Source organism: Cricetulus griseus, chromosome 5 (assembly GCF_003668045.3).
Source record: "Cricetulus griseus strain 17A/GY chromosome 5, alternate assembly CriGri-PICRH-1.0, whole genome shotgun sequence".
In the NCBI taxonomy this organism is placed as follows: Eukaryota; Metazoa; Chordata; class Mammalia; order Rodentia; family Cricetidae; genus Cricetulus; species Cricetulus griseus.
Window position 1 is genome coordinate 32,996,020 of NC_048598.1, and position 243,793 is coordinate 33,239,812.

At 40.1% G+C, this 243,793-nt stretch overlaps 1 protein-coding gene and 1 non-coding gene across 2 annotated transcripts; one reads left to right on the top strand and one right to left on the bottom strand.

Moving 5' to 3' along the window:
- Positions 1–13,966: 13,966 nt before the first annotated feature.
- Pappa2 (pappalysin 2) lies at positions 13,967–243,436 on the top strand. The gene is made up of 22 exons (XM_027417273.2): positions 13,967–14,885; positions 36,330–37,401; positions 90,440–90,585; positions 103,384–103,677; positions 105,490–105,682; positions 109,261–109,382; positions 110,736–111,225; positions 114,010–114,138; positions 117,841–117,932; positions 121,556–121,749; positions 123,684–123,830; positions 141,288–141,423; positions 141,608–141,815; positions 163,737–163,908; positions 167,311–167,488; positions 168,617–168,830; positions 188,329–188,497; positions 189,961–190,096; positions 191,523–191,632; positions 204,464–204,535; positions 238,076–238,174; positions 240,144–243,436. The coding sequence occupies exons 1-22, from the start codon at positions 13,967–13,969 to the stop codon at positions 240,216–240,218; spliced, it is 5,367 nt and encodes a 1,788-aa protein (XP_027273074.1). The 3' UTR covers positions 240,219–243,436.
- LOC113835973 lies at positions 39,059–39,248 on the bottom strand. Its single transcript, XR_003485875.1, has one exon. It is a non-coding gene; the product is annotated as a U2 spliceosomal RNA (small nuclear RNA).
- Positions 243,437–243,793: the final 357 nt, after the last annotated feature.

Genomic DNA, 243,793 nt, shown 5'->3' on the forward strand with positions numbered 1-243,793 from the left:
TGAGTAAAGTGCCATTGCTTCCTTACATATGCTTTCTTCTGAAATCTCATAGATTTCATTAAAACCTTATTCTCAGAGGAGACCAATAGAACTCCAAAATAATATAGCTTATTTTCTTTATCCTGGTTCCCTACCACAAGTTGAAGCTAAATACATTTTGCTAAAGTTACCACATGTTTGGGACAGAGGATTCAAGCTCAATATGACCTGAAAGCCCCTGCCCTAAAGATTGTCTCACAGTACTGGAAGGAGTTATGCAAGCTGCGAAGGAAGGAAAGCAATCAATAGTCCTAGCCAGCTGTGATGCCTATGGACCACAATAATGACCAGCATGGCAAGATATCCTTCCGGGTTCAATACTGGCACTTACATCTTGGTAACCAACCGCTGTCTAATTGGACTTAAATTTGCCCAACAAGAGGGAAAGTATGCCAGGTACTAGAAACAGCTACCAGTGAGGTCATGGATCTTAGAAGACAAGCTACTACTGACAGTATTAAACCAGCATAATTCTTTTTTTTTAATTACACACAAACTGTACAGAGCATGTTTTTTGTTTGTTTGTTTGTTTTTAAGTAAGTCAAGGATGAGCTGATGTTCTCATGTATGCCACTGCCTGCAGCCATTTACATTCAAATTTCCTGGTAATATCCCCAAATAAGGTCTTCAATAAAATTCAGTTACAAAGTCCAGTAAGCTATTAGAGAAAGGGCACAGATAAAGACAACCTACTGTTCTTTCACAGGACTCCACTTCAGATCCCAGTGCCCAGGTACAGAAGCTCACATCTGCCCAGAACTCCAGCTCCAGGGGGATTCAATGCCCTCTTCTGACCTCTGCAGTTATCTACAACCACATTTACACACACACACCCACACACACACACACACACACACACACACACACAAATAATCACATAACTAAAATCTTTAAAAGTCCAATAAGCAACTACTGATCTAGAATTTTTAGGATAGGTTTATATGACATTAAAAACATAGAAACAGAGTACCTTTCTTTCTTTTTTATTTGTTTTTTGTTTGTTTGTTTGTTTTTGTTTTTTGAGACAGGGTTTCTCTGCGTAGCTTTGAAGCCTATCCTGGCATTCGCTCTGGAGACCAGGCAGGCCTCAAACTCACAGAGATCTGCCTGCCTCTGCTTCCCGAGTGCTGGGATTAAAGGCGTGCACCACCAACGCCCGGCCAGAGTACCTTTCTTTAATGGTTTTTATTTTCTATGTATGGGTGTTTTGCCTGTGTGTGTGTGTCTGCAGTACCTGCAGAGGCCAGAAAGGATGTTGGCTCCCCTGGGGCTATAGTTTTAGACTGTAGTAAGCTGTCACATGGGAGCTAGGAACCTATCCAGGGCCTTGGAGAGAGCAACAAGTACTATTAACCACTGAGCCCTCTCTCTAGTCTCCAGAGTCCCTTTCTTTTCTTTCTTTCTTAAAAATAAATTTTATTTAAATTATAAACAATCTTATTTTACATATCAATCCCAGTTCCCTGTCATCATCCTCCCATGTCCCACCACCGCCCGCCCCCATCCCATTTCCCCATCCACTCCCCAGGGAGGGTGAGGCCTTCCATGAGGGATCATAAAAATCTGTCAAGTCAATTGGGGCAGGCCCTCCTCTGGGTATCTAGGCTAAGGAGTATCCCTCCATGGGAAATGGGCTTCTGAAGTCTGTTCATGCACTAGGGATACATCCTGGTTCCATTGCCAGAGGCCCCATAGACTGCCCAATGCTCCTAGCTGACATCCATGTTCAGGGGACCTGGTTTGGTCCTATGTTGGTTTCCCAGGTGTCATACTGAGGTCCATGCGTTCCCACTTGCTCAGGTCAGGTGTTTCTGTGGGTTTTCCCAGCATGGTCTTGACCCCTTTGTTAGTCACTCCTCCCTCTCTAAAACTGGATTCCAGGAGTTTGGCTTCTGCTTCATCAGCCCCTGGATGAAGGCTTTAGGATGGCATTTAAAGTAGTCATCATTCTCTTTATAGGGGAAGGGCATTTAAGGTAGCTTCTCCACTATTGTTTAGATTCCTAGTTGGGGTCATCCTTGTGGATCTCTGTACAATTCCCTAGTGCCAGATTTCTCTTTAAACCTATGTAAACCCAGTATAATTCTTAATCACATTCTAAATAACTATTCTTACACCAGCAGATTAGGTGTGTCTCTCACTTCTTATCAAAGAAGCTTCTCTCAGCTATAGATAAGAGCCACGATTGGTCAAAATATAGAGAACAGCCAGTTATGGGCTGTCCCGCTCCCTGGATATAAGCACAACACCCAAGGTTCATGGAACATCATGGAAATGAAGGCAGAAAGACTGTAATAGTCAGATGACCAGGGAATCTGCTGCTTTATTTTGTCTTATAGAAATGACAAGGAAGCTACACCCATGGAACTTCAACAGAACAATACCAATAGATATACTAACATGTAAGGGGAAAACCTTACAAGGCCTCATTTCTAGATTAAAAAGCTATATAGGAAAATAACAACTGCTGAGAGAGGGGAAATTAGTCTTATTCAAAGATGAATCCCTAATTGATTGTCTAATATTGAGTGGTCATCCCTGAAAACATATACAGACAAGCAACACTATGACTAACTAGGGAGCCAGCCTCTAGTCAGCAACAAGACTATGCAAAACAAACAAACAAACAAACAAACAAACAAACAAAAAACCACACACAAATGTGGTGAGAACTTAAACTTCTCTATCTAAAGGGAAATAAGGATACACACTCTTCTGATGGTAACTCTCTTTACTTCATCTTGAAAAATTCTTCCTGAAAATTCTCTCTTCACTGCTTCCTCATTAGCTCTACACCCCTTGTCATTGCTCTACTCAGCAGCTTCTCTCTAACTCTACACAGCCACCACATCTTTCTTTCTCTGCACCACCACCTTCTCTCTGCCCCACCACCACTACTCTCAAACCCAAACTCTGCACAATACATTACATTTTCAGGGCCCGACTCATTCTCAGAACACATGATAAGTCACGTAGTTTCTCTTAGGCTAGGAATATCATATTGACCGCAGATGAGTAACACTTGGCCATGCACGTAGGTCTTCTCCAGAGCTGAACCTTGAGTGATAAGGAATACATGCAAAAAGTCTCAGTTGCTTGACAAGGAGTTGTGTCTATTAAAGTTGCTTCAAGCTCTGACCTTGAATCAGCCAAATACCTGGGAATTTGACCCCCTGTGTTTGTCTCTAGGGGTAACCAGAATTTGTCTCCAGCAGCAACCTCTTTGCTTTGAGTTTGTACTAGGGTCTTAGCTAAATGTGTATAAGGCTGTCTTTGTAGCTGAAAATTCTCCTATGTCAGTCTGAGTTATGAAAAATATTATTTTTTCATAATATTATGTTATGAAAAGTATTATTTCTATTTATCAAAATTGACAGTTTAAGCAGAAATCATCTTCCTGACTATCCACAGCTTTATGGGTGCCCAATAGATGAAATATATACATGAGATAAATACACAAGCAGTGGGAAAACAACCATAGCAGTTATTAGAGAAGAAATCCAATTCTTAAGAAGAAATGAAGTAGGATGTGAGAGAAATTACAGACAGTAAACAATAGGTTTCCACAGCCAGTAACCCCATGAACTTTGCCTAGTGGGGCTCTTCAACAAGGAATCATTCATCTGGTGGACTGGCCTGTTGAACACTAGTTGTTATCTGCTGTATAGCCCCAGGATAGCTCTCAGCACAAGACTAAATAGACTCAGCAGGTTGTATTTATATATTTGCATTTGTGTCCATACTTTTCTCCCAAACATGTACAAGAAGCAGTCTAGGGGAGATTTTTATCTCACTGTTCCTACTCTACTGTGATGAGAGTGCCAATACTGTCTTAGACTGGTTGTGCTTTATTTCCTGCAGGAGAAGAAAGGTAATGGTAAGACCCAACTCTTCACTGAAGACATAGTTGAAAGGTCAAGTTATGATATGTTACTTTGGGAAAGGGATTCTGTTTTTATTTCCACAGGAAATTAGAGGTGCTGGATTCATTCTGGGCTAAGAAAAATCAGGTTTGATTGAGGAAGACCCCCTGAAAAATCTCTGATGGGAACGGGTGGCCCAGATGATCGAACATCTTGGAGTGCCTCTGTTTCAGTTTCCTCCGAATTCTGCATCCAGAACAGCTTCAAGGCTGTTGGCTGAGATAATCTATTCTCACAAAATACTCTAGTCAGGACTGGAACATGATCCTAAATTTTCTCAGGGTCCCCCAAAGATTACCAGAACCCCAATGAACAGGAAGTAATCTAGAGAACTATGTCCACATTCCCAAAAATAAATTATGAATGTTCATCATAGTTCAGGGGGGTTGGTTACAAGTTATTATGGATAATGATCAGGAAAAAATATAAGCAAAGGAGATTAGATTCAGGAATCTTGTTTTGAAAAGAAAATGGGGGATATAGGATAAAAGGGTAGATTACTGAATCTACCTTGATCTAAAAACAACTATTAATCTTACATATTTTACATTGGTATGGAATTTGGTTTATTGATACAAATTTAAAGTTAATTTTGTTATACTGTATGCATATTTTTACTCTTGTTTGGGGTAATATGTTTATGCAGCTCATTAAAAATGTAATATATAATTAAGAAATATAAATTAATAGTCATCTATAAAATGTGGTGAATTTATACAATGGAGTACTACTCAATGCTGAAAAACAATGACATTTTGAAATTTGCAGGCAAATGGACAGAACTAGAGTATGCCATCCTGAGTGAGGTAACCCAGACCCAGAAAGACAATTATAATATATACTCACTCATAAGTGGGTATTAGACATAAAGCAAAGGACAACAAGCCTACAGACCACAAACCCCGAGAACCTAGGTAACAAAGAGGACCCAAAGAGAGACATACATGGACTTGCCTAGGAAGAGGAAAAAGACAAGATTTCCTGAGTAAATTTGGAGTGTAGTGGGTAGGGGGAGGGTGGAAGAGGAGAGGTGAGGAGGGAATGGGAATGGAAAAAAATGTATAGCTCAATTAAAAAAATTTCAACAAAAGGAAAGAAATGTGAATAAAGAAAAAAAATAGTCATCTATAATAGCAAACTTGTAGCTATGTTAAGTATATTCTCAAGGTCATGCAGAGATATGTTTCAGTTAGATTGGCAATCTTCAAACACTTCAAAGACCTACAGAATATGACACTTAAAACGTTTTAAGAACTTAGACTTTTCTTGACAGTGAGATACATCTGCTTCTGGCAATCACCAAGAAGATGATGGGCATTGAAGAAATTCCATATGGAGTTTATTTACTTCGTGGCAAGCTGCCCTTGCCTCAATTGGACCAGAAGGAAGCAAGAAAGGCAACTGCTAAACTTTGCCAGGACAAGGTAGGATAGTCCTTTAAAATTCCCTGCTTCACAGGGAGGTCTGTCAGATACGCAAGCCTGCAGGCTAGAGTGGATGCCCCAACATTACAGAAGAACTTTGGGTGATTGTCCAGGCACTGAGATGTCGTTAGGTAACATTTCATCCTTCTGGGGTCTTTGATTGAGTTGAAGACTAGGTAGTTATAGCTTTCTTTAGTTATGATAAAAGATAAATTAGGTACAAAACTTTGGAACCACAAAGATAAGATAGATAATATTTTCTCTAATTTTACCAAATACAAATAGACTGGATATTGTAACTATAATTCTTATTTGATAACTGTTTTTGTTGTATATAATCTTACTATGTTAAAGTTAAAACATTTTTTAATTAGACAAAAAGAGGGAAATGCAATGGAATAACCCTCTTATGTACTGTAAAGACTGACCACTTGATCAGGTTTAATAAAAAGCTAACTGGCCAGTAGCTAGGGAGGAAATACAGGTGGGCAACCAAACTAAGAATAATGGGAAGGAGAAGGGCAGAGTGAGGGTTGCCAGCCAGATGCAGAGGGAGATGTCGATGAATGTGTCACACAAATACAGGTACCATCTCTTGGCAAAACATAAATAGAAATATGGGTTAATTTAAGTGTAAGAGTTAGCTAGTAAAAAGCTTGAGCTATTGGCCCAAAATTTAAAATTCATATTCAGCCTTTGAGACGGTTATTTGGGAACTGGAGGGGGGAGAGAAACGTCTGACTACAGACGTAACAGCAAGGGGACTTTCATCTTGATGAAAGTACCAACATTTAGAATCTAGGTACAGTACCAAATTAAACATTCCTTCTTAGAGGTGTGTGCAAAGGAGAGGGTCACCAAAGCTTCACCTGAGGTTCTAGACCATATTCTCTCCAGCCCCTAGCTGTGCAAGTCTTCATGGATGCTAGAGTTTATGGGAGGCAGGTGATTGGCTGGGAAGAGATGATGTATCCACTTTAGAGTCACCCACACTCCTGTACCTAAACCCAATAAACTCATTGGCTCAGCATGGTGGACCTGGATGGAACTGGTACTTCATTCTATTGATGATCTGGGATGAGTAGATTTTTGTTTATATCTCTCCAGGAAAAGTTACCAAACAAGTACCTCAGCAGTTAGTTGATCAATTAAGTGAGATAATTTATGTGTGCTTTATAGTAGGTATATAATGATGTTACATTGAGCAAGTAGTATATGCTCAGTAAATGCTGTTAGTCTTCATTTGAAAATGGAGGTAGCAGCACTTAACTGGCAAAAGTTTTGTGAAGATTAAATTAATTGACACACACAGAAACACAAATTCAAACAGTATTTGATATATCTTAATAATAAAAATTAGTTTTTATTATTGTTAATACTGTTACCATATTTGTGAATTTATCAAAATTTTAAATTTGAGGCACAGTATCAAATTTAAAAACCTTTTCCATTTAAATATTTGAATAACAAATACTATCATTCTAATGTTTGTTAAATATAGGACAATGACATGCATGCACAGAACATCTTAAATAGCTAATTACTGAAACTCTTTACATACCATCCCCATTTAGGCATATTATTCTTTTAATGCCATTATATTTGAATATACATCTTTCTTTAAGGACCAAAATAAATGCCATAGGTATGCACTGCTGATGTACCCTTAGGTGGTGTCTGAAATATTTATAGGAAATAGGAACTGACTGACTTGTACACACACACACACACACACACACACACACACACACACACACACACACCCTAGGGAGACAGAACCATAGGAAACATGTTGGGTTGAAAAATTCTAGGATCTGAAGTGTGAACTAGTAGAGAGTTAGTAGGCTTTTCCTCTAATCTCTTAATAAAGATAGTTCCTAGCTCATTAATGTATCTAGAGCTAGGCTCTAGCTATACAGTAGAGCAGGGCCATAGTCATTGGGTGGTGCTCATTTCGAATTTGGTTATTTGGCTTATTGAATCTCTGGGTTGATGAAGCTGTGACTATAAGTCAGATATCTATTCTAAGCAATCTGCATTTATAGGGTCCCTGAAGAATCTACGTCAGAATGTCAGGGGGAGTTTGGGTAAAGTAGGGTCCCTGAGTGTGACTAAAGCATGCCCCCCTCTCTTTTGATCTTTGGCACCTGCAGGATGTTGAGAGAACACAGGTTCCGCCTTATGCTCCATTTTCCCATCATTCATACACTATTCTTTGTAGTGTACATGCTTTGAGTTTTAATAAATGTTTACACTCATGCTTCATCACTACATTCAATCTAGAGAAGAGCCCCTTGACGCCCAACTGCTCTGTGGCCTTTGTATTCCTTTCTCCCTATCCCTCAGCTCCCAGCAACCACTTATCTGTTCTCTGTCTTTTGAGTCTTGCCTTCCAGGATCTCACAGTGTTCATAGCCTGTTGAGTCTGGCTTCTTTCACTTAGCACAATATAGTTGTGTTTTTACAGTCTGCATGTTTATGGCTTAGCCTCTTCCATCCTCAGGGTCCTAATATATAAAATGAGCATAAAGTGGGTGGGAAGAAAGAACACCCTCACATGTGGATAGGTGGAAAGAAAAGCCAGTTTTCAAGTGTCATCATTCTTGTTAGGCCATCACCTGTTGAGGATGAAAAGGCAGGCCTAGTGACAGCATAAACCATATAAAACCTTTATCTGGTGAACTGAGAAAGACCCAGCATTACTTTTGGAGTTTCCATCACCTAGCAGGCCCTAGAAGCTGGCCCCAAGGCTCAAATCCTACCAAAACACCTGCCTCGTAGGAACTGTTACTGGAGGATATAGACCTCTGGCATATTGCCTCCTCTGTCATGCTACTTCCTGAGGACACTGGGAAGCATAACCTATGTGTGAAGTTCCTTGATCTATCTGCATGAAGGCAATTTTCACAACAAAATCAATGACATCCCTGATACTTTGTAAGTCATTGTATTTTGGTGGTGGTGGCGGGGTGATGAATAGGGTAGCATACGGCACCACACAGTTTTATGAGAAGATTGGGTTTCTCTTGGCTCAGAATGTACAGGGAGGGGGGTGAGACCCAGCTTTGCATTCCCTTCTGAGTGCTGGATGGTGCTGAACTACAGACCATGTATGACCAATAGACATTGCCTACATGCGTTTACTATATGTGAAACACAGTGGGGAGAAGCCTGTCTTTGATTCTCCCTTTTGATCTCTTAATACTGGTAGACCAGTAAGACAGGCAAAGACAGAGGCACATGTGGACTGGGGAAAAACAACAGAGGTGGATAGGGGAGCTAGGTGCTACACATGACCCTGCTACTAAGTGTGCACCTTTGCCTCATCCATGAAAAGGAGGGGCTCCTAGTGGTCACCCTGTCGGAAGGTCAAGCTGCCCTGTGAAAGGTTGTGCCACTGACTCGCAGCTCTGAGCATTGAAGCCAGAGGAGGAGAAAGCAACAATTTTGAACCTTCTAGTGAAGTCTTTCAGAGCCTCTCACTCTTTCCAGGACCAGCTGAATAGGATTCCAATAAACATATTGCTGAAATGTTTGTTTCCGGGTGTCATTTTAGACTGCAAGTAGCTAAAACAGACCCAGCTCCTATATATAGACGCTGCTGCATTTGGTTGTGCTCTAGGAGGCTTTTATTACTATGCTCCTTGGCCAGCTCCCAGCTGAGCCTTTCCCTCGGATTTTGGAATTAGGAAGTCAAAGAGACCATGTTAAGGGTCTCTGTCTCTTTTTTCTCTCCCTCCCCCTCTCTCTTTCTCTGTTAATGCTCTGGAGGCCAGCATAGAAGGGCTCTTCTCTCTTCTCAGAACCTCCTAATATTAATGGTGACACTGTTGATGGGAGCAGACCAGCCCCACTGTGGCAGTGAATCCAGGCAAATCTCCCCTGCCATCTGAAGGAAACAATTTGTGTCAAAATGAAGTGTAGATGGCCACACACAGCCCAGTCTAGACAAGAGGACCCAGAACCCTTAGTGGATAGAACAAAGAGAGGGATTTTTAAAGGTGTTTTGTTTGTTTGTTTGTTTTTTTAAGGATAGTGGGTGTTAGAATTTCACTCATGCATTTTCCAGGGGCCTGGCATGCTAGGACCACAAAGGTGAAGGAGGGTGCCGTGCGTGGCAAAGGAGGGGAAGCTGTCAGCTGGGGTGGGGAAGAAGGGCTTCCTTAAGGAGACAACGTTGGACTCTGGTTCTTAAAAATGAGTCCTGTCCCTGAGACAGTCAGTCTCCCCGCTGTGTCTCCTTTGTTTTCTCGGCCCCACTTTTTATTGGCTTTCTTCACCTGTCCCTGTGATCTTGCTGTGTTTCTCCAGCATGGATCTAACTGCCTTTCTGGCCTCCATATTTCATGTACTCACTGCCCCCCCCCCCACTTTCCTCCTTCCCTGTTTCATGTGATCCCCACTTCTCTCTCTCAGTCCCTCATTCTCCCAGATTACTCTTTTACCAACCCTCCTGCCCTCCCTCTTCCGGTTCACTTCTTCTCCCTTCTATCCCCCTCCTCCTCACCTCCCTCCCTCCCCCTTCTCCCTTGCCTTCCCCTCTCCCTCCTTCCCCTCTGTCTTCTGCCCCCCCTGGCTGCCTTTTCACCCTCTCTTCCTTGCCCATCTCCCCACCCTTCTCCTTGCTCCTCTCCCTTTCTCTCTTCCTCTTTCTCTGCTCTCCCTCTCTGTCCTAGTCCTCTTTTATACAGCTCCAATTTCTTGCCTTCTAGATTTACCTGCAGACCAAGACACCGCTCCTCTTGCAAGAACTGTTTAAGAAATCCATATCCTCTCCCTTCATTCCTTGGGCATTTCAGAAATGATATTCCTCCCCCAACTACCCCGTCAAAATAAAATGAATTCAGCCAGCTCCTGCTGTGTGTCCTTAAATTCATTCCCTCTAGCTTCGCTGGTTTGAAAGCCTGTACCCTAGAAGGGGCCTCCTGCATTTGCTGGCAACCCTGCTTGAGTCTGATCGCCACAGATAGTGCTTTGGAGTAAAAAAAAAGGGGGGAAAAACCCTCTCGTTGGAGATTTCAAAACAGATTCTACCAGCTTTCAAATCTGTGCACTTTGCGGAGTGGCAGGGTTTGAGGGAGAGGGGTTGAAGACTTGGGGTGTGGGTGTTTCTCATAAACAAATAAGCAACAGAATTTATATATGTATAAATTTGGGCTTTCCCTTGGCATGTTTGGTGTCTGTCTCCCTGGCATCAAGGGTGGGTGCTGTGTCAGTCTGACTTCTCTCACACTTTTGCTCCGGCTTGGGGTGTGAGTGTCTGTGCGAGTGTGTGTGATGGAATTGAGGAGGGGGTTGCTGTGTTTTTGATCCGATTCACTTGACAGATTATCTGAATCCAGCCCACCTTTCCGCACATGTCAAACAGATGGGATCATTGTTAAAAGCCTGGAGAGCCGGGCTGAGCGGTGGGTAAGGCAGGGAGGGGGAGGCAGGAGGGGCACCGAGGGGAAGGAGGGGGCACCTTCCAGGAGCTTTGTGTTTTCACACATTGGAACTGACAGGAGACCTTCTTCTTTGTGGGTGGGGGGAGTGTTTGGGGGCATGGGGCTGATGAGGGGGGATGGAAAGGGAGAGAGGTGGGGTGTTGGTGGGCAGGGTTATGATGTCACAGCCAAAGTTACAACAGGAGGAAAACACAGAAATGGTTCAACATTTTTTTTTAAACTTTGGACTGCCAAGAGCTGAAGGAGAGTGGTGAGCAAAGGAATGAAGGGGAGAGAGAGAAACTAAACTGGAAGCCTGAGTTTTGTGTTGCCTCTTGAAACCTTATGAATGGATTACTAGCAGCTGAGAGCCAGGAGAGACCTATAGGGGATGCAAGATCACCCACACACTCAAAGGGGGAGACAAGCAGGCGGAATCTTCCCCTGATGTGCTATCCCCCTTCCTGAAATGAATGGTAGGAGATGTTTTTCTGAGGGTCCTTGGGGTGGCAAGGGATCAAGGGGGGGTTGACTTCTTTTCTTACCTGATTATCTTCTTTTCTCTTAAGCTAAGCCACCTCTTCCTGATATTCTCTCTCTCTCTCTTTCTCTCTTTCTCTCTTTCTCTCTTTCTCTCTCTCTCTCTCTCTCTCTCTCTCTCTCTCTCTCTCTCTCTGTCTATCTCTTTTTCCTCCTTGGTTCTCTCCCTCCCTCCTCTCCTCTGCTTTTCTGGCTTTCTCTGTCCCTGCCCCCAGTCTCAATTTCTATTCTCGATCTGCTTCAAGGGAAAACTGAGTCAGAAAAGTGAAGGGGGCCAGGGAAGTGATAAAAGAATAAGGGACAGTCGAGGACCGAGGGATATCTGCTCAGCACCATCCACGTGCCTGAACTGAGAACATCTTTGGGGACTCGCTTTGAGGCTCTATTCCATGCTACATAGGGAAGCAGGGTGCACGTGGGATGGGGCGCACAGTACACAGCATCTGTATTGCTCAGCTGGAGTAAAGGAGTTCAGAAAGCCAAGGAGAGCCAGAGTGAAGGAAGCACCATGGTCTTTCTCCTGAGCATGTGGGCTGTGTGCTTTAGATATGAGTGAGCAACAGAAGCAGTAATTTTAAAAGTGTAAGTGATTTTTTTCTTATTGCTTGAAAGAAGGACTCAACGTATATTTGTACCTATTTTATACTACCCGTGGGCAAGCATGCCTGTGTCTGGAATTCAGAACTGTTCTCTGCATGTGTCCATGTGTCTGTCTATGTGTTCTATGTACATGCATGTTCCTGTAAGGGATGGAAACCCTTTTGAGAAAGCTGGCATCTAACACCTAGGCAAACAATGCAGAGGTTAAACTCAGGGTATATTCACTTCCCCCCATTCTTGCCCATTCATTTCAAATCAATTAAAAAATAGCTGCCTCAGTTTAGCTGTTCATTTGTGTAAATTGCTTATTTTGAGCACCTCATTTGTTTATTTGTTCACTTGGCATATGGTGACTTTTACTAACTTCAGGCTGAGAAACTTCTGAGAGAAAGATTGTCTATATGCTAGGAGTATATGACGATTCCATTTAATGCTGCTGACGGCAGGGTAATTGATTTCTCCTTCCCTTCAGTGTCCAATAGGAAGTGAATTTTGGTATTGTCCTTTTACATCTGAAATGCTAGCGTAAAATAAGAAAAAATATGGGAGGCTTGTGAGAAATCAAAAGAAAGAGATGTGAACGGTCCCCAAAAGACTAGTGTTTGCTTAATGATCAGGTCCATTCAAAATGTGTGTGTGTGTGTATGTGTGTGTGTGTGTGTGTGTGTGTGTGTGTGTGAGAGAGAGAGAGAGAGAGAGAGAGAGAGAGAGAGAGAGAGAGAGAGAGAGAAAGAGAGAGAGAGAGAGGCTACACACAGAAAGGCACACTCCAAAACAGTATTGATTGTTTTCTATTGATTGTGTAGGCTGCGGCTGCTGAGAGAGAAAGCCCGAGATGTTTACTGGGGAAACCAAGAGGAGCATCTGTCCCCTGTGTCTCTGAGAGGTGGGGGTGGGGTGGGGTGGGTGGGGCTCAGGAAGAAGGAGGGGACAGGGAGTAGGTGGAGTGATGCACCAAACTTATTAGCTTTGACATCATCATTGTCTTTAGATGAAAAAAAAAAAGCCAGGAAGATAATTACAGGCAGAGAGAGGGAGAGAAGGAGAGAAGGGAAGCAGGAAAGACTGGGAGGGAACAGGTCCCTTGACCTATATGTGGTTCATGTCGCTCTTTTTATCCATCTTTCCAGGGACCCACCAGACTCCCAGAAGATAAAACCAAGGGCTCTCAGCCTCATTTAGCCAAGAGAACAGCAGACTGGCCGCCAGAGAACTTTACAAAGACTTGCAGCATACCAACAAGTTGGACCGGGATAAAAAACTCTCTTCAATAGTCAACAACCCTGGGCACCAAGCTGAGGGAGTGTTCACCTACCCAGGCAGACTGGAAGCTGCATAGACACCTGGCTGAGGACATCTGAGGAGTGGAAGTTAAGTACCAGCACGGTTTTTTTTTTTTAATGCCCCCAGATTAGTTTTTTGCATTTCTAGGTAACAAGCATCAAATTGTGTTTCAGTCTAAAGTTATTTTTTTTTCTAGCAATTTGCTTTAAGTTGAACATATTTTGGATGATGGGCTCTAGAAGGAGAAGCTAGCTCCTAGGAAAGAAAGAAGAGACAGCAGAGAACATTAGATGGGGGAAAAGATTATTTTGAATGACTACCCAGGGTGCTGTATTTTTTGAAAGAATTTGACTTATGTCCTACATACACTTCCAGTATCAGTGAAGAGAGGAGTTCCTGAAGGAAGAAAAGGAAGCCTGAGATCTCTGGGGAGAAGTTCAAAGTCGGAACAGTTAACTTTATTCTTAAGGACTGACCAGGTCAAAGGAGAAGGCGAGAGAAGCCCAGCAGCAGGAGGGACAGAAGCCACAGGGAGCTGGCTGGCTGAATTCCTAGGGCAGGTAGCCAGGTGGGACATATTTTTGGGGCTACCTGAAAAAGTTCGATTTGTGAATCAGTTTCCCTGGTGACTTCACATCCACTGCTGGTTGTCTTTTTTCCTCTTCTCCCCTTCATTCTTGTGTGATACCCAGAAGCTGACCTCTGCTTCTGAGATCCAGCTGAGGGAGATATGATGTGTTGGAAGGTCCTGAGAGTCAGCCTGGTGGTCCTGGCTGGGTGGGCATTCAGTACCACCAGCTCGGAGCTGGGCTGGACACGCAAGAAATTCCTGGCCCAGAGGGGACAACTGAACCAGGTACTGTTGGAAGGGGAACACTGTTGGCTGGGGATCAAGATTCGAAGACCCAGAACTGCTCCACAGCATCATCTTTTTGGGGTCTACCCAAGCCGACCCGAAAGCTACCTAAGACCCTATGCTGTGGGGAAGAAACGAACCTCATACGCAGGAGCGAGTCAACCAGGCATGGAGAGACAGGCTCCAAGTGTGGTTCCCGGAGACCTGACTGAGAACCCAGCAGAAGTGAGGAGGGAGTCTGAGCAGCCAGCTGCCCTGTGGGTAGGGGATGGTCCTATTGGGCAATCAGAGCTGCTGAGAGATGATGACACTTATCTTGGCAACGGAGGATCCAAGGAGGCTCTAGGTAAGCCTGCGACTCGGGGAAGCTCAGAAGCTGCTGTCTCCACCATTACCACCTTTGCATACCAGAAAAGACCCACAGAGGAGACCAGGAGGAAGCACCAGGCCAAGTCTAGGCTTCCTCGCCATGTGCTGAAGAGGCCGGCAGAAGATATGACCAGAGACCCCCAGAATGCCCCTCCAGATTTCCAGCTCTTGCCTAAGGACCCCCTTAAGCATGGAAATAGTGATGGTCCATTGGAGGGCACCATCCAAAATGGTGGAGGGGCCTCTGCCTCGGGATTAGAGACCTTTAACCCCCAAGGAGGATTGCCTGTACTGTACTTCTCTGGGAAGAGGGAGCGGCTGCTGCTGCGTCCAGAAGTGCTGGCTGAGATTCCCCGGGAGGCGTTCACTGTGGAAGCCTGGGTGAGATCAGAGGGAGGACAGAACAACCCAGCCATCATTGCAGGTAATGTCCCACTCTACTCCTGGGCTTTCTCAGGTCCCGGGGGTGTGTAGCCGACTCCATTTCAGCTGTGGGTAGACATAAAGAACAAAAAGGGGGAAAGGATGAAGCAGAAAAGCTAGGAAGGCTTGGCTAGAGGCGATGTGTGGGTGTGGGGCTTATTTATCAGAGCAGAAGTACCGCAGGCACCATCAAAGGAAAGATGACTCCTACCCACGACATCATTACCGCTATCGATCTCTTGGAGCTCTATACATTGTGCTTGCACTTAGGAGAACTCAGCTTAGTTCCTTTCCCATTCTAAAGGGAAGGGACTTGGCTTCTTTGTCAAGGAGGAAGGGGAGTCACTTCCTGCTTCTTATAGTCTTGCATGGGAAACCCAGGCAACTCAGGAAGCAGATGACAGTCCAAGCAAGGATGGTAGGAGTGAGGAATGCCCAGCTGGGTACAAACAGCAAGGGAACAAGGCTGCCACCCTGGAACTAGGAAGAAAAATAGCAGCTGCTCCACGTCCTGGGGTCCCTGTTGCTTCACTCCAACAGATGTGCTGGAAAAGATGGGCACTTAGAGGCCAGGGTCCTGACTTCTGGCTCTGATGGTTGTGGTGAAGACCTAACTATGAAAGGTTATCTAACATGGCCAACTCTATAATGTTAACCAGGGCCGCTTGCTTGTGCTTGTTAACCTGTGTTGATTTTGATAATCAGAGAAACACCTAGAAGGACAAAGAAAAGAGCTGGGTTTGAAGTAGTTGCGCCCCCCCCACCAAATTTTTCCTATCTGAAGAGGTTGATTTCTGGCAAGGAGTGAGGGAGGGATTTGACTGTATATTTTATCCTTTGGTGTCTCATTATTCTTTTAGACACCTCACCAAGGGAACAATGAGCATAAAACATAATGATATGTATGCATGAGAACGTCACAATGAGACCAGCTAGTTCATATCCTAACTAAAAAAAAATCAAATGCTTATCAGAAAAAATAATGGCACCAATCTGGATTAGTCAAACGCCTTTCATGCTTGTCCGTTCTCTTCCATTGATGGAGACACTGAGGCAATGAGGGTCATGTCTGAGACAGGCTAGGGGGGAAATGCGAGAACGCCTGTATCACTTGATAGCTCCTCAAACAGAACAGAACAGAACAAAACAAACAAACAAACAAAATCCACTCAGGTTTCCCAGTGCCTCCAAATGAGTTGCAGACTAGGCAAAAAAAAAAAAAAAAAAAAAAAAATCTGGAGGGAAGGAGCCTTCTCCAGTGGGGTGTCGCTGGAACATCCATGTGGACACTCTGTCTCCCCCTCTTTGGCTGCTATTTCTTATTTGGAATCTGGGATTCCCAGACACTGAGCACTCTCCAGTCATGTGGCTTTGCTTTATTTTAGTTTTGGGTGGGAGAGGGGGGTGAGAGAAGGGGCCAGGCTGTAAGCTAGGTGGGGGCAGAGACAGAATAGCAGGAAAGCCTCACTCTGGGGCCAAAATGGAAGAAATAATGAGATGATTATCTGATCGGAGCTGGCAGCTCCACAGTTTCCCCCAGATGACATCTTCTTGGTGCCTAGTCTGGCTTCCTAGTGCCCATCTGCCAGGGAGACTGTGTGCTTGCAGTCTAGAATGAGGCCCATGGCGCTGACTATGCTTCCTCCTGCAGTAGAAACATAGAGACCTGGGATCGGTTCTCTGGCTGTGGAGAGTGAGAGAATCCAGAAGGAATAAAAGTGGGAGGCTCTGAGGGACTATTGCTCTGGATTATCAAAGTCCAGTCCTGGAAAACAGGAACGTGAGACCTGCCCTCTGCATTTACCTCTCCAGTCCAGTCTCATACTCTTCAAGGATAGTGATGCCATGATTTGACTACAGTTCCAGCATTCTTCACCTCACCTCTGCCATGCATACCCTCATCTCCATGTGCCTCCCTGCCTTGCCTGTCTGTCACCAACAACAGCACACATTCAGGTTCTTCTAGAGCCCACCGGAACCCTCTTAGCCTCTCTAGGGCAGGAAATCTGCAGCAATTTAGCTCCTGAGGTTTCTGTTTTCTTCATATCTTAGTGGATTCTGTGGTGTTCTGGGACTTCCCTTTTAGGTGTGCTTCTAAAAGGTGGAGAGTAGAGGGCAACCGGGTCTGTCTCCCCCTTGTTCCATCCTCTGTCTTTCTTCAGACTTGTGCATGACCCAAATTATCACAGGAAGATATTGGGTAAAAGCCTGTGGGAGGCAGGGGTTGATAAAAGGCCTCCATTGTTTGGGCTTAGTAAGAGGACAGCTGAGAATTTAGCATCCTTGTCTGCTCATTGTCTTAGCCACTGTTATTTCACCTGCGAATAGAACAGCTAAGGATGATGTCACTAAATTCTCAGTAAGAAGAGCCTCTAGTTATACTCACATCTCTCCACAATCCATTTTTTCTTTCTTCCACTGGCATGACCCCTCAAGCTGGTTACTATTTGTTCCTACTATGGTGGAACTTGAGTTACACAGAATGGCAATGTAGAATCAAGTTGCTGCGAGATACACACAAGCCTATATAGCTGTACTTCCCTTGCTCCTCTGAGGGTGGGCCAACATGCTGCAAGAGTTGGCTCTCACTCTGCTAACAGCTTTCAAACCTCAGGTTCTGCCTACTTAACTAAAACCATCTTCTAAGCCCTTTACCTGTCAAACTTGAAGTATTTTCTCCTCAGTAGAGAACTCAAATAATTTAGTCAACACCAGTCACTGCCCTAGAAGCACCTACCCACAGCTATGGAGCCTTAGGGAATAGTTCCAACACAGGGCACTAGGTGGCACTGTTGTCTCATGCACTGGAGACTCGGAAGCCACAAAGTGGGGAATGTCTTTCATTTCCTTGAGGGCTGTCCTGTCCCAGCCTCTGGGCTGTAATTTAATCACCTTCTCCCAAAATGTTGTTGGTAGGCATCCCTCGGGGTCCACTTCATATAAATTCATTTTTTTTTTTTTTTGGAAAGGCTTGTCTGGAATAGCTTAAGCAGCTTTTTTTTTTTTCTTTTTTTTGAGAGTTGTGACTAACTTGTAGTTCTAGCAAGAAGTGAGGAAAACAAAATCAGCTAGAATTACCCTCTCCCTGCACTCTAAGTTCCCGCATTCTTCAGAAACAAGTCAGAATCCAGAATGAGTTTCAAGAATGCTTTTCTTGAGGCTTGAGGGCAATGCAGGGCATGCAAACTTCACGTGTTGAGGGTCCTTCCTGGCCATGTGCTGGGCTTTCTGAAAGGTAGACCTTCTGAAGTTGCCCTTCCTCCCCCACCCCCTCGCTGCTGGAGCTGGCCTGTGGCAGCCAAGAGAGGACTGCTGCGTGGTGGGGTTCTTCACAAAGGTAGCCAGTTAAAGGTCTGGCACATTGAGGCTATGTGGCAAGCGAGGAGTAGCCTGAGGTTAGGAGCCCATTCGGTTGGGCCATTAGAATTTAGTGGTTGAATAAGCCATCTTCTGTTCTAGTCGAGTGTGGATTCCTTAAGGTCCAGTGCCTAACTCTGAAACCACCTGAGCCTTTCCTGCTCCTTCGACTTCCTTTCCTCTCCTTCAACCCCAACATACACAAAAGAGAACATTTTACTAGGTTCCTCTGCACCCATAATTGATTTCAAATGTTCCCTGAAGTCGCCCAGCTGAGTAACCACCTGCAGCTCTGAGCTACAGGACACTGAGTCATTAAGTCCATGGTAGGTTGGAGTCCAAGCCCAGAATTCTTAATCCAACAAATATTTATTGAGTGCCTTGCCATGCAAAGTGTGGCAAGTCATTGAGGGGATACAAAGATGTCTGAGAAGCTGTCCTTGACATGAAGGCAAGTTTTGGCCCTCTGAATGCCCCAGCTTTACAACATGTCCCAGTGTAGAGCCTGGGGACATGTAACCAGACAGTCATCTCTGGCAATCCATTCAGCCTTTTTTCTTTCTGAGCTATGCTTTTCTCAAATTGAAAATCAAAAGAAAAATATGATTACATATATATGATTACATTTGAAATAAAGTTGGAAAAAATTCCCCAACAAAAGACAAATAAGGAGATGCCCCAGAGAGTTCAGTGTTTTAAATATGTCGTGTAGATAAACTGCTCAACACAACATTTAGCTTACCAGTGACATGAAAGGTATTTAGCAGGAGACATCCAAATTAAATTAATTTCTAATTTAATTCTATTTTTTCCTTAGCAGAAATATTAACTTGAATTCCTTAGGAATTTAATTTGATAATCTATAAAACAGGAGTGGCTGTAAGTTTATTTTTTTCTTCACAATACTACAAGATAAAAAACGGTAAACTAAAAAGCTCCAAAGGATTCATTTATTTCATTAAAAAGTTTCATCTGATCTTTTTATTTGAGCAGCACTATTTCAAATCAAGTCGGCAATGGTGCTAAAACATTCACTTTGTTTTTCTGAGCCGTAAGCCTATTGACCATCTCATGAGATCTGTGCTTACTTAATAGAAATATTCACACATTTATCTGGATTTCCTGATAGTCAGAGACTGCTGACATTGGGCCACTGTTCAGAACCTATTGCTAGCTTTTCTGTGTGAGTGGAATGTATGGAATGAGGTTTTAGGGTAAAGAGTTCTCGATCACAGGGAATGCAAGGTTTTGGAAAAAGCATGAGGGCATAGATGGAAAGGGAATACAAGGAGGCAACCTTGGTCCTGCAGACTCACACAGGCAAGGAGCTGAGTCTGCATTTCCCAGAGCTCCCCTGAAGACAGAGGTCTCTGCTCTGCCCTTTGATTGCTTCCCTACAGGCAGCAATGGTCAAATTGGGTGTTTGTCTCATCAGACCCTGGGGAATTATCGTGTTTTTCTGACATCCAACTTCTGCACCGGAACTCCAATTTCCAGTGAAGCTGTAGTGATCATGTTTCTGGCACACAGCTGTTCATGTGAGGGCACATGGTTGTCTCATGGGGTGGCCCTGCCCTCTCTAGTGACAGGGAAATGCATGGATTGTTTGTGTGCAGGAAACATATGCTCTGATGGTTGTGTCTTAATTTTGTTTGCATTGGAATTTTCATTGTGAGACTTTCTGGCTCTCCCAGGGAAAGGCATGTGAGAGCTAACTCTGACCTCTCATGACCAGCTTTTGACAGTCCACCCTGGTGCCCTCATCCTTAGAGCCTCCCTGCTCTCTCTCTCTCTCTCTCTCTCTCTCTCTCTCTCTCTCTCTCTCTCTCTCTCTCTCCTTCTATAGACCTTCTGGCATGCTTTCCTGGACTGCACATTGCTTCTTACCTTATTAGTTAGGCATGTCTCTTATTTCTATCAACTGAGCATTCCCACAGAAGCAATATGCATGTCCAACTCGTCTTGGTCATTCCCAAACACCTACTGTAATGTTAGAATCCCATAATTCTACAAATTACATTTGTAGAATAAACTTCAAGTTTAGACAGTTGGCTTCCCATTGGGATGAGAAGAACTTTTGGAACTGGAGGCTTTTTGTGGGGATCCAGGGGAATAGCTTTGACGTTCTGCTATTGCTGCCTACTGAGTGTCTGAAGAGCATCTGAAGGAAATGGCTGAGCACGAGGTAGCCCTCTTGCCTTCAGTAGGAACACCCCCTCTCTTATCTGTCTCATATGAGCAGAAGTTTGAATTACTTTAAGGGAGTTTTAATCCACTCTAGAGCAAGGGCTGGTGTAGTACAGCCTGCGAGTCGCAACATCTCCGAAGCTGAAGCTTTTTTTTTTTTTTTTTTTTTTTTTTTACAAATGAAGTTGGATCAGGACAGCATACTCATTTGATTATGTGTTCTCTGTGGCTGCTTCTATGGTAGATGGCAGACTTTAGTGGTTGTGACAGAGACTGTACAGCCTGGAAAGCCTAAACTATGTATGGTCAGATGGGCCCTTCATCCCAGAAGTGGGGAGTGTGCTCTAGAGCATTGCTTCTTGGACTTCAGTGAGCACAGAAGTCAGCTGGGACACACCTAGAAGCAGATTCCAAGGGAGGATGTTTTTGCAGGGATCCAACACAGGGGGTTCATTGGCCAAGGACTGTGTTTGTATGGAGACCACCCCTACTCTGAAGTGGCAAGGATAAGGGAAGACCAGATGCTCACACAGTTGGTTCTGGCCCAGGTATCATTAAATGCCTTCCAGAACACCTAGACTGCTTCTTTCTTCTCCCCTTCCCCTAGGGTCAGTCTAATACCATGGGTCAGCGGCTCTCCCAGCTTTTTCTAGCTTCTGCCATATTTTCTCTCAGACTTGTTTTCATCTAACAAAATCTTTGCATATTTAACCCTTTTTTTGGCATCTACTCTTACACTCTGTTACCCAAATGCAGATTTGGGTTCTGTTTATCTGGGGAACCCTGGGACTCTTTGTGTCTAACAAGCTCCCTAGTGCTGTTGTCGTTGCTGCTTCAGCTCTTGTGGACTGTTACAGAAGCTGAGACTCCACATTCATGAGCATAGTGTAGTGTGTGATCGACTTTTTCTGAAAAGACCAGATGCTAAATAGTTCAGGTTTTTCAGGCCATATAGCTTATGATGTAACTCCTAAACTCTGTTGCTAGTAAGTGCACATGGCCACAGTTGATGCACAATCGCATTGGTAGGCAGTGTTCCAATAAAACTTTATCAAAGCAAGTGTCATGCTGGGCTTTGCTCCTCAGTAATTGTTCTCAGAGCTTTGGTGTAGAGGGTTCTTCGAGAAGGCTATGTTTCTCCTGTATTTCTTCTGGCCTTGTTTCCTCATTCTACGTGATCTGCTATGATCCATCACTTTCTATTGTGTTCCACCTGATGAATGCTAAGCAACAGGCTTATGGGGAACACTAAGCCACCCAGCAATCACAGGGCATTAAATTCTGAAGCATCACAAAGGAGGGGAAGCAGGAAGATACAGATCACGTGGACCATGATGTTCTGGTTTTGTGCTAGTCGGGTGCTTGAGCCCAGTCTGGTCAGGGCTTGGCATTTAACTTGCAACTTTATATCTCAAACTTTGGAATCATCTAGCTGTCTAGCTTGGTGTAAGAGGCCGATGGATTTCCTCTGAGTATGACAGGGTGATCATCCTATCCCCTCACCACCATCCCCCATCAGCACCTGACATATGCTATTGCCTTTCCTCTCTTCATTTCCCCCAACCTTGTTAAGGTAAAAGGCTCTTGTAGAACTGTTTGATCTCAGACTCACTCGCAGTGAGTGAGGCTTCTGAATTCAGGTGGCATGGTGGGCTCTCAGTACCTGTCCTCCATGAGGAGGGATCTCTCCCAGTCCTCAAGGACCAGATGAAAACCCCAGAGGCCTTTGGGTGTCCCTTCTAGCATGGAGCACAGGTTGCTAAGAGTGACAGAGGCAGAACTGTAAAGTAGGAATCACCTTTGGCAGAACAAGCAGACTCAATTGTTTGCTTGTAACCAGCTACACGTTGTCCTTCCTCCCCTCCTGCTTCCTTCCTTATGCCCTTTTTCTTGTTCTTCTGGGGCTAGCCATCTGATTCATTCAGAATGTGTATGCCAGGAGGTCTGGCTCCTTCTCTTTCCTGTTTTAGTTCAGGCCTTGCAGAGGCCAAATAAACACCTTATTTGGCATTTATTAAGAAGAAGGCAACACTTTGATTTGGATCCTGAGCCCATACACCCTGCATGTTCAGGAGCTCGAGTTCCTGATGTCACAAATAAGTACATAAATCTCATGCTTCTGCCCTTGAGGCCATGGAGTTAGGTTACTCTAGGGCCTCATCAGGTTTGTTTCTGTCCACATCACACACACCCTCATTCTTGTACCTTCCAGAGAGCATATTTCTTTGCCAAGTATGTGTCCCCCAAATAACAACATTCTTCCCTTCCTGTGTTTACTACCTGCTTTAAAACAATCTTACTTAAAAAGAAAGAAAACACCCAGGAAATAAAACTCAGGATAAACAAAAACAGTTTTCTCTGTGACTCAGAAGTCACTGGTGGAGAAAAGTGGTTCTTCTCAAATATACAATACAGCAACTGGAAGCCATAGCTTCAGAGCATTTTGAAGTTGAAGCATTGCCATGACAACCAGTTGGGACAGCAAGGGTAGTAGTTGTGGTTTGTTGCTAGTTTGGAAGTTCAGTTACCTGACCAGAGGTAAAGTCACAGGGCTTAAATATTGACCAGGCATTCCATCCTTTAGGCACTAACAATATTTTCTCTCCTTCATTCAAGCATGTGTTGTATATCCTGGGCAGGTTAGAAAGTAATTTGATATTGTACATGTTCATTTATTCATTTGTTTAGCATTTATTGAGCTTCTATTAGGTGAACTGTCAGACATTAGGCCCTCTGTTAGATAATTAAGAATAATTAAGGGCTGTGCCTACAAGATGCTCACAGTCTGATGGGAAACTTTTTATAAATGTTTATAATCTTTCTCACGGCCATGACTAGCTCTATATAGATGAGTGGTAAGCAGAGTCAGGATTGGCAGGTGGCAGAACTAGGGCAAGGAAGGAAGATCATGTCAGATGGCACAGGGGGCCAAGAAAGCCACCAGGACTGAGGTGGGAGTCAGAGACTAGTTTAGGGAAATCTGTTTCACTCCAGTTGGATAAAAGAGACATTCTAATTAGTAGAGTTATTAGTGAGAGGTGTGTGGGGGGGTGAAGGCACACAGTTGGATGTAAGGAAGGATGCTGTCAGGAGTACATACAAATGCAGGGAGCATTTATTTTGTGTTAACAGAGAGCCAAGACTCAGGGCAAAATGTTAAAGAACTGGTAATCAAAAGTGAGAGACAGCATAAACACAGGGAAATACTGGAAGACAAATCAACAGAAATGTAAAGTGTACAAACGCGGGCTCAGTTATTGCAAAAGATTTTCACAGTGATGTTTCCTTGGCACCTTCTGTAAATGCTGACTTTGTGTCATTCTCTGCAGTAGTCAGTTTAGACATTTCAACTCAAGTGTTCCTCAGGACAGTTTGAAGAAGGAAATGGAAAGTGGAGAGCCCAGGAAGAAATAGGACACTGCCTGGGGGCCTAAAGCTAGTGCACACAACACTGAAGAGCTGCAGTCTAGCCTGCATGAAACTAGGGTCACCCACCTGCTTCAGACAGAGCTGAAGTCTGAGCCTGAGAGCTGCTGCCTCAGAGACACCCGTCTTCCCTCTCAAATCACTCTTCCTCTTCCAGTTTCTGTGTCTGTGAAGGTCTCATCCACACAGGCCACAGCCTGAACTACCATGTCTGACTTTGAAATCATTTACGTTTAATGTAATGTAGACTTGTAGGCAGCTCCTAGTTCAGTTTATTTTTTCTTCATTCACTCATTTACTAGTTCATTTATTCAACAGATGTTTATTTAACACAAAGTAGGCATCCAATAACTGTTTTTTTTAAAGCCTCCTACTTCACACAGAATAATTATAAACATGAACCCTAGCGGCAGTTTTTCTTAGACATTGTTTGTTTCAAGGCACATTAATAATTTGAAATAATTGTATAATAGAATATCCCTATAATCCTTATAATCCAGTCCATGACATAGATCCTGAGGATAGAGGTAATTTTGGGCAAGATTCCCTCTTTGGGTGTGGTGGTCTTAATGAGCCTTTGGACAGAACATAGGCTATGATTGGCTTGAGCTCAACCAGGGGTAGGCCATGACTAAGGAGGCCTGAAATGTTAGCCTTGCCTTCTTTGTTTCTGTGACTCTGTGCTTTCAGCATTTCTAGGAAATGAGCAGTGTTATATGGCAGTGTGTGGCTGAAACACAAGCCCTGAAAAGGGAGGCAGCTGTTCCCTTCTGTTCTTGGCGGTTCTTCCACCATGCTCCTTCCTGTCCCTGCCTTTTACTAGCCAGCAGCATTCTGCAGAGTTCCAAGTCATAGTCCTAGCAGGTCTGCTCAGCAGGTGAGCCTGTGGGTCCCTCATTAGCATCTCCACACATTTCTGGATCTCAGTCATTTCTGTGTCTTCTAGCCCCATGGCAGATGCTGGGACAGAGTGGACACCTTGTTTGAATGAATAGATAGAGAATTTTCTGGACCTTGTACACACAGAGCTTGACTTCTTCTGACTACTTTATAGGCACCATATCTCAGAGTTATGTCTATCAGGGATTTCTTTCTTTCCTCTCATGTGGTCTACCTGTTTCTCCCCTATGGGTAGACTATTCCTCTAGTGAAGTTTATTCCCTCTAACTGGTGGGAAATGGCACTGGTTCTAGGGTCTGGACTTATAGCTTCAAGTCATTTACTAGCAATGTAAAATTAGAACAATAGTAACTTTGCTCTAAGAATAGTGATTACATGAAATGAATCATGAATTTGGAATTATGCCTACTAGGTCGCAAGTCATTGACCATTGCTGGTGGCTATTTTATCTTTGGTGGTACACAGCACTCTGCTACCTAGGCTCTCTGCCTGCCTTGGGCTTCTCTTCCTCATGGCCTTCTTTAACCATGCTAGTGCCTAAAAACTCCTCTGGCTTGAACACTTGTTGCCTGTACATCCATGTAGTAGCATTCATGGAGTTATTTGCAGTGAAACCTTAATTACCTGAATCCTAGGTAACCGGTATCCTTAACAAACTAATAATTTGCTGACTCTGCCTCTTGGGCAAATTGAAGGACACAATTTCAAGATGAAACTGAAAAAGTAATCTGATATTAAAACACACCATCAACGCATGGAACAATCCAATTCTTTCCTTTTTCTACAGCCACACTCTCAGGTGTGGATACCGAGAACTAGCTGGGATAATGAGAGAGACAAAGATTCCAGACATTTGTCTGTGCAAATAGCAGTCTGGTGAGGCACTCACAGGGAACGACATTTTTCCTAGAATCAAAAGGAGGCAGCCTGGGGATGATACACCCCCAAGTTTCTTAACTTCAAATTTGGTTTTATTTCAGCTCTTTCTGGCTAATTCTGTTTAATTTAAATTTCTCATTGGAAAGTAAAAGAAAAGATTTTAGGAAGATTTTTCCATAAGTTGGGATTAAAAAAAATGATTTTAGTCCTTATTTAACCCTAACTATCAACTCATTAGATCACATATTTTCCTGTGTCTTTCTCCTTCTAAGAGACCAAGCAGTGGGAGTAGTTTCAGGCAGGGATTTACCCAGAGGTCTGAACTAAGAGAATGCTCTTTGAACATAGGACTCTGCAGACTCACCTGGATTCAATTTAAGAACAGAAGCTCTGGCTCTCTGACACTGTCAAACAGCTGCACAAAGCCACTATGAATACTTAGTTCTGAGGGCAAAGCCTTCAGGTGTGTGGTCCCTGATGGGCTGTCTCCCAGTGCTTTGTTCCTTGAAAGCAGAGACCTCTTAGGTGACTTGTGTCTACATGGCAGAGACATGAATGTTTAGGTGTTCCTGAGTGAGCCCAGGTAGTCTGTGTAACTGAATGACTATAGTAGCTACTGGGCAAATGACTTACAAGAGTAATGCAATGTATCACTTTAAGAAAACTTGCTATGCAAAGTCTGTTGTTATCTGACCAAGAAGTGATAGGTTATTTTCAAGGCAAAAGTCTCTCCTCCAAGTTTGCTTTAAACTACAACTTCTGAGTATGCAGGACCACTGAGTATTTGTGGACTACTATTTAAATACTTCCTAGGGTGGTATTGATTCTGCAGACTGACCCTACTAAAAGGAAATGCTAAACAAATGTCTGAGAGGCTTCTCAAAGTCCTTTATTCAATGGAGGAATGAGACAATAGGAAATTGGAATTAGAGCTGCTTCTGAGGCATTAGAAAAGAGTTTGTGGAGAGGTGGGAGGGGGTGTCCTTGTGTGTCTATGTCTCTTAGAGGACTAATGGACTCTGGAGGTCATGGTATCATGTCAAGACGAATATTTGTCCTATTCCATACTCTCACTGGTATATGACTTTGCCTCCCTCAGAATTCTCATCTCTTGCCTCTGCATTTGGGGATTTATATTCTTTGGTTGTACTGCTGGCCTTCCCATTTTGGTTAAGGTGAGAGATCTGCTTGATGGGGAAAGCACACTGCAGACAACTTTCAGCTTCTAATGAGAACCAGCAGGCTGCTCCACCCATCTTCACGCTATGGATACACTCACTGTGAAAAGCCTAGGCAGTCCACTGGCTAGCACCTTAAGGGAATTCCTTAGCTACAGGATCAGTGTAGCTCACCAAGGCTCAGGAACTTTCATGCTGTTTGCTATGAAAGCAATTATAAGTGACACGCCAATAAATAAGCAGATGGATAGAAAAATAAGTAAACAGAATTCCCCAGGTTTTAAATTCCTAAGGAGACTTACTTTTCCTTGTCCCCCAAACCTTTCTTGGTAGCAAAGACTGCACATAAGGAACATTGCAATACTTACTAAACTTCCATTATTTCCTCATGTGAGGAAACATAATTTAGTATTGCTCAAATATACTGAGATGATTGATGACATCTGGCTAAGTACTGTGTCTGGAGGAAGTTGCCCAGATGAGTTAGAGGAGACAAGGGTGAAGAGGGCTCTTTATTCTTTGTTGTCCTTAGTAGTTAATGTAAGAGGAGGTGAGAGTCAATATGCCTCCTCATAGGCACAGGCTTTGGGGGAAGAGCCCTGCTACGTCAGGTCTAGTAGCTACTCCCTCTGTGGGAGTGAGCTGTAGAGGGGGAAAGATTAAATACTTTTTTTTTTAATTAGGGAAAACAGTGTTGTTGTGTGACATGTTTTCAGTTGGGAGGATGCCCTTGACAACTCTGCTAAAACCCTCCTGTAGATTCAAGCCAGTAATGACTTATTATTCCTACCATGGGCAAGATGCTGGCCTTGATGTAATGGTAATCAGGGGAACCGTTTACCAGCTCTCAAGGAGCTTGTAAGCTTATTGAAGAGATGGACCTCTATGTGCTAAAATAATGAACTTAGCAGCAGATACACCACTGACTATTCATTCTTTATTGTTCTGCATGTGTTTGTTAGTGTGTTTTATTGTCTCTCTCGTGCTATAAGTCAGTGCTACTGTGCTATGTCCCTTTTATGAATCTGGAAAGTGAGGTATGGGGGACTAGGTCATATTGCTCAGGGTTGTGTAGTTACTGTTCACCTGACTCAGTTGCTCTACTTAACAACCTGCTCCTTCAAATAAAAAAAAATGTTAAATATCCTGGCTTTCAGCTGACTGCTGACTTCTTGGTCATTTGTCAGTCTCTAAGGCTTTTCTGGGGAGATGTAGGGGTGTTAGGATGGGGCAGGGATGTTCTAGGAGTTGCAGTGGAAACTCAGAAAGCACTGACTACTCTTCTGTTACAACAAGGCATGTTACAACTGTAACATGTTACTACTCTGGCAGCAACTCTGGCCTCTGTGAATTATTACTTACTTGCATAGTTGTATTATATTTATTCAATATAGTCTCATTCTTTCGAGAGCACAATTGATTAACATTTATTTCCAAAGAAACAGTTTGCTCTGCCTTGGAGTCTTGCAACTTGGGGACTTAAGTATAGCTTGGAGCTAGCCTGCATTCTTAACATGTGCACTGTATATTTGATCCCTGGTAACATTAGAACAAAACAGATGAAGTTTGAAGTATAGTTCAATGGTAGACCTCTTATCTAGCACATACCAGACCATGATTCCATTTCTAGCATGATAATAACAGGAATAACTACTGTCGTCACTACCACTAGGGTCCTGCTACTCACAGAGTAGTGAGGTTTAGCATGTCAGCTTCACCTGCAAGTCTGTTGGAAGGCATAGTTTCAGGTATTGCTTGAGTTCCACCAAGTCAAAATCTATATGTATCTAGATCTAGTTTCAGCCTGCAGATATTAGGTAGTATGCAGAGGATGTGGCTTTTGATTCAGCTTCCTGTGTTGCCCCATCTCCATTCAGTCACAAGAGTAGCTAACCTGTATGGACACAGTACCAGAACCTATGCTAACTAACATTCTCTCAGATCACATTTGAGCCACTTTTTCTGAGACTGTACCCTTCCTTAGGTTCTTATATTCCACGCCATCATTGTTTGCTTTCCTGCTCTCTTAGGCAATTTCAAAGCAACCTTCTCCTCTGTGCAAACCTGCCTGGTGGATTCATGCTGGATGCCTGGGTGGCCTGTTGGAGAGTCACGGAAATCACCCTTCTTGGCTTCTCTCATCCATGCCTGTGATGAGAGCATGACTAAAATGAAAAGTGTTCTGTAAAGAGAGGTTGAAATGTTTGCTGGAAAGATGCTAGTGAGATGGTCCCCAAGGGACTTTCCTAACTCTGGGCTGTAATTTGTAAAACGTCGGATTCAGAGATGAAAAGCTGTGCCTGATCCTGTCTTGAAAGAAAGTGATCTAGAGCAGCTGGAAAACACCTCCTTGGGCTCTTTCTGTTTTACTTTCTACGTATCTTCTTGCTCATATACTCCTGTATCTGTCAGGTTGGCTGCTCTTTGATGGGGAGCCTTTTCCTTTGTCCTCCGTATCCTTTCTACCCTTCTGCAGTCTTTCTGCTGTGTGTGGTGCAGGGAGGATGACGGGTATTGAGTAAACAGTTCTGCAGAAGGCATCGGATATGTGTGTGGGGTAGACCGAGGCATAATACCCAGAGAAATGACCTTGCCCTCTATCAGGCTGATTTATGATCATGAGCTAACCCCGTCCCCCCACCCCTGCACGTCTTTCCATTTTTCTCCCCAAAACAAACTTGCACCATACAGCATGTTTTTGCAGTTACCAGAGTTGATGACACCATGCATGACTCTTCTGTTTTGTTGATCGAAGCCTTACCTTCTTGGAAGCTGATGAAGCTTCTCTGAGAAGCAGGACTCTTGATCCTGATTTTAATTCCCCAGAGGTGCAGAGCAAAACTCTGCCATGGGGTTTTCTTGGAAGTTAGAATCTTTAGCTCTGTCTTTGCCAGGAGCATCATTTCTGCCCAGACCTTACCTACCCACCCCCACACTCTAGCTTGTTGTTAATTGAACTCCTCTATGAGAATATGCCATGGATGAAGTATCCATGGGAGGGCTTTGCCTAAGAAAAGCTAAACAAGTTTCATCATATGTGCTGTCATCCAACTGTGTAGGCTCTAGAAGAAAGCAGTTCATTATATGTGGGGTCCTGTGTTTGTGGATTAGTCAGGTCCTGCCGACTTGCCCCTGGTTCGTATCTGAGAGGGGGTTGTGGATTGAGAAAGGCTATGTAAAGACATTAAGAGAAAGACAGAGACATAGGATAGAGTCAGAAGGGCAATTCAGTGAATACTGAATGCCTCAAGTGTCGTGGCCCGGCATGTCTCAGCTTTAACCCACGACAACCATGAGGTTCTACCTGAGTGGGGGTGTGTGGACCTGGAAGCTCCTAGCAACCCAACAACCCAACGGCGATAAAGACCAAACACAGGCATCTTGTCATCTTCAGAGAGCTCTCAGTTCCATGTTGTAGAACTAGAGTCATTTCTTTATTAGCCATCTTTTCTGGTGTTTCTTAACCATCCTGCCATGACCACTAGGGAACCATCTCTCTTTGTTCTCCTCTCTCCTCTGGCAACTCGCCCCTAACTCTTAACCTTCCTTCCTCACAAGTTACTCACACACCTATCCCTCTGCCCAGGTGAGGGCCTATTCAGATGCTTAGGGGCATAGAGATGCAAATTAGGAGGCATATTACCCTGAGGCCATGGTAAACAGTAGTAGCCCTACTGGCACAATACAATGGTGGGCCGGAGCTTTCCAGTGCTCCATGTTTACAGGAGCTAGAGACTGGGCCCCAAAATATTCCATAACAGAATTATTTGGTCCCCCACAACCAAGTTTATTCTTCACCATCTTTAAATACCTTAACTGAAGAGGGAAGCATAGTATCATGTATATGGAACAGACAATTTCTTCCTCAGTTCTCCAAGGATTCCGTAATTACACCTTAGATTCAAATTCTCATTATCTGGCCTTGAGGGCCAAGAGTAACCATACCTCATACCAAATCTGTTGCTATTTAGATAAGACACCCAAGGCCAAGATCAAACATCCTGCTGTAGCCAAGCCTTAGACCTTTAGGTCTTATTACTTACTAAGGACAGTTTTGAACTCTCTGAAAGTGGAGCCATCTATATGGGCCCCAAGGATTATAGAATGGCTGGGGAAAAGCACATCTAACAACTAGTTGCACAGCAAGGGGCATGCCTGAGTTCTGTTAGTTCCCTCTGTTCATCCCTGTGCATCACATGCCACTGAGAGTTATTGGGGTCCCTAAGGAATAATCTACCTGACAGTCAGCACTCTCACAACTAATTTAGATCTCACTAGCAGAGTAGATACAGTGAAGGAACCAAAGTCCATCATTTCTTGATCCTGTGGGAAATTCCGATATCTAAGCTAAAATTCTCTTTTATCAAGTGAAGTCCCAAATGACCTAGAAGAATAGGTTAAAAAACAGCAACAGTACAAGGCTTAGCAGGCTGCCCGCTTCAGTGAGGATGCTCAAGATTAAAGGACTTCCCGGACAAGATGAACTTAAGGTAATTTTTGGAGCACCTCCCAATACATGAGAGATATTTCAGATAATGCAGCAGATACAATGCCATTTGTGGTTCTGGGTCTATGATGGGAATGTTCTCAGGAAAACAGCATGTCTATGGGTATGCTTAACTGGGGAGATCCAAGAGAATGGAACAGAACTTCTTCCTCAGCACTGGGGCCTATGTAGCCTCATAACAAGGAACACACTTCTTCATTTGTCTTAACAAGGAAAAAAAGTTGGCCTAATGTTCCAGATATACAGTCTTTCTGTTTCATGGAAGAAAAGGGCACAAGATGCTACTACCATTGCTATTGCTGTAAAATAAGAATTTGAAAGCTGGGCGTTGGTGGCACGCGCCTTTAATCCCAGCACTCAGGCGTATCTCTGTGAGTTCAAGGCCAGCCTGGTCTCCAGAGTGAGTGCCAGGATAGGCTCCAAAGCTACACAGAGAAACCCTGTCTCAAAAAACAAACAAACAAAAAAAGAATTTGAAAGACAATGGCTTCCTGAGAGTTAATAGGTTAGTTTTTTATTTCTTCATCATTGACATTTACAATTCCTAGATGACAGTTTTCTCCCTCATTCTGATATGTGGACCAGTGTAGAATACTCACTTCTATCTGGCCTTGTGGTCAGAAGATGCCTTTCAGTCATAGTCAACTGACAGACAATTGATAGAGAAGGAAGCGAGCCACCAACAGTAGAGAAGCTGAGGAAGCTCCTAGAGGGAACCTCCCCTTTTCATTGTTTTCTTAAAATCTGGGCTCCTCTTTCACCTATGACATACTTAATCATGAAATAATGGAAGTCACTGTCAGGAAGCCACTTTCCTGTTCTTCACAAAACCTTCACTCAACTCTGTGACCTCTTCTCTGTGGCCACAGCTCTGAATTCAACATAACAATTTTCCTTGGTCTTAGATCCTTAAGACTTAGTAACTCTTATATATCACAAACAAGCCTGTAGGCCACCTAGAAATGTTATCAAATATTGAACAAGGCTGCCTGTCAATCCGTTCTCTGGCCAATGACCTTGCTAGTCACCAGCTTTCTCCTCCAAACTATTTCCAGGTGTGGTTTTGGGTCTGTGCATTTTCCCAAGCAGCACAGAAAAAAGGCAATCTGTAAATCTATTAATGCCACATTCACTAGCCCATGTCATTCTTTTTGCTCCTAAGCAATAACATTTTTTAAAAAGTGATTTGAAGTATTTTACTGTAGTAGAAAGAATATGGGCTTTTTGGTTGAATAGACTTGGTTTTGATCTCTGCTTTTGGCACTTGCTAGATGTGAGACTGTGAATCACTTTCCCCATCTTTCAATGCTCAGCTTTTGGTCTTCAGGGAAGAATATTTCAATTCGGCTCATACATTTGAGGTACATTAATAAGGATGGTACATGGTAGAACACAGCAAAGTCTTAGTAAAAGATAGCTCAAGTTTCTTTTATTTTGTCTTGGCATAAGGAGCAGATTTCCCAAGCATAAGGAAAGAACTTAGAAAATTGAATGAATTTTGGGGGGTGTCTTCACAGGGGAGATGACCGCACTTCAAATTTCCCCACTAAACGGTTATTCATAACCCTCTAGCTTTGAGACTCACATTTATCAGAATTGTTCATATTGCCTTCTAGTTTGAGAGAAGGACCTTTTCCCTGAGGGTAACCGACTCTATTGCTTCCAAAATGCTCGTAATTAATAATAGAAAATTGGACACAGATTTTTTTTCTTGAAGACACACTTGAGTAATATGATCTGTTAAGATCACCATGGCTTCTAAATATGGGTTTGGGAGCTGAGAACACAAATACAATGAACAAGTTACAGATATACTCGCTGGACTTATGTTTTCCCCCTCGAACACTCAGTTTTAATATGTCGTAAGGTGTTTAACCAAGTGTAAATTTAGTAAACATCAATACATAGCAGAGAGCAATTGGAAGGAAGTGGTGGAAAATGATTATCCAAGTTTTAAGACGATGTGATTCAAATGTTTGGCTTCAATCCCACCACCATCCTTTGAGTTACATCACTGGATCTGATGTTCCTAACCATGGCTATCAGAGTTCATTTTGTTGCTGAGTGACTTAATAAATCATATTCACGATCTGGTCCCTCTGTTCTTCCCAAGAATGTGGCTTTGATGAATAAACACCAGTTATAATGTGTTTGTTTCTATCACATGTACATCCAAAATTATAAAATCCCACTCTTGCACAAGCTCTGAGTTTTACCACGTATACTGTGTTGGCTCCGATCGTGTTGGTTCTGTCAGCCTCTGTGCTAGACTGAAAAGAAGGAGACATGTCCTCAATATGGTGATTCTGTTATTTTTTCCTGTGAAAGAAAATTGATCTTGTTTCTGCTTGGTGGGGTCAAGCGAGCAGGACTGAGAGCCTTTCCTAAGGGCACATGAAGAGCTGTGCCAGGCTGCCCTCTAGTTTTAGTAGATAATTAAATGAAGAGTAGGCTTGGAATGGACAGGTTTTATTCACAGGTCCGACTGGTGTACAGATAGACATCCGAATGCTCAAGACCTCGATGGGAGGCAATATTTACCCCTTTCACACTACAGAAAGCCACATCATCTGTAACGCAGATGAGCCTACTTCAGTCAGAGGGAAAGAGAGGGAGACATTTGGCTGCTTAGATCGGCATTCCATTTTCGTCTGGAGCTCTTGGAACTGGCTCCTACTGGTTCAACAGGGCCAAGTGTGCACCTCTCTTCCCAATACCATGTGCAGTGACATCATATTAGCAGTCTAAAATTAGCACCATGGCTATAATTTACACTACAGCAATTAGCAAACACTGAAAATTAGTAACTTGAAAACTTTATAGCTTCCTGTGAGGCAACTAAGCAGAAATAATTACTGTACTGTTGATCAAATAGGGTTCTAATGGCAGTAAATGCAAGTTTTCAAAAATATCTATGGTTCATATATACATACCTGTGCTTGCAGCCATTTATAATAGACTTTCAAATTCTTCTTTTAAAATCAGCATATAGCTGAGTTATCAGTGACTCCATGGTACTCATATTAAATATTGTGGCACTTTTGTTCACAGGTCAGAGGCTGGAAATAATTAACATAATACTGTACTTTTCCAAATGTGAAGCTAGAAGAAAATATGAAGCAGGGAACTTAGTATTGATTATAGTAGGTTTGTCTTCTTTATGAAACTCCACCCAACACAAGGATTTTTAAGAAGCCGCCCTTAAACTCTTTTAATAGAAAAACAACAACAGAAAAAAAAGCAGAAAACAACACAAAAAGAAAACAAAAAACAATACTTCCAAATAGGAATTGCACTGTAGTCATTACCCATTCTCCAAAGTTTATTATTCTTTATTATGTTATATTATATTATAATTACTATATAATTATTCTTCTTCAAAGTTTAATTATTCAGTTGACAAGGCCATTGTATTGATTAAAATAAATTTGCCCATTAAATTTCAAGCTATTTATGTCAGAGACAAGGGAAAATATTTTGCCATTTATGAGAATATAGTTATTCACTTGCCAAGAGAATGGACGCCTTAAAGAAAGCATGCTCTCCCATATTAGATTGTTTTTTTTTTTTTAAATGAGGATACAAAGTTAGGCAGATGCAGAAGGGGTTTTCTGGGAGGATCTGGAAGAAGGGATGAATATGATAAAAGAGATCTTGTACAAAATTCTCAAGGAATTAATAAAAAAAGAGAAAAAATGAGAAAACTTTTGCTAATAAATCTATACCACCCATAAGCAAATACCGTTGGCATAGATTACACAGGAATTTATGGGATAGATAAAATGATTGTCTAACTGTCCAGGGGAGAAAAATTCTTATTTTATTCCCAGGCACTACCTCCCAAGACTCCAATCAATCAGTCATCAATGCAGAACACCTATCATACCGAGTGTTTCCATGGAAGTGTAATGCTTTCACATAATTACCAATAAAGATGCTCCTTAGCACAGTGGTCCTCAACTTTCCTAACACTGTGATGGTTTAACACAGTGCCTCATGTTGTGGTGATCCTGACCATAAAATTATTTTTGGTGTTCTTTGTAAGTATAATTTTGTAACTATTATGAATTGTAATGTAAATATTTTTGAAATTAGAAGTTTGCCAAAGTGGTCCTGATCCACAGTTTGAGGACTGCTGTTTTAGAGTGAATGTGAGAAGCTACTCAGCAAGAGTTGGTGAATTAACCAAAGTGTAGTGTTGGGACTGTCAAGTCCTCCCCTCTGCCTGAGGGTTCCTTTCCATCAGTGCTTCTTTCACTATGTCCCCAACATGCTTCTTGCTATTTTCAGATGTAGTATCCAGAGGTATTACTGATATTATTTATTCAAATTGATTTATTGGTCTAGTGCTTGTTCTGAGCCAGGTAGTGGGGCAATGTGTGCAAGGATCTCATTTACTTGGAAAGTCCTGTTTTCATTCTGTGATAGGAATCACTGGATAGAAAATGGCCATTCTTATAACTGACTTTCTCAATTTTGAGGTTAGGCCCATGGGACCAATGTTATTTTGTATTGTCTGGGAAACAGCTGCTCTCAGTTGCTGATGGTTGTACTAGACGAGCAGTGGGCTAGGAGTGGTATTGGATGTTACAAGCTCCTTATTTCATGAGAAACACCATTTCAATGTTCAATGGGAAAAAATGAAGCTATGGCTGATCTCTGTGTCAGTCTAGGGAAGGGGGTACTCAGAATCCATGAGCATGAAGGATGAAGGTTATTTACATCAAAGGATAATCATCATTTGTGTTGAATGTCTACTTCCTGGCTTCTACCTTGGTTATTTTAAAATATTAGAACGAGCTAAATTGAGTGGAATCTTTTTTGCGGGGGGGGGGGGGCGGGGGGGAGGTTGGATAGACACTGTCAGGATATCTCATATGGGAGTATGGACAGGCAGGCAATGTGGGGAACTGAAAACCTACATTCTTGTTATTTACACAGTCTTTCCTCTCCCTTTCTCCACTCTCTTTGTATCTGGTCTTTCTCCCTTCAACTCTTCCTTCTTTCCCAGGTGTGTTTGATAACTGCTCCCACACAGCCAATGACAAGGGCTGGGCCCTGGGGATCCGCTCGGGGAAGGAGAAGGGGAGGAGAGATGCTCGCTTCTTCTTTTCTCTCCGTACTGACCGGGTGAAGAAGGCCACTACTGTGACTGGCCACAGCCGCTACCAGCCAGGCACATGGGCTCATGTGGCAGCCACTTATGATGGACAGCATATAGCTTTGTATGTGGATGGCACTCGAGTGGCTAGTAGTCCTGACCAATCTGGTCCACTGAATAGCCCTTTTATGTCATCCTGCCGCTCCCTACTCCTGGGAGGGGACAGCTCCGAGGATGGGCATTATTTCCGTGGATATCTGGGCACGCTGGTCATCTGGTCGACTGCTCTCTCACAAGCACACCTTCAACATAGTTCCCAGCATCCAAGTCGAGCAGATGAGCTGTCCACCTTGATCCTGACAGCCACTTTCGACCCTCTCAAGGAACAGTGGGCCCCCTTTAGAGATGAGACATATCCCCGGCTGGAGGTTCTCCAGGACTCTGACTCACAGCCTGAGATTCGGTCACCTTTGCAGCCCCCACTTTGTGGGCAAACAGCTTGTGACAATGTGGAACTGATCTCCCAGTACAATGAGCATGGGCCCCTTCGGGGGGAGAAAGTGATCCGCTACCAGGTGGTAAAGATCTGTGATGATGAGGGACTGCATCCCATTGTGAGTGATGAGCAAATCCGCCGGCAGCACGACGCACTGAATAAGGCCTTCAGCCGCTACAATATCAGCTGGCAGCTTAGTGTCCATCCGGTCCACAACTCCACCCTGCGCCACCGGGTTGTGCTCGTTAATTGTGAGCCCAGCAAGATTGGCAATGACCACTGTGACCCTGAGTGTGAGCATCCTCTCACTGGCTATGATGGGGGCGATTGCCGCCTCCAGGGCCGCTGCTACTCCTGGAATCGCAGGGATGGCCTCTGTCACGTGGAGTGCAACAACATGCTGAATGATTTTGATGACGGTGACTGCTGTGATCCTGCAGTGACTGATGTCCGCAAGACTTGCTTTGACCCCGACTCACCCAAGAGGTAAGGAACTGGGATCTGGAGTGCTCTTCTTACACCCTGCATTTCTAACACAGCCCCCAAATAAAATGTTCTTCCCTCTTAGGCTTTACTGGGCTTTTGGGAAGAACTAGGTATGTGAGGTAATTAAAGACCTGAAAATGCCTAATAAGGTATAGCTCTCACAGTGGCTTTTCCAAAGAGCTAGAGGACTGAGAAATATTTCCCTTTCTGAGGAATCCTGTGTTTCTTCTTAGGGATTCCATGGGCTCCTCTGGTAAGAGTTCTTGAGCTCCTCTATGCCTCCACTGCCCTGTGCGTGTCCTCCAGTGTTTTGTGGGAGCTCAGCTCCACAGAACGTGACCAGAAAAAGGCTGGGAAGCCCTAGGAGACAAGATAGGCTCTTTAACAGCATGAGCTTGCTGGTAACTCACCCCCTCAGTAAACCCCACCTTCTAAGTCTCCACTACCTCCCAATAATGACATCAAATGAGGATTCTATCAGTAGATTAATCCTCATGAGCTCAGGGCTCTCCTCTCATGATCCATCACTTCTGAAAGTTCTCTCAGTAACTAGTTTTAACATATGAGTCTTTGGGAGATGACATGTCAGACTCAAACCATACTAGGGATCCTCATCTAAGTCACAGTAACAGTGTTTCAAGGTGCCTAGGCAACATTATCTTCAGAATGGTCCTTTAGCTCTTTGAATTTTGGCTATATTACCCATATCTGAGTCTTTATAACTTATTCCTCTCACTGTCTCAGAGTTGCTATGGAAACACATCTCATTCCTTTTATTAATCAGACCTGTGATGCCCACATACAGTATTTGCATTATATAAATAAAGGAGATAATTATACTCTTAGGAGTACTAGCATTAATCTAGTGCCTTGATCATGCTAAGCATAAGCCTTACCACTAAGCAAAACTCCCAATTATTTGAACATTTTTGATTGTTAAAAATGTTTAAATCACTGTGTGTGTGCATGTGCATACACGTGTTCGTGTGAATGTACATATGTTCAGGTACATGCATGCATTGGGAAGCCACAGGACAACCTTAGATTATTTTCAGGTACAGTCAATCCTTTTCTTGAGACATAGACTCTCATTGGCCTGGATAGATTTGGGTGTCTGTCCAGTGAGCCCTGGGATCCTTCTTTTTCCACACCTCGGCTCTCAGGTTACATGCATGCACCAATAGGCTTAGTTGTTGTTTTTTTGAAACATGGGCTCTGGAGATTGAACTCCAATCCTCGGGCTTGCAATAAAAACTCTTCATTGACTGAGCTGTCTCCCAAACCCTAAATCGTCACATTCAAATATCAAATTGTACCCAATGAGGAACAACAGTCTCCTAACGCTCTCCATTCTTCTCCACATGTTAGACAGAACAGGCCACCAGAGTCAATTAATTTACCTCTCTTCTAGCAATCTTCTCCATAGACAGCTTCTTACTGCTTTTATTTTATTTTTGGAGCACCTAGATGGTTCTTTAACTTTGAATATGTATTCTTTTTATATATGGAAAAATTTTTAAATGATTACTTTGATACTTCTCTGTTCTATTCACCCCCCCCCCCGACACCTGGTTATGGATCTTCTGATCTATTTCTTGAATTTTCCTTTCTTGTATGTTCTTTTTGTTATTTGGGGGTTTTGTTGGCTGTATTTCTTTAATTTTGCACTGTTCTGGAGGTATTGCAATACCAGGCTGATGAGAGTATTGAATGCAGCAAGCTCCTAGTCCATCTCCTAGTTCCCAAAGTCTATTTACTATGTTGTCCTACACTAGAGGACCCATCAGATACTGTCATGTTAAGATCATATGTTACACTTGATTGTAGCTCAAAGACAGAGAAGCAATTATCTTCTATTTATTTTGACAGCTTAAATTTTTAAAGATAAATTTTAAAATCTAATTTTAATACAAGTTTATGTAGTTGTTTAAATATTTGGTTTTATTATTTTAAATTTTGCATTGTGTGTATCTGTTTGTCTGTATATGGGTATGAGCACGTGCATATATGTGCAAGTATTTGTGGAGGCTAGAGGCATTGGATCTCCTGGAGCTAGAGTTAGAAGCAGTTGTGAACTTCCCAGTATGAGTGCTGGGAACCAAACTTGGGTCTACTGGAAAAGCAGTATGTGCTGTTAATCCCTGCACTATCTCTTTTAGCCAACCATTTGTATTTAAAGCTGGTTTTGTTTTGTAAAATAAGATTACATTTTTTCTTGTCTCTCTTTTTCATGCTGGCTATTTGTTTCACATGTCTAGTGCTTATTCACACAGTAAGGAACACACTTTAAAATCTCTATGTTTAATTGTTCCCAAATTTCCATTTTTGAAATAGTGAGAGGTAGGGTTTTTCTCTCTTTCAATTCTCTCATACTTATTCTATATATGAAATTTTTCTTTATCTTCAGTCTTATGTTCTTTGTGGTGAATTTTTATTATCAGAACATTGAATTATTTTTATTGTTGACACTGTCTTTTATCAAGTCCTTATCATATGTCAGATACATCAATGTAAGTAGAGGAACAAATACAGGAATGCATAACAGGGAGTAATTTACTGGAGGAGTTAAATTTTTATCTAAATTCTCTGTATTTAAATACATGCTGAAGCCTGAAAAACGGAACTATGAAGTGCCTTTCTGTGGCATGGCTTGGATTATTTAAAAGAACTTTGGATTCATAAGAGACCTGATCTCTGGGTTTCTATGAGGTTCTTGGAGTTGGTAAAGTGAGTGGCCACTTCGGAACTAAATTAGCCATGTATAACACTCTTATTATTGCAATTAAATCACAGTGCTCAATCTCACAGTCCCATTATTTTGTGACTCTTAAAGGATCCAACTTCAACAAATGCTTTGCCAGACACTTATTGAATAAACGAGAATGCCAGGCACAGAGTCCATTTACTCAAGAATTCACAGTTGGGGGAGGGGTATTGGGAGAATGGGCTCAGACCTATAGATAGATTACAGAGCAACAGTCATTAGTAATTGATGATTGATGTTTGATGATTGTTCCTGCTTTCCAAATCCCATTCAACTTTCCCACCACTCCCATTGAGAAATCATAAATGTAGGCCAAAGGAGTTCCTTTCTCCAAGACTCTGGGAAGAGGAGAGAGCCCACGGAATCCAGCATCAAACATCTGTAGCCCAGATGCAGCTATCAAAGGGAAAGCGTTTATAAGGCTTGGGGCTGGTCAAAGGAGATATGAGTTATAGATACATGACCCAGCCAGTGGATCAGAATTACTGAGATAGAGGAACTTGGCTTGTGACTAGAGCAGGCTGCATAAGCCAGATATCCACTTCTGCTTAGTGGTTGTCTTTAGGGAGTCCTCAAGAAGTACAGGAGAGAAGAAGGTGTCCATGTCAGTACAATCACAAACATCACTGACCATTTACTTAGGTAGCTAAGCCAAGGACATCCCTGTGCCCACATGTAAACTTTGCTTCCCTGGACTTTTCAGTTCCTGTTGGTCATTGTTTTTTATAATTTTCCCTTCTAACATTTCTCTGCTTCTGTACCTGCTTTTCATCTGATTTGCTTCTTTTCTCAAGAGTTGGATTAAGTATTCAGCCCAGTGTGGAACTGTGTGCTTGCTTCCTTTCTAGATTCTGTGTCTCAGATTCTTAATACTGTTGTTGAGGAGAGTAACCATCAAATAGAATCAAATGGTGGAGTCCCATTGAAGCAAACATTTGATCATTTAGTGTTAGACCTTGCTAGGAAGCAGGCAGCAGGAGACTGGCCAATTGTGTTCTGAATCTTGTGGCAGGAAAATGTCTCTTGTGCTCACAACCCTGCTCCCTGCTCCATTCCCTGAGTTTTATTCAAGGGTAGAGGACTGTACATGGAATGGTAGAATGTGGGTTGAGAGGTGACCTCCGGGTGATGGCAAAGTGCATGAGGTATGTGCTTTGTACAATGGGAATGGTGCATTTTGGGTCAGGGGTGCTAATGCATATGGTATCAAAGTGAATGGCTGGAGAAACTGGTGCTTCCCTAGCTTGTATGCTGGGACTTCACTGGGATTTGCTCACCCACACAGTGTAGCTTTAGAGCCAAAGGAATGGTGGAGCTGGGCTCCTGCAGTGATGGGTCTGTTAAACATCAGCCAGGCTTCATTATAGGTTTCTTTTGAAGTCAAGATTCAAAGTTCCCTGAAGCCAAAAAAAAAAAAAAAAAAAAAAAGCCAGGGGAAAATAAGTGTAAGGGGGTAGAAGAGGGCAGGGAGAGAAGAAATGGAGGGAAGGTTTTAAAACTGAATAGAAAAATCCCTCAGTCTTTCCACTTCACCACGTTGAACTGCACAAACTAAAGGGATGTCTCACTTTCTCCTCCTCATGTCACCTGATGGGAATTAGAGAAAACAAAGATAAGCTTGAGCAATTTACCTAGAAACAGAAGCCTCTCCTGTTTACTCTCCTACAGGCGAATTTTCCACAGTTGCCATAAATAGTGTCTTAGAGTAAATAAAATCCAGTTTTCTCTTCACCTGGCTAAGTGCATTTTCTCTCCAGGTGTGCGAAGAGAGACTGTTTTTCTCCCTTTGTGGTTGTTTCTTGGCTCAATATACAGACTTGTGAATGAGCCATGTGGTCTGTCTGGGCTACAAATATTTCCTCTTAGGAAAAATGTTGAGAGACCCTAGTCTCCAACCGCATCCAGTCGTTCAAGGTAGTTGGGTGTTTTCCTAGGAGTTGGGTTGTAACTCTGGTCCTTTGGCCAGTTGCCCTTCTCTCTCAGCTGATCTGATGTCATTTCAAGATCTCTTCCTAGAATTTAAGCACAAGGAATCTGAAAGTCAGCTGCATACTTATGTTTTCCTTCTTTCTGGTTTCTCTCTAGAAACCTTGTCTGTACCTTACCTTAGTGAACCCCCACCGCGAAAATTTAACTCTTGTTTTTCACTAATCCAGACCTTTGTTCTAATCATATCAGAGGTATAGACTAGGTGGCGGGGTGAAATACAGAGTTGTTTTTTTTCTCCAGGGCTCTTTCTAAGGCTGTTTTATCTCAGTACCTCTCCCTGGAGGAAGCTGCTGACCAATTGGTTTTTCTGAGCTGCATACTTTCTTGCCCTTCTCTTCTAGGACTTTGTCTAATGGCTGTGGACCTGATTTCTCAAGCACAACACTTGAATAACTAGGCTTGACTTTTTATGAGTACCACTTCCTCATTCCTGGGGAAGTTCCCTTGTCCTGGAATATGACCTTTCAATTGCATTTGTATTATTTCTCATCTACTTGGTACTAACTCTCAGTTCCTGACCATTTCATGTTTCACTTCAGTTGTTACAAAGACTTCCAAACTGGTCCCTTGATTTTTGTTCTGCTCTTTCTTCTACCCAAGGTCAATTTTTTTTAGTACAGAAGAGTAATCCTGAGATCATAATTTAGATCATGTGGTCCTTTTACAGTAGTTCCTCAGCTCACAAGAAGTCAAGGCTAAGGAACAATGCCACTTTGCTCTATGGGACCTCCCTGATCTCACACTGTCACATTAGTGGCTTCATTTCTTTCTGTACCCATCACCCAATTAAATCACAGTCACATTGCCTTTTTCCCTGTCTTTTCTCCTTGCTGGTTCCACTACTTGTGCAGGATCTTTCAGGTGACTTTCTCTCCTCTGGAAGGCTTTCCTCCATTATGCATGGTCACCTTATACACTTTTTTTTTTTCTGGTAGCTTTTCAAAGACACCTTCGGGTGAGATCTTCTTTGGTGGCCCTCTATAAAATTTCACACACTCTCTTGAGCTTTCCTGGTTTTGTTCTTGTTTGAGTTTTCTTTTTAGAATTTATCACTAGCTTGGTTTTTGGTTTATTTTCCTTATTATTGGTCTCTTCCAGGGGAATGCAAATTCCACAAATGAAGGGATTTTCACATATTTGGGTTACTACTCTACCTTGGTACCTAGAACAGAAAAAGAATAAACTAAATATTCAATAAACAATTGTTGAAAAGTGATGTTCTTACTCTAGTACAGTGGTTGGCAAACTATGATCAGTGAACTAAATTTGGCCAACTATGATTACATAAATAAAGCTTTATTGGAACACAGCCATACCCACTTGTTTGTATATTGTCTATGGGCTTCTTTCATGTGGCAGAGTTGTAGAGTTGCAACAGAGACCAGATGGCCCACAATGTCTAAAATATTTACTATAAACGTTTGCTCTACTATATATTCATCATAGTATACTATAATTATCCCTTGTGGCCTGTCTCTTACACAAGACTTTTGATTCTTTGTTCATAGTTCTTGGAACAAAAGAAGTAGTTGGTTAGTATAGCAAAATTAAGTGAAATACACACATATATATCACATATACTTACACGCAACACACATATGTATCACAAGTATACACACACAAATAAATGAAAAGTTGGTGTAGAGTAAGTTACAGAGTAGAGATTCAAAGGCAAAGAACATTATTCTGTGTTGATAAGAGTTTTATTAATTTCATTAATCTTTTCTATTCATCTCATTAATGGTAGAATTGCCACATTCAAAGGAAAGCAAAATAACTAAAAGATACTTGTAGAGAGAATGACTTTAGGCTATTTTATTTACCAACTCATTATTTGGTTAACTGGTGTCCTAGTATGCTCTGAAAGCCTGAGGCATACATTTTAGTGAATAGAGAAATAATTATCAACTACAGCATCAGGAAGTGAGATAAATTCTCCTTGGAGGGGTTGGTGAATGAGAACAGATTCCAATAGCAGATACAAGACACTCAACATCCAAAGAACTGCTCTGAATAGAACCTCTTTGAAATGATGTCATAGATTAACCAAGATTCTTTTGCAAAGACTTAGGCTTTTATATTTCTGGATCAGTGATATACTGAACCGATGACACTGGATTTATTACATAATTGCATAGGATCCATTTAGATTTTGCTTACCAATACAGGTTCTGAGCCATCATGATTTGTACCAGCAGCATCTTGCCTGGACACCTTACCACTCATCACACTTATGTTTTGTTAGAAGTCTACTAGATTATCACAGTTTATGTTCCTGTATAGCTTTGCAAACATTTCTCCAGTTTGCTGTGGCTCCTACTTTTACCCAGCTGGGCCTTTTCTTCTAGATTCATTTCTTACTACTAATTGCATCAATTTTTCAAAAATATTTTGGTCCAAATTCTTCAGACTGTCAATGGGAATTGACCCAACTCATATTTATGTGTGAGGGAAAAGTCATAGATTTCTATTAACCTTGATTTCTACCAACTGTGACCAAAAGACAACATAGCTGGGAAGGTTGCTTAGGGCTCCAGGACTATGGTTTTCTTTTAACTGATTCAACATTCTGGATAGAGTCAGCTGTTTTATTATCTTTTATTTTGGATGAGCATAGTCATTTTTATAGTTTTATTAAATTTAGGTTTTCGTGGTTGTCTGTGGTAACCATAGAACATTCATATCAGTTGTGTTTTCAGAACTCCATGATTGAAATGTAAAATCATTAATTTTTTTGAAGGAACAGAGTTAAATTTCATATTGATTACCATACTAATAATGGCAGCAGCGTTTAAGAATTAAATGTTTAAATTTCCATGTTTTCTACGTAAGAATGAGATTTATACAGTGAAGCAACAATCATCATGAAGTGACAGAACAGGAAACCAAATGACTTCAGAAACAAGGCTATAACAGTGAGCTCTGTTCCTAACAGAAGGAAGTAACAAGTGTGCATTAGTTTTAATTATATAATTCTTACAGAGAATATATATGATAAATGAAGGAAAGGAAATGGAAATCATCACAATAGAAGGACTTTATGAAAGAAGCAAGTTCTTTAAGATATGAGGTAGAAAGTTGGCGATATTATGAAAGGGCCAAAATGTAAATCAAGACACGTATTGTCATGTAGAAGCATAATAAGGTCACCGTGAAAAGAATTGTTGGGAAGGGCAGTTTCATAGACAAGAAAAAGAAAGACAGAAATTGAAAAAGTTATAGCCATAGCAATTGTTAGACGTTTGACTTAGAGAGTTGCACAAGAAACAATCTGGAGCCCTGGAAAATGTATAGAGACAAAAACCTCTATTTTATTATGCATCTGTTTTAGCCGTTACCATCTATCTTGAGTTACATATTTTTCTTTAGAGAAAACACTTTCAAACATTAGTATTATGTTGTGTGTGTTATGTATGTTCACATGCTATGGCACATGCCCATGCAGATGTCAGAGAACAACTTCATGGACTTGATTCTCTACTCAGGTCATTAGGCTTGTGCCATGAGCCATCTTGATGCTGTGAGATCAACTTTCTTATATCTGGAAAATATCGTTAGGGATTCCCTTTATTAAATGAAACGTTTCTAGCTTTAAACTTATTGTTTCCCCATAGTACCTTTCTTAAACTTTTTCAAAGATATCTTTGTAAGTTATACACCCTTAGATTGACTGTTTATTCTTATTAAACAATCACTTTCCTACTCATATTAATCTTACAAAATCAACTAATTGTTATTGATTTGTGTTTATCCTGCTTTTTCTCTATAGACTTTTTTTGAGAAAATTTGTCTCTTTGGTACTCTATAATTTTGCTATGATACTTATGATGTGATTTTCATTTTTTAAATTGTACTTGATGTTTACTGCCATTGAATCTGAGCACCCATGCCATCATCAACTCAGGGATATTGTGAACCACAGATATGCAAATATATCCTCCTAATTCTCCTGTATCTACTATTAAATATCAATTACTCACCCTCCTCTCCTCTAGTTCTCACCCACAATCTCTCTGTTTTTGTCCCTGTCTAAGTCTTCCTCTTGTTTTTGCAACAAAGTCTCATTATGTGACTCAGGCTACCCTCCAGTTAACAATCCTCTCATCTCTGCCTGGATTACAGGCGTTTATCCTCAAATCCAGCCCCTATGTATGGATATCTCAAATGTTTCGGTGGCATTGCCTGTCTTCGTGGGATTTGAGTAAATGTTGTTGGGTGTATTGTCTATTTGTTCCTTCACGTTTGGCTAACTTTCTCTCTTAAAATTATCACTTATTTATTAATGTATTTATAATACTGTGGTGTGTATGGGTTCTGAGGATGTGTGGGTGTGTATGAAAAAGAATGCAAGAAGAAGTCAGAGGATAACTTTGTGGAGGAGGTTCTCTTCTTTTACCCTTACATGGGCAGGTTCTAGGAATGGAACTCAGGACCTTTGGTTGAGAGTTTGCATTATGGTTTTTCAAGATGCTATGATCAATGGGAAGTAGGCAAAGTATATGCAAGAAAATGGGTTTATAATAAATATAATTCTTATATGAAGCAGTATGAAGAAACAAAATCCACAAAGAAAGAGTAAGCAGAAACAAGAAGAACCCCATCAGATTGGGTAAACCCATTTTCTTGAATTGGAGATACACCCATTTACTTTTGGCAATTGTATTATGGACCTGGCAATAAAAAACCATCTCAACATGCATTAACACAGACTATTCTTTTGAGAGACTGCAGGGTATTAGAATAGATAGAGATGAAATCTCAGAGAATTAGTCTGTAGATACAGATTTTAGGGGGTATTTTATCCTTGTTTATTGACTCACAACCAAGGAACACAAAGTTTGCTTGAGTCTCTTAACAAAGCGGGCCTTTTTCATTTTTAGGGACTGTATTGAAAATGTAGTCTTTGAGAGTTCTGGCTTTTATGTGAGTCTCTTATTAAACTTCTTAGTTTGATAAAACCTACATTTTATTTTGTGCTGTATCTAAGAGTCCTATAATGCTATCAAATTGAACTTTGTGGGTACTTTGAATTCCAGATCCCTCCGGGAAGTGAAAACAATTTTAATTCCTTCTTTTGGTTTGTTTGCATCCCACTTTTACTTTAGGTAGTCTTGTATATTCCCTTTGATTTCCTTTCATCTTGGCAATGCATTTAAAATTTGGTTTTGTTATTATTAACTAGTTGTGGCTTGTTTTTTAAAGGAGCTGGTACTAAGGCTTTGGGTTTTCAAATGCCTCAACCCCCATTTTTAAACCAAAAAGGGATGTCTTAAGCCACTGCTTACTTGAATAATTCTTCAGGAAATAAACCCAGGGGCAGCATGCAGACCGAATGTGGTAGGCCAATGGGGCGGAAGACACTAAGGTACATTAGCTTCTGCGCAGGAAGTGTGACAGTTTAAAAATGTCTAGGTAAATTATTGTGTCACATCAGAAAGATCTGGAAATTGGACATGAAAATATTTGTCTCCCAGTCTCCACTCTCATCTGGTCACACAATTTAATTGTCTGCTTATCTGCATTCCCATTAATTCATGTCCAACAAATGTTTGTTGAGTATGTTAGAAAGCCTACAACAATTCCTGAAAAATAAATATGAAGAAGCTATTCATCACAGTGTGGGGTTTACCAGGGATCATGTCTTATGAGGTATTAGACACTCATTATGAAGCAGTAGTCAGGATACCTTACTTACCCCAAGCCAAGGCATATCCATGCCCTACCTCTCTCCTCAAAGACTGAATGCACAAATGAAAAGCCAAGCACAATGAGTATCTCCTTTCCACTATGGTTGTAAAAATGTTACTGTTCAGGAAAGCCTGTGTGTGTGTGGTGTACTTGGTACAAGTAAGAATTTCCACATGAATATTGCCAAGTGTGGTAAGGGATGGAGGGCAGAGCAATGAGAATGAAGACAGAGAGAGGGATTCAGAATTATTTTAAACCAATCAAATGGACACAACATGGCATCATGGAGAGGTACATGATGAACTTAAGCGTTTAGGCTATAAAAATGTCTAAGTCAAGACAACAGAGCTCTAGGGAGCAATGGATGTGAACGTAACTGTGGGTGTGTAAGAGCGTGATGTGGCACTAGAAATACTCAACAGTCAGTCCTAAGCTCTGTGAAGGTTAAAGTATCCAGAATACTGGAAGAAATGCTCCCTCTAGGCAACTCCTAGTTAGGTCTGTCTGGAGTCTGAACCCAGTTCTGGGCAGCAAGTTTTATGAGGAACATCAACAACTTGAAACATATCCAAGGCTTGAGGGAGAGTGGTGATAATCAAGATGGTAAAATGACCCCAATCTCCTTCAGCTCTGGATCTTAATGCCCTTCTTTTCTTGCTTGGGGAGCCAGTGTAAAAGGAATTTTTAAAAAAGTCACAATGGCCTCTTTTTCATTTCTTTAATTCCATCTATTCTCCTATTAGTTCGTCCAGTCTATGATAAACATTACTTAATGCCTACTATGGTTTAGACATTAGAGCAACTAGTACAGATATCACCCGTTCCTGTTCATATGGGACAGACATAAATACACACAACTGCAGATCTGAGTAGACTACAATCAAGGGCTCCCTCTGATCACCAGTAGGTTCCTAGGTCTGAGTTTCTATGGTAATTAATGTCTTTTTGCTTCCCATCTCTCTTCAATCCCTAATTAACTCTCTATAGAGTCACCACAATATTCATTCCAGTAATCATTTATATGTTCAGTGCTCCTCAACTGGAAAGACTCACCTTGAAGTAGATGACATTTGTGTTGTTCTTGAACCATGAGTAGAGATCAGAAAGGAGAGTTTAATAAGGGGCGTAAGGGAGAGCAAAAGTTAAGAAAGGCACACAGTATGACAAAAACATATAATCATAATAACTGCTGAACATCCACTGACCCAACCATCAACTATTAAATTGGTTTAACATTATGTGGCATTCGCAGTGTATTATTAGGCAACTTCTCAAAATGACTCCATGTACAATCTAAGGTGTCTAGTTAAATGTGTTCGGTAATTATCTCTAGTTATTCAGTTCAATAGTTCAATCTACTCCTTTTCATAAATTTAAATGCAATGAAAATGCATCATCATCCCCATTTCTATTATTCTGCTACTCTTCTTTTGGCTACCCTAAGTCATCGCAGTTAGTAATGATGGTATGTGCACTAGTGATCTTCCTGGGAAGCTATCACAGCATTTTAATGCAATTAGAATGAATGACACTGTTTCAGTGGACAGTAGTAAAATTTAAACTAACACTGAAAAATGTCTCTAAGACACATGCTAATGCCCATCTTAGTTTTACCTTATATATTTGGATTTCATTTCTAGGGTTTCAACCTTATGTATTTTGCATACATATATCTCAATGAGGGACTCTCTGAAAGAATTTTTTTACCCATTAGGTATTGGTTATATCACACCTTATTGCAGGTAAAACTTAAAACATTTTTTAATATTTTTATATAGTGCTACAATTTAAAATAAGAACTATAAGGGCTGGGGATTCAGTTTGGTGATAGAGTGCTTGCTTGGCATGTATGAGAACCTGGATTTATGTTCTAGTACCACAAAGAGATAAACTTAAGAAGCATGGGCAGGAAGAAGGGAACGGGGGCGGGGGGGGGGAACAAAGACAGATTAAAAAGGACTGGCTCAGTGGTGAATACAGGATACTAAATGATTCATACACATTAGGATGCTAGAGTTAGGCCACAAGTTAGCTTTGTCTTTCTCAAAGCTCACATAGAGTGGAAGGTGTTATAAATTCACAGTTTTCCCTGTCTAAGAGGTGAAGACACAGAGCTGCTCAAGAGAACAGCTAGAACAGAGAACCACCCTAGGCAGAAATTTACCTGGGGGCTACATGGAGAAAGCAGCTTAGTGTATTGGAAAGCATTTTCAACAAAAGCCTTTTTCAAAAATCAATAATTAATAATAATAATAATAATAATAATAATAAATAGTTTGTAGTCTTCATGTAAACAGCAAAAGGATACCCTATGTCCTTAACTTCTCAGAAAAAAAGTTGGCAAATTTTTATACTGGGACAGTTTCCAGGAAGAATTGATAATCAGGAGACTAGACCTTCTGTGCAGAGGTGGGAGGGATTTCAATTTCAGCAGGAATGGCAGACATGAGCTGAAGATTGTACACATCACTCTGTGAGACTGGACAGAAGGAAAGGGGTGGCTGCTGAGTTGAGAAATTATGGCAAACAGACTTTACCTGGGCGATTCTGAGAAACTGAGCAAGTGTTTTGTGTGTGTGCTGCTAGACACACAAGGTTGCAGACAAGGTAGTGATGCAGCGAGGTAGATACAGTCCATAACACCCTCTTTCCAATTAGTCCAATGACTGTTGTAAAAGAGAGTGATTCTGAAGACAGCTGCTAGAAACCTCTGAGGGCTAAGTTCCACAAATTCCAGGTGAATCCTGGGAGATACAATAGCCTACTTGGATTGAGATAACAAACTTTCACAGATGGACCTTGGAGCACATGTATTTGGCCATTTCATTTTCTTTCATCAATCATGAAGCTGTATCAGGACCCAGAGCTAGCTCAGATGACTTTTGTTGGTTTTTCACAGTACCTAACCACCCAAGGTGTTAGACCTGAGGCCAAATCCCTAGATATAACTCTCTGCTTCAGTGTCTTAATTTCACATGTGCCTCTTCTTAGTGCTATCAGCTCAAAGCCATTTGTGAGACTCAGAAAAGTTGTGAACCATGGCTTTCTTTGCATCCACTTTGTCTCAAAATCCCTTGTTTCTCTAGTGTATCAATTTTATACACTATAATTTTTAATGGAGTACATGATCCTGGAGATGGAGAAAAATAAACAGGACTATTAGAAGAATATATGAAGACTGCTTCAGAATAAGAATAAGGTCCGGAGCTGTCTGTCAACCTGGGTAACAAGAATCCTGGGAAAGTATAGCTGGCCACCACTCTGGTGGCCATGGATGTAGCCTTTGAAGGGGTAGCTGGCTTGGGGAATCAAACAGCATCTCTTTGTAGTGGGTAGAGAACCTCCATACCACTTCATGATCCAGTCAATTATGCCCAGTATGTTAGGGAACTCAGCACAAGAAGATAGCCTGGAAAAGCACTTTTAAAAATAGTGAAATCTGTTGTTTCCAACAGAGAGACACAGCCAGTGGGTACTGAGACTTTATGACCATTCTCAAAGAGGAACCATATTATCTGATATGTATCAGGTTATACAGAGGGCCAATTTACTCAAAGGAATGATTCCTGCTAACCCTCACAATGGGTGGGTTTACCGAATGTTCCTAGATTTTTATTGCCATATTTATGTTACTGTTACTTTTGATAGGAAGTTGCTCTTGGGAATGGATTTGCAGCACTCACTTTTTGAGATTTCAAGATAGTGTCAGCCTTGTCAAGTTTCTTTAGGCAACAGAAGTCAGTGGGAAGACACTGAAAGGGAGACTGAATTTACAGAAGTTTACTCTATAAGCAAACATTCCTAGAAAAGAAAAGACTGACTACAAATAGAATTCACATAAATTGTCTTACGATAATCAGAACCTAAATTATTCTCTATATTTCCCTACTAAACTCAAAAGCACATCTTTATGTAATCGATGGCAAAGGCACAATCTGCCTCAAGAAACAGAAACACCAAAGAGGACAAGGTAGAGAGATTCCACAGAACTGTATCTGGAAGGAGGCAAGTAGGTGAGCGTAGCTAAGCATGTGAGAGAGGAACTGCTGAAGGATGAAAGCATTGTGAGTCTCTTTGCAACAGGGAGAAATGTTGCTTCATGGAAATGTTAGCAACCCAATCTATTCTCTGATGTTAAGTACATCTGGTAACTTTTGATTGAAAGCTATTTGAGGTCTTGCAAAATATCTTGAGTAAGCATTTGTTTTAGTAGTTAAAAAAACAAAACAAAACAACAACAAGCTTGTGTCACGATGGATGGAGACAAGCCAAATGTCAAGAAAGATGGTAGGTTCATTGAGGATCCAACATGAGGCCTTGGGCACATTAAACGACACAGAGACATCCTGCCTAACGGCCAGAGCTAATATTCTGAGGCATTCCCATTTCCACCCTGCCTCCCTAACCTGACCTCTAAAATGACTGACGCTTCTGTTAGCTGTAACACATACTCCACAATCAAACATCTATCTTGCTAGTAATTTACCACACTGAGTCTTATATTAAAAATGACCTGAAAAAAAAAGGGACAAACTATCATTGTTTTTTGACAAGTGAATTTCTTCTGGGTAAAGATTAAAATACTATTCAAAGGGCTGCAAAAGACCAAATGATGGCAATGATTTTTTTCCTTTGGCTCAGGCAATCCCCATGAGGTACCTGCTCTATTACCAAGGAGTTGAGCCGGGTCAATGGGCTGTCTGTTGTAGTAACTGCCTCTAGTAAACACACCACCTCCTCGTGCCAGGAAACTACTCTCTTGGAGTTCTCTTAAAAGATAATAATTAAGAGTCCCATGTTACAAATTGTGAAGTATATTCATCTAGAGCTTTTATTTGTGTTTATCATCACTTGACAACACTTTCAGAGTGTTCTTGTCAGTCAGTTACACTTACACTTAACACACTCCACAATTTTCCTTTTCATTTGTGACTGAAAGGCTTGATAGAGTCAGGATGGAGTGAGAAAACAGGAGAAAGCCCTTGTGGTGCTCTCACTGATGGCACAGGGACTTAGGCTTATACTCGAGTTGAGGAAGGACTGCCTACAAAACCCATGATGGTGGAATAATCATGCGATACCTCCAATTTGTACTACTGAGACACTAGGTGATTTTAGACAGAGTATACCTTGATTCTCCAAAGGTAGGTACTCACTAAGTTTACTAAATAAAGTGTTCTAAAGTACATATGTAAATGCTGTGACCTAAGGGGACCAAGAATGATTTCTAATATCTTTATGGACCTGAGTGTGATTGGCTTAGGCTAGTACTTACTTCCAAAGCTTACTTACCAACTACTATCCTTTAGGATTTTGAAGCTATTCTCATTATCATTATGATGATATTAAGTCACAGAAGGCAAGGTTTCATTAGTGGTTGGGATGCTGACTTGAACACAGCTGAAGTATGAAAATTGGTCAAGCATGTTAGTATGATTGGTATAATATGGAGAATCTTACTATTTTCATAAACCCTGGATATGCCAATTTAAGATTAAGAGAAATAAAATGAGGGAAAATGGTATGTTAGTCCATTTGGATTGCTATAAAGTAATACAATAGACTTGAAAAATTAATAACTATTAATAACTAATAATTAATAGCTATTGTTCATAATTCTAGAGAGCAGATTAAGTAAGATCAAGATGCTGACATGTTTAATGTCTAGTCATGGCCTGTTTCTCATATGTGCTGTCTTCTCTCCCCTTGGGCAGTAGAAGGAGTGTGTAGATTAGATTATGAGCATCCTATTTAGAAGGGTATCCATTGCATTCAATCATGATGGAGCACAAAGGAAGATAAAGTCCTTGTGATTCACTTTCCAAGCACCCCCATGTCTTCTTTTTGCTGTGACACTGGGATGACATTTCAACACAGGAACGTTGGAGGAACACAAACACTGAGATCAGAGTCAATGGTAAGGGAAGTCATCAACTACATTATTGGCTCTAAATATCTTGTTCCTGAAACTATAATTATAACAATTCTACTTTCATCCCAAGAATTACCATATTTATTCCTACTTTCTGCCTCAATATGTTTCCCCTTTTCATTCTATCTGAACAGTTATTTCAGCTGGTTGAGTCAGCGTGCCTCTAATTCAGAGAGGTGAACAGGTCCCTGCGTGTCTCTGATGATTCACTGTTGGCCACAGGGATTGCTGGGCAGTGAAGAGGTTTGGCAGCCAGGAGGTCATTGAAGTGGACATTGTAAACTTGAGCAGTGCCAGGAAGGGCTCCAGCCAAACTTCATAATGGTTGGGCCAAAAAATCAGCCAGTCCTTATTTCACCTGGGACTGCCTGTGTGGAGGACCTCCCTCACTGAGCAGCTGCCTTCTCTACAGAGGACAGGAGAGACATCTGTCCTCAACTCAGAGAAACAGAAATGAACCTAAATATGTCTGCAGAGTTTCCCCAAAGGAGCTGTTTGTTTTAATGCAAATCAAATACATTTACTAATAGTTGTTGAACATCGCCCATAGTCATTCCTTTTCTTTGTGATCTTAGCCCACCTAATCACTGTTCATTCGAACAAGTGCTTCACCTGCTCTGGCTCCCAACCAAGGCCATGGTGGGGCTGATGATGGTAGTGCTAAGGAACCTCAGAATTCCTTGCAAACCAAGCTTTGTAAATTATGGGGGTGGATGAACCCACACTAATTCCCAAATGGTAGAACGCGTTGCTTTGTTTCTGGCCCGGTACTTCATCATTTTTATATTCAGAACACTTTGAAAACATGCCAACTTTCACACATTTTTATTAGCAAAGGATTTAGTCTCTATTTTCCTCTTATCTACCACTCTGCTCTCATTTTTCATCATTCACTGAATACACAAAACTCATTGTTTTCCGAATGTCTTGGGCTTCTTTTTATATTTGTGCTTTCGAAGAAGTTGTTTCTTCTTGCTGAACTCCCTTTCCTTCTCAGTAAATTAAAAAAAAAAAAAAAAACTGGTTGTAATGATTCTTTCAACTCCCCCTCTAGTATTTCCTTTGCTGTTTTGTCTTTTCTCAATATTGGGGATTGAATCCAGGGCCCCACACATGCTAGGCAGGCAGTCTACCACTGAGCTACAAACTTTTCTTTCTTTTATAAGAGTTTGAGACAGAGTCTCATTCTGCAGCCCAGGCTGGAGATATCCTCCTATTTTAGTCTACCAAGTATCAAAGATTGACCATCCGGCCTGGGTGTGTGTTTGTATCATTCTGTAGGTATCCCTCATGTTTATATTTATTATATTGCCATGATTTCGGGAGATTATAGGGAAAGCCTATGGGCACTTTTCAGGAGAAAAGTGAAAAAGATGAGACTATTTTAGAACAGAAGCCGGGCCTCTTACCCAGAATTCAGGATAAGCTTCTGTGAAGACAGACAGGAATGTTCGGGGGGGGGTGAAGTGGGTGAGTAGAGGAGCTGCAGGCAGAACGCAAGGCTGGTACAAGCACCAGGCAGCGTTGAATAGATTCAGTCAATGTCACATGGGGTCCACTGCCAGGGCTCTCATGACCTGCTGCACACAAAATCTGGAGCACTGTCTTGTGATTGTGTAATCCCTGTTTAGATGACCATATTTTTGAGATTTCATGAGTCCAGCTTCCAGGTCATATGAGAAGGACACTATCTCATAGCATGGGTTCTAGGTTTCTGGCTCTCATAGTCTTTCAGCCTTGCTGTTCTACGATTTTTCCTGATCCTTAGGTATAAGGGTTGTGTTGCTTATGTATCAGTTGTGGCTAGGAACCCAATGGTCAAGTTGTTTTGTGCATCTTAACTAGTTGTGAATCTCTGTAATATTCTTCATCTACAGCAAAAAGTTTAGAGCTACACCTTTTAGTGGATATAAGGATAAATATTTAGAATGTTCTTAGAAGTTATATTGGTTTGGAAAAAAGGCAGTAGTAAGTTCTCTTCTAGGACCCATGGCCATTCCAGCCATGGATAATCCATGGGGCATTATTGTGTACTACAGAGATACTTGTTCAGCCATGTTCTCTGCTGCTGCATTCACAATAATCAGGAAATGGAAACAATCTGTATGTCTTTCAGTTGATAAATGGATAATGAAATGTGATACATATGCATGGTGGAGTTCTATTCAGCTGTAAAGAAGGTAAAATTTATAATGAAATCATAAAATTTGCTGGCAATTGGAAATTATTATATTGAATGAGGTAACCCAGATTCAGAAAGATAAGAACTCAGAGTTGTCTCTTATTTGGGGATTCTAACTCCATTTTTTTCAAGACAGGGTTTCTCTGTATAATAGTACTGGCTGTCTTGGACCTTGCACTGTAGACCAGGTTGATCTTGAACTCACAGAGATCTGCCTACCTGTCTCCCGAGTGCAGGAATTAAAGGCATGCGCTACCATGCCTGGTACTGAATCCTTCAACTGAGTACACAATGTGGAGTAACTGTAGAAGTCAGGAAAGTAGAAAGGATCCATGGGAAGAGGGGGAGAGAAGGAGCTCCAGGGAGAGCAATAATAGGGCACAGGTGCTCTAAAAGGGGGAATGGGGAAAAATAAGGCAATTTTAACTGGAGGGAGAGAGCAACACAGAGAGAGGGAACAAGGAAAGATAAACAATGGTAAGGATGCTTGAAAAGCTATAGTGAAACATTATTTTATAACCATACTTAAAATACATATATAAGTGTGTGTGCACATGTGGGTGTGCTCATGCGTGCATGCTCTTGAACATAGATACATATCTTCTTCTATCTCTTGAGACAAGATCTCTCATTGAAGCTGAATCCTATCCATTAGCTAGGCTGGTTGACCTATGCACTTCAAGCATTTGCCTGTCTCTGCCCCTACCCTAATGTTTTCTTTTACAGGTAATGTATCATGCCACTAGGCTTTTTTATGGGGTTCTAAGGGGAATCAGAACTCATGATTGTGCAGCAAGCAGTTTACTGCCTGTGCCATCTTCCCAGCCTGCCAAAGTCAATTGTTTGTTATACACTAGGTCTTTTCTTATAAAGGACTATTTATGAATTCCCTTTGAAGCTGGAACCTGTCATTTTACAGTTTTATCAGCCTTGGGAGGAACTGCCGAGAGCTATCCTAAGGTAGGTGATAGAGTAGAGGTACAGGCTAACCCCAGGAGCTGTTTTTGGAGGCTATCCAGTTCATTCACATAGTGGGAGAAACAGAGGAGAGGCTCTTGTGTCTAGTGGGACAGGAAGGTTAAGTCCAGCTGTGAGGGCTTGTCTGAATGTTCCTCTCAGTTTCATTTCCTTGTAAAAGAGGCTTACGAGGTTTGTAGAGAGCAGGGCTGTGAAGGAGATTGAAGAACACAATGGAAAGGTGAAATGGTCATAAAGGCAGCTGAGAAATGAGCTGACCTGGGGAAAGAGGGTGGTCTGGTTAGCTGAGGGAGCTACTTAAGACTAAGAACCATGTTTAATTCAAGTCCAGACAGAATATTTATATTTTTCTCTGCTCACCATAAGCTATGTGAGTGTGGACAGTCTTCAAACAAACTACATGAGTGTGGACAGTCTTCAAACAAACTTGATTTAACTAGATTTGGGATTTTTGCCAAGTGAGTATAAAGAAAGAAGAGCAGAAAAAGATTGTGAGTATATGCAAAGTGAGTAATCTAATAACGAACAATTCGATGACTCAGAAATCATCACGTCCTGGAGATTTCCCAGTTCAGAATTCTCCTTGGGTAGACACATGGTAGACTGATCACAGAAACTTTTGAATGGGTGGCATTTAATTGATAAGACATTATTGACCTTATGTTTGCCATTTTATTCTAGGAACATGGAGGCACTAGGAATGATACTAAAAACATATGATGTGAATTCCATTCTAATTGATGCAACTGACTAATCAAACATAATAGAGAAATATGACGACATAGAAAACTAAATCCTTTTGTGTTTAGACTTTTTATTATGCTGCCCTTGACTATAGAATTTTGCTATCTCTTAAACATAAGCAAGGACAGATTTATCCCTGGTTGAAAAGCCCAAGCAAAATAGAAATAGATATGATGGGGCTATGTAGTCTGGGCTTTCAACTTTCTTTTAAAAATATATCCCTGCATTTGCCTTTTCATTTGGTTTATCATCCTGAATTGAAACTGTCTCCTAGTGTTGAAAAAAGATTTGCAATCTCCTATTTTTAAAGGGCTTTGCTTACAGATAAAATTCAATCTTCTCTTCTGTATCGAGATGTATTACATCTGACAGGTCTTTTACATTAAGAGCTGAATATGTAATCCCAGGCTGAAGTTGCGATTTATGCTGCCCATAAAACTTAAGGCTTTCTCCAGCAAAGGAAAAAAAATCAATCAAGAATTGGTGTAAACAGACCAACCTGACCCCCATCTCTTGTGTTTTAGTGCTTTTCCCAGAGAGCAGCATGTTCTTCAAAAACTCCCTCTTGTGTTAAGAGGGGGCTAGACACAGGATCACAGCCAGCTTCCTCTTGAGTAGGTGGGAATAGGCGTTTACGCAGGTGGGATGATTTCAGAGTTGTCAAGAAAAACTTAGTGTGTCAAAAGATGGGCCCCCCATCAGATAGATAATCTCTGAAATTTCATAGTTAGAAGATTATATTTCTAATTTCAGCAAGTCATATTTTTTGCCCTGCTAAAAGAAAATATAAGCTTTGTCATTTAGTGACAGATTGAGATATTAAATAATGGAGTATCCATGTGGGTGACCACAGTGATGATGGAAATTTTTGTTGTGTAGAGATACCAAATATACAGGTTGGTGGGTGGAGAAGGCAACAGATGGGTCTGTCAGAGCCTCAGACATCAAGATAGGTTTAGAATTTTGGAGCCTGAAGGAGTCTCTGTGTGAATTAGGCTGGGTTAGAATTCTGTGTAGGCTCAGGGTATTCACTAGTGACTAAGTGAATGAGCATATGGATAATGAGGCAGGTATAAGGCCACTGATCAAGTCTGTGGCATATGGTAGTCTTATAACAGGGGCTTTCATCAATTTATTCTCTACCCAAGCAAGTGTGTATTGAATATCTATCTTTCTCAGGCATCAGAACAAACACTGGGTCTAGCAGTAATTATTGTTCAATGTGCCTGACATCATAACATAATATTTAGATTATATTGGGAAAGGGCCTGCATGAATATCAAGAGTACATTAGGAAGAAGACAAGAGGCCTTATGGATAATGAAAGATGTAGGAATATCAAAACATCTTCAAAGATAAAGAGTATGCTAACTAATGTCCTAGGTAGTCAGGGATACAAGGCTCATTGGGTGGTAGGTTCTCCCATGTCACTGATCTGCAGCTAGACTTTGCAAATATGAGTTATATATGTTAGACAGGCATGCGAGAAAAATCTTCAGTAGATAGTAAATGTTGAGCAATGAGGAGTTGTTTAGCATTGTTGTATATATTAGGCAGACTGAGAGGCTCACAGGTGCTAAGTGTCAGTGAAAATGTGAAGCATGGAATAGTGTGTATTTGTGGGAAGTTACTGATAATTCTGGAGACTTAAACAAGGATAATCTATTATGTTGTGTGTTAAGTATGTAAGGAGGGCACTGTGGATTATTTAAATAGATGGTATGATAAGGTTAGCAATCTATAGAAATGTGGAGAACAAGTTATAGGAGTTCATTGTAGAGATATTTTTGGTAATTAATGGAAGAAATGGCAAATGTTTAAACTAACAAGAAGCAGTAGCAACAGAAGTGGCCAAAGGGAGTTTGGTATTTGAAGAGCCTTGAGAACTGTACAGCCTTAGGGGACTGATAGAAAATGGGTAAGAAGTAAAGGAGTAGATTCCTAGTGTGTATGCTGTAGATAATGACATGTTAAATACAATTTCCCATAACTCGTACAAGTATGGAAGTGGGCAGTTGGCATATGAAAGAAATCACTTTCAAACTAACTGAGTTTGAAATGCTCAGAAATATATCCAGTTTCCAAGGTCCAGATGGAAGTTGAATATGTGGTTTCAAACCCAAAGAATCCACATGTGGATTTGAAGTTATCAAGAAATTTGTAAGAGTTAATATTGTAGATTTGGATGTGTTCTTCAGGGAAGCATACACAAGGGAGAAAGGACAAAGAGTACCTTCACCTGGAAGGGAGCATGCTTCAGGAAGTGTCATGTAGCTCCAATTTTCTCACTAAGTTAGGGTTCAGTGGGATTTGAGTGGGTAGACAGTTTATGGAGGAAGGGAAAATTTTTAATCATGAAGGAAGTGGAGGAAAGAGATTAGAAACATGTTGGATTGCTGGACAACTAGGAACCAAGGAGCTTTCAATTAAGGTTGAAGACTGAAAATTAATAATGACAGTCTCTGTCTCTGTCTGTCTCTTGTCTGTCCATCTACCCATCCGTCTGTCCATCTGTCCATCCATCTGTCTGTTTCTCCGTGTGTGTGTGTGTGTGTGTGTGTGTGTGTGTGTGTGTGTGTGTGTGTGTGTGTTAGAGCAATTCTCAGGAAATTAGGAAGAATAGTGAATTCTAGGATTGATTTCACCTTTAAAGTGTTGTAGGACACAACATACAGTGAGAACCAGAGAATCAAATACAAAGCTGTATGATCAGCCAGCAAGGCACGTGGTGTCCAAGCTGGCAGTGCTGTAGTGGTGGAGGAAGTGGTTCGTTTAAACTGCATCATAGCAATGGAGCTATTTTGCTTAATGAATCAATTTAATGCATGACTCCCAAAGGAACAAAGCTTCCTTGGTAGAGACAAGATGAGTGGGCTCAAGACAAACTTCTCAGCCCATCTTTTCCCTCCTGTGAAGTCCTAAGTGGCTACACAGATTCTGAGGGATATCAGCATAAAATGTGATGTAAAAGCAACTGGTCTATAGAATATATAATGAGGTGGTATAAGAAGCAATATATGGAGGAAAGGGGGCTGGAGAGATGGCTCCATGGTTAAATGAGCTGGTTGCTCTCCCAGAGAACCCGAGTTCAATTCCCAGCACAGACACCGTTCTGTGTTTTAATGACCTCTTCTGGCCTCCTTGGGCACTGCACACACATGGTACACATTCATGCTGACAAAACACCTGTACAGATGAAAATAAAATAATTAACAAACAAATGTTAGACAGCACTGCTTATACTAACCAATAAGATGAAGATAGGGAATAAGAAATGAGGATAAAAAGAAGACAAGATAATAGATAATACACAAAAAGGAAGAAGACAGAGAATGAAAACAGAGAGATAACAGTGCTAAGCACTCAATTTGGACTAGACCTTGACCTAAGTGCTTTACAGTAATCTTTTTTAATTTTTTTATTTTAGAAACTATCTTATTTTCCATATCAATCCCAGTTTCCTCTTCCTCCCATCCTCCCATGCCCCCCCACTGACTCTCCAACCTATGCCCTATCCACTCCCCAAGGATAGTGAGGCCCTCCAGGGGGATCATTAAAGTCTGTTACATCCTTTGGGGGAGGGCCTAGGCCCTCTTTCCTGTATCTGGGCTGAAATAGTATCCCTCAATAGGGAATGGGCTCCCAAAGTCCATTTGTACACTAGGGATAAACACTGGCTCCACTCTTAGAGGTCCCATAGACTCCTCGCTGGCACCCATATTCAGAGGGCTTGGTTCCGTCCAATACTGGTTCCCTAGCTTTATGCCTAGGGTCTCTGTGTCCTCACAAGGTCAGGTCAACTGTTTCTGTAGGTTTTTCCAGCATGGTCTTCACTGTTTTGCTCATCCTTCCTCCCTTTCTACAACTGGATTCCAGGAGTATGGCTGAGTGTTTAGCTGTGGGTACCTGCTTCTTCTTCGATCAGCTACTGGATGACGGTTCTAGGATGGCAACCAAGGTAGTCATCAACCTCATTATAGGGGAAGGACAAAGGCAGCCTCCCCACTACTACCTAGATTCTTAGTTGGGGTCATCCCTGTGGATCCCTGAACATTTCCCTAGTGCCAGACCTTGCTCTAAACCTATATTGGCTCCCTCTATCAAGGTATCTCCTTTCTTGCTCTCCTCTATTCCTACCCTGTCTCAGTCTTCCCAATCTTTCTTGTTTTCCTCCTCACTCCTCTTCTTCTCTTCTCATTTTCTTACCTCCCCCCCTCTCCCTCCATGCTCCCTTTCAGGGGTTCTTGTCCCTTTCCCCTGCTTCAGAGGACCATGTGTTTTTCTCTTGAGGTCCTGCTTGTTTCCTAGTTTCTCTGGTGGTGTGAATTGTTTGTTGGCTGATAGTCCTTTTCTCTGTACTCATATCCATATATGAGTGAGTACATACCATGCTTGTCTTTCTGTGACAGGGTTACCTCATTCAGGATGTTTTCTTTCAGTTCCATCCATTTGCCTGTGAATTTCAAGATTTAATTGTTTTTTTTTTCCTCTGAGTAATACTCCATTGTGTAAATATACCATTTATTTTCTCTATCCATTCTTCAGTTGAGGGGCATCTAGGTTGCTTCCAGGTTCTGGAAACCATTCTGAGCAAGGTAAAAAATGGAGAGAAAAAAAGAACATACACGAGGGCTGGAGAGATGGTTCAGGGTTTAAGAACACTGAATGCTCTCCTAGAGGACCTAGGTTTGATTCCCTGCACCTGCATGGCAGCTTACAACTGTCTGTAGTTCCAGTTCCATGGCAAAATACCAATACACATAAAAATAAAAATAAATTTTAAAAAGAAAATACTTATTTAAAAAAAGAACATACACGATCTCTTTTTTACGCACAAAGGCACTGATGAATAGAGAGGTGAGTCACTTGCCCCAGGTGCCTGGCTAGCTACCAGAGGACTCTTGGAGAACAGCAGGGACATTTGAGGTGAGTGAGCTACTGGCAGTTTCCTAGCCTTGGCTGATAAATGGAAGCTGTAGAGGTGGCTCAGTTTTGGAATGGAGTGATGCCAGCTTTGGAGAGGATGGAGGGCAAAGAGGGTTTTGGAACAAACTGGACCTGATAAGATTAAAATGGTGCAGTGGGTTACAGGGGCTCAAGGAGGATCAAGAATCACAGAATTATTACAAGAATTTGGGTCCTAGAGAAATATCACATCTTGAAAAAATTTAGGACCATGGTGAAGACTTAGGCTTCAGAGGGTAGGGCACTGTTAGTTGTCTTTAAATAACTTACAAGTACCAAGAGCTATTATAGTAAATATACACTATGGTATTTATTGTAAGATGACACTACCACTCACATTTGAAACAGGAAGAAACTGTAGATTTTGGAGATTAATGACCAAAAACATTGCATAGGAATCAGGGCACGGAGAAGTTTGCTCTAGATACATTGATTTTTGGAAGCAACATTGAGGCATTTTCCTGCACACAGCTGACAGGTGTTTGAAGCAGAAAAAGATGCAGTTTAGAGATAGAAGTTTCCTATTTCTACTCAAGAACCCAACTTTGGGACAATGTCACATGTTAGAAGACAGTCAGAAAACAGGGGGTAATCTAAGAAGATAGGAGAACTTAAGAAGAAAACTTGTTCTTGGATGTGAAACCTTTCGATCTTGAAAACAAAACAAAATAAAACAAAAAACCCAAATCTCAGTTATAAAATATTTTCCATGTAAATGCAGTGCGTGCGTGCGTGCGTGCGTGCGTGCCGTGCGTGCTGCGTGCGTGCGTGTGTGTGTGTGTGTGTGTGTGTGTCTTCAAGGATGTGAGTGACCCAGATGTCTGCAGGCAATACACAACAGTTTATGATATATGTGTTCTTTCAAAAAAATATACATGTTGCTTAGCAACCCACTACATTTATTTCATAACTTAATTTTTAGTCAGATGCAGTGTTTGAAAATATTTCCCTAAAGTTACCCTCAAAAATCCAGGGTGTCTAAGTGATTCCATGAGTTCTCAGGTTTGACAAGTCAGCTTAGAATAGTAGCAGATGTTAACGATTCTCAATTGACAATTTTCTACAATTCACAGAGAGAAATTGTATCAACAGTCCCATCTTTAAGGTTCTCTCTCTGTTTCCCTGACTCAATATTTGTTTTCTTCTCCCTTAATTTCCTGTTTTTCACTTAACTTTCCTTAGTCCCTTTGGTTTGGAAATTAATTCTTCCTGGGTTTGTTCTTCTTTTTATTGTTTTTTTTCTAAATGAATTAAAATAATTTTAAGACTGACCTTTCCATGTCATTTCCAATCTTCCCTTGTGGTTGTTTTATGCCTAAGTATACTGTACCACAGTATGAGAATGAACATTTTATTGTGTGGTACATAGTTTTCATTATATAATAATTTAATTATATGACAAATGAAGTTGCAAAACTTATGTTACTCACAGCACCTCTCACGGTACTGCCAAATGCCCTGAGTTAACCTAACACTACCAGGAATGAATCCTGGAGACCCAGAATCCATGGATCCTGGAATGCCAGATGAAGTTTGTAATCAATTCTGGAGCCAAGAATCATCTTAAATAGTATGACACATCTATGTCTTAATTCTCTCTCGCCCCTCTGTGACATCTACATCCAATGGCTTCCTGTGAATACACCATATTATTAAAGTTTTGAAATGGACTCTATCAACAAGCACAACAGTAAAATGACAGTCATAAATTAACAGAGAATGTGTCTTGGAACTTTTTCCTTTTATAGTGATTATTTGAGGATTCTAAGAAGTATTGACTTTGGGTTTGGATTTGCTTCTGAATTAGAGAAACTGAGGTTTGTGAGTGAAAGTGGCTTAGATTAAGGTTGCCTGGCTACCAGTGCAGGAAGCCAATGGTAGATTTAAACACTGGACTTGGATAACCTCTAAATTGAAACATCTGTCAAATCTCTCTGAGCTAATGTTTTCTCAAAAAGGTTGGCTAAAATCTGTCAGTCACTTTAGAGTAACCAATTGGAAAGAAAGTCTGGGGTGGGAGTACTTTGGGAAAACAATTTTGATTTTGTTAACATGGTTAGCTGATGGGAAATTCTGTTGAATTACTGGACTGAATTTTCTCTTAAGGCTTGAGCCAGTTTGGGATCATTTAAGATCACTGAGTTAAGTTGTTTCCATCATAGTTTTGTGGATTGTTCCCTCGCAGGTTTCATTGTCCATCAAAATAGTTAGCAACCACATCAGCTTTAAAAATTCTTGTCTCTGAACTCTACTCAAATATATTTTTAACCATCTCAGAGATGCTTGTGATGGAAATATCTGGTTTAATAAGTGACATATTTCTGGCACATAGAGACCTTGATTCATTCATTTATGAAATAATAAAAATTTGGATTACAGCCTTTCAGCACTTAGCTTCTTTGTGGGAGATAAAACACATTCGGTCATGTATGCAATGAGTTCCCACTGTATTAGGAAGCTAGTCACAAGTGGTAACACTGAATAAGGTAAATATAGTTCTATGTTTAAAATGAGGTAAGGGACTTCATTGTAGGACCAGTGTAGCTGAGATGAGAAAGCAGGAATTTAGTTAAATTTTAAGGAGGTAAAACTCCATTAGTCAATTTGGTAAAGGTGGAGGTGCCCTGAGATGACAGGCAGTGAGGATTGCATGGATGACACTTGCAGAAAATTTCCATACAAGTTATGCCCATTAGATCAGCGCACTTGTTGAAGGTGGAAGAAAAGATCATCCATAGTCCTTAGCATCAAGCTGAGGATTTTATGTCTAGTTACTAAGCAATGAGAGACATACTTGCATTTTAAGAAGAGATTGATAGGACCAGCAGTTAATTCTTAAAATAAATAATAATCTGAGCTAATGTGCATGATGGATTAAAGGGTCAGGCTGGATATGAGCTGGTGATTCAGACCCAAACTTCTGTCATGCTTGAGATCCCTCATTTTCAACAGGATATATATATATATATCCCTCTTCTTTCCCTGCCCTGACAGTTATTGAATCAGTGAGACAATCCATGAGGCCATAGCACTTGCCATGAAGATGGTCCTGAGCTGGGGATTGTGCTAATATGGTTGCTTTGCATGGCATGTGCATTGTAGTAGAACCAGAAGACTTTTTTACTGTTAATAAGATTCATACAGGGCCCAGTATGGTGCCACACAACAGCAATCCCAGCACTCAGGGGGGCAGAGGCAGACAGATCTCTATGAGTTTGAGGCCAGCTTGGTCAACACAGAGAAACGTAGCCTGTCTAGGTTTATATGGTGAGATCCTGTCTCAAAAAATTATAGCAGAATAAAAAAATCCATAGTGACAGCATTTATATTTTTGAAGGAATTTGAGGAGGAGTGGGCTCTGATTCTTCTATTTTTTTTTTTTTTAGCTATTTCTTAGACAAAGGTTAATAAGAGTTGTCTTGGTAGACAATATTGTCTCTTGAGTCAGTAATTGATGGCTTTGTCTTACTGGGAACACTTCAATTTCTGTTCTTTTAGTATACTTTGATTCTTTCTCAACTTATCTTCTGCTCCCCCCTTTTCTTTCCAATTTTCTCTTCTTTTCTACTGAATCTTCAACCTCTGCTTTAGGTCTGCTCACAAAGGTCACCATGACCCTTTTTTCTTCGGAAAATAGAGGGTGCAGTAACTTGTTAATTACTTTTGGAGTGAGTAACTTTTCTTTTTAGTTAAGTATCACAGAATTCTCAGTGTCTTCCCTTGTCCACTGCTAGAAAATAGCCTTATCCACTGCTAGAAAATAGTAAATCCCCCATTATTATTTTGAGAGATATTTAAATACAAATTCAAGCATGCCTGTATCCTTAGCAATAGAGAGTGACTCAATTTTTCAGAACACTCATGTTTTCAAATAAGTGATACTACTTTTTATAAAGTACCATAATCCTGTAAATGTATGTCATGACCTTTGGATTAAAAAGATGTTTACCATATGTATGCATGTATGCAAGCTAAATACATATCCATATACCATAGGTAATACATATTGATAATATTCTTTGGATATTAATATTCATTTTGGAATAAATAAAATGGAGAGAGAGAGAGAGAGAGAGAGAGAGAGAGAGAGAGAGAGAGAGGAGCTTTGAGTGGTAGGGAACAGGAGGTAATAGGCAGAGATTTGGCTTTTTTTGTTTTAAATTTTAGGCTCTCTGGAACAATTTTCATTGGCAGGCCCCAGTAGAACCATTAGAGACATTCAATGAATGTATTGTTTTGAGGTTGTTTTGGCTCAAACTTTCCCATTATTTAAAGGAAAAGAATTGCACTTTTGCAGGGAAGAGAGAAGATTTCACGCCAGTGCACTTGAACCCTCCTACAGGCATCCTGCAAACAGGCTGGGGAGTTAAGAAACTGTAGAGCCTGCAAGTACCCAGGTGCCAAGTGCATTGTTGGATCTGAACAAGATTCTTTTCTTTTCTTTTCTTTTCTTTTCTTTTCTTTTCTTTTCTTCTCTTTTCTTTTTTCTCTTTCTGGTTAGAAAGCAATAAGAGCCTCCTGAAAATTCCTCTAATAAATAATACAACCACTTTTTTTTTTTAAATCTGGAAGGAAGCTGTTTTAGAAAATCTTCTCAGAAGCAGAGAGCATTAATCTGGGACACCCTATCTCTTTAGCCTAAAAATAAATCTGGGTTCTGAGAGAGAAGAGGGAGAGAGAGAGGAAGATGGAGAGGGAAAGAGAAAGAGGGATAGAGAGAGGGAGAAAGACGAAGAGGGAGAGGGAGGGAGGCAGAGGGATAGGGAGGAAGATGGCCTGAGAGAGGGGAAGGGAAGGTGGAGGGAGAAGGGAGAAGGGGAGGGAGAAGGGAGAGGGAGAGGGAGGGAGAGGGGGAGAGAGGGGGAGAGAGGGGAGAGGGGAGAGGGAGAGGGAGAGAGGGAGAGGGAGAGAGGAGAGGGGAGAGAGGAGGGAGAGGGAGGGGAGAGGGGAGAGGGAGAGGGAGAGGGGAGAGGAGAGAGGGAGAGGGAGAGGGAGAGGGAGAGGGAGAGGGAGAGGGAGAGGGAAGATGCTGAATGCCACATATCCTTATAGTAGATCCTGGAGTTGGAAATGCCATGTCTTTTTTTTTTTTTTTAAATAAAGAATGAGGCTAAACAAGGACTCATCCACCCTTCTGTTTACCTTGTCAAGAGTGTCTTTGGGAGAGGGGCCAGGTTAAAAGGCAAGTATGAACTCACTGGTCCTTTCCCCTGTTTGTTTGTATTTGCTGTTGGTTATTGTTTGACCCCAAATTTCATTCCAAATGCAGATAGATCTAGAACAGTGGAAGAAAGGAAAGCCTAAATTCAATCCCACGATACTCCTTATACAGTAAACCATGGCCCCAAAGCTTCACTACAGATTTATTGCCTCAGCCTGCACATCTTAGCTCTTCTACTGTGAAGCTACACAATAGAGTCCATGTTTTCACTTTACACTTGAAAAAAAAAAGAGCCTTTCTTTTAAAATAATGCATTTTCCTTGGGCTTTTGAAAACAATAACGAAATAGTAAAATGTTCTATCTTCTGTCCATGTGTCCTTTTCTACTCCCCTTTACCCTCCCACAGTATGTGAAAAGAAGGTAACTTTAGATCAGATTGTGAAACTATGTTTCACTGGATTTTAAATCAGCGTGAATTGGCATTTTCTGATGTATTTGCTGACTAGATCATACAGTTGTTTTCTATGTACTTGGTGTTTTTCATGTGCTTACTATACGTGATCTCATCTCATCTGTCAATTTTAGGAAGTTGACACTAGGTTTATGCTTTCTATATGCTTTTATTGTGTTTTATTTATTGTTTGCGGGTGTGGAGGGTGTCTGTGCAGGTATGGGGATCACGAGCCAAGGCAGGCATGGGGAAGGTATAGGACAACTTGTAGGAGTTGGTTCTCTCTTTCCACTGGGTCAGTCCTAGGGATCAATCTCAGGTCAAATAGGTTTGTCAGCAGGCGCCTTCACCACTAAACCATGTCACAAGCTTCTTGATCATGCGTATATTTAAGATTATTTTTATATTTATTTTCTTAAAAAGAGTCATCATCATTGAACTAATCATGAAACTGATTATTAGATATTATAAAATGCCCCCAAGTCATTAAAGGAGAAAATGGCAAAGCCCAGAGATATGTAGGTCATTTAAATTCAGAGTTACAGTGCTTATCACCACTCATGTCACATCCTTAGAAATCTAAACATGGTTTAGGATTTTTTTTGAGACAGTTGGTCTCAGAATTTGCAATAATCTACATTTGTAATAAGGCAGGGAATGTATCCTTTTCATCTGCTTCATAAGATGAGTCTTAGGAAATGACTGTTTTTCATAAAATGGAGTAATCTCATTGCTGGGCAAGTTGTTTAGGCCTCTTGGTGATGGGAACAAGACTCAACTGAGCACATATAGGAGAACCTGGAAAGGCTCTGTCTGTGGGAGGCAGATGGATCTCTGAATTGGAGACAAACTGGGTCTACATAGTGAGTTCCATTCCAACCAGGACAACATAATGAGAGGCTGTATCAGAAAGAAACAAAAACAAGTTCGAGGAAGGTATGATTGTTATAATTCTATGCTGTTTGGCTTGTTCAATGATAATAATTGCCATGGATAGCTGATTGCATATTTGGTTGAGTTAAATCAACTCATGTGAATTAAAAAAGGTAAAATGCCAGCAAATATAGAATCAAAGAAATAATATGTCTAATATTATAAATTATTCAGTGTAGTATTGAGAATAAACAATAGAAACAAATATCAAATGTCATAAAAATAATCTTCATGAGTTTAGAATGTATGAATAAACACTTAAAAATTCTCTTGTGTATTCTAAATTGTTGAGGATACACATGTAGAAATTTATAATGAAAAGAGAAGGAGCTATGTAGGAAGGACAACAGAAGTCAAGAGATAAAATTACTAAACAGCATAGTTGCTTTTGGGAGGACGACTATAAACCACTTGATGTTTCTGGAAGCAGAAGTTGGAGTGGGAGAGGGACAAGTGATATGGTTATAAGCAAGACCCTATCTGGTCAGCTTTAAGGCTTAGCTGGATAATATCTGCAGGTACATAATAACTACCCGGGGAAGATTAAGCTATGAGCAAGAAGACAGGAGATCACTACTATAGACTGGATAAGGGATAAGCATGTCAGTGGCACTAGAGTTATGGGATGGAGATGACATCAATGAATAGGTAAAAAAGTGCACATCAGTCATGGAGTCTGTATTAGTGGTGATCATGAATATGAAAAGGAAAGGATGGCTCTCATGTTGGAAAGAAAATTGTGTCAGACATGATGGCTCATGCCTGTAATCTCAGTACTTGGGAGATGAGTCAGAAGGAATACTATTATGTTTAGACCAGTCTGGGTTAGAGGGTGAAACCTTGTCTCAAATACCAAAACAAAAATATAAAAGGAAAAAAGAAAAAGGAAATTACTTTGATTACCCCTCTCACCATGACATTCTGGAACCATGTACAGCAGGATTTTATTTATTTATTTATTTATTTATTTATTTATTTATTTATTTATTTTACCTCACCTCTAATGTAGAAAGAACTGTAGAACTGTGGCTATGGCACTGTCAGTTTTTCCCAAGAAATACAGTCACAGAGTGGTTAAGAGACTTGGTTCACTTATTGTTCTGAAAATGCCTTGACTTTATAGGATATTATGTTTTCTCATACATAAAAAGTGTTCTAGATTTCACTCAATTAAAAATTAACAAAGAGAACTATTATTTACTCATCTTTCTTAGATGCACAACAAATGCTTTTTGTGACATGCCATTTTGCTCACATCATTAAGGAATTAATAATTATTTTGTGGGACAGATGCATCTTGGTCACAGAGCTCAAAGTAGCGGGTCTGGACTTTGAGTTCTATCTGACTGAATCTAGATCCATGCTCAAAGACACAAACTTCAGTATAGAGCCCAATTTGGTAAATTTTTTATAAGTTGCTAGGTAATACATATTTAGGATTTATGGGTTTGTGGGCCACATAAAACATTATCTATTGCATTTTCTTATTTATATTTCTTTTTTTTACAACTCTAAAGAATATAAAAATCAATTTTAGTTTACAGGCTATACAAAAGGTAGCTATAGGCTGCATTTGGGCCATAGTTTTCACTCTCCTTGTTAACACACACACACACACACACACTTCTTTTAGAGTACACTGGTGGTGAAAGGGTATGTGGCATGAAAAGAGAAAAATGGAGAAATAGCTTAGCCGTAGGTTTCCAGGGGAAAGGGAAATCCAGCTGGAATGAAATACCCATGGTAAACACAGGGAGACCGCAAAAGCCTGAGTCATCACAAGGCCATAGTCTGTGTATGATTGCTCAGCCAGCAAATGATCCTCAGATGGCTTCACAAAACTGAAGTCAGGGCAGTAGAGAGCAAAGGGTCAAAGAGAGGAAATGTCCTTGTTAGGAGAGTGTGGACCCTGCCCTTCTGGAAAAGGAACTAGAAGAGAATGGCTAGAAGGTGTACCTTTCTGGGTTCCAACTCTGAGAAGAGACAAGCCAGGAGGAAGGGACTGAGTGGGCAGGGTGTGGTGGGTACCTCTGTGTGTGACTGTGGAGTCGGAGTCCTCTTTCCCTGGCCACCACAGCACTTAGAACTCAGGTGGATAGGGTTGTTCTGGTGGTTACCAGGCTCTAGGAAGGCTCTAGAAGAGTTGGAGTTTAAAAAAGCAAATAAAAATTTTCTTTCCACCAGGTCATGGGTACTAAACATCTCCATGGACTCCATGAATCTATAAGAACATAACAGGGGAGAAAGTGGACTAAGGTACTATGGCCCTTAGTGATAGTGACAAACGAAAGTCTGTTGTTGGTTCAGGAAACTTCTAGGGAAGTTGTAAGATCTATCAGAAAGCCGAGGCAAGCTTGGAGTATTATATCTTCATGTTTTTCATTTGCTCACAGCCAAAAGGATTTGTGCCTGTGTGTCTGAGTGATGAGTATCTTCTTAAGTACCCATTTCTCATCTTTGCACTAATTGTTCCAGCAGACGGTTCAAACATAGACGTAAAATGACTACTCTCTGAGTTATAGTCCATATATATCCCAGTGGGATTACTGTAACCCCTTTTAAGGAATCATTATTAAGAAACACATAGTCTATAATTAGGCAAGTTGCACTGTGTTCAGAGAAAGGTATCTAGAGTCACCCATTCACTGTGGTGTTCTTCTGGAGGGCATAGTATGCTAAGTGGTTACCAAGGACTATAACAAAATATAGATGCAGAGATTGGAGCTTCTGTCAAAGAGACTTTCCTGGAAAGAGATGACATCTACACTAACTCTAAAAACAAACAACAAAAAACTCTGTATTTATTTATTTGTTATTTGATACTGTGTGTGCGTGTGCATGCGTGTGTGTGTGTGTGTGTGTGTGTGTGTGTGTGTGTGTGTGTATGTGTGTGCATGTGTGTTTGTGTGTGTGTGTGTGTGTGTGTGTGTGTGTGTGTGTGCAAGTGCTCATGCTCTAATATGTGTGTGGTGGATGTGCACATGCCATGGCATATGCATGGACACTAAAGGACAACTTGTGTGTGACTTGGTTCTCTCTGTCACACAGGTTCTGGGGATTGAACTCAGGTCATTACCATTGACAGCATGCACCCTTAACTGATGATCCATCCTTCCAGTCAACACTAACTTTTGACAAATGAATAGTTAGAAGAAAAACCTCACCAAACTCCAGAAGCCTAGGCCTAGGTAACATTGAATCAGGAGTGAGCATAGTACGGGAATTGAGCTATAACATGGGGCAGAGAAGGAATAATGACCAGCGATGAAGCTCAACAGGTAGCATGGGCTCAGATACTGCAAGGCCGTGACATTTTAAGTCATTAGATTTTGTCCCAAACTCAATTGGAAATATTTTAAGAAAAAAAATAGTTGATTATATTTCCATGAAGGAAATAGAAGAGAGTGGGCTGAGACTGGAAATGGGCCAGCAACAAAGTTGTGGAAGCAGGTGTGATAGTTTGAAACAGTAGAGTGGATGGCTGGGAGTAGAAATTCTAGATTTGTTCGCAATACAGAACTTACTGGATTTGGTGACTGGCTGTGGAACTAACTGCAAGAGAGAAAAGAGTTTAGGGTCATTTCCTTCTAGGGCTTGGAATTACATACACAGTAAATAAGGACTGTCTTTGTTAGAGTAATGGTGTGGTGGCCATTGTTGGAGTAATTATTTTGCTCACAGCCTCAGTGAGAATTCAGACCATTGTGGTGAGGGAGGTGTGGTGTCCATGGCAGCAGGGACATAAGGTCATGCCCATTCACATGATCTGGACTAGGAGAGCAAAGAACAGGCTAGAAACAAAGACTCAAGTATCCTTCAAAGGCCTTCCCTTAGTGACCTATTTTTGCCAGCCAGTCCCCAGCTCCTAAAGACTCCGAAGAGTTCCACAAGCTGGGGACTGAGTGTTCAACACATGAGCCTACTGGGGATATTTCACATTTAAATCATAGCAGGGCTCAGTGGTGATGAGTGTCTCAGAGCGGCACAGCTAGTAATGACACGAGTTCTCAGCTGCTTTTTAAGCAGAAGTTGTAAACAGCTATGTGAGCATGGGACTCATGAATGCCCTCTGCTCTTAGCCAGTTAATCCCGTGTCCTGTGCCAGCTATTTCCTCCACCTTATTTATTCTCCTGTAACAGTGGTTCTTACTTTTTAAAACTGAGCTCTCTGTGCCTCTCACCTCACCCCTCATCTGTGGGAGATCCTTCACCTTCTAATCCATTAAGGATGCAGCCTAAACCAGAGAAGCTTTTTTTCTGTAATGCCATCATCTCTCAAATGCATCTTCATCCACCCTCCCTTCCCCCTCCTCCTCTAGTGCATGGGCATGACACGTGTTCTTCTGTGTCCAACATGTGGAGCCTGAGTCAGGGCTTTGGGCTCATATGATTTACTGAGGGGTTCTTTTTACCGCATTGCAGCGAAGGCAATGGGATAAGCTATGGCAAGGGCCCAAGCAAGGATGCAATTTCACTTGGGGTCTAACCTCGCCAGTCTCTGGGAGTTCAGAAGCATGCATTGCACCATGGATTGAGCCTAAGTCTGGGGCAAAGAGATGGGCATTTTGAACCCATCTGTTAGTGAGTCATTGGCTACAAGCTGCTTCTGGGAGGAGGCAAACATCTCCTGTGATCCAGTTGCTACTTGGCTCAGGGAATTCTCCAAAGACGTCTGTTAGTGATGGACACTGAGAGCAACTGGGGATGGGCGCCTCTGGGTGTGTTGTACACCCATATCACCCACCTGTGTAAGGGGCTCTCACCTCCTGGCTTCTGTGTCACATCTGCTCAATTATCTGTTGTTTTGTTCTTCATTGTCAGGCTTTCTGGCTGCTTTCTCTCCAAGCAATGTCGTCATGCCTAAGTCGATGATAGTAACTTTCCATCCTCCCCTCCATCCTGGTTTATCTCTCCCTCCCCTCCTCAGCATCTTCCTTCTTGGTCAAGATTGTCATCTGTGCCAGCCACTTCCTTCAGGCTTCCCCCTCTAACCAACTGCAGTCTGGTTTTTGTCTAAACTGTTGTTCTGCAATTACTTTTGTCAAAGTTACCATTCTTCTCCTTATTTCTGCTCCTGATAGACACTTTTCTGTTCTTCTTTTATTTCAACTGCCAGGAACATTTGGAATGATCTTCTTGCTCCACACCGAAGAAGCCAGCACTGCTGGATGTCTTCCTGCCTCCTCTTTGCTCAGCCTCGGGCCTCTCTTGCCAACTTCTCCCTAGCCTTGAAACTTCACTATTCTACAGCTATTATCCTGTGTCTTTTATGCTCATCCTGTATACCTTCCTTTCAGCCAGACTGGGCTCTTTTAAGTTTTTGAAAAGATTTCCCCTCCATGTTCCATAGTGTGTAATTCAAAGGTTAATATGGTATTTTAAGCACAGAAAATAAACATAGCTTTTTATTGATTTTCAGATTACAATGTTTAGAGAAATTTTTAAATTGATCTCTTTCTCCTGTCTGTCTCTGTCTGTCTCAATCTCTGCCTCTCCTATTTCCCAAAACATGTGCTGTGCTGAGTATCTAGTCATTAAAAAGACAATGTTGACTACTTCATTTATTTCATACCTTTCATTACCATTTAATTTTTACTGTTCTCTAAGTTCATGAATACTTTAGACATTCAGAACCATATATCTATTTCTCTAATGCAGATTTCTAATTTGAGCATCTCAGCGTCTTCAAACTGTCTATAAATGGAGCTTCTGTGTGACAGAGCTATTCAGATATAAACTCGGAGAGAAATTGTTTTTAACTAAGTCTTACTGTGTAGTTGGGGCTGGCCATGAACTTGGATATTCCTGACTTAGCTTCCTGAACACTGGCATGTAAAGCTACCACAGCCATCGCAGGGAATCATTATGGATCTCACTTTCTCACTCCATCTCATCTAATCCATCGCCAGTTTCTATTGGTTCTGATTATGAAGACACCTCAAAATTAACCACAACCTTTTCGTCATCTACATTGCTTCATGTTTTGCATCTTTGTACTCATTCTCCATATTTTTCTCAAGAGTTGTGTCTCTAAAAGTCAACGCCAGTCCTTTTTTATGACCATTGGTGATTTGCCTGCATGGATGTTTATGTGCAGGTGTTAGAAGTCCTGGAAGTAGAATTATAGAGAGGTATGAGCTGCCATGTTGGTGCTGGGAATTGAACCTAGGTCCTCTGGAAGAGCAGCCAGTGCTCTTAACCACCAAGCCAGCTCTTCAGCCCCCAAAGCAATAAACATTGTAACACAATGTGCAAGAACTCCAGGACATGATTGCTGTTAGTCATTTTAGTATCAGTCTTTCCAGTTCCCCGTAACTCCTATCAGCTAATCCCTCTCCCTTCCCCCACGTCTTCATACAATGGCTATCTCTTCTTCTCTAGGCACTCTCTACTTTAAGACACTCCTTTGCTAGGTCTCCATGTAAATGTCAATTCTGGGAAGACATTGCTAACCCTTAAAACCATGTTTAAATGCTCCTGCTTCTGGTATCCTACAGCATTGGTCATTTTTCCTACTAGAGCACTTGCTAAGTCTTCTTCCTTGGTGGTCTTGCTATCAGGGCAGGCATGCTGGCTGGGCTTAGGCAGCATTGGACCCTGCATAGTGAACATGCCACCTCATACTCCAATAAATTCCTTCTGAATTAATAAGTGTGTTGCCTGATTTATAAAGTTAATGTATAAATTAGTTTTCATCATTGGTTTTCTTATGGAGCCCATTCATTTCTGCTGTTTCAGTAAAAATGTAAGCTGTGAGTTTAATTTGACATAAATATATTGTAAAAAAAGGTCTGACTTCCAGGAAACATATATGTGTCTGTGTGTAAGGGTATGTGTGATGTACTGATAGAATAATGCTTTGTTAGAAAATAGGATTTGAGCCAGGCTGTGGCGGCACATGCTTTTAATCCCAGCACTCAGGAGGCAGAGGCAGGTGGATCTCTGTGAGTTCAAGGCCAGTCTGGTTTTCAGAGTTAGTTCCAGGATAGCCAAGGCTTGAAAAGCAAAACAAAACAATAAAAAAAGAAAATAGGATTTGAAGGAACTTTTCATATGCTCTACACAGAGGAAAGAGCTTTGGGAGGAAAAAAATGACACGGAATGACTAAAATATCAAGTGACTGCATGGGTTTTTATCATTAGCTGGAAACCACTGGGCCCCCTCCAGTTACCCACAAGGACTGTTCCTTCTGGGGAAAGCATCATAATTTTAAACCCAGCATAAAGCCTGTGGAATTACACCGCCCATTCCTGCCCAGACCTAAAAGTTTATCAGTGTAGAGTGTTTTGCCTTTAGTCATTGCACAAACAGTTGTCAATGATAGTAATTGGAGGTGTCTTTGCATGTACTTATCTCTTGCTATCTTCCAGAAGGAGTAGATCCTACCTGACACTCTGAAAGTTTAATCCTTTTGAAATATAACTGAACCCAGTGATTTTGAGGATAGTTTATAGCTAGACAATATCTGTGAACTGGGGAGTGGAAAAGGGGTGGAGCACTCTCTATTTTCCATTTTAAGGTCATTTATACAATTAATGCTGTCAACTAATACTTACAAATCATTGACTACTATTGAAAATAATTTTCTAAATTGTTTCATTAAGAAAGGCATGATGCTTGCCTTCTGAGAGCTCTGTCCAAGCAATAAAAGGAAGAATGCACACATTTACAAAACATACATGCACCAACACACACACACACACACACACACACACACACACACACACACACGCGCGCGCGCGCGCGCACACACACGCACACTCACCTGCACACTCACCATATACACAAACAGAAAATTTTATTTATTTTGATACCTCATGGTATTTGTTTTAGAGAAACGTCTAGAAAACTGCTCAACATTAAAAAAAAAACAAAATACACAAATGTGCAAAGAATGTTACTTCAAATACTACTATCTATTTTATTTTCTTCTGTATTAGCACATATGTGCACTTTTATGTAAATGCAATTACATCATACAGATAATCTGTTTGTTCTGCTAAACAAAATGCCCAGGACTGGGTAATTTATAAAAAGACTATAGAGAAAATTATTTTTCACAGTTCTGGTTATCTAGGAAGTTCACTTCCAATGATTGACATCATAATTATTGTCTAGTGAGGGCTATTTTCAGCTTCTAAGATGACATCTAGTTGCTATATTCTCTAGGGGAAAGGAAACTGTCCCCTCATAGGGTTGTCCTAGAGTTTCTAGAGCTGTGATAAGACATGGTGCAAGAGGCAAGCAATGGTGGAACATGCATTTAATCACAGAACTCTTATACAGAGAAACCCTGTCTCTACAAGCCAACCAACCAATCAACCAACCAACCAACCAACCAACCAACCAACCAACCAACCAAAACCAAAACAAAAACCCCATGGTGACCAAAAGTAACTTGGGACAGAAAATACTTGTGCTTCCACACCATAGTCCAGGAAGTTAGGGCAGGAACCTATAGGCAGGAACTGAAACAGAAGCCAAGCTGGAGAGCTGCTTAATGGCTTGCTCCATGATTGCTCAGCCTGCTTTCCTACAGTACTCAAGACCACCACCCACTGTGAGTTGGTCCTTCACATATCAGTAATCAACTAAGAAAATGTAACACAGGCTTTCACACGGACCAATATGGGGGGGCGGTATTTTCTCAGTTGAGATTCCCTCTTCTACTTTGTGTCAAATTGACATTAAATTAGCCATCACAATACCTCTCAACCTAAGATCTAATATCCCCCAAGGAATTTGCTTGCTTCAGAGAATCTAACAAAATAACCAAAACAACCAAAGAAATGTGCAGGATTGTTTCCCTGGCCAGCATAGGGATATTCATCCCAGGAATCACTTTTCTCTTATGTAAGAAAACATACATATTTAACAATATTGTGAAAACATTTCTCAAAACTGACACTTTCTTTTCTGATTAGTAACATTTAAGTTGTTCTTTGCTGGCTACTAGAAGCTCAAATATTTTACAGTCTTTCACTCCATCAGCAACAAAGGGTAGTGATGATTGCATAGGCATTAAAGAGGGACATTTGGATCCGAGGGAAACATTTTTCATGATTCTGGAAACCAATTCATTGAAATGTAAGTCTTGTGCTATTTCTTAAACTAAATAGAACTTCTAGTTTCCTTCAGTTATGTGACCATGGGACCTGGAGATGTCTCCTCTGACTTTTCTACCTTGATAGCAAATTAGCTGGAATATTATCTCAGAATTAGTCAACATTGCAGAAAGCAGAAGTCATTGTAAGTATTTCAACAGCAGCAGCAGCAACAAGGAATTAAATAAAAAATCTGAGAAACTTGGGGCATTTTTGAAAAGTATGCGGTCCTGAACTTAAGTTTGGGCATGAGGAATGTCAGTGTTTTGGGATGTGTGGGAGCTGCTGCTCATGGCACAGAGAGGAAGGAGGGCCACCCTGGATATCGGCTTTAGTACTTGTTCCAAGTACATCATCTGCAGCTGCTCTCAAAAGGAAGGTGTTGGTGGCACACACCTTTAATCCCAGCATTTGGGAGGCAGAGGCAGATGGATCTCTGTGAGTTCCAGGACAGCCTGGTCAACAAAATCGAGTTCCAGGATAGCCAGAGCTAAACAGTGGAACTCTGTCTCAAAAAACCAAAACCCCCAAAAAGAAAGGAAAAAACAAAACAAAACAAAACATCAGGAAGCTACTCTTGACATCAGCAAGTCATGCTGTATCTGCTATATTCATGCAGTGAAGAGTATTTGTCTTAAAATTTGCAACTCAGGTACCTCACTATTGGTAGAAGATTCCAGAATACTGTTGTTGTGAATATTTGCAGGCAGAGAAAGTCAAAATAAGATCTTCATCTCTTGCTTTCTTTCCAGCTCTATCAACAGCCATGCCCATTGGTAGAATCTGCACCACATTGACATTCCACATAAAAGTAAAGCAGAAAAGTACAAAGTTTATTGTTTATGTTCTACAGAACAGTAGGACACACTAGAAAGAGATTGGGGAAGACAAGCTAATTCATAACATGTACTACCTTCCACCACACTTTACTGACATTCCACTCTCTAAGCAAAGTTTACTTCATCCTTCATTCCTGCATATAATTGTGTGTTTATACTTAGCATGGTGCCAATTCCTAGGCATTTTAGTGATTTGTTTACATGATTGTTTTAGTATATTAAGATTCTTGAAAATATAACATATATTTTACATATTATGTTATAATGTATTATATATTTAACCATCAGAATATGGCATAATGAAAGCATTTTAAGAGCAGAAGAGAGCATGTTTTATAGTAAGAGACATTCTCATCTAGAGTTTTCTCCCAATTGTGTAGTTTTGGAGTAACACTAAATTTCTATAAGGTTTATATTAATATATTTCTTATTTGTAAAGTGAAATGATTTTGCTAACCTCATGAAGTCATTATGAGCTTTATGTAGGAAGTATTTTGCATATACTTGGGACCAAATTAATTGTGATTATTGTTATTGTTAGAGGCAACTAAATGGATGTCAAATTAATGGATTGTTGAATATGCTTCAATGATTATTCATGTTGATAACAAAGCATACTTCCAAGAGTTCAGGGTTTTCATTCATGTTTTTGCTTTCTCATTATATTTTTTGCATTTTAATTAGTATTCTGAAGAATGAAAAATTTAAAATTTATCACTCTGCATTTTTCCATGTTTATATTAGTTGCTGGCCTTTTTTCTTTTTATAGTTTTGTGAGCTCTTCCTTTCCAAAGTCTACACGTATTCTTATTAAATGTAGTCTAGGAGTTTCCTTCTAACACTTGACTCCTTTTTTCTTTTGCTATTTTAATCTCCTTTTCAGCTTCTTTGGGATGATCTAAGACTAAGTTGATTTTTAAGATTTACCCTTCCACTTGCAAGGGGCTTCTTTCTCTTGGACGGTCCTAGGCTCTGGAATCATCCCTCCTCTTTGGAAATGTATTGTACTAGAAATCGAGTCTACTGGTACAAGCCTTGGCTATTGTAAATATTGTCAGTTTCTTTTATCAGAGAATTTCGATCATCTCATGTTACCAGGTCTTCTTATTTAGAGAGCAAAACAGACAATCAAGTTATTATACAACTTTATTGTTTAAGTTTTAAGTATTTTTATTATTTATTTGAGAATTTCATGCATGCATCCAATTTATTTATTTATTATTCTTTCATATATTACATTCTGACCACAGTTTCCCCTCCCTCCTCTCCCCGCCACACCAACCCTCTCCCCCAGGTCAACTCCTCTTCCATTTCCCTTCAGAAAAGGGCAGGCCTCCCTGGGATAGCAACCAAAACATGGCATATCAAGTTGCAAATGTATTTTGACCATATTCACACCCTGTTATTCTTCCTAACTCCTCCAAGCTCCACCCTCAACCTCTCAACCTCCTAACCCATAACTTTATGTTCTTTTTCTCTTTTTCTTTGTAACATACTAAGTCCAATTTGTGCTGCCTCTGTAGACATGAGTATTGGGCCATTCACTGGAGACCTACCAGGGAACAGATTTCCAAAGAAACCCAACTCTCTACTAGTAGCCATCTCACCTAGGGTTGGGTCCTAGCAGCCTTCTTTCTTTCATGCTGGAGGGTTTATTAGCTTGATCTTGTGCAGGTCTTATGTAGGCAACCATAGCTGCAATGAGTTCATGATTGCATTGCTCCTGTTGGAAGACATTGTTTTGTGCCATTCCTTCCTGACCTCTAAATTTACAGTATTTCTTCCCACTAACCTTTAATATTATCTTGGCTTTTGAGGGTGGGGAAGGAGTACAACTGTAACCATATCATGTAGTGTCTTATCAACAAGTTTTTGCAGCAACCAAGAGCAATGGTAACAATCTATATTGCTTTGATGGTCTCTGTGACACCCTTACAAACAACTGGAGTGAGGTATGTCACTTTTGGTACTGGGCTTGTTATTTGGCACTTGTGGCTTCTATGAGGAGCATAGCTCCAATAGGTATGACTGGCTGGCCAGGAATCCACTTGTCTCTGCCTACTGAGTGTTAGGATCACAAACACACACTACTGTACCAGCTTTATTTTTTATGGGTTCTGGAAATTAAACTCAGGTCCCTATGATTTGAGGCAAGCACTTTACTGACTGAGCAACCCTCCCAAACCTCAGTGTTGTTTTAATTTTTATTTCCCTGGTAGTTAAATATGTTGAGTATTTTTTATGTTTATTGGCTATATTTACTTTCTCCTTGGAGAGCTACCTGTTCAGTTTGCTGGTGCAAACTGCATCTATGAGCTCACTAGCAAGTGTGAAAATGCAGATGGTCTGTGAATGTTACTTACATGTGCATAGGCACAGACTGTCTCTATAAGATCATTAGCATATTCACAGGGACAGACTGTCTCTAAGTGGTTACTGGTGTGTACCTAGACATCAGTGAGGTCATTCACATGCACATGGGACAGATTGTTTCTATGAGGTCATTCAAGTGTTAATAGACACAGACTGTCTTTGTGCAGTCATTTATATGCATATAGATAAGGACTGTCTCTATGTGGCAGTGTCTCATTTGTGTCTAGGTATGGACTGCTGTTTCTATACAGGTTCTTACATGCATAAAGCTGAAGGCTTCGTAGTCATTCATGTGTGCACTGGCACAGTCTGTCTTCATATAGTCACTCATATATATACAGGTTCTAATTGCCTCTAATATCATTCAAATGTGCACAGAAAAAAAAATAGCCTGCCTCTGCGTGGTCACTTACATGTTTGAAAGTGCAGAGTGTCACACTAAGGTCACTCACACATGCACAAGTGTAGATATCTCTACGTGATTACTTGTGGATGACTGAGTAAAACCTGAACGGCAGTCTCTCACGTGTGCACGGGACAAGAATGTCTCCATGATGTTTGTAGTGTGTTGTATTAGTTTTCTCATTGCTGTGATCAAACACTCAGTGTGAAACAATTTATGAAAGAGCTTACTTTTATTTACAGTTCCTGCAGAGAGGCCTGGTGGGAGGAGCAGGATCCTGACAGTCATAATGAACCAGTAATCTTAAAGCAGAGCGTGTGCAAGAAGTGGGGCTGAGATAGAAACAGGAATTCCTGTCCCAGTGATCTAATTCTTACAAGACTCCACCTCCTGAAGATTCTAGGACTTCCCAAAACAGCAGCATCAGCTGGGGCTCGAGTCCTCAAACGCATGCCCCTATGGAGGCATTTCACAGCCAAACCACACCATTTGTGTATAGATGTATAGATGTCTATTTGTTTACTGTGTGTGTGTGTGTGTGTGTGTGTGTGTGTGTGTGTGTGTGTGTGAAAACTCACACTGCCTTTGCATGACAGTCTTGCAAGTATGAGCAGACACAGACTATCTATCTATCTAGCCATTCACATATGCACAGTGCATACTGCCTGTGTGGTCACATGTGTGTATGAGTTCAGATTGTCTTCCAACGAGAGCAAAATTGATGGTTTGCCCTACAACCACAGGGTGTAGCTCATGAGCTGGGCAGTAAGCATTACAACTCGAGGTGACTTACATCTCTAGGTACTGGAAAAGGATGTCAGTAAACTGCCCTGGTATGTTTGAGCACTTGCCACTGCTTATCTCTCTTCTGGGAGCTAATGAGACTTACTTGGTTCTGTGGGTCAAAGCTTTCCACTATATGGAATGTGTTGTTCTGACTCAGGCTTTTCCACTTCTAGTAAGAGGTGTTTTTCATGAATTCAGAGAACAGTTCCGAAACACTTGCCATGGCTTTTCAGACTGGGGCCTGCAGGGGAGAGTCTTTGTCTCTAGAGCTGCCTTGAAGCTGGCTAGGCAGCAGTCTTAAAAGAAATGGCTTGTTAGGCCTGCTGATGTTGGATGCTGAGGAAAGAAAAGCCTTTCCCAGTACCTATATGGCAAGTAACCCAAGATTCTTGTCTTGTGGAATGACAAATTCTCCCAGTGAGTCACCTAACACTGATTGTGTGTGTGTGTGTGTGTGTGTGTGTGTGTGTGTGTGTGTGTGTGTGTGTGTGTGTGTGTTAGTCTGTTTTCTTTTTTGCTTTTCCTTTGATCTTTGCCTGTCTCTGTGCCAGCACATGACACACTTCTCTTGCTCACACTTGTGTCTGTGCTCTCCCCTCTATAAATTATCTGATACTGAGAGTAGGGTGAGAATTTTGAGGCACTCTTAAGCCGAATTTCTCATGTCTTCTGTATATAACCCAAATGCAACCTTCTGGAAAATCCACACACAGAGAAAACTGTCCTTAGATTTGCTAGGTGCTCCACTATTTCAGGCACATTTATTTCTCTTGTCCTCTTAAAGAGCTACTTTCCACATTGTTATGTTGTTTCCAAGAGGTTTGTGGGTAAACTAAGTCTAGGTGTTGGCTTGCTAGAGGGGTGCATTGCTATAGCCTGGGGGGAAAATGTGGGAGATAGTGTGAAAATCACCCTGAAACTGATGGGGCTCGAGCTTAAGAGTAAAGAGTTCCCAGGGATAACAGGGAGAGCTTAAGAGTAAAGAGTTCCCAGGGATAACAGGGACAGCTTAAGAGTAAAGAGTTCCCAAGGATAACAGGGAGAGTGAGTGAACTATGGACAGAACACGGAGAGTGAGTATGGTATGAGCAGAATAATCTGGAAAGACTAGAAGCAGGGAGAGGGACCCACCATGGAGACAGGGAGGGGGTTGGTTAGAAAACAGGAGGAGGTACAAGAAAATGCATTGCTATCAAGTAAAGGAAGTAGAGAGCTTAAAGCAGAAGTAGCTAATAAATTAAAATGTAACAAGGGGTTCCAATACCGCAGTAGCTCGATTTGTTTTCAGTGTTGTGGGGAGGAAATGAAGATGTCATTGACAGCTTTAAAAAAAGCAATTCTGATAATATGATATAGATGAGGGCCAGGCTATAATTGGATTAGGGGGTGCATGGGTGAATGGAAGATGAATAAATAATTTCCTTAGGAAATTTCAATTGGAAAGGAAGAAGGAAAAAGAAAGGGTGTTAGTTATAGTTTACTCAGAAAACCTCATCCTGTGGGGCCAAAGGGAAGAATAAACATAAGTGAAGAAGGAAATAAGTTTAAGTGTGGGTGTGGGTGCCTGTGAGTGCGATGAATTTCATGATGTGTGGCCTCCATTATTTTATCAAATAAAAAGGTAGGATCAACTACTAAGTCTAAAGAATAAAAGATTGGATATATTAGGACAAGGTGGAGTATTGAAGATTATGAACAATCCTAGAGAGGGGCACTTATAAACAAATGAAAGTATAGAGAAGTGAATAATCTATATGAGATTAATAATTTAAAAAGCTAATCTAAGAATAGGAGGTAATGAGAAAGCATAGCCAAAGGAGAATGGAGTGAATGCCCTGAGGAAGTCAAGAATTATACCTTGTTTTCTGTAGCTGTTTCTCAGAAGCTTGACATTTCTTAACATGAGGAAGAGCTGACATGAAGGAGAGATGGAACCAGATGCTATCACTTTCTCTGACTGGGGAGTAGCAGGAGATGGGGTCATGGACAAAAGAGAAAAGGACTTGGTTGACATGATGGGTACCTCAGCACAGTAGAAACTTGACAGGAGAGAAAACTCACTGCAATCATGCTGGTTTTCTGGGAAAATGCTAGTTGGTATTTCAAGGGCTTATATGTCCCAGGAACAGGCTAGATGGCAGGAAGGTTTAGACTTACCTACACCCCCAAATCCCAGATTTGCACAAGTTCTTTCTCAAGAGACTTGGCTGAAAGTCCTTGGGGGCACTGGTGCTTAATTCAGTGATGGAGACTGCCTTCCTGCCTGGGTAGAGTACATCTCCTCCAGAGAGAGTCATGGCGACTGTGCGAAGGGTGGCTGTGAGCTCCACAGTGAACAGTTGTCCATCATAGTTTCACATCTTGCTTCTCAGCATGCCAGTTTACCATACCAAGCAGGTCTTAAACTTGAGATTCTCATGCTTCTGCCTCTCAAGAGCTAGGATTATTGTCCTTCACCACCTCACCTACGAGACAGCTTTCTCTAGAGCATGGAGAATACAAGTAAAGGTAGATGCTGGCAGAAACTGAGCAGGTAAATATAGTTCATCCTTTTTAATACACAGTTCAGATTGCTTTATGAACCTTCTGTATTTTGTTGCAATTATGCGCACCATTTTACGTTCTTTCAAATATTAAATTCATCTATCTCTTCTAAAAATACTTTAAATTAAAATATGAATGTTTAACTGTATAGCTTTCCTACTTCCCTTCCCTCCTTAACCCTTTCATTTATCCCCCACTCTCAAATTTGTGGCCTCTTTTTCTCTCATTGTTGATAATTTAAAAAATACATATACATGTCTATATTCCTAATATACATGTTCCTCTAATATATATTCCTAAGTGTATGAATAAAATTTGCTCAGTCTATATGATATTACTTACAGTATATGATTTTAGTGCTAACCATTTGGTATCAGACTAGAGTATGTGTGTGTGGTTACCTGGGAAAGACTATTTCTTCTGATTTCAACATTATGTTGCTGCCTCTAATTCTTTGTGTAGGCTTCAGGTCCCATGAAATTTCCTTCTTCCATGTTAGCATGTCTATTGGTGACATCCTTGTTTAGATTTTGTTGAGGCAGCCATGTTGATGTAACTTCATGGCTGTTGCTTCTCTGACATTTCTAGACACAATCTTGCAACAAATTCCCAGTTCCCCTGCCTCTTACAATCTTTCAGCCCCCTCTTCTGCTATGATCCCCAAGCCTTAAATGTAGGGGTTGTAAGCTGGTTACCACATGAGAACACTTTTTCTCTGCAATTTGGTTGTTTGTGGTTTTCTGTAATGGTTTCCATCTGTTGAAAAAAAAAGAAGATTCTTTGATGAAGGGTGAGACCTATATTTATCTGTGGGTGTAAGAGTAAATATTTAAAATGTAGTCAGGAGTTGTGCTGGTTTAGTAAAGTGGTTGTTGTAGGTTTGTCTCCAAGAACCCTGACCACTAGCCCCAGGGAGTTGGCTAGGTTTCTAGTACCAGACATGAGTTTCCCCTTGTTGAGTGAGCCTTAAGTCCAATTGGAGAGCTGTTGGTTACCACCAAGTTAGGCATGCCACTATAGCACCCTTAGGGATATTGTGATTTGCTGGTTATTTTTGTAGCTCATAAGCATATAACTGAGTAAAACCACTGCTTTTCTTTCTTTCCTCTGAGGTTTGCATGGCACCTTCTAGTACTGTGTAAGTTAGTCCTTAGGGAGAAGTGTTTTAAGGTCAGATCCAGCATGGCTCCTCTGAATCCTGTGTTTGAAGTACATGGTGTTTTGCCTTCAACCTCTGGGAGGCAACCAAAGACAACAGCAATAGTCTATAATGTTGTGGGAGTCTCTTGGACAACCCTGATCACCAGTATCATTTATTTCTAAGTAAATCTTTTCTGTAATAAGAAGTTCAGCTTTGAATTTATGAATTATATCCAGTGATATGTCCTTAAATATGAGCCAAGTCCTGGGCACATTAGTTAGTCCAGAAGCTAAGACATTTATCTTCATTAGCTTTGAGTAACTTTTAAAACACTATACATGTTACAGAAGACAAGCCATCATACATAGGTAACAGGTACACTAACCTCCACTCTTTGGCCCTCTTTTGTATAGACATAGATCAGGATAACAGTCTTTTCCAGCAAAATAAGTGTTTCTCTTATCTATTCAACTAGGGGCTATTTCCAACTATCTCTAGACTTTTAAGATTTAGTCCCCCTCAGTCTGACAAACCTCTATGTATATTTTTTTGTGGAGTGCAGAAATCTGAGCAACCACACCCCATTTGCCACTAACATGACATCAACATTCTCATCTGGAAGAGTAATTTATGACTGGGGAAAGAACTGGGCAGGGAAGAAGGGGAGATGAGTATAACCAGCCCCTGATGCTGCTGCTGGAGGAGAAGAGGCTTTTTTGGAGGATGCTCAGGAGAAATGAAAAGAACTGCTGGGTTGAGAGAGGACAGATGAGTGGTGGCCAAGGCTGGCAAATGGAAGACAGAAAAGCCAGTAACACAGAGATAGCCCAAGGAAGTCATGCCAGGAACTGGGGAATTTAGGCAAAATGAATAAGTAAAAAAGAGAGCAAATTGTTAAAGTACTATGTCCAGTTTTAATTGGAAACCTGAAAGGGCATTAGAGCTAGAGCTTCATCCTAGGTACCCTGTTCTTCTTGCAGACTGTCTTTAATCCTACCCATCCAACTCCTTCTCTCGTTTCTTCTCTACTTTCACACCCCCATTTATTGAAACATTTCCACATGAAAGATTTACATGATGTCATCATCACCCCAACCATCAGTAAAAACATAATGCAATTATTTTAATAAACAAGAAAAACTAAGGGAATATGACTAAGTCCAGGGAAAACCAGGCAAGAGCTCAAAACATTGCGTCTACAGGAAAGCAGCTGAAGGAATATCCCTCTGATCACATCCAACACCACCTCATGGAGCTTGGATGATTTCTTATGGCCGAAAACTATTTTTCCAAGATATTACAAGTGAATAAAAGTACTATTTAAAAACCCCTTTCTCCAAAGCATCTGAAGGTCTACAAGCATGACCTTTTTTATTTCTTTGCTTTCATTCCTGGTTTTAGTTCTGTTCCAAGAAACACAAAAATTACCTCTTTGGGGATCTTGCCAGCACATTCTACACATGGGTTAAATAAATGGTGTGAGCAGCATGGCTGGGAAGCAGTGCAAGCAATAGAAGAAGGCTTATGCTGTCCTAATGTAAGTTGGGAGCTTTCAATGCCTATGGCTTGTCTAGTTAAAGTAGCGGCTATGAAACGTAATCCTAAAGGAAATTTTAAAAACTATGTCTGCCTGGCTTTAGCTGTGAAAAGCTGCCTTTAGTTTTTCCTCTTTTGGAGGATGGCACACCATGACCACTGTCAGAAGTACTTCTTAAGTTTAAGGACTACTGAGTTCTAGCTTAGTTGCTCCTTAAATTACATAATTACAGTCTGTATAGTGTTACTTGTATGTATGTTCTCAGATCTGACCATTTGGTGTTGGACTGGTGTACTCTTACCTGGGGAATACTATTTTTCTTGCTCTCAGCTGTCCTAAGTTGCTTGCTGTTCTTTATATATGGTTGAAGCCTAGTAAGCTTCTGCCCACCCCAACCCTCACCCTTGAACCTTATCCATGTTGACATGTCTGTCAGTGTCATCCTTGTTCATGTTTAATCAACCATATTCGTAAGACTTTATGTGTTTAATTTCTCTGACATTTCTAAGAGACATACTATCACAATAAACTCCCTTTTCCTTTGGTTCGAAGTCTTTCCACTCTTATCTTCTGTAATGTCCCCAGAGCCATAGATGCTCGTTGTGATGTGCATGCATAGCTCAGAGTTGCCCCATCCAATCCATTAATCTCTGCATTGTGATCGCTTGTGATTTGTTTGTGACAGTCTCCATTTGCTGTAAAGAGGAGCTTCTTTGACAGGGATGGTAGCTCTACTTAGGTAAAGATTTAGAATGCTGTAAGGAATTCTGATGATCTAGAAAGGGAAGGTAGTAGATTCTTTTCTAAGATCTATGAACTTACTAGCCTCAGGAAGCTGACTAAATTTTCAGGACCAGGGATAATTTTCCCCTTAAGTCCAATTTGAGAGCTATTGATTGCCACTGATATGTTAAGTGACACTTCTTGCACCTTTATGCATATTTTGCTATGCTGGTAATTGCTGCAGAGTTACATTTTGGTAGGGCTATTTAATTCAGTGGTTCTCAACCTGTGGGTCACAACTCCATTGGGGATTGAATGACCATTTCACAGTGATCACCTAAGACCATCAGAAAACATGGATATTTATCTTATAATTCATAACAGTAATAAAATTACAGTTATGAAGTAGCAACAAAAATACTTTCATGATTGGTGGTCACCACAACCTGAAGAACTGTATTAAAAGATCATTGCATTAGGAAGGCTGAGAATCATTAGTTCAATTGCTTCACTCCCTTTGCAACTTGCATAGTATTTTCTGGAACTGTGGAAGCTAGACCACAGGAAAGAGGATTTCAGGGAAGATTCAGCTTGAGTCTTCTGAGTTGTGTGTCCTAAATGTTTGGTACAGCAATAGGGAACAACATTCAAGCCCTGAGAGGCAACTAAGGGCTGCATCAATAATCTATGATGTTTTGAGAGTCATGTTTTAACAGACCATCAATTCTCTGTGTAAGTACATAAATAAAACTGTTTGGTTTGAAGACAGTGTCTTAGTTATGTTTTCTCATGCTGTGATGAAACATCATGACCAAAAGCAACTTGGGGAGGAAAATACTTTTAGTTTGTTCACACTTCCATATCACGCTCATTATCACATGTAGTCAGGGCAAGAACTCAAAGCAGGAACCTGGAGACAGGAGCTGATGCAGAAACCATGGAGTGGAGCTGCTTACTGATTTGCTCCTCATGGCTTGCTCAACCCACTTTCTTATAGAACCTGGAATGGTGAGCCCAGAGGTTGCAACACCGGCAATGGACTGGGCACTCTGCCATCAATCACTAATTAAGAAGATGCTATGCAATCTTGCCTACAGTTGGGTCTTATGGAGGCAATTTTTCAACTGAGGTTCCTTCCTCTAGCTTTTGACAGGTTGACATAAAACTATCAAGCATGGGTACCAATCAGACAACCCATTATTATTATAAAGAGACAGGAGTAGATAGGATGATTTTCTTTGGATTAAGGGATTCAAAAAGGAAATTACAGCTTTATGATGTCTTCTACTACCCAAACTCTTTGAATTCTTACTTCTGACAACTGGTTTCCTAGCCACTTTTTCACCTTTTAAAAAATAATGGTTGCTATAGACATATGATAAAACATATATAACTGAACTTCCTGCCATCATAAGGACCAGGCAGTATGAAGACACTCATGAAAAAGTGAGAGGTTGAAGGCTTTCCTCTCCATCGACAGCATAATTCTCAAAACAAAGAATTATCAACATCAATGGGTTTATCTTGAAGAAATAATTCTGATGAAAAATGAAGAAATGAGATTAACATAAAATTAGAGGCTTCATGCAGAAGTTGTGGTTTTTTAAAGCAATAGGATTTTATTTAATTGGAAAATATCTCAAATGTATCTCTTCCTAGACTTTGTGTTGGGAATGTCTTTTGCCTCCCTACCCTTACAAAAGTCTTTGGCAAATGGAAATACTATGATAATAACTGCATCTGTCCCTGGCATTATCTGCCCTTTGGTGTGACATTCTCTCTTTGTGCTTGTTCCCCAGAGCATACATGAGTGTGAAGGAGCTAAAGGAGGCTTTGCAGCTCAACAGTACTCATTTCCTCAATGTCTACTTCGCCAGCTCAGTTGGGGAGGACCTTGCAGGTGCTGCTACATGGCCTTGGGAAAAAGAAGCTGTCAGTCACTTGGGTAAGTGAAATGAACTATGATAGATAAAAGCAAGGATATTTGAGAAGTGTTTGTGAAATTGAGTTGAGGGAAGGGGAAAGACGAGAAATATATAGTCAATGAATTAACTGCTTTAGGTCTAGAATTGCAGTTGGGTGAGTCTATAAAAATGTTTCAAACACCCAGGAAGCTCTAAACTGACTTTATAATCTAGAGACAAGGCAGTCCTGGTGGTATGGGCCTTTAATCCTAGTTACTAAGGATGTTGGTCCTAAATGATCACATTTCAAGGGCAAGTCTAGGCTACTTACTGAGACTGTATCACTAAATAAAAAGTAAAATGAAAGATCACATTGCATTCATGAACTTTCAACAACTACTGATGACTGCACTGGGTCTGAATAAGAATAGGCTAATCAACAGCCAGACAAGTCTAGAAGACTTAGGGGATCTACCCCTCACTGTTAGATAGATTCAGGGAAATGAGTCATTGCCTTCTGTTGTATATTCCCTGGTGACACAACCAGGCTCCAATGGATAGTTACACTCCAATGATCACATAGGTAACCATGGTTAAGATAAATGGGTTGTGAAGCAGTTAGGAATCTGGAAAAGGGACAGGTAGTTGGTAGGGCTAATAGGGATCTCAGAGATTTAAGAGAGAGTATGGGGAATAAAGTAACTAGAATGTAGCATACACATGTATAGACTTGCCAAAGAGCTAACTTTATAAAAAAATATGAGGGCTCCTTGTCATGGTTCACATGTATAATGTCAGACATGGATGGTTGGGAAAAGAAATATGAAATATCACTACTTCAAGATTACCTTGAACTACAGAGTGAGATCCCTATTCAAAAAATACAGGAAAGAAAAAAAGGAAACTAAACAACAGGCACATAACCCTGCATGCAAATAAATTGCTCAGGTAAGGTCCAACTCTCTGGATCTAAGTCTTAGAATGGGCCTCAAAGGAAAAAATATCACTGTGGTGACCAAACTGTAAAACCTGGTTTAGTAGTCTGTACCAGGAATCAGGTGGGTCTCTTGCTTAGCTCAGACTCTCAAGGAGACTCCAGGAAATTCAGACAGGTTTCAGTCACATTTCCAGGATGACCAAATGAACTGGAGGTACCCTGTATTCTTCATAAAAAGCCAGTGTGAATTAGTGTAACCTTCCTGGTGACAGTAGATGTACTAGTGGGTCCTAGTCAAATAATCCAATCAATTGTGAGTTTGGTAATTTGAATTGCTTCATCAAAACAATAACAGAGAGGACATAAATCACTGAGAAGCAGGACCTTTCTAGTTACCATGGGTCACCTTTTTGGAGGATATGTGAAGGGCTCTGGCAGCAAGGTATACTCAGCAGCTGCTGGCTCTCAATCTCAAGCCTTAAAAAGTGATTCTTTTGGTCTTTATTGGAATAAATTTTGCCATTTAACAAGAGTTGTTGGGATGAAGTAGATTATTGAATATCTTCTAATTTTATTAGCTATAAAAACAGTCAATATTCATTCAGCAATGTGAAAGTGGATAAACTGCTCGAACATTAGCTGCTTGATGTCATCAGACCTAGAGTTTGTTTCTGACTCAACAACGAGACAGAGTTCAGGCCCAAGACCCAGGGAAATGGGAAGCACAGAAGTGGGACTGGTGTTCTATTCAGGATTTTCCTCTTAGAATATTTGCTAATTATATAGGGATACATTCTTAGAGCCAAAGCCTAGAATAAACCCACTCCAAAATGACTTCTAAGAGATTAAAAAGCAGAACCGTGATTTCAAATGTCATCTCACAGAAGGGAAAGAAAATGAAGTTGCTATCCTATCAAGGAGAAGGAGCAACTGAAGACTCAATACACCAGGGCAGAGTGGGCTGGTTTACATTGGGCTTAAAATCCAACCAGAGACACTCTCAGTTGTTGTTTATAGGAAACCTTCCTGCCTCTGCACTGATTGCCCAACCAAAGGCAGATACCTTCTGGAGAAGACAATACATCAGGAGCACCACACATGATTTTATGTGTAGTATGTAGCAGTCAATATAAAATCACTTGATATTTTCAGGAAATACACTCAAATGATGGAAAACAATACCAATTCAGCGACAAAAGACAATATGACCCATAGAATATTTAGCTATTAGAACTTTCAGACACTGGGCTAGTATATATAATTTGCTAATGTGTAAAAATACCTAGAAGCTAGGGAACTGGTTAAGAGAACTGAGATCTAAAGGAAATAGCCAAGTAAAAATTTTTGAGCTAAAAAGTAGTACTAGTAACTCAAATTTGAAAATTAGTATAAGGCTAATGATAGAGAATTAAAGACCTAAAATTAATTCTATAAATTGACACTTAGAGAGGAAAATGATGAAAAGATAAGAAAACATCTTGAGAAATATTTAATTGGTTAGATTATCTAAAATTTCTAATGAAATTGGAGTTCTATAAGAACAGAATGAAATTGGGAAGGATATAGTATTCAAAGAAATAATGGCTGACCACCTTGAGATTCAGACACACTCTCTGGACTCTGTGGGTACCCACACTCATGTGCAAATATCTACACACACACACACACACACACACACACACACACACACACACACTTCTAAAAATCTAAAAAAAAAAAACTGTAATTAAGAAAACCTAATCTGGCTTTTACATTAACATTATATGGGCCCCAGCTCAGATTAAAAGGTTGTCAATTTACCAGTAAACCGCATTACCTGATGTTCAAAAGAGACAAATGTTAAATATAAGAACACAGATGGTTAAAGTGAAAGTCTAGGGAAGTAAAGTAAATACTATGCAAATACTAATCCAAAGGAAAAGAACTTTTCAACATCAGATGAAGTACACTGTTAGGTGATAGTATCAGAAATAAATAAGGCTAGTTTTATAAAAGAGTAAATTCAATTAGAATATGTAATTGTGATGAATTTGGATTTGAGCATTAACATGCCCTGAAAAATAGCCATTTATACAAACAGACAAATCTCCAGTCATAGCTGGTGGTTTTAAATAAGTTTCTCAGAAAAGATATTATGAGTAAACATTCGGTAGACATGTAGAGATTTGAGAAATATGACTAGAAATTTGACACAATTAGTAGAGTCAGACTGTGTATTTACACAGAGCAGAACATACATTCTTCTCATATGCCATGGAAAACTTATCAAAGGAGTTCATGACCGCAGAGTAATTTCAGAGGATGGAAGTCGTAAAACTTTTCTCTCTCATCTCATTGTAAATAAGCTAGAAATCAAATAATAAGACAATAAAAACGAGGAACGCCCTGAGTATTTAGAAATTAAGCAATATACTTCTAATTAAACATAGGCTAAATTATAGTGGAAACAGGAAACAATTTTAAATAAAATGATTATAACAACATGTTATACAAAAATTGTTGTGCAAATGGAGACACAAGCAAGGGATACTTACAGATTTGTTTATTAAAAAAGAAAGTCTACATATCAAGCCAGAAAAAAATAGCTCAAACAAGGAGGACATAAGTAAGTGTTAAAATCAAGACAAGAAATAAAATCGTTGAAAATAGACTTCCATCAGAAAAAAAAAATTAACAGAGCAGAAGGTTTTGAAGAGAGAAAACAAGTCACAGGGGAAGTGGATTGATAAGTTCCTAAAAGATGAACTCATCAATAAAAACAATGACAGAAAAGGAATATGTTCTATCATTTTTTATTTCATAAAAAAATGAAAGAGGTGGGCTGGGCAAGATGGTGCAAGCCTCTAATCCCAACACTCAGGAAGCAAGGTGGATAGATGTGTGAGCTGGAAGCCAGCATAGCCTACACAATGAGTTCCAGGCCAGCCAGAACTGCATTTGGCTTCCATATAACTTTATCAGGCAATAATTATTTTCAACTAATGGTTTTGGAGAAGTGATATGTCCACAGGGAACAGACAATGAGCCCCAGTTTGAACTTTGCAACGGATAGAGAAGTTAAGTCAAAATCGAGCATCTACTTAAGTGTAGAAAATGAAAGTATGAGCCAGGCGTTGTGGTGCATGCCTTTAATCCCCAGCACTTGGGAGGCAGAGGCAGGCAGATCTCTGTGAGTTCAAGACCAGCCTGGTCTACAAGAGCTAGTTCCAGGACAGCCTCCAAAGCCACAGAGAAACCCAAACCAGTATGGAGTACCCAGTAAAAAATATAGGCAAGAATTTTGGGGGCAGTGCTAAGCAAAAAGTACATATATAAGATACCCAAAGCATAGTTTAGGAAAAATAAAAGCTCACTAGTTAGATTCCAGCAAAATAGAAAATCTTTTGCTGACAAAGAGTCTGCTGAGAGGCGTAAAGAGGAGTGTTCCTCTTTCTCTATGTCCTCTCCAGCATAGATAATCATTGGTGTTATTGATTTTAGCCATTCTGACAGGAGTAAGATGGAATCTCAGAGTGGTTTTGAGTGGCATTTCCCTGATGGATAAGGATGTTGAGCACTTTCTCAAGTGCCTTTCAGCCATTTTGGATTCCTCTGTTGAGAATTCTCTATTTAGTTCTGCACTCCATTTTTAATTGCATTGTTTGGTGTTTTGGTGGCTATGCATAAAGAAACCACAGGCTTTTATAAAATAATAAAAAGCACACATATGGAAAATGACTTCTATTTAGAACACACAAACTCTCAAAACTCAATAGTAACAGAAAAATTAGACATTCCAGTTAGATATGAGCAAAGATAAAAACAGACATTATATAAGGAGTATGCAGAGATAAAAAAATAATCACAAGAAATAAAGTTTCACTTCATTAACTGCTAGAGAAATGCATGTTAAGACTACAGTGAAATATTGCTACACAACTATCTGAAGAACTAAAATAAAAACCTACCATAGCAATACTGCATGCCAGTGAGGGTCTGCCATACTTGCTAGTGGAAAATTGAGAATGCCACAGCCACTCTGAATAATCTGCAAATTTCTTATGAATATGAGAATACCCTACAAGGTGGTGGTACATGCCTTTAATACCATCACTTGGGAGGTAGACACAAGCAGATCTCAGAGTTCAACGACAGCCTGGTATAAAGAGAGAGTTCCTGGTGCTGGGATTAAAGGCATATACTACCATGCCCAGCAAGGAAGGAGGTTTTAATGATGGGCTGTGTCTGCATTTTGAGTGTGGTGGTGATTTGTAATTATATACATGTGATAAACTTACAGAGAACTGTGCACATGCAAATTGCATACAGGTGTAAGAATTGGTCGGTAACATCTACACATAAGGAGGAAGCTATATATGCAGTAGGAGTGCCGTGAATTCTTACAGACAGAGGGAAAAGTAAGTAAGCTAGTGGTGGACTTACATTTCCATGTAATGATTCAAGAAATGTTTATAATTTATCTTCTAAAATTTTCACTCACAATGAGTTGCAAAACCAGCTATGGAGATTTACATTTTGTTCTTAAAACTTTTAGGATTGAAAGTGCTCTCCTGAAACGTGGTTCTTAATGTGCATTTCAGGAGATGGGCTGACCAGCTCTCAGCCCTGATTGAGTGTGAAATTGCTTGTGTATTTATTGTTCCCTATTCAATCATAATTGTGATTTAAAAAGAGAATACCAGTGCAGACTGTTGACAAGACACGGCAGAGGAAAACACTGAGGATTTTCTGAACAGCCCTCCCAAGAGTCTAGGTAGGATTATGTTTGTATCAGTGTGCAACAGTTCATCATGTTTAAGGTTATCTGAGTGACCTGCACATAAGCACACCAGCCTTAAAGTTGGAAAACCAAATGCAGTTTCTGATCACCAATGACTTTCACTCTGTGGAAACCCCATGATTCATCCTGCTTTGCCATCAACACTATTTCTATTGCCTATGATTTTGTCTTTCTAATTTTATGATAACAGAGGTAAGAAATTTTTATAAATAACATATGAATTAGAATTATGGATTCAAAGACAGAATATTGACTAAATGGTAAGTTAGCACTTCTATAAGTCACTAATATCATAATCACAACCCTTCATTCATTCATGTGTGCATGCATGCATGCATTCATTCAAAGAACAACTGGTGAATCTGTTTTGTAGCAATACAAAAATAGAAGAATACAAGGTCAGAACAATGCACAGCACCAGTGGGAAACAGACATGTAACACATGCTTTTGTTGTATCATAGAGCAACAAAGGGCTAGATAGGCCTATTGAGAGAAAGTGCCAAACTCTTCTGAAAGCATCTTGGGTAGTATTCCTAGACAGCTGACATTTGAAGTGGGCACTGAAGGACAGATAAGGCTGGAGTTTGTTTGGCAGACAATGGGAGAATACCCGGCAGTGGAAAACTGAGAGATGCCTTGATTGACATCTGGTAAATACTGGACTGTGCTTAGAAGTGGAATGAACTCTACATGGCTCCATCAGTATTCCCCAAACTTACCTTTTCCTTTTGTGCCCCACAAAGATTTACAAAAATCTCCATGCTTCTTTACATGTCTGCACAGTAACATGAAGAAATTTAATCCATAAATTCATCTAGTAACAGGTAATACAGCACTGGTAACTTACTTAAATTATGAAGTGCTGGGAATTTTCTTTCCAGTATAATTGTCATTTCAAAGGATTACTTTCTACATTTAGACAAAAATTTACATTGCTTAGTCATTAGTGAACAAAAATACAGAGAAAATTATATTTTAACGAGATAATTGTGGTGCCACACACATCAAGATCAGTACTTATGCGTGTGGATGGGTAGTTAATAGGGCTATAATTTAATGTGTTCAAATAGCAGTTGTAGTACTTGTTTTTCTTTACCTTGAAGAGCAGAGACTATTTTCTATAAAGTCCTGCCAACATGCCTGCCCATATATGAGCTGAACAAGGATGACACCAGTGGACATGCCACAGTGGATGAGGAAAAGCCTCGGAGGCCTCAAGCCTACACAAAGAACTCCAGCAGCTAAGGAAAGCTGGGAGTGTTGGAAGTTCTCTTCTCAAGGGAAGAGCATACTGATTGGTCATTCAGTGCCAAATGATCAGCCCTGAAAACATACACTATGTATTAGTAACAGTATACAGACTAAACAGGCTAATTTAGGAATATATGTATGTATGTATGTATGTATGTATGTATGTATGTATGTATGCATATATCTATGTGTGTGCACAATATCAATTAGTGAAAAAAATCGAAGCCATTATTTAAAGGAGAGCCTGGAGGAATATATGGGAGAGTTTAGAGGGGAGAATGGAGAAATGAAATTATGTTTAATCTCAGTAAATAGAAATAAATAAATAAATGAAAGAAATAAATGAGGAAATGGGAGTTCTGTTTCACTTAGTGAATGGTTGTGTCAAGGCAGAAACTATAGCAAAAGTAGGAACAAATAGGAAACCAGATGAGTTTAGGCTGTCTTGAGTTTGGGGTTTCTGTAAACATGCTTCCACAGAAGAGGAAAACCAACAAAGGAAAGAGTCTCTCTGAGAAAGGCCTTGAGATTAATAGATAACTCCCACCACTGAGAGGTAATGAATGAGTAGCATTCTTGCCCTGTTAGGGGGCATCTGTTGCTGTGACATAAGCTTCAGAGTGATTTGTACTTGTGTCTGCTATAGAACACCCTGAGGAGAATAGCAGCAACACCCCCAATGAGCATGAGACCCAAGTACCTTGCACCTAATTCATGAGAGTTTAAACACTAGAGATTTTTCAAATGAGCCCAGACAATGTGACCTGTAGGAAAAGATTTTGAGTAATGAAGGAGGTTTTGAAGTCACAGACAAGAACAAATATGTTCTCAAGAAAGTTTCCTTCTAGTTCTAGGTTTCCTTGTGTAAAAAATGGAATAATAACTGAAAAATTACCTGGCTTTTCGAAGGGGCTTGATAAACCTTAGTATTCACAGTCAGAGTGGGTGCTTCAAATATCATGTCTGTGGTTGTCCTTAATAGTTGTTCCCTTGACTCTCTAACCCTTCTTTAACTGAGATGTCTTTAATGCTCTGGAAAGATATTGGCTTTTTATTAAGCAAAGACACATGTTTGGAGAGGTCCAGCTACTTACAATGGGAGAGCTGTGTATAAGAGCAAAGGGAGCATCCTTCCTAAGTCATAGAAGAACAGGATAAGCAATAGGGGATAGACCCTGCCTGGGACATAATGAGACCAGAAAATGTTGGACAGAATTTCCCTGGTACTTCATGCCCTCTGATACTCAAGGACCCTAAGAGTTTATGGACTTACATGTGTGTGAAATACATAATCATCTTTCCCCCTTTTATTGAAAATAGACTTGTTTCTTATACAATATATCCCAATTGCAGATTACAGTTTCTCCTCCCTCTAATCCTTCCAGTTCTTTCCCACCTCCCCTCCCATCCAGATCCACTCCCTTACTGTCTCTCATTAGAGAAGAACAGGCTTCTAAGAGATAACAACCAAACATAACGAAATAAAATTTAATATGATAAAACAAAACCATCTCATCAAAGTTGGGCAAGCAAACCAACAGAAGGAAAAGAGCCCATGAGAAAGCAAAAGAAACAGAGACCCACTTATTCACACACTCAGGAGTCCTGTAAAAACACTAAAATGAAAGCCATAATAAATACACAGAGGACCTGGTGCAGACCCGTGCAGGCCCTGTGCTTGCTGTGTCACCCTCTGGGAGTTCACATGAGCTTTGCACAGTTGTTTTAGATGACTTTTTCTCCTAGTACCCTCTACAGCCTCCATTGCCTCTCACTCTTACCTTTTCTGCAAGCTTCACTAACTTTGAGGGGAGGGATTTGATGAAGACATCCCATTTAGAGCTGGTTGTTTCTCTCTCTCTCTCTCTGTCTCTCTGTCTGTCTCTCTGTCTGTCTCTCTGTCTGTCTCTCTGTCTCTGTCTCTGTCTCTGTCTCTCTCTCTCTCTCTCTCTCTCTCTCTCTCTCTCTCTCTCTGTGTGATATCTGGAGAGATGACTAAAGAGATGACTGAACTGTTAAAGACTAGGCTCACAACCAAAAAAAAAATCATTTTTAATATAAAGACTTAAAAGGTCTTTTCTTTTAAAACACATCCTGTCAATTGCTGAATCCTTGATTTACACACACACACACACACACACACACACACACACACACACACACACAGACACACACACACACACACAATGTCTGGCAGAGAAATGATGCCCAGTACATGCTTCGTGAATTGTAAGAGGAAACTTGTTACCTTCCCAGTCCCTTTCTAAAAACATCTGCAGTCTGAACTCATCATATTATTTTACCCCCATGAGTCAGAAGTACTTGAGAGCCCAGTGCATGACAACTGGGGACAGGTGTAGCTGAAAGGGCACACAGGTAAATAAAAATGACACCACATTCTGCACATTCTGTAATATCTTCACCTCCATCTTAAATACACAGTGTTTGTTCAGTCTTGTCCGGGACAGACTTCCATCCAACAAGGTTGCAAGCTGCAGAAGCAAGTAGGCAATAAAAGTCTGAGAGAGGTGTAATGCCTATGCTGGTTCTGTAAAGGTTCCCATCTATTTCCAGATCCCATTACATTCTTCTTTGTTCTTATAGTCGTCATTTATTTCTCTCCCTTTGTCTATCCATCAACTCTTGTCACTTTCTTCCCCTGTCTTTCCCCCAGAACTCTCCTTTTGTGGACACTAAGGCACTTTATTTATTTATTATTTATTTATTTATTTATTTATTTATTTATTTATTTATTTATTACAAATTCTTCCTTTGTTGTGGAGAATATATTTTGGGGAAGTGTATGGTAGCCAGTAAATGGAAATAGTTATATAGACACCTACAGACCAGTCCTGATCTCTCTGATTTATAAGCATGTAACATTCAGCCCTATAAGTTTTATGGAACAGTTTAAAAGTCATTTCAACCAGTGACTTTACTCCCATTGTTATGTTTCTTTTTAAATGGAATGGCTTTGGGAATTATTCTCTTTTTCTACCATGAGCAACTTTGGCAGTCTAGTGTTGGGTCTAGGGAAAACCAGTGAGAACTTGGGAACATAACATCACTCTGGAAGCTTGACTTTCCACAGCTGAGATTTGTCTTTTCATCAGCAACTTCTCTCTCTTCTTCCTCGGCAACATCCCCAAGACCACACAACAGCTCTGCCTTATTGTTTTAGCTTGTTCCTCATAATCAAAGCTGAAAGGCCTTCTAAGTAGGCACATCTGTATTCCCCCTACAAGTCCATGAAGGAACAGCTGTGTCACACATGGTCACCAGTTGCTAAAAGCAGAGTTCCATTCATTCTGTGCCACATTTTGAAGTTAGATCATACCAGCCCTGTATTGAGTTCAGTTTTCAATGTACACATGCAAACATGCAGAAAATATAAATGTATTCCATGATTGGCCTTAATTTCTGTTTTGAACACTCATGTTAATGAATAGTAGAAATTTACTCAGTTGAGTCTCACTGCATTTGGGGCTTCATCTAGCCAGTTGATGCTTTATACATCTTGATTACAGAAGCCCATGGTCTGTTTTGTCCTTAATCACCAAGTGATGCTGACTACCCAAGGTAATCATCATTCTCATCACAGGGTCACACTCGTGGAGTCATTTGAGTGACTTAGATGTCACTTTGTCTCTTTGTGTTACCCCTGGCCCATTTAGCCTCACTTTCCTTCTATCTAGCCACTCTTCTTTAGAACTGGGACACTTAGGCAGAAATTGACCTCTAAAAGAGGCAAAAATCCATCTGCTATCAGATTACATAAGCCTGTCTTAAATTTTAATACTTGAAAGATGGTGTGATGAACTTTATTGGACCAATTGTCATCTATGCATTCCTAACACTTACCTTTAATCTTCTTTTCTTAAACTTATGGGTCTTCTCTAGATTAATGTGGTGGTGGGTATGTTGGTAGTGTGAAAGCAGAGATGATGGTCCTCAGTTAGCTTGTCATATTGGCCAAATCCATTTGAGTCCCTTCAAGACTCAAATGGCACAGACCTAGGAAACTCTCACCCAGGAAAGAATCTCCTACGTCCTTGCTTTCAAATTTCTGTTGTTTACCTCCTAGGGAGGAAAGATATGCAGGGGACTCTGGCATTCTTACGTGATAGCAACTTAGGCAAAGATGTTAGTATTTTTAAAACTTTCCTCATTCATTCATATTTTGTTGTAGTTTCTCCTGAGTCCTGTCATTTATTGGACCCATTGCCATCTACATCATTCTAATACTCACCCTTTACCGAATATGGTCAAAACAATATGGCTTCATTTCTAGAGGACTGGCCATTTCTAGGAGACCATCAGTATAGGGAAAACTTCATTGCTTGGGACATAGCAAGTCTTGAAATTACACTAAGACACAATACCAGGACTAGTTTGAAACTGTAGCAGTGGGTGATTCCCAATTCTGGAAGGCTGAGGTGAGTGAGGAATATTGCTAGCTTCTTGGGAGTAGGAGAGGTGAACTCAGAAGTAAAATTCTTTAAAAAAAACTAGTATTTCAATAACTCTTTGAGAATCTCATAAATATATTTTATCATATTGATTCCCTACAACACTTCCCCTCAATTCCTCCAAGATCCATCTTTTATTTCTCACCTCTCTTTTTTGTCATACATATAAAATACAAAGACAGCCATCTGACTTCATTTATTGTTACATGTTATCAGGACTGAATAATTAGCATTGAATAACCAATTAGAAGACTCATCCATGGGGAAGATTGATTCTCACTTTCTGAGAAGTTATTAATTGCCCATTCCTTTCCATCTGGGGTGAAGCTCCATGAAATTTCCCCCACCTGTGTTGGCATGTCACCTGGTGTTATCATTTTGCAGGTCTTGTTTAGGCAACCATGATGTTGAGATTTCATGGGTGCAAATTCCCTGGCCTATATAGAAGACATAATATTGCAGCAGCTTTTCAGGTCCTTTGGCTCTTACAGTTTTCTGTTCTCTCTTCAAAGATGTCCCCTGAGCCTTAGGTATTGTTATATACAGATGTGTCACATAGGGCTGAGCACTTCATGGTCAGTTGTTCTCCACATTTGTGGACAGTTGTGGGCAAGTAATTCTCTTAACTCATTTGTTAAGCAGCTAAAGTGTGTCAAGCACCTTTACTTTTATCTATTGTGTATGTGTCCACATTCATGTGTGGAAGCAAGAGATTGATGTCAATGTCTTCCTCAACCATTCATTACCTAAGTTTTTGAGGCAGAATATCTTATTTAGCCTGAAACTCACCTCTTCTGCTAGACTAGTTAGCCAGCAACCCTCAAGGATTTCCCTATGATTGTGCTGCTTCACCAATCTGTTTTTCTCTCACGGGTGATGAGGATCATACTTACAAACTAAACATTTACTGCCTGAGCCATAGCCATGACTCCCAAATACTCCCAAGATACACAGATATTAGTGATATCACCCCCCATTTACAGGGAGTAAAGCTGAGTTCTAGGAGACCAGATAGCTGTTGACAGCTAGAATGTAGAAGAGCTGGGTATCTCTCTGGCTGCCTTTCCCTGGATCCCAACTTCATGTGCTTCTGCGGATAGTAATGGCTCTCTGCCCCAGCCTTTAAAATACTGACGTGTGAACTCCACTCTGAAATATATATATATATATATATATATATATATATATGTATGTATATATAATGTTAGAGGAATGTTTAACTTATTAGCTCTGTGAGTGTCTGTAGAAAGAGAGAAGTATATTATTAGATACCCCCAAGTTAGTTATAGACTATTTTTGTAGAGGCTGAGATGGACTATTTGTGATTTTTGTCAAAGAATGATTAAGGAAGACTGTTATTCATCTCTTTCTCAAAGATGTTTTCCAAACCTTCCATCACAGGTGGTGTTGTCCTCAACCCAGCCTATTATGGCATGCCTGGCCATACCAACACCATGATCCATGAGGTGGGACACGTCCTGGGACTCTACCATGTATTCAAAGGAGTCAGTGAAAGAGAATCCTGTGATGACCCCTGTAGAGAGACAGTGCCATCCATGGAGACAGGAGACCTGTGTGCTGACACTGCTCCTACACCCAAGAGTAAGCTGTGTCGGGACCCAGAGCCAGCTAACGACACCTGTGGTTTCATCCACTTCCCAGGGGCTCCGTTCAATAACTACATGAGCTACACAGGTATCACCGCAGACATGGTGCTTTTGTCTTCTCTTAAGGTCGCTTAAGTATCTTTGGGGATTGGGAGGGTTTATGCAGTTAAAGGGAGTCCGGGAGATTGATGTCACAGAGTAGGGGTATCTTTTGTGTTGGATAGTCCTCTATTTTCCATGTGTTTGAAGTAGTTGACAAAATACGGAGCTAGTGCAGGGTGTAGATTGCATTGTCTTCCATCAGAGCTTGAAAGTGAAACATATTTCTATAGTGAATAGTTAAAATGGGACAAAGGGAAAAAATGCTCTTGAGATCTCTTCAGGTTTTACAACATGATGATTTTCATTGCGGCATTTAACCTGGAGACTCTTTACTCTGACAGTGATAAGTGACAGGTCTCTGGGTGAAGATGCCTCTTCTGTACTTTTACAGAGCCTTAACAAACTGACTTGATTAATTTAAGTACTAGAAACCTTTTGTCTTAGACTATGTAAAAAATCAGATTATCTTCTTCCAGCTCAACACTGATTCCTAGCTTACCTTTCATGTACTGTGCTCAAAATGATACTATGTAATTTTTTTTAAATGGTGTTTTGTTGGCCCTCTGGAAAACTGTATTGTGTGGCCTTGTCATCTTTTGGGACATCTCTTGGATCATACATCTTACTAGTGTGTCAGACCTTCCTTATTTCTGGCAAAAAAGTAACAGGAAGTTTTAAGTTTAGCATAATTATAGCTAAAATTGACAACTAATTTGATTTGATCACCAACTCCAATGGTGAACGAAGGTTAATTTTTAGTTCCCTGTTTTAATAAAAAGCAAACTACTAGACCCTGCTCATGACTTTGAATGTAAGAAAAACAATGATCTAACCGTTGCTGCATGTGGCTTCTTAGATGTTTCCCTCCAAATTTCCTTGCAGTAAATAATGAATTCATAAGCTTTGACACCTCTGTCTCCCTTAACCAGGAGTAGGTGGCCTTGGAGATGCAGAGTCTAGGAGGAGAGGCTTCTTAAGCACCACCTTTAAGTAAGGCAGAGACAATGTTGAGAAGCAGATATGGTGGGGTTTGGTCTACTTTAAATAGAAAAGCCCTTGAAATGTAGATCATTCCTGTACAACCTGTGTAATGAACACAGTGGTTTGGCTGTCTCTGAAAGAAAGATTGGGCCATCATTCCCATCCCTGAAATTTCCTTGACATTTCAGCTTCCTCTGCACTGAGCATCTCCAGTGAATACTCACTCTTTTTGGGCATGGTCACAGGGTCTATAGCAGATGTAGGTAATGCTGAATACAGGTGAAGAATCCCTCTGCTGAAACACTGCCACCTTGTGGTATGATAAGAATGCAACCATCAGTTTGGGACAGTGGTTCTCAACTGTGGGGTGGTCGCACATCAGATATCCTGCATATCAGATATTTACATTGTGATTCATGACAGTAGTAAAATTACAATTATAGAGTAGCAATAAAAAAAGTATGGTGGGGGGGTCACCACAACATGAGGAACTTATTAAAGGATTGCATCATTAGCAAAGTTGAGAACCATTGTCTTAGGACAATCCTGTGACTTCATGACCAGAGTCTCACCCTAGGACAAGCAGAGAATAATGAGATTGCTTCTGGGAGAAGCAAGTTCTATGTCTCTGCTTTTCTTTCCTATGTCAGGATTTCTTTCCAGAGAAGAATGAATTTCTTTCCTGAGTTTAATGTTTTCTGAGTCTAGTAAATGGGAGATGTCGGGTGCTAGGAGGAGTGAGAATGCAGTGAGATTCTTGCCTGCCTTTCGACACTGGTGCAGGTTCAGCCTTCACATCCTGTTTTTGTCTCTACAGATGATGAGTGCACTGACAGCTTCACCCCTAACCAAGTGGCCCGGATGCATTGCTATTTGGACCTCGTATACCAGCAATGGAGTGAAAGCAGAAAGCCCACCCCCATTCCCATCCCACCCATGGTTATTGGGCAAACCCAAAAGTCCCTCACTATCCACTGGCTGCCTCCTATTAGTGGAGTTGTATATGACAGGTGAGAGAGGAACTCCACTGTCTTTGAAACATTTCAAAGGAGGGAAAGAATATAAAGTGAAGAGAACCCTTATTGTGATGTTAACGTGTACATGGCTTCCCGGAGTCACTTCCTGAGTCTACTCAGGGCTCAGCTCCTTAGCAAGGCTAGGGTTGTCTCATGGGAGCCAGAGGTTCATCATAAAGCATGAGCCATCTGTCTTAGCCAGCTGTTCCTCTGCAGGATAAGGCTTGCTCCTTGGACAGTGGTGACTGGGGAAAGGGAAGCAGACCATGTTCCTTTAGTAAGTTCTAGGGTAAAAAGGTCAAAGTGTGAGAATATGCAAACTCAACATTTTTAATATCGTCCCTGTCTCCAGCGGAACCCTGTGCTCGGCCTGATGGCCACTATCTGGAATTGTTACGCTCTGTTCTTATTTGTCCCCTCTATTGGCAACTAGTGCTTGTTTATTTGTTTTTGTTTCTCTGTTTTTGTTTTGTTTTGTCTCTGAGACTGCCATGGTAGATAGTTAATCCATACTCATTGAAGTAAGTCACAGTACCCAAAGCCTGCTGCCATTCTTCCTTTGCTTACTTATAGAACTGAATCTCAGGGAATTCTTTATAAAGAGCAGAGAGACAGACAGACAGAGAGAGAGAGAGAGAGAGAGAGAGAGAGAGAGAGAGAGAGAGAGAGATCTGATATGGCAATGGAGGATATGGTTTAACTGAAAAGGGTCCTGTGACCCATGCAGACTTGGCTCTCTGGAAGCCTCTGCCCAGAAGCTGAATAACAGGAACTGTCTTTCTTTTTCGTCCTGCTATGTGAGAGACACTGTAAGACATCTGGCTTTGCCTGTCTCTTGTAGTCCTCACGGTGAGCACCACTCTTCCCTGGGAGTGAGAAACACACAGGGCTGACTCAAGAACCCACAATGGGTGATTGGGGGATTCAGAAACAAGGAACACAGAATAGATTAGAAGAAATGGGTGCTTTGGATTTTGAGTTTTCTTTCCCATTTAGCAGGTAGACATCTACTCTTTTCTTTTTCTCAATATAATATTTTACTAATTCTTCAAGAATTTCATATGATGAAAATTTGGCTATATTCACTCCCAAATCCTCCCTCTGACTCTCCCAGATCCACCCTCCCCTTTCCATAACCCCAAATTTGTGACCTTTACTATTTTTTAAAATAACCCATTAGGTCCAGTTTGTGCTGTCTGCATACTCTTTCGTGTAGGGCCATAGGACAGTGACTCTTCTTTGTACAACACTTCCCTGTGGGTATCTGGGTCTTGCTAAGGGACCAATTGCCCTGGAGTCTTCACACTCTTTGAATTTAATGAAAGCCTGAAGGTGGGGGCAGATAAGGAGAGATGAGGACTCAGTAAAACCAGTGTATTATTTTTCAAAGCTATACTCACAGTGTCTTGAAATCTTCATTCCTTGACTCACACTTAGTCATGACGTCATTTAGCACTCACAGCACCACAAAACCGTTTGCATTGTTATCAGCACCCAGGTTCCCATGAGCTCCTTTGGTGATTCAGCGCACATCTATGCAATGTGTCTAAGAATCATCTTCCTGCAAGTGTGACCTTGTGTAGCTCTGGCAGGTCCATCCTGTGTGGGTACATGCAAACCCAAGTTTTACATCAGTTTATGTAACACTTGTAAACAATTTAATCTTTCAATTCTCTCTCTGGTACAAATGTTACGATAAAGCAGACATCAGAACTGGCTTGCTGAGAGTCTGTTGGCAGAAAAGATTGCAATTTGCTTCCTTTTTCCAGCTAGGTGGGCTAGTTTGGAGGCCTCCTAGCACGTGTGTTGGAGAGACTCACGTCACATGCCTAGCAATTTGTGTCATACCTAGAGTTATGTTTACTCCACCCTTGTAGGTATTTGGAATCCTTATGTCAGAGAGGAGCCCCAGCTACACACTCTGCAGCAGTCCCGGAAGGGCAAGTGCATTAGGGAAATGTGGTTTGGAATTTTGTCCACATAGAAAGAGCACTGATGGAATCAAAGGGTAGATAGATCTTAACAATATACGTTAGTTGCCAGAATACTGAACGCTAGGTGGTATTTAGGAATGTGCTCAAAGGAATTAAGGAACTTGTGACTTTGGGCAACTGACTTAAAGCTTTCTGAGCTCCAAGTTTTCTCATTTGTAAGCATACTGTCATCACAAGGGCTAGAAAGAAGCTGTGAAGAATACAGGGCCAGGATGTGTGAGGTGCTTAATGTCATTATGATTGTCATTGTGTAATAATATGGTTTTACTAGTGTATTGTAAGATATTAACCTACTCTTCATGTGTTCTGTTGCTATGCTACCTTGATTTAAACTAGCATTTCAGATAAGCTGTTCTCTCCATATTCTGTTTACTCCAAATGTGATGCTTGTAGAAGCCTCTCCATGAACTGAATCATCTCATAGACATCTACAGAACAGACATTTGCAGAGGCACTGCTAAAGCCACTCATGTGCTAATTCTTACGGACACCATGAGAACTGACTAGACCTAGATGCACAACCAGGCCCAGGAGTCAAAAGAGGATGGCTGTAAATTTGCAGCATGACACAGCAGTGTCCTGAGAAAGGGGTCAACTGTAGGGGTGTGTACAGAGAAGCAAGGGTCAGACTCTCAGAGGAGGAAAGCTAAGCACCCCTTCGAAGGACACATCTAAGTAAGCAAAGGAAGAGTTTGCTAAGCGAGGATGTTTGAAAAGCCAATGGATTTGTTACAAGAATGTGTGTTTTGTGGAATGATGTAAAGAGTGTGGATGATTTGGACCATGGTGTGGTGGAACTTGTGCTAGAAATATAAAGTTTATGTAGGAACTAACTATAGGAGGTAAGGCTGGAGCTAGCCTGTGATATCACCTAATTCTGACAAGAAAGTATAATCCATTGCTACGGGCAATGGAGAATCAAGGGCTGTTACCCACCACACTCTATTTTATAAGTGTAAGTAAAAATGGGGGATTAAAAGAGTCAGAACACACGTCGATAGTGACTTCACTCTGAAAATCATTGCTTTAGTTGCCAAGTGTGTGTCCTGTGCCTTTCTGACACTTATTTACTATAGAGAGGGTTGAGAGGGCTTTTATATAGATATATATAAAACAGTGTTTTTATATATCCCATCCCATGTGGATGGGAAGGTCTTGGGAGTGAAAGTCTACACCTTTGATGAACGAATGGAAATTGATGCTGCTCTCCTGACTTCTCGGCCCCATAGTTCCTTTTGTTCTGGATGCAGGCCTGTGAGTTATCGGGTACTCCGAGAGCCTCCTTTTTCCACTGTTTCTTGTTTAGCGATTCCAGTACAAGAGTTCCCTTGGTCCTCACTAACTTCTTCATGACTTTGTTAAAAATTTTCTCTTTCTTGACCTTGAGGTTTCTCATGTCTTGTGAATTTTGCAAAGAAGAGGACTTCAGAAGAAGGACATGAGTTGCAATGATAAATGTGCCCACTTGTCCCTCTGGGCCTGATTCTCCAGTGACGTCATTCTTCCCCAGAGTCTTCCTGGTTTCTTTTCCCTAGTTCAACAATGGAACACTGCCTTTTTTATGCTTCCTCTTCCCAGGACCCCTGGCAGTATGTGTGAAGCCTGTACTGAAGATGGGACATTCCATCAGTATGTATACAAGGCTTCCTCTGGGCGGGTGTGTGACTCTTCAGGTTACTGGACTCCAGAGGAGGCTGTGGGTAAAGTACCATAGACTTTTGGCTGATATTTTAGTGGCCACTGAGCATGGGCAATGGACAAAGCAGTAGTGTATGTGTGTTTTTGCACATGGGTGAGGGGGGATTTGCTGAATATTTCCAGAGTCTTGGAAATACTGCTGGTGCTTCTGTATTGGTATAATGTGAATGTCTTAAAGATTTCACACAGAGGGACTGGGAAGTCAGCCCTTCTCAAGGGCAACTGCAGGGTGAACTAGGGTCAGAGACATTACATATGTCTACTTGTCCCTGAAGCAGCTTTAGGGCAAGATGGTGTAAGCTAAGTGCTTACTCCTCTGTCTCACAGAGTAATAGAGAACACATTGCAGAGCACACTCATGTGCTGGCTGAGCAAGTGTGGGTGGGGGCAGGGTGGACTAGGTGTTCCACACGGACCGTTCTCATCCACACTATTTTATGAGTCTATTAATCACTGGTACTGGTTGTGCTTTGAATGTGATCTAAGCTAGGCTCTAGAAGGGAGAAGATGTTTTTCGTTATTTCATTTCCTGTCTCTCCCCTAAATTCTCTAACAGTCACATACTTACTCACATATGTATATCAGGATCTAGAACACAGACTTCAACAGCAGTCTTTTCAGTGTAGAAAATGCTGTGGACATGGCTTCTAGCCTTTCTGAAGAAAGGGCTTGACTTCTGCCTTCCCCAGCTTTTGTTTGTTTGGTTGGGTGGCTGGTTGGGGTTTGTTGTTGTTGCTGTTTGCTGTTATTGTTGTTTTTTCAAGACAGATTTTCTTTGTGTATCCCTGGTTGTCCTGAAAATAGTTTTATAGACCAGAATGGCCTTGACCTCAGAGATTTACCTGCCTCTGTCTCCCAAGTTATGGGATTAAAGGAGTGTACCTTTGTGCCTGGCTATTCACCAGAATTTTTGATACCCACCTTATCATCATCTTCTGAATTACCCCTCCCCCACACACACATACACACATACACACTTTGTAGGTATTAAGATCCACAAGACTACTGAGAAAGGTGTGGTCTATTTGAATTACTTTTCAGTCCTGATTGTGACAAGAAAAACAGAACAATAATGATATATGAGTTTACAATGACCACCTAATGTCACCTTGGGCTCAAAGTTAGTTATTCAAGTGACAGAGCCTTATGGAGAAAGCTGGATGGAGATGACTGATGGAACTGGTCATGTATGAATCTTTTCAAAAGAGAGTACATAAGAGATAATCCACAAAATGATGAGCTTTCTGTAAGAATTCTGAAGCCTGCATCCTTCATCCTCTAGCTGTTATTATAGGCTGTTCTTTCTCATTCTTTTAATGTTTGTTCCTGATGCATCTTTTCTCTCATCTCCCCAGGGCCTCCTGATGTGGATCAGCCCTGTGAGCCTAGCTTGCAGGCGTGGAGTCCCGAGCTCCACCTGTACCACATGAATATGACTGTGCCCTGCCCAGCAGAAGGTTGTAGCTTGGAGCTGCTTTTCCAACACCCAGTCCAAGCTGATACCCTCACACTCTGGGTCACTTACCTCTCCATGAACTCCTCCAAGGCACTCTTTGACATAGAGATCTTACTAGAACTCAAGGAATCTGTGCACCTTGGTCCCTTCAACACTTTTTGTGATACGCCACTCACCATCAAACTCCATGTGGATGGGAAGGTCTTGGGAGTGAAAGTCTACACCTTTGATGAACGAATGGAAATTGATGCTGCTCTCCTGACTTCTCGGCCCCATAGTTCCTTTTGTTCTGGATGCAGGCCTGTGAGTTATCGGGTACTCCGAGAGCCTCCTTTTTCCACTGGCTTGCCCATGGTGGTGACACACCCACACAGGAAGTTCACAGACATGTAAGTTGGGCAGCAGAATCTTACAAACCATGGGACTTCTAGGGACTTTGTTTCAATATGGTTATCTCTGCTTCTACTTTTTAATATACTGATATGCATTTAAAGAAAAATATTTCACAGAAAAGGAAAAGCAAGTGCTTTGACTGCTAATGTCATCATTATGCCAATAGACAAGTTAGTGTATGAGGTCTTTAAGTTGAGTGAGTGGAATTGATACTAAAGTTGATCAGAATAAGATTTTTCTGTCTTGCAGCAATTTTACTTTGAATACCTTCTTGTAGCTTTCCAATAATCTAGCATGGCTTCCATAATTTTCAAATTATAACCAATTCTTCCATAGCTACACTAAAGGTCACAAGTCTCTCAGATGTTAAACACAGGTTCGTGGTTTATCCATATGTTTTCTTCCCTTTTCTTTTCCCAACCTTCCTTTCTTCTTTCTTTTGTTTCTAGTTTTCACTTATTTTTTTAAATGTCTTTCCTTCTGCATTTAGTGAGTTCTACTGTGCTCCTGGCACAGTGTGCTCAGTGTTGGACACACAGTCTGAGGTAAGAGTTTAATATCTGCCTTAGATACCGGTATAGTCAAAGAAAAGTTCCCCCACTTCGGAGTCTTCTTAGAGACTGCCTGGGGGTGCATAACAGGGTACAATAAAGTTTTATCAGAGGGGGGGGTCCTATTAGGTGATTTTTGCCACCTTAGACAAGATCAAATTACAACAGCAAACTTTCTTTCATTATTCTATGCATGGGCTGGGTCATCTTCTCTGGATTGCTTGCTTGATTTCAGAATGATATCATATACATATTGGAGCCCTAGCTGGGACAACTGTGAGGACCCTTTCAAGCCCTATTATGGGCTGCTTCTTGTGGATGAATGACTATTTCTAGGATTATTCCTTAACACAGGGAGGACAAGTTCTCCATCACTTGTCATTTTCAAGTCTCTGATGGAAAATACTCTTGATAATGTTCCATTAAGTTACATGAAAAATTTCAGATTCAAATAATGAGCTGCCTTTCTCCAAAAGGAGAGACAGACATCACACAAACCCTAGAGGTGTGCATCCTGGCTGCAGTAAGACATTTGGCAACCCACCACAGCTATAAAACCAAGCTATAAGACCTCAAAATCTCCACTTTCAGCTCCAGTACATTCTTCTTTCCATGGTTGTTCTTGTCCTCAGCATCAGAAGATTGAAAAGTGCTTAAAAATAAATGTAAGTGGAATATAGATCATGAGGGGGATCAGAAAGAAAAAGTAGTATGACTAAGCATCTATAGCCAGTTGATAGCTTGTTATATAATGATATTCCCATATAAATGTTTAAGGTCAACAATATTCTGTTTTATAGATAGAAAACTAAGGCTTTCCCTACACTCAGTTGCTGACCTTGTAGATGGCAGTCCCAGGATTCAAACCCCAATTCCGAATGATTCCATCTTCTTCCCTCAGTAGAACACTGCCTTTTAAAGACTCCTGTCATGGGAAGCCTGAGGTCCCTGCTGCTATGCTTTTGCCATAAGGAGAGTAAAGGAACAATAATATTTCTGTCCAATCCCTTTCCCAGCCACAGAGCTGTGTAAGACTTTTAAACATGGTTGTACAGGAAGAAACTACCCCAAAAGGAAACCAACTGCCAGCATTGATTGGGATAACATTGGGTTTGCTTTAGAAACAGCATCTGGCATTCCTAGGAGAGGATTCCTTTCTCAAAAGGAAAAACTAATTTGGAAATTTAAGAGTCTTTAATATTTAGGTGTCTTTCCTATTAAAATACCTAAAAGCAAATAGAGATGATTTTAAAGGTATTTTGGAAACCCCAAGACATTTCCTGTTTGCTGGTTGCTACATCAGATTGCGGGGTGGTGCCTCTGCGGTTGCTTTAAAGAGTCTGTTAAAGAAAAGAGTCTTGGCAGGAGATTCACACTGGCTACTCATGGCAGTTCTAACAATTCCTTGAGATCATGCCCTCCTCAAAACTTGCATCCTATCTTGACTAGGGTGATACTTTTCCAACCAGGATAAGCACTGGACAAAATTACGATGAGGCAGAATTTATCTTTGAAACCAGCAGCTTCCTTCATGAGCCCTTTTTCTACTAAATAAATGTCTTGTGTCAACACTTCCCACTTAATCAATACACCAGAGACCAGGGAGTCTGATAAGTTCCTTTCATCTCTCAGGTCAACTATACCAACTCCTTTCTTGGTATTTGGAGATAAAGATCAATTTAATGTGTCTTTAGCTGGGAATTTTTTATCTATTCCACGTAGTGATGAGCTGTATTCTTGTGCTCTTACTTCTGTGAAATATTTGTTCCAGTCTTCTCAAGGCAAGAATTCTCTTTCAAGAAAACTGTGAGCCACAAATTCAAGAAGTGACTCGACTGAGCCCACACACTGAAATTATAAACTTCACTTAGTTTGGTTACTTTAAAAATATAGATTACTGGTTTTTCAACAGTTGATCTATGTTACCTTGGTTAAAAACACTGCATGCCATGCTCCTGGGTCCTCACAGACTGCTATCTTAAGTGTTAACTCACCAAACACTTACTAATACATTTACTAGTGTAGAACATATGGGGCCAATAGAAATGAATATATACATAAACATGAGGATTCTTATGGGACTGAGCCATGATCTTTGTTTCAGAAAATTGGCATGTTTCACATTCCTTTCCCATAATAGTTCCCTTAAACTCATGTGAACTGACTACAAAGGATCCAGGGCATGACACTTTGCAGATGTGATTGTCACAAACCCATTGTTTTCCACAGGGAGGTCACACCAGGGCAGATGTATAAGTACCAAGTTCAAGCTGAAGCTGGAGGAGAATTTGGAGAAGCTTCACCTCCTCTGAGCCACATTCATGGAAGTCCTTACTGTGGAGATGGGAAGGTGGAAAGGTAAGTCACGTGTGTGGAAGACAGTGTGAGCTGGGTGGTGCTCAACTTCTCAAAGAGGCCCAGCCCGCCATCTGAGCTTGGAAGCATGGAAGCAAGGGTCTGGGTAAATCTCATGTAGAAATTCCCAAATCTGGGATCTTGAGAGGTTTCTGGCACCTCTGCGTAGTTTGAAGGGGACCCCTTTTATTCAGCACTGGTCCCCCGACAATTGAGATATTTGGGCTGGTTCTCTTGGGGCCCCCTTAAGGAACTGCAGGGCAGCAAGGAAGGGAAGGAATTAATGTAGATGATGGTTAAATATTGAAGGAGGATATAATTTAGAACAACGTCTGCTTGTTCAATTTTACGAAGTGGATGCTATTGGTGAGAAGGGGTTACTCATTTATTTGGCCTACTATTGTGCAATTTTCTGTAAACATCACCAAAGGAAAGATAATGATGATTCATTTGGTTCCCTTACATCCTATGGTCCTTTTCCTATTGGCCTGTGTTATCAGACTAGGGAACAAACTCATCAAGTTGCCTGGAATTTGTCCAAGTTCAGCACTGAAACATATCCAGTCCTAGGAAACCCAGGGAAGTTGATTAATTCTCATCTGACTAGTCCTTCATACTCCTCTAACCTACACATACATAAAGCTTCTGGGAGTGGGGATCTGGAATGCATTGCCAAATTCCACATCATTAGTAAGATGGCCATTATTTTAGTTTCTCACACCAAGAAAATATATACTCAATTCTCTGTCCTTTCATAGGATTCCATCTGCCTAGTGATCACTGAACACTGTTTATTTTTTGGTCTTCTGAGACCCTCAAGCTATGGTATAATCCTACTCCATCACACTAAAGTATAAACATTGAATGTTCTTTCTCATATTAATACAACAGAAATAACTTACATATGTAAATCTAGCCCCTTTGTCCTCACTCCTTCATACATGCTCAGTGTGCTAGCTCTCTTCTTGTGCCCTTCTCCAATTGTGGTTGCCACGAGGCCTTAGGGTACCATTTGCCTGGGAATTTGTAGCAGAGTGTAGGGCAGGGCCGTCTTCCTAATTTTGACTCCTGTCTCTGGAAACAGCTTAACTGGTGGCAGCAGTTCTCTGCTACTGTGTCTCACAAAGTTCCATGTTAAAATGTGCTTCTTAAGCTTCTCTTTTTATTCCTTGGCTGTCTAATCAGTATTGTTGTCCAAGGGAAGACATTTCTGAAGCCCAGCTATGCTTCACCTTGAGGCACCCCAATACACAAGGCAGAAAGGAGTCATGCAAATTGTTTAACCCACTTGGTTCCAGATAGAATATTACCAAGGAGGACCCTGAAGGTTTGAGCAGCTCTCATTCCAAACTTGACTTTCTCTGTTGTCCACCTACCATCTCATATGTGTGGCACTTGAGACTTCAAAATGTGGCAACTAAGATGTGCAATATTTATTTATTTAATTTAAGGTAATTTGGTTTTCAAACTGAAATGCAATTTAGTTGTTGGAAAACCTTTTAAGTATAGCTTGAAAGTTTGGGACCACTTGGATAGATGATTCAACTATGAATAGAAAATTGAAGTAAAGGTCAAGTATTTGAAGTGAGATTTAAGTGAAAATGAATTTTAAATACAGTAGACTTCAAGTGTTTAGGAGACATCAATCATATTACATTGATTATAAATTCAAGTACCCTCAGTTGCATGAAATACAATTATTATAGTTAATTTTATCTGTTTCTTTTACTTTTTAAGTGACTACTAGAGATTTCAAAATTGTATGTGTAACTCTCATTAGATTTCAATTGGGCATTTCTGCACAAAATGATATGCAATATGCTTATGTTAATTCTTTAAATTTTCTTCAAAATAAAATTGTAAAGTTGCCTCTTTCCAAGATTATTTCCTAGAACCCAGACAGGTAAACATTAGTGTAGACCAGTGGTTTTCAACCATCCTAAATGCTGCAACCCTTTAATACAGTTCCTCATGTTGTGGTGACCCCAACCATAAAATTATTTTTGCTGCTACTTAGTAACTATAATTTTGCTACTGTAATGAATTGTAATGTAAATATGTGTTTTCCGATGGTCTTATGTCCTCTGTGAAAGCTTATTGTTGACCAATCCTCTCTCCATATACAAGTAAACTAGGAATGGACCTTTGGGATACTTCCTGAATATCACATAGTAGATTAGGTACCTAGTTCAGACTCTTATGAGTCATATTGTCTTTGTTTGAAAAGAATGCGACGGGGCAAGAGAGATGGCTCAATGGTTAAGAGCACTAGATACTCTTCCAGAGGTCCCGAGTTTAAGTCCCAGAACTCATAAGCTGCCTCACAGCTGTCTGTAACTTCAGTTCCTGGGGATCTGACACTCTCTTCATACCTCTACGGGTATCAGGTACACAGACATACACTCTGGCAAAACGTACATATACGTTAGTAATAAATAAAGTTTAAAAATTATTCAAAATATATGGCATAGATACGTTAGATGCATAAGTAAGATAGTTTTAGGAGAAAAGAAGTGTAAAAAATTTTAAAACTCTTTTTGCTTTTCAGTTCAGGGGATTAAACCCAATGTTTCCATAAATTGGGCTAATGTTCCATTACTCAGACACATTACCATCCTCTCGTAATTTCTTCAGCTATGCTTTTCCTATGTTTTTATTCCTGTCTCCAGTTCCATCTTACAACTTAAAATATGATTGCTATGGTTTTGCACCTGTACCATAGTTTTAATTTTTTAATAATCATTGTCATGTCTAATTCATTCTTAATCCATCCCCATAGTGACCTTTGAATATTAGCTGGAGCTATTTGTTAGACACCATTCTGCTTTCAGTGTGTCTGAGATCAACTTCATCCCCAATATGAACAAGACCACAGGATACTTCTCTTGTGTTCCTACTTAATTTTTACTCAACATTATGATCTCCAGCTCCATCCATGTTGTCTCAAATGACCAAATTTCATTTTCCTTTGAGGCTGGATAGTATTCTACAGGATATGTATCACATATTTTTCTCCATCCATCAGCTAACTGACACTTAGGTGATTTCCATCTCTTAGCTATTTTGAATAATGCTGCAATGAACATGGTAGTATATATGTCTCTTTGACATACTAATTCCATTTCTTTTGGATATACCCAGGAGTGGGATTTCAAGATTACATATTAATTCTTTGTTTGTGTATGTGTGTATGTTTGTGTGTGTGTGTGTGTGTTGTCCTACTCAATTTCTTTAATCCTTGTTGTATAATTTGTATTGTAAATGGGATCATTTTCTTGATTTCTTTTTCCTAGAGTTGGTTATTAGTATATTGCAATGATACTGTTTTCATAAATTACTAGAGCTAATAAATAAATTAAGCGAAATTGAAAGGTACAAATCAGCTATTTACACCACCCCATCTACCAGAGGGTTGGGTGAAGATCCTGCTAGGAATGTTTATGATCTTCCCATGAGGTTCTCCCAGACGTTCCTGTGCCATAATACATTTGATTTCTAGGAATTCCTAGAACCCACTGGCCATGATAATCTACCATTGTGCTAAGTTCACATCTACTTTAAATATTTAGTTTTTAATATTTTCTGTAAATTATTATTTATTTTTGTACAGCTTTTAATTTTTAAAGCACAATGAGAAGTTTAAATGAATTAATGGTAGCTGAATGAGAAAAGTAATTTTATGTGTATGTAAATGTATATTTCTAGGAGTATGGGAGAGACGTGTGATGATGGAGACCTGTTGAATGGAGATGGGTGCTCAGGAGTGTGTCAACTGGAGGAAGGCTTCAACTGTGTGGGTGAGTCTAGGGTTATGCCTTACTTTTATAGATATATCAGTATATTGTCTTCTGAATTCTTAGTGTCCTGTGGTTTATTGGTAATTAAAGCAATAATATCCAATACTACATATATAGTAATTAATTTCTCCCCTTAACCATGAAGAAGTTAAATGGAGACACAAAAAGCTTCAATTATTATTATTATTATTATTATTATTATTATTATTATGCTTATTTACCTCATAGTGCTAGTTAGAATTTGAGCCAATGGAGTGCATATCTAGAATTTCATGCTAAACTTATATTGGTACCTAGCTTGATGTTACCAGGACATTCTCTTGAGTCCTCACACAGATGCCAAAATGCCAGATAAACCAAACAATATTGTAGATTCTACATACAAACTAGGGTCAGGAAATATTCTAAGCCAGAGGAGAAGCAAGGTATCATTTAACCTCTGTGTTTAGTAGGTGAAATCACAGAAGCCAGCAGACGGTCCTGGTGTTTTCTCTCCTGGGGAGTGAGTGGTGATCAGTTATAACTAGATGACTTCATATCTAAACCCTTGGCATTGACAGGCAGCACACAACGGTCCCCATAGGTATGATGAACACATCCATGGTCACAGTTTCCTCAGAGGCAGACTGCTTCCATTTCCATATGTTTTGGTGATTATCTAGAGTAGAACCCCCGCATCAAAGTTGTTTTAAATCTCAGTGCACTTAAACCACTTCAGGGTCCTTAACTCTTAAGACAATGTAGCAAATTACAATGTATAAACTTACTAATGGTGCCAACAGCTACATAAAACTTACAGCTGTTTCTGCTCTCCAGAGCCAAAGCTGAATCCCAGATTCTTACTGTCACCTATCTGTCTGTCTAGCTACCCACCCATCCAAATGACTGACCACTGTGTACCATGTATTAAGTAGTACACATTTTATATTTAGTGCCTGTGGTGTACCAACATCTGATAGAGACCTTTCCCTTCCAGGTGTACAGACCAGGAGTGGATTAGTGGCCAGCTTTGCTTTTAGAGATGTCACTTCTGCCCAGTCCTGACATATGGACATGCAGATTCTGCTGACATAATTCCCGCAATGAGAACTGTTCTTGGAACAGACAATTCTATTTAACACTGACCTTATCTGTTAATTTTTTTTCTCCCAATTTTCAGTTTGTAAACCGAGTCTCAGACTATCTTAGTGAGTCATCTAGAAGCATTCAGGGCCCCTGCCAGGCCAGTCCTGAAACTTAACTTTCCTTATATTCAATCAAGTGAGGTTTTCTTACTCCAAAGCTTCAGGGGATACATTTTTTCCTGTTTTATTTGACTACCATTCAGATATTTGAAATGCTTCTTCACTATTCTCCTTTCCAATCCAAACATCCCCTCATGTGATTAGGTTTCCAGACCTTTACTATTTACCCCAACCTGGCACGCTTTATCTGGTCAATGCCCAGAAAGGAATCCAATCCCCCAGATGTGGTCTGGCTGTGCAGAGTGCACTGAACCAATCAACCCCCTCTTTTGTTCACAAGTATTTGTTAATGTCACCTCTGTTTGTATCACTTCTTCTTGGTAGCCACAGAGTGGTCACATACTGAAAACAAACACACATTCTCTGGACTCTGTGCCATCTCCAGTGCAGCCCAAGTCTCATTTAATTCAAGAACAGCATTCATGTTGTTTCTGTCTCATCTGATCCTTTGACTCATGTTTTTCTCAACCTCTAACTGCAGTAAGACTATATCTCAATTACTTTAACTATACTTAAATACTGTATTTAAGGTTATGTTTAAGTTATTGACTGGGCTAAATTGATGTGGTATATTCTACTATTAGACATCCTTTTCGGTGAATACATTTATCATATGCTAAGCATATGATTTTACTCCATTGCTTTTCAAAAAATTAGATTGGAAGGGACCATTGGAAATGTGATTTTAAAGTGGTCTATTATTTTCTTATGGAATTGCAAAAAAACATAATTTTTTTATTCTGTGGTTAAAAGAAAAAAAAAACAAGAGATAAGAAGGTGCAGTCCCTGAGTTATGGATAGAGAATCCATTATCTAGGTATAGAATTGTCATAAATAAGAACAAAGGTAGGCAAAGACAGACAGCATGCTCTGCTGGGAATGTTGTTTCAAACGTACATGTGCTGGATGAGAAGGCGAGGGTGCCATAAATTTGATAGACTACAGATGAATGTCTTAAATGGGCTTAGGACCATGTCCTGGTGGTTTACACTGGCATGCAGAAGTAGATTTACCACTGGAGGGTCTTACATATGAGGCAATTATTAAGGAAAAGAATAACTGTATGTTGGTAAGCAGCTGACAAACTACCAAAATATCCCAGAGGAATTTCTGTGAAGAAGAAAAGAATGAAAAAGCATGCTATAACAATAATAAATCTTAGCAATGGTTTTACTGAGTCCGTGCTGAACAGTGTGGCTTTGTTTTGAATCTTAATTCTATTTCAGTGTTCTGTTACTTGAAGCAGAAATGGGAAACTGGGTTGCGCTATTAACATTAATTGTTGTACATTTTGGTAGAACTTTGCAGATGGTTTTATAAGTACATCTCAGCTTTCCACACTGAAGGAAGCCAGTCTACAAAGGGGAAATACTGTCCACCAATAGGAACTTCCCTGTAGGGAGGGATGGAACTTGCCCAGGGCACTGAAGCTCATTCTCCACCTCCAACAGTTTTTCCCAAATATCCCTATCTTGCTTGTCTGTTCCCTTTTAGTATGAGGTGGTAAAGGGTATAAGGCTGAAGGAGGCAAGGGCCTATATTGTGTAAGTCTCACTTAAACCAAGCCCCATAGATTGTCAGGGTTATTTTTCAAATCATGCAAATTCATTTAGACTTGTATTTATCATTTACTAAACAAGCAATAATAATATTAAGAAAACTACAAATCTTATGGTTGTCCTAAGCTGAGAGAACTGATGCTCGCAAGACCTGGAGTCTTCGCAACATGGTTTCTCAAGTCTCTGAGAAGTTATGTGCTCAGAGAAAAAAAAATCTCAGTGGCAAGAGGAATTGAAAAAAAAACATAATTTTGTGTAAGAACCCCCTTAAATAATTGAACATTCAAAAAGCTATGAAGAAGATTCGAATATATCTATATTATACTATTTAAGTTCTATTTCTGCTTTTTCTATCTTTCTCATATTTCTAACATATTCCATGTCTTGTTCAACTTTACCTAAAATACCCTGGCTAGGCAAGGTAGCACATGCCTGTGATTCAATCACTCAAGAGGCAAGTGGATCAGGAGTTCAGTGCCAGCCTGAGCTAATGAAGACTCTGTCTCATTAACACAAAACAACACCAGTAAGGCAGAATCAATTTTCCTCCTACAACCACTTTATAGTGCATTTCCCTCTTTATCCTTCTCTCCCAAGTCCAATCTTTCCTATGGCCTTATTAGATTTTGCTTCTTCCATCGAAAAGAGTAAATCTTCTCTAAGGGTGTGGTGGTTGAGGTTGTGGTGGAACCATGTTCCTGGTCATCACAGGATTATCTCTAGTGGGCTGGAGAAGAATTGCTTGGAACATTGCCATGCTACATTTACCTTAATGTATATGAAAAAAAAGCCCTTAAATATTATACATGTTTCTTGGCAGGGGAGCCAAGCCTTTGCTACAGGCATGAGGGAGATGGAATTTGTGAGCCTTTTGAGAAGGAAACTAGCATCATAGACTGTGGCCTCCATGCTCCTGAAGGACACTTGGATCAGTGGGCTACCCAAGCTTATTCCTACCATGAAGACAAGAAGAAGTGTCCTGTTTCCCTGGTAACAGGCGAACCTCATTCAATGGTAAGTTTTGTCAGATGAATGGGGTCATGGCTGACCAAGATTGGAACAACATAATATTAGATTAAAACCTTCTAGATTAATCATAAAATCCTCTAACTCACATGCACACTACTTGACATCAACAACTTTTACCCATTAACTCAAGGCATATGCAAGCGTCTCAAAGTTTAACATAGACTTGCAGCTGTTATAAGCTACATTTGAGCTCTATGTGTTGGAGGATTTAGTGCAAAATGATCAAAAGCAGCAATAAGAAATCAGAAAGTTTGAATTAGACAGCTGGACCCACTAGTATTACTGTTAATCCGTGACTGTGGACAAGTCATTTAACTACTTTGGACCTTCATTTGTTACTATATTTTGCATCTAACAGGCTGGTGTAGAGTTAATTGCAATTTTAAATGCATATACATATATATCTATATAATACATATATATATATAATGTAAAAGTATGATTTGATTTAAATGAGTATTTAAGAAATGCTAGAATTAGTAATTAGCAAATCAGATGAATCCTTTCCCTGACCTTCTGCCTACATAGTGGGAGATCTTGGGAAGACTCTAAGAGGCTATACTTATGACATTGTTCAATTGAGGTTGAATACTAAAGACACAGTGAACGACAGCTAGCTCTTTGGGTACCATTCCAATGCTTTCATTTTCAAATAGATTCTTCTCTCTGTTGTAACAGTGGACAAGATGTCTACAAAAGTAAAAGCTAGCCCTCTGGGTATTGTAGGGTAGGATGAAGTAACTGTATTTTAAACTCCTGCTCTATCCATGCATTTCTGAGTAGATAGAGGAAGCTACTCAAGGTGCCTGTCTCAAGGATGCAAGTGTCTAGATTCCACCACTTCCATTCTTAGTTTGTAGTTTTCTTTTTCTTGCTAATAACGTGGCTGCTGCCCCTTTAAGCACAAAGTCAGCATTTCCTCTGTGTGTGTGTGTGTGTGTGTGTGTGTGTGTGTGTGTGTGTGTGTGTGTGTATGTTACTGGGGTTTGATTTCAGGGCCCTGCAGAGTCAGCAAATTCTCTGTCTCAGAGTTATGCTCCCCAAACCTTGCAACTAGCCTTACAGAAAGGAAGAAGAAAGCAGGTTAAAGGGAAGTTTGTGTATTCCAGCTGAGTGTTTGCTCATGTTTATTGGGAAAATGGCAAAATTTTTTGAAGCTCAACACTGTAGATTTTCACCCATATCTTAAGTCTACTTAGTCACCCCTGTTCTGGGGAAAGCTTGAGGAAAGGAGCATTTCATAACTGGGTAAGTCTGAACAAAGTTGATGTTCATTAATGAACAGGTGAAGGGCAAGAAGATAGAATGAGGCAACTATCCTCTTCTGCCACACTCTGCCAAGTCCTGTCGTCCTTCTCCTTAGAGTTCTGGTGCCCAGTGACAGAAAGCCAGGAAAGCTGGTGATTCTGAGTTTATAGCAGTGCTCTGAAGTGGCTTTTAGTCTAGCCTGAATGTCTTTTCTAAGTGAAGTAGGAGACATTTCCTTAAGTTCTGCTTCTTGGGGTTTCTACCCAGGCAAGGACCCCCTGCCAGCTTGACTCAGTAGCCCCCTTCTCAGGACAGCTGATGCTGATTGGTAAGGACCTAACCGGTACCCTGGAAAGACTTGCAAACAGAATCCTTGTAGCAGTCCCCTGAAATGTGTCAGAATTATTCTTTGTGCAAGACCCCATGCTGATGGTTGATAGAGAGTTGTCCCATGTGTTTTCTACCCTAGGAAGATACATCTTGAGAGTTACAGCACTGAGAAATTCTTCTATCCAAATTGGGGTTTTTTCTGAGTTCTAACTTGTGCATTCTGCATCTATCAGTGTGCTCATTAGGCATAAGAGAGAAAAGTTGGCTTTGTGCTAGAGACCTCCTGACTTTATTTACCTCCTGCACTTCACACTTACCTTGAGACTGAAATTGCTTTTCAGATTTGTACTTCACATCATCCAGAGTCATCCCCAAACCGTCTCTTTCTTGGATGGTTTCCTTGTGTCTTCAGTTTGAAGACAGCCCCGGAGGAAGGCAGTGAGAAGTCTGAAGACAGCCTGCAGAAGGACAATGAGATTTGGCTCGAAGTAAGTGTCTATTTGTAAAGCCCATAAATAGGGATCACATGCGTGCATGTGTGTGGGTAAAATTAAACATTCGATTGATTTATTAGAGGTTTTCCTTCTGTTATCTCAAAGTATTACATTTTAAATTTATTTTCATCTTTCTTTGAAGATTGGACTTTCCATATGAGTAATCACTCTAGCAAAGTAACATACACCAAAACATGCAAAATTAGAAATGGATAGCTCAAATGCCCTAATTACAATGGAAATTGGGAATAAGGCATTGAATATCACTGTCCCAAGGCTCTCTTATACCCCTTGTTACATCACAAACGTATCTAGTAATTTTACTTCTAATGGCACAGATTTCTTTTGTACATTTTTTGACTGTTTTTGTTACTCGAGATAGGGTCTCACTAAGCCCAGGCTGTCCTCAAACTCTATGCCACTGAGGATGACCTTGAGCTCCTGATCCTACTACTCTGCCTCCTGAGTTCTAGGATAACAGGTATGCACCACCACATCCAGCTTAGGCAGTGCTGGTAAGAGTACCAAGGTTTCACATGCATTGTGTGAGGTAGAGATGCACAGTCTCTGCCCTGTGGATGTTCAGTAGATCTAGAAGCAATTTAATCAAACCTAGACCCACTATGCTGCATGCCACCTTTGTCAGAAACCAGCATCAGTATGCATGTGTTGGCTTGTGTATTGACTCCATATTTTATTTATTAATTCTGAATTTTGTTCTACTAGTTCATCTAATTTGGAAAATCATCACACTTTTCAAAACTAAACTTTTATTTATTTATTTATTTATTTATTTATTTTTATGATTGTAATTAGAAACAAGCTTCTTTTACATATCAATCCCAGTTCCCTCTCCCTCCCGTCCTCCCCTGTCTCCCTACCCCCTTTCCCATCCCCTTTCTGCTTCCCAGGGAGGATGAGGCCCTTTCATGGGGGATCTACAAAGTCTGTCATATCATTTGGAGCAGGGCCTAGACCCTCCCCCGTGTGTCTAGGCTGAGGGAGTATCCCTCTATGTGGAATGGAATGGGCTCCCAAAGTCCATTCGTGTACTAAGGATAAAAACTGATCCACTATCAGAGGCCCCATAGATTGTCCATACCTCCAAACTGACATCCATGTTCACCGGGTCTGGATCAGTCCTATGCTGGTTTCCCAACTATCAGTCTGGGGTCCATGAGCTCCCCCATTTTCAGGTCAGCTGTTTCTGTGGGTTTCTCCAGCCAGGTCTTGACCTCTTTGCTCATCACTCCTCCCTCTCTGCAACTGGATTCCAGAATTCAGCTCAATGTTTAGCTGTGGGTGTCTGCTTCTGTTTCCATCAGCTACTGGATGATGGCTCTAGGATGGCATATAAGGTAGTCATCAATCTTATTATCAGAGAAGGGCATTTAAGGTAGCCTCTCAACAACTGCTTAGATTGTTAGTTGGGGTCAAACTTGTAGATCTCTGGGCATTTCCCCAGTGCCAGAATTCTTTTTAAACCTATAATGGCCCCCTCTATTAATGGTATCTCTTTGCTTGCTCTCCTCTGTTCTCCCCCTGATTAAATCTTCCTAATCTCTCATGTCCTTCTCTCCCTTCCTCTTCTCCCCTTCTCTTTCTTCTAGCTCCCTCTACCTTCCCCCATACTCCCAATTAGCTCAAGAGATCTTGTCCTTTCCCCTTCTCTGGGGTACAATGTATGTCTATTTTAGGGTCCACCTTGTTTCCTAGCTTCTCTGGCGATGTAAATTGTAGGCTGGAACTCCTTTGCTCTGTGTTTAAAATACATATATGAGTGAGTACATACCATTTTTGTCTTTTTGTAACTGGGTTACCTCACTCAGGATGATTTCTTCTAGTTCCATCCATTTTCCTGTGAAGTTCAAGATTCTATTTTTTTTTCCATTGAGTAGTACTCCTTTGGGTAAATGTACCACATTTTCTCAATCCATTCTTCAGAACTAAACATTTTAATCAATCTTAAAATTCCATAGTTTAGGCATTAAAGATTCTCCATTTTTCAGAATATCTTAGCTATCTTGATTATTATCCTTTATATTTTATATTAATTTTGTAATCAGATATTAGTTTTGTTCAGTCTTGTTAGGGTTTATCATTTTCCTTAACTTTTCTCTATCTTTTCATAAAGCAAACCAAAGAAATGTACACTTTAATTTTTCATTATTTTCTTCACTTTGTTGTTCATTTTCAGGGCTGTGACTATTCTAGACAAGTGTTCAACCATTGAACTACAATTATGCTTTTAACTTGTGTTTCTTTTTCTGGTAACTTAAAATGATATTTTGATAACTGACTTTTGCTCTCCCCACCATACACACAGAGAGGTAGTCCTCATTTCATATATTATTGTGAGATCACAGAATGACTATACAAAGTGAGCAATAACCAATTATTATTATATAGCTACTATTACTATATAATTATAATTGATTATAGTTGTTTCATGACCCCTAAAACATTTCTTGTCACTTCAAATGCTATTGCATTTTAGTTGTGCATATGTTGGAAAGTAAAAGTTATGGGGCTGCCTTTTGACTCTTTAGTTCACTATTACATTAAATATTGGCAGTATAGAGGATCAAAGTGTTATATTTCTTTGCAAAAGCCCCTAAGATACCAAGGGAGTTTTACCTTTGCTTGACTTTTTCTTATGTGACTTACATAACAGAGCTAGCATTTTTTAATGACTTGGTGAACTTTTATGTCTTGCTTATACTGATAACCATAGACCAGCTCCTGACAATTATTCTTCATCCTTTTGGTGTTATTAAACACCCCCTCCCCACCATGAGTTCCTTTAGCATGAACATTTTTCTTTATATTGGTTCCTCTAGGAAGTCTTGTTCTTTATGTCAAAACTGCATTCCCTACTTCTGGTGACAACTTCACTTTCACTGAGGTCCTCTACCTGCATGTCTGGAGTCACCACCCTCCTTGGAGCTGGTTATTTCTTCCACAACACCATTGTCCATTAGTCAGATTTTGCTTCCGGCATTGTCAGCTTTCCTGCTGCATTTTAATCTTATTTACTTTCTTCTTTTGATTATCCATTTTGGCAGATCTTCACATGTATTTTTATCACTGGGGAACAAGTTGAAATCACAACATCTGTATTGTTGTCTGTGTAACCCAGAACAAAGCTTCATTCAGGTAGTGAGTGAAAAGAGAAAAGAACATCACTATAAAACAGTTCTAGTTACTAGGAGATTAACATTATTAAGTCACATTAAAGATATGACTTTAACAATGATGGGATTAGCTTACTGGTCAGAATTCAAACCCATTACTTGTGTGGAGATTTTGGTGGTGTTGTTTCAAGATTGGCAGTGAAATGTTTATTCAGTTGTTATTAATACATTGCATCAAATTGATTTGAGTCATGCTTGTGAGTCAGTAGTTTTAGTTAAACTAATTTTATGGCCATTACTTGTAGATGTGTGAACTATGCACATTGGAAGTTGCCAGGCTATATCTTTCAAATTCCTACATCTTTCTTATAAATTATCTTAACTAAAAAGTGTGTCTTCTATCTCTAGTAATACTTAGTTAATCCCTGTATGTTCCTATTTCTTTGAAGTACTCCTTATAGTGTATTTTAAAACACACTTATCAGAGTCACTTTAACGTATACTGGACAACATCCAGTCTCTTAGTGGCCTGAACAGTTTTATGTTGACCTTTTCTCTTTTCCCTCACTGTCTTCCCTCTTGTGTCATAATGAATGAAGCTTTAACTGAACACAAGACCCTGAACACCTTGTAGCGATATTGGCTGACATTGTCTTCTTTTCAAGATAACTTCGTTTGGACATGTATAAAGATTTGGGAAATATTACCTCATTTAAATAGGCAATTTAAAAGACTAGAGCCTCTGTTCTTATTTCTGTGATCCCCTATTCATGATTCATTTTTTAAAATTTCTTCTTTGTTCTAAGAAATTCCCCATGTAAAGCTTGCATTGGGGCCCTTTACTTTGAAAGTGTCCAGCTTCCATGTCCTCAGCAGTATGTGCCTGTCAAGGGCTCCTCCAGGGTTTGAGCCTATTTCTTGCCAGTCTTTGCTTCACTTACACTTATATTCTGCACTGCTTTGGATACTAAAAATATTTATGAGACACAGAATATTGGTTTCTTTTAATGTGAATTCTTCCCTTTTGAGATATTGAACTCTTGAGTCCTGACAGATTTGCTTGTTCTTAAACTTCATCATCATCTCATTTAATTTGTATAATATTCCTGCTTGAGCAAACTTCTTGTTTGATTGTAAGCTGCTCAATTATATCCAGAAGTGTCAACCTGAAACACTATTAATGACCATCAGTTAGCTACCTCTTGTATTTTTGGTTTGTATCCTATTCCTGCTCAACAAATAGTCTAGAAGAAGAGCCTCTGTATTAGAGCAAAATCTAATCAAAGGTTACATTAGTGTGTGAAGCATGCTAGTAAAATTTGATTTCACAAACCCATATGGTACCAAATAAATTAGGAAGAGTCTTTTGAAAATAAGCTACATTAAACAAAACATTTTCCAAGCACGGCAGAATTTCTGGCCCTTTACTCTTCATTTTAGTATAATTTAATCTTGATTTGATACACAGATATGATTTGTATGCAGTGAATCAGAGACAAATTTATTGCATAAGTGAAAAGCAACAGTACTGGAAAACATTAGTTTTGAAAACTTATTTCCAAAATCTTTCATTCACTCACATGTTCCTTGCCAAAATAAAAGTTCTGTCATTTTAGCCAATTTTGCTGAGGTAACATTCTCTTGCTTTTCTTTATTTTTCAACCAATAGAGCAAGAACAGAAGAATTTTCTTACCGAGTATATAGTATAACTCTTTTATTATTTACAATTTAAAAATCACATTTTAAAGTTACCTGTGGTTTACAAAATGTATATTCCTACACTTTTTACTAGTGTCCTTACAAATCTCTGTGAGTGACAGGAGAGATGCTTTTCTATTTCACAGATGAAGAATGCATCCAAGATTTTCTTTTCATTTTCTATACCTCTAAAGAATAAAATAGTAACCAGGAAGCTCATATTCTCATGTCTTGACAATAATCTCCTAGGGCTTGTCCCCCCCAAACTCTGTTGCTTATTCTATCAGCTAAACCCAGAATTGAGAACTGAAAAAAATGTAGAGCACAGCAACAATAGGAAGAAGGCAGAAACACAAGTGAAGATGAAATGAAAGATGCCCTCTGTTGTTTTGTGGCATTTCCTTTAATATTTTGAAAGACCATGTATCAGTGAGAGAATTGCTTTTTGTAAACTTATATGCATGAGCAGGTGAGTCACAGAAGGCATGGTTTCCTTAAGAGAATGCTTTGAATATAAATAATGTAGGAAACAAATATTCCTGCTTGAGCAAACCATTTGAGATGCAGACATTCAAAAACCACTTGTTATTCTTGGAGAGCTAGTAACCATATACAAAATCATATATTCACGTTTGTGTCTATGGTTCTAAACTGTCGCCAGTTTGAAATGATCTCACTTAGGCTAGACTGGTTAGCAGTCCTAACAGAAACCACCACATGTTCATAGTATTTTAAATATCTCAGTCCTCCACATCAGTTATAAATTATGGATCACTGCCTGGAAATCCTTTCTGCGCAAGCCTAAGTCCTGTTCACCATAACTTTTTTCTTTTATTTGTTTGGTATTAACTAGCTAAACACAGAACACGAGTCTCTAAGAACATGCAATGGGTGTTTAATTGATTAGATTTCAAATGAGTGTCCCTACCACTGTGTGAACAGGGAAAAACATACTTGTTGAAATATATTCTGTTCCATGTAGTATTTATTTGATACACTTTAAAAAGATTATTTTAAAATTCAGAGCTGCTAAGCATTTAGATGATGTATCTAGTAAAAGCGTAGATAGGATTAAAATTCAAATCCAGCTTCTCCCAAAGCCTATGGTCCTTCTTTTCCATGGCAGGAGCTGGGAACACATTTTCTATGAAAAAAACAGTTATACAATATTTCAGGTTTATTGGCCACACAACCCATATCATAACTGTTTAACATGGCTATTATCATGAAAGTAGGAAGTATGTAAATGTATGCATATAAATTGTATTTTTGAAAACAGAACCTCACATTTTATATACTTTTCATGTTGTATTTATTTTCAGCTATTTGAAAAAATAATTGTGTCTTAGATCACAGCAATATGGAAATAGGAATTGGGTCAGGATTGGCCCATGGATTGTAATGGGCTAACCCCTGATCTACAGGATGTTTCTAAATCACTGATAAAGATATCCATGACCATCTTATTTCAGCACTGTGTCATTCAGGGTTTTGTTACTGTGACAAAATGCCTGATGTAAACAGATTAATGGAAGAAGGGCTACTACTGGCTCTATATTCAGAAGATTTGGTCCATCTTTGAGCTGATGGAGGATGTGGTAGAACAGGGCCGTTCACACAAAGACAGGAAGCAGAGGGAGAGTGTCTACGGTACCAGATTCCTCCTGTTTTGTCTTTTATACCCTCAGGGATTGAGCACATGGGATGATGTCATTCAAGTTTTTTCTCCTCAGTCAGTCTATGATGGAAAGAGCCTCACAGCTATATGCAATGGTCTGCTTTAATCTACGTTTCTCAAGCCAAGCAAGTTAACAATCAAGGTTAAAAGTCTTACACATCATGACAGAATGCACATATATGTTTTTGTGTGTGTATCCATGTACATGTGTATGCTTATAGATGTAAGTTCACATGCTCATATGTGCTTATTTGTGTGGAGACCATATGCTGGTGTCAGCATGTCCTCCTCAGTCCTGTGTTGGATCAGGACTGTACAGTACTCTGTACGATGCCACTGTAAACACTATTTCTGTAAAACATGTGCTACAAATTCAAATGATACAACATGGACTTGAAAAGTCCTGATCCAACACAGGACACGTAGCTTAGACTTTATTATCATAAGCATTAGTTTGTGAGCTGAAGCTCACAAGCATGAGCTTTATCTCAAGCTGAGTTTTCCTGTTTATCTCACCTTCCACATTGTTCACCCACACACAGCTTTACTCTTTTTCAGTTGTAACAGAATGCTTTCAGTGTAGGGACATGCCACAATTTTCATATATCTATAATTGCCAGTTAGAAAGTTTATAGTTTTCCTTCTCTGGAAATGCCTCCTTCACAGTTCTATTTCTGTTTCATCATTTCTGTCCTATGAACTCTGTAGAGCTTGTGGGCAGAAGCAATGTGTACTCCTGGACATATGTCCCAGACTGAGGAAAAAAAAGTTCCCTTGTGCTGTTCAACAGTATTTTGTGATGCACAAGTAATGACAAGGTATTAGAGCTTACCTTATGGGGGCATTTGATGTACTCAGGACACAGGACAAAAGTAGACAAGGAAGATCGTGACTTGTGATGTAGAATTCAGTATTCGGGAGATTTATTGCAGAGTGACTTGCTAATCAGCTTCTGTGACACAGCAGGGAAGGAAGAATGAGTGGGTGCAAAGAGACGCTGAACAACATCAGTGATAAGTACATAGGAGGGGCCTCCTATGGCATCACAAAGGACCAAGCTATGGTGAATGGAAAGTGCGGCTAAAGATCCTCATATTATCCTTGAGATGAGTTGTATGAATGAAGACTGGAACAAGTTAGAGATGTACATTATAATCTGTAGAGCAATTACAAGAGTACACTACACTACACACATGCACACACACACACAACATATATATATATATATATATATATATATATATGTTGTGTGTGTGTGTAGCTGTAGGTGAAATTTCAAAAGGAAAGATTAAATGGAATAAAGATTACTTAATTCTCCAACAAGAAGTCAGAGAAAGAGAAACCAAGAACCAATAAGATTTAGCCAAGAGGGAAATAAAAGCCAAGGTGATGGGCTTAAATACAACTAAATCATTTCTTTTATTAAGTAGAAATTATTTCAGAAAGCCATGAGAATACAGATTATAGTGTTTAGATTATATATTTTTTACAAAGCATACATTTTAAATACAAAAACAAGAAGATTGAAAATAAAAGGTTGAAAATGCATTACTATGGAAATTATAAGCACAAAATAATTATGTATTATGATAATATCTGGTAGAATAGACATCAAACTACAGAAACCAGAAAAAATGATAAGTGGTCAATTTATCAAAAAGAGTGGCAACCTTGCTAGAAAATTAAGTACCTAAAATTTTATCCTTAAAATATATGAATTGAGAATTTGACAGATCTAATGGAGAAAGTGTCAAAAGTATAATTCATAATTATAGCTGAAATTTTCATCATCCACCTCATTAATAATTTATATAATAAGTCTATTAAAAACAAATCATGGCAAATATGTAAGATTTCAAAATGAGTATCAAATATCTTAATCTCATTGATATTTGTAGAAACATTATATTCAATAACTGAAAATAGTATATAGTAATCACCATAAAAATGTCTCAATACATTTATGATAAAAATCGTACATAGTAGATTTTTTTAACCTCAATAATACTAAGCTAAAAGGGAATAACAAGTTACCTTAAAAATCTATGGTTGTTTTTTTGCTATTAAATAATATTGCTAAATAATCTGTAGGTCAGCCAGAGATGTTGTTTTACACCCATAATTCCAGCACCCAGGAGACAGGCAGGAGTATTGCCATAAACTACTGATCAGTTTGGGCATCCTGGTGTCAGGCCAGCTTAAGTTTTGGAGAGTCTGCCTCAATAAACAAAACCAAAACAAAAAACAAAATCATTAGAAAAGAAACTCAAAAGCTAATCTGTAGGTCAAAGAAGGCTTTATGATGGAGATTAGTAAACATTTTGAGTGGAATGGTATTGACGACTGTGAAAGTTTGTGCTTGAAGTTAAAGCATGTTTGCAGGGGAATTTATATCTTTAAAAATCTATGCACTATTAGAAAAAGGTATAGAATCAATAACCAAAGTCCCTCCCTTATGTCATTAGAGAAATGACAAGTTAAATCAAAATAAAAAATTAAAAAGAAGAGCAAAAAATAAGTGGACTAGAAAATGATCCAGTATTTTCTACTAGATCATTCTTAGTCTTTCTTCTCTAGACATGAATTCAATGAAGTTAGAATTTTCCTTTATACTTTATGAGATATGAAAGAAGCTACACATAAAACATGGAAGAAGTAATGTTTATTTTCTCACAAATTGAATCAACACCCGAGAACAGCCTGAAATTCATTTCACGTTTGTATGAGGTTAAGATGAGATGAGTGTGTTCCTGAATTTAAGCAGCTACCAATAAAAGGTATGATTGAAGAAACTACCTAATTTTTCTAGACGTGAAAGTGACAAAATAATTAGTAGTAAATATGAAAAGAGATAGGAAAGGACTATGTGAAGAAGTGCTCCCAAATAACACGATGAGAGCTTGACTAAATGAGTGTGACTTGGCCTGCAGGCAAAGAGAATCTCATGTGACTCTCACCCTAAAGCTTGAAAGCTCCTGTAATCCCCATTAAAAAACAACAAACAAACAAACAAAAAACACAAGATCTTCAGTGAAGAATTACAGTGCTGAATTCCATGCTTCTTTTTTCAAATAGCAAAACATACCAAATATAGTGATTTAAAAAAGGAAGAGTGCAGATAGGTGAATGGACCAGGAGGTTCAGGAATATGCCAAAACATGTTAGCAAACCTGTAAACACATGGTTCATGTCTGCTGAGTAATTACCAGACAGTCTGAGCAAGTCCTGTTTCCACATACTCTTGCTGGGGCCTGGACTTTTCACTCACCTGAGTCTAGTCAGCAAGTGGAATAAAGCGATTACTAATTTTTGTCATGTTTTCCATTTTTCTTACTATAGCGAGGTATACTATCCCTTTATGTGATAATTGCCCATCACTTGCTATTCCTTCCCTCTTTCATTCACAGATTAGGTTTGAATTCATTCATTTTCTCCCCATGGTTAGAATGGTATTTTTTATTTTCTTATGTTAGAGTTTTAGTTTTGCCTTTCAGACTTTCACCTTTTAGACATTTGCTTTTTTTTCATATAGTGTATGATTCATGCTACTTTTAAAGACATGTGACAAGCCAATTTGTCTAATAGTATCCACTGAATTGTTCATTCTTGTCTTGTTTTATAGCATGACACCAATTGTATGCCAGCTTCTAAGTAATGCATGAGTCTGTTTTGCACTTTATTGGTCTATTTTGCTGTTCATTACACCAACTCACTGCTTGTATTATTATGAATTTAACTTGGCTGGACATGTTCCCCTTCTCCATTTTTGTACATTTCTTTTAAAATTGAAGCTCATTATTCCTGAACATTTCTATATATAATTTAAAATATAACCTTGTGATTTTGTCCCCTGAGTCATCCTTTTGTTTAATCAAACAGACAATGTTTGAGACACCAAACCATATTTTCCTTGTGAAGGAATCTTAGGAGTTAGTTTTACATGATATTTTAAGTGTAGTATTGCATTCTATTGGTAGGTTTTACTTTGGCTTTTGTATTTAGGTGTGTATATGGAATTCATGTACATATTTCCTTTTGAACATTCAGTTTACTAGCTCAAGAAAGGGATAGTATGATCCCCCCCACCCCATTTTTTATGTTTGGAAACCTCCGTGTAAAAGCAGGATTATATCTTCCCTCAAAATTCAACAGAATTCACTGAAAAACAAAAACAAACAAAAGAAACCTCAGTTTAGGGTTTATTTGGGGGAAGATTTTTAATTGTGATTTGAATTTTTTTTGAATTTTAAAAATACCTTCCCTGTTTCTATTTCTTTTCCAGCTTTGGATTATTGGGTGTTTCTGGGAAATTACTGGTTTATTCCACATATTCAAATGTGGTGCTGATTCCTGTTCAGAATATGCTCTCATGGCTGTTCCACTTTTAGCCATACTCACCTTTAGAGATGCATGTTTTGAACTTGATCTTAATTGCATGTGAGATTTGTCCACCCTACTGGGGTCTTCAGGAGCAGTACTCAGTCTCATTCAACTTATTTTTTATGCTTCTTTTCTCCATTTCATTGACTTCTTTTGTTGCTTTCACATTTTTTTTTTTTGGCCATGGTTCTCTGGATTTACACTGATGTTCTTTTAGTCTCCCAATGCCTCACTTGGTTAATTTATTTTTGGTGGTGGATAATTTTTCTTTTCTAGTTATAATTACTATTTTAATTGTATCCCATAAATCTTGATGTATAGACCTCTTGTTACCATTTGATTGTACGAATTTTGTAATGCTTTATGATTTGTTTTTATGACCTTAGGTTTTTTTTTGAGTAATTGTGTTTGTTTACACCATTGATTTTTCAGAACATAACAACTTTTTATTGTGCCAGCTGGGATATTAATAGAGGGTGTTTTATTCTCCTCCCTTTGGACCTATATTTTATTACTAAACCCTTTAATGGTGAATTTTTATTCATTTAGGAATTAAGTGCCAGTCCATAATAAGAATTTGAACTCTGTATTTGTTTGTCAAAAAAGTATCAATTACATTTAGTTTTTTCTCTCTGGGTACACATATATCTACAAAATTCTTCCATTCTTCTCACTTTGGTTTTGTGTTCCTAATTATTTGTTCTTTTTCTCTTTTTGTTTTGCTTATAGTGAATTATTTAATTTCAGTTTGATAAATTCTTCTTTTTAAGTTACTAACAAATACAATTTGCATATATCCACAGAGTACACTGAAATCTTTTGATGTTTTGTGAAACTGTTGCCACAGATAAGCCTAGTCAAGGGCATCTATGTTTCCAATACTGGGTTACAGGGAAAAAAATGAACTCTCTAGTTGAATTTAGATTTTAGATAAACAGCAACTGATATTAACATCAATATTTTCATGTATTGTTTGGGCATACTAAAACAAAAATTTATTATATGTCAGATAATCAAAGTTAAGCAGACATCCTGTATCCTCGCTGGTTGGTTTGGCCAAATCCAACTCTTCAACCTTTCTTTAAATTTTTTTATTTAAATTAGAAACAAGATTGTTTTATATGTCAATCCCTGTTCCCTCTCCCTCCTCTCCTCCCCTGCCCTCCACTAACACCCTATGTATCCAATACTATTTGTGCGCCCCAGGGAGAGTGAGGCCTTCCATGGGGGTCTTAAAAGTCTGTCATATCCTTTGGGATAGGGCCTAGGCCCTTCCCTGTGTGTCTAGGCTTAGGATCCCTCTATGTGAAATGGGCTCCCAAAGTCCATTCCTACGCTAGGGATCAGTACTGATCTACTACAAGAGGCCCCATATATTTCTGAGGCCTCCTTATTGACACTCACATTTATGGGGTCTGGATCAGTTCTATGCTGGTTCCCCAGTGATCAGTCTGGGGGCCAAGAGCTCCCTCTTGTTCAAGTTAGCTGTTTCTGTAGGTTTCACTAGCATGGTCTTGATCCCTTTGCTCATCACTCCTTCTTCTCTGCAACTAGATTCCAATTCAGTTCAGGTTTTAGCTGTGGGTGTCTGCTTCTACTTCCATCAGCTGCTGGGTGAAGGCTCTGGGATGGTATATAAGTCAGTCATCAATCTCTTTATCAGGGGAGGACATTTAAGGTAGCCTCTCCACTGTTGCTTAGATGGTTAGTTGGTATCATCCTTGTAGATCTCTGCCAGTCAGATGCTAGTCAGGTATTTGGAAATGATTCAAATAGCCTAGAATCTGTCTGCATTCCATTGTCTGACCACAAGTAAAAAGTACATGTATGGAAGGTAGTGGGTCTGCTCATTACTTTGAATATTTAGTTAGAGTAAAGCTCATGAGATCCTGTGTGAGAAGGTGGGACTATTTACTAGTGATCTGACTTTTCAGTCTACATTAGAAATAGAGTAATAGATTAGTAGGTGCTTTTGAAATTGGAAGAAGGCATGCACTACAGAGAATGATATTGTAACTTTTGTTACTACTTAACTCAGCAAGTAACTTTTGGAAACATGTCATCTCTCTGGTTTCTTTTGAAATTTCTTTAAAATGAGGTATTTACAAGATTCTTTTCAACTTTGCATTTACATGTAAACTTAATAATGAAGATTTTAAGTAGATAAGCAAACAGGATGAATGATAGTACAATGCTAGGCTAGTAACAGTCAAGGGTGAGGACAGATCCATCAAGGGATAGCTACAAAACCTCATCTCATGAAAAATGCTTGTTCTAAAAAACCTTGTTAGAAATGTGCAACCTCAGTTCTACTAGCTGAGAATTTGCATTTTTAAATGCAAGGTCCTTGGCAGTCTGCATGCACATTGAAGTTTGAAAATCACTGCTACAGAGGATTATTATCTCAGCATTGAGTGGAATTGTTGATGCTCAAAATGACTCAAATCTACCTCCAATTCATCAGGTAGAAACTTGTTAACAGAATTTTATGCTTAACAGGACAGTTTTGTGAAATGCACTGGGATTATTTCTCTATGCATAATGGAAATTTGTAAAGAGTAATTATCTTCAGAAGAAAATTTTCATTTGCTAGAGACATTAATGTGTAGATTCTTGCTAGCCTTAGGAACCCTGAAAGAAAAAAGGTGACTATGTGTATATAGTTCTCATTTCCTTCACAAGCTAACCTAATGCACTAAAAGGGAAGTTCCACCTTCCAGTTTGACCCTAGAAGGCAAAGCCTTATTTCCCATTTACTATTTGATTGTTATCAGTCTAGAATTCAATTGATATTGCTTGTCTCAAGCAGGGCAACTTCACAAATTCTAAGCTCCGTAAATATCTGGGCCATCCATTGATTCTAATGAAGAATGGATACTTGCCCAAGGGGCATGCTCACATTCTTACCCTTATACCAGTTTCCAAGGGACCATCTTTATCTGGATTCCATGCGGACTGTTTCTATCTGTACCCCAGAACACCTTTCCTCATTTTCAAGGTTTATCTTTGCTGGAATGTTCCTTAGGATTCGGGATCTGAGAGGAAAATCTATCTGCAGAAAGTTTACTGAGAGCTATTGTTGGTGCCAGTGTGTAGGGGAGTAAAAGGACTAGATTAGTCAGTGGGAGTGGTGTGAAAATTGTGTCAGAGTCATGTGGAAGCTGGGAAGGCCCTTCAGAGTAATCTCTGTTACTCAGTATTATCAAATGTTACTTGACGTGAGCTTCCTGTCCCTCCCCCTCATGCTCCAAGAAAGTGGTGTGGCCCTGTATGAGGGGGGTCACCAAAAGGGCAGTTTCTAGAGAGACATTACTTTGTACTGGATTCCACAGTCATAAAAGAGGTGGTGTGGACCTACCACAGCAGCAATTACTGCAGATGTGGTTCTGTCCCTCCCTGCTCCTTCTTTGAAGTCTCGGAACTTGTCTAGTAACACTTGTCTTTGAAGACGTGGCCTTGTCTAAAATGAACTTGAGGAGAAATGACTTAGATGGGATTGCACTAGTCATCTGAGTAGATCCTAGCTTCTTCCACCGACTTGCCAACAATTACCTCTTTGAAAGTCTAACCATGAATTGTGGGAGCCATGAGAGCAGTGACACATAATGATAAGTTGCTCTGACTCTTATAGAAGAAGCATCATATAAATTCTTGGTGGTTATAGTCTTTATAGTACCATAGGGGAATAAATCATGACAATGTCCAGATCCTGATCAGTACCAATGGGAGCTTGGACAGGAGAAGGGAGTTTAACAGGCTCAAAAGTTCTAGCTTCATTTTGAGTGACATTCTAAATCTGGAGACAGTCTGGAAAACTCACTGCCCAGAATTTAGTTGCCATAATCTCCCTTCCTCTATTAGCTATAGACTGCAGGATCCTTTGCAACTTGGAGTTAATCTCTGCCTTATTGAAGCTTCTGATGACAAACTTATTAGATGGACTCACCTGAAGTCACGAACATTTGATAAATTTTCACCTACAAAAGTGCATGTAGTTTAGCTAACAGTAAAATAATAGTATTCAGAGTTTGGGTGGGCCTTCTGTTTTCATTCCTAGTGTACAAACTGGATAAGTCGTAGCTCTTTGGGGAAATAAGAATGGTTGAACATGGAGTCCTTAATGTTCATAGGTGTTATCTTGTCTGCTTTTCTTTGATTTAACTTAATCTACCTTGTATATAAGTAATCTACCTAATCCACCATGTGATATAAGTAATATCTCTATTAATAGCTGTGGGAATGAGGAACTCCAATTTCAGATAGAGGTAGATTGCTTATGTTTATGTAGCTAGCAAGGACATGTCTAAGAGGCAAATGCAGGGCAACTGTCAGGTTCTCTGTCTCTGTCCAAATGGTGGACCTTGATTTCTCCTTACCTGAACTCAGATTGATCATTCACATACATGGAAATTCAGACTGATTTCTGCTATTGAGATACAAATAGTTGTGAGATAAAACATGTGCTTTTTATGCTTCTAGTTGCTGCTGTGAGACATGCTCAGGCTCCATTTGAGAATTAAGCTCATTTGTCTTTCCTGTGTCTCTGTGAGGAGAAATGCCCAAGACACATGAACTGGCCAAATCTTGTCTCTCTGCTTGTGTAACCTAAGAGTTCTCTGCCTGTGAGCCCTTTAGAAGTCTTACCTGTGGTTCTCCTGCTTAATCTGTGGCCTGGAAGACCCCTGCAACCTCTCCCTACAGAGCATGGCACAGAGGCTCTGCTTTCAGAATAGGCTTGAACTTTCACAGTGCTTTGGTATTCAAACTGCCACAGAACAGAAGTCTATGTTGTTAAGAGATGCAAACTGCACTAGAAGGTTTGGGTATGGGCCCTCAGGACAGAAAAGCCCACACCCACCATAAATCCTACATCCCCTACCTACTTTAGGATGGGTGGAAGACTGAGATGCACTGTGTTTTGCTGAAGCCACCTCGCTCTTGGGTTCTGAGGGCTTCTTGTTTGTGGCTCAGGAAATGAGCTGTCTTCTAGCCTCAGGTCTCTGTTGTGGTACATGGAATGGAAGATGCTATGGGGAGGTCCCAAAGGGCTTTGATGTCATTTGCTACTGGGGTCAAGTGCTTTGAGCTAGACTCTTGGTTTCCTTGGGATAGTTTTATGTCTAGCCCTTGACCATCCAGGGATAGAAGACTTCATTTTCATTTTAGAAGCTGTAACCTATGTGACTGGTTGTTTTTGAAGTTATGAAGGAGGATTTATTACTCCAAAGAAGGGAAATGAAAAGAAAGTAGGGGAGACACTGTGTAAAGAGAGCATGGCTGGAATTTCCCTCAAAGGTGGAAAAGGGAGAGCTGTGCGCCCTTGACCACTGAAAATCGTAAAATCACTCTAATTAAGGCAGCAGTGCTAGTGAATACTATAAGCATGCTGCCAGGACTCTGGAAACCTGAGTCTGTGGACAAAAAAGAATTCTTGTTAAAATGGAAAACATGTTTTTAGTCCTCTCCCCATTCCAGAGGCGGAATTAATTCCTGCCAATTAAATGTGCTATGTTCTATACTGGAACTACACCATGCTTAGAACCCAAGAAAAAGCCACAATGGTCATCCCTGTGGATGGACATCCTCACAAGTAACATTACACAGACTGAGCACACGCGTGCACGTGCGCGCGCATGCACACACACACACACACACACACACACACACACACACACACACAAACACACAAACACACAGATACATAAAACAATACATAAAACAATAAGATGCTATATAGAATCAGACACATACATATGTATGTATATATGTCAGCATATATATGCATGCATGCCATTCTGTCATGTCAAAGCACCATAGCCTCTCTCCCAATGTCATAGTTTGCCTGGTAGAAGAGAGGATCTGAGAAAGGAGGTAGAAGGCAGGGAGTGAGACTACAGTGAGGATAACTATAATACCTGGTCTCCTCTTGGGACAGATCAAAAGAAATTAGTTTGTTTACTGATGTTGGTTCATTGGACATCTTATCTACTTCTCTCACTTTAACGTGGAAGGGGTAATGGTTACTTTACAGAGGATTACTATCTCTACAAATGCTCCCTCTTTTTTGGGGGCGGGGTTCAAGACAGGGTTTCTCTGTGGCCAATGCTCTCTTGAGAAATTTCAAAAGACAGCTCCAAGCCAGGCATGGTATTTCATGTTTGTAATCCCAATGCTTGAAGTGTAGAGGCAGGACAACCAGGGGTTCAGTATCATCTATGGGCAAATAGTGAATTTGTGTGTGGCCTGATCTACATTAGAAGTTGTCTCAAAAAATTAACAAACAAACAGAAATAAGTTGTAGTGACTAAAACCATGGTACTTCACAGTTCCGAGGGAGGATGCTCAGCAGCTCCCAATCATCTTCTTCCATCTCAGCCACCTCATGTCGATGATGTTTGCTGTCACCTCGGATGCTGCTGTGCTTACTCCACATTTTCCATTGCAAAGGAAAACAAAGTTCTTACTTTCAAAGAGCTGCTTGAGGATGATAGAGATGAGATGGGCTCACACCTTGATTGCCCTTGGAAACAATTGCTCATACTGTATGTGCTTATGCCCAGGTGTGTTTCGATAGACCGGGAGTTGCGGAGGCAATTTTCCTTTTCTTGGCATCTGATGGCCTGGCCCCTGGGAAGCGTCAGCAGTCAACAGTGACCCTATACCTGGTTGATGTCAGTGGGAGCAACCACTCTGTTGGTGAGTTGAGGATTACTTCTTTAGAGCCACTAGTTACTCCAATAGACTTAGGAGTCAGTTTGATGTTGACCTCTGAAAATGTTTGTAGTCTTGCATGTCACGCAACTACAGAGGAGATAAACAGGCGCTACATGGTTCTGGGTTAATGGCTCAGAATAGCACTCATTACCTTATTTCCCCTCAGGAACCTATGAACTGTCTTGTCAACATAATCCACTGGTTATCAATGTGAGCCATCATGTGAATGTCTGCCCCCACCACACCTCTTCCATGTTGCTGAATTTTTCATCTCCTTTGGTGGGCATCTCAGCAGTGGCTCTAAGGACATCTTCCCACACCAGTTCTTCAGTTACCAGTAACTGCATCCCAGAGCAAAACCATCAGGGACAGAGGTACAAAGCTAACTTGCACCTTTCTCTCACTTCTATTGTGACTATAGCATACTGCTACTATTTAGGCTGAGTGCTATATAATGGTTGTTTGCCTAAACTGAAAATATGGATTTAAGAACTACCAAAAAGACCTAAGAATCAAGCAAAGAATAACATAGAAGTTAAATTTGGGATTTTGAAATTATTTTTTTCTTTCCTTAGTTGAGTATAATTTCTTTTGTTAAATAACATCTTTATAATATCTTAACATCTTTTTTACATATGAAGTCATTGACTTCAAGTCAACATTGTTATATAAACTGCCAGAAGTTTTGTGCCAAAAACTCAATGTTCCCTAAGCAATCTATATTTATCTACTTGTTCCCACCTGGACAGGGTATACAACAAGTTTAACAATTACTTACTAAGGCAGCATGTCACATAATCACTTAGGGTCACATATAGACATTGGGAATGTATTAGCTACATGTGCCTTTTTGTGGACATTTGTGATTTTCATCATGTAGATGAGGGTCCCTGGATTCTTCTCAGCAGCTAGAAGAAGGGTTATGATTCATGGTATTCCTATAACTACATTTGGAGGTGGGGAACACTTTGAATTAAACAATCTGTGCTATAGAATGATCTATCAATGGTCTAATAGATTAGTGCTACCAAAGGGTAACAGATACACTTCCTCAGAGAGGAAGGTGGGACCACCTGCTAGGTGACCCAGAACCTAATCACAAAAGCTGGGTTTCCAAGCAATGTTCCATCATCTCATACAGGACACACTCATACACCAGGACACCAAATTCTCAGCACATAGGAAATTTATTATGGGCGAAAGTGCAAGCAGGGTGGGGGAGATGCAGAAGCCAACAGCAAGCAGCAGCAGCAGCAGCAGCAGCAAACAGCAAGTGTTTTTTGTTTGCTTGTTTTTCTTTTTTTCAGGAGTGGATTTTTAAGGAGAAAAGGGGGAAGTGTGTGCTAGAGTGAGTTGGTGAATCTTCATTGTATATGTTAGCCAAATAATGAAACTTGATTGTTGGACCTGGATGCTTTGTCTCAGGAATGAGTCAGTAGCCAAATAAGGGAATGGAACTTGGCGGCTAGCATTAGGAAAACAATCTAATGGTTTTTAGCAAGGGGGGAGGGGTAAAAGGCAAAACCTGTTGGTGCCACATTTGCTGAGCTTGAGCCTGTGTTTGCCATGCTAAGGCCTGTTAGAAAGCCCTTCCATATCACCATATCCATCCCAGGTATACAGAAATCATCCCTGGGAGAGATGCAAATAGATAATACTAGTGAAATATACTTTTTTCTACTGCTGTATAGCAAGTTACACCAAAATGTAGTGATTCAATGTTTGATAAGACATGGTTTCTGTGGGTTATAAATCTAGATGCACCTCAGAGAGGTGCTGAAGGCTTCAGCTCTCTTCCGAGTGCAATCGAGCTGTTGGCCAAGGCTGCAGTTACCCGAAGGTTCAAAGGAAGTTGGGAAATTCACTTCAAAGTCCATTACTGTGGTGATTGGTAACCTCAGAAGATATATCTCCAGTAGATATGAACAGTGTGCAATCTCATGTAAGTGTGACTATGTTTGCTCCATGTTAGACTCTCCATAAACTGAGTATCTTAGATATGATAACTAATGGACCAAGAGAAAAAAGAGGCCCAGAGATGTAGAATACTTCAGAAATTTCCCAAGGGAAGCCACATAATTTTTATAACCTAATGAAAGTCACAACCCACCACTTCTAACATACAGTATCCAGTAAAAGTTAGTCAGTAAGTCTAGCTGGTGATCAAGGAGAGAGGGACATCTGAGTGGCCATGTACTACTTGCAGCAACTGTGGCTTGTGTTCATGGGGCATTAACTAGATGCCATGTATTATGTTAAGTGTCAGGAAGCAGAACACAATGAGAGACAGTCTGGATATTGCACATTGTGTCATAGAGCTAGTTCATCCATGATTTTTATGTCTTCTTAGTGAGGAGATACCTTCAAACCTTAACACAAAATGTGTATTATTAAAATGTAGCCTTTTATAATCTTCACCTCTTCCTCGTGTATTTTCAAATTATTTTCTGTATTGGCTCCATGTCTGGCCTTAAGCCACATAGCATTTCCTTCAGGACCTTGAATCATGTGTTCTCAATGAGTCCCTGCACATAATGTTCCTACTTTTTTGAATGCTGTCCAGTCCTTGTCATCTCAAACTTCATCATCAGGACGCCCATCCTGGGAAGCTCTGTCAAACTTCTTCATTGTTTCCATAAGTCATAATATATAATACAAGCTGTACCAAAGTGACCACCACAGTGTGTGGTAATAATCTGTTTACTGGGTGTTCTTTCACATTGAACTCTGGGCTGAAGTCCTGCTCAGTATTTGCTAGTCTCTAGTAGAGGGCCTGACACATAGTAGGTATGAGAAACTTATGTTACACAGCAGTTGTTTTTAATGCTCTACGGAACAGAATTGAACAAGAAAAGCAACAAAGCAGAAGTTATAGACTCTGTAAACATGAAGAAACCAGAACTGCCCTCAACATCAGAGCTGTGAAAGTTCTAGAAGGAAGTTAATTCATTGTGATCACTGAGGCTAATTCTTCATGTATTTTCATGTGGCACTGTGAGAAAAACAAGTTTTACATGCGTGCATGCAAGCCAGTGGAAATAGGATATGATTCTCCAGTTTACATGAGTACATCTGGAATGTATAAACATTTCCAAACCACATGTGACTGACAGGAGCCATGAAAATTGGCTTTTCCTTCGCAGCCAGTACAATATAGTAAATTTTTATAAACAGGAAACCTAAAGAGTTTCATGTATGTTTATCATGAATATATTTTAAATGTGAATTCTTGTGCACTCATATAATAGAAGTCTTTGGTGGCACTATTACATCAGTCATTGTTGTATGTGTAGATACCTCATAGCATGAAACCCTCAAATTCTAAGTATCATGAAAGGAATTGCAGACTACCTCCTTCCTGCCCATTATGACCCAAATTCCATTAATATTTACATGGATAAGGGAGAGCTGATAGATGCCTAGCAATATAAGCTGTGTTATCGATTTTGTATTAAATATTGATAACCCATAGCCCCTCTGTCCTATAACAGTATAACTCTATTCAACTTGATTAATGTATATAATCTCAGTTCACAGGAAAAATCAAAAGTATGGCTCAATGGTGACATTTAGTATTTTTTTCTTTGTACGAAGTAATTTTTTTCCTCTGCCTCCCACTGAAATACCACCAACAGTACAGAAAAACAAAACCATAAAAACTCATATCAAAGTGAAAACTCACGTTTAGCACTGAGAATCAAATTGCAAAAAGGGTAGGGGACTTAAATTAAGAAATATCATTGGAAAGCAAAGCATGTACTTGTTATGTTCTTAAAGAATCAACAAGAGGGTGGATGCAGAATATAGTCTACCCAGTATAGTACTGGCCTAGCATCAATGAGTCCACATTTTATCATGAAAACCCAGCAGTGAGAAGGTGGAGGCAGAAGAATGAATATTTGAAATGAAGACATACAGACTACCTTGTTTTTTCCCTAGGTGAACAGTAGTACTATTTATTTAGAGTAGAGGTCAAGGTCATAGACAAATCTGGAAAAAAACAAAACAAACCAAGATCATAAGATTGGAGCATGTTAAGGCCATCATGCCTATCAGACATCTAAGTTTAAAAAAAAAAAAAGTTGTCTATATGAATCTGGTTTGAGGTAAAATCTAGTGTAAATACAATGAAGAATTAAAGTATTGGGAATGTTTGAGATAATGCAAAGATTTAGAAGGGTAAGAAGGAAGAGAGGAGGATGCAAGGGTGGAAGAGGGAGCACCTGTTGACTGATATCTTTTAGTCTCATTTCACCTTATGATGGTTGCCCAGATTCTGAGTCTTCCATCTTACTCTACTGATCAGGAACCCATAAGTCTTCAAGCTTAGCTATAGCCCTCTTTGTTTGGACTACAAACTGTTAGTAAGAAGGTAGACCATTCTTGTTCTCACACTCTTTCCAGCTCTATTTACTTTAGAAAAAAGTCCCAGGTGGCCTATCACATGCATGGGAATCAGATGGACCCAAACAGTCTTCAGACTATATCAATGACTTTGGGAAAGAAAAACTATCTTTTTGTTCATATAAATGGATTTGGCATTGATATGCTATCTATGTGTGTGAATTAAAATGTTGAACATCAGGACTTTGGAAATTCACAAGGTGAGCCCTAGGAGAATTTATCACCAAGCAGAAATTGCTGTTGAGCATGCTTCTTTTCCTACCATTGGGTATTTGTTCTTCTAGTAACATGGATACAGTAGAAAATTTGATTGCACCCCTCTGACCCTGCATGACTGATTATTTACAGGATCCCCAGTGCTAAACTTTTGGAGATAAAACATACCATTCCATTTCCAAAGACATAGGTTGACATTGATGACAACATTGAATGTCTTGACTGTTTATCTTTCTGTAGTCCTTGGACTCTCCCTTTAGTTTGCCTGGGTTTCTCTCTATGCTTGTTGTACATTAGGTGAGAAGTCAGTACAAACCTTCCAAGCAACTGCCCTTCTTTCTGTTTTTCCTTGACTTTCCAGCAGTGTTTGCACTCTTTAATTTGATGTTTCATAATTAGGTGTGTGGCTTCTTAGGACCGTTTGGTCTTTGTTAAGCCGCTACCTCCTGCCAAACCTTTTGCTTCTTCTACTTTTGGCATTGAAATCTACTTTGTCTGGAATTAAAATTTCCGTTCCTGTTTTCATTTTGTTTGCATTTGTTTGATAAATATTTGTCTCTCTTTCATTTTCAACCTTTCTTTATCTTCACTGCCAATAAGCCCAGGGCTCTTGCTTCATTGTATTGTTTACAAAGACAGTAGTACCATGTCAAAGCATGCCAAGATTTTATTCTGAAAAATCATCTACTGAACTTAAGTCCCTAGTTGCCTTTAGGATGCTATAGAATTTTTTGCCTTTAGATCACTTATCCATAGTAGTTCATTGCCACCACTTACTCTGATACATTTCAGCTTCCCTACCTAGAGTTTTGATCTGAATAAGTAGACAGCAATGTTGATGTAGATGATGGACAAAGGTCAGATCTTGTACCAATAGAAGAAAGCAGCTGTCAGTGGTCTGGTCTTTAGGGCAAGGCAGGTAGGAAAGAAAAGATGACTTGTTTAACTCTTTTAACCTTTTCTGATTTCTTTCATATGCTTCTATTGCATGTGGCACTGAACCAGAGCAAGTGTTCTGCCACTGTTCTATATCCTTAGCTCTCTGCCTCTTCCAGTAGGGAGGAAAATGCAAAAGAATGAAGAAATCTGTTCCTTTCCTTTAGTTCCTAACTACCTCTACCCTAAAACAATAACAACAATGACAGAAAACAAGAACTATATGCTTTGACCATTAATGATGCTTCCAAATTTAATTCTCGTTTATTCTTTAACTGAGAGGAAATGCCTGATGATTCTAATTTTGGTTTTGTGTTATCAACCAGATGTTCACATTTCCCCATATTGTTGTTTTCAGCAGAAAACTGGGACAATGCTTTATAGTATCTTATCAAATAACTGAAAGCAATGTTGATAGAGTTTGTAGGACATGATGACACTAAATTGGAACAGCACACATGGAAGCTGTCTCAGCGTCCCTCACTTCTATTTTTTTGGCATTATCATCTTTGAAGTTATGATGGTTACCAAATCTGCTGATTCCCCTTTCTATATCTACTCTCATTTCTTAAAATCACATCTGGGTTTTGTCTGTCCGTCATCAGTTAGCAACATGTTTTCTGAGCATATGAAGAAGGGGTTTCTCCTACTGAGTTCACTGTTCTCTCTTTTGGTGTTGTGACCTGCCTAGTCAAAGGTACTTAGGATTCCTACATATAGCACCCATTTATGTCTCCAAAACAATAGATTGGGTTGACATTTTTACCACAGTGAAGGCTTGGTATAGTATGATGCCACTGATGGCATGAACTATATATTAGTTACTTGTGGTTGCTGTGGTAAAATACCAAAACAAGGAAATAAGAACAGAGGGCTTTTGTTGGCTTATGGTTCCAAAAGAATAAAAAAGTCTGTGATGGCGAATTGGAATCATGGCAGCAAGTGGAAGTCATGGCAACAAGAACAGTATGCTTGGAGCTCACATCGTGAACCATAATCATGAAATAAAAGAATGAACTACAAGTGGTAGATAGACTGCCCATTCTCAGTGGCAGACTTCTTTCAACAAGTCCACACTTTCTTAACATCTAACAGGAGACCAAATGTTCAAATACATGAACCTATGTAGGGTATCAACATTCAAACTATTACATTGTATTCCCATTACCAAGGTGCTCAGCATGGCACTGGGGCCTTGGGGAACAACCAAACCAATCTCTATATTGCATCTTTGTGGATCTGTCTTCTAGTGTCATTGCTGTGTCAGTTGGGGTCCATCTAAAATGTTGTAATTAAAACAGGGGCAGTTTAACATAGTTACTAACTCCTAAGGGATGAGAAGAACTCTGAGTAAATGGATTAATTTTATGACTGGTGGCAGGGTATTCAAGGCAGTAATAAATTTGGGAAAGGGTCCCCATTCAAAGCTGAGATTTGCTTCTCATGGCAGAAGATTGAGCTGGAGTACAAAGGACTCAGAAAAGCTGGCTAAAATCCTACAGGATGGATCTGGCAACCAGGAACTTCCTTACATTAAATGCTAATGTTGGGAAAGGTAGTTGGTTATCAAACTGAAACCTGAGGACTTACTAAGACTTGTTGGAAAGATACCATCAAGATTCTATTGAAGTTCTGAAAGGCCACCCTTGGAAATGACAGATCTTGATGGGTAGCAGCCATTGGGGTCTAGGGAATGTTGTAGGAAGCTAGTTGAGGTATGTAGAATATTACTGTAACTTCCTGCTTGTTGAGCACCCTGGACTTGTCCCAGACATTGCTTCCCATAGAGTACATTGTAAACAGAGAGAGTGTATTCCTTCATCCTGCACTGTGTTTTATCACTCTCTATTAAAGAAAACATCATGACAGGCTTGCTAGCAAAAGAGAATTTTCACAATCTAGGTCTGATATCACAAAGTAGGACAATGAAGCATGGGTTCAAAACTAAACAGTGATGCAGTATCAATTGGCAGAAAAGGGTATGCCAAAGAACCACAAAGCAAAACAAAACCTCTCTATTTTTTATTTGAGACAAAATTCCCTGTAGGTTCTTGGTTTTAATATGATGACCATTTTCTATGTAACTTCTAAATAGATTGAGCTAACTAGAAACATTTTAATCTTTTGATATTTTCAATGTAAATCCAAAAGATTAAAACCTCATTATTTTATTTAGTATTAAAAGCACATATTCTCAACCTGGAGGTGGTAGCACACACCTTTAATCCCAGAACTTAGGAGGCAGAGGCAGGTGGATCTCAGAGTTTGAGGCCAGTTTGGTCTATACAGAGTGAGTTCCATGAAAGCTGAAACTACACAGAGAAACACTTGTCTCAAAAAAGTGTGCATTCTGAGTGAGACAAAAAACAAGTAATAGACACTGACAAAATGATAGTGAGCACTGAGATTTCCCTTAAACTATCACTTATCTAGAGCCAGCATTCCAATGTAAAAATTGAACCAGGTTTTTATATTTTCAAATGAGTTATTTCTTCTCTTTCTTGTCTATCCAGCATATGAATGGTAGATAGATAAGTAATGGATAAACAGATATTTATGTTTTGATCCTTTTTATCATTTAGAAACTGAAATATTGTTTTGTGTAATAGTTTGGGACTGACACAATGAATCCATGTATGTGTGTATGTATATTGCCATACTCCAATTAAAAGAAGAATTGCTGCTTCACTTCAAGCAACTGTCTGGAAAGCTTAATGTGAATCAATCTGTAAACTGAATTCTTTTTATGGTGAGCTCAGGTGTGTGTGTGTGTTCATTCTGGGAGATATGTATGTATATACATGTGTGAATGTATAAAGAGATAGAATATTCATCTTCCAAAATATTTTACATTTTCAAATGTTCCAGAAATCATTTTTCCATTGCAGATTGAAGTATATTTCAGATCAGCAAAGCTAAGACTAGGATCTATATAATTCATTTCTAGTAAGGAAAGATATAATGAGAAGAATGACCAATTATTTCTACTAATTTTCAAGAAACCTGCCACCCTCCTTCAAAGCGTATTAGTGTAACTGGAATTCCATGGGCCTCAGAATAATCAAAGAGGACCTATACTTCTTTGCATGCATTGACTTAACGGGGTGTATTATTTTGAGGAAGTGGTGTAATGCAAATGACGGCTCCACGCAATACAGGTAGTTGGAAATGTTTGGTGGACCAGGCCACTAAAGAGGATAGTATAAAGGTACTTTGGGCTTTGGGAGAAGTTTAGTGACTGTATAACCAAGATCAGGGAAATTTTACAGGCAATATTCCAGGAATCAGAGGTTACTGAGATAAGAGAAGTTTTGACCCAGCCCTATAGCATTATAGTCCAAGCAAAAAGAATTTACCTTCTTAAAGAAGAGAAAGAATACCTTGTACTATGCTATAAAATGTGCAGGAAATCTGGGAAGAGAAATTGTAACTTCAATAGCCCAGTTTATGTGTTAGTTTTCCAGTGCTGTCTAAGGTATTTCTATCACAATTTATACTAGTGCATTGTTAGCCTCATAGTTTCTGTGGATTAGATGTCTAGACCATGCCCAGAAAATTGCTATGATGGGTTATCAGCCATTAGTAGGTTATTATCAGTAGACTTAACAGGGAAGGTGATATCAACGTCTCACATAGTTGACAGTTGATTCCAGAGTCCTATAAGATGGGGGGGGGAGCTCTGTGTGATCTACTTCCTTGTCTCAATATCATCCATCATGTGTGACACCACATGGGGAAGCTCATATTTGGCATCTGTTTCTTCAAAACTAGTATGAGACAATCTGTCAATAATAAGACCTTTAAGGACTTGAGAGATAGCCAGTGTATAAGAGAGCTTACTTTGCAATCATGAGGACCTGAGTCTGAATCCCCAGCACCCATGTAAAATGTCAGGTATGGTTTCATGTGCTGCAACCTCAACTTTATAGGATGAGACATTAGAGGTGGATCTCAAGAGTTTCTTGGACAGCCAGCATGGACAAAATGACAAGTTTCTGGTTCAAGAAAGAATCTGTCTTAAGATAATAGGCAGAGAATTATAGAGGATGACAACCAAAATTATCTCTCCCCTCCCCATGCATACACACATACACACACAGGTGTGCACACCTGAGCATTCATGTTCATGCAATGTACATGTGCACATGCACACACACACAGAGTGTGAGAGAGAGAGAAGTAGAGAGATGGAGAGACAAAGATACACTCAGACCTGGGGGGCATCCCAACCAAACTGACATAATAACAGAATTGGCATTTTGTTAGGTAGTTAGAAGTCACTGGTCCCAATAATACTCCTGCTGAGATGCCACCACAAGAGCATGGCTCCAGAAGGCAGGAACAACACCTACAACAGGATTAACCTCAGCCTGGCAAATATGCTCATGGGTGTTAGAATTTTAAGTGTATAATGTTGAGCATCCTGACAGAGCCACATATGACTGCCATGTGATTTCTGCCCATTGAGCTGTTTAAGCCAAAGGGCCGCATGTGGAATTAGCATGCAGGAAGAGAAGAGTAAGCATTCTGAAAGAGCAGTGACTTAAAAGTTCTTGCCATACAAACTCCCTAGTTGTTGGAGGGTAGGTGGATTGTCTGAACTGCCCACTCAGTGGTATGTTTCAACTCTGTTGTCTGATAACAACAGATCTGTTTTACAAATGGCTCCTGTCCAGGGTTTATTTGAAAGCTCATTTTTCTCTACTTCTCAATCTGCTCCAGAGCCACCTTCTCTGTGGCTCGAATGGGAGTGTTAGCATATTCATCAAGTGAAATTGAATCAGTGGCATCAGCCCCCCACACCCCAGAAAAATAATGAAGTTATATAAAAATCCAAACATAGAAAAGTTTTTGGTTATTTTTTAAATTATATCTTTGTTTTTATTCTTTTCATAATGATGGATGAGAGTGTTTCACATTTATGCAAAGCAATCTTTCAGAAGAGGTTAATGCAATGTGTATTGAACTATAAAACTAATTTAAAAATGATTTAACTGTTTAAATAATTGTGCCTTTCAGAAGAGTATTGATAATATTAAGGGATATTATTTTAGATTAGTTTTAGGTTCACTACAAAGTTGAAAGGCATGTACAACGATTTCCAGTATGTCCTTACCCCCCACATAGGTATAATAACCCCATTATCCACAGCTATCATCAGAATCATCCAGTTGTTACAAATGATACAAATGATGAACTCATGTTGTCACAGTATCATCACCCAGATTCTGTACTTTAGGTTGGAGATTATTCTTTTTAAACATTTTAATTAATTGACTCTCTCTCTTCCCCCCCCCCTCTCTCTCTCTCTCTCTCTCTCTCTCTCTCTCTGTGTGTGTGTGTGTGTGTGTGTGTGTTATGTAAATGTATGCAGGGGGCAGGTGTATGTGCCTTTGTGAGTTGTTGGAGGCCACAGAATGGCATTGGATGGCCTCCCCATTTTATTCCTGTGGGTCAGTTGAAGTACATCTGATTTGCTTCCAAGTGTCAACAGTTATGAAGTTATGAGGTTAATACTACAATATGCTTTTGAGTGGCTATAAGTCTTTAACTCCTTTGTGTATTTACTAAGGCAGGCAATTTCTGGATCATATGTCTAAACATATGTTTAATTTTGTAAAGATATGTATTAGTTTTTAATCAACAATAAATATTGTTGGAAAGACCAATATCACCCCTAGATTGTCTCCTTTTCCATTTTCTTTTTAGTATAAACCAGTATTTTTATTAAAGCAAATTGGGATTGAATATAAAACATTTAAGTCAAGGAGATAATGTCCACATTATACAGGTATGTGATTCTGCCTCAAGGTTACAATTTTTATACTGTGAATTTATCTTCTATGTGAAAACATTTTTACGTTTGTACGTACATATCATTTAGAGTCATTATCTAAATATTGTATATTTATTGTGAAAATGCTCATATGCATTTATATAATCCATAACCTTGTCACGCTTTCCTAAGCGTGGTATGTAACAAGGAGAATCAGATTTTTCAAAAAGGTAATTTTTTTTGTAATTTCATATGAATTTAGATCATATTTACTCCCCACCCCTAACCCTTTCCAGATCCACTGTCACTTCCCTATCCACCCAACTTTGTGTCCTTTTGTTTTAAACTCTATCAAGACCAGTTTGTGCTATCAAACTTTTCTTGGCTATGTGGCCTCCTACTGGAGTGTGGTCAACATACTGGAGATTGTACTCTTATAGAAACCTTTCTCTCCCTCTCCCAGAAGCTAAAAGTTGACAATAGTCCCTTGACTAGTGGTGAGACTTCATGCTCATCTCCCATCTCTATGCTGAGATTCAGTCTGTAATGGGCTTGCCTATATATGTCTTGTGTATGCTATCACAAATTCTGTGCATTCATGAGTGGAGCTATTTTATCCAGACGATACTGTTTGCCTGTAGTTCCTCACCATCTCTTGCTCTTAAATTCATTCCACCCCCTCTTCTGCAATGATTTCTGAACCCTGGGAGAAGGAGGCTTGGTACATAAATCCTATTTAGGGAACATTTTACAGTCTCTTGAGAATCAGATAGTTTTAAAGAAAAGATTAATGAAGGAATAATACATATTTGATTGGTTTGATCACCCTGGGATCCAACTAGAAGCCTATTAGTTTATGTACATGTATATTACACGAGCCCCCTTCATTACCTTTGTGTAGTCTTGTACCTTTTGGTTATTATCTCTTGAGGTAGGCTTTATAAAATAAAGAATCAAGGATAAAGCAACAACCATGTACTGTCAAATAACACATTTCTATTTATATTCATGAACTCTGGCAACACAGAAAATTAACACCATCACCAGGCCATTCATCAGCTGGCCAGCCTCTTCACATCCCAGGGGCATTTCTGCAATAATGACATAAAGACACCTTTATCCTAAAAAAGCTATTCTCAAATGGATAGATGGACTGATTGTAGTAATATATGTCACATAAGGATTATTTAAGTGTCATTGTCCCTTTTTCGTGGAGAATGCACCACAGACATGGATTTGGAGATGGGAAGAAAAAGACCAGAAGAAAGGAAAGCAATTTTCTGTGGACCTTGCTTCTATGAATTCAATGATCCACAGAGAGTTTTTAGAGGAAGTGGCTGTGTTTTCTATTTAGGAACTGTAGGGGCTCAGGTGTAGAAATATTTCTTCTTGGCTATGTAGTAAGTTACTGGTAGAACAGGGGCTGATTCATGGGGCCCCAGAATCCTAATCCAAGGCTGGGCAGCCAAAGATGAACTTAGTGCCTTCACATTTCGTTCCTGCAGTAATTAGGTTCGGGTCTTAACAGGATCACTCTATCTCATCATTTGTCATGCTGCTTCATGCTTCCTTGTTCCCTGCAACTGTCACTGCTGCTTTCTATCATTCTTCACTGTCTTTCAATTATTTGGAACCGAGTTTTGAAATGCCAGCCTTTGCCCTTCCTCCTTAGGCTGGATTGGAACCCAATACCTCACTGTGCCTATCCTTTCTCTGCTCATCTCTGCAGAAACTGCATATTCCCTCCCTCTTGATAGCTGCATGGAACAGCAGGCTCCTCTTTTCCCCTTTGCTTGGGGGCTGGGGGGGCTGAAGTTAAATTGTTTGCTTATTCCTTGGCTCCTCATCTTTTAGTTTTAGCAGAGGCTTCCCTTTTAGTGCTCCAGGGTGATGGGAAATGATCTCCTTTACTGCTGGGAAAGGCACTATAGAAATGAAATATGTATTATATTTCTACTCATTTGATTATCTTCTTCCCCAAAGCAGTTTAGCAAATTAACGTTGAATTTGTTTTTGTTTCTGCCCAGTTTCTTTTGAGCAAGGAAAGAATTATATCCGCTCAATTGTTCCCTAGATTTCTTGCCCAACTTTCTTTTCCCAGAATGATTTGCCCATAAAATAAGAGAGAAGGATGAGAACCCACTAGAGAAGATTCTGGGTCCCCTGGACAATGAGAAATGACTGGGTGGACAACATTGGTACTGGGAGCCACAGCGAACTGTTTGAGTCTTGACTGTCTTCTTTAATGGGACTGCAGAGAAGAAAGTAGAAGGTCATGCACATGGTTCTCATTTGGGAGCATCTTAGCATGTAGATAAGACTATTTTTGAATAGCTTTTATTAAAATTAAAATGCAACTATATAGGAGATTGTTAGTGGGGTATGTTCTAAGGATAATTTAGGTGACAACCTTCAGTGGAAATCTAGGGTCTGATCAGCATGTATCTTGTAGGTAAGGGAGGCCAAAACTGGGGTCAAACAGCAAGAAGAGCTTGATTTCAAAGCTTGCCTTTGAAACAAAGTTTGTAGTGGCTCATCATTTTGCTTAAGAGTCTACCATTAGGAATTATTATCATGAAGTCCTGACAACTCCCAAAGGTCTCTTTAAAATAGAAAACAACTATGTATCAGAAGGGAGCATGTTTTATACAACATCCATTCACCTATGGACCTTGCTAATGTAAAATGTTGAGTAGAGCCCTGCTGAAACATCATTTAGTGTAGGCATTTTTTGCTGAAAGATGAACAAAATTAAGAGTGTGGGAAAGGGGGAATGAATTGAAAATGTCACCAATGCCTCAGCGCTTTACTCAGCACTAGTCTTGTTAGTATGGTTTGTTTTCATGGCAGCTGTGGGAAAAGTGCAGAGAGTAAAAGCAAGCCGACATTTCTAGAGTTCTGCAGGCTTTCCAGCCTGCCAAATAGGCAGACACTGTTGACGCATTTGTGCATAAGCTCTGGTTGGAATGATCCTCTGGCCCTGTGTGAATTTCTGCTCAGCCATAGTCATAGAGGTGTAGAAAGCTTGAATGTGGAAGTGGCAGCAAATCCAATGTGTAGGCTGAGGCCTTTTATGTTGGGCTGCATCATCCAGCTTCACTCAGTGATTTCAGGACCACCCCATCCTTTCTTTCCTCCACGAACAAGTGAATTATTAATATTGCAAAGCTCCACAGTTCTAAAGAGGAAAAAAAAAACAGAAAACTAACAGTACAAATGTGATATCAATAAAAGCCCAGCAAGTTCTGAGATTACACAGGAAGCTTCTGCTGTAGAGTCTAGGTGTAGAAGTGGAAGAGCAGGAGCCCTGAAGTTCTCACCATGTGTTTTGCGTTCTGTTTCCTACTGAGGACTCATTCAAGGCATTAGGCCTCCATTTGCCCATAGCTTCTACCTAGGTCACAGCCAAGCTAAGCTGCTAGAGTCTTCTTGCCTTGTCGCTTCCTTCCTCGTAGTGACATGGTGAGTAGTCGTTCCTCACTTAGTTTCACATGTGTCACAGTTCCCAAGCTCTGCCTGTGAGAATGGCTGGATGGCTGTCACTCCTGGGTTAATAGTTTAATTGCTATCCAAGGGCAGAGTGTGGGCAGGGAAGGCATCAACAAAGCAATCACTTGCAGAGCTCCAGTAAACCATTACTCATTAGGAAATGCCTCATGTGGAAAGAGCTACAGCGTTTGGAGATTGTTAGGGGGGTGTAGTTAGAAACCCTGTGGCTATTTCAGATGGGCAGGTGCTAGGATGCCATCTGCATGTTTGTCACTAATTACATTATTTTGACTCTTTCTTTGGTTTTCTTCATATTTTATAATCCACATGAAAATCATGAACTTTGAAACTTGGTGAGACAGGGCTTTTGAAAGGGAGCACTTTTGGCTGTTTGATGCAAATCTGTTTCTCTTTAGAAGGACAGGGGCATTTGGATGGAACTTCTGGTGTTACGGCCAGACATGGTAAGATCTGTGCCCAGAATTAGAAATGAATAAAATGAATTACCAAGTGCTGGGGCCACCGGAGTCTACTTCTAATCTTACAAATAGGTCACATTCTAGGAAGCAATGACTCGGCCTGGCGGGACTAGTGGACTAAAATGGAGAGCCAAAGTTAGTGTTGAGACTTAAAGGGTCACAGACAAACTTCTCTTTCTCAGAATGTAGGAATGGGAGAAGTCTACTGGGTGCAGTAACTAGCCATTTTTCTGTCATGTGATGGAATATGTAGAACTACTACCAAGATTGCTGTTTTGCTCAGATGAGAATCTTCAGGGACAAGGACCTCGAATCTATTCCCCTTTCCAGTTGATATGACCCTACCATAAAACACTTCAAAGTAGCAGAAGTAGTTTTCCCCAAGAAGGCTGTTAGAAATATATTCTGTATTAACCTGGTTCCTATCCCCGAAAACAAATGAAGCCAGAGGTAAGAAGGACACATGTTGGGAACCTGCATACTCTCTAAGAATGGTTGCTATTGTTACATTTGTTTTTGTAGATGGTAGTGGGCAGATGAATGAAGACTCCGTCTCTACCAGTCCTTTCCATACACTCTACTCCTGTTTGCTGCCAAAACCCAAGTATACATTCCTTCTTGATCTACGCCTTCTTATTTCAATAAAGCAGAGTGGAGGGGCATTGATCCTCTCTTACTATTTAACTTTAAACGAGTCCCTCTAGGGAGTGCTCTGGGATTGATCTTTAGTCAATAGTGCCATTTCTTGGATAAAGGCATTGCAATAGGTTATTTAACTAAACATCTTCAGAAGTGGGACTTAAGCACAAGATTTCTTCTGGGCAAGAAAAATTATGACAAGCTCTCTCTTGCACTCCTGACCACATCCTGTCTGTTCCTGAGTTTTCTGGACTCCCACCCCAATACCACCATCACCTCATCTATGAAATTAAATACCATGCTAAAGCTGGCAGGGCCTTTGGTGGAACCTATTTCAACCCTGTTATTTTACAAACTTGCTGATGGAAAGCCAGAATGGTTAAGAGACTTACCCAAGGTCACAGATATCAGCAGGGCAAAACAAGCCCAGAACCTAGATGACAGGGTCTACTGCTTTCTCTATCATTGAAGACTATTTCTTGAAGAGTGTGATACAGATGCCAGACAGTTTCTCTTCATATTGATTCTGGAAAAGAGAAACTGTGGTCTGACTCTTCCAGATGCCCAGCAAGGGTAAGATACTGACTTTAGGAAAATCCATGAACTGAGGTCACCCTGATTTTGAGTTTGGGCAAATATTAATTACTTTATTCTATTCTGTTACTAGGACTGTAGGAGTCAACTGCTTTTTGAGTTCAACTCCTTTCGAGTTCAGTTTCCCCATATCTACAATGAGGGATTTGGGTTGATTTGTCTTTCAGATACCGTGCCAGTTTTAGCTAAACCTAGTTCTTCTACAGTAGTTGCTATATCTGGTCCCATAGTTAGCACACAAACTTCACTCAATATGAGGGAACTGGGATTTCAGTACTGATTCTGATGGACTCTTTCAAGTTGAGTCAGAACCTCAGTAGGACATTGAACCAATGCTGTGTGGCAACTGTAGGTAGAACAGCTATGACTTGCTAATTTACCAGGAACACCTGGCTTTCACAATGTGAACCTGCCTGGAAACTGGGACAACATTCCTGAGGTGTCCTCAAGAACTGTAAAGCTAACAAACAGTATCTGCTTTGACATCCTATGGGATGCAGCTCACGGCAAGCATGGCCATGGGTCTGGCTACTTCGCCTATGATGGCTATTCTCTGGTCTCAAGCTCAATCTGTTTGTCTCTCACCACTGGAAAGGCTTCCTTCTAAAGCTACCTTCAGGGACAGATGTTGATTCTTTCAAGCACAGATTTCTCTAAATCTTCTGGTCAGAATAGAAGAGACCCAGATGTACCGAGTATTACTCTCATTTCACAGTGTAGGGAGAAATCATGATTCCCCCATGCTTTCTTCACCTTGCTCCATTTACCTGTTTTCTGTCTATAAAACTTAGAAGTAACTTCTTGGGACATTTATTTAGCCCTTCCAAATCTTAGTCATTCCTTAAAGTCAAATCAATGTAATGATAAAATTGTCTCTGAAGGAGCCATGAATTAAAATGATTCAGGCACATGATTTATTTTCCAGCTTTAAATGTATTCAAAGTTTTGTCAGAACTAGAGAATAAGTTATGCTTTTAGCCTACTCTGAGGCTTCTGTGTGATAATTCAGGTTTAACACATTAAAACATAATGATTCAGCAGTGAAATCTATCTCTTTTTGGAGCCAGTTTTGCTTTCATAAATTCTAGGCTTCTAGAATTGATTAATATTTCTGTCAGGCTATATGTATCCAAACCTTTACTGGGATATGCTTCACTTCTAGTGAGTGGTAAAAACTTTGAACCAGCTGCTCATAGTGAAATGGAGATGAAGAGACAGGAGGCTCATAAAGACTTTAAGTCAAATCCTGCCTGGGCTACAGAGTGAGACCCTGCCTCAGAAACCAAAACAAAACAGATAACCATTTGAAACTTAAAAAGTATCACAAATACTTGCACCACACCACTGGAACAATAACAATTCCTCAGGTGATAAGTGCTAGAAATATATGTGTTTTAAAAACCATTTAAGTGAGCCTGTGACACAGCTATGATTGAGAGCCTGTATCATGGAGCAGAAGGCCAATCTTTTATGGAATCATGATAGGAAGGGGCTCTTCCCTGTGGGCATTATTTGCATGTCCAGTCACCTGAGGAGAAACCATATCATGGGAGACTATTAGGAGCGAGTGTGGAGTAATTCTGTACAACAGAAGATAGCCTCGTTTAAAATGGTTTTTAGCCGGGCGGTGGTGGCACACACCTTTAATCTTAGCACTCGGGAGGCAGAGGCAGGTGGATCTCTGTGAGTTCGAGACCAGCCTGGTCTACAAGAGCTAGTTCCAGGACAGCCTCCAAAGCCACAGAGAAACCCTGTCTCAAAAAACCAAAAAAATAAAATAAAATAAAATGATTTTTAACAGGGATTCCTGAATTCAATGCCTTAGTTTCAGCCCCTTTAACATAATGGTTTTGGGAATGAGAATCAAAAGAACGATGTTGTGCCATCTCAGAAAATGGAGAGAAAAAAAGCAATAAAATAAAGCTAGCATAATGGGAAGGTGGCCATGTCCATATTGTGATTTCTAAGGACTCACTGGCTTGAAATTCAATCCTTTGACTTAAAATTCTGTGAGTTATATTTGACTGATCTCATCATGTCCTTGCCGAGAAGACACTGTGGTGAGTGTCTTCAATGTGATCTGAAGAAGTAGGTGGGAGAGAAAGGAGATTTTGCCAAAGGGGAAACACACTTAGGGGATTTTGCACCCGATAGCACCTGAGCAAACAACATTGCTGCCTTAATTTAGCACCTTTTGAAAAATTACTGTTCAAAACTCAAATAAATTAATAAATATTCTATGCATCCCTTCTATTACCCTGCTAAGAACTTTTTGGTTCATGTAACCAATGCTGCTCTTTCCTGATTAGATAGAAAACAGTAGGAAAACAGCCTCATCTCTAGGTCTCATGGTCTAAATTGGCCTAGGAGGGAAGCCTAGGAGATGAGGATTTTTCCTCTGACTCCGTGTGTGGCTGCTAGCCAGTCTCCAAGCAGTTTTAGTTTCCTTGTATGTCACACCAAGATAAATATCTTCTGTTCCCTTCCTACCCTCACTACATTGCAAAGCATCACTTTTGCCACCTTCAACAGAAGAAAGCATTTGAGAAATTTTAAGATGAACTATTTGAGCTATTAGCAGTGTCTTCATCTATGAGAACTGAGGTCACATGAGGAGAACGGAGAGTGTAACAAGGTGTGATAATAGCGAACACAACAAACTCACTCAGGAGGCAATGTTTGTGGTGGAAAAGAAACACCAAGGAGGGTTTGGGATTAGGGTGCAAGGGAGACAAGTCCACAATTGGTACCAGATGCCATCAGAAGCTAACGACCTGACAAACACCGTCCTCATAAAACAAATTCTTTTAAAAGGAAGTAAATGGAAATATAAGCTAGTGAAAGAATTTGTAGCAGCTGCCACGAAACCATTTCTCACTTCATAAACAGGTTTGGGTTTGCTCCCCCACACTCCACCCCCAGTTGTGGCCTTACTTCATGACACCTTTCCCTTTTGTGTGTGCTTTGTCTTTATGTCCTGCTGTGCTGTCAAAGCTGGGTACACTCATGGTGTTAGATACATGCTCATAACACCAACAACAAATATAGTCCATGCATATTGATGGAAAGAAGCTCATGCACAGTGCTCACTTTCTGTCCTGTCTCAGCATGTACTTGCCCTTTAAGATGATGTGGATACATTGGATAAAGTCACCATAAATAGAATGTGCTCTTTCATACATGCTAAAGAAGACACAGTGGTTTGGAGATGAGTAACATGTAGCATTTATGGATTTGAAGTTCTTTGGTATCATAAAGGACATCTTCTGATCTCATCCTAAGGACAGTCAGGTTTTGACTACCTTATCCAGATGTTGAGTAAGGACTCAGAGACAGCCTTATTCCTTATATTGCATGTCCTCTGGTCAGAAATGGATCTGGGAATTCATACTGACTCATTAACAGTCCTGTTTTCCTAAGCTTTTATTTCTCCTCCTGTCATTGGGCTGTATGGATGTTATGTTATCAAAGAGAATAACTATGGGATAAGACAGCAAAAAGATCCCATCACATCATGCATCTCCACTTCTTCCACCCTCTACCTCTCAGGCATGCACAAAAGAAATGAGAGTGTCACTGAAATAGTGTTTAAACCCCATCCATCAGTGACATCCATTTATCACAGTCAGATAAAATCCACCTTTTTACAAGGTACTACTTTTAAAACAAAGTCTCAATTACAGTAGGACCTATGTACACATTTAATGGCACTTCATTTTCTACATTCTTATACTGTTGTCTAATTATTTGATAAAGTCATGGACCACTAATACAAACCAAGGACAAGTAGAGCACATTATTGGTGATGAATGATAGCTACTGTCTCTATGATTATCACCACTGGCAAAAATATCAAGAGTAAGAAAATATGTTATTAGTGTCTCTCAGTAGACTAAGTTCCTTAAAGCACTGTCTTTGTTCAATCACTGGTTCTCAGTCCAACCTCTTGCAAAGACTATGTCCTTTTATTGTAAGATAATTACACTCAAACACAGACACACAGATACTCTTTCGGAATAGAAAGTCTGTTTTACCATGGGGAACTTGCTCAAATCATGCAGCCCAGAGCCTTACCATTCTTTGTCTCTTATGTACAAAAAAAAAAAAAAAGCCACACATCCTAGTTGACATACTTTTGTTAACAAGAACAGTTACTGAGAAGAGAAACTATAGGAGGCAAAAAGTGAGGTTAGTATATTTAGGAACTTTTCTAGATCTTGATGGATCTTTGTCCCTATTTTATCATGTGTTAAGGGTCAACATGATGGTCAGAATGGTTCCTCTATCATGGCATCAGTTACGCTAAGGTCTTGGGGCCTATAATACTTAGTGTTTATTGGGGGAATGAATGATTGGAGCAGGATGGTTGAATCATTGTAGGATAATTTTCTTTTATGTGATTTAACACATTTTCCATTCTAGTAACTGACTAACTTTGCTATCTAAAATAGGAAAAAATCTAATTAAGCAAGCTTTTATTGTGTCTACTGTAACCAAAAATACGGAGATTTAAAATTGGGCAAGAAAAAGTATTTCCCTTCAAGAAGGTCATACTCCCGTTGTGAGATTAAGGACACAATCAGATAATAATTGTCTTGTGTGTAAATGAATGCCTAAACTGATTTAAGAACAAGAAAATGCATATATAACAAGATCAAATAAATTAAAATTAGAAGGGAGTTATTTTTATGCTTTCACTAAGAGTTTTGAAGGAAGAAAATAACTGGGGAGGGTTGCTTCTTGGAGTAGGAAGACCTTCTAGAAATTTCATTAAACTGAAAAAATTATGCAAGTCAGAGAAATGAGAAAGAAGGGAACCTAATAGGAAACAGAGCCTGACATGGGGTTGGCCCTTTGGCAGTAGGACAGTAAAGGGGCTAACCTGGGAACAACATCATCCTTGTGAAGAGAAGGTAAATCTTCTATGAGGGAAGGGATTGAAACATCAGGGTACTCACTCCATATCATGCAAGTATTAAATGGTGGTGCCAGGACTAAAGTCTGGTGCTAATGTTTTAGTTAAACTCTGTGTTTCCTTTGTGTCTGGAGGCTACACTCTTCTTGTGCTACTATCTATTACATCATTGCTGCTATTATAGTCCAAGCTCTATAATCTCCTTGAACCTTGGGATGTTTATGAATCTCTCTTGCTACTGGTCCAGGAAGCAATTCTGTGCTAAGGAGCTATCTCTGAAAGTCCCCGGCACAATGTCTGGCATTGTGGTCTCCTAAGCCTGTGTTGGTAGGTTTCCTGAGCCTGTGCTCCCTTCAGTGGTATGTGCTCATAGTCAAAATGTTTTCATATCAACTAGTCTGTGATCTCAGATACTCAACAATACTTGACTTTCCACACAGGCATTCTGGGACTTCCTTGTGATCAGATATCTAAAGGGCCAATGCCTGATGAAACCAGGAGTCTCTTGGATCTATTTTTGAAATTTGTCCTGGGTCTATTCTGATTGCTTGGAACCTAGAAATATTGTTGTTTAATATTTCAAGTGTCATTCCTTGATCTATTGGTTTCTGACATTATCTAGAACATCTGGGAACACATGTTTCTACCTCATCCCATAATCACTGATTCTCGTGGAAGGGCCACAGAAAGTTAACTGTCACGATAGTTCTTAGGAAGATGGAAGAAAGTGATGAGTTCCACTTAGGCTGTGAATAAAATCTTTCTGCACTTTAGGGGTATTGTTCAGAGATGCATATTGCTGCCATTTAGGCTTTCCCTAAGATGCTTCCATTTCTGTCACCCCCAGCTGTGCCCAACGACCATGTGGAGAACAGGGAAGATGCACGCCATTGCTACTTGATCATGCAGACATGGTAAATTGCACCTCCAGTGGTCCAGGTCACATGAAGTGTGCTATCACTTGTCAAAGGGGGTATGTCCTTCAGACCAGCAGTGGACAGTACATCAGAACCATGCAGGTGAGTTGGAAGCTGACAATCAGAAGGAATGAGTTCCTGGGGCAGGAAGCTATCTGTCTTCTTTCTCTCACTAGACTGAGAAGGGTATGTGTTTTTAAACCTTCAGGAGCACAAAGTATGGTTTCTAGGAAAGAAAGGAAAACATGGTGGTACCGAAGTTCAAGGTGCCTAAACATATGGAACTCTGATTTCCTAAGATATTAACATACTCACTGTGTGGGCAGTAGATATGAGTATTTATTCAATATTCCCTTGATTTGTCTTCTTAACATTGAGAAAATCTCAAAGTAGACATGTTCATAATTCACAGAGAAATAGACTACTGTCAACTTCTCTGAGGTTCCTGGGGGAATATAACCAAATTGTACCCCAAAACATTAAATCTACAGTCAAGGCAGGAGTTGTATCATGGTACTGGATTTTCCCTATTTTTGCATACCCCTCCCCAAATTTCAACTGCACCATTTCCAGGATTTTGGGTAGCCTGGGGTAGTAGAATGTACTAGTGAAGAGCATCATTCAAGAGACAGATCTAGGTAAACTTTTTGTCTCCATTATCTTTTAGGTATACAACAGTAAGAACAACCAAAATAAAATAATCCCTCTAAATTCATTTCTGATTTGGAAATATTCCAAACAGAAATATTGAACTTATTAAGTTACTACAATAGTTGATGAGCCTTATTATAAGCTTCTAGTGGAATAATAGGCATTGGCTGCTCTCATTACAAGCTTTTTGTATTAAGAACAAGATAACCTCTCTCTAACTAGGACTTATTTCCCATTTCCCCTTGAGAAAGCTAACAGCACTGGACTGGGGAATTTTAAGCACAAATGAACCATTGGAAAACAAGATCACAAGAAGATAGTGGAGGTATATACATGGTCAACTGCAATTATGCTTGGAGAGAGAGAGAGAGAGAGAGAGAGAGAGAGAGAGAGAGAGAGAGAGAGAGGTATGATATATATGATCATAGAAAAAGACACACCATTGCTAGTTAGGCATTAATTGTTTGAGAAATAGAAATGCTTCAGTTTTGTGCCATTTGATTTCTTAACAGTTTGAGAACCTTTGGAAGAATTTCACTTAGGCATGGTTGAGATTTAAAGATACAATTATAAATCTGAGAACGTTTCATGAAATCACAGAAGCAACTTTAATGAAGCTTGAGGCATCAAATTTCTGATCACCTGTTCTTAACTCAGGCAAAGATTCTTCATGCTGAAAACACAATAGAAATAACTCAACAAGTAGGGACTAAATTCATGTGTGTGGTATGTTAAGAAGAGCAGAGAAAAAAGGCTATGTTTGTTGAGCATTGAAGTTGGACAAATCTAAAACAAAATGGGCAATACCCAAAAATAAGCCAAGAGAAAAACCAGGCATTACACATGGATTTTAGAGACAGTCTTTAAATGATTAGTGGTTTGCTGCAGTTTGAACCTGACCTCCCAACTGTGCTAAGTGTGAGAAGAACCTGGTTAGAAGGAGGATGGGAGATCACATTTGCCAAACACATGGTGGAGTAAGCAATGGCGCCCTGCAGCTGACCAGCCACTGTCACCCGACTCTGGCCCCATGCAGGAAATTGTACAATCCCAGCTCATGATCACAAGACAGTGGGGATATTTGCTTTCTGTTGACATGTGAACTGAAGCTAAATAGAAAAAATGTGTCTGGCTTTGACTTGGATCCTCTGGCTGGCAACAGGGACACACTGGAAAGCAGAGAAAAGCACTAAGCTAAGATGTAGTGTCAGAGGTGATAGGTGACTTCAGCAGTCATTGGACCTTTGGCTTGTGTGCCAGTGTGGTCGCCTAATGGGATGACCTGCAATTTCATCATAGAAACTCTTCTGTCTGTCTTTGATCTTTATCCCCATGGTCAGATGCTTGTTTTTCCCAAATGAGCCATGAATTTCAGTCACTAAGTGCTTGCTTGTCTCATACCTGGCTGGATGCCTTCTTCTCCTACCTCCCCTGAGTGGCTCAAAAGTCCTGGTGATCTTTCAAGTCCTGCACCCATCTCAAGTTCTTTCTGCTTGAGGGTGAAATCCCTCTTCCTATCTCCTTGGGTGCTGCTCTCCATACTCATGTAATACCTGATGACAGATTTTCATTTCTCTAGAGTTATTGGTTTCTTCTGGAATTTTTTATTTCTCTTATTTTTAATTTATATTATTTATGCTGTATTCTCTCTAATTATTAGGGAAGACCGTAGGACTATTTTAGAGCAAATTAAAATATACTGTTTGCATCTAACAACTTTCTTTTTTTCCTATTGTTTTCTTAGCCACTGTTTCAGTGATTTGCTCTATTTTTAGCCCCCAGAAACCATCTTGTTCAGTTCAGGGCCTTCTGAGTACTCCATGTGTATTTTCTCATTTACAAAATGGCAATGTACTCCATGCTTGCTCATTAAAATGGTAAGTTTGGGAACATGGCTAGACTCACTCCCATTTACCAGAGGTTGGATAGAAGCACCTGTGTTTATTAACTCTCTTATGTATTGTTCACTCTTCTGGACACAGGTAATTATTTTTAGTAGCATTATCAGTATGTTTATTAATAAGGGTGCCAGTAGGAAGTAGATGACATGTAACTTATTTGCTTGGTATTGAACAATCTAGTCAACATCCGTGTGTTTTAGTGTTTGTATCCAAAAGGGAAAGGATTATTTTAAGTATGAAAGTTAAACAATGTACTGAAAGTATTCTGTTATGAAATTTGATACATATGCTATGCTAGGTGCTAACTCTTGTTTCTTATATCTTTTACTTTACGTTTTTGATAGAGGATCTCACTCTTTAGCCCAGTTTAGTGTCAAATTCACAGCACCTTTCTCCAAAGTAGTTAATTTAAGAGAAGTTTATAAGCAGACTTCTTAAAAAGATGTAGGCAGGATTTAAGGATGTGCTGTGCGATAGTCCAGAGTGACAAGGCTCTTCTCTTACCCTTAAACATGAAAGGTTGGCTCTGTGGAGCAGCAGATCCCACGGGATCAAAGACCAGAACAAGGTAGTGATGATAGTCACTGGGTGAGTCAGTCTACAGCCATGCCTTCTGGAGGGGGCAGGGAGATAAGCACCCAGGACTTCCTTTTCTCTGTCATCTCTACTCTGCCCCCAGGTCCCAGAGCAAGCATTCAAGCACCAGTGGGAGGCTTGAGTTTCTGGGCCCAGGGAAGGTTGGATTGAAAATAGATACATCAGAGCAAGGATAGGACAGTCTGAAGATGAAGCTAGAAGAGCAGTGACTCCCTGGTATAAACAGGCTCCCTTCATCAGCATCCCCCAGTGAGTCATAGGAAAGGACAAAGGCAGAAAGGTTGCACAAATGACCACTAGGACTCTTCCAAAGCCATTATATGTGACTTTTACAGAAGTAATTCTCTGTTTCTAGAAAGGGATTCTCCTCACTTGTTCCTCTGGCCACTGGGACAAGGATGTGAGCTGTGTGCACGTTGACTGTGGTGTCCCTGACTCGTCCTTGGTGAATTATGCAAATTTCTCCTGCTTAGAGGGTACTGACTTTCAGAAACGCTGTTCCATATCATGTGTCCCACCAGCCAAGCTCCAAGGTATTGTCTGGGCAACCGGGGAACTGAATGTGAGCTCCCTTCATTCCCTCACTCTTTGGGGGTACATTTGTACTGTTTTCACCCATATATGCTTCAAAATTTCTATTCTCTGATACCTTCCTCCAATAACACAAAGTTCCCTCTGATATCACTATGTTTTGTTCCTGAAAACATGCATAGAGATGTCCTAGATTGGGGTGTCATTAATACTGAATGAAACTTAGTCTTTGTTTCTTGCTTTTATATGAATTCTCAGAATAAGGCAAATCAGCACAATTGTTCTGATAATATTAACAACCAAGGTACATGTTATTAAGTTTTAATACTCACATTCTGCACTAGATATGTTTTGTTTTATTTTGTAAATTAGGAGAACACTGTTACACAATGTATTCCTGGCCATGTGGCTTCTTGCGATGAAGAGGTGCTGGACCGGGCTCTAACTGACCAGCACACCTTGCTCTTTGTCTGTACTTCTCAGCCTTCAGGATGTCACACAATGACTCATTGCCTATGCAGATTCCTCAACCTTCCTCTGAGATGTAGTTTAGTAGGTGGCAGGCTACTGATGCTAATGCTGGCAGTCCTAGGTTACATTTGGAGAAACCAGCTTACACAGAGTCATATGGCATGGTACTAAAGCTCAGAACATTTTATCCAAACCACCTGCCAGAAATCCAGACTCTGCTTTGGACAGACCCCATTTCCTTATCTGCATGATAGGGGATAGCCAGAATCTACTTGATAGGGTTTTTTGCTGTTTGCAATTTACATGTGTTTGCACAAGCAGACTACTTAGAATAGTGCCTGGCATATAATCACCAACTGTCATTCTTTCAATACCACCCATATTGCTACTACTTCTGTATATTTGCTACTTTAGGTAGGAAGAGAAGCAATGATTTGACTGGTAGCTCTTCTTCCATTGAGACTAGGGAATCTTTATGTGATGTTATGGTATGTGACATCTTGCCAACAGCTATAGATGGGAGATTTTTAGAGACACTGTACAACAAAGAATAATGGTACTTGAAAAGAGCCAATGTATTTGTTCGTTGCCTAGGTTTTTGTTCTTTGTCCATGTGCTATCTGTTCTGAGCATCATGTGATTCTCTTTCCTGGAGTCAGGACTGAGCCCTTGGCTGACCTGTCTTGAAGATGGACTCTGGTCTCTTCCGGAAGTATACTGCAAGTTAGAATGTGATGCTCCTCCAGTTATTCCAAATGCCAATTTGCTCCTGCCAAATTGCCTAGAAGGCAACCATGATGTGGGCACCATCTGCAGATATGAATGCAAACCAGGCTACTACGTAATGGAAAGTACAGGGAGTCAAAGCAGGAAGTAAGTGTTCATATTCTTGCTGTCATGATTTCCTTGCCTTGCATTGTGCTCCTGCTCCCTCAAAGAAAATTGCAGATCATTTCTTTCTGGGACACCCACTGTTTCTTGTATTTGATTTTCTATATAACTTCTCTATACATGCACAGACATACTCTTCAGTCATGACCGACAGGAGTCGAGGTATTTCCTGTAAAGATATCTCCCATGAGAGAGTTCCATAGTCTCATGTAGATGCTTTTGGGGGGAAAACTAATTAAATTGTCATTTTCTTTAGTGTTAAAATGATTAACCTCCTGGATATTTTTTAGGCTGTCTAAGTCAAGCTCAGTGCCAGCACAATTTGTTCATATAACTCAAACTATGTGGCTGGCTGAGCCCCAAGGCGTCTATCACATGTGTAGTGGGTGGAAGGTTTCTTTCTCTGCCTCAGTTTTCCTAATTCTGGCAAATGGGATGATAATAAACAACCACCTGACAAAACTGATGAAGTGGCTTCTCGAAAGAGTATATATTAAAGAAGACTCAATAGACTATCTTTGGAACAGAATGAAACACATTTGGCTATGTCCATTAGTATTTTCATCATTCTGCTATTTCTTCTATGAACTGTCTGGAAGGGTAGCAGGAGAGGGGCAGGGCAAAGTGCTCAGGAATGAGGAAAGGGTAGCGAGATGACTGACATGTAGGGTGGAGAAGAAAGAACAGAACATTTTAGGATGGGAGAGCTAAGGGTAGAGACGTAGCAGCCATTTCTCTGCGCCCATAAGCTTTATGTGGGGGGAAATGAGGTTTCCACTGGGAATTCTGAGATTTCTGCCCTCCTCTCACATTCCTGTCCCTGGGTAGGGGCACTTGAGAGCCCTTTGTGGGCGCATCTTTTCTGGCTGAGAAACTGGGCACTTGCATCAGAATGTCACCATCAGTTTGGTCTTGAACATTCACGTTTGCAAGCACCATGCTAAGGAGAGATTAAATTATTTACCACGCTGTGTAAACTGATTAAATCTTGGTTTACACCTGTTTATATAGCAGGTGAAGAATTGGTAATCAGAAGTTTGCAAGTTGAGCGTGAATCACTGTCACTTGTCACTTGTGTTTACCCGGTGAACTATGTCTGCCTTGTTTTTACTCGTGTGGAAGAAACCCAAAGCTGGACAGACAGAGCCCTAAAATTCTTCTTAGGACATACACTTCAGAAAAGAAGGAACTGAGAAGAGCTGGCACAGAAAGCAATTCCAAACAAGCACTGGATGCTTTTATGTAGTTGCATGAAGCAGTGTGTGGGGGGGGGGCGGGGAGGACACAGCTGATTGAGGGCTCAGGTTTGCAACCTATTTTCATGGTAATGAGCAATCTAGTATATCAATGTGTCTTCAGTTTTGTATTCACAATGGGAAGGGGAGTCATCTTTTCTATGGGATTGTTTGGGTTATGAAAGTTGGGCAATGTACTGAAATTATTCTGTAAGTTATGAAGTTCTATACCTACCCTATGCTAGGTGTTGCTTCATAGTTCTTATTTATCTATTTATTTTTACTGTGGGTTTTGGAGACAAGGTCTTACTCTGTAGCTCAGGCTTGCTTTGAACTCAGAGCAATCTGCCTGTCTCAATCTCCCAAGTGCTGGGATGTTTTGTTTTTAAGAAGGATACAAATATAAATTTTAATCTGTATGTATTCCCTTCTTGTTTTTCTGAGATTTGTTGTCACAAGAGAAATGAACCCTAACTGCTCACTCTGCCTTCAGCACTCCAAGCTGTAGTTTTATCCCATTCTGCCTGCTCTGTGCCTCTTTATTTAATAATAAAGGAAGACACAGGTACCATACCACAGGTAGTGACACCTCAAAGACAGAGCCAAAAGTGGTGGAGAATAGCACACTCCTGATATCTCCTGTACTTGGGAAGTGAAAGCCGGATGATCAAGAGAACAAAGCCATCCTTAGCTACATGGCAGGTTCAAGGACAGACTGAGCTACATTTCATTAGTTCTACAGCAAGCAAAGGAAAATAAGAAATAAAATAAAAAAATAAAAACAAAAGCAAGAAACAAAAAACATTAAAACTTCTGAAGATCAAACAGGCTTCATGTTAGGACATAATAGCCACATACTGCTTCCCCTCCTTTTCAGCTCTGTTGAGTTTCTGTCCCAATTTTCCTTCTTTCTGTCTCTTTTCAATTTCCTTCCCCAGCTTTTTTTCCCTCCACCGGACTCTCCAATGGGCATTTTTCTCTTAGTTCTCTTTTCTCTCTTTCTATCTTTTAAAACAAGAATTGTTTGTTATTTTGATTTATGTGTATATGTGAGAGGCCGCATGAGTTTATGTGTGCTGCTTGCCTGCAGTTGCCACTGATACAGAAGTCAGAACAGACTCAGATCCCCTAGAATAGGAGTTACAGTAGACTGTGAATCACCAAGTGCGGGTGCAGGGAACCAGGGTCCTCTGCAAGAGCAGCAAGTGTTCTTAACCACTTAGCCATCTCTCCAGTCCCCTATTTTCTTTCTTATTCCATGTACTTGTCAGGCTTGAACTTTTTCAGTCCATAGTCTTGATTGTGATTACGTGTTGATGATTCCCAACCAGACCCATTCCTGCTACTACAAACTTTTCCCTTAATGGTTATAAGGGTACCACAAATCAAACACCTAGGGATGCAGCCACTGATGTATCCCGTCTACATCCCAGATTCCTAAAGGAGAGTCTTTAATAAATCATTTGAAATGTGCACATCTCTCTGCTCTGTGATGCTGGTGGATTCTGAAACCTACACAGCACTTAGGACTCTGTGGTGTCTTGTGCGGTCTAGTCAGTCAAACAACTGTGTGGTATTAACAACAAACAGTGTGTTCTATGATTTTGACACGGAGAATATACAATGGATTTATTAAGATTTGCCTTTGCTTAAGTCAAGGCACATCTATATACCTGAATTTCTGGGGGTGTGATCCAGGCACTAGCATTTTGAAAATTCCCTTGCGTCCATTTGATGTTCATCATGATCTAGGAGATCATGATCTAAGAGAAACTGTGCCCTTGTTAGGACAATATACACACCAGAATTTTGGCAATAAATAAGTAGAAAACAACCCGCATACATAAAAAATAATGTGTTTTTCTTTTATGTAGCAAATTTTTGGATATAATTTTGTATGTTGTTTATTTTAAAATTAATAGAGAAAATATAAACAGAATTGTAACCTCATAAACCAGTAATAATTACAACATTTTAGCACTTATCATTCATTTGCAGTGGGTAATCCACAAAACTTAAACCTCTTTTCATCTTTGTTTAGCCATTTCTTCCACCTACATACCACCATTAATCAGTAGTCTGCTATTTCATCAACCTGACATCCACAAAAGCTAAAATGAATGTGTTTGAGTGATATTTTATTCAAAGACCGTGTTATATTCTCTAATCTCTTTTACTCCCCTGGGTGCTTTTTTCTCATTACATGTTATCCTTATGTGTGAAGGTTAGGTTAACCTTATTAGGGGCTCTAGGTAATTTTAGATTATTCTGGCCTTCTAACTTTGCTTGATAGTCTCTCCTATAAATCATTCATCAACATATCATCCATAATGTAGAATAGAAGTCAGATCTTTTCAAAGGAGCTGCAAATAGCCATCCTATGTGAATATTTCTTGTGACATCAACTTTTCCAAACACACAAACACACACAAATGTTCTATGAATGTAACTGAAGATTGAGACTATAGGCCTCACATTGTGATTGCTTTTGTTGGGTGCTAGTGTACACCTTCAATGGAGCTTTGTCCAGTTTGACTTGTTGGAAGATCCTGGGAGGGACAGAAACTAGGTATGTATTTAAGCCTTCTCTATATACAAAGAAGGACTGCTTGGTATAGCAAAAAATGAAACAGCTGAAGTCCAGGGTACTCCTTTATTGTTTAGATGAGAATCATGGAGGTGATAATGATTTCTTGCTATGGGCTATGAACACTAAGAATTTTGGCTACTTTACTATATATATTTCTCATAGCAATAATATATTTTATTATTAATGAAATACTAGCACAATGTCTTGTGTTAAAGTAGTATATAAATTGATATATATGCATTTTATCTATCATCTATTGTATATGTATGTTGTGCATTATCATCTCCCATTACAAAGAGGAAATAGACTGGAAGTTATGTGCTCATTCATCCAATAAATGGCCATAGGAGATTAAAACCATCTTAACCCCAAAGGCTATACTTTGACCTAATAACACTTTTGATCATGAGCAAAGAACTTCATTTTTATGATCTTTTTTCCACATTTGTAAAATAAACTTTTAAATGATTTCTAGTCGTTAAAAGTTTGCATTCTACTGCCTTTGTCAATAGAACAAACATGAAGTTCTAAGACCTTGGTGTACTACCATTAAGAAAAGTAATGTATAATTTATTTTGGGTTTTTTTTGTTTTTTCTTGTTTTTTTTTTTTTTTTTTTGAGACAGGGTTTCTCTGTGTAGCTTTGGAGCCTATCCTGGCACTCACTCTGAAGACCAGCCTGCCCTCGAACTCACAGAGATCTGCCTGTCTCTGCCTCCCCAGTGCTGGGATTAAAGGCGTGTGCCACCAACGCCCCGCAGTAATGTATAATTTACTAACACCAAAAATTCAAAGTTTATTATAAATACAAATACTATACTGCATGGATTTAGTAGAAAATACTTTGGGTAATCTTACAGTAATTCCCAAGGAACTTAGGCTGAATGAACAGCCAAAGTTCATAGTCATTGTTAGCTGGGTTTGGTCAGTCATCTATCATTCACAACCCACAGGACTGGATGTAGATCTCATTTGAAAATGGAATACTATATTTTTTTCTCTTTAGATCTATAGACTTGTGAGAATCCTAAAAGTGCTAAAGAAGATAATCGAGTCAAAACGGCTAAAAGACGTTTCTGTAGTCAAGTTTTGTATCATGGCTTATGGTGTGGGCTTGGTGAGACTTAATTTTGAATGGCAACTCTGCTTGCTCATTCGTTTTTTTACTTGAACATGTTACCACTCTACTATTGTTAGAGTAGACTATCACTATCCTCATTGACAAGATAGAGATAATAGGATCACTGGAAGGTCTTATAAAGATGAAATGACTAAACATAAAAACCGAACACAATTTCAGTTATGTTTTCGTTGCCCAGCAATGCTATCATCACCACCATCACCAGCTTCACTATCACCACTGTCACCAACGGAATCAACTGTTACCACCATTATCACAGCCACCATTATAACTGCTGCCACCACCATTACTGCTGCCACTATTGTCACCATCGCAACCACTATCATGACCATCATCTTCACTGTCATCATTATTTCTACCACCTAGCATAGTCACTGTCATCACTACTACCACCAATATCCTGGTTTCCCCTAACAGGAACTCTGGCTGAGAAAGATATCCTGATGCTGGGTTAAATGGTAATACTATATTTTTTTAACAAGGACTATTCTCAGATATAGTTTTATTTCTTTTAACCAGTGACCATTCTCTTTCTTCTGTAGTTTCTATATACCTCCAAAATGGCCTAGAGACCAAAAGGATTGCAATTGTCATTTAAGGGACAGTTCTTCAATAGACAGATGGAGGGAAGGTACATTTTCCTATCTATACAAAAACCACACACCAAAACAAAGTTCGATGAGCTAAAAGTATACGCTTCCCTCCCTTAACCAGAACCTTCTCTGCAGGTTTCATATCATTCCATTTCACCATGCGGACATGAAAGTGGATCATGATACAATAAAATTGTATGTGTGAGAAAGTAAGTGGAAATAAAATAGCAATAGATAACTGGTCAGACTTCAAAATTAGCATAGGCATGTAATGTCAGTCTGGCTTGGAAGAAGGAGGGCCAAGGCATGTCATGGAGATCTTACCTTCATTTTTATTTGACTCTCTACATCTTTATGAATAATAGCTGGAGTGTCAACTAACTTTATTTTACCATGGGATGTGATAGGAAGTCTTGACTAATAAACTGTCAATGTTAAACAATATTAAAATTCCTTAAATATACTAGATTTATAACTTTTAAAAATAGTAGATTTATAACTTTTAAAAACAGTAATCTATCTGATGTATAAACACTATGTCATAACATTGCCTATATGCATGATTAGGTTATAGCAGTGTGTTTGTGTGTGTGTGTGTGTGTGTGTGTGTGTGTGTGTGTGTGTGTGTGTGTGTGTGTGTGTGTGTGTGTTTGCTGTCTGTAACTTCTCCAAGTAAGAACATCACTGTAATTTCTCTGTACACTCAGGCATCTGCAAGACATAGAAATTTGTTTTCTTTCCATTAAGACTCTGTCTGGCTTTATAATTAGTGTTTATAGTAAATACATTCAAAGTTTATCCTTGGAGTCCTCAATTCTCTTGCCATTGTAGTATCATGTGAGCCTTAAACTAATTTATTACAGCTTCTTTTGGCTTCAAAGTGACTGAACCTCTGCAAGCTTTGGCCACTCCAATACACACCTGGGCACAGGCCAACTCCTGCCTCAGGCTTTACAGGGCTGGCAGTTGGCGTGCAGGCCTTTACTTAGAAAAACACTTGCTGGACTCATAAATGTCCCTGTGACCTTCAGTCCCAAGCAATGGAGCATCTTACTGTAAAGTTTGCTGCTCTGTATCAACTGTCAATTTCTCTATTAATCAAATAAATAAATGCAAACAATGTTTACTTTTAACAGATAATGCAGAAAGACTTTTAGCAACATGCAACTTCATACCCCAATGTTGTTTCTTGTCTGCCTTTGGCTTGTCCTGACTGTGTTTCTGGCTTTCCTAACTCTTACTTTAGCTGGGTGGGTGAACATCTTGGTAGTGACCTTGCCTTGTTCTTTAACAATGGGTCAGGGCAGGCCAGACTGATTCATGAATGGTCCCCTGGGGGATTCTGGGTGGGACAGTAATATGAAGAATTAAATATGGTTAGAATAGTGAGTGGAATGTCAACATCCCACACATATACACACACTTAGGTCATCAGGACTTGCTAGTCATTTTGGCCATAGTGAGCAGATACTATTCATTGTGTTTTGTGGCTTCTTATAATAATATGAGAAATGTTTGGTCATCTCCATTTTTCAAATAGGAAAACTGAGAACAAGAGAGACAAAGTAACTTATTTCAAGTTAGAGGCTTATTAAGAGCCAAAGCTGCAGTCTTAATATTGGTCATTTGCTTCTACAGCCTCTGTTTTGAGTCATTCTGTCACATTTCATGACAACGATTATCCAGTGCAGCCATTAAATATATCCTGGAGGTCGGTCACTGTGACTGAACTGTTCAACCAACTCTTGCCTTAAAAAAATTCTTCTCCTCATATATTACACCCAACCATTTTAACCTCCCTTGACTCTTCCCAGTCCCTCTCCCCATCTTCCCCAGATCCACTCCTCCTCTGTTTCCCTTAAAAAAGGAGCAGGCCTCCCAGGGGTATCAATTGAATATGGCATAACAAGTTACAATAAGACTAAACATATGCCCTCATATCACGGGTGGATGAGGCAAGCCAGTTGGAGGAAAAGCATCCCAAGAGAAGTCAAAAAAGTCAGAGATATCCCCATTCCCACTGCCAGGAGTCCCACCAGGAAACCCTGCTGCACAAACATAATGTATAAGAAGAGGACCTAGCCCAGTAGTAGATTCTGTGGACCATGTTCTTATGGTGTCCTTGACCTCTCTAACTCCTATGCTATTCCTCCCCTTCTTCCTTGGTTCCACCTAATGTTTGGTTGTGGGTCTCTGCATCTGTTCTCCACAGTTGCTGGATGAAGTCTCTCTGATGATAATTGGGCTAGGCTCTAGTCTATGAGTACAGCAGAATATCATCAAGAATCATTTCACTGCATTTATTTATTTATTTATTTATTTATTTATTTATTTATTTATACCAATCATGTTTGGTTCTATCCTAGGTCTCTGGGTCATCCAGTCTTTGGTTCCTGGCCATCCAGGCAGTGTCAGGCATGGGCTGTCTCTTGTTGCATGGGCCTCAAGTTGTACCAGTCATTGGTTGGCCACTCCCATAAGTTCTGTGCTGCCATTACCCCAGCACATCTTGCAGACAGGACAAATTGTAGGTTAAATGTTTTGTGGCTGGGCTGATGCCCCAATCCCTCCACTGGAAACCTTGCTGGTTGCAGAAAATGGCTATTTCAGGCTCCATAGACCACATTACTAGGAGTCTTTGCTAGGGTCAAACTCATAGATTCTAGGGAGTTTCCACTGCACTAGTTTCCACATTACCCCCAAAATGCCCATCCCCAAATTCCAGCTTACTCTTCCAGTACTCTCTCCCTCCTCCCCCAACCTTCCTGTTTCCATCCCCAACTTCCCCCAGTCTAGCTGTGAAATATATTCTATTTCCCCCTCCCAGGTAGATCAAGAGTCCCCTCTTGAGTTCCTCTTGTTACTTAGCCTCTCTGTGTCTGTGGATTATAGCATGATTATCCTTTACTTATCTGCTAATATCCACTTATAAATGAGTACATAACTGGGACTGGGTTACCTCAATTGGGATGATTTTTTTCTAGTTCCATCCATTTGCCTTCAAATTTCATTATGTCTTTTTGTTTTGTTTTGTTTTGTTTTGGATTTTTCGAGACAGGGTTTCTCTGTAGCTTTGGAGGCTTTATTGGAACTCACTCTTTAGACCAGACTGGCCTCGAACTCACAGCAATCTTCCTGCCTCTGCCTCCCGAGTGCTTGGATTAAAGGTGTGCACCACTGATTCTTGTCTGTCTTTTATTTTTTCTTTTAACAGCTGAGTAATTGTGTGAATATACCACATTTTCTTTATTTATTATTTGGTTAAGGGGCATCTAGGTTGTTTCCAGTTTCTGGTTATTATGAATAAAGCTGCTATGAACATAGTTGAGCAAGTGTCTTTTGGTAGGATATAGCATCCTTTGAGTATATTCCCAGGAGGGGTATAGCTGGGTCTTGAGGTAGATCAAGTCCCAATTTTCTGAGGAACCCTCATATTGATTTCCAAAGTGGCTGTACACGTTTGGACTCCCACCAGCAATGGAGAAGTGTTCCCTTTGCTCCACGTCCTCACCAGCTTGAGCTGTCACTTGTGTTTTTAATTTTAGCCATTCTGACAAGTATAAGATAGAATCTCAAAGTCATTTTTATTTTCATTTCCCTGATGGCTGAGGATGTTGAACATTTCTTTAGTGTTTCTCATTCACTGAAGAGTCCTCTGTTGAGAATTCTCTGTTTAGATCTATTCCCCACTTTTAAAATTGGATTACTTGGTTTGTTGATGTCTATTTTCTTGAGCTCTTTACATATTTTGGATATTAGCCCTCTGTCAGATATGGAATTAGTAAAACCATTCTGTAGACTGCTGTTTTGTCCTATTGACAGTATCTTTGCCTTACAGAATTTTTCAGTTTCATGAGGTCCCATTTATTAATTGTCAGTCTTAGCGTTTGTGCTATTGCTGTTCTGTTCAGGAAATTGTCTCCTGTCTCAATGCATTCCAACTTTTGCTTTTTACATGGAAGTATCTGACCTAGAGGGAGCTAACTATCTTACTTCTCTCATCCACATCAAGGCATGACACACCAGGAGAATGGCATGCCTAGGCTTTTCTGTGCACTTTCTAATCCACAGGTACCCATGGCTTCCTAGAAGCTCTAGTTACACATCAGTAACACGGATCTTATTGTGGCTATGGCTTCTAGACAAAGGATTGTAGAAAGCCCTTTGCTTTTTGGAGGAGCAAGAGTGACAGAAAGTGGTTCATTAGGTGAAGCCCCAGGCATGTGGGCATGTACTGAAAGTACTTCCTCATTACAGCCCTGTCTGTAGTTGGACAGATAGACTGGCAGAAGCAGGGCTGTAGAGATACCGGCAAGAGTCTAAAAAATATTTTGTGCTGAAACTTTTGAAGATGGGAATGTAATTTGTAACAAATGAGATGAACTATCCTCTAAAATGAGTATATACAATATTTTTTTATCTTTTCTAAAAAAAGATTGTCTTGTTGGACTCATGCCAGGCTTTCCCCATTAGCTGACTCCTCCCTACTACAGGAGGGAAAGAGAAAGATACTTAGCTATATCTATGTGTATGTATGTATGATGTATGTATGTATGTATGGAGAGAGAGAGAGAGAGAGAGAGAGAGAGAGAGAGAGAGAGAGAGAGAAACTAGCCAAGATCACCGACTATTCATTTTTATACTTCTGGAATTTTTTTACTTTGGAATAATTTAATTACATTTCTTCTTCCCTTTCCTCCCTCCAAATACTCCTATATACTCCTCACTACTCTTTTTCAAATTTATGACTTCTTTTCTCACAAATTGTTATTGCATGCACACACACACACACACACACACACACACACACACACACACACACCCTGAATAGATCCTGATCAGTCCCTATAATGCTATGTTTTAAGGACTGACCATTTGGCACTGGGCCACTAATTTATGTGCTCTTGCTCTTCCCTAGGGAAGGCCAGCTTTCCCATTTCCAGCCTTCCTCCATTGCCTACAATTCTTTGTGTAGAGTTGCTGCCTCATGGGCTTCTCTCTGTTTCATTTGGCATGCTCTTGTTCAACTCACATTTGAGGAGTCATGCTGGCGAGACTTTATAGGTGTAGTTTCTGATATTACTAGGAGACACAATCTCACAGCAAATTCCCCGTTCCTCTGGCTCTTATAATCTTTTCATTCTCTCTTCTGCATTTTTTTCTAAAGATTAGGGGTGGGATAGTGTGCTATACATCTCTGTATTTTCATTGGTTGTGGTTTTCTGTAGTGGTCTCCATTTGTTGTGAAGGAAGCTTCCTTGATGATGGGTGAAGACTACCCTTATCTGTTTACATATTGTTGTTGGGGATTGCGCTGGTTTGGTAAAACAGTGATGTAGATTCTCTCCTTCAGTATTTCTTGGATCTTACATGCTTGTTCCTTTAATCTACCTATCCTTCTCTTTCTCAACCAATCAAACCTACCTCAAAGCATTCCTTTCCTTATATGTTTCATGCCTCCTGGTAGCTCCATCTTAGGGCTATTAGTTTGAATAAGAATGGCCCCCATAGGCTCACATATTTATATGCTTAGTCATTAGGGAGTGGATCTCTGTTACAGGATTTGGAGGATTAGGACGTGTAGCTTTGTTGAAGGAAGTGTGTCACTGGAGGTGGGCTTTGAGGTTTCAAAAGCCCACACAAGGTCTAGTCTCTCTCTCTCTCTCTCTCTCTCTCTCTCTCTCTCTCTCTCTCTCTCTCTCATTCTCTCTCTGCCTGTGGACCAGAATGTAAAAGTCTCAGATACTGCTCCAATGTCTGCCTGAATTCTGCCATGCTCCCTATCATGATGATAATGGACTAAACCTAAGAAATTATAAGCAAGCCCCCTTAAATTCCTTTTGTAAGAGTTGTGTTGGTCATGGTGTCTCTTCACAACAATTTAACAGTGAACAAGACAGGGCTCCTGTAATTTAGTTTTCTAGCATTATTACCATAATTATGTTCGTCTCCCAAGCTGTGGGACCCAATGTTACAAACATATATGTATTAGATGCTCAATAAATAATTGTGCAATGTATGTGAAAGTGGAATACAGGTAGATGATCCAAAAATGGTAAAGACCAAAGGTCTAAATGTTTTCATGCTTTAGGTCCCATTAATCCTTGCTTTTGGTGTGGTTTCTAGTTCTTCAAATGTGACCTATGGGAACAGATATTAGGATTCTAAATAACTGTGATAATTGTGTGCATTTGGATTTAAGTTGCATGAGACATATCAGGTTTGAGGAAGTAATCCAAACATGCTCTATATGAAAAATTCCATCAGATATAATAAAGTGGGCCAGAAACATAACAAAAGAGATTAAGTACCATTGAACTTAAAATTAGAAATGCTGTGGGTGAATTGTGAGAAAGGATGGAGAAGTAACTACAAGCCTGAAGAACTCAAGCCCAGGCAGAGAGTGTTCCTGCACCTACCACCCTGGGGACCTATGCTATTTCCTACAGAGTATCCAAAGATAGGAGCACAGAGTCAGGCACTGACACAGAATAAAGAGTTCATACACATCTAGGCATTAGCAGGCTCTTCGTACTGACAGAGGTTCCACTTTACCTGGGAGTAATTTATAAGAGACCCTTTCATTTATTTCTTACTCAGAGAAGAAACTCTTGCTAAAGCCAATACATCTGAGTGGAGTGCTGATTTTCTTTCTTGTCTGGGACAGGACATCTGGAGGTCTGATATTAAACAGTGCAGAGTAACTATGATCATCTGTGGACTGGTAACAACCAAAGTCTGCCTGCTCCACTTGTAGGATATTGGCTTGAGAAGTCAGGCCTGCAGTTTGTTAAAATGAAAACTGGTGTGGAGTTTGGAATTGCTATGATATTTTTTGGGGGGGTAGGGTAGGGAGGAAAACTGTTTCTCTTAAAATGGCCTTGATCTTCACTCCTCCAACTTTAAAATGCATGGGAATAGCTTGGAGAACTTTGGATCCTTATTGAGCCAATCAAAGATATACCCTTGGATTATTACTAACAAGCTCCCCAATTCTAATTGTAATACTGCTGTTCTAGGAACCACGCTGTGAGTAGTAAAGACCCAGAGTATCCCGAAGAGAAAGTTTAGTCTATGTAATTCAGTTTTGAAGTTGAACATGTGTCATGCAAAACACTTAACCAATTAATGCTTTGGGTTACTTACCTGTAATAGAAACAATGTGATTGCCTTTTCCACCTACATTTCCCACTTAGCATAGGTCAATGACCAGTACACAAGCAAAGAAATAGTTCCTTTATCTGTTCTTTTGCAGGACCACAGGTACTTCCATATTGCAATATGGACATTAGTGTCAGGTCATTGCAATACATTGATCAGTGTGATGACACCAAGTAAATGAGTAGAATTTCTAATGGTGTCTCAGTTATAAAGTAAATATTCACACACCCACTGAATAAAAACCTATTTGCACATAATATGAACCATATGTAATACTGGCTACTGAAGATATCATGGTAAATAAGGCTCTGGTGGGAGTAAACAGGCATAACAGAGGCAATAATAATATTAAACAAATAGAAAAATAGCAAGATAATTACAGAGTATGCACTCTGTGAAGGCAACAAGGATGCTGGCTCTTAAGGTGACAAACGGCTCTCTGGGTGATAGAAATTATTCATATATAGGAAGAAAGAGATGGATCCAGTTAAAACCACAGCACCACAAGTAGAAGAATGGCATCCGAGTCCCTGTGACAGGGACGATCGTATGCTGCACTTGCAATTCTCATCCCAGATTAGGTGAAGTGCATTTAAAAACATGACTGCGTGGTGAATGGTATCAAAGAAAATGGAGATGCGTAATACAGGACCTTACAGTCTAATGTGAAGCATTCAGACTTTAATTAATTTAAATATTTTGTTTTGTAGCCAGGTACAAATGAAATGCTCTACACAGGAAATGATACAATGTGATTTATTCATATTTATGAAAATTTCCTCTAATTAGTACTTGCTGACTGGGTATGGAAGGGTATAGACAAGGGGACCATCTAGCTGGAAAGTAGGAGAATGGCTTTGTAAAAGTAAAATCTTTGGGTCTACAGAGATGCTGAGGTACTGGGACAAGCTCCAGGAATACCTGCAAGGAGGAACTCACAGGGTTTGCTGATGGATTGTGTGAGACCAGATGGGGTTGGGGAAAATAGAAGATTGAGAGAGTGCAACCAATGATGTCTCCTGTGTTTCAAGTTGGAGCAACAAAGTAAACGGTGATGTCATTCATTATGCTGAGGCTATCTGAGGGGAAGTACATGCAGAGATGTGGAAAACAAGAACTAAGGAATAAGAGTCCATACCATCTACAGATACTAGCTCTTCACTCTTCAGCATCTTTTCCTGTTAATATTATTATTGCTGAGGGACTCCCCACTGTAGACACCAGATGCCCTTGCTTGGCAAAGACATGATAATTCTCTTGGACCCAGAAACAGTACTCTTATTTTTCTCCAAGGGAACATAAATATGACTTTTGAAAAGCCTTCAGTGGTGATAGAAAAATGGGGTAGACTCGTGTGTGCCTCGAGCAACATCAATCAAACATGCAGCCAAGTTTTGATTACAAGCTCTTTATTTCTGGCAGAGATGTGAGGAGGAGAAAAGGCACAGCTGGGGTTTCAACAGTAGGTGGGTACCACAAGCTCTGGAAATTGGGAAAAGGCACCTTTCAACTTGGAAATTGTGGCGATTTGTCTGGAGAAGTTAAAAAGAAAATAAATATGAACCTTAGCCTAACCCCAACTCCTCATGATGTCATTTACAAAATAAGGGATAGAGAGCAAGATCATTCGGCTAACAACTCTAATCAAAGGGCTGAATGCTCAGCTGAGACCAGATGGGAGGGCTGCAGGATTCTTAGGTGGATGATCTTACTCTCTTTTCCCTGTATTTATGGCATATTTCTACTAGCATGGGAAAGAGAAGAAATTGTATGCCTTTGCCAACCTCACTGCATATAAAAAATAAATATGGGCAGATTTTTAAAATATAGAGTTCAGGTTTGGAGATGTAGATCAATGATAGAGCAATTGCTGGGCATACAGAAGGCTCCAGGTTTGATCCAAAGCACTGCAGGAAATAAAGGAATGCAAGCAAGAGGGAGAGTGAAGAGAGAAGGAAGACACTGTCTTAGGCCAGTTCCAGGATGTTTGGTTCAGTCGGCCGGACAATCTAGGTTTTCAGAGAAGTCTTAGTTGATCATGGTAAGTTACTCTACAGATTTCAACTGAAACCCATTTGTCTGATGGTTGGGGTGTTGTATTATATCTTGAAAACTTCAGAATCTAATCTGGCTTTAGCTGGTGACTTTCTTACTATATGAAATTGGGAAAGTCACTTACTTGGTCACTAGTATTAGTTTCCTATAAAAGGCAACACCTTTAACTTCCTGTACCCCACTGGGATGAAGAAAGTACAAGGAGTGGATAGGTCTGAGTAGAATGTGTTATGAAACAGGTAGTGAAATGCCTTTCCAGGACGTCTGGTACCCTGTCTTGGGAAGGACCTGTCTGTATGGTTTGGGTTCAGTGCCTACTGCCATCATTTCTTGAACTGCAAATCCATTCATAACACGGCTTCAAAGAGTTTCTTGGCTCCTTGTTTACACATATTGTCTAAAGGAAGTGGGCCATTAGGAGGAAAGCCTTTTCTTTTTTTTTTCATGAATAGTCCTACAAGAGTGAGAGGTCAGTCTGTAACATTCCCAAATCAGGAGACACACGGATGCAGCTATCACAAGAGGGAGATTTGCACAGATCACACTGCAGATGTGCCTGTCTCAGGAGTGGCAGTAACGGTATAGTAGACAGAGTAGCTTAAACAGTCGGCACTCATGCCTCGAAGTTCTTGATGACGGCATTGGTAGATGTCTTCTCTGAAGACATGTTTCCCTGTATGCAAATGCTCTCCTTTCTGCTGTGTCCTCTCAGGGAAGAGTGTAGACAAGGCACACAAGCTTTTGTGTCTCTTTGCCTAAGGGCACTAGTCCCATCTCATTTTATGACTTGATTATCCCTCTAATGCCCTCCCTCTTAATGAAATCACACTAAGGATTAAAGTTTTACCACAAACTGGGGAGTTGGAGAAGGAGCCATCATTTTGCCCACAATAATAACTGAATAATTTAGAGTGGGTGGAATAATTTAAGCCTCAGGAAAAAGCCAAGTTGCATGGAACTAGCACTAATCCAAGGCATTCTTATTTTCTGATATAATCATGGTGTCTTTGGAATGTAACAAACGGGCCAGAAGGCACAGAAGCTCTATACCATGACTCTGAAGACTCGGACCATTAACTATGTATCCACATCTAAGTGTGGTCTTCAGATTGGAGCACCCCACACTACTGGGCCATGGGGAACCTGTCGAATGCTTTGGAAGCAGTCTAGAGTTGGGGCCTAAATAGTGTCATCTGATGGAGAGGTACAGGACCTAAAAAACAAAAAAACAGAAACCCGGGAGATAGCTATTGTAATGGTTCACTTCTGTGGTCTACATGGTTGGACTAAGAAACATGTGGGGCATTAATGAGGCACAGCTTTGCATAGATGTGCAAGTATTTTCAAAGGAGTTTGACTGAGGAAAGGACTGAGGGAAAGACAATCCCCGAATGTGAATGTCACCATCCCACGGGATGGAGGCTGGGACTGAATAGAAAGAGGAAAAGGAAAAGCCAGCTAATAGTCAGCATTCCCCTTTCACTGCTTCCTGATCTTTGGCAATGTATGCACCATGGACAGTGTTGGTCCCATGTCCATGCCTTCCCTGACATGATGGACTATGCTCCTCTGAACTGAGAGTCAAACTCTTCCTCCTTTAAGTTGGTGTTTGTCAGGTTCTTACAGCAATGAGAAAAGGGAACTAATACAGCCATGTAAAACTATCTTCTTTGCAAAGGAAAGCATGAGGAATTCATGAAATCAGGAGAAGTGTAGGAAAGGACTGTTAGGAAAGGACCCCAGTTGCCTAGGAAACAAGGATGCTCCCAGCCTCCCCTCATAGATACCCAGTCCAGGGACCTCACTCTCAACTGTGCTTCTTTTCTTGATACCATGCATCAGTCCTGTCTCTTGTTGAAACTGCTTTGTAACACAGTTCCTGTCACATTGTGTGGGTACAACCCCAAACACCCAAACTCAGTCTTCCCAATCCAAATTTAGTCTGTCTACTCTCACCTCTGAGGTTATTAAACTGGCAAGGAAACATACATTCTTGAATGCTTCCTCACTCTGGGCAAGGAAAGGAGAGACTGTTTCCATGGTTGGAGCATTTCAAGCAATTCAGAGAAAAATACCACATGAAATAAGCATATTATCATCCTGGCCAAGCACAGGTTTTCCTTTGCAGCCATGCTGTCAGGCAAGGGTGGTACAGCTTTGATTCTGTCCTTGTGTCATTGGAGTTGCTGGCTCTCTCCATTTGGGAAATGTCAATCACCAGAGGTATAGGAAGGGTCTCAACTGTGTGTTTTGGGGGAATTCCCCTGGAGGATTTAAACTCTGCAGAGCAAAGGAATTTAAGGGAGTTTCAAAGGAGCATCATTACAGTAAAATGCACTGCAAACCCTTTGCTAGAAAACAATTTTGGAAGCCATCCTCAAGTATCATCTTTGTGGGAAAGAATCCACATACTAAATAATTAAATAATACATAGCATGCTCTTTCATTTGCATGGAGTTCCACAATGAACACAGCTAACCTATGCTAGTGAGATCCTTGTGCAGCACAAAGCCTTCTAAAGAGATCATGTTAGAATATGTTATTCAAATTGTTTGAAAGCAAATGCATTCTGTGACCTAAGATCCTGGGGAAGGGATCCTTTATCTATGAAGTGGGGTTAAAAGCAGAATTTTATTCTGAGAGTTATAATGAGTCCAAGATTTGTTTATTATATGTCTTGCACTGTACCTGATGTTGTTCATTGCAATTCGGTGATTTAGAAATCAGTATTTATTTGGTTCCAAGTAAGATAAATACTGCTTCCCAAAAATTGAAAAAAAAAGAAAATGACACAGCTGCTGCCTTCTGTAAGTTTCCAATCCAGTGGGGAAAACTTATTTCTGCATATAACAGGGTGATCCATGTATGATAAAAAAATAGAAGAGCATTGCAGGCACACAGAAAGCATTTCATGATTGTTGGTTAAAAGTGTATGTGGAATGGTGCACATATCTTTCTCTTTTCTTTTTTGGTTTTTTGAGACAGGGTTTCTCTGTGTAGCTTTGGGGCCTGTCTTGGCACTCACTCTGTAGATCAGGCTGGCCTTGAACTCACAGAGATCCACCTGCCTTTGCCTCCCGAATGCTGGGATTAAAGGCGTGCGCCATCATCGCCCATTGGTGCACATATCTTAATGTTAAAATAAGATCATGACACTAGAAAAATGTCTTTTTAATGTTCTGGGCATGTAGCACATGCCTGTAACCCCAGGCAGTAGGAAGTGTTGGTAAGAGGACCCATGAGTTCAGGGTCACCCTCAAATGCTCAGAGGCCAGCTGTCTTAAAACAGATGCATGTGCACATACCCACAGCACCCCTCCCCACCCACTCACAAAAGAAAGAAAGCAGATGGTAATTTAAAGCTACCATCTACATGGTGGAGAGAGCCAGTGGCCAAAGGATTATTTATATTTTGAATTACAAGCTTATCTATAACCACGAGTTTTGTGAATCAGAAGTGGGTATGTGAAAACAGCCAAACCGGAAAGCACCTTCTGATTGCAATGAGTCAGAGGGGAGTGGACTGGAATCCACAGTAACAGGAACTCTGGTGCTTTGATTCCTATCCATCTCAAGCACAGTCTCTGGTCAGAGGCCATGTCTGGGCCTGAGATGGAGGGGCCATTTCTCCAGGACAGTATTGAGTCATATCTGCTCATGGATCTGATGAAAGGTATGAACCCTTTCCAAGGGAAAATGAACGTGTAAACAAACAAAGCAGAGAGAGTAGTGATCTCAGTGAGGAGACTGACCTTTGAAGATCAGGTGAACCTCTGTTTTAGAACAATACACTGCTGAACTCTTTCTCCTCAAAGAAGCAACTACTATGAGCAATTTCAGCAACTGTGTCACCACAGAACAGGTGATCTTCAGGTTCTAGCTGATTCGTGCCCTGAGTGTATGCTGAGCTTTGAAGTATATGTGCTTAGATGTGAGACTTTGTCTATAAACCGTCTAGTTGTTATGCTATCAACTCTCTAAGGAGGAGTAAGTCAAATATACAAGACCTCCTACCACCACTGCCACAAACATCACTAGTTTTTTTTCTCATTATTATTATTATTATTATTATTATTATTATTATTAATTCAAGTTAGGGAACAGGCTTGTTTCACATGTAATTCCCCTCTCCCTCTCCCTCCCCTCACCCCCATTCCTTCTCCCCCACCTCCAACCTACCCCCCACCCCATCCACCCACCACTCCCCAGGCAGGGTAGAGCCCCCAACCGGGGCTCCACCAAGTCCACCAAATCTTCCTGTGCTGGGCCTAGGCCCCTCCCCATGTGTTCAGAGACAGAGCGCATCCCTTCAAGTGGGATGGGCTCTCGAAGTCCCCCACATATCACTAGTTTTAATTTAATGACCACAGTGGGATATTTGCCGAAATAGGACTAATTGTTCTCTCTCTCTCTCTCTCTCTCTCTCTCTCTCTCTCTGTGTGTGTGTGTGTGTGTGTGTGTGTGTGTGTGTGTGTGTGTGTGTGCATGCTACCCCATACATATGACAAGACATGGCATGTGTTGGAGTCATAGGACAACTTTGGAAGTCAGTTCACTCCTTTCAGCATGTAGGTTCCAGGGATTCAACTCAGGCTTGTCATCTTTATCCACTGAGCAATGCCACTGGCCCCCTTTGCTAATTTTTATCATATGTTTCTGAGGATCCAGTCTTCACTGATGGGCTGATTGGTTTCATGTCTTATTAGTAAGTTCCTGAAGATACAATGCCTGGATGATGGAACCTGGGAACAAAGGAGCTGCATCCCAGTGGTGTGTGAGCCTCCTTCTCCTGTTTTTGAAGGCATGTATGAATGTACCAATGGCTTCATGCTGGACAGCCAGTGTGTGCTCAACTGTAACCAGGAAACAGAAAGGGTAAGGAAGATTTTATGAACTTCATTTGGATGGGACTGTGCTCTCATTTGCATGATCGTGGCTATGACATGAATGTTGGGGAGAAGAAAACTGAAAGAAATCCAGCAGGCAGGACCTTAATGCAACTGTGTTCTAATGAGAGGCACCGACATTATTCCATAGAGAGTTCCCAAGAGAGTTAGTGATTTGGAGCATTCCCTTCCTAAATTAGTTTTCTTCGAGGTAAGTAGAAGAAATCAGTGAGTTGGGCACCAGAGTACATTTCGAGATTGTCTAGGATCCTGATTTGGCAAAGCAGTCAACTCTCATGGGTTCACTGACCTAACTTGAGTAGGAATTAAGGACTTGTGAATTTCTTTTATAGTAGAATAAAATCCCAAACAAAAACAATGATTATTAAAGGGCTATTTGACTATTACCCTCCCTAGGATTCTGGCACAAGTCTGAACTAAAAACCACAGTCTTATCATGATTGTATGACTAAACTCAGTTTTGTTTTAAGCACTTTTCAAATATCACAGACACATACAATAAGTCAAATAGACTTTGGAGGCAAAGATCAATGGCTGTCACTGCTCCCTTGGAATGACTTTAACTTATTGTCCAACATTCAAGATAATACTACAGAACAAAAGTGAAAAAAATGGGCCACAAAATGGGATCCAAAGGCATCAGATATGCCTGTGTGAACTGACTAGTTAAGAAAGCATGGAGTTTGCCAGACAAAGACAGACTTATTGATACATCTGTGTTTCTCCCCTGGGGGTTTATAGTTCTTAATTTTCTCTGTGTTCCATCCAGGTAGAATATACATTGATTGGTGGTGGTGGTCGTGGTGGTGGATGGGGGGTAAACCAAGAGTTATACTAGGCAGCAGACATGTGGGGAAAGGGAACAGAATCAAACAGGATTAAAACATTGATAACATGTTCATTTCAGTAGAGAGGCAAAAACATATCTTTAGGAAAATTATTACTTTCACTACACAAAACCTGCCTTGAAAAAAAAATTCAGCATTTGCCAGAAGCAGCATTGGTGTGATAATATGCATAAATTAGGGTAAAACAATACCATCTGTGAAAATTTTCTGAAAATAGCACAGAAAATTCAGCTCTGTTCAGTAGTTTATTATATTCTCATTGCTAAAGGAGAATATAGTGCTGATAAGTTTCATGAATGGAGAAATTATTCATGATTTCTTCACATGGAAATAGCAAGAAATTGTCTTGGGTTGTCCTGTTTGTTCATCCTCCTTTCATTCCTTCCTCTTTTTCTTCCTTCCTTTTCATCTTTTCTTCTTCCTCCTTCTTTTGCCATATTTAACTCCACTTATTGTTTCAAGCATCGTTTAGCCCAAGTTCCAAAAGTTAATGTGTATCGTCACTAGTCAGACCATTTTCCCCCTTCCTGCAATGAAATGAACAGAATAACAACACTGGTGTTCTTTATCTTTGGTATTCTAGACTCCCATCCTCTGCACCAAAGAGGGGCTGTGGACCCAGGAGTTCAAGTTGTGTGAAAACCTGCAAGGGGAATGTCCACCACCCCCTTCAGAGCTGAATTTTGTGGAGTACAAGTGTGGACAGGGATATGGAATTGGTAAGACTTGAACATGTTACCTACTTTGCTTTGAGAAAAACTGAGAGTTCATGTATCTGTGGCTGGCTTTGTAGCTCTAAAAGGAATGAACAGCTGCACCATGTGAAGCTGGGCTCCTACAGTACCTCTGTTGTGGTAGGAGGGATTATTTCAGATGAAACTCTTTAGCTTTTCTCTGCAGAGGAGTGGGTTCCAGAGTGTGTGGAGAAGCGCTTACTCAAATAATTGCGGTTTAAGTTGTGTGTACCAGAGTTGACTTAGAGTAAGGTTGACTAAACTTTGCTCAAACTGGCCCTATGCATCACAGAAAAGATTAGTAATGTGTGTGAAATCTTATAAGATTGCATCTAAATTATGAATTACACCCAGCCTGAAAATTTCTTAGGAGAGTCTAACCCATGTGATATAAATGTGCATAACATGTGTTCATTGGAAACCCCAGTCATTTCTGAATTGATTCTTCACCTTTTTTCCAAGTATTATTTGTACTATGACATCTTGTGCTGATCGTAGTATAAACAGACCTGGATTATCAGCGATCTCAGGTGTCTCTTCAGTGGTGTTTCATGAACAGATTCTCACCCTCAAAAATTCTGATTTCTACATAAAATATTTAAGAGACATCTATACTGTCTCTTAAAAACAATGTAGCTAAAGAGATTATTTAGCTAAAGACACAGAAATATAGAAAATGAAAAATGAAAGAAAGTTAGAAACTACATAATTTGTAGGAAAGAGAACACCAAGAATGAGTGTTATTTGACCAAGCTATGAAGGGGCACTTGGATCTCTCATGTAAACAAACAGAACAAGATTTTCCTTTGAGAAACAAAAATCTCTGCTTCTTATTTTGGCTGTTTTCTCTTTTACTCAAATAAATTTCTTGGTTGTACATGTAACGATCTTTGGTATGCCAACTGAGAGGATAGGATAGTCCCTGAGGTAATACAATAACCTCTATGCCACTTCCTCCACCCCAGCTATTTAAGCTACAAGGTAACAGGTGCTATCAATATACATTATTGGGATATCAGAACGATATTAAATATACTTAAAAGGCATCAGTTGATCAATATATAATTTAGCTAGCTGAGCCCTGATTTAGAGATGTATCAGTCTGCTAAACCAGAAAACAATCTTTTAATTGTTGAATGACTCAGTCATATATCAATTTCTGAGGAGAGAATGTACTGGACCAGGCAGAGGAGATGGCATGTGGCGATAATGGGGAGTTAAGTTGCCACACTGCCTTTTAATCACCTTACTTAACAGTATCCCTATAGATTCACAAGGGGCTGAAGTCAGCCTTGACTACAACTCCCATGAAGACATAGTCTAGAGTGTAGACTACTTAGACTAAGCAAGCATTGAAAAAGAGTGTGATCTGGGAAGTCTATGTCTCTGCTATCAATCTCCATTCCTTCAGGTGCAGTGTGTTCCCCGACATGTGTAGTCCCCCCTAGTGACCCTGTGATGCTGCCGGAGAATGTGACTACTGACACTTTGGAGCACTGGATGGAACCTGTCAAAGTCCAGGTGAGGAAAGGGTCAGGTTTGTGTGTTGTAGATGCGAGGCTGCCAACCCAGACTCAACTGGCAGGACATTCCCTGGAGGAATTTTAAAGGTTCTCTAAACGTCCTGGTATCAAACAGCCCTGTGAATGATTCCCATGACCAACGACAAACAAAAATAAGAAAAGGAGAAAAGTGACTGGAGGAGGGAAAGCCATTTAAAAGGAAAGAAAGAAAGAAAGAAAGAAAGAAAGAAAGAAAGAAAGAAAGAAAGGAAGGAAGGAAGGAAGGAAGGAAGAAGGCCCAAAGACAGGAGCAGCAGGGAATAAAATGAATAATGAAAACAAATCAGGAAATGTTGGGATAAACTGAGGAAAGCTAAGATGATTAAAGGAGGAAGGCCGTATTAGAAAAGGTCCCAATACTCTGTACATGGGGAGAAGGTGGGTAGCAGACAGGGTGAGAGCAGGATTCACTTTCCCATGTCTCCCCCTCTTTCTAACCCCTGGAATTCTTTCTCTGGGTCCTCTGCTCTTTTAAACTCATCAGCAAAATCTGTTATAACTCTGGCTTCTTCGCTGGGAACTCCATTTACTTTCTCTCCCACTTGAAGGCTGGTCCCCCTTTAACATCACAGCCTTCCAGAAGGCTCAATGGTCTCTTTTTCTCTCACTTTTCATGTCTTAGTGTCTGTGTGGGGGATAGCTGTTCTCCTCTCTCAGAGCCTCTTCGAAACCATCTTTCCTCACTAGAATCTACCACAGTTGAGACTAATGCCAACAGAATAAACTCTTCACCATCTTCATGGCCACTGTCCTCTGCGCCTTGGGTTACACACTCCTCCTAGTTTTTAAGCACTCTAGCTCCCAGGGTATAGTTGCTCCAGATAGCATCCCCATTAGAATGCTCGTCTATTTCTACAGCCATCATCTGATTCTTCTAAAACCTGTGAACTCAAACCTACATCCTTTTTTTTTTTTCTCCAAGAATCACATTCACTCTCCTGGCCCTGTCTTCTTAGTTCACAACCTTTTCAACTATGGCCTCCTCTTGCCTATTTTCTGAGAATACAATGGCCTGAATCTCAGGACATTTTTGGAGTGGTTCCTTCTGCCCACAATGCTCTCCCTGATGTCTGCACTGCTTCCACCTCTACTTCTTTCACAATTAGGCTCAAATGTTGTGAAGACCTCTTTTGGCTATTATGTCTAAAATTTTAACTCACTTTTCGGGTACATTTCCTTCTTTATTTTTTCTCCTTGGAAATTACTAACAGAAATTATATTTTTTACATGTATATTTCTACAATTAGAATAAACTGAGAGATATTATCTCTTTGGTCCATTGTTACTACTTAGGTTCCTCAAAGTGGTGTTTAGAAAATGCTAAGTGTTCAATTGCTATTTGTAAAATGAACAAAAGATATGAAAAGAAAAATCAAGAGCTGAATGGAGAATATTTTATTATGAGTTGTAGTTTCTTAGAATGAGGATGGAATTGGGATATGACTGTTTTATTATACTGTTCAATTAAATCCTTGCTAGTCACTTTCTAGAAATCCACTAAGACATGGATTATGGATCTAGATATTTTGTATTTAAATCATTCCTTACTTTCTTCTTTACTTCACTGGCTTGGGCCCCGATGTGATAGTCAGTGTTAACTACTAGATTGCCATTTGATTTTGATTTTATTTTGATGTGACAAATACTGATTTGGAGTTCAGAAACATTGTATAATGCAATGTGAGGAATGGTTTGTCTTATGGCAGAAGTTCTTTGGGAATGCCTGAGAGGCAGCAATTAACCCATCTGTCCAGGAGTCTGGTGTCACTGTCCTCCAGAAGACAACCAGGATATTATTATGACACAGACTCTTTCCAGAGTAGAGAACCACTGCTCTCTCTCTTGTCAAAACCTCCCTTTCCTCATCAGTCCTTTAGACAGATCATTATTTACTTACGGTGGACCTGTTGAATTTTGTTCGTATTTGTGTGCCTACTGCCCTGTTTAGTGCCTGGTACTCTTAAGCATCTTATAGCACTAGTTGTATGAATAAAGATCTGTAAGAATGCCACTTTCTGCTTGAGAAATAAATATTTTCTCAGCACGCATGCCAAATTTGAGCAGTTTCTTGCTGCTATGGATAAACACATCCCTGTCAATGTGGAGATAACTCTGGCCAAGAAAATGCAGAACATTCATCTCCCCTTAAGCCAGCATATTGGGCAGTATCATCCTTTTATTGTACTTGCCATGATTATAGTCCGGTTAGTAAATTCTTAGTTTTGAACATAAGTTGTCCAGATGTGATATTGAAGAATCAGGGAAGCCCTGTAGTCTAGGCATTAAAAAATGTATCATTTTTAAAAGATTAGACATATATATATATATATATGTGTGTGTGTGTGTGTGTGTGTGTGTGTGTGTGTGTGTGTGTGTGTGTGTGTATGCTAGGTGTGTAAGAATGCATAACAGACCCAGAGAACAGTACTGGATCCCATAGAACTAGACTTACAGGTGGTTGTGAGCTGTTTGGTGTGGGTGCTGTGAACTGACTTGTGGTCCTCTGTAAGAGTGGAAAACATTCTTAATTGCTGAGCTATCTATCCAGCCTTGAAAAAGCTTTTGTTTCTTATAAAGTTGAACCCACACTCCTGAATTCTGCTAGTCATGAGCTGTATAGCCTCAGACAATCTGCTCATTGTTCTGGGTCTCTAATTCTTCAGTGAAGATCACACACATCTCCATGGGCCATCTCAGAATCAGAGGAGAACCATATGAATAGAGTTTAAATTGATTGGTCCCTGGTACTCTTTCTCAATCAGTTTCCAAGCAAGGAAGCTTCCTCTCCTTGTGCCCACTCCTTATCACCTATTGTGATACTTCCCTGCTCTTTCTGATTGAGGGGTATGTGTCCCATCACAGTGTTGTGGACACAGTTGCAGTAGGGGAAATCTTGAGATGTGTGTCATGTTGCTATGGAAAACAAAATAAAGTAAATTAGCTCCTCCCAACAACCGAAGGGAAGAACTGAGAAAATTTAAAAGTGTGTAAGACTAATTTACTTTACCTTATAAGAATAATTTATTCTTAGCAAAATAACGCAGGAGTCAGAATTTCACAAGTTGAAAGCATAATAAAGAATATTCTATGTTTTTCTGATCTCCAAATCAACATCTTTCATACCAAAATAAAATCAAAACCAAATAGATAGCAATCACTAAATAGTTAACAGTAAATATTACAGGGGGGGCAAATCGAGGCATTACCCAGGTCGTTTATTGATTATCAGCTCTTCCATTGATGCAATATTAGGGAGTGTTGCTTGCAAAGCATAAAAGGATGCTCTGTATTTAGGAAATTGGAACTGTATTGTAAAAGGTAAGTAAAAAAAGTCAATGGAGTCATAATGAATATTATGAGATGATTGGTGTATTGTCCCTGGAGTCACCTATAATGAGACTGTTTCAGCAGCTGATAAACTCCTGAAGTCTCTCATTTTGGGGCATCCAGGAAATCAAGAGGAGTGCAAAATTTAAACTTTATAAATAAGAAGAAATACCTCATAAACCCGAGCAACCATCTTAGATAAAACTCCATATTTTAAATAAAATCCTGTAACTCAAACTGACTGGTTGGATGTTGTTCTGTACTGAATCCACTCTACAATTAGGGTGTCCTTTTGACTTACTTAGGCAGTGTATTAAAATGATAGGCCTAAAAACTAGGATGCCTTGAAATGCATAAGGATGTGTATCACAAACATCCCAGATATCCCACTGAATGCTTCAAGTGTAATAAGTAATTACACTTACAAATAGGATACTTACAGAATAAATATTAAAACTCAGGAATACCTATTTTGAGTATAGTTCATATGTTTAGTAAATAACTCTTTTCTCCATCATGGAAATCACTGCTGTCTATCACATTTCAAATAGTTTTGCATCCAATGAGACTACAGAGTGGGGAACTAAATTATATATTTCTTCTCAATCCTGCTTCATTCTTTGTAACAAGAGTGATCGCTTATATTTGAATAATACTTTGACTCCAAACTCCTGTGTATATCCACCACTACTACTTCTACTACTACTACACACACATACACACACACACAACATATGATTCAGATTATATATCTATGCAGTTACATATGATTATATATTTAAATACGTTTCTATATATAATTTGAGTCTCCTCAGAAATGAGTAAGCTTGGAAAGACTTTATTATCTCTACTTTACATATACATAAGCAGTGCTAGATAATCTATCCAAAATTTCACAGTTGTCAAGTAGTGAAGTGAAGAAAATGTTTAAGCAGTGTTCATTTTTTGGGAGGGGGGCTTCAAGATTGGGTTTCTCTATGTAACAGTCCTGGCTATTCTAGAACTTGCTTTGCAGACCAGGGTTAAGCAATGTTCTTGACTCCAGATTGTGTGACAATACCTGTATTACCACACTCCCAGTAGTCTTTTTCCCTCTAGCTGTCTGCTTGGGATGGTTTTCCCATCAAACAGAAAATAGGCTGTTTTTTTCAACCATGAAAAACCCCAGTCTCTATATTTCCTCCCCTTATCATGAAACCTGCAGAAAAATCACTTAAAGAGAGATATTTCCTTATAACACTATTTTTCTTTTTTGTGACAGAATTTGTTTTGTTTTGCTTTTAAACAACAGTGAAGCATGCTTTCAGATGTCTATAGTTTATTTACCCTTCTCTAGAGGGCCAATTGGTTTTTATTCTTGCAAATGATGCCTGAGGTTTAGAATACTATACATTTTATTAAAGGAACAGTTTCCTATGATGTCTGTTGTCTGGGGGTTGTGATGAGAAATGCCTCCAAGAAATAACCGACATAAAGAGAGAGGAAGGTGGTTTGCTCTCAGAGCCTCTGAGCATTTTCCTTCAAGGAGAAGTAAATACTACTTATCTTGTGGTGTTCTTATAAAAGTCAAAAAATAATAACACATATGACACAGTTTCATCATATAAATCTTAAGTTGAAGTGATATTTTAATTTATTTAATATAAATTTTACCTTTTTAAAATCTCCTCCAGCTCTGTAAAGTTTACATCACTTAGCTCCATGGAACAAAACCACATTGTTTCATGGTGTGTGTGTGTGTGTGTGTGGGTGTGTGTGTGTGTGTGTGTGTAAAAGTCTGGATCATTGGCTCCTTTTTTTTGTCCTTTTGCAAACTGGGCTGGGAAAACTAGAAAATCAGTGCCTCTTCAATATTTCCTACTGTTACCACCTTTGATTAAGTAAGCAAGTTCTTAAAAGCTCTCTCTCTCTCTCTCTCTCTCTCTCTCTCTCTCTCTCTCACACACACACACACACACACACACACACACACACACACACACACATTCTATTTCAGTTTTGCAAGAACATGTTTCCTGTAGGAGACAGCAGGCCAGAGTATGAAATACCCAGGTGGAAATTCTGGGTCTTTTACACGGTGACCAACCAGGCAGTGGGATCTGACAATAACGAGAGGCAGGGTGGGGTGTACTGTTAGTATTGATACTATAGTTCATGCCCTGATGCCCAAAAATGGCTCTGCCTACAGTCTTCTGCCATCTGCTGTCACTTCCTGAAAGTCCAGCTTCTCTACATTGTTGAGATTGTGGGACACGATTCTCCAAACAAGGAATATGTTGCCATTTTCAAGTCTCCATATTTTCTTCTCTCGATTTCTCTCTTTTTCTTTCCTTTGTCATGCTAATCCCAACTTCATACTGAGCAAAAAATGGTCCTCAAAGTAGATTGAACATAGTGGTTCCATGAAAACAAAGATGCTGCAAATAGAAGACTCCACTGAGACTCTTCTCAGTGTTTTGTTTTTCATAAACCCTATTTAAGGGTGAGTGGAATTGTTTATGACTATCTTCATCTGCTCTTTCACAAGAATGGTTTGTGATACCTTGACTTTAAAATGGGGAAATCTATATTTTCACTTGGAAAGACATGATCTTTCAGGAACCAAATTTCCCGAGGAGATTTGTTTTTAACATGATGCAGAAGTCCTTTGCCTGGAACTAAGTTTCCCTCAATTGTACTTGAATATGCTTCCTTCCAAAGCACAAGGCATCTACCAGTTTCTCTCGTTCCCTCCCTCTGTTATTTTGTCTCATGAATTTCTACTTCACAAGCTGAAAAATACTTTCCCCTGTCTTTAAAACGCTGTTATAATTATGAATTAGTCAGGCGCAAGTTAATGAGACTTCCCCAAGGGATCTATTTGGAAGGAACCTTAAGACTGTGATCCCTGCCACCTCCCCAGCTCTTCAGTAGCTCTGTGATGTCAAAGTCTATCATTTTTATTTTGACTTTGTTTCCAAAATTAATCCTGAAAGGACTAGTGGTTCTTTTGGTAAACAGAATAGTTTAAAGCAAATGAGGAAGAAGGGGAAAATAAAGAGGTTTTCTTGTGCAGGAGCTCTGACTTCTCAGTATATGGTTGCACCCTCCCTTCTCAATATTGTCTGCCCCTTGCTATTTAACCTAACCCATATGAATAGTCAATTCTGTTATTTTCATTCTTTTTGCTAAAACTAAGTATATGTAAAATCCTTTCATATATGCAAATGTAAGATAAGTTCATCACAGTGACATTGACAATACTCATTGATCTGTAAATGCTAATTCAGTTTTCAGAGTAGTTCAGACTGCCATACCTCTGTAATCTGTGTGAGCTGCTAAAAGTGGGTGGCATGTCTGTTGTCCCCATCCTAGATGTCAAATCCTTGAGAAAGAGGGTTGGTCTCCCTGTCCTAATCTGTATGTTGACTTTCAGGCAGGTGACCCTTTATAAGCACTGGCCAACTGCTAAATGCAATGCTGAGCCCCCAGGCTTCTTCTGACTCTTCTGGTCTATGAAAGTCATCCACCCTTTAAGCACAGCCCTTACCTGTACTTATATCATATCTTATGTGATGAGTAGAACTATTGGTCATAGAAAAAAAGACAATCGCAAGTGTTGTTCTAAACTATGCATACTTGGGATACAAGAAGGCAGTGAATCAGGAGGGAAACAGTGAGTTGGACAGATAAGTGAGAGCTCCTGGTGAGAAGTGATTTCCTCAATACTTTTGGCAAATTACAAATGTGCATGTTACATCCATAGATAATCTACAGAGAATAATAGAGAAATTTCTGTTCTTCTGCCCAGCTTTGTTAAATCATTTAAAGTCTTATTGCTTCCAGAGTATAAATCAATACAGAATCTTCATGTACTCAGGACCTCCAGTATAATCACCCTGTCTTTCTCTCTATTGATAATGCCTATTCTGAATTTATTGTTTTTATGCATTAAAATGCATGAAAACTCTTACTCTTAACTCTTATGCTGCTTACATCCAATTTCTCAGATGAACTGGTGAGCATGAATTGCTAAGGAATTGTTCCAAGTTTTCCAACAGGTAAAAGCTCTGAGTTTCAATTAATAATAATAATAACATTAATTCTTTTATGGGTTGGTACATTTAAAACTAAGGGAAAAGGAAGAAGAAAACGAGAGAAAGAAAATGGGAAAAGAAAAGGAGGAAACAAAGAGGGTGGGAGAGCAGAAGACAGAGAGGGAGATGTTGGTGGAACCATCAAGACATTTTACAATGTTCATAAAGCTGTATGAATGCTATTGCCTGGTGACTTGCTGTTAAGAATCACAAGACTCGGGTCTCTTCCAGAGGTCCTAAATTCAATTTTAATTTCCAGCAACCACAGGGTGGTTCATAACCATCTATAACAAGATCTGATGCCCTCTTCTGGCATACAGACACACATGCAGATAGAGTGTTCATACACATTAAATCAATGGTCACAAGACTTATACTTGATCAACCTTAGGCTACAAGAAAAAATTGCCCAAGTATTTTTATTATTTTGTTTTGTTTTGTTTTTAATCAGGAATAGTTAAGTAACAAAATGGACTGCTAATCACATCAGGATACAAATTCTGCCATCACCTAGGCTTGTGACAACTTTCTCATTGCTACATATGTGCATGACCCCGAATAAAGTATAGCATCGCTCTGTGCATTGCCTCTGTGACACATCATTATACCATGAAAGGACAATCCAGGGGCAATGATTCACTTCCTTCTTGTATCCCAAGTATGCATAGTTTTGAGAAACACTTGCAATTGTCTTTTTATCAATGGAGAGTAGCTCTACTTATCATATAAGATAAGCATGTCCTCACAGGTAAGGGCTGTGCTTAAAGGGCGGCTGACTTTCATAGACCAGAAGAGTCAGAAGAAGCCTGGGGGCTCAGCATTGCATTTAGCAGTTGGCCAGTGCTTATAAAGGGCACCTGCCTGAAAGTCAACATACAGATTAGGACAGGGAGACCAACTCTCTTTCAAGGATCTGACATCCAGGATGGGTACAACAGACATGCCACCCACTTTTAGCAACTCATACAGATTAAGGAAGTATGGCAGTCTGAACTACTCTAAAAACTGAATTAGCATTTACAGATCAGTGAGTATTGTCAATCTCACTATGATGAATTTATCTTACATTTGCACATATGAAAGGATTTTACATATACTTAGTTATAGCAAACGGAATGAAAATAGCAGAATTGACTAACCATATGGGTTAGGTTAAGTAAGTTAAATGTGCACTTAGGCAATTGAGTACTTGTTTACCCTGAGATGCATGACAGAAAACCAGTTCCACAATTTTGAGGCACATTTGAAGCAAGCTTTAATTAAATACTCTGGTCAGGTCAGGTCCATTCTGGGATTCTGGGATTCCCAAATGGCCCTGGATCACATTTTGTGGGGCTGGGAAAAGGCAAAACCCATAATTTGTTGCATTTCCCAACATGTCCAATCAGGCACAAACATACATCCTGAAGTATTTCCTGCCTATGTACCTCCCACATATATGTGATCAAGCACATCTGTTAGTTGATTCAAACAAACATATCTAGGGGAGTGAACATGTGGCTGGTTATTCCCCAATAACTGCAACTTCCAGCATTTTAGAAAGTCACCTTGTCCTTGGGAATGCTGGCCTTAAAGGGTTAACTTGTCTCTTATAGTACTATGTATTCAAGAGAATGTACCATCCCAGAAACCAGAAAATAAAGAGTGCAGTTAAGACCATTCTCAAAACAGTACTAACAACTATAATACAAACTAAAGATTATAGAATTGGACAAATACTGTGAGGAAATCCATTCATACATATGAGTGTGCATGTATGTGCAGAAAAAAGAGCTAGAAATAGGAGCAAAGCATGAGAACATTGGAGGAACAGAGAGAGCAGGTCTGCGTTCTTTCATGTCTTCCATATCTGCCAATATGAAATAAACTTATAGTTAAATTACATGAAAATACAAAACTATCAAAAATATAATAGGAATAATAGAAGAAATGGGCTTAGGAAGAACAGACTTGAAAATGAAAATAAATTCTATTCCTTTTTAATATATTGTAGAAATTTGGGAATGTTAGAAGTCTAAAATTCCTGCATTTGTAAAACCTGGGGAAAGGTATATTTGAAGGTGATCCAGTCTGTTCAGAATATTCTGGCAAGTTCAGGCTGTCAGGGCTACAAGAGTTTGTCAAGGCTGAGCATCTCTTAGGTAGGGAAATGTTGACCATTTTGAGGATTGCACTGGGTCCACAAAGAAGCAGAGCCTCTTGGTCGCTGGAGAACACAGCTTGCAATAAGTGAGGTTTTCATACATTTGGTCTGAACTGAGTGAATGACCAGAGGAATACTGTGAGAAGGAATAAAGTTGGTGCCGTCTGCTTTACAAGAGAGAACCATATGCCCCCTTTTGTCAGAGGCAGGGAAATGACTCCTTTTGATAGACAGGAATTCATGTCAAGTTCCTGAGGAACCCTGGCTTTATCTAACCTCCAGAAATCCTTCTATAGTCCAGCTTGAGCTATTTCTGGGTATGTGTACTGCCTGATAAACTGCTACTGTCTCTTCTGTAGCTGCATCACAGCTGGAAGTGAGGAAGGGAGTCAGGCAATCAGGAGACTAGTGGAAAGTTCTTCAGAATTATAAGAGATGGGGATCCACCACATTGGCTGAACTGGTTTGCATTAGCTTTCAGCAAGGTCAGGACTTGCTGGTTTTGCAGGACCACCTGGGGCTAGTGAGGTGAGGCCAGTTTGCAGGGCCACAGTTGATTCCTGGATGATACCTGTCAGATGAGCCAATCTGCAGGGACAGATATAGATAGACTAGGGACAGAAGGCATTAGCATGATCCTTGTCTGTAACCTGCACTGAAATCCTCATTGTAGAAAAGAAGTAAATGGAGTGTAGGCCCAACAGCTGGAGTAGACTGAGACTTTTGAGTTACAACAAAATAAAGTGTGATATCAACATGACAAAAGTATAGGCATTCATTTGTAACAGGACAGACCTTTCCTGGCACGAAAGAGAACAAAAGGGAAGAAGAGATTGAGGATCCAAAAACTGGTTCTGGGGTAAAAGCAGGTGCACTCTTTCCTCTGTCCAGAGGACTGGACAGATATACATTCAACAGAGCTATTTCTAGCACTAGCACAATGAGAAGCACTTTTAAGATTATATTTAGGAAACTACAAAAGGAATTTTACAATCTTGAGCCTGTGAAGATAATAGTAGCCATTGCTTTACCAAGGCTAGATTAATAGCTTACCAGAACTCCATTTATTAGTGTTAAACCCCAGATTTTTGAAGTCTTAATATCGTATGTCTCATCTTTAAATCTCATTTTTCACATACCTTACATCTCTCCCTCAAACCTTCACAACTTGTGTTTACACACCTTACATCACTTCCTTAGAACTTTGCAATGGGCATCAACCTTAACGTTTTCATTTTTCCTTCATCTGGAAACATCCTGTCATTTACCATGAGACATGGGTGGTTGATTATTGAGCACAGTCATTGAAAAGCAAGTTCTTTAAAATAAAGGAGTAGTAAAAAGCAGGGTTTTTTTTATTTTTAGTAATAGCAGCATACTAGCTTGAGTTCTTTTTTATTGAAACTTGTCTGTGAGTTTCTCTTCTGTGGCAGGTGGCCTACCAACTTTAGAAAAAGGGGGAAACCTGTGTGTGAGTATACCTGAATCACTAGGAGGCCTGCCAGTAAGGTGACCAGGTCTGTGAGTTTATCATCTCAGTAGGGAACCTAGTAACTCTATGAAAAGCAGGGCCAGGTTTTGCATATGAAACCAATTCAGGCTGGCAGGTAATTGTGTCTTGGCCTCTCAAGGTCTTTTTATTTAAGAGACTCAGGTCTTTTAAGTGTTTGAAAAAGTTTTAAAGTTTGTATAATCAGCAAGCAACATGTTCATCTTTTGTACTCAATGTACCATAAAGCCATACTGTTTTGAAGGCAAAAGCAAACTTTCTAGCCATAAAGGGACTGACTGGGAAGTGTAGCCTTGGGTAGAGGTGTGGGCAGGATTGCTAGACTGTTTATCTAGGTTCTGGTACAAAGTGAGACTCCCTGTCACTGCCATCACAGAGATATGAAAAGGTAAATTTGAGTAGTAAATATAAACCAGTATTTATTACATTAGGAATTATAGACCAGTGACTTCTGTATCTATTAAAATGACAGAGACTCACCTGCTACCTGGACAGTCAGCCTAGAATCCTCCATGATGATCTCCATGGATTTGTTTGGGACAAAAGTCATTAGTCTTCAACTGCCACATAGCTTAGCATCAGCCTTTACCTTCCAGACCCAGAAGATCTGAGAGGTTTTTCTGTGATGGAGAAACTACCTTGAAGAGACAGAGTAGGACAGACAGCCGAATAGTGTCCAGTTTGGGCAGTGCCCTGGTGGCAGTGATCAGTGTTATGACACTCAAAGCAAGTCCAGGCAGAATACCTGATTTTAAACGAACTTTATGTGTTTTTAATTACTTGGTTCAGGTTTAACCTTAACAACATATACAGAAGGCTAAAGCTTGTCCCTGTAAAAAAGTTACATTCATGCTTAACATGACTATGAGCATAGTTCTGAACACATTAAAGACTTTGATCATGTATAATTTAATCATTAACTGGCATGCCATAATTATTTTTCACAGTTTATAACAAGTCAGTAGCTTTTATGAGATTAGGATTTTACAGTTTTATGCCTGTTAAATTTGAACCTTAAAAATTTGAATTGAAGATTCAAATGAGGATCCTTTAACATCAAAAAAACAAAAAACAAAAAACAAACAAACTTTAATTCACTAAAACAGTCCCCAGAGAGACTGGGAACCTTATTTTCTTGATCTTTTCATGGTATTCAGTAATGTTGAAAGACATCTCCTACAACTATATGTGTTTGCCTTAAAAGCCCGTGGTACAAGTTGAGTATGTAGTAGTTCATATAATCCCAGCTCTTTGGAGGCTAAGACCAGGTTACTGTGGTGAGTTTAAGGCCAATAGTGTGTTCCAGATTAGCCTTGGCTGTGGTATAAGACTCTCTCTCAAAAACATTTTTTTTAAAGTGATGCCTCCTCTGACACAGCCATGGAATGATTTCTTTGAAATTACTTAAAATATCAGCATTCTGCCTAAGAACAGATCACACTCATTATATGGTGATGGCCTTTTCAAATAATACCAACAGCACTCTGAAAAGTGTGATATCCTAGGGAAGGAAGAAGAAGATGAAGGTGGCACAAAGTTTCCACTTTTTGAGTTTCTGCCTTCACACCGTGACCCAGCAGGGTTATTGGCTCCCAAGGGAAAGACCAGGTGCTTGCCAGTCACGCAGAAAGACTCTTGCCTTTGAAGCACTAGAGTTGGCTGGTGGGGCAAACATGCTACTGACCATTTCTTCCATAGACCTAATGTCTCTTGTTTCCTGAATTTCTGTTTTAGAGCATCGTGTGTACCGGCCGGCGTCAGTGGCACCCAGATCCCTCCCTGGTCTACTGCATCCAGTCATGTGAGGTATGTGGGCTTGACTTCCCCAAGCCATGTGGAGAGCTGTGAATAATGTGAGTCCCTCCAATTCAAGGCCCCTTTTCTCCTGACCCCCTTTCCCTTCATTTAGTTTCTTAAATGGAGCTGCCTCCCAATCCCAAATTCACAGACATTAAGATTTCTGAACTCAGTTTTATTTTAGTAAAATCTTCAGTCACTTAAAAGGCAAGCCAGAATTATTTATGGCTTTGGGATTCTGTGACTAGGTCTTGGTTGGAATTAATTAAATAAGGATTTTACTATAGAAAATTTTGTTCAACTTTGGTGTGTGTGAGTGTGTGTGTGTGTGTGTGTGTGTGTGTGTGTGTGTGTGTGTGTGTGTCTTTAAAATTAAGATTGTGTGTGTGTATGTATGTGTGCATTTATGCAGACAGGATATTGCACTGCAGCTACTATAGACCAGACTAGACCTTGTGATAATCCTTCTGCCTCAGGTTCCTGAGTACCAGAGTTGTTTGTAGGTAAGAGTCAAGAGGCTTGGCCTAAAATTTAGATTTATATGTACTTATATAATATCACACATGTACATATTACAAAGTAAGATAAATACAAAAATCTTTGTGCAAACCTTTTTCCCCCCTCACAAAACAAGAATATCTGGAGTTTGTGGCCACAATGCTGGATTTGAACAACAGGTATAATCCCACAGCAGGTATTACTCCAGACAGCATGTGGCTCACTTTTTCCTGTGGTCACTTTTCTGAGGCTCCCTTCCTTTGCATCAACTGCAAGGTCACACGGGTGTCTAAGCAACCTTCTAGGTAGAACTATATTCCACCATTGTGTGGTCTGACCTAGATCTTTACTATATCAAGAAATCCCATCTTCTACAGTGAATTCCCCTGTCAGTAATCACTTTGGGTAAAATGACTTCTTTAACCTAACAAAGAAAAGTCTAGAATGAATCTATACATTGCCTAGAGAGAATGACCTAAGAACCCTCTGACACTGAGAAGGAAGACCATACATAGCCCATTTATGAAATCCCCCAATCCTAGGAACAGTCAGTGACAAATACAAATATTCTAGTTCAGGCACTGCCCTGTCCAGCATGGCTGGCTCCATGGAAGGTCCTGACTGAGGTGGAGAAAGGATGAAGAGAAAACAGATGGATGACAGACAGACAGACAGACAAACAGACAGACAGACAGACAGACAGACAGACATGCACATATACACACACACACACACAATTGGCATCAGATGGGTAAGAATCTCTGGCAGAGAGGCTGCAGCACACTGTGAAACTCGGTGTGCTTATTACAGAGATTTCACCAAAGAGGCAGGGTTATTGCAACTGGACATGGAGGCTGAGTTTATGACATACAGCTAGATAAAGGAGACAGGGTTAGCAAATCTTTTTTTCTTTCTTTCTTTTTTTTTCCTTCGAGACAGGGTTTCCCTGTGGCTTTGGAGGCTGTCCTGGAATTAGCTCTTGTAGACCAGGCTGGTCTCGAACTCACAGAGATCCGCCTGCCTCTGCCTTCCAAGTGCTGGGATTAAAGGCCTGCGCCACCAACGCCCGGCTCATGGTTAGCAAATCTTAGTGGAGCAGTTTCTGTAGGGAAAAGTCTGCAGGTCATAGATACCAGGGTAAAGAAAGCTAGGGTGGACATTTTCTATACATGGTCAACACTCATACATTGTCCCTTCTGAAAGGTTTGTCACCCCTCTTAGTGGCCATGACCATGTTAAGGAACACATTCACTCAGAAGTTCACTCACTCAGGGCTTTCTCCACTCCCCACAAGTCACTGCAGATTTATTCATCCAAACCTCTCTTTGGAAGTTAATAAGCCACTTTGCAGCACTGCCCAGATATTTTTGGCTCATTGGAGTGTGCTAAAGAGAGCGCCTTTAACTGCCATTGATTTCCAACAATTCCTTCAAACACACCCAACCTGCATGCAGGCGTGAGTGTTATTCTTCTATTCTGTGTCTCAGAGTCTCTTGGTCTGGGAAACTGAGGTCCACATGAGACCAGAGAGAGGGAAAAGGTGGGATATAAGAGAAAAGAGAAAACTGGTGGAGAAAAGATACCCTTAAAACAGCATTCTGAGGATGTATGAGGGCTAATGGTAGCGTGGAGTGTGCTGTGCTGTGGTGCTGGCCAACAGAACAGCTCATCTTCTGCCATCATTAGAAAAACAGATGGTGGTGGGGTGGGGTGGGGAAGCAAGGGGAGGCAGTGAATCATCCACTGGGCAGGGGGTGATGGGGAGAGAGGAGGCCAGGGAAAGAGGGAGATAAACAGACAGAGGGCTTAGGGAGCTGGACAGAGATCAAACAGATCCTGAGAGTTCCCTTCTGCTGTTTCTATGCATCATCACAAGTACAAGGGTGGATGTCAGGGCTTGGGGCTGGCTTCAGGGCTTTCCAGAAGGTTACAATACAGAGCTTTCCATGCTTGTCCTTTCCCCGGCCCTGTACCCCAGCATATCCTCTAGATTGACCTATTGGCCAGAGCTTCCTAGGTAGCTACGTTCTCTTTTGAGGACATAGCTACCTAGGAAGCAAAGCTCTCTTCTCCCTGGCTACTTCCCCTCACCCACTGCTGTCATGCACTACCAAACCCAGACCCTATGATGGACAGACAGTTTAGTATTTCTGTGTGGCCCCTGACTAGTGTCTTTGTCATCCGCTGGGGACTCAGTAGACTGAACCTTCTTAGGTGCATGCTATACCCACTGTGTTAGAAAGTGCAGGGGGCAGCAATCTGTATCTTAACTAGCAAGGGATTCTGAAGGTCACTGTGGAAATCTAAGACCTACTATCCCAACCCCTGGGAGGAGACTAGAAATTTATTTGTCTAGGCATTTCCATGTTGAAGCTTTCTTTATCCAGAAATAATTATATCCCCCCCCCGTGTGTGTGTGTGTGTGTGTGTGTGTGTGTGTGTGTGTGTGTGTGTGTGTGTTGGGGTGTATATGTGTGTTCTCATGTGCATCTGAATACACCAGCAGATGCAGGATAGAGAGTAATATTGGATGTCTTCCTCAATAACTTTCCACTTTACTTTTGGAGACAGGATCTCTCACTGAATGACAAGTTAGTTCATTAGCTGTCTAGCCAAGCAGCTTCAGGGATCCTCCTCATTCTGCCTTCTGGGTGCTGGGATTACAGGCACATGTTGCTATGTATGGTTTTTTAATGGATGCTAGGGATCTGAACCAAGGTACTTGTGCTCACAAAGCAAGCTCTTTACTGACTAAGACATCTCAGCCTTAGATGTAATTCTATACAACGTTATGTATATTTTGATTATCCTATGCTATTATGAATAGCATATACAGTTCTTTCCCAGTTCTTTGGTTTAGGGGAGGCTTAGAAAACTGACCATTGGTTTCTGTTCTTTCAACAAGGGCAATGGAGAACACAGTCCATTTAAAGAGGGGAGGGAAAAGCAGAGGAAAAGAGAGTCAACAGGACCCATAGGAAGGGAGACAGCACAGAAGAGGAAGGAGAATGTCCCTGGAGATGCAGCAGTGAGAAATGCAGAGATAGGAGGTGGGGACCAGGAAGAAAGAAGAGATGGTGAAACTGCCAAGTTCCTGATGCAACTTGGCTAATTCTTAACACTTTCCTGGAAAAAGCTAAACATGTTAGCATCAAAGGCAGATAGAGGGAAAACAGACTCAGAGGCAAGAAACAGAGGGCCTGTTGGGTGAGAAATTTTGCAAAGCACAGTCTATAATCTATACTGAAATTAAATACATTTTTAAATTAAATACATAATTTATATGGGATTCCATTTTATAATCCAGTATTAAATTAGTCTGAATTGTCCCCTGGAGCCATTCAGCCTTGTACAAGTGTGCCTCATGCATTATTTCTCCTAGTGACTCAAGTCAGTAACCTCATCCCATTGCCTCATTATGTCCAGCCTGCAGGCCATTGGGGCCAACAAAGTAACCTTTTTGCATCATTTGTCTCTCCTGTACCACAGTACCCTTGTCATCCACTCTCTACCATTCTGTCCTTCTCACATTCTTAAGACGCACCTCCAGGAATTCCTCTAAAACAACCAACCAACCAACTAAAACTGTCAGAGCAAATCTGTTTCCTGATGACTTGTATTCAAACTATCTCCAATAGAAGGCAAGACCACTACAGATCTGTAGCCCAAGCATGTTCACCTTCAAATTTTATTTTTCTAGTTGTTTCTTGCATTTGGCCTTCTTGACTTCAACATTTTTTGTGTGTTTTTCTATTTTATTTCATGAGTTATAAATGAATAAGAAATGGCAAGTTGGCTAGAGGAAAAGTTTAGAAGGCTGACAACTCTGGATTCAATATCTGGGTCAGAAAGTAGTATGAACTTCAGAGTCTTGGTCTGAAGTAGCAAATAAACAACAAAGTTATTTCAAGGTGTTGTTGACTGTTCATGCCCTGTGTGTTGTGCCTGGCCCATAATGCATTCTTATGGTGGTATCTTGTTTGCAATATGTTAGCTACCCCATCAATGTTTGCTCAATGACAAAAATCTAAATTAGGGTCAATGCTGTCCATATGATCTTAACATAATTATGTATGAACCCTGAAGCTGGAGAAAAGGTAAACAAAGGAAAACAGGACATTCCCATGGAGAGTCATTGCAATGTATAAATCACAAACATTCGGAGACAGTTAGCTATTGTATCCAGTCCAATTAGATAAGCTTGTCATCAGATCATCCTATGAGTCACTCTATTTTCTTTAGTCTTCCTCTTGTGCATTTAGATGGAGTCTAATCAAATGAGATAATATAGTAGATTCCTAATTGTTCTCCTGCCTTTCAGACTTGTGCCCAACAACTACCTTCATACCCTCTATAGTTACTATAGAACTATAGTTACTATAGTTCTATTGTCCATTTTTTTTCTAAACCATCCTAGGAAGTTGTAACAATAAATCTTTCCACCAAGCCACCTGAGCCCCGCCTCCATGTGGGCACCCAAAATAACACACAGAGACTTATATTAGTTACAATGCTGCTGGCCAATGACTAGGATTTCTTATATGCTTGCTCTGTCTTAAGTATCAACCATAGCATTAATCTACATATTTATAAAGACTTATGGAGGATACCGGGGCATGCATCCTATCTTCCTGGGATCACATGGTGGCTCCACAGAGAAGAGAGGAGGAGGAAGAGAGCGAGTTCCTGCTTGTCCCTGCTTATATTCTGAGTCTGCCTGCTATGTCACTTCCTACCTGGATCACAAGACTTCTCTTTCCTACATTTGCCAGAATTCTCCTCGACTCCTAGTCCCCCCTATCTTGCTCCCCTATTGGCCAACAGTGCTTTATTCAACAACCAACAAGATAAACATATACACAGAAGGACCTCCCCCATCAGGAAGTGCCTATCATTTTCATATGAGTTAGTATATAGTAAACAGGCCTTTCTCTTGCAGAACCATGTCTGTTCTAGTACCTTTGTGGATTCTGTACCCTGATATGAAAAGCTTTAATTAATATGGTATTCTAAAATGAGCATGGGCTTTACACTCTGGGTTCACTTTGGGGATTAGACATTTCTTCCACTTGCTGGGTGACTCTGGACAGATGCTCTTGCCTTTGTTCCTCAACTGAGACTTAATAGGATTTTTCAAAATAGTTTTCATGTATGGTAAAGTTGTTGTCAAGATAAATGAGAGGTCATGGGTGGTGAAATTAGCCAATGTCTAATGAATAATAAATCCTACCCATGACAGGTGTGGTGGCATATGCCTTTAATCCTAGCATTTGGGAGGCAAAATCAGGAGGATCTCTGTGGGTTCAAGAGTAGCCTAATCTACATAGGGAGTTCTAGAGCAGCTAGGACTACATAGAGAGAAAAGATTGGATCAGTCCTCTGTGAGACAGTCTAGTGAAAGAGAAGGCTGGGCTGGAGGAGAGGGAAGTCAAAAATGAAAACTCCATCAGGAGTAGAAGCAGAAGGCTCTGTAACTGTGAAGAGATGCATGGCCTAGAATGAAGGGGGCTGTGTGGGCTGCAGAGGCAAGCTTGGTTCTATTGCTTATTACCAATTTTCTTTGGAAATTTTATTAACTTATCTAAATTTAAGTTCCTACAGCTTTTAAATTAGGCAGGTAAAATTTATATCTAATAATTGTCAGAATCAATATTCAGAAGAGTAATGGAGACACATCCTTGCAAATGTGTATTGGGGCTCACCTCAGCAGAGTCACTCAACAGTATCAGCAAAGGTATTTTTCAGGGTACATTTTGCCTAATATATACATAGATTTGGATCCTTATTGCAGCCAGAGCTCTTCTCTTATATAGTCTCCTGCAGAGCTGAGACTTTCTTGCTTATTCTTCTTCTTTATAAAGTGTGTTATGTGTGCCAACTTGTAGATCCTTCCCCTCTTTGTTGTAAGTCCAAAGAGAGATATAGCTTTTGTTTAATGTTTCTATCCTGGCATTGACCTGCAAGAAAAACTCAGTCTACAACAACATGAGATGGGAGTTGGAACATGAAAAATAATGCATAAGCTCTAGTGTGTGTTTGTTATAAACACTGAATATATGACAACAATTGACCAAACTTCATTTATCACTAGCACTGACCTGCTTCTGTTATTCAACATGATAGTTGTGCTTTTTCAAACTTTTATTCTCAGAATGTGGTAAGGGAGTAACAACTATGTACCAAATATATATATATATGGGAGAAATCTAGTCAGGATGAAGAGTTTAGGCCAAAGATTGGTTAATAAACCTCCTTGGACTTTAGAGATACTAAGACTCTGGGGTAATGTAATTTATCACTTTGGTGCACTTAAAGGAATGAGAGATTATCAGAAAGTGGGAAGAAAGCCTGATAATGTACACCATTTTAAAATGGAAAAGGGGATTGAACAAAAATACCTACACATCTACAAGTTTGATTTTCAGACTATGAAAAGTTTTAGAACAAATTTCTCTATGTCTAAATCCTATATTTATAAGGAACATAATCTTCTTGACTGATGTCATATTCCATGACAAATGATTGGTCAGCCACTTCTTCAATTTGGCAGATACGTTGTTTCAGTCTAAGAAGTGCACCCTAGCATCCCCACTAGAAATTGGGCTGGAAGAGGAGGCCCATACAGTGCAACAGGCAGTGTATGTAGCCATGCCTTCAATGGATTCATCTTGGAGCTCCTTTGAAAGCACACTTAGCATTGCATGGGAATAATAGTTTTAAAATGGAGACTCTAGGGTTCTGCTTCTTTTTATTTCATATCAGTCTTGGCATGCTATCCAGGAATTTGTTTTTGAGAAAATACCCAGGTACTTCTCCTAGAGATGGTCTTCAGTTTCAGGGCAAGGCTAGTTCATTCATGAGCAGATGCTTGTAGACATCATATTTAGCTCACATCTTGGGATAAAAGGATGTATCTTCTGGGAGTTCTCGAACAAATAAAGAAATCACTGGAAATGAAGTTGAAAAAGGTCAGGACTAGAACTCAAAACATCAGCAGAAAGTGTCAAGACCACAATATTTATAAGCCAGAAAAGGCTGGATTGCTTGAAATAACAGTTGTTTTAAAAAGCAACCCCCCCTCAAAAAAAAAAACCTATGGTTTATCTTGGGGTGGAGAGCAGGTTGCCTCTATTCTTTAAGCCACCCTTCATTTTCTTACCATTCATCTGATTCTATTTTCTCTTTGGGTGTAGCTTCCAGAACTATCAGAAAATACAGATCACATCGAGGGTAACAAGAATGGCATAAAGGATCTGGCTAGCAACACCTTTGAAGGAAATCCAAATAAGTGGGTTATCTTTAAACTTAGACTGAGGGGGAAAACGACTAATGTGACAAATAATTTCATTCATTAACTATTTCATATAGAGTAAAATTAATAGGCAGCCCCATGAGAGCCTAACAGAACAGAATAAAATGGATGTAAATACTGAGTGAAGTGTTTAAAGCAGATCTGTCCAGGAATAACCTGGAAGTGTTAACCTTTACACAAGGTTATAAACAGAAGTGTTTAAAAGGCATGCTAGTCTTTCCAGAGTTTTAAAGGCCTGTATTTCTCCTTTTTTTTTTTGTTTTTTTGACAGGTTGAAATATTTTCTCCTGTCTCACACACTAAAGAGGGCTTGGTATTCCATTCCTCTGTAAATCTAGCACTCCGTGGCTTTAATGTAAATGTATCTGTAATTTTTTTTTAGTAGCCAGTGAAATATTTTTATCTGTCACTACCCTAAATGTATTCTCTATATGAATTTATGTAAGAGGGTAGTAGGAGTGGAAAAACAAGACCCTGGGGACAAATTGAGCTTCATCAGGATGGCTGTAGCACTGAAATGTAGGTAGGAAGTGCCTGCCATGGCTTTTATACCATTAGTAGCAAATACCAACAATGCTGTCACCAGTAATTCAATCCATCTGCCACCCCGTTCCTCAGATTCTTTCTCCTCTGTTGTCTTGGACTTTGCTTTTCTTCTCTTTTATTATTTATATTCCAGATGGTACTTCTGTTAGCTGGGCCTGGTATTTGCGCTTCTTGATCACTCTCAGGCAATGTGGAGTGCTTTAACTCCATGGGACGCATGGACCAGTATGTAGTTCACAAGGAAGAAAACAATGGCGTGAAAACTGAATTTTTATAGTGCTATTTTTTTCTCCTTGCTTAGGAAGGAAGCATAAATGCTACCGTGATAGGTAGAAAGTAGCTGAATTTTGACTAATGAGCCCAAGTTTGGGGGCTGTGTTTTATTTGGGAGAACACAATGCCTGGATACAGACAGAAAAAAGAGGCACTCAAGTAGGGAAGAGAAAAACAGGTTAGCCTGGCTGAGCTGAATCATGGACTTTTCCATCCTGTGGGCTCTTTTGCTGGAAAGGTTGTATACGGTCTTCCTGTTTTCTAGGATCAGATGAAGCAAGTGTGTGTGTGTGTGTGTGTGTGTGTGTGTGTGTGTGTGTGTGTGTGTGTGTGTGTGTTTCAGTTCTTCTTGTTTGAGTGTAAGAGGCTCCACTGTGGGTAGCTAAAACCTCATTCTCGGTGTAATCATAAATGTAAACACACTTTGTTCTAAAAGGTGTGAGTGCCCAGGGATAAAGTGAGGGCCTACATTCCTTAAGGCAGGAGACAGAATTGGAAGCTGGCTTAGACTTACCTCTAGGATAGCATCAAGAGAGTTTTTTCTCTAGGTTATTGTGTCTCAACCTGTAGATCGAGACCCCTCTGGGGGTCGAATATCAGATATTCTACATATCAGATATTTACATTAAGTTCCAAAACAGTAACAAAATTACAGTTATGAATTAGCAAGAAAATAATTTCATGGTTGGGGTCTCTACAGCATGAGGAAGGTTGAGAACTTATCTAAATGAAGGGCTTCGAGATGCACAGGGACTGTATTGGCATAAACCTTAGCTGGGAACTTGTTAGTGTCTCAGGAAGACTTGTTTCATTGGAATCAGAGACTGGGGCTAAAGGCCAGCAGTCACTCCTACCAAACACCCTGGACGACTTACACACTTAAATCTAAGGTTCTCTGGGATAGTGTGGAGAAATAAAAGTAGAACTATGGCAGTTTATTCTCCAAGCTAAGTACACTTCAATAGTCCCGAATCTCTCTCATTTCTATTCCCCTGGGCTTTGTAGCAAAACCTGTTCAACTGGTTTCCCCTATCTCAAGTGTTCCTATTTCTAAGATTTATCCCTGTTACCATTCTTCAGTAATGTGCTTTTCATCACCAGTAACACAAATTACTCTTAACAAATGCCAAAGGCTTGTTAGTATTAAAGCAGCCCAATAGGGACTTATAAAAAGATGCATGGAATTGCTCCTGATATTACAAGAGCACTCTCACTGGAGTCTGTCTTCATGAATTCCTCATTAGAAAGAGAAAAATAAATTGCATTTATGATACAAGATCAGGTGCTTTACTCCAACTTTAGGACAGCTACACTGCGTGATGATGATGAAGTTAACATCTCTTATTTCCCCTTTATTTAGATGTTGTTATTTAAATAATAGTCAGCAATTAAAATTTCTCCTTTTCATTATTTGGCTGCTCAAAACCAGACATACGAATGATTCCCCTCTCTCTGAAGACACATCCTCTGGGCTTCATGTGAATTGTTGCTAAGTCTGTTAGGATCTAGTTTGAGTTGGGAAGGCAGTGTCCTAGAAGCCAGCGACAGCCACTACTTTCTGGTTGGAATACTGTAGGTCCTCGCAGCTTTAAATCTAAAGATGTGTTAGACGTGTTAAAATCCAGAGAGGAATTGGAAATTAGCTTAAGCTGGAGCTGTCTTCCCGGCTTACTAGCTGCCAAATTCCAGTCCCCTCAAGAGATTTGTTTGTGAGTTTCTCCGCCAGTTTTGTGCAATCTCTACACCAGCCTGAAAATCCAGGCATGTCTTTGGTCTTGTCCAGAGTCCCATTCGGTTCAGGGCTCAACTTCTGAGTCCCCAGCTGGAATCTCTGAAAATCAGACTCCAAACGTTAATTAGGACTAGGTTTTCACTTTGAAAGCTAAAACCATTGTTGTTGTTTTTCTCCCTGCTTTGTGAAAGAGTAAAACATTAAAAGCACAACCTTGCAAATTGTAAAACCTCATTTAGATTAACAACACGCATGAGAGTTTATGCTTGTCTAAAACTCTCTGAGACCCATGCTCTGCCAGCCTGGTGGGCATTCTGTCAGGCTGTGTTTTGCTTCTTTTGTTCGTGGGCCTCCTGGGTGGGCCACTTTCTCACTCAGTTCATTCTCTTTACAGCATGGATTTCCTTCTTTCTGTCTCTCACTCCTCCTTTTGTCTAATGTACTCTATGCCTTTCCTCCATTGTCCTGCAGTTTCTAAACCTGGGTTACAGCTTAACACAGTGGTGCTCAACCTTTGGGAGTCACATATCATATATCCTACATATCGGATATTCACATTGCAATTCACAACAGTAGCAAAGTTGCAGTTATGAAGTAGCAATGAAAATAATTTTATGGTTGGGGTCACCACAACTCAAGGAATTTTAAGGTTGAAGTATTAGGAAGTAGCAGTATTAAGAACCACTGAAATAGCAAATTATTGACAGTCCTCATCTGTCAAATGGTCATCAAGAAAAATGTCATAGATTTCTGCTGCTTCTGAAAGATTATTCTGATATTGTAAGAGTTAGAAGTAAGGACCATATATCTATAAATAGCTCTATCCTCTCTTGTTTTTATTGGGATTTTGCTATGTGAAGAGTTGTACCTAAACATGTCTATTAAATGCATTCTAACCAAGATCCAAACATGGTCACTAAATTATCCTATGAGGTATTGGTCATTTCAAAATTTACTGTCATTGTAATTGGCATAACTTTTTTATTTAATGATCAAATGTATGTTTTTTCCAGAAAGTTCATATAACTTAATTTCTAGCTCATCCTAATAAAATAGACATCTTTATTTTGAACATTTTCTTAAATGTTTATTATAATAAACAAGTCCTACCAGGAAGCCTATTAAGTTTCTTATACTTTATTTTAAATATATAAATTATTTTAAGTATATAAATTCCATATAGTTATACATGTGCTTATTTATCTTCACTTTTGACTAATTCAGTAATGAAATGAAGACTAAAAACAGTTGTCACTCCTAAACTGATAATGTATATTTATAAATTGCAATAACTAGCACTTGTAATACAAAGAATACATATTTCAAATCCTAACCAATTTATTTCAACCATATTAGGTACATTTATTTCTCACATTTTGACTAATTTTAATATTATAGAAGAAATACATGGACTAAGTTTGAAGGTCTGCTAGTACTCCTAGGCTGGTTTGGAAGACTGTTGATGTCTGGCCCCCTGATCCCCGACTTCTACCTCTTTCTCTGAGGTTCCCCATCATAGCTTTTTTTCCCCTTTAGTTTCTCATTAATTTCTTCTGCACGCACTTGAAGTTTATTTCTTCTATTACTAAGCTTGATGATTTGACTTATCCCAGTGCAGAGTCCCTGTTAAAAGCAGGCAGTTAGCTCAGACACCATCGCATATGCATGTGACCATGCACATGAGTCCCCCTGCGTCCACAGGCCACAAGCACGCACATGCATGTTCCTGCCTTCCTGGGCACCTGAACTCTCTAGGGCTCATGGCATTCTGAACATTCAGCTTCCTGCTTTCCTGAACCTGCTGCTAGCCATCTATTACTTTTCCAGTTTCGTAAATGTTAAGTTCGCTACCATCTTCCAATGTCTTTGTAGTTCTCTTTTCCCTTGAGAGTTTTTATTCTGTTATTACCTTTACTATCATTTTAGTGAGGCTTCTGGAAGGGACAGACTTAAAACTGATTTTAGTTATTCTCATATTTTCAATTATAAGCCTGGATATAGCAGATGCTTAGTGACCACTGAACTATAACTCTTCCCTTGAGAAAAGCTGATGCCCATAGGAGAGAAGAAGAGGCGGCCAGCAGAGAGATGGATGGGCTTTTCTCCTCTTTCACTTCTAAATGCTTACTTCGTTTTTTTCTTCCTACAACCAAGCAGAAATCTGTTCAAGTTGAGTAACTCCAGAATAAACTTTAAATGAGGAACACTAACTATTAAAAGAATTATATTGCCTATGTAGGGTATTAGATCCTAAAGACATAAGGATAAGCAAGTCAAGGTCCTACTTACTCAGAATCACTGCTCATCCTGATGTAGAAGTATGTCCAAAGTTCCTCAGAGTTGGGGGAGGAAGGGAGTTGCTGTAGTTGTGGATCAAGCCAGAAGCAGGTTCTTGGGGAAGGGTTCTTAGCAATTGCCACTTGCAAGGAGCTTGGAAAGATGTGCTATTTTCTCCGGTTGGAGACAAAGCACAAGACCCACACAGGCAGCAAAGGAATATGAATGGGAAACACTAGGATCTGAAAATGCACAGAGCATTCATAGATTTACTAGGTTATATACATATAGAGGCCCAGGTACAACCAAAGGGACGGGGGCCAAGTTAGAAAGGGTCTTGAGATACAGACTTTATTCTAAAAACATAGTAGACTCACATATTTTTCCCACCAAGAAATGACAAGATCAGATGTGATACACTGTTAGATATAAAGCTCACAGTGGAAAAACAAAGGTAACACATGAAATGATTAGAAGACTGCTTCAAGAGATAAATGATGAGGGTCAAGATTGGACATCAGAAATGCAGACAGAAAGAAGTAATACAACTACCAGGGACATAGAGGGCTAATGATGTCAATCTCTGTAAAGAAAAGGAAGCAGACTTACAGAAGAGAATGGCTTTAGTTCAGAATGAGTTCAGAAAAATTCGAAATAAAAATCTGAAGTTAAGAACACAGTTACTTATGTTGAGAGATCTAGAAAATGATGGTTATTGACAGCAGAAAGAGGATGAGCTCATGCAGGGAATGTGGGGAGGGGAGAGGAAACAAGGCCAAGAAGTCAAAAAGCAATATAAAGGAAGAATGTGGGAATTAAAACAGATGAAAGAGAGTGTTTCTAGAGAGGTGGTCTTCATAAAAAAAGGTGGGGAGAAAGTAAAGGTTTTTGAGGAATCATGTATGGGACTAGTGTTAAATGCAGCAGAATGGATAAACAAGTTGAATGTTAACAAGAAATCCTTAGGTTTGTGCATTGCCTGAAATCTAGAAAGTCTGGCAACAGCAGAGTTTGGGAAAAGCAATAAATTGACAAATAAAAGAGAGAACGAAACAAATAAAAAGCAGCACTTCCCAAAACATAAGTGGTGGTGATCTGAGTGAAAAAAGGTGTCTGTGGGAAGATTTTTAGCAGGAGGGACAGGGAATATTATTGGCTTTGATGATGGTATAGTTGAGAACCTAAGGACCCACAATAAAGAGTGGGTGGGTAGAAGGAATTACAATACCATTGGTTCTGGGTCAAATGGGAAGAAAGTTACAATTTTCAAGTAGTATCCAAGAATTTACAATATTTCACTGTATAGCTTCCTATTTCTGTTTATTGCAAGTTCTTTTATCTAGTTACTCAGGACAAAATTCTTAATGTTACCTCAATTCTTCTCTTTCTGTTGCTAGTCACATCCAATCCATTCAGTACTCCTATTGATATATTAATTGGGGTATTAACATCGTCACAAAATAACCCTCTTATTCTCACCACCTCTGCTACCTTGGTGTAAACCATTATCATCTCCACCCAACAATGTGTTTTAAGCAGTCTTCAGAATATATCATTAAAATGCAAACAGATTCACAGTTAACCCTCTCCACCTGTCTAAGGATGATGCCACCCACAGTGGACTGGGCCCTCCCACATCAATCATTGATCAAGACAAGCTTTGAGAGACATGACCATAGGCTGATGTGATAGAAGCAGTTCTTCCATTGAGGGTCATTTCCCAGGGTGCCTCTGGGTTGTGTCAAGTTGACAAAAAGAATTAACCTCCAAGATTTTCATGTATCCAGAGGAAAATTGGATGTATTTATAGTGGTTTGCGTTTCCCCTCCAAATATTGTCTCTCTGATCATTTAATTGAAAATCACAATTGTTCTCCTTCTGTCTTTAACTATCCATCCCCACACCACACAGTACTCTTGATTCCTTTACATGGCTACCATTTCTTAGTAGAATTATTGTTTCCTTATGTACTATATATTTATGTTTTTCTATCTGCCTTTCCCTAATGGAAATTCCTGGGAGTGAATGTTTATTGTATTCACTGTCAAACATTGAGTTCTTATGACAGTGATATAGAGAATGGCATAGAGTACACACTCACACTCATCAGTTTTCAACTAATGAGTTAAGTAAGAAGTTAATAGCATCATGGATTGAAGAGGGAAACAGTGCCTGGAAAAGGATCAAAACAGAGTTTGACAATTTTACTAAAAGGAACACATTACTCACACATAAAGGAGAGAACTACCAAAGAATCCCTCAACTTTATGACTAATTTAAGAGAGTCTTCTAGTGAACTCCTTTTTGTTAAGCCTATGGTCATCATCTTCCTGTATGGTGACTTTGGGAGTAGATGAAATTTGGACTCCTAGTGTCCTTTCAGCTCTTGGATGACTCTTTGTGCACTAGAGAAAGAAGACTAAGTCCCACAGAATGCCTTTATTTTCCAGACCTCATAAAGTTATTTAGATCAGAAAGAAGACAAAAATCTCCTTTGCTTGATTTGTAAAATTCTTTTGACTCTTCAGTGAAATACCACTTTGTGAAATTGTTCACAGATATTAAAAGACTGCACATATATAGACAATTGTCACACTAGTCACCATCCATGTATGAAAAGCCTTCTGAAGCAAGCTCAAGTGGAGAGACATAGCAACCCTACAGGTGACATATTCTACGTGCTACCTAGTGGTGGGTACCACCAAGAAAGCAGGGTGCCATGTCAGGAGACATGCACAGATAGACTAGAGAAACATGACCCCATGGAGCTCTTCTTACTCCGTCTGGTTTCTTTCTGGCCATCAGCTTTGCTTCTACCTTTCCATGTGTAGACACACAAATGAGTACTAGATCCTTGGTTAAGAGGATAAGGGCTCAAACCTGATGCTTCCCAGCAGTCTCCCAGCACCAACCCAGCAGCTAGAGGTTACCTTCCTCTAGCAGCTCCTTGAATTTGTCCACATACCCCCAAACAGAGTAATCAGAAGAGGGACATGAGGCTCTGAAAGTTGCATAGCAAATAAACCTGATAAAAAAAAAAAAAAACTAGGCATCAACTTTGCAAACATAGACTTGTTGCCTGGCATGTTGCAAAACCTCTATCCTAGTAATCTTGAGTCATTATATTTCCAGTCTGCCCTCTCTCACCTCTTCAACCTTAATCATCCTTTTCACTCCTATTTAAGATCAGCCCATGTAAACTTAGCAGGGCAAAGACTCTAATGTGTCAACAGGTCCCCGTGGCTTCTCTCAGGCTTGTTTTCCACAGTCCGCCTTAGCCTCCCATACACTTTGAAAGAACGAGTCGCCTGGAGATTTAACCCATGGTGAGAGGCTGCCACTGTGACAGCATTTCAGACAAGTGAGGCCAGAGCCAACAGCAGGTCTCCCACAACACAGCTTAGTGTTTCCTTACATGCGCACATGTACACACAGCTGCGAAGCCTGGGGATCCTCATCGGGAACAGATGTCACTATCCCCAGTGCCAGCCACGTGGCATGCATGGCATTTTCTTCTTTCAACTCCTGGCAACTATAGTTTTTCTTCATCCCCCCTCACTTTGCTCTCACCCTCTTTCTCCACTCTCTACCTCCCACTGCATTTATACAATCTCCCCTGATTCAGACTGGGCCAGCCTTGTGCTTTCATTGTTGTTGTTATTATAAACATCCAATGCTTCCAATGCTGGAAAAAAAACTTTAAAACAAGAAAAAGAAGAGAAAAAAAGAAAGGGACCACAACAACTCCCAAAGAAAACATGTTCTGACCCAGGAATGTACAATACTTCATGCATGGGAAGGATCTTCCCACCTCTCTAAGTTTAGCTACAGAAGCAGGCCTCCAAATTCCAACACACATACCAAAGATTTTTTGTTTCTGCCTCTATTTTGTATGAACCTCATACTATTTTGTAATGCCCAAGTTTTGTCCCCTTCTCAATGACTGAGATTTGCAGTTTAGCATAGTCTTCTTTCTGTGGTAACAAAGCTATGGTCACCCCCTTCTAAAGCATTTATTATTTTTTCCCTCAAAAAGCTATTTTATGAGTGCACACTCTGTGCTCAGCTTACCAAAGAGGCCTACAATTTCTCAGCCCAATGTATCCAATAGAGATTTTTGAAAATCAGATTGCTCTTCAAGGGGTAATAATACAAAGAGATGAGACAAGTACTTGTATGGGAGCACAGAGAATAAAGTAAAGGATTCACTCAGTCACTTGATGAAGGTCTTACAGGCTGAAAACATTTGAAATGGATCTGAAGGATACATTGAAGCATATGGGAAATTCAAAGAGATGACAGGAAATGACACATAGTCATTTTCTGCTAAAAAGTTGCATAGCAAATAAACCACTAGTATCTGTGTCCTAGGAACAAAATGTCCTTCTTGCTTATGCTCCTGAGGGTTGGATAATGTGGCTTTGCCTTAGGTCTCTTCCTCAGGGACCCAGGGTTAGGGCTTCAGGCTCAGCAGCTGCCTTCATAATCTGAAATATCTTGGGGAGGAAAGGGAGTGCTGTTAACCCAGCTAAAACTTCTTGTTGCGTGCATCAGGTCACATACATTCATCGTGCATTGGTTTAAATAAATGGTATGCTTAGGCCGAAAGATAGGAGTGGGAATTAGACATGGCTAATCATGGAGTCATGACAAAGAAAAAGTAAATGAGAAGAACTGTAGTCAGTCTTTCTTATCAAAATTATTGATTATATTTTTCTCCATGGTGTGCTTCATCCCAAGACACAGTAGAAGTTAACCATCAGGTTTGAATTCTGAACCTGAAATTTATAGCAGGTTGTGATGTAACTATCCTTAATCTGAAGTGCCACATACTAAAATCCCAGACTGTCTATATCTCACTCACCCTAGGCACAAAGTGGAGCAGAAAGGAGACAAATGCAATAACCATTCACATTCAATGAGAATAATGAGACTCACATAAAAGTCACTGATCCATAGCAATTCTGAAATCTGTCAAGCAGAAGTTACAAAAAGCCCGAGCTGTGAGAGCAGGGATGGCTCCTTTGTTAGTAACTCCTGGATGTAGCATCCAGTGGATGTTCATCATTCTTCATGGTTCTTGGCTCCAGCCTCTGCTGTCTTGGAAGCCCCTTCCCTTGATCCCCTTTGGTCACATAAAGGGAACATTGAAGAACATTCCTTATGGGAAATCTGAGCTACTTTTTCACTATGATTTCTCTTGGTAGAATTCAACCCAGGCCAAAGTTGTTTTCTAAGTTCTCCATATGTGAGGTTCCTTCTTCATCCACACTGATAGTGACACCATGCTTCTTAAAATCTTTATGGTTTTGTATGTATTTAAGTCTCTATATATATTAAGTATACTAAGAGCAGAACTCTCAGGACGTTCAAACACTTGACCATCTCCTTAGGTGCATTCTAAACTAATGTGGCTTCTTTTAAATGAAGGACTTAATGTCTTTCCTAGGAGTCAGTTTGTTAGTTGCCATGATCTCCTACTTGCCACATTGACCTAATTGAAGGGTGTACAGGTCCTCATTTGACTTGCATTTTCCCCCTGGTGTTTTCTTACTTTCAGTCTTGGATGGCCTTTCTAATAAGACTTTGCAGTTTATCATCCAAAACCATGAGCTTCACAGTCTGAATTAAAGGAAATGTGCATAGCAATTACTCCACAAAATACTTCGTCTGTAACTAGTGTGCATGGCCTCTTTGCTTGTCATGATTCACTAAACGATACAGCATAACAACTACTTATAGATTACTTGTGTTTTATTAGGAATGGTAAATAAAATAGTGATGATTTCAAGTATGCAAGAAAATATGTGCAGATGTGCAAAAACTACACCATTTTACGAAAGAGAATTGAGTGTCTGCAACACTCAGCATCTGTAGGCTTCCTAGAGCCAGCACCACATAATACGGTAACACCAGCACTACTATAATTGGTTTTAGCTTTTACTGGCTGAAGGAGAATTAAAAGTCCCGGCTCCTACCTATTCAGTTGCAGATGTGTGCTTTTTGTTGCTGTACCTATTTTGAACATTCAGTTAATCCAACTTCTATAGGGTAAGAGGCATAGATAATCTTCTATAGTTGCAATTGAACTTAATATCAATTTTGATAAATGTTAATATACACTTTTGGCTAACTAATACCCATTTTAGCCAGCTGTTCTTGTCAGTCTGGTAAATTTCCCTATTTACTAAATATTGGGATTCTGAACTAGAATAGGTCATTATTTTTAAGTTATAGAAACCTGATCATAAATGGAGCCTGCATTATTCAGACATGAAGAACCTTGAACCAACATAGATGAAGCCTACTCCTCAGTGTCCTCTCCCTTGCTGTTGGAATGTTTAACTTTAATTTTCACCTCTATTGCTCATTCCACAAGTGACCTTGGGGCATGGCCTTTTGTTTCATTTTCCCCATCAGTGGAATATGGATGATCATATTAATCTGCCTCACCAGGTGATATGAGGACTAATTAAAAATGAGATTAGATTCAACCAAAGTCTTCTAAAGTGGGAAATATTAAACTTGGTGATGCATGTCTAAAATGCTATTTGATTTCCGGGAATGATCTTTGTCTTTGAAGCCTCGTGTGACCTTGAGGATGCTATAGCTAAAATGTAAGTTCCTACTGTTTTCCTGTGTTGTTCATCTCTCATCTTCTCTGGTATCACATACTCTGTATTCATCCTGATGGCTAGACTTGTCCAGACAAACTTGGAACTGAATAGCAGAAGGCATTCATTCTCTGGGACTTACTTCCTGTATGTCTCTCCTCTCTGCGTCTCTCTCTCTCTCTCTCTCTCTCTCTCTCTCTCTTTCTGATATGAATATGGTATATGTTTAGCCACATGTGCATAGAGGCCAGAAAAGTATCAACATGTTGCTGTATCATTTTCCCCCTCATTTCTTTGAAACAGTGTTTCTCCCTGAACACGTAACCTCCTTTCCTAAAGCTATTATAGGCAGGGAACCATTAGGAATGCCAACAAGCCCCAGCCATCCTTCTGCCTCTGTACCTGACAGAACTGGGGGGTTACAGGCTCTTGTAACCTCACCTGGGTTTCCAGGTGATTCCAAGTGCTGGGGATCCCAATTCTAAACCTCCTGCTCATGTAGCTCATGTGCTCATTGTTACCCACTGAACCATCTTCTTTGTCCTCTCCTTCTATACCTCTTCATGTGTCCTCTTTTTAAAGAGAAGTGCTAGAAATATGGAAGGACTGATAAATCTATAAATACTTTAATAAATTGATGAAATAACTCGTCTAGTCTAGTTCATTCTCTCTCTCTTTCTCTCTGTCTCTCTCTCTCTCTACACACACACACACACACACACACACACACACACACACACACACACAGGAGCAAGTTAACATTGGGGTTCCCAATTTTTTAAAAATAGACCTCTAGCTCCACTGGGTTATTCTGAGAAGGTTAGGCTTGTTCTCATTTCTTCTGTAAATATTCATCTCTCAGTACATATCATCTTATATTTTAATTAGTTGTAGAGACTTTGTAGTCTTTGGTCCCCAGGGATCAGCTGCTTTCCAGAAGTGGAGCATGTAGAGATGCCATGATGGGATGATAAAAGTCTTCAGAGGGATCGGTGCAGCATGGAGGTGGGGATGGGGGAGGAAATAATGAGTGCCCAGATAAACTTTGACACATTGCAGCTAAATTTCCACACTCAACAGTGGAGTGAGCAGGTTATGTAACTGGGAATTTCAGATTTTGTTGAGGAAGGTATCTTTTTAGTATGGAGGCCATATTCTATATTGTTGTTCTATTGCACTGTTGCCAAGGTAAGTGGTAAGATTCTCGGTTCACAGAATGTAAAGAGACAGGAAGAGTGATAAGCCACCCCAGGGGGTGGGTGACTGCTGTATACTTTCACAGACAGGGAACTATCAGGATTCAGTTTCCAGAATCTTTGTGCTCAGGAAATAACAACAAAGTAAGACCTTGTCCCACGTTATACAATGATAACATCATTGATGGTATTGCATGGCAGGTGCATATGATAAGGAGTTATTACGTTTCTTTTAGCCATTACTGTTTTATGAATGAGGAAATAGGTGGCTGACCATGTAGTTAGTTTCCCAGCGCTCCAGAGCTAGCAAATATAGAACCAATAAGTGAACTCATTCTTATTCTAATGTAAACTGGTTAAAAAGATTAAAACCAGAAAAACAAATACATGGCATAAAGTAGGGAGGAGAAAGGAACTAAGAGGTGAGTGTGGGGTGCTGACCACCACCTGTTAGGCCAGTTCCCTGGGCTTTGTAAGCTCTAAGCACAAGAAAGACAAGGCAGAGGAGGTATGTCAAGGAACTTTGCTTAGCAGCGCTCAGAGACTAAAAACATGAAGTGAAACAGATGCAGTTGATCAGGGGATGAGTGGATAAGATACACAGACAAGCATCCCGTAGATAAAGAGAATGTAAACAAGACACTTTCACAAAGAATAGGTTCCATATGGGGGAAAGTGAAATGGGATAGACTGACCAATTAACAGAGAACAGAACAGAACAGCTGACAACCCTGGATGGCGTGACAGGTTGAGGATGAGAACCACAATAATCAGCCACACAAATTGAATTGTTCAGAGACACAAGAACTTAAAAACTAAACTGAGCTGAAAGAAACAAGAGTGTTGGCAAGAAAATATTCTAGAATAAACATGACCCATCCCTCTTGCCATTCCTCAACTCAACTGGACCTGGATATTCCCAGGGGGTCATAAAGTAGTTGTGTTTAAGTTGTGGAGAAAGCCTGGCAGAGATTGGACTGAACAGAAAGTGTTCTGGGCCCCTCTAGACGCGTGTTTACACGGGAAAGTAACACGTACACAGCTTCTCATTGTCAGTGAGGACAGGCTTGGCTGCCTGATTGTGTTGTGAGTCCCATGACTCAGTCCCTGGAGGGTGGCAAGGAGGATTCCTTCTAGCTGGGCTTTCAGTGAGCAAATTGTTTAAGAAAAACATATCATGATTCAAATAGTCAGAATGTTATAAACCTTTATCTTCACCAATCTTCTCCTCAGATCTGAGCACTCAGCCATTACTGGCAATCCCCTTCATCACACCACTTGTGCTTGCTTTTATCTATTCCACATTACAAGCAGTTGGTTCTGTACTTCTCAGCCCAGGCTGTTTGTTTGAGCTGAATTCTCCAAGCTCAGTGTACCCCCAGTTCTCTCCTAAACACTCTCTGTATTGCCCTCAGATCCACCCTATAAAGTATAGCTTTTGTCATGTTCTTCTGAAAAAAAAAAAAACAAAAACCAAAAACCTCAGTTGTTCCCTATTGTCTTCAGGATATGGACCAAATTCCTCTGGATAGAGATTTTGACATAGTTCCAAACTTGGATCATTAATTCTTGAAGCAGAAAACCACAGATACATCTTTTCTTTTTTTCTTTTTTTTCCATCTCAAATCTTGGCTGCTCTTTAGTTTTCCTACTGGGATTATTCTTTATAATTCTCGAATCAAATCTTACTCATTCTTTAAAGATGAAGTCTAAACCCATATACTCCATAAAAGCTTTTCTAACCATGTCATCTCCCACCTTTTTGTAGCGTTGAAGCTCTTATTAGTGGTGCTATTAATTACTCAGGGAGTTCCCTCATTTGCTTCTAATTTCTCTTGTCTCAGATGATTCTCATATTCTGCCTTATGTGCTTAAGCAACAGAGACTCCTTAAGACAGTAACTTTATTATATGTAAAACATATGCCCTGTATATAGTAGACACACAAAATATGTGTAAATTAGATGTGTCAGGATCCTAGCTCTAAGTCTCATACTTGTCTTATAATAAATGTTTTTTGCATTCTGTATCTTTTTAAAGTACAAATTTTATATTTATATTTGTATTTATGTGTATGTGTGCATACCTATTGGTTTACACATGTACCCTGTGTGTGCAGTGCCCAAGGAGCCCAGAAGAGGGCATCTGATTATCAAGAAATGGAGATACAAGTTGTAAGAATCCTGATGTAGGTGCGGGGAATTGAATCCAGGTCCTTTACAAGAACAGAAAGCACTATTAACTGCTGGGCCATCTCTCCAGCCAGACATTCAATATTGTATAAGATACATTTCTTATGTATTCCCGTGACATTGGTCTTTCCTAAGACAGAAGGTGGCTATCAATATTGATGGCTTTGCTGAGTGACTGGACTAGATATGAAATAGTGAAGAATGTGTGAACAAGATGATCATAGTGCTGGGGGGCACTGTGAGCCTGGCAGCCCTCCACCTCAGACAGTGGCTCTGTGTTCTGTTTTTAGTCGCATTCTCTGACAGTTCTTGTCCTTAAAACTTTTTGACTGGAAAATACATATCATAGCGCCACCAGCCATATTGGGTTATTCTAAGGACTCATGTCTATACTGCTTAAGTTACACAGCATGCACTACATAAACTTTAAAAGTAGCGTTTGGCTGGTAGAGAAGAACTTTGTGTTTTATAAAGAGAGTTTGACCTTTAGGTTTGTTAATTTATGCCTGAGGCTTCTAGAGGAATTGGACATGTGTGTATGGGTGCATATGCTATATATCTATATCATAATTATGTAATAGTAGTTCTATAGTGTGTGTCTTGTAGCTGTGAGAGGGATTATCCTTGTTAGATCATGTATGAGTAGCATAGGTGTGTTTGTGTGTATGAGCACATGCGCTTACATATACACATTCATTTATTTCTACATATACAGCATATATACAAAAGAGAGAAAACAAGTTGTGCAGCTTCTGGTTCACACCTGGAAAAACTCAGAGAAAACTAAGTGGAGTCCCATTCAGAGTGAACCACTGCCTTGACAAGTTTTTCTCACCTACTGTGGCTTCCCTAAATAGCTTTCATCTTAGTAGTCTCCACTTTTCCCTCTAAACTTTTCTTCATGGGCTTAACTTCTGGGGAAGAGAGGGAGAAAAAGGGGGGAAGGACAGAAGAGAAGGAGAACAGAATGAGAAAGAACGGGAAATTAAAAAAAAATAAGACACTCAGCAAACAGCAGGAGGGCCAAGAATAATATTTAATCCAAACAATGAATATTGTCATTTCCTCCCACAGTCTGCATTCCCAGTCATCTTCCACGGGCAGGCTTGGGAAGCCAAGAAATGCCGAGCTGCCTGGCATGTGTGTGTGTGTGTGTGTGTGTGTGTGTGTGTGTGTGTGTGTGTGATAGGGGGCAGGGTTGATCATCCCACCAGTGTTGGAGCTGTGTGGAACATTCTGGTGGCCAGCTCAGCCTGCCTCTACCTCCCATGAGCTGAAGGCTATCCAAGGAGCCAGAAACCAGAAGCAGAGGGAGGTGTAAGCTCCAGGGCTAGACTGAACCCTAACAGCCTGCCCAGGCCCTCTTGGCCCTAGAGTCTAGGGTCGCGTGCTGTGCTTTCCTCTCTCATGCTGTGCGGGATGTCTACCTCTGCCCCAGACCTGCTTCTTTTCCTTCCCTCTCCCCACCTTCCACAAGAATGCAAGTTCCCAAAGCTTGCAAACTCAGCACTGAATGTTGCATTCATAGAGGGAATGGCCTGGCAGGGCAGCTGATGGAGACACAGAGAGGAGGAACTGAGAGAGTACCACCTACTGAGGTGACCAAGTGAAGGCACCCTCAGGTCACATCCCACCTAATGTGATGCTCCCAGTGGCTTGAAATTCTGCTATTTCCTCTGAGTCATTTAGCCTGTTGTCTTAAAGAGTCTAGTGTGAGCAAGCCTATACCTTGCTTGTTACATTAAGCCACTGTAATAGTCAAGCTACTCTTTGTCTAATCCAGGCATCTGAATCTAATTCCACATCCCCAAACAAAACAAAACAAAAACAACAACAAAGGTGTTTTGGGTTTTTTTTGTTTTTGTTTTGTTTTTTTGTTTTTTTTCCAGAAGCTCCTTGTCTTCCCTATGAACCCCTTTTTCTCTGGTACAGTTGATCCCAAGTAACCCACTCAACTACATTTTGGTCAGTCATGACCTAAATCTGGTTGCACACCAACTGTGTCCTACCTTCTTGTTTGTACAACATCTCAAATGCTGTTTAGTAATGGTAGGTGCCAAGCAGCAAACTTTGCTTGGGTCAAGAGTACTTATGTTAGTGATACCACCCAAGTCTGAGTTCAAGATTCTACAAAAATGAGTACTGAAACACCTTCAGATCTCTCTGGTGTCTCCACAGCAGTCCTGCAAGGGATGCTTCTGCTCATAGCTTTCTTGTTTTCATAACTGGGATAAGACAAGTGGCCTGCAAGGCCTCTTGACAATCATGCTGCATAGAATTTGGCTTCCTTCTTGACAAGAGCAATGATGTAAACAGCTGTTTGTTCAGGGACCTCCCAGTTTCCTCCTCTGCTCACTGAATCCTACTGTGTCTCAAGGTCAGAAGTACAGACTTTGAACACAGAAGAATCCAGTTCTATGGGGATCACACAAGCAGAGGTACTGCCATGTTACTCTCCTGTCTATTCATTCATCTTCCTCCTCCTGTGTTTGGGGATCAAACCAAAGCTTCTATCATGCTAAGTGATTGCTAAACCAGTGTGCTCCACCCGAGCCCTCTAGTCTATTATATCAACTCAATGTCTAGTGCATCAGCACCTATCCATAAGACTAAGTCAATGTTTAATAAGTGTGTCTTCTTCAGAATTGCCTTTATGAACTAATGAGTTGGGCAGTTTTGTTTTCTGCTCTTCTTCCCTTCCCTCCCTACTAAGGTTGTATTTTCCCCATTTCATTCCTAGTGTCTCAAGGCATTCATTCTTAGTGTCAGAGAAGAAGAGCCTGTCTTGATTGAGATACCCAGGTTGCTGTTACGCTTTGAGTAATTTTAGAGTCCGGGCGGGCTTTACTCTTTCGGACTTACATATTGCATACTCGTTTCCCATATACCCCACCCTCACTCCCTCATAACTCAGATCTTTCTGTATGTAATGAAGGTGAGTGGGCAGGAGGCTGTCAAAGACAGGAACAACTTTGGTTTGTACCAAAGCTGTTGGTAGTAGACTCTTAAGGTTTTGTTTACCAGGGCCCTCATGCAGAAAACTCATTCACCAGCCCACGAGGCCTATAGTAGTGGTAGCCTCTTTTGCATTCATGAAACTGAGCTACTCAGTATTTGTTGTAGGCCAAACACTGTCTTAATCATTCTAGTTCCATTTGTTCATCTACTTCTTACAGTAATCTGGGAGGTAGGCACTGGCATCCTGCATATAAGCAAGGATGCAATTGCTTATATTAAAGTCACATGCAGAATAGTGGGGTGGGGGGCAGAGTGAGCAATGCAGGACTCTGACCAAGCCTTTGTGTAACATGTTATCTGCACCTTGGTGTTCATGAAGGCTCCATAGTCTTCATGTTTTCTGAGACAGGAGTGCTATAGCTCTGGCTTATTTGAAGAAGATGAAACATTAGGGAGAAGGAAGTCACATGACCTTATTTTGGTTGCTTTTCTTCTTTAACTACTTTTCTCAATGGATATTGATTTCTTAGGCTTTCTTTCAGTCCTTGTAAAAGGGCATATTTACCTTCTCTGTAGGTCTAGTAGATTGCAAGAGGAGAAGTGTGAGGTCCTACACAGAATCTACAAAACTACACATGAATCATTGATACATTGTAGACGACAAGACTAGAACCCAATCCAGACATGGTGGCACAGGACTATTGTAGTGAGAGATCTTCTAGGCACCTGTGGCGCTGACCATACCTGTTTGACCTTAGAGGAAAGACAGGCTTGCTCTCTCTGGGTGCTGGTCAGGTTTCGGAGGGCAGCTGACAGTAGATGCTCAGAGTGCTGACCCTGGGTTATCGGTTTTTCATGTAAGTGATTTCTCCCCAATAAAATTAACCTACATCATTCCAATCCCATGTATCCTAATTTGTGCTACCACAGACTATTATTTCAGTCATTGGGATGGCTGAAGAGGGTTACTGAATGAGTTTAAGTACACCACTGAACACTTAGCAAGACCATGAGAAAATGGGCAGTGGATATAGTTCAGCGGTAAAGTGGCTTCCTAACATATCTAAAGCCCTAGATCCAATCCCCAGTCCTGAAGAGACTAAAGACGAAAATGACTAGAGCCCATGTCAGCATCCTTCTGATAGCCCACAGAGTTCGCATGTTCACATCTTCAAGGTGATGCTCCCTTAAGCTAAACCCCAGCAGGTTATTGACATCTTAGTTATTCGTGAATTTAGCCAAAGCTTGGGCTTGAGCTATGAAGACTTCAGAGCTAATAATAGTACCAGACCCCCCAGTCTTCCAAGTAAGCCACATTGCCTGTGCAATGTTAGCATGTGGCTGTGACATCTTTACAGGCTTCATGAGTGTTCTTATCAAAACACCAACAGTGTCAGTGGTTCCTCCATACTTCGCAAAGACCTGTGATCTAGTCACCTATTCCTACCCCAGCTTGATTACTTCACTCCTAAGATGTTCCCAATTTATTGTCTTTCTGCTCTAGTCTTTGTTTTCTTTGTCTTTGGTTCCCTAGGGAATTTTTGTCATTTCTTAAAATCTTAGCTGTGAAACTGAGAGAATGCTTTTAATTTTTTCATTAGTTTTTTTTTCACATTAAGTTTGGCTGACCTTCCACATTTCCTATCCCTCATTCTCCTGTCTCACTTACACCTCCTACCCCTTTTAATTTCCCCTACATTTTCATTTTAGTTGGTTTATACACAGAGAGTTTCCAAATACTGTATTTGACTTCTTAACCTGCAGAAACTGATGAGTATCAATACTCTAATATATAATAGAAATATGTAAATACATACTAGAAATATATAAATATGCACAGGGAAGTGATGTGATTCTCATAAAGCAACATGTCTACCAAATGTCCTATCAGTGGAGGAATAGTGAAAAGAAGGAATCTGGTCATACAGCATGCAATTGCAGTTAGGCTCTCACTTTAAACAGAGCAATCATACTAATATATTTGTTGAGAAAGTGTTCTGTCTAGACTGAACTAGAGGCTGGGGCCTAGAAAGTTATGAGATCCCAAGCCTTTGCCTGCACTTTCAGAGTGTGAAATCTTATGATGTACATGCATAAGACATGCCATAGTAGTTCTGAGGCATATTTGTGTGTACACGCATGTGGAGTCCATCAGTTAACATTCAATGTTTTCCCCCAGTCACCATTCCAATTGTTTGTTGAGACATGGTTTCTTGCTGAGCCAGAAGCTCCTTCATTCAAGTAGACTGACTGAGCAGCAACTTTGAGATCCTTCTGTCTCCCTCTCCTTGGTGCTGGCATTATACTGTGACTTACCATTTGGCGTTTCCTGTAGGTGCTGGTAACCAAACTCAGGTACTCTGATGGCACATCAAGTACATTACTGACGAAGCCTTCTCTCCAGATCTCAGTTAACTTTTTAAGGCCCCATTTCATTTGTAACATACATGTTTTACACGAAGTAGTCTCTAAGCCTACATATATCCCTAGGATTTTCTGTTTCCATGGCCCTTATTAAAAATGAAACTAAATTGAACTAAAAAACCTTTCACCATCCCTTTTAATATGTACCCAAAGGTGGGGTTGCTAGATTATGTTAGTTACAGGAACCTCATGTTCTTTTCTATGATTCTACTAATTTATAAGCTCACCTTTGATCCTTATTTGTGATCCATTATCTTATTGATAAGCAAGTAGAGTTCTGGCAATATACATCCATGAAATGTATCTAAGCCTGGCCAAGTTTTGTCTACAAGATGCTAAGGGAAGATTTGTAATGAAACTCCCCATCTTATATGCTTTAAAGGCCTTGTGTGTAAAACGCAGGCCTCGGGGATACAGTAGATATAGCTGAGGTGTCTTTATCTGCTTGTTCTGTGAAAATAGACTACTTAAACCTGCATAGTTTCTTTTTTTGTTTTTTATAATTTATTTTTATTTAAAGTAGAAACAAGCCTACTTCACATGTCAATCCCAGCTCCTTCTCCTTCCCCTCCTGCCCGGCCCCCATCAGTCCCCCACCCCAACTTCCCTCCACTCTCCAGGGATGGTGTGGCCCTCCATGGGGGTTTTCTAAAATTTGTAATATCATTCAGGGCAGGGCCTAAGCTGTCCCCAATGTGTCCAGGCTGAGAGAGCATCCCTCCACATGGAATGGGCTCCCAAAGTACAATTCATTCACCAGGGATAAATACTGATCAACTACCAGAGGCCCTATAGATTGCCGAGGCCTCCTTACTGACACCCACATTCAGGGGGTCTGGATCAGTCCCCTGCTGGCCTCTAAGCCATCAGTCTGGTAAACCTGCATAATTTCTAATGAATATAAATTCATACTTCCATTTCTGGAGTTTTGGGACATTAAGTTCAAATGATCATCTAGCAGTGAAAGGTAGGGCATGAAGGAAGGAAGGAGAGAGACAGGGTGGTGAAGGGTAGGGAAAGAGCTAAGCCAATCTCTCCTTCTACAAGCCTAATTCCACCTTGAAAGTCTTAGATCTTAATATTGTTTTAATAGCAATTGTATTTTAACATGAGCTGGGAATATACAAACATTGAAACCACAAAGTACAAGGTGAGGTTGAGAACGAAGACAGGCAAAATGCCATCATTATGAAAAGCAAGGAAATGGAGTGGTTTGTTACACAGCTCAGTCTACTCTGTGGAGCTTAGAGTGGATGCTTCTCTGGAAAGAAGCATCTCTGGAGTCCTGACACAGCCTAATGAATGTGAGCAAATGGTAGTGCTCTGATTTCTCATCTGAGTAACAGGAAATCTTGTTCAGAAATGACATAGGGAGAGAACAGAGTGCTTGGCATCACGCCAAAGGTTAATGTCTACTCCTGGTTTAAGTCATCCTTGTAATCAAACAGGAATTTCTACACCATGGTTCCCAGAGGGAGAGTCCCTTCTGGTTGAGATCCCAACCTTTATGTTAGCAGAGCAGGAGGATGGCAGTTAGAGCTGCCTTCTTAGAACGTAATTGTGGTCTTAGGTTCTATTGCAAGCTGCAGAAGAAAACAATTCTTGGTTTTGTTCACACAAGGGCTGTGCTGCCGGCCTAACAATCACAGTTTGTGGAAATCTCTTGAGGGTGGGCTCTGTGGCCTCCTCAGTTGGCATCTTTCTTCCCATTTAATAGTTCTTTCAGAATCCTCTTCTCTGTAGAATCATCTAGCCCTACATTATTCTCCATAGAGGGTGAAGCAGAAGCTCCCCCACTGCTGTCAAGTAGATCCTCTCATCCCTAAATGTGAATCAAATTATTTCTTATCTATGTTTTGATGCTAGCACTAGGTTAGTCCATCAAACTGAGACTACTAACAGTGGACTTCCTCAAGAGGGGAGCCATGTTTTCACTACCTCTGTATAGATATATATGTCCCTGCAACCCTGCATATATAAGTATAGAATATATATATATATATATATATATATATATATATATATATAATGATGTATATTCTGTATACACACATACTCTCTCACACACACATAGAGAGAGAATTCTGCATATATAGGTATAGAATCAACAATGTTGATTGGTTGTCTGAATGACTACATCCACAGACAACACACAGCCACCATCTCTGTGGATCAGTCTTTTGGGGGAAGAGCTGCAAAACAACAAATGTTATTGGCCACATGGGACTAACTCATTCTGTTAACAAGGAACCTCCTGTAATAATAGCACTAATTAAGAAGATATTGTATTGTTTTAGTGAAGCTTCTAAAGCTATTCAGACAGAATAGACTGGTGTGTGTTCCAAGTGTACTCTCATTCATTATTTATCTGATCACCTCACCTCCTTGCAATACAACTGCCACTAAGAGGTCAACAACATAAGCCTTTCTGTCACAACCAAAATGGATACCAAAAAGGAAAGCCAGCATAAAAAGAACAGCTCAGATAATCTTTAATTTAAGAATACATCTTAGCTATGAGCTATAGGCTTGGGTTTCTGTCTCAATGCTAAGTAACACCTGAAAAGGGTGTGTGTGTGTGCATGTATGTGTATGTATGTGCTAGAGGAATCATATTTAGTAAACAAATGAATCTTCCTGAACATTGACAACTAATATTCATATTGATGACTGTGTTGTATAAGTGTTGGCATTTTACAGATTTTTTCTTTGTCCCCATGGTTAAAATGAGAATCAAAAAGTGACCTCTACAAAATGACCTTCAGATGCCTAAAAAATACACTTACAGGGAACACCTTATGGTATAAAGTACATATGAGCAGAGAAATATACCCTAATACACAGGGAAAAGCCATCCCAGCACTACTCTCTTGGGGAGTAGTCTTAAGACAGGAGTGGTGTACTAAGTTTGACATCTTCAAATATTGCAACAAAAGTCCACTCTATATGTAGTCTTTGAATGCATTCAAACTTTGGATCAATTGCTCATTCCTTTGTAACTTTGGGTTCAAATTATCAGTCTTCCCAAGCACATGTTGCCATAGGAGACTCTGTTTGTTGAGGGTGGAGTGGTTGGCACATTAGGGAAGTGGCAATTAGCTCTAATAGGTATATAGTATATTAAACCCTTGAGTATTATTCCAAAAGCTCTCTATATTTCTACTCCCCATGACCCTTTAGGAGTAAAAATCAAACAGCTTTTAGAAACCATTTGGGGATCATTGCAAGAGAAGCCCAGTAAGGCCTAGAGAAGGTCACTTAGGCTGTGACTGCTTCATCATAAATTCTCTTATGTTCTTGAGTTGAGTCACCATTCATGGTAAAGATATTACAAAGAACAATTACCCAGGATTCTTTCCTAAAACCACCCCAATGTGTCAACTAGAGCTGGGGAAATAGCTCTGTTTGTAATGCTCTATCTTATAAGCATAGGCATGTGAGTTTAATCCCAGAATCCATGTTAAAAACTAACATACAACAACAACAACAAAAACTGTTTTTTTTTTCCTTCAGTGATGGACTGTGACAACCTAGTTTTTGTGGTACACATTTCTAATCTTAGTACTAGGGAGGTAGAAATAGACATAGGTCTAAGGTTCTCTGGCCTAGTCTACTTGGTCAGGTTTAGACCTCATTTCAAAACAACAAATACACAAATTGAATCTGTGGAATGACACCTAGAGTTGTCCTCTTACCTCCACAAGCATGCACACACATGTACACACACACTGGCACATATGCAAATACACATACATGCATAGCAAAGTATAAGCTATTTTTTTACAGAAGACATCTTCAGACTTACCATTCCCTCCACTCTGAAGGGCACCCTAAAATGTGCAAAAGAAGTGGGGAGATATGTGAGTTTTTATCATTATAAAAATCATATAGACAGTAAAAAAATCTGACCAAGTTTGACGAATTAGTTGGTCAAGGGTCGAAGAAGAGTAACAGATCTTAGTATTAAGTGAGGAAGTTATTCTCTAAGCACTTGAAGAAGGAAGAGGAGCCTGAGAGATCTTAAAAGATGGATCTGATCCCTGTGCATGATCATATATAGTCATCTCAAGCTTTCTGGAGCCAAAGTAATTGGCTCTAATGTGAAAGACAAATGTTTATCTCTGAATCTTTGTTTTTTCTCCCAGTGAGGACTGAGTTGCAAACAGAATTCATGTCCCTTCCTGCTCTCAACTGACATTACTGTACAGCTGTGCGACAGCTGTTGAGGTCTATCCTACAAGTAGCATCTTTTCAATGGTTGGCAAATGGGTATACATCTGGGATGAGATGTTCAAATGACCTCAGGACCCCATAGAATAAATCAAAACACTGAAGTAATGCCTTGGACAAGTTTGTTCTGATGTAACTCAATTGCTGAATATTATTTCATGGCCATTACTGAACTGAGTGATCTATTTTATCAAAGCATGGTGGACTATGGGATAGTCTACATAGTTGACATTTAAGGAAGGTAAGAGAGAGAAAGTGATCTTCACATGTCTCAGAATGCCCAAGTTCCATAATTCAAAGAACTTGACCATGAGATGTTTCCTAAGGGTTTACATTTGGGAATGAGCTGGACAGGGTAAGCCAGGGTTACAGTGCAGGTAGGCTGGCTGATAGACCTTCTTGGATGCTGTATGTTCTATTTCCTTCAAGAGGTAGCTCTCTGGAGAAGAGATGCATTGGTTGGTTGAAGTGTTTTCTTTACTATTTGTTGCTGTTCTTATCACACATTCCCTTTTAGGGTAAAACAGTCCATTAACTCTGGTTTAGTCTGGGCACATTTCCCATTTTGGTTCCTGAAAGCAGTAACAGGAGTGTATGGAAACAGTTCAGCTCTCTCTGCTCCAAATTTTGCATCTAGCTGCTATGCATCAGGTAGCTAGCTGTACATATGGGAATATTTTTTGGTGCCAACCTTGGTATCCTTAACCTAGGACCACTTTCATCTTGGACAGACAACATATATGTTATCACAGAAGCTGAGGACTTCTAAAGTCTCTAAGTGTCAGGCTTTGGAGAAGGGCCTAAAGATGACGAGAAGTAGCATAAAGGCAAGATACCATGACAAATGATGCCTAGCTCTGCCTGACCCTGGCTATGTGATCTGGGACATTCTTATCATCTATTTACATTCCTGTTTCATCACTGATAAAGCCAACATTGCTCAAAACACAGGCTTTTTCTAATAATTAACACAATTAAAATGTAGAAGTAGAATACACATCCTATAAAGATTTGTTATTACAAGAAAGCTAAAGTAACTGATCAGAAAGTTTAATGATAGAAACAGACCTCAGACTAGGCCACAAGCAGATGCTAGACAGGAAATTAACCAGTGCCTTGGGCACAGAGCTCTTTTCTCAAGGCTTTTCAACTTCTTGAGAATGTGTTCTGTCTTTTGGGTGTTTATCCACGGTCTCTTGGATATTTTGTGATTTGGGTTGGAGTAGGTTAGAGGTGAATTGGGGGAAGGGAAATGGGGCCTTGAAGCTACACAGGATGCTGACTCAATCTCTTCACAGCCTTTCCAAGCAGATGGTTGGTGTGACACTATCAATAACCGGGCCTATTGCCACTATGATGGGGGAGACTGCTGCTCTTCCACACTATCTTCCAAGAAGGTAAGTGAGAGCACCTGGGATGGTCGAAAGGCTGTGTGACTGCAGAAATGGGGGGCAGGGCTCTGGTTAGCTCTCCTTCATTGTACAGTCAATAAGAGAAATCTACAATGAGTAGCTGGAGTTTGTGGAGTGATTGGGAGATTAGGTAATTAGGAGAAGAGGTGGTGAACACATCTTACTAAATTGTCAATACAGTGACCCATTAGGACAGGAACAGCTTTTATTACTGAGAGTCTCCTGCCTGATTGTCATTGCCCAGATCAAAGAATGTCTTCATTCCTTGAAGGTTCTAGATTACCAGTGAAAAGCTTCCTGGTTATTACTTATCTTTGATCTATTGTAAATACATCATAGGAATGTGTTAAGATTGCTACCTGGATCACTCTGGACCAAATCTGCAGTAACCCTTTGTCTGATATCCTTTGTCCCTGTTATTCTTGGTGCTGTTAAATTAATATATAATCTCCTTACATCTGTAAACCTGAGTGAGCTAAAATTTTGCAATGTTATAAGTAAAAGTGCAAGTGCTTTTGGGATTTTTGAAGCTAGTTGTCAAATTCAATACTTTGGAGATAGGCTAAGTTATTTCCTTCCCTACGATAAAGCCACAATCAGCTATATACAGACTAGAGTACCACATACAATTTCCACCCCCTCTGATCACTTACTATGTGCCAGGCACTATGTTAAGCATTTCACATGAATGAAGTGACAACATGGAATACTAAAGGACTCAACACATGAGCAATCAATTTGGGCCTCTCTTTCTCTGATAACTAATCAATCTTGAGCTAAAAGAAACAGATCGTGAACTTTGACCATAAGTCAGAAATCAAGCCAGCTGTTTTCTATTCTTGTGGAAATAGCTATTCAAGGTGTCTATATACAGGACAGCATGGCCACCTAGAAAGAAGTCATTTAACTCTCTCTACATTTCATACTCTGTAAACCTGGGCTTTGTCTATTAATTTCAGTGCATCTGGCCAGCATACAGAAAAACCATAATTATAAAGGTCCATCATCTCACATCTCTATTGATTACTATATCATCTTTTATTACATATGTGCACACAATCTTATCCCTTCTCCAGTCTAGTTGTATAACCATTAAACCCATCCCCTCAGTGTATCTGCACTAATATAAGACATTTGTGTTTATCTCTTTTAATCATGAATACACAAAAGGTAGACCATTTACCATTTTCAAATCTCAGCAGTGCCCATTGCCTTTGATTCTAATGACCCACATTCAAAAGGAATTGCTTACCTGTTGGTAACAGCACAAGCAGAAAAAAAAAAAAGAAAGCAACTCTTTCTGTGCCATGTCTGGAATGGAAGAGGGATAATTACATAGAAGTGAGATAACAGTCACACACAGTGTGTAGGGAGATGCAATGTCTCACTAGCCAAAGTATATCTTAGGCTCAAGAAAGGCAAAAATCCATGCATATGAAGATGCCACAGATGATCCCACTGCCCCACAAACACAAAGTCAGAAACATTGAGGGATGCTAGGCTTCATTGCTCTGAGTTAAGTCAGTTAGAGTCTTCCTCATAAGAAGTGTTAACATTCAACTTTCTGTCTACCAGAAATATAGCAGTAACAGAAACAATTACACTAGACACTGTCAGTAATGTTAGGAGTTATTCCAACAATAGTTATAGGTGAGCAGTAAGGTATAAATGTGTTAATATCATCCATTTGGCTCAAGAACACAGATGTTCTCTGGAATGTGGAACTGATATCATCTTACCTTATAGATGAAGAAAGAGAAGCAATGAAGAATTGCCATGCCTAAAATAACGTGGGATATCATAAGACGACCCAGTGTTATTAAAATCCTATGAGGCAAATCCCCAATTTCATTCTTCTTGTAGGATCAAATGGAGAAAATTAAAGCCAGTTGAAAAGTATGAATCTTGGCACAAAAAAATGAGAATGATTTCAACTTCCTGTTCATTCCCCTAGGTCATCCCATTTGCTGCTGACTGTGACCTGGATGAATGCACCTGTCGAGATCCTAAGGCAGAAGAAAATCAGTAACTCTAGGACCAGAGCCCACCCTCCTCTGCCCCTGAAGGCAGACTAAGAGAGAGGGTCCCATGGCAGGATGTGAAGGATGAATGAACAATACATGTCCTGTGGTGGAAGGAGAGCCTAGAACGGAGAGCCTTTAAGAAATGCAAGAGAATTTTGTAGGTGCCAATTAATGCATTACATAGTCCAAGTAGGGAGGAATTATAGGCAAACGTTTCTGTAGAAAAACAAAAATAAAAACAATTGATTAGAAATGGAAGGAGAAATGTGACAAACAGGACTCTCTTTCCCATTTGTACTCTACTCCTCTCTTTTCTCAACTCTCACTCTTTCCCACTCTGTATGCTTTCAGTGGCTCAACTCCACCCAACATGTAAAACAATATCAAAATATTAGAAGGTAAGATGCCAGGGACACTCTGTTAATCCCCACTCCAGATGGACGGTCATCTTTCAGGGCTCATCTACTCTAAACTGGCCCTTTGCCTTTCTTTTGTGTAGTCTTTCTTAAATAATGAAGTTAGCTATGTCTTTGTAAGTATTTAAACATAATTATATAAATATATTATATATTTTGCTGTTTACTAAGCTAAAAATTATCCATCGTTCCACACATGCTGCTGTGAAGTTCATGTCCAGATGGATACTGAAGCTTCGAGAACAGAAAGAAAGGTTTTTTTGCCCTCCTTTTATTGACAGGGATTGGCAGGTTGGATGGGTAGAGGAGAGAGTAGATGCAATCCTGGGTCCTGGCCTGTCAGCTGATCATCACTTTATGACCTGGGAGCTGGGTCTACTAGAAGGAGATAGATTTGGCATGCTAACAGCAAGAGGCATGGAAAGTTACAAATGGGAACCCATTTGGCAGGTCTAGTAGAACTAGACAATGGTTTCTAAGTATCCATCAAAAGGAACATACAAATTTCCCCCCTTCTCAGAACTCCCAGAGTTGGTGAAGTCCAGGGTCATTCCCACTTCTCTATGTGCCTAGTCCAAGTGTAGCTGCCAGCCAGCCAGTCAAAAAGTTTGTGTTAGGGCTCATTCTCCCAACACCAGTCTTACAGGAACTTACACCCTCTGCATATTTGGCCAGTTGGTGTCTGTCCTTGTTGGAAGTCCCAAAGTCTGGCTGTCATTCATAGCCACATCACCAACTGTGGATTTTCTGAGAATAGAAAGGGCTTTGGAAATCTAATAGAGGGAAGGTAAAAAGAGATGAAAGAATGGAGAGGGATGGAGGAGCCAAAGGCTGTCAGAGAGGTGAGGTCAAGATTAAAACAGGTTTGAGGATAAGAGGATGGAATAAGTGAATAAGTCCTTGTTCCAAGTGTCCAAAGGAGGCCAGGGTGATTCTCAGAGCAAGGAGATAAATCTAATTAAAGTGGCATAGCATAAAGTTTGTGACCCAATAAGCAAGCTTAGGAAACATGGAACAAGGGTGACACTCTGTGGGGAGAAAGAAGAATTTCAACTATTTGGGGTCCATTTTGTTGTCTTTGCCATTTCTTGTTCAATAGCTATATATGGGCTACACACAAAACAATCACAGTGACTCTTCTGTTCTCATCCATCTTAGGCTTACATTTTCCCATGGGGTCTTTTCTAGGTGTTTTTTCTTACAACTGTTCCTGGATCAGACGTAGAAAGAGAGTAAACAGTTTCTCCTGTCTAACATTGGTCTTGTCCTCTTATGGAGGCTCTGAGCTCTGTCTTCCCTAAATTTTTCTTCAGTGGAAATTAGACCAGGCAAAACTTGTAGCCACTTCTGGTATCTCCACAGCCTCTCCTTTGTTCTCCCTATTTTTCATTATGAATGAGGGAACTAACCCATCAAAAGAGAAAGGAAACATTATTTACCATCATCAACATACCACCCTGGCTGTACACGTGAAGAGCAGTGTTCTGTAATGACTGTGGATATGGCAATGCACACATACTTGCCTGTGTGTCAGTGGAATGAGGAGAACAAAGTCGTTGAGAAAGGGAAGACCAAATTTTGTGCATCCAAAATTCCTCTGTTGCCTCTATTCCTAGCTTTGAGGTAAACAGTTGCTTAAATTCTCTTCACTGCCTTTCACACTTAGTGCCCTTGGTCAGGAGAGACAACTCATATATGTTTGGGAATCCTGATAAGTTTAAAATAGAAAAAAACACAACAGAAAAGTTTAGAATCTTTACTACTGCTACTACCACTACTACTACTACTACTACTACTACTACTACTACTACTACTACTCACACACACACACACACACACACACACACACACACACACACACACACACACACTAAAATTGTTTTCTTGGGGAAACATCCAGATTCTAGGATGCCTTGGGCAATCTTGACAGAGAAGACAGAGATGGAGACAGGCAATAGTTATCCTGGGCACAACCCTGTGCAGAGATGCTGTGACCCTATTGGTATGAGCACACAGTGCTCACCAATGTGTGCCCTTGCTCAGCCTCTTTGTCAAGTCCATTAACAGGAACAGAGAGGACATTTCCATCCCATATTTCATTTTAAGATACTTTGTTCTTTCTTGGCAACATCCACCCTGCCCTGGGAAGGCAAGAGGACAGTTTCTGGGGTGTATGAAAAGTTCCTCAGCCTGCAGGCCACTTAGCCATTATCAGCTAGAGACAGTGGCAGCTGTCTTGTCTAGACTTTGTCCCCAGGCCCCAGTGTTTGGAGCAACTCAAGTCCCTAATAAAGAAAATGATCATAGACCCCAGGGACAACTCGCTCTTGTCCCCATGTGATTGTCTGCATTTTGTTTCTCTTTCCCATCCATAATGCCATCCAGGTCCCTTCACAGAAGCTCATCTGTCTGTTTCTTTGTTCCAGAGTCACTTCTCTGTTTCTTCTTGTTCTTAGTAACTAAGTTTTTAGGTCCACATGGCCCAGGGGTGGCTGACTTCAATGGTTAGCATGACAGCCTTCAATCACAGATACAGGAAAGAGGTCATCAAGGACAATGTGCAGACCCTGGCAAAGAAAGCAGTGAGTAAAGTCTCCTTGGTTCTCTGCGTCCCTTTCCAACATTACAAGGCATTGGTCTGGACACTCGTCTATTCTGTGTGAACACTAGTGTGTCAGCACCCAAGGGGATAGTTTGATTGGAGCACAGTGAAAGGAGCTGATCTACTGTATTGTAATGTAAAACAGCTACAGCCAGTTATTTTATAAGACGATAAATTGTTCATTAAAAAATCAGCACACAAAACATGAAGTGTGTTTGGTGTCTTATTCTTTGTTTAAATGATTTCATTATTTCTGAGTCACTTTTCATTGGCCTGTACCAGATCTGCATTTCCCTTATTGGCTTATGATACCCTTCAGTCACTTGAAAACTATTTATTATATAAATAGATTATGAAAGGGAGATAAACAGGAAAGCCCACATGAAGAGATGACATTTGCAAAGGTAGAATGTGTGACAGTAATGCCAAGTGCCTTGCGAGCTGTGAAACACTGTTCAAGAATCATTTCCATTTCAGAAGTGAGAAGCATCACCTCTGGATACTAACAGGAGGTGACCTTTGAAGGATGGCTTGATAAAAGTTGCTTATGATTTGATGGGCA

What these genes read in the sequence shown, in the direction of transcription:
- Pappa2 (XM_027417273.2), top strand. Translation starts at nt 13,967, where the DNA reads ATGATGTGTTGGAAGGTCCTGAGAGTCAGCCTGGTGGTCCTGGCTGGG. An exon ending in AGTGGAGTTGTATATGACAG is followed by an intron (nt 105,683 to 109,260) that starts GTGAGAGAGGAA and finishes TCCTCTTCCCAG; the next exon opens with GACCCCTGGCAGTATGTGTG. An exon ending in CCCACCAGCCAAGCTCCAAG is followed by an intron (nt 167,489 to 168,616) that starts GTATTGTCTGGG and finishes TCCTGGAGTCAG; the next exon opens with GACTGAGCCCTTGGCTGACC.